The 288,358-nt window shown below is 41.7% G+C and overlaps 1 protein-coding gene across 1 annotated transcript; it reads left to right on the top strand.

Moving 5' to 3' along the window:
- The first annotated feature begins 48,877 nt into the window (after positions 1-48,877).
- On the top strand, positions 48,878-265,631 carry PRTG (protogenin). The gene is made up of 20 exons (XM_073618768.1): positions 48,878-49,098; positions 64,549-64,851; positions 138,454-138,598; positions 142,226-142,359; positions 142,577-142,714; positions 142,836-142,994; positions 145,451-145,610; positions 145,744-145,991; positions 150,825-150,989; positions 151,103-151,408; positions 155,988-156,176; positions 226,831-226,926; positions 228,920-229,106; positions 233,171-233,298; positions 238,561-238,731; positions 245,857-246,039; positions 249,911-250,031; positions 253,021-253,183; positions 253,745-253,849; positions 253,932-265,631. Exons 1-20 carry the CDS (start codon positions 49,026-49,028, stop codon positions 254,235-254,237), a joined length of 3,480 nt encoding a protein of 1,159 aa, XP_073474869.1. The 5' UTR covers positions 48,878-49,025; the 3' UTR covers positions 254,238-265,631.
- The last annotated feature ends 22,727 nt before the right edge of the window (positions 265,632-288,358 follow it).

The following is a 288,358-nucleotide window of genomic DNA, read 5'->3' as shown; positions in this document are numbered from 1 at the left end:
CCTAGCATGGGTTTTCGTCCGTTGGACTAGCATACAGACAAGCAAATTTTTCGACCAGACTGGAGTCCGTCGGAAAGATTTGAAGCATGTTTCAAACATAAAGTCCGTCAGATTTTCGACCGGAAAAGTCCGCTAAAGGTCCGATGAAGCCCACACGCGGTCGGATTGTCCGCCGGACTCGGTCCGTCGGACCAGTCTGGTCGAAAAGTCCGCTCGTGTGTACGCTGCATAACAGTCTGTTATATCTATTCTAGGGTTATGGATGATCCGGGAGTCAGCCTATTTCCCTTCTCAACCCAGAACAGAATTTTTCATTTTGAGTGACACAATGCTTTTATCTTATTTCTCCGTTAACATAGTTGCTAACATTTCAAAAATGTTTCCAGGGACACCTTTTTTTGCTGTGTCCAGCATTGTAGGAAGAGAATGTACTTTCATTAGGGGTGGGGCATTCAATCAAAATGGTAGTGATCCTACAAGAAGCATATTGTTAGCTTATTAATTTATTTGTTACAGGCATATACACTCACCGATCACGTTATTAGGTACACCTTGCTAGTGCCGGGTTGGACCCCCTTTTGCCTTCAGAACTGCCTTTATTCTTCATGGCATAGATTCAACAAGGTGTTGGAAACATTCCTCAGAGATTTTGGTCCATAGTGACATGATAGCATCACATAGTTGCTGCAGATTTGTCAGCTGCACATCCATGATGCGAATCTTCTCTCTTCCACCACATCCCAAAGGTGCTCTATTGGATGAGATCTGGTGACTGTGGAGGTCATTGGAGTACAGTGACCTCATTGTCATGTTCAAGAAACCAGTTTGAGATGATTTAAACTTTGTGACATGGTGCATTATCCTGCTGGAAGGAGCCATCAGAAGATGGGTACACTGTAGTCATAATGAAATGGATATGGTCAGTAACAATACTCAGGTAGGCCGTGATGTTTAAACAAACAATGCTCAATTGGTGCTAAGGGGCCCAAAGTGTGCCAAGAAAATATCCCCCACACCATTACACCACCATCAGCCTGAATCATTGATACAAGGCAGGATGGATCCATGCTTTCATGTTGTTCACGCTAAAAATTCTGACCCTTGCGGATTAAAGCTGCATTGACACACATTGTGGTGGGACACAGTAGACAAGTGATCTTGGTGGTAGAAGGCACACAGTTATAGGGTCTTATATCGGAAGAAAGGTTTAACGGCTCTGTCAGGCTGACATGTTTTTCATTTGTTTTTTCATTGGTTCTTGTTTTTGTTTTTGTTTTATTTTTTGTTCCCCTTAGTTTATTGAAGTTACTACAAAAGGCAATATGGAAGTCGTACTTGCATTTATATAAGTTACATTATAAAGTTCGTATGCATTTTCCCTGTAGCTGTATAATCGTTTATACTCTTTGTATGGACTGTATATATACATATTTGCATTGAAAGTGCCTTTTACTTTTGACATAATAAAAACTTTTTTTGATTTAAAAAAAAAAAAATTCTGACCCTACCATCTGACTGTTGCAGCTAAAATCAAGACTCATCAGGCCAGGCAACATTTTTTCCAACCTTCTATTGTCCAATTTTGGTGAACCTGTGCGAATTGTAGCCTTAGTTTCCTGTTCTTAGCTGACAGGAGTGGCACCCGGTGTGGTCTTCTGCTGCTGCAGCCCATCTGCTTCAATGTTTGGGGGTGTTGTGGGTTCAGAGATGGTATTCTGCATACCTTGGTTGTAACGAGTGGTTATTTAAGTTACTGTTGCCTTTCTATCATCTCAAACCAGTCTGCCCATTCTCCTCTGACCTCTGACATCAACAAGGTATTTTCGTCCAAATAACTGCCGCTCACTGGATAGTTTCTCTTTTTTGGACCATTCTCTGTAAACCCTAGAGATGGTTGTGCATGAAAATCCCAGTAGATCAGCAGTTTTTGAAATACTCAGATCAGCCCGTCTGGCACCAACAACCAGGCTACGTTCAAAGTCACCTAAATCCCCTTTCCTCCCCATTCTGATGCTCAGGTTGGAACTTCAGCAAGTTAGTTGTCCTCAGCACATCTAGATGCCTAAATGCACTGAGTTGCTGCCATGTGATTGGCTGATTAGCAATATGTATTACCAATCAATTGAACAGGTGTACCTAATAAAGTGGCCGGTGAGTGTATATAGCACCTACAATTATCACAGTTCTTTGCCTACTGTATGTAACAATTTAATTTTAAAACTGTACAAACAGGAAGATTTTGCATAATAAGGACAGAAACACAGCCAAGAAGGTCTTGTTCATGTGTAAAAGTATTCATGTATTTCTTTAGCTTCAACAGTACAGTCTTTTTAAAGTGTGGCAACCCAGCATATCTTAAGCCCCATACACACGATGGGACTTTGTACAAACTTTCCTGTGGATTTTTGTACAAAGGGCGTTGGCCATAAGTTTGTATTGCATACAGACGGCAGGACTTTCCCAGTCAACTTTCACCGAATCACGTGGTTTTTCAGCTCTTTACCACCACCCTTTGGTCAACTTAGGGATTGTTGTCTGATATTGTGTCAATCTCGCCGCTTTTATCGGCGAGATTGACACCTTGCGAGCCAAGTTCACACTGGTGTGGGGATCCGACTTGGATCCCCGCCAATGCCAGGCACTGTTTGGTATGTATCTTGAGGGGGAACTCCACGCCAAATTTTAAATAAAAAACCGGCATGGGTTCCCCTCCAAGAGCATACCAGGCCCTTAGGTCTGGTATGGATTTTAAGGGGAACCCGTACGCCGAAAAAAACGGCGTGGGGGTCCCCCCCAAATCCATAAAAGACCCTTATCTGAGCACGCAGCCTGGCCGGTCGGGGGGGGCGAGCGAGCACCCCCCCTCCTGAGCCGTACCAGGCCGCATGCCCTCAACATGGGGGGTGGGTGCTTTGGGGGAGAGGGGCGTCCTGTGGGCCCCCCACCCCAAAGTACATTGTCCCCATGTTGATGAGGACAAGGGCCTCTTCCCGACAACCCTGGCTGTTGGTTGTCAGGGTCTGCGGGCGGGGGGCTTATCGGAATCCGGGAGCACCCTTTAATAAGGGGGGCCCCCAGATTCCGGCCCCCACCCTATGTGAATAATTATGGGGTCCATCGTACCCCTACCCATTCACCTAGGGAAAAAAGTGTCAATAAAAAAACACAGTACACAGGCTTTTAAAGTAATTTATTAGGCAGCTCCGGGGGTCTTCTTCCGACTTCGGGGGTTTCTCCAGCCTCTTCTCCCATTCGGTTCTTCTCCCGGTGTTCAGCCTCTTCTCCCGCTCTGGAGCCGGGCTCCTCCGCTATCTTCTGCTCTTTTGCAGCTCTTTTGCTAGCGGTGGCCCGGACTTCTGCATCGTCTTCTCCCCTCTTCTCTTCTTCCAATGTTGGCACGACGCTCTCTCCGGCTGTAATGCTGTCTGCGAGCTCCGCTATGACTTATATAGGCAGTGACCCCGCCCCCCATGACATCACAGTCCCGGGGCATGCTGGGACTGTGAGGTCATAAAGAGGAGTGGTCATGTTATCCTATCCTGACTGGCCGGGCTGTGTGCTCGCATAAGGGTCTGGTATGGATTTGGGGGGGACCCCCATGCCGTTTTTTTGGCGTAGGGGTTCCCCTTAAAATCCATACCAGACCTAAGGGCCTAGTATGCCCCCAGAGGGGAATTCCCTCTCGCCGCAATAGGAAAATGTGTTTTTCCTATTGCAGCCAGCGTGAGATGTACAGTACCCTGTCGCCGAGAACCAGCGCGATGGGTTCACGCTGGAAACATCCTCGCGGCTGCGTACTCAAGTTTGTACAAAAGTCCGATGCTTTTGTGTACACACGATCGGACTTTGCTCCATCGGACTTTTGTTGCTGGAAAGTTTGTGCGTTCGCACAGCCAACAAAAGTCCGATGGAAACAGAAAAAGTTTGTCCAATGGAGCGTACACGGTCGGATGTTGCAACAAAACAGCTAATTTGTATGTTTGTTGTCAAAAAGTCCGATCGTGTGTATGGGCCTTTACAGAGAATACAGGGATAAATACCAATTTCACAGCAATTTTACTGCAGAACTGTAATAGGGAGGGAATCTTCCAATAGGGACACTAGTTCTGGTGACATCCCAGGATTCTCTCACTTTGAAAGGATTTTCTCCTTTCACTTCCTGTTTTGACTATGGGACTGAAAATGAATGGAAAGCTCCCCAATGGGACACAGGTGGAACTGACAGGGGTTAAAACCCTTCCTCTTACTGTGTCCAAAATGAAAAAAAAAAAGGTTTTAACTGACAATGGACTGGAATCACTGGCATGTAACAGCTAGAAGCCTGTTTAAAAAAAGAAAATATAGAGCATAGGCAAAATTCAAGATAAAAAAGAGAAACCAAGAGGAGTCCTTTAACTAAACAAGTGTTTAATTTTTAATTTCTGACTAGAGTTCCAATTTAAATGGAATTATATGACATGCGAGCCATGGAAGGGTTTCTTCTGTCAGACCTCAGGTGGTTTACATCATGACAAAGTGCCTTTAAAAAAGATCTGGTGATGTAGAAAAGTAGGTCAGATTGTGTTGTCAGCAGATGAAAAGGCTGTATAGTAGTGCTGAGCTATCTAAAAGGGTAACAGCAAAAATGCATTACACAGTGGATGCAATCCAACTGAAAAGCGATCTACTTTTACTTTTAACATTAGGTGTAAGCCCAATTTGTGGCTTTGCAACAGCGGGACCCTGGGCTTCTATCTCAAGACTATTAAACTATTACATAAGCACCTGAATGACCACAACATACAGGGATATACAATGTAATACATAATCAAACATAGGTTGGACTTGATGGAATTGTGTCTTTTTTCAACCTCACCTACTATGTAACTATGTAACTATCTGCAATAAATCATAAAACTATCTACAATGAGTTCGTCACACTGGGTGCTCATCTGCCTTTGTCCTGGTCACCTGGTCAGTCTCACGGAGCATGGCAACCAGGATTTTGGAGTACAGTTCTTGCTGATGCGCCCTCCTGATTGTTTCCTGGGTTGTTACTCTCATTGTATCTTGCTGCTTATCCTGTGCTGCTGTTTCCTCCAATCTTGTTTCTTCTGGATCTTCTCATATTCCTCTTTTTCCTTTTTTTTTTATTTTTTTTTATTTATTTTTTTTTTTTTTTAGGGACAACATATTCCACATGTATGTTGCAAAGTTTCTGGTCTTGTTGTGACTTCAGACTTCACCTTAGTTCTTTGCACTGGTTTCAGTATTACCTTTGGTAACATCCTATGATGACAGTATTCCCTTGCTACACTACTACTCACCTCAACTATTGCAATTCTCTTCTCATAAGCCTACCTCTTCCAGGGGCGGATCCAGAGTCTAGTCTCGATTGGTGAACTGCCAGAAAATAAGTTGTTGCTTACAGAATTTGTATTTAATTTATCATGCAGTCTTATCCTTATTTAAAACACACAAGTTTATCCTGTCTCCCACTTGTGTCACCTTCATCTTTATTACTGTCCCCCACTTGTGTCACCTTCTTCATTACTGTACCCCGCTTGTGTCACCTTCTTCATTACTATCGCCCACTTGTGTCACCTTCTTCTTCATTACTGTCCTCCCACTTGTGTCACCTTCTCCTTCATTACTGTCCCCCGCTTGTGTCACCTTCATCATTACTGTCCCCCACTTGTGTCACCTTCTTCATTACTGCCCCCCCCACTTGTGTCACCTTCTCCTTCATTACTGTCAACCACTTGTGTCACCTTTTTCATTACTGTACCCCACTTGTGTCACCTTCTTCATTACTGTAGCACACTTGTGTCACCTTCTGCTTCATTACTGCCCCCCCCCCACTTATGTCACCTTCTCCTTCATTACTGTCCCCCACTTTTGTCACCTTTTCCTTCATTACTGTCCCCTGCTTGTGTCACCTTCTCCTTCATTACTGTCCCCAGCTTGCAGAGGCAGCTCTAGGCTTTGTGAGGCCTTAGGCAAAACTTAGACATGAGGCCCCATTCACGCCCATAATGGGAAAAATAATTAAAGCGATAAAAAAATAACTGTATATATCACCTATATTAAGAGACCTAAATCCTATGAACTATGAATTCACAGTTTCTAAAATGTTCTCTAACCAATTATTCTCTAATCTCTTGCCGTCCGCGCTATAGCTGAGTGATGGCCACAGCGCGGACCTGAATTTCCAGGAGGCCTTCATATGACGTCCTCCCCTGCGCACGCGCCCTATTGGGCACGCGCGGAGCGCACTGTGATCGACGAGTCACTGAGACTTGGGTGATCACCGATCCGAGTAAGGGCCCTGGTCCTGGCCCTTTACCATGTGATCAGCTGACAGCATGAGGAGAAAGAAAAGCCGATCACTGGCTCAGCCGCAAGGGACATCGGTCCCGAAGAGGAAGAGGCACATCTGCCTCATCTGTGCCACATTCCATTGCCACCTAACAGTGCCCACAGTGCCACCTATTAATGCCCACAACTGTCACCTATCAATGCCCACAAGTGCCACCTATCAATGCCCACCAGTGGTGCCAATCAGTGCCACCTAGCAGTGCTGCCTATCAGTGTAACTGATCAGTGCCCATTATTGCCAACCATCAGTGCCCATCACTGCCACCCATCAGTGTCCATCACTGCCGCCTCATCAGTGTACATCAATGAAGGAGAAAAATTACCGGTTTTAAATTTTTTATAACAAAATATAAAAAATAAAATTTGGTCGTTTACATTTTTTTAACAAACAATAAAAAATCCCAGAGGTGATCAAATACCACCAAAAGAAAGCTCTATTTGTGGGGAAAAAATGATAAAAATTTCATTTGGGTACAGTGTTGTATGACCGCACAATTGTCATTCAAAGTGGGTCAGAGCTGAAAACTGAAAATTGGTCTGGATAGGAGGGGGGTTTGAGTGCCCAGTAAGCAAGTGGTATCAAATATCATTAAACATAGGATATATATATTTATATATATATAATACATTTTTTTTATTACACCCACACAAATATAGATACAATTTGTGCAGCTGCTACTAACAATGTGTTTAGGTTATAACAAAAGTCAAAAAACATATTTCTCCATTCACATGAAGGTCAGGGTAATATAACCCAACACAGAGTTCCCCCTTACATCAGACTCTGCAGGATACCCCCTTACATTGCAAGGGGAAATTTTATGTAAAGGGGAATGCTGCAGATCATGATGTAAGGCTCCATTCACACTAGCGCGTTTTTTGATGCATTTTGCATTTTGCAGAAATGCACGGGAATTTTTTAACATGGGTTCCTATGGAACATGTTCACATCAATGCCTTTTTGTTTCTCTGCATTTTTGGAAAGGGTCGGGGACTTTTTTTCATGCAAAATGCAGCGTTTTGCATGTAATAGAATTCAATGGACAAGCATCAAAAACGCAAGTGCACCGTTTTTGCAGCGTTTTTGCACCGTTTTTGATGCGTTTTTGCCGTTTTTTTTTTTTGTTTTTTTTTAATTTTTTTAAAATTTTTTTTTAGACTGTAAAAAAAACTGTAAAAAAAAAAAAAAAAAAAAAAAAAACCGCAAAACGCAAATCGCGGCAAAAACGCGGCAAAAACGCTGCTCAAAAACGTGGCAAGCATGAAAAAAAAACCTCCAAAAACGCTCAAAAGCAACATGCATAGGTGTGAATCGAGCCTAAGAGGGAATGCTGCAGACTGGTGTAAAGGGGAACTCTTAAGTAAGGAGGCTCTGGTGACCAGAGATCACCTTATATCAGAGTGCACAGCATTCCCCTTTACATCAGGGTCCGCAGAGTTCCAACTTGCATCTAAAACAGGAACTCTGATATGGAGGGGACTCTGGTGACCACAGACCACCTTCCACAGAGTGAATGCACTAAGGTAAGGAGGGGGGGGGTTATTGATATCAGGGGGAACTTTTAAATCAGTGCCCCTTTACCTTACTGTATTCACTCCCCCTTACATCAGTGATCCCCCTCAGACTGGCCTTGCAGCACTGTCACTGACCTCCTCTCAGGTGCACCTTGCACGGCTCAGTCAGATGATACTCTCTAGGCTCCAGCTTGGTGGCTCTGGTTTCATCCTATATTATCCTCTCCACATTCTGCACACATGTGACTCCTCACGTGACCCCTGTCCTGGCAGCGCTCCCGCTCTTGACTCCTCTGTAGACTCCCCCCAGAGACTGCAGACATGATACAAGAGATGGTCAGAGACTCTGCGGATATGATACAAGAAATGGTCAGAGACTGTGTGGACATGATACAGGAGATGGTCAGAGACTGTACAGACATGATACAGGAGATGGTCAAAGACTGTGCAGACATGATACAGGAGATGGTCAAAGACTGTGCAGACATGATACAGGAGATGGTCAAAGACTGTGCAGACATGATACAGGAGATGGTCAAAGACTGTGCAGACATGATACAGGAGATGGTCAAAGACTGTGCAGACATGATACAGGAGATGGTCAAAGACTGTGCAGACATGATACAGGAGATGGTCAAAGACTGTGCAGACATGATACAGGAGATGGTCAAAGACTGTGCAGACATGATACAGGAGATGGTCAAAGACTGTGCAGACATGATACAGGAGATGGTCAGAGACTGTGCAGACATGATACAGGAGATGGTCAGAGACTGTGCAGACATGATACAGGAGATGGTCAGAGACTGTGCAGACTCGTGGGGAAAAAGAGACTGTGCAGACATGATACAGGAGATGGTCAGAGACTGTGCAGACATGATACAGGAGATGGTCAGAGACTGCAGACATGATACAGGAGATGGTCAGAGACTGTGCAGACATGATACAGGAGATGGTCAGAGACTGCAAACATGCTGTAGAAGATGGTCAGAGACTATCCGGTTATGATACAGGAGATGGTCTTAGACTGTGCAGACAGGCACCAAACACTGGAGCCATAGCCACAGATGATACCGCCACAGACAGGGTGCAGAGCAGACAGATGATCCCTCTATATACTCCTTGGTTCCTACTACAAGCAGTGAAGCAGGAGAAGCGGACACGTTCGCTTTGAGCACCATTCTGGTAGATGTAGTCTCTGCAGAGTGCAGGCACTGGTGGGCCAAGTCTAGTGTGTGGTGTGGAGAACTACAACTCCCACCATGTAATGTGGTGCCGGGACAAGATCATCCAGTGCCCAGGGCAAAGGTGTTAAACTGCACCCCACTCCCCAGGTGGAGTAGGGGCTGAGGTGCAGTTTGTAGCGACATGCACAGTTTAATAGCAGTTCGCATTTTATCCTGCAGTAAAGCTTTGGACCAACAGTGATGTAGAAAAAATTTATCAGTGTGAGGAAAAATGCCTGTGTGTTGTGTCACTAGAAGGAATAGGCACCCCTGGAAGACGCAATTCTTTTGCGAAACGCAGCGTAGGGCTGAGCGGTGTCATCGCGTCACCTTCCTCTATCGTTGTACTCCAGCAGGACGGGCGGCCTGTGCACATCCGGCCGGTGTCACAGACTGCCTCTCATCAGAGGATATTTGCTCTTTATATGTGAGTGTTTACTATATGTTTTTTAATAAAATACCAATTGATTTTACACTATGGGAGCCTTCTTCTGTTTCCCCTATATGATGTCTACACTCCATTGAGGGTCGAGTGTTGCCTTTTTCCCTGTGGATCCATTCGCTATACAGCCCCAATACAGTTTGAGAGGTTCCAATCCGGTTATCATTCCAGTTCCCGAGTTATCCAAGCAGCATGACTACAATGCCCATTTAGACCCTCTGTAACGGGGGGTCATGGGGTTCCGGTAAGCGGCCAGTCACTTCATTTACGGTGGTGGACCCACACATCTGGGATTTCATTTTAATTGGACCCTTTTTTTTGCATTACCATAGCACTTGCAGGGTGTTTTTTGTATATGGACTTTCCCCTCCCCTTTTTTTCATATTTTTCTTCAAATTAAGACATTACCCTTTATATACACTGCTATCCCTTATGGTTTATGTACGAATTTGATTTGCTATTGAATATATTCCTTTAAGGGGAAGTGGGATCAATTTTTCAATCTAATATCAAGTTTGTCACATTTATTATATGTTTTCACAATATTTACTTATTATCAGCTGAGTACTCTTTTTTCCAGTCATACACATGTTAGTTTTTTGCTTTGAGCGCGAGTCAATATTTTTCTCTCTAGGAGTCATTAATATTTTCTCGGGGGGGCTATTGCCCCATTACCCCCACCCCTGGATCCGCCCTGACCTCAACACAGGCTGTGTCCCCTTCATTTTACCATTAATGCCACTGCCAAATTCACGTTACTAACAACTCAATGTCTGCCATCCCTTGCTGCCAATCCCTCCACTGGCTTCTGATCACCCAATGAATAAAATTCAAAATACTAACAACAACATTCAAAGACATCCAGGACTCTGCCCCAAGCTACATCAATAATCCTGTCTCCCCCCTCAAGACCTCTTGTTCTCTTGTCTCCTCCTCCCATGCTCACTTCCAGGACTTCTCCAGAGTGTCTCCCATCCTCTGGAACTCTCTATCTCAGTCTGTCCTGCTATCTCCTACTCTGTCAGGCAATCTCTGAAAACTCATCAAGTCAGGGAAGCCAATCCCACCTGTATCTAACTACTAAACTTTTAATTCTTCCATAAGCTCATCCCTCACATTTGTTACCTTTTGTACCATTTGCTCCTCCCTTGTAGATTCTAAGCTCTCACGAGCAGGGCATCCCATCTGTCTTGTATTGAATTGCATCAAAACTGTATTGTATTGAAACCTTATATTCTAAAATACTGCTAAAACTGTCAGCGCTATATAAATCCTGTATTATAATAATAATAATACTTCTGAACACCCAATATGTCCAGCTGGCCTTGACTTCTGCTAGTTTACCAACTGCTTTACCATTTGCGTGCCTGTTCTACCTCGGTGTTGCTGCACCATCTAGTGCCTAGAATGCCAATCTATCCAGGCTATCTTGCCCAGATAAGACTATGGACAACCTGCCCAGGCTCTATAATTTTTCATATAAACCCAAGTACTATAGCACCAGCATGAAGCCATCTGAAAAGTGGCTGCTAAAGGTGAAGAGCCTTGCAGCAATCATTATAAAGCCTGACCTAGTGCTCATTCCCTATACAAACTGATAGTTAAACTGGACTCAACCCAAACTGGCCAAACTTTGATGAATGTGGCAGGGTAATAAGAGTGCAAGTTTTTTTTGGGAGAAGAAACCAAATTAATAGTTCAATGCGTAGAGACCTGCAGGTACTATGGATATTAATAAGATAATATACACTGTGTGTGTATATACAGTGGGGACGGAAAGTATTCAGACCCCCTTACATTTTTCACTCTTTGTTATATTGCAGCCATTTGCTATAATCATTTAAGTTCATTTTTTTTCCTCATTAATGTACACACAGCACCCCATATTGATAGAAAAACACAGAATTGTTGACATTTTTGCAGATACAGTATATTAAAAAAGAAAAACTGAAATATCACATGGTCCTAAGTATTCAGACCCTTTGCTCAGTATTTAGTAGAAGCACCCTTTTGATCTAATACAGCCATGAGTCTTTTTGGGAAAGATGCAACAAGTTTTTCACACCTGGATTTGGGGATCCTCTGCCATTCCTCCTTGCAGATCCTCTCCAGTTCTGTCAGGTTGTATGGTAAACGTTGGTGGACAGCCATTTTTAGGTCTCTCCAGAGATGCTCAATTGGATTAAAGTCAGGGCTGTGGTTGGGCCATTCAAGAGCCAAACTGAGCTATCGGGGGAGAAGAGCCTTGGTGAGAGAGGTAAAGAAGAACCCAAAGATCACTGTGGCTGAGCTCCAGAGATGCAGTCGGGAGATGGGAGAAAGTTGTAGAAAGTCAACCATCACTGCAGCCCTCCACCAGTCTGGGCTTTATGGCAGAGTGGCCCGAAGGAAGCCTCTCCTCAGTGCAAGACACATGAAAGCCCACATGGAATTTGCTAAAAAAACACCTGAAGGACTCCAAGATGGTGAGAAATAAGATTCTCTGGTTTGATGAGACCAAGATAGAACTTTTTGGTTTTTGACTCATGGCTGTATTGAGGCCCGTACACACGATCGGACTTTTTGACAACAAACATGCAAATTAGCTGTTTTGGAGCAGCATCCGACCGTGTGTACACTCCATCGGACAAACTTTTTCTGTTTCCATCGGACTTTTGTTGGCTGAGCGAACGGACAAACTTTCCGGCAACAAAAGTCCGATGGAGCAAAGTCCGATCGTGTGTACACAAAAGCATTGGACTTTTGTACAAACTACAGTACGCGGCCGCGAGAATGGTTCCAGCGCGAACCCATCGCGTTGGTTCTCGGCGACAGGGTACTGTACATCTCGCGCTGGCACATTTTCCTATTGCGGCGAGCGCAAGAGGGTATTCCCCTCTGGGGGCATACCAGGCCCTTAGGTCTGGTATGGATTTTAAGGGGAATCCCCTATGCCCAAAAAACGGCGTGGGGGTCCCCCAAAATCCATACCAGACCCTTATCCGAGCACGCAGCCCGGCCGGTCAGGAAAGGGGGTGGGGACGAGCGAGCGCCCCCCCCGAGCCGTACCAGGCCGCATGCCCTCAAAATGGGGGGTGGGTGCTTTGGGGGAGGGGGCGCCCTGCGGCCCCCCCACCCCTAAGCACCTTGTCCCCATGTTGATGAGGACAAGGACCTCTTCCCGACAACTCTGGCCGTTGGTTGTCGGGGGTCTGCGGGCGGGGGCTTATCGGAATCATTGATATTAATAAGGGGGCCCCCAGATCCCGGCCCCCCACCCAATGTGAATGAGTATAGGGTACATGGTACCCCTACCCATTCACCTAGGGAAAAAAGTGTATATAGGCGGTGACCCCGCCCCCCTATGAAATCACAGTCCTGGGGCATGCTGGGACTGTGAGGTCATAAGGGGGCATGGTCATGTCATCCTATGACCACGCCCAGTGTGAACCCGGCTTGCAAGGTGTCAAGGTATATATATATATATATATATATATATATATATATATATATATATATATAATCTGCAGAAAAGTTACAGATGGGTTGTATTGTTATGTAGCCAGGAAAATATGCAAACAAGGTCTGTGCAGTTCTCATGTTGTACAAGGAGGAACTGCTGTTTTCATAAAGATGTTTTCTTGATTAGGAAGCTTCCAGATTGTTGTGCCTGCTCTACCTCTGTCTTGCTGCACCACCCAGTTCCTGGAATGCCATTCACCCATGAGGTTTTGGACAACCTGCCCAGGCTTTATAATTCACCATATAAGTTCCTGAGGAAAATCAATTACTATAGCAACAGCATGAAACATTTCTAAAAGGTGGCTGCTAAAGATGAAGAGCCTTGCAGTAATCATTAGAAAGGCTGACCTAGTGCCCATTCCTTATACAAACTGGTAGTTAAACTGGATTCAACCAGGGTCGCTCTGCCCTGTACACACGGTCGGATTTTCCGACGGAAAAAGTGCAATCGGATCGTGTTGTCGGAAATTCCGATCGTGTGTAGGCTCCATCTGACTTTTTCTGCCGGAATTTCCGACACACAAAGTTTGAGAGCAGGATATAGAATTTTCCGACAAAAAAATCCGACCGATTAAATTCCGATCGTGTGTACACAAATCCGACGCACAAAGTACCACGCAAGCTCAGAATAAATTAAGAGACGAAAGCTATAGGCTACTGCCCCGTTTATAGTCCCGGCGTACGTGTTTTATGTCACCGCATTCAGAACAATCGGATATACCGACAACTTTGTGTGACCATGTGGATGCAAGACAAGTTTGAGCCAACATCCGTCTGAAAAAATCCATGGATTTTGTTGTCTCAATGTCCGATCAATGTCCGACCGTGTGTACAGGGCATAAGAGTGAGAGTTCTTTCAGGGACAAGAAACCAAATGATCTGTTCAATGTGTAGAGCCCTGCAGGTAGTATGGCAAGAAATAAAATAATATATATATTACTACAGACAAGTTACAGATGGGTTGTATTATTACGTAGCCAGAAAAACATGCAAACAAGGCCTGTGCATCTTACATGTGGCACAAGGACAACTGCTGCTTTCATAAGGATGTTTTCTTGATTAGGAAGCTTCCAGATGCTTGTGAGTACTCCCCACACAAGTAAGGCTCCATGAACACTGGGTTTAAAAAAACATCTGTTCTCTTAGCAGTAAAAAAACGTTCATATAGATTATTTTTTGTACAAAGTTTAGACAAGTTTAGAAGAGTTTTACATTTTTTCTGCCAGTAAACTCCAATTAGAAACGCGAACCAGAAGGGTTTTTTTTCCCTGCATCTTATGCCACGTACACACGAACGGACTTTTCGACCGGACTAGTCCAATGGACCGGGTCCGGCGGACAATTCGACCGTGTGTAGGCTGTATCGGAACTGCAGCGGACTTTTTCAGTCTAAAATCTGACGGACTTTAGATTTGGAATCAAATCTGAACTCCGCCGGACCCAGTTCCTAACGAAAAGTCCACTCGACAACAACCGACGCTAGGGCAGCTATTGGCTACTGGCTATCAACTTCCTTATTTTAGTCTGGTCGTACGTCATCACGTAGGAATCCGTCGGATTTTGGTGTGATTGTGTGTAGGCAAGTCCGTTCATTCAGGAAAGTCCGTTGGAAGTCCGTCGAAAGTCCGTCTGATAGTCCGTCGGACCAGTCTGGTCGAAAAGTCCGCTCGTGTGTACGGGGCATTAACGTTGAGCTCAAAATATGCCTGTAATCGCCCTAATGTGCATGGACAAATAGGATAACATTGAGTAGCTTCTACAGGCAGAACAAAAACTCCTGTAGAAGCAACTTGGAGCCTAAGGCTATGTACACATGATAGGATTTTCCGACAACAAAACCATGGATTTCTTTGCCATAGGATGTTGGCTCAAACTTGTCTTGCATACACACGGTCACACAAATGTTGGAAATTCCGAACGGTGTTGTATGTGGTGACATACAACACGTACGACGAGCCGAGAAAAATGAAGTTCAATAGCCAGTGCAGCTCTTCTGCTTGATTCCGAGCATGCGTGGACTTTTGTGCGTCGGAATTGTGTACACACGCTCAGAATTTCCGAAACAAGTCTTGTTGTCAGAAAATTTGAGAACCTGCTCTCAAACATTTGTTGGGGGGAAATTCAGACAACAAATGTTCTATGGAGCATACACACGGTCGGACTTTCCGACAACAAGCTCACATCCAACATTTGTTGTTGGAAAATCATAGTTTTGTAGAATCATAGGTGCGTTCAGCCTAGTGCATTAGGGTGTGCACTCCATGGCTCAAACGCACGTGTGTGTGTGTGTATATGTATATATATATATATATATAATATACACACACACACACACATATATATATATATACAGGGGGTCCCCGGGTTACAAACAAGATAGGGTCTGAAGGTTTGTTCTTAAGTTGAATCTGTTTGTAAGTCAGAACGGGTACATTTTTTTAAGTGTAGCTCCAGCCAAAAAATCTATTTTTAAGCTTTTTGGATAACATAGGGAAGGGTTAACACCCCTGTAACATTTGTTTTGCTGTGTGTGCCCCTGTTCAGAAGATTTCACCTCACTTTCTGTCCCAATGACAATTGGATTTTGAAAATTTTGGGCTGTTGTAGAAACAAGCCTTGGTGATAAAGCATCAGCAGAGGTACCTTTTCCCCATAATAGCTCTTACAGGAGTGAATTTCCCTTCCTAGGGGTAGATTTCCTCTCACTTCCTGTTGTCTCCTTCCGTTTGTAAGTAGGAGTCGTTTGTAAGTCGGATGTTTGTAACTAGGGGACCCCCTGTATATACACAGTATCTCACAAAAGTGAGTACACCCCTCACATTTTTGTAAATATTTTATTATATCTTTTCACGTGACAACACTGAAGAAATATAACAAAATATTACAGCGCACACATACAAAAATTACATTTAACTCCTGCAAAACTATTTAAAACACCTGAACATTTTCAAAAAATATTGGGATTTAGTCACACCACATGGCTATGCCTGCTTAAGCCCACTTACTGCGTCAAAGTACTCCATTGTCAGTGGGTCCTACACTATTTATAGAATGAAAGATCCTGCTTCTCTGAACCATGGGAGAAATACACTCCTCTATTTGGTAGAAATAAAGGACTCCTCCTATATCGCAGGTGGACACTAATAAGAGGTAATGGCTGGGGGGGGGGGGGGTCCATCCCAAGGGATCTGGTGGGGATCTGTACAATATACTTGGGGGGCACACCCTAAAAAATGCATCAAAGGTGGTGCAGCCATAAGACCATACAAACAAAAATATTTCCCAAAGACAACCTCTATGATGCTGAGCACATGCACTCAACTTCTTTGGTTGACCATGGTGAGGCCTGTTCTGAGTGGAACCTGTTGTGTTAAACCGCTGTGTGGTCTTGGCCACTGTGCTGCAGCTCAGTTTCAGGGTCTTGGCAATCTTCTTATAGCCTAGGCCATCTTTATGTAGAGAAACAATTCTTTTTTTCATATCCTAAAGGAGTTCTTTGCCATGAGGTGCCATGTTGAACTTCCAGTGACCAGTATGAGAGAGTGAGAGAGACAACACCAAATTCACACCTGAGACCTTGTAAAATTAATGAGTCAAATGACACCGGGGAGGGAAAATGGCTAATTGGGCCCAATTTGGACATTTTCACTTAGGGATGTACTCACTTTTGTTTAGACGCGCCTTTTTACTGTGTTTTACATCGATTTTTGCCGTGATTTTGTATAGGTCACCAATGTAAAATGCAGAAAAACTGCCCAAAGAAGCTCATGTTCTTTTTTGAGCTTAAGGCATTTTTCAGGCGTTTTGCTCAGATGTGAACATTGTGCCATTGAAATGAATGCTCAATGCTTACACCTGAGCATTGAAAACACTCAGGTGTGAATGCAGCCTCAGTGTTGTCACATGAAAAGATATAATAAAATATTTACAAAAATGTTAGGGGTTTACTCACTTTTGTGAGATACTGTGTATCTGTGTATCTATGTGTGTGCTCATAAGTTTACATACCCTGGCAGAATTTATGATTTCTTGGCCATTTTTCAGAGAGTATGAATGAATATGAATGATAACACAAAAACTTTTCTTTCACTCATGGTTAGTGTTTGCCTGAAGCCATTTATTATCAATCAACTGTGTTTACTCTTTTTAAATCATAATGGCAAATTGAGCTTTTTGGCCACAACCATAAACACTACATTTGGAGAGGCATTAACAAGGCATATGATGAAAGGTGCAGAGGTGGATCGCTGATGTTTTGGGGATGTGTGAGCTACAAAGGCACAGGAAATTTGGTCAAAATTGTTGGCAAGATGAATGCAGTATGTTATCAAAAAATACTGGAGGAACATTTGTATTCATCAGCCAGGAAGCTGTGCATGGAACGTAGTTGGACGTTCCAACATGACAATGCTCCAAAACACAAGATCAAGTCGACCTGTCATTGACTACAGCAGAATAAAGTGAAGGTTCTGGAGTGGCCATCTCAGTCTCCTGACCTCAGTATCATTGAGCCACTCTGGGGAGATCTCAAACGTGCAGTTCATGCAAGACAGCCCAAGAATTTACAGGAACTGGAGGCTTTTTGCCAAGAGGAATGGGCAGCTTTACAATCTGAGAAGATAAAGAGCTTCATCCACAAATACCCCAAAAGACTTCAAGCTGTCATTGATGTTAAAGGGGGCAATACACGGTACTAAGAACTAGGGTATGTAAACTTTTGAACAGGGTCATATGGGTAGTTTCTGTTGCCATTATGAGAGAGAGAGAGAGAGAGAGAGAGAGAGAGAGACCACTTAACCCTCGGAAGGATTTACCCACTTCCTGACCAGGCCAATTTTTGCTATATGGCACTGCATTACTTTACCTGACAATTGTGAGACGCTGTATCCAAATAACATTTATTTATTTATCTATTTTTTTTCCCCACAAATAGAGCTTTCATTTGGTGGTATTTGATCACCTCTGCTGTTTTTTATTTTTTTCGACAATTTTGAAAAACAATACTTTTTCCTTTTTTGCTATAAAACATACCCAAAAAAAAAAAAATCTAATTTCTTCATGAATTTAGATCAATATGTATTCTGCTACATATTTTTGGTAAAAAAAAAAAAACAATATTAATTGATTTGTGCAAAAGTTATAGCATCTACAAAATAGGGGAAAGATTTATGGCATTTTTATTCTTTTATTTTTTTACTAGTAATGGCGGTGATCAGCAATTTTTAGCTTGACTGCGACATTGCCACGGACAGATCGGACACCTAGCTGACATTTTTGACACTTTGATCAGTGCTAAAAGTATACACTGACGTTGTACTAATGACACTGGCAGGGAAGGGGTTAACACCAGGGGCAATCAAGGGTTTAAATGTGTTACCTCAGTGTGTTTCTAACTGTGTGGGGGGATAGGCTGCCTGGGACAACACACAGATCCGTCTTCCTGCATAGCAGAAAGACAAAATCTCTGTGTGATCCCCTGTCAGAGCAGAGATCTGCCTTTTTTTTACTATGGCAGATCCCCATTTTGTCACTGCGGGGAGCGATCGTGGGCGGCCGGTGGACATTGAGTCCGCCGGACGCGCTGATTGACTCCCCTGCTGGCCAATGGGGTGCCCACAGATCGCTGTGTACGAGCCGACATACAGCTATGGTGATTCGCGCAGCCATGCCAATCTGTAGCAGTATAACTGCGGTGGCGGGTCGGCAAGGAGTTAAACAGCACACTGTACTGGGCACTGCCGATTGGATTGCACAGTACAGTGTTCCCACCCCCAGCTCACAGGCACCCCCATCCCCACCCACCCAGGCTAGCAAGGGAGGTGAGGAGATGATGCAGCATATCCGGTGCTGCTGGTAAAATATAATTGATTACTTGCGGTGTGTAGTTCATGACAGGGCACAGCCACAGTGGGCCCCCCTTCCATCGGGGTCATGTGCCCCACACACATCTGTACACTGGATGATACATTGGCGACTGGGGTGATTAAGGTGTCCCCAGGCCCCCCGTGCACGCCTATGAGAAGAATCTTTTGTTAGCATAATTGCTCAACAAGTTAGGCTCAGATCACACTGGTGCGAAAACCCATTCATTTCAATGGCACCCATTCTAAACTATGCAACTAAAATCACAGCTTCTTTAAAAAAAAGTTTCCTGCACTACTTTGATGCAACTTTCTTGCGACTTGAATGTCATAGAGTGTAATAAGTCGCACTGGAAATCATGTGACTTCAAAGTCGCAGTAGTGTAAACTGAGCCTAAGTTGTGGATATAGTAGTGGGTAAAAGTTACATTTTCTATCATGTTTTCACTTCACTCCATGGTCCCCTTGGAGAGGTTTCCTTTCACTTCCTGTCTCTGTGACACCCAAGAAGTCAGGGTGTGACTCTTACTGCAACAGAATGGCACAGACAGCAATAAACACATTGTCTGAAGTTGTAACCTTCCCTCACTCTAATAAAAAAAATAGTTTTTGTTTTTCTCTATGTCCACATTGGACAGAAGACTCATAACTTATTGTCCCAAATATAAAATGAAGGGAAGTCTCTCCGATATGGACACAGACTGCAATAACAAAAACTGAAAGATGCTCTAACCCTTTCCAACTCTATTTGAAAAAAAATAAACAATTTTGGATAGATTTAGGTTTTATTCAAGAGTTTCTTCAATGCTTTAAAATATTACTAAAGGCAAAACTTTTCGTTTACGTTTTGGAAAGAGTGGAGAGGGATTAATGAACACCTATCAGATTTTATTGCTGTCTGTGCCCCCGTTAGGATGTTTTAAGAAAATCCCAAATTTTGGGTTGTCCCCAGAAAACTAATAGAGGGGAAATCTTCCAAAGGGGACACTAGTCACATAAATCCCTGTCCTGTCAGGGGAGAGGAGACATATCGTGTGTTCCTAGTAAGTTGGAACAGCGATATGTCTCCTCCCCCAGTCGGTCCCATACAGTTAGAAACACTAACTAGGGAACACATTTAAAACCTTAATCGCCCCCTAGTGTTAACCCTTCCCTACCAGTGACATTTACACAGTAATCAGTACATTTTTATAGCACTGATCGCTGTATAGATGTCAATGGTCCCAAAAATGTGTCAAAAGTGTCCGATCTGTCCGCCACAATGTCGCAGTAACGCTAAAAAGCACAGATCACTGCCATTACTACTAGTAAAAGAAAAAATAATAATAAAATGCCAGAAATCTTTCCCATAGATTGTAGACGCTATAACTTTTGCGCAAACCAATCAATATACACTTATTGCGATTTTTTTTACCATAAATATGTAGAAGAATATATATTGGTCTAAACCGATGAAGAAATTTGTTTTTTAAAAAACTTTTTTTTATATTTATTCTAGCAAAAAGTAAAAATATTGGGTTTTTTTTCAAAATTGTTGCTCTTTTTTTGTTTATAGCGTAAAAAATAAAAACTGCAGAGGTGATCAAATACCACCAAAAGAAAGCTCTATTTGTGGGGAAAAAAAGGACACAAAATTTCATTTGGGTACAGTATTGCATGAGCGTGCAATTGTCAGTTAAAGCGACACAGTGCCAAATTGTAAAAAGTGCCCTGGTCTGGAAGGGGGTAAAATCTTCTGGGGCTGAAGTGGTTAATTTGCAGGGATTTCTTCTCACTTCCTGTTTGGCTGAGGGACAGGAAATGAAGGAAAATCTCAGACACAGATGGCGAAAAAAAAATCCGACAAGGGGTTATAATCCCCCACTTTACTTTATCCAAAATGAAAAAAAAAAGTTTTGTCTAATGCAAATTAGGCCTCTTTCATACGGGGGAGGCTCTCTGGGGACCCTAATGTAAGGAGGGCTCTCTGGGAACCCTGATGTAAGTGGGGGGCTCTCTGGGGACCCTGATGTAAGTGGGGGACTCTCTGGGGACCCCGATGCAAGGGGGAGGCTCTCTGGGGACTCTGATGTAAGGAGGAGGCTCTCTGGGGACCCTGATGTAAGGAGGGCTCTCTGGGAACCCTGATGTAAGTGGGGGGCTCTCTGGGGACCCTGATGTAAGTGGGGGACTCTCTGGGGACCCCGATGCAAGGGGGAGGCTCTCTGGGGACTCTGATGTAAGGAGGAGGCTCTCTGGGGACCCTGATGTAAGGAGGGCTCTCTGGGAACCCTGATGTAAGTGGGGGGCTCTCTGGGGACCCTGATGTAAGTGGGGGACTCTCTGGGGACCCCGATGCAAGGGGGAGGCTCTCTGGGGACTCTGATGTAAGGAGGAGGCTCTCTGGGGACCCTGATGTAAGGAGGGCTCTCTGGGAACCCTGATGTAAGTGGGGGGCTCTCTGGGGACCCTGATGTAAGTGGGGGACTCTCTGGGGACCCCGATGCAAGGGGGAGGCTCTCTGGGGACTCTGATGTAAGGAGGAGGCTCTCTGGGGACCCTGATGTAAGGAGGGCTCTCTGGGAACCCTGATGTAAGTGGGGGGCTCTCTGGGGACCCTGATGTAAGTGGGGGACTCTCTGGGGACCCCGATGCAAGGGGGAGGCTCTCTGGGGACTCTGATGTAAGGAGGAGGCTCTCTGGGGACCCTGATGTAAGGAGGGCTCTCTGGGGACCCTGATGTAAGGGAGGCTCTCTGGGGACCCTGATATAAGTGGGGGCTCTCTGGGGATATATACACACACACACATACACGTATATTACTGTCTATACATGTGTATGACTTTCTTTACTATGGGCTCTAGCCCCAGATCTTTTGTAGACCTAGCAACGCCCCTGTTCAGAGGCAGCCGGGTGTAAACGGACACTATTACATCTGGTTAATTTACTGTACATCCGGTGCTCCATAGAGGAGAATGGAGAGTCTGATCGGGTCCGGCTAAAAAAAGCAGGACTTGATTGGACCTCTCATGTGAAAGGGGCCTGAAAAAGATTGCCCCTGATATAGATCAACCTATACAATGCAATGACAGGCTGATGGTGTCTGCAGTCATTCGTGACAGCCAGGGATTGAAACTAATATATCACCATGATGCTGTGCTTGAACCAAAACAACATTTGTACAATAAACTCAATACAATACAATGTTACAAAACTCCCCAAAAACAACATCTGTGCAAATAAATACAGTGTAATAAAATCTAAAAATTCCCAACACGGGATTCTAACAGTATCACTCTTCATCCACTGCAGTGACAAGCCTATGAAGTGCCCATTACATCCTCCTCATTGCACACTTCTTTTTCCCCCTGGCACACCTGGGTGTATACCTCCAACCACAAATGGAACATCATTCTGTTTCCTTTACCTCTATTTTGACAAACCAGCAACAGCGCTTTTCAGACCCAGGTGCTTACTGGCACTTTTTAAAAATGAATATTGCGTTTTGAACACATTTTTAATGTGTTGCATTAATGTTTAACACAACGCATATTTGTTTTAGATGCATTTTGTGTGCTTTTTCATTCCTGGTCACCTGGGATAAAATTGACACGTCACTCAAAAAATGTTTTTGCTGCATTTCCATTGACTGTAATGGAAGATGTGTTTTCAAAACAGGGCACCAAAGATGCAGCTGCACGGTGATGTGAACAGTAAGGCTAGGTATACACCTGTGCAAGTTGCGGTTATTGCATTTTCACGGCACGTTTTGCAGCGCGGTTTATGTTTTTTCACATGCTTTTTGATGCATTATTAATGCATTTTTTAACAGTCAACCCTAAACTCCTGGTGACCAACCTGCGGCCCATTGGTACATGATATGCTGTCCTCTGACCTTAATAGTCTGTAGTTGGTACATTGATGAGGGTAATAGCATTGATCTCTACTAGCCTCATGTAACTTCTTCCCAGTTTAGTATTGTCTTCTGCAGCATATGCCCTAAAGGTGACGTCATCGCTCAAGTTCTGCAGCCATTGTTGGCAATCTCTCCTCTCCCCTGAAGCCGGCTGCTGGAGAGATCATATGACCAGACCAGGGCACCCTCCAAAAAAGTAAGTATAGATATCTTCCTTCTACAGGGTAGTTAGAATAGGATTTAGAAGAAGGGTATGAGCAAATTTAAGCATAGTCAATAGCCTAGCATTCCACTTTAAACCTAAATTCCAAGTGTGGCAGTTTTTACAAACATGGGTCCAGTTTTACCTGGCCATTGCTCCTGGAAGCTGGAAATTACGAAAGTGAGCACCGCTACTCCACTTGATTCAGGGCAGTGGCGTAACTAAAACCTTCAGGGCCCTGATGCAAGAAATCATGAAGGGCCCCCCTGACCCCTGGACAGCGCTTCTCCTAGGGGGATGTCTGATAAGAGGAGGAGCCGCGAGAGCCACATAGGGACCCCAGAAGTCAGTGCACAATGAAGGTATGACATGTTTGTTATTTAAAAAAAAAAAAACCTTTACAATCACTTTAAGGGGTTAAAACAGGTGGTCAGGAGGCAACATATTGCCTCTTTACCAGCTGTCAAATGCCTCTGAAAAGTGATCTGAGCATGGATCACTTTTCAGAGGAACAGCATTTTGTTGCTGGTACTTTGAACATGCAAGAAAAAAAAAAATCAGTCCTGATTGTACACATATAGGGTGTCAGGATTAAACGTGCATACATAAAATGTGCATACATACATCTAAACAGTGGGGGCTGGTGCTCAAAATTATTTTGGGGGCACAAACATTTTTTGAAAAAAAATCATCAAATGCAGCCACTGTGCCCATTAAAAGCTGCCACTGTGCCATCAATTGCAGCCACTGTGCCCATCAAACGCTGCCACTGTGCCCTTCAATTGCAGCCACTGTGCCCATCAAACGCTGCCACTGTGCCGTCAATTGCAGCCACTGTGCCTATCAAACGCTGCCACTGTGCCCATCAAACACTGCCACTGTGCCAATCATACGCTGCCACTGTGCCACTTAAATGCTGCCAGTGTGCCATCAAACACAGCCACTGTGCCATCAATTGCAGCCACTGTGCCAAACGCTGCCACTATGCCCATCAAACGCTGCCACTATGCCCATCAAATGCAGCCACTGTGCCCATTAAACGCTGCCAGTGTGCCCATCAAATGCTGCCAGTGTGCCCATCAAAGGCTGCCAGTGTGCCCATTAAATGCTGCCAGTGTGCCCATCAAATGCTGCCAGTGTGCCCATCAAACGCTGCCAGTGTGCCCATCAAACGCTGCCACTGTGCCCATTAAATGCTGCCAGTGTGCCCATCAAACGCTGCCACTGTGCCCATCAAATGCTGCCAGTGTGCCATCAATTGCAGCCACTGTGCCATCAATTGCAGCCACTGTGCCCATCAAACACTGCCAGTGTGCCCATCAAACGCAGCCACTGTGCCCATCAAATGCTGCCAGTGTGCCATCAATTGCAGCCACTGTGCCATCAATTGCAGCCACTGTGCCCATCAAACACTGCCAGTGTTCCCATCAAACGCTGCCACTGTGCCCATCATACGCTGCCACTGTGCCACTTAAATGCTGCCAGTGTGCCATCAAACACAGCCACTGTGCCATCAATTGCAGCCACTGTGCCAAACGCTGCCACTATGCCCATCAAACGCAGCCACTGTGCCCATTAAACGCTGCCAGTGTGCCCATCAAATGCTGCCAGTGTGCCCATCAAAGGCTGCCACTGTGCCCATTAAATGCTGCCAGTGTGCCCATCAAAAGCTGCCAGTGTGCCCATCAAACGCTGCCACTGTGCCCATCAAATGCTGCCAGTGTGCCCATTAAACGCTGCCACTGTGCCCATTAAAAGCTGCCAGTGTGCCCATCAAATGCTGCCAGTGTGCCCATCAAACGCTGCCACTGTGCCCATCAAATGCTGCCAGTGTGCCATCAATTGCAGCCACTGTGCCATCAATTGCAGCCACTGTGCCCATCAAACGTTGCCAGTGTGCCCATCAAACGCAGCCACTGTGCCCAAACGCTGCCAGTGTGCCCATCAAATGCTGCCAGTGTGCCCATCAAACGCTGCCACTGTGCCCATCAAAGGCTGCCAGTGTGCCCATTAAATGCTGCCAGTGTGCCCATCAAATGCTGCCAGTGTGCCCATCAAACGCTGCCAGTGTGCCCATCAAACGCTGCCACTGTGCCCATTAAATGCTGCCACTGTGCCCATCAAACGCTGCCACTGTGCCCATCAAATGCTTCCAGTGTGCCATCAATTGCAGCCACTGTGCCATCAATTGCAGCCACTGTGCCCATCAAACACTGCCAGTGTGCCCATCAAACGCAGCCACTGTGCCCATCAAACGCTGCCAGTGTGCCCATCAAACGCTGCCAGTGTGCCCATCAAACGCTGCCACTGTGCCCATCATACGCTGCCACTGTGCCCATCATACGCTGCCACTGTGCCACTTAAATGCTGCCAGTGTGCCATCAAACACAGCCACTGTGCCATCAATTGCAGCCACTGTGCCAAACGCTGCCACTATGCCCATCAAACGCTGCCACTATGCCCATCAAACGCAGCCACTGTGCCCATTAAACGCTGCCAGTGTGCCCATCAAATGCTGCCAGTGTGCCCATCAAAGGCTGCCACTGTGCCCATTAAATGCTGCCAGTGTGCCCATCAAATCCTGCCAGTGTGCCCATCAAACGCTGCCACTGTGCCCATCAAATGCTGCCAGTGTGCCCATTAAACGCTGCCACTGTGCCCATTAAAAGCTGCCAGTGTGTCCATCAAATGCTGCCAGTGTGCCCATCAAACGCTGCCACTGTGCCCATCAAATGCTGCCAGTGTGCCATCAATTGCAGCCACTGTGCCATCAATTGCAGCCACTGTGCCCATCAAACGTTGCCAGTGTGCCCATCAAACGCAGCCACTGTGCCCAAACGCTGCCAGTGTGCCCATCAAATGCTGCCAGTGTGCCCATCAAATGCTGCCAGTGTGCCCATCAAATGCTGCCACTGTGCCCATCAAATGCTGCCAGTGTGCTCATCAAATGCTGCCAGTGTGCCCATTAAATGCTGCCAGTGTGCCCTTGAATGCCCCCAGTGTGACCCCCAACCTCTCACCGGTACTTACCCTGTCTTGGTGGGGCAGCGGGTGACGGCGACGAGTGGGGTCCTCCATGCGTCTCCTGCTGTCCTCATGTCCCGTCCTCTCCTCCTGATAGGCATCCAATAGCGGCGCCTGTCGTTTCAGCCAATCAGGTGACAGGTAACAGACCCGAGCACCTGATTGGCGGAGAGGCAGTTTAGTGTTAGGAAAACGAATAGTCATTCCCTTTTATAACACAGCTGAGTGGCCTGCGAGGTCACTTTTTTTGATGCCTATTAGAGCCTATGGCTCCAATCCGGTGCTTCAAAAACACCCCCCGCCGCTGTAATTCAGGTTCCCTGCGCCCAAAAAGGGGTCGGGCACCTGAATAGGGGGTGGCAGCGGCGGCCATAGATAGATTCATGCAATGCATGAATTTATCTATTGGTGATAGAGGGGGTGGCAAGAGAGAGGGGGCGGTGCCCGTGCGCCCTTAATACACGGGCCGCCACTGCATCCAAACACACACACATAGATAAACACACACATAATATACACACACTTATACTGTATATACACACACAAACACATATACATATATAAATACACATATACAAAGAAAGAGGGTTCCCCTAAATGGACTTTACCGACACTTGCAAAGGGGTTGTGTACAGTAGAGGAGTGCAAAAGCATATAAAGAGTAAAAAAGTATTTTTATTTATTTAAAGATATCATATGTTAAAAACATTGTGGACATTGTAATCAACGAAAACATATTACATATTCGACATATTTAAGGTTAATTATTAGACGGTAACATTACATAGTGGAACACTTTTCAAGCCCAACGCGTTTCGGGATAAATAGTATTTCAGTCCTTCTTCAGGGAATTTGACTGAAAAGAGAAATTCATCTGGTATGTTTCGTTGGTCTTTTTTTAAAAGATAAAAACCACATAGAAAAGCGAAGAAGGCTCGAGAATAGAATAGCATTAGGTGGTTATTGTTGGTGCAAATGCTGTTCCTTAGATGCCAAGGTTCTCACTGGGTATTGTTTAACAGTGATTCCCAATGGGGAGGTGTATAATTTCACCTACCCACGTCCTTCCTGGATGCGTGCAGGCCAAAGCGGTATACTGGGGCAAAAAGAGGAAACCCTTTCTTAGGATATGTATTCAGTAAGCCAGCCACGCATCCCAGCATCCAGTAAGTACAACACTACAAGCATACAGATAGCCTTTTAAAAAACGGCAGTGCTTTACCTTACCGCTTCCTGCCGGGTACTGCACTGTAGGGGGAGACAAAGAGCACAGCACATACTACTGTGCTTTCACTTTAGATCAGTGTGACAAGCTCCCCGCACAGTGCCGATTACAGTTCGGCTGACGATCGGGGAGATCGATCTCAGCTGCCCCGCTCCTATCAAAATAAACAGGGGGGCCCTCAAGGGCCCCCTGCAGCATGGGGCCCAGTCGCCATGGCGACCTCAGCGACCCCTATACTTCCGCCACTGATTCAGGGTCCCATGTTGAATGGCTGCCTGCTGCTTTCTCTGGGCGCCATTCAGAGAACGGTTCACATTTTCTCAATGCATGCAAAGAGTTCTCTGATTGGGCGAGGAGGAGATCATGACATTACCACTTCACCTCATCCAAAGAATGCTTTGCAATTAATGAGCAAATGCTAAGTGTTTCCTGAATGGTGTTCGTGCCGAGTGGCCGACCTCCTGTATTCAAAATGCAGCAGGACAGCACAGGACCTTGAAGCTAGTGGAGATCACTGGAGTAGCAGTGTCTACTAAAGTGAATTCCAGCTTCCAGGGGCATTGGCCAGGTACGGTACATACATACTTATATTGATCCAAGCTGCACCAATGTAACTATTTAAATAAAAATGTAAAAATGCCATACCTAAACATAGCTTTAAGGATTCATGCACATGGGCAAAGAATAGTATGTTCAGATCCATACAGCGTATGATGAACCAGCTGAAATTTGCTCAGTAGGTGGCCCTATGAACCCATGCCAAACACCCATTGTCTGATAAATCAAAGGATCCAGACAGAAATTGTTGGCTGAACAGCGGCCAGGGGGCTGACTCTCTGAATACAATAGATGCAGAAGGAGATCTGTCCATCTGTGCTGTAAAGTGTGAATGGAGGAATCTGTTCAACTTATTGAATGAAAAGAAAAAAACCTCTAGGCGTGGCCAAGCTTTAGAATTTTGTTTATTTAAAGAATATCTTCCATCCCGCTTCTTAAAAATTTCTAATCACTATTGTTGAAAAACGAGCGCCGATTTGACCCCACTAACCATTCGAAAATCAAACGCAGATGAAAATTTATCAACTAAATCCTACTGGTGTATGGCTAGCCTAGGGCCAATTCACACCATTCACACATTTTTGCATTCGTTTTTATCTGCATTTAGGGGGAATTCACACATTCTGCACAAAAAAAAGGGAGCCATGTGATGCACTGAATTGTGCACCACACTGCCCCCTACTGCAGCCGGCAACAGTGGTGAATCAGTGAATCGCTCCAGCAGGTCTCGGTCGAAGTGTGTAATCACCCCTACAATGATTGCAGTGTGTTTTCCTAAGACCTCTTTCACACTGATCAGATGTGCTTCTCCCCTTAGTGTGGGTTCAGCACAGTGTACATGCGGTTTTCATATGGGTTAGCTGCACTTTGTCATGGACTTCTATTATGTCCTGTGGTTTTGGTGCTCTTTTTAAAAGCAAACTAAAACCCCTGGACATAATAGAAGTCTATGGCAAAGCACAGCTAACCCACACAAAATGCAGGGGTACACCGTGTTGCACCCGGACTGTCAATGGACGTACTCCCGACAAAGCAGGTACGCGCTGTAGCCATCATTCGGCTATAGCGCAGATCTGAAGTGGTTAATGTTGGTAATATATCCAGGTAATATGGGCAATGGCATTACAGCCAATGGAGTTTACAGTTGATTGGGCTTGTTTATATTTGAACCACTTGCCAACCGCATAACTTAGTTACACAGTGGCAGAGCAGGTCTCCTGCACCTGGATCACGTCCCCGGTATGTGATCCGGCACTTCTGGGTAGGGGGTGCATGTGTGCGCGCCAGCACTGCGGCTATGCTGTGATTTGACACAGCACAAGCCGATCAGCGGGTGCTGGCCAATAGACGTCCGTTGGTACCTGCTGACCGGCGAGGAGAGATGTAAACAAGGCAGAGCTCCTTTCTGACAGGGGGAAAGTGATGGATTTTGTGTCCCTGCAAAGCAAGGAATAAAATACATCACATCCCTTAGTAAAAACAGCACACATACAGGTTGATTTACAAAAATCAAATAGACTGTGCACTTTGCAAGTGCAGTTGCTCCAGGACTTAGTATATAGGTAAAGCTTAACCCCCCTAGCGGTATTCCCGAGTCTGGCTCGGGGTGGATTTTCAATACCAAAAGCATCGCAGGATCCAGGAAGAGTTTACTTACCTTGTCCCCTGGTTCCTGCGATGTCTCTCCGCTGTGATCGGCGAGCTGCTGTGTCTCGCTCGATTCACAGTGCCGAGCTCCGTTCCCTGCGAGCGTTACGACACACGGGGACGGAGTTCGGCGGCAAATTCAAAAAGTGAAACACACAGTACAGATACAGTATACTGTAATCTTACAGATTACATTACTGTATCAAATAATTACACATCCCCTTTGTCTCTAGTGGTCTGTCCAGTGTCCTGCATGCAGTTTTATGTTATATATACTGTTCTTTCTGCCTGGAAACTGGAGATTGTCCATAGCAACCAAAACTGTCCCTTTACATCAAAAGTGGCTTTAGAGCAACTAGAAAACAGCGATAATAAATTAGAATCACTTGCACAATTGAGTGATAGTGATTTGTGGGAAAATCCATCACCAAACACTAAAAGTAACGAAAGTGACAATTCTGCAACTGAGCAAATTTCAGTGTTTTTGATTTGATTACATTATTGAATAATTTTTATTATTATTATATTATTATTTGTTATAATTATTTATAGTTATTTATTATATTATAATTTTTTATTTCGTTTTTCAAAATTTATCATACGCGGGATGTCTACTAGACTATGGTTTGGACAGATTTAAGTGAATTATTCCTAAGAATTACAGGCCTACAATATAAAACGCCAAATTTCTGTGCAAAATAATTGTACCGCTTTCAGCACCTAAAATCTGAAATAATCATACCGCCAGGGAGGTTAACTTTGCAAAGAATACCCAATTACAGCCAAGGAAAAAAAAAAAAAAAGAAAATAATTTTTTGCTTGTCAGCAGAGCTTCTGCTCATTTACTAAGCTCTGAAGCAACTGCTCTTGCAGAGTCCAAATGCAATTTGAAAAGTGAACAGTTTATTTGTTCATTTAGTAAATCAACCCCATGGTACACACAAACACTGGTTAGGCACACATTTAACCCTTTGAGCGCCCGAGATGTTTAACCCCATCCCAGCCAGGGTCATTAGTATAGTGACAGTGCATATTTATAGCACTGATCACTGTATTAGTGTCACTGGTTCCCACAATGTGTCAGTTAGTGTTAGTGACTGTCTGCAACAATGTCGCAGTCCCACTATAAGTAGCTGATCGCCGTCATTACTAGTATAGATAAATAAAAATAAATAGCAATTCTAGTATATATCCCATAGTTTGTAGACACTATAACTTTTGCGCAAACAAATCAATATACACTTATTAGGATTCATTTTTTTAACAAAAATATGTAGCAGAATACATATTGTCCTACATTTTTAAAGAAATTTGATTTTTTTTAAATGTTTATGGAATAGGTTTTATGGCAGAAAAATTATTGTTTTTTTTTTTTTAAACTGTCGTCTTCTTTTGTTTATAGCGCAAGAGCACAGTGGTGATCCAATATCACCAAAAGAAAGCTGTAATTGTGGAAAAAAAATAACATAAAATTCATTTTGGTACAGCATTGTATGGCTGCGCAATTGTCAGTTAAAGTAACGCAGTGCCGTATCGCAAAAAATATTCTGGTCATGAAGGGGGAAAAATCTTCCGGCGGTCAAGTGGTTATGGCTCCATGCATATTAGCGGTTTTTTCTTACGCTCCTAGAAGCTAAATAGTGTTATCATATGTGTCCATGCACATTACATTAGGCTATTAGCATTTTTTGAGCTTCAGCCTCATGAAGCAGAAAATAAATTGTTTTTGTAGAGTTTCTTGGAGCATTTTCCAAGCAGAAACGCTCCTAAATGCTCCTATAGCATTTTGTGAGGTTTTTTCCTTTTTCCTTTTTTTTTTTTTTTTTTTAAGGGAAATGCAAGAATGCTTAAAAAAAGCCACTAACACTCCTAAACGCTACTAAAACGCTACTAGAACACTACTACGATGCTACTACAAAATGTTATTATCAGCGTTTTTGATCCAGCATTTTTTTAGCTTAAAAAAAAAGGCTAGCGTGCAGGGAGCCTAAGGCTCAGTTCACGCTGCTGCAACGGCAAAATCGTATGACTTTGCCCTGCGACTTCCTTCCAATTTGGATGCTATTTAGGAACGTGTACGAGGACTGAAATCGCACCCAAGCCAGACCACAGTAGTACAGAAACCTTTCGTAAAGTCAGAGTGACTTATGTAGTATCAGTTACGATGGCTCTCATAGGGAAACATTGAATTTGACATGTCATGTGACTTGGGAAGTATGTCGCAGCAGTGTCAACTGAGCCTAAAGTTGCACTTGTGTTTGTCAAAAAGCTAACTTGGTTTTATTTATAAAGACATTGAGAGAGATTTATTAAAACTGGAGCACGCAGAATCTGGTGCAGCTGTGCATGGTAGCCAATCAGCTTCTAACTTCCGCTTGTTCAATGAAGCTTTGGCAATAAAACCAGGAAGCTGATTGGTTTCTATGCGGAGCTGCAGCAGATTTTGCACTCTCCAATTTTAGTAAATCTCCCCCACTACATATCACAATGGCTAAATCTGTGTCTGTAGTGCATGTATAAACCTTAACCACTTGCCGACCACCCGCCGCAGATGTATTGCGGCAGGGTTGCTTGGCTGCGTAAATCGGCGTACTGGTATGGCTATTCGTGCACTAGCTTTCGTGGGCGCGAACACGCCAGCGGTGGCACGCGCGGATTCCAAGCGTCCAGTGGGGGAGCCAGTCAGTGGGTCCAACAGACTCGCTGTCCGCCCGCAATCGTTCCCTGCAGAGACAGAACAGGGATCTGCCGAAGTAAACAAGGCAGATCTCCATTCTGTCAGGGGATGACACTGAGATGTGTCTTCCTGCTAAGCAGGGAGATAGATCTGTGTGTTTCCCCAGTCACACAGTCCCAAATACAGTTAGAAAACACAAAAAGGGAACACATTTAACCCCTTGATCGTCCCTGATGTTAACCCCTTTCCTGCCAGTGTCATTAGTACAATGTCAGAGCATATTTTAGCACTGATCACTGTAATAATGTCACTGGTTCCAAAAAATTGTCAAAAAATGTCAGTTAGGTGTCCGATCTGTCCTGCTAAAAATCACTGATCGCCATCATTACTAGTAAAATAAATAAATAAATAAATAAAAATGTTATAAATCTAATTATGTAGAAGAATACATGTTGGCTTAAACTTATGAATTAATTAGTGTATATGTATGTATGTATGTATGTGTGTATGTGTGTGTGTGTGTGTGTGTGTGTGTGTGTATATATATATGTATATATATATATATATATATATATATATATATATATATATATATATATATATATATATGTGTATATATATATATATATATATATATATATATATATATATATATATAATCATTTTTTTTTTTTTTGGACATGTACTATAGTAGAAAGTAAAAAATTTTGTTTTGTTTTTTTCAGAATTGGTGGCCTTTTTTTGTTTATAGTGCAACAAATAAAATTCGCAGAGGTGATCAAATACCACCAAAAGGAAAAAGAAAGCTCTATTCCTGGGGGAAAAAAAAGGACGTCAATTTTGTTTGGGTACAATGTCGCACGACTGCGCAACTGTCGGTCTATTTTGTGTAAAGCGCAAAAACACAGTGGTGATCCAATATCACCAGTAGAAAGCTCTAATTGTGGAACAAAATAACATAAAATGAATTTTGGTGCAGCATTGTATGGCCATGCAATTGTCAGTTAAAGAAATGCAGTGCTGTATCGCAAAATATGGCCTGGTCATTAGGGGGTAAATCCTTCCGGGGCTGAAGTGGTTAATACCATAAATAATAACATGTTTTTAGATTTTTACCCCAGGAGTATGTAATGAGTTTGACAATTCTAGAGAAATACTTAAATAATGCATTACAATGTACCGTATTTATCGGCATATAACACGCACTTTTTTCCCCTTAAAATCAGGGGAAAATCGTGGGTGCGTGTTATACGCCGATCCCCGCTATTTTTGTGATCTACCAGAGCGATCGCCGCGATCGCCGCCGACATTCACATAGCGTGTATTTTTCAATATGGCGCCGCGGAGTTCGGAGGGACTCGGCCGAGAACACAGTGACTGGGCGGAGCCGAGATACACATAGCCGAGGGTTCTTGGCTCTTCTCGGCGCCGTTCACAGTCCCGCCCAGTCCCGCCATTGGACCTCTGTTATGTCCATCATAGGGACTGGGCGTGACTGTGAACGGCGCCGAGAAGAGCCGAGAACCCTCGGCTATGTGTATCTCGGCTCCGCCCAGTCACTGTGTTCTCGGCGGCGCTCGTTCAGCTGAACGAGCGCCGCCGAGTCCCTCCGAACTCCGCGGTGCCATATTTAAAATTACACACTAAACTTGTGTATGTCGGTGGCACTGGGGACAAGGCTGCACTGACCACTGGGGACAAGGCTGCACTGGGGACAAGGCTGCACTGGGGACAAGGCTGCACTGGGGGCAAGGCTGCACTGGGGGCAAGGCTGCACTGGGGGCAAGGCTGCACTGGGGGCAAGGCTGCACTGGGGACAAGGCTGCACTGGGGACAAGGCTGCACTGGGGACAAGGCTGCACTGGGGCAAAGCTGCACTGACAATTCTGAACTGGGGCAAAGCTGCACTGACAAGGCTGCACTGGACACTGGGGCAAGGCTGCACTAACAAGGCTGCAGATGAACACTGATGAGGCTGCATTGATGGGCATTTAAATGTAAGTTTTTTTTCCTTAAACTTCCCTCCTAAAAGTTTTTTTCCTTAAAATTCCCTCCTAAACTTGGGGTGCGTGTTACACGGCGGCGCGTGTTATACGCCGATAAATACGGTAACTAAACCCATTAGATTGTATTTGACTAATATATGACTAAAACTAAAAAAATTCAGATGACTAAATTACTACTGTAAAGCTAAAATGGATAATAATAATAGACTATGGGCCAGTTCCCACCACATGCAGTCCAGTGCGTTTTTGTTCTGCATCAAAAATGCATGGAAAGTAGGTTATATGGTTTCCAGTGGCATAGTTCACACCAGTGCAGTCAGTTCCAGAAAGGCAGGAAATATAGGCATGGGGCGTGGTCACCAGGTGATGTCATCCGGTGACCCCACCCCCTTATGACGTCACCATCCATGGCATGATAGGACGGTGATGTCATAAGGGGGTGGGGTCACCGCATGACATCACCCGGTGACCACGCCCCATGCCTATATAAGTCGTTGCGCAATGCGCACCCGGCATTACAGCGGGAGAGAGCGTCGTGTCAACATCGGAAGAAGAGCAGAGGGGAGAAGACGATGGAGAAGACCGGGCCAACGCTAGCAAAAGAGCGGCAAAAGAGCAGAAGATAGCGGAGGTGCCCAGCAGAACTGGAGAGTGGGAGAAGACACCGGAGACTGGGAGAAGAGGCCAGAGAGCGCGGAGAAGAAGGAAGAGACCCCCGAAGTCGGAAGAAGAGCCCCGGAGCTGACTAATAAACTACTTTAAAAACCTGTAGTGTAGTGTGTTTTATTTTTGACACTTTTCCCAGGTGAATGGGTAGGGGTACGATGTACCCCATACTCACATAGGGTGGGGGGCCGGGATCTGGGGGCCCCCTTATTAAAGGGGGCTCCCGGATTCCGATAAGCCCCCCACCCGCAGACCCCGACAACCAACGGCCAGGGTTGTCGGGAAGAGGCCCTTGTCCTCATCAACATGGGGACAAGGTGCTTTGAGGTGGGGTGGTGCAGTGCCCCCCCTGCCCCGAAGCACCTACCCCCATGTTGAGGGCATGCGGCCTGGTATGGTTAAGGGGGGCGCTCACTCGTCCCCACCCCCTTTCCTGACCGGCCGGGCTGCATGCTCGGATAAGGGTCTGGTATGGATTTTGGGGGGTCCCCCACGCCGTTTTTTCGGCGAAGGGAGTTCCCTTTAAAATCCATACCAGCCCGAAGGGCTTGGTATTGCCTGAGGGGGGAAACCCACGTCAATTTTTTTTTTCATTGTGGCGGGGTTCGCTTTCAACCTCAGCACACAAGTCGCACCGCAAGTCGGATCATGATGATCCGACTTGCTATGCGACTTCTATTCGAATCAATGGGCTCCCATAGGGAACCATTGATTTTGAACAGAGGCAGAGAAACGACGAACGAGGCTTAACGCACTTTTTACAGCGTTAACCCTCATTTAACACCTTTTACCGGTGTCTGGCGTTTCCAGTACTGCTCTTGAACGCGAATTTCTGGCATTCAGAAAAAAGCCCATAAACTCCACTGCTCATTAAAGCTAAAAAACGTCCATGTGTGCATGGACACATAGGCTAACATAGAGTGGAGTTTATGGGCTTTTAAAAAAAATGCCCAAACTCCAATAAATTGCAGTTGATCAGCTCCAGTGTGCATGGAGCCTTATCAAAAACAGTGACGAGTGCATATTAGTCCCGGAAAAATCCAGGCACATATGCACCCAAAATGTGAACATATATAAAATAATCATATGCATGGAAACACAAATGCATATGATTATTTTTTATATGTTCACATTTTGAGTGCATATGTGCCTGGATTTTTTCGGGAGTAATATGCACTCGAAAGCGATCTGTTACAGATATTTCCATTTTATGTTTGTTTATGTATGATTACTTTATCACTGTTTTTGATAATTGTTAAATAAAATTACTTTATACTTTTTTTACTAAATTGAGTGTCTCACAGTCTATGCCTAAAAAGTCCCGCCCCCAAAGGGGAAAAAAATTGTTGTACCAAAAGCACATGATCTGACTTGGCTTCTAAAAACCCAACACATAAACTTAACCACTTGACAACTAGGCACTTAAACCCCCCTCCTGCCCAGACCAATTTTCAACTTTCAGCGCTCTCACACTTTGAATGACAATTACTCAGTCATGTAATACTGTACCCAAATTCATTTTTTTTCCTTTTTTTCACACAAATAGAGCTTTCTTTTGGTGGTATTTGATCACCTCTGGGTTTTTTATTTTTTGCACTATAAATGAAAAAATACAGAAAATTTTGAAAAAAAAACGCATTTTTCTTAGTTTCTGTGATAAAATTTTGCAAATAATTAATTTTTCTTCATAAATTTTGGCCACAATTTATACTGCTACATATCTTTGGTAAAAATAACCCAAATTAGTGGATGTTATTTGGTCTTTGTGAAAGTTAGAGAGTCTACAGGCTGTGGTGCAAATCATAAAAAATTGATCACACCTGATGTACTGATGGCCTATCTCATTTCTTGCGACCCGAACAAGTCAGGAAAGTACAAATACCCCCCAAATGACCCCTTTTTTGAAAGTAGACATTCCAAGGTATTTAGAAAGATGCATGGTGAGCTTTTTGATGTTGTCATTTTTTCCCACAATTCTTTGCAAAATTAAGTTTTTTTTTCCACAAAATTGTCAATGTAATTGGTTATTTCTCTCACATGGCATGTGTATACCACAAATAATGCCCCAAAATACATTCTGCTACTTTTCCTGAGTATTACGATACCACATGTGTCTGACTTTTTCTCAGCCCAGCCACATAGGATGGCCCAACATGCAGGGAGCACCATCAGGTGTTCTAGGAGCATAAATTACACATCTAACTTGTTGACTACCTATTACACTTTTGAAGGCCCTGGAGCACCAGGACAATGACACGTGACACTGATGTGGCACTGATGACAGATGGCACTGATACGTGGCACTGATGGCATGTAACACTGATGTGGCACTGATGACAGATGGCACTAATACGTGGCACTGATGACACATGACACTGATGTGGCACTGATGACAGATGGCACTAATACGTGACACTGATGTGGCACTGATGACAGATGGCATTAATACGTGGCACTGATGACAGATGGCACTAATACGTGGCACTGATGACACGTGACACTGATGTGGCACTGATGACAGATGGCACTAATACGTGGCACTGATGACAGATGGCACTAATACGTGGCACTGATGACACGTGACACTGATGTGGCACTGATGACAGATGGCAATGATACGTGGCACTGAAGACACATGACACTGATAACAGATGGCACGTGACACTGACAGGTGGCACTGGGGACAGGTGGCACTGGGAACAGGTGGCACTGGGGACAGGTGGCACTGGGGACAGGTGGCACTGGGGGCAGGTGGCACTGATAGGTGGCACTGGGGACAGATGGCACTGACAGGTGGCACTGGGGATAGATGGCACTGATAGGTGGCACTGGGGACAGAGGGCACTGGGGACAGATGGCGCTGACAGTTGGCACTGGGGACAGGTGGCACTGGGGACAGATGGCACTGATAGGTACTGTGGGCATGTGTGTTTGTGTGTGTGGGCACTGTGTTTGTGTTCACACCCTCACGCTGCAGCCAGAGGTCGCTCTCTGTGTGAGGAAGGGGAGCTGGCGATGAGAGATGATTACATATGTTTACATATGAGATCATCTTTCATTGGACACTTAGATCGAGTGCTAAATGGCCGCTGTGATTGGCCATTTAGCACGATCTGTTAATGGCTGTGTCCAAGGGACATGGCCAACACACATTTCCCCCGATGCACGCCCATAGCGGTGAGCAGGGAGGATGTAAACAGGAGGACATCTAGGGATGTCCTCCCGGCAATTGAGCACCGCGCTGTAGCCGTCTTTCATCTATAGCAAAGGTGCGAGGTGGTTAATATTGAACTTCCACTGAAAGAATACATTGTAGACAACTATACCCCTGATATATCCCCACTATACCCCTGATACCACTATACCCCTGATATATCCCCACTCACTCTGTAGGAAGATCACAAACCAGTTTTACATGGTATATGTATGAGACAAGCTCCTCTATTTAATCGAGAACGTAGAGCTTTATATAACAAATTAGAAAAAAACTTTAACACTTGCTACATGGCATTTCAATCCAATCCTTCCCCTTTGTTACAATTGCAATTGGATAAGGCTAAACTTGAATTGGACCTGTTTCTCACAGAATCGGCAGATAAAACTATCAATCGATCGGGCCACAATTTACACATGAAAGCTAATAAACCAGAAACTCTATTAGCCCGCACGCTCAAATCTCACAACGAAAAGCTCTCTCTCCCACGAAACCTATTTGCCTCAAAATATCTAAAGATATATATTCCGATAACCCAAAGAAAATACTTCAAGAATTTAAAACACATTGAACCACTTCCGGACCGGCCACCGTTGTTATACGACGGTACTTTGAAGAGGAACATCGTTGTTATGGCAGCAGCTATCTGCCAAAACCCGGTATCCTCTTCTTCAGCGGGCGGTCTGGTTTCAGATAAAAGTGGTCTCTACAGCGGATTCACCGCAAGATCACTTTAATCGGCAGCAGGAGAGGGGGCCCCCCCGCCACGCTCCGGTGCCCTCTGGCACTTACCGGAGCCGCCAGCAGCGGCGAAGGCGATCAGATCTTTACCCTTGCTGGGTATAGAGATGAGTGAGGGGAAGATGGCCCCCACCTGTCTCCATATCATTGCAGAGCGAAAGCGACGTCAAAAAATCACTTCCCCCCATTTTTTTTTTTTATTGCATTTTAGTGTAAATATGAGATCTGAGGTCTTTTTGACCCCAGATCTCATATTTAAGAGGTCCTGTCATGTATTTTTTCTATTACAAGGGATGTTTACATTCCTTGTAATAGGAATAAAAGTGACAGAATAAAAAAAAAAAAAAAATGTAAAAATAAAAGGTAAAATAAATAAGAAAAAAAAAAAATGTTTTAAACCCGCCCCGTCCTGACAAGCTTACGTGCAAAAGCGAACGCATAGGTGAGTAGCACAGCATATGAAAACGGTGTTCAAACCACACATGTGAGGTATCGCCACGATCGGTAGAGCGAGAGCAATAATTCTAGCCCTAGACCTCCTCTGTAACTCAAAACATGCAACTTGTAGAACTTTTTAAACGTCGCCTATGGAGATTTTTAGTTTTAGGCCGATATGTATTCTTCTACATATTTTTGGTAAAAAAAATCGCAATAAGCGTTTATTGATTGGTTTGTGCAAAAGTTATAGCGTCTACAAAATAGGGGATAGTTTTATGGCATTTTTATTAATAATTTTTTTTTTTTTTACTAGTAATAGCGGTGATCAACGATTTTTATCGTGACTGCGACATTATGGCGGACACATCGGACACTTTTGGCGCTATTTTGGGACCATTTACATTTATACAGTGATCAGTGCAATTAAAAATGCATTGATTACTGTGTAAATGTTACTGGCAGGGGTTAACGAGGAGGGGTAGCTGCAGGGGTTAAGTGTGTCCTAGGGAGTGATTCTAACTGTGGGGGGGGGGCTACGTGTGACATGACACTGATCACCGCTCCCAATCACAGGGAGCAGTGATCAGTGTCATTAGGCAGAACGGGAAAATGCTTGTTTACATAAGCATTTCCCTGTTCTTCCTCTCCGTGAGACGATCGCAGGTATCCCCGGGACCTGCGATCACACTCACGGAGCTCGCGGCAGGGTTGTGTGCGCGCCGCCGGCGCGCATGCGAGCATGCGGCGGCAAATTTAAAGGGACGTACCTGTACGCCCATTTGCCCGTCCGTGCCATTCTGCCTAATTAAATGTCCGTGCGGCGGTCGGCAAGCGGTTAAACACTTTATATAATTCTGGCACTGAGCTGGATACATCCAAAGCAGATGAGTTCTTTTCAACATTTCCCTCCCCTCATTATCCACAACACAGTAAGAGCCCATTCACACAGGGGCAACTTTTGATCCGACTTCAAGTCGCCCCAAGTCGCCCCTAGTCGCCTCAAGTCCGGCTACATGAATAAATCAATGTAAGTGAATGGATCTGTCTTAATGCACACTACTGCAGTCGCTCCGACTTCAGAAAAGGTTCCTGTACTACTTCAATCCGACTTGAAGGCAACTTGTACCCACTGATTTCAATGGAAGTTGCCTCCAAGTCTGATCACTGTTCATACTGAGGCAACTTTACAGGAAGCAGAAAGGAAACAGAAAGTAATTTCCTCCACTAAACAGCCAGCCCCATCCTTCTCACACACAGCTGATAAGCTCTGATTGGCCACTTGTAAAGTTCCCTGTCCTGGAGGCGACTTCAAGTTGTGTTGTAAGTTGCCCCAAGTCGTGCTGTGATTCATACTCAAGTCGTGTCCAAGTTGCCTCCCAAAGTCGTGCTGGAAGTCGTGTTGCCCCTGTGTGAATGGGCTCTTAGAGCTACTAGAGAGACCTGTATCGGTTGAAGAGGTGTCCAGTGCTATCAAAACACTGAAAATATATAAAAGACCTGGCCCTGATGGATTTTCCGCACTATGTTATCGTACATATATTGAAACATTATCACCCACCTTAACTGATGCCTTCAACTCTGTACTATCAGGTCACTCATTTAGATACAAAACATTAACAGCAAATATTTGTATGCTTCCCAAATCAAACTCGGACGATAGCATCTGTTTGAACTATCGTCCTATTTCTTTACTAAATGTAGATATTAAATATTGGCCAAAATCCTTGCTACCAGACTTAATACATTCATTGGTAAAATTATACATAAAGACCAAGCAGGATTTATCCCTATCCGACAAGCATGTGATAATATTAGACGTGCCACCCTTCTATCACATGCTGCAAAAGTACGCCACATCCCAGCCCGTTTCCTCTCATTAGATATAAAAAAGGAATTCGATTCCATTTCATGGTCCTATATGCAATATACTCTTAGTAAATGGGGATTCGGCCTTCATTTCTTACAATGGATCTCAGCACTTTACTGCAAACCTAAAGTGTACATTAAATATGCAGGTTACAAATCTGAGACATTCAACATAGAAAGAAACACGTCAAGGATGCCCACTCTCACCTTTATTATTTGCTTTGCTTATTGAGCCTTTAGCACAAAGAATAAGAATGGAACCTTCTATAACAGGCATAGAAATGGGAGGTTGTCACCACAAGATATGTTTATTTGCGGATTACATCCTTCTATATTTATCTTCACCTCAAATTTTAGCTCCTAACCTTATGAATATACTAAAAAACTATTCGATCATCTCAGGCCTTACGATTACTACTCAAAAATCTACAGCACTGAACATCTCGTTAACCACTGCAGAAAAATGAATTGTACAAGAATCATTACCCTTTAAATGGGCTACACATAGCATTCCTTATCTGGGTATCCAGCTCACTGCCAGCCACTTGGATTTATTTTCCGCCAACTATCCTTCTTTACTAAAATGAACAACAAACTTGCTTTAAAATGGTCCTCTATACCAACTTCATGGTTTGGGAAAATAAATATAATAAAGATGGCCATACTTCCTAAATTCCTGTACCTTTTCAGAGTTCTTCCAATACACATCCTGGCCTATTTCCTTAGAATAATACAACAAAAATGTATAAAATTTACTTGGGGGAAACTCAAACCACGAATATATAGAGAAAATGTATTCCTTCCCAAAATCCATGGTGGCCTAGGATTTCCAAACATTTCATTATATTATAAAGCCGCTCAACTAGCACAATCCATAAAATATCACTCCAAAACTGAGATTCCCCTGTGGGTTACCATTGAAGCAATAGATTGGGACCCTCTCTCCATACACAATATTTTATGGTTACGTCCCATAGATCGTAAAACTTTAAAAAACCCAATCACTAAACATTCTCTAGCTATCTGGGATAGACTCAAAATCTCTCATGGTTTGCAATCCAAATATAATCCACATCTATCTTTTCTCAAAAACCCAGCTTTCTATCCAGCATGGACTTATCCCAGATCTTTTTGGGCTTGGTCCAAAGCAGGTATAATATGTTTACATCACATGATCCTAAATACAACAATTCGTACCTTCCCAGACTTACGCAAGTTAACCGCTTCAGCCTCGGAAGATTTTACCCCCTTTCTGACCAGAGCACTTTTTGAGATTCGGCACTGCATTGCTTTAACTGACAATTGCGCGGTCGTGCGACGTTGCACCCAAACAAAATTGATGTCCTTTTTTCCCACAAATAGAGCTTTCTTTTGGTGGTATTTGATCACCTATGCGGTTTTTATTTTTTGCGCTATAAACAAAAAAAAGCGTCAATTTTGAAAAAAAGCAATATTTTGTACTTTTTGCTATAATAAATATCCCCCAAAAAATATATAAAAAAAACAATTTTTTTCCTCAGTTTAGGCCGATATGTATTCTTCTACATATTTTTGGTAAAAAAAAATTGCAATAAGCGTATATTGATTGCTTTGCGCAAAAGTTATAGCATCTACAAAATAGGGGATAGTTTTATGGCATTTTTATTATTATTTTTTTTTTTTTTTATTAGTAATTTTATTTTATTTATTTATTTCAGGTACTTATATAGCGCTGTCAGTTTACGCAGCGCTTTTACATATACATTATACATTCACATCAGTCCCTACACCCTCAAGGAGCTTACAATCTAAGGTCCCTAACTCACATTCATACATACTAGGGACAATTTAGACAGGATCCAATTAACCTACCAGCATGTCTTTGGAGTGTGGGAGGAAACCGGAGTACCCGGAGGAAACCCACGCAGACACAGGGAGAACATGCAAACTCCATGGCGGCGATCAGTGAATTTTATCATGACTGTGACATTATGGCGGACACATCGGACACTTTTGACACTATTTTGGGACCATTGTCATTTATATAGTGATCAGTGCTATAAAAATGCACTGATTACTGTGTAAATGACACTAGCAGGGAAGGGGTTAAACACTAGGGGGCGATCAAGGGGTTAAGTGTGTCCTAGGGAGTGATTGTAACTGTGGGGGGATGGGCTTTCACTCACATGACAGAAATCACTGCTCCCGATGACAAGGAGCAGTGATCTCTGATATGTCACAAGGTAGAATGAGGAAACACATTGTTTATATAGGCATCTCCCTGTTCTGCGGCTCCAGGACACGATAGCTGGGACACCGGTGGACATTGGGTCCGCGGGTCCCGCAGTCACACTGTACGCGGAGGGCGCACGTGCGCCCGCTAGCCCCGCCAATTAAAGGGGACGTACAGATACGCCCATTTGCCCACAGCTGCCGTTGTGCCGACAAGTGGTTAAGAACTGTCGTATTCCTTTCCTAAGCATTGACAACTCTGTAGATGATTTTACTAAGTTTGAAAATATATGCATGAAAGACCCTCATGCCAGAGGACTCATATCAACAATATACTCCACATTGCTTGTTAAATCAAATTTTAAACTACCATCTTATGTGGTGAAATGGGGAAAGGATCGAACTATAGATAAAACAGAATGGTCTGCAATCTGGTCCAATATCAAATCTTTTTTTCCTAATGTGATAGATATTGAAACCCCCTACAAGGTACTCTCACACTGGTATTTGGTTCCTGCTACAATAGCTAAATTCGCACCTGTTTACTCAGGTCTCTGCTTTCACGGCTGTTCAGAACAAGGAACATATATACACATGTGGTGGAATTGTTCTAATATAAAAAAAATTCTGAAAAAAGTTTTTTTTTACTCGCTTCAGAAATGTTTGAAATAACAATAATGCCGCGTACACACGATCGGACTTCTCGTCAGAAAAAGATATGACGGCTTTTCCGACGGGATTCCGCTCAAGCTTGCCTTGCATACACGCGGTCGCACAAAAGTTCGCTGAACTTCCGACCGTCAAGAACGCGATGACGTACAACACTACAACGAGCCGAGAAAATGAAGTTCAATGTTTCCGAGCATGCGTTGAATTGTTTCCGAGCATGCGTAGGAATTTTGCGCGTCGGAATTGCTACAGACAATCGCATTTTCGGATAGGAACTTTTTCTGACCGAAAAATTGAGAACATGCTCTCAATCTTTTTCGGCCGGCAAAAGTCCGATGGAGCATACACACGGTCGCATTTTCCGACCAAAAGCTCTCATCGGTCTTTTGCTGCCGGAATTTCCGATCGTGTGTACGCGGCATAAGACCAGATCCAGAAATTGCCCTTTTGAATATAAAACACGATTACGTGACTCGTAAACAATTCAAGCTATTCATACAACTTATGATGGCCATGAAACAGACAATAGCTAAAGCATGGAAAACTCCCTTACTATACATAGCAGAAACCAAGCACTGAATGAATCGGTCAATGTTGCATGCAAAAATGGAAGCCCTAGATAAAGAAAATCTGAACGGATATGAAGGTCTATGGAAACCATGGATCATACATTGTTTACCTATAAACTTTCACCACCAGGTACTCCAGTCATGGTAACTAACATTTTTATATGCAACAATAAAAAAACTATAAGAATAGATTATGCCTCCAGAACATCCCATGCCCTCCCTTCCTTACCCTTATATTCTTTCTTTCTTTTTTCTTCTCTTCCTTATTTCTCTCTTATTATCATTCCATAAGGTACCTAACAGCAACAGGTGATATGGAATATATTAAAAATATCACACTCAGTAGTTTGATACATATACTTTATTCAAATGTTTAACACACATAAAAACTCAGACACAAATAGACCTCATTTTCTATCATTAACTGATTATTATTATTATTTCAGGTACTTATATAGCGCCGTCAATTTACGCAGCGCTTTACATATACATTGTACATTCACATCAGTCCCTACCCTCAAGGAGCTTACAATCTAAGGTCCCTAACTCACATTCATACATACTAGGGACAATTTAGACAGGATCCAATTAACCTACCAGCATATCTTTGGAGTGTGGGAGGAAACCGGAGTACCCGGAGGAAACCCACGCAGACACAGGGAGAACATGCAAACTCCAGGCAGGTAGTGTCGTGGTTGGGATTCGAACCAGCGACCCTTCTTACTGCTAGGTGAGAGTGCTACCACTACACCACTGTGCCGCCCAACTGATAATATTAATGTAAGCTAAAAACTCTGTATCACTTTGATAAATAGGGACCTTATCTAACGTCTTTATTTTACATGTAACTACTAAAATATCTTTCATTGATACATTATACTTGTTACCATATGTTGATCTTCCAATAAAAACCTTTGAACGGGAGTGTCTTCATTCACGTAATTTTTTCCCCTGTTTGTCACACGGCAGCATAGTACAGCCCATTCACTCCTCTAGGCTGCCCTACGCCCGACAAACGCAGCAAAGAAGCCCCTGCATTTTTTTAATTTTTTTTTTTCTAGTTGTGCAACAAAATACTCATCAGTGGTGTAGTGGGTAGCACTCTCGCCTAGCAGTAAAAAGGGTCGCTGGTTGGAATCCCAACCATGACACTACCTGCCTGGAGTTTGCATGTTCTCCCTGTGCCTGTGTGGGTTTCCTCCGGGTACTCCGGTTTCCTCCCACACTCCAAAGACATACTGGTAGGTTAATTGGATCCTGTCTAAACTGTCACTATTATATGAATGTGAGTTATGGACCTTAGATTGTAAGCTCCTTGAGCGCCGGTTCACATTAGAAGCGGCACGACTTGCAGGTTGCCTCACCGAGGCGACCTGCACACGACTGCCGCGGCGACTTGCAAGACGACTTCTGTATAGAAGTCTATGCAAGTTGCCCCCAAAGTAGTACAGGAACCTTTCTTCTAAGTCGGAGCGACTTGCGTCGCTCCGATTAGAACGGTTCCATTGTACAGAACGGGAGGCGACTTGTCAGGCGGCTAGGTCGCCTGACAAGTCGCCCCCGTGTGAACCGGCACTGAGGGTAGGGACTGATGTGAATGTACAATGTATATATAAAGTGCTGTATAAATTGACGGCGCTATGTAAGTACCTGAAATAATAATAAGGTAGAAAAAATGCCTCTAATTTTGCGTGTATTTATGTGAAACTACATATGGTGTTTATGAGCGTATTCTATATATATTCTATTCTATTAGATATTCTATCAAATATTCTTTTATTCTAGCATAAATTTAGTCCTGTTTACGTGAGTAAATTATGTTCTCCAAAGGCAGCTTTGGGGCATCCCCCCCCCCCCCCCCCGAACGTTGCGTGCACCAAACACAAGCACAGCCACATTGAGACGCCATGCACACTAGCGTTTTTTTTTAAGCTCCTGTTATTAGCATTTTTTCTGCTTCTAGAAGCTAAATAGTCTTCTCCCATGTGTCCATGCACACTACTTTAACTACTTTAGGCCATTAGCATTTTTTGAGCTTCAGCGTCTAGAAAAAAAAAAGTCTTTGGGAGCGTTTTTCCCAGCAGAAAAAAAATTGCTGAATCCCCCTAAACGCTCCTAGCTGCTTCTAAATGCTACTGAAATGCTCCTAACAGTTTTTTTCTTTTTCTTCATGTGCTGCAAAAATGCTAATGTTTTGAAATTAAGCTACTAAAATGCTACTAGAAGCTGGTACATAAATGCTTTTATCAGAATTTTTCATCCAGCGTTATTTTTCTAGTTTTTTCTGAGCTTATGAAAAACACTAGTGTGCATGGAGCCTTATGCCCCGTACACACGATCCGAAAAATGGACGACAGATCGGACGACTTTTTTTCTCTTACTAGTTGCAAGTAGAAATTGAATAAGTTACTAAAGTTGCGAAAATTCTCGTATGACAGAAAAAAAATCGGAAGTGATGTAATGTGTCGCAGTGTATGTGTATTGTATTTTCGGACGACAACTGTACTGATTAAACGAATATCGTACGATCTGGTATCGTAGGAGGAAAATTTTCGTGCTTGTCCGGTCAAATAATATCGGATGAACTGTCATGATCGGCTCTCGAAAGCTCTGTACTAACGATCCGATTATCGTACAATTGCGTCAAAAGCGGTATTTTACATCCGATTTTTGGTTCATGTGTACGGGCCATAAGGCTCCATGCACACTAGCATTTTTTTTACCTCCCAAAAGCTGCTATTAGCATTTTTTTTCTGCTCCTAGAAGCTAAATAGTGCTGCCCTGTGTGTCCATACACACTTCTTTAGGCTATTAGCGTTTTTTAAGCTTCAGTGTCTAGGAGCAGAAAAAAAAAAAAAGATTTGTAGAGTTTTTTTGGAGCGTTTCCCCAGAAGAAACATTCCTAAGCGCAGCTAATAATGTTTTTTTAGCTTTTTTTTTTTAAATGAACAGCAAAAACGCTAATTAAATGCACCTAAAAATATTTTTTGGAGCATTTTTCCATCAGAAACGCTCCTAAAGCGCTACTACAAAAAGCTATTACCAACATTTTTTATCCAGCGTTGTTTTTTAGCTTATAAAAATGCTAGTGTGTATGGAGTTGCTTCTAGGAGCAGAAAAAAAAGGTTTTGGGAGCGTTTTTGCAGCAGAAAAAAATTGCTGAATGTTCCTAAATGCTCCTAACTGCTTCTTATTGCTACTAAAATACTCCTAACAGCTTTCTTTTTTCTTCTTCATGTGTTGTAAAAATGCTAATGCTTCTGAATGAAGCTACTAAAACTACTAGAAGCTGGTACAAAAATGTTATTACCAGAGTTTTTCATCCAGCGTTTATTTCTAGCTTTTTTTGAGCTTCTGAAAAGCGCTGCTCCATGCATTAGTGTTTTTTTTAAGCTGCTATTAGAATTTTTTTCTGCTCCTAGAAGCGAAATAGTCTTCTCTTCTGTGTCCATACACACTACTTTAGGCTATTCGCGTTTTTTGAGCTTCAGCGACTAGGAGCAGAAAAAAAATATTTTTGTAGAGTTTTTTGGAGCGTTTTCCCAGCAGAAATACTCCTAAATGCTGCTATAATAGTGTTTTTTTGAGCTTTTTTTTTTTTTTAATGGACTGCAAAAAGGCTAATAAAACGCCAACACTCTTAAACGCTCCTAGAAAAGTTTTTTTGGAGCATTTTTCCAGCAGAAACTCTCCTAAACGCTGCTAAAGCGCTATTACAAAAAGCTATTACCCACATTTCTTATCCGGCGTTTTTTCCAGCGTTGTTTTTTAGCTTATAAAAACGCTGGTGTGCATGGAGCCTCAGCTTCTAGGAGAAAAAAAAATGGTAGAGTTTTTTGCGGTGTTTTTTGAACGATGAATGCTCCTAAATGCTACTACTTTTTTTTTTTTTTTCATGTGCTGCAAAAATGGAAATAAAATGCTACTAGAAACTGGTACAAAAATGTTATTATCAGCATTTTTTTTCTATCTTTTTTTTGAGCTTATGAAAAATGCTACGTGAAGCTTTGTTCACGGCCAGGCGCCCCCGGCAGCAGCATTTTTTTTTCTGCCTGTATTCAGGACCCCCGGAATGTGAATGAGCCCCTAAGTCCAGCTTTCTCCATTCATCTCCCCAGGTTAACCCTTGGTGGGTGCAGTCAGGGACACACAATGGGGGCATTTGAGGGCATCCCCCTCCCCCCACAGGAAGGGAGAGCTGTAGGCACTCAGTGTTACCCCAGACTGGTGACCCCATGCCCTGCACAGCACACAGTGTGACAACACACAGCACATGCCTTCAGCTGCCTCCCCTCCCCCCCTCCTCCTCCTCCTCCTCCTCCTCCTCCCCTGTCCCTGCTGTGTCCAGCAACCCCCCCACCACCTCTGTGCGCGCTCCCGCCCTCCCCCCGCCTCCTGTGCTTGCGCAGGAGCTCGAGGAAAAAAAAAAAAAAAAAAAAGAAGAAGAAAGTCCCGGAGGGTTCGGAGCCATAGAGAGAGTGAGAGAGCCGGAGTATGTCCGCAGAGCGCCGGTGAATGGAGCCGTGTACGGGGACAAGGATGGTGCTGGGATCACTGCTGTGCTGGGCTGTCCTGGTCTGCCTGCCAGGTGAGTGCTGGGGGGGGGGGAGGGGAGGAAAAGTTCTGCTGGATGGAGGGGAACCCCAACACTGCTGTCCAGGAATGACTTCCTATCTCATAGCATCATACATCACTGCTGAGCATATCCTGTCTGATCAATCAATACTGAGCATATCCTGATCATCAATATCCTGATCATCAATACTGAGCATATCCTGATCATCAATATCCTGATCATCAATACTGAGCATATCCTGATCAATCAAATCTGAGCATATCCTGATCATCAATACTGAGTATATCCTGATCAATCAAATCTGAGCATATCCTGATCATCAATACTGAGCATATCCTGATCATCAATACTGAGCATATCCTGATCAATCAAATCTGAGCATATCCTGATCATCAATACTGAGTATATCCTGATCATCAATGCTGAGCATATCCTGATCATCAATATCCTGATCATCAATACTGAGCATATCCTGATCATCAATATCCTGATCATCAATACTGAGCATATCCTGATCATCAATATCCTGATCATCAATACTGAGCATATCCTGATCATCAATACTGAGTATATCCTGATCATCAATGCTGAGCATATCCTGATCATCAATATCCTGATCATCAATACTGAGCATATCCTGATCATCAATATCCTGATCATCAATACTGAGCATATCCTGATCATCAATACTGAGTATATCCTGATCATCAATGCTGAGCATATCCTGATCATCAATATCCTGATCATCAATACTGAGCATATCCTGATCCATCAATTCTGACCATATCCTGATCATCAATGCTAAGCATATTCTGAGCATATCCTGATCAATCAATACTGATCATATCCTGATACATCAATTCTGAGCATATCCTGATCATCAATATCATGATCATCAATACTGAGCATATCATGATCCATCAATGCTGAGCATATTCTGATCAATCAATTCTGAGCATATCCTGATCAATCAATTCTGAGCATATCCTGATCATCAATGCTGAGCATATCCTGATCATCAATATCCTGATCATATCCTGATCCATCAATGCTGAGCATATTCTGATCAATCAATTCTGATCATATCCTGATCATCAATGCTGAGCATATTCTGATCAATCAATTCTGATCATATCCTGATCAATCAATACTGAGCATATCCTGATCAATCAATACTGAGCATATCATGACCAATACTGATCATATCCTGATCAATCAATTCTGAGCATTTCCTGATCAATCAATACTGAGCATATCCTGATCATTAATACTGAGCATATCATGACCAATACTGATCATATCCTGATCAATCAATACTGAGCATATCCTGATCAATCAATACTGAGCATAGCCTGCCTGGTCCTTTCCTTCCCTATTCCTTACCCATCATCCCTACAACCTCCCACCGACAGCATCCAAATCCCAACTCTTCACCGTCTATCCCATCCAACCATAGATGTACCCATCCCATCGTCCCTGCAACTCCCCACCGACACCATGCAAATCCCGACTCTTCACTGACTTCAACCATAGATGTACCCATCCCATCGCTCCTCATAGGATCACCATCCACTTTATCATCATTAATCCGATCGTTCTGGACAGAAAATCCGATAGATTCATTGGTGGTCATACACGGCTTCGTTATTGGCTGATTTTTTTTTCTGATCGATTACACTGGCCGTGTGCACTTCCATTTTATTCTCCAATCAATGTGCACTTTGATTGATTGATGACAGAGTGTATGTCATCTTTTTTTGATACTTCATAGAATTGATCATACTGACCTATTCAATGGAGAAACATTTGATCAATCAGATTGTTACGTGTATGGCGGCTGTAAGATCTGCTTTCTTCTAGTAGAAGGGGCCACATTCACATACTGTACGAGCTTCAGTTGTATTATCTGATCCATGTGTGATTTGATCGATTGATAGCCCATTATGTGTCTTTTTGATCATTTGTAGAGTTGATCATATTGGCCTATTCTATGAAGAATTGTTCAATCAGTCAGATTGTTACATGTCTGGTCACTGTAAGACCTGCTTTCTTACAGAGGTCATATTATATTTATTTGTTTGTTTATTTATTACAGGTATTTATATAATGCTGTCAATTTACGCAGCGCTTTACATATACATTGTACATTTACATCAGTCCCTGCCCTCAAGAGCTTACAATCTAAGGTCCCTAACTCACATTCACACACAGATAGATATATATATATACACACACACACACTATATATTATATTTATATTATACATGGATACATATTATTATTATTATATATTATTATTAGTATATATTATTATTGTTATTATTATTTATATATACATATTATTATAGGATTATTATTATTATTATATATTATTATTATTATTATTATTATTATTATTATTATTATTTATATATACATATTATTATAGGATTATTATTATTATTATTATATATTATTATTATTAGTATATATTATTATTATATATTATTATTATTAGTATATATTATTAAAATTATTATTATTATATATTATTATTATTAGTATATATTATTATTATTATTATTATTATATATTATTATTATTAGTATATATTATTATTATTATTATTTATATATACATATTATTATAGGATTATTAAAGTATTCTAAATCTGAATACACATACAGTATAGGGACAATATAGACAGAATATGAAAAGAAACCTGGGGTTTCTAGTTCACTGACAGGACCATAACAGCCTTCAGATGTATAATTTGATTCATGTTTGATTTGATCGATTGAAAGCCAATAATGTGTCTTTTTGATCATTCATAGAATTGATCTATTCTATGGAGAAATATTCAGATTGTTACGTGTATGGCCACCCTAAGATCAGATTTCTTACATTGGCCATATTATATTTATTTATTTATTACAGGTATTTATATAATGCTGTCAATTTACGCAGCACTTTACATATATAGTGAACATTCACATCAGTCCCTGCTCTCAAGAGCTTACAATCTAATGTCTCCAACTGACATTCATACATACACATACTAGGGACAATATAGACAATAAAGAAAGTGGGGGTCACATTCACTGACGGCGATCGTACACGCTTCAGTTGTTTTATATGATCAATGTGTGATTTGATCGATTGATGACCCATTATGTGTCTTTTGGATAATCCATAGAATTGATCATATTGTCCTATTCTATGAAGAATCGTTCAATCAATTAGATCGTTACATGTATGGCCACCATAAGATCTGATTTCCTAAAGGTGGCTTTGTTTGTATTTAACCAATCAATATGCAATTCAATCAAAATGATTGAATTGGCTAACAATCGAACAGGCATAACTTTACTTCTGATCCGATCTGCTCAGAAAAGTAAGTGAATCAGCCCGAGTGGAAAGTATTGGCAGCACTGAGATGCTTTGGTCGTGAATTTGATTATAGTTTGATCGATTAGATTAGCGATCAGATTATGAGATTGCATGGTGAAAACAGAGGTGCGATTGATAACTTGCAATCGTATCTTCCAACTATCAATCGAAATTGTCTTTTTCTGTGACCTATCGATTGAATGGACTGATGGCTATTGGTGGCCAAACATGCTTCTATAAATGATTGATTTATTTTCCAGTCGATCTCTCTGATAGGAATAACTTGATCTTGTACGGTAACCATGTACACTTTGATTTTATTATCTGATTGATGTGCAATTCAAGCAAAATATTTGAATTGGCAAGCAATCGAATTGGCATAACTTCACTTCTGATCAATTTGGACTCTAGTTAAGATTCAGTCAAACTGAGTCAATCAGTCAGGGTGGAGAATTATCGATTGGCAACACTGAGATGCTTTGTTTGTAAATTTGATCATATATCGATTGATCAGGTTATGAGATTGCATGGTAAAAACAGAGATGAGATTAGTAATTTACGATCGTATCTTTCAACTATTGGTGGAAATTGGCTTTCCTGTGTGTGTGTTCTATCAATTTCTTTTCCGATCAATGATCAATCTCTCCTGATAGGAATAAATTGATCTATCAGTGGGCTATGCACACTTCAATTTTATTCATGAATTTAATCATGTTTCAGTTGATCGGATTATGAGATTGCATGGTGAAAACTGAGATGTGATTGATAATTTGTTGTCGAATCTTCCAACTATTGATCGACATCCACTTCCCTGTTGAAAACAGAAATGCGATTGGTAACTTACGATCATATCTGCCAACTTTTGCTGGAAATTGGCTTCCCTGTGTGCATCCTATCAATTTCTTTGCTGATTGATCTCTCCTGATAGGAATATATTGATCTATTAGGGTGGCTAAGCTCGCTGTGATTTTATTATCCAGTTGATGTGCAATTCAGTCAAACTTATTAAATTGGCAAGCAATCGAATCTGCATAATTTTATTTCCGATCAGTTTAGATCAGATTTGATTAAACCGAGTTGATCAGTCAGAGTGGAGAATTTTCGATCAGCAGCACTGAGATGCTTTGTTCACGAATTCGATCACATTTTGATTGATCAGATCATGAGATTGCGTGGTGAAAATGAGATGAGATTGGTAATTTACGAACATACCTGCTGACTATCGATAACAACCGACTTCCCTGTGTGCGTCTTATCAATTTCTTTACTGATTGATCTTTCCTGATAAGAATAAATTGATCTGTTATGGTGACCACGATCGCTTTGATTCCTTTATCCGATCAGTATGCAGTTTGATCGAAGTTATTGAATTGGCAAACAATCAAATTTGTTATAACTTCACTTTTGATTGATTTAGACTCAATCTAGATTGGATTCGATCAAACCAAGTCAGTTGGTCAGGATGGAATATTATCGATCGGCAGCACAGAGGTGCTTTGTTAATAAATTTGATCACATTAGGATCAATCAGATTATGAGATGGTGCAAAAAAAGAGATGCCATTTGTAATCTACGATTGTATCATCCAACTATTGGTAAATCTACTTCCCCAAATGCATCCACTTCCCCATGTTTGTCCTATCGATCGATTTTGGTTGTTGACTATTGCTGGCCATAAACGCTTTAATAAACAACTGATTTATTTTTCGGTCGGTGGTAATAATAGATCTCTAGTCGACAACCCATTTGATTGCTAGAAAGACACATACTCAGGGAAATGGATTTTCGATCAATAGTTGGAAGATTCAGTCACATCTCAGTTTTCACCATGCAATCTCATAAACTGATTGATTTGAATATGATCAAATCGATGAATAGAGCATCTCGGTGCTGCCCGATCGACAATTCTCCATCCTGACCGATCAACTCAGTTTTATCAAATCAGATCTAAATCGTTTGGAATGGAAGTTTGACTGTTTGGCAGTTCAATCGTTTCAATCAAGTCTTGCATTGATCAGATAATACAATCAAAGTGTGTATGGCCACTGCAAGAAATCAAATCTTATGGTGGCCATACACGTAACAATCTGAACGATTTTTCAAAGGACAGTATGATCAATTCTATGAATTACCAAAAGACACATGCTGGGTCTTTCATCGATTTTCAGCAAAATTATTCTAATCAATCTGGACCGAGAATCCAATAGTATGAAAGTAGATAGATTGAAATGATTGTTAACGTGTATGGTGTATCAAACGATCTTGTTGATCTTCCAATCCTGTTTCTTGGAAATTGATTCGTCATTTGTCCATTGAGATACCTGTGTATCCAGGTATACAGGGATGGTAGATCCAATACCAACGGGTTATACTGCCACCTTCAGGATAACCTCCCCCATTGCTATAAGATTATGTCCTGTGTCCCTCCATGGACTTCAAGAAGAGATTGTGGGGAGATTTACTAAAACCGGAGAGTGCAAAATCTAGTGCAGCTCTGCATAGAAACCAATCAGCTTCCAGGTTTTATTGTCCAAGCTTAACTGAACAAACTTAGTGAGAAGCTGATTGGCTGCCATGCACAGCTGCACCAGAGATGTATATAATGTTCAGTATACAGATGATAATGTTTGTTGGTTTGGGTTGTAGCCGCATGTTTTGCTGTGTTGTGGATAATATTATGACCGTGATGGTAAACAGAGGCTCCGCTCCTTCCTCTCTGCATCATTGAAATGGATTTATGTGTGTTTTAGTGACAGTTTGTTTTGCTTGATTGCCTTTGGTAATCCCCGCTCTGGCAAAAATAGGAATAATGAGCGAGATGCTAAATGCAGAAGACAGTCAATATTCATTTTATTATAGCCGGGGCTGTGTCTACAATATTTATTAGGCAAGTAGCATGTGATGGATGGAGAAAGTTTGATGGAATGAAATGCGTTCATATTCGGTATGGCGATATTCTAGATATTACATGTGTGCTTATGTCGATTTATTATAGATCAGTGCAGACTGAAGTCATCCGCGCACGTGTTTGTTAAACGTTTTAGTTGTCGTATATTGGTGATTACCCTCTGCCCGTATTATTGTGTGTTTACTACGGTATCTTAGTATTCATATTCAAATATTCATGTCTCATGTTAAGGCTTCATGCACACTGGATGTTTTCTCTGCTGCTCCTAGGGGCGTTTTTTTTCCTGCCTCTAAACGCCCCTGCATTTTAGCCCTTGGGGGTCATTTACTAAAATTGGAGAGTGCAAAATCTGGTGCAGCTCTGAAAAAAAACCAATCAGCTTCCAGGTTTTATTGTCAAAGCCAATGGTGGCCCATAATGCCCACCCCACTATCCATGTGTCCAGCCCCCTAATCTACATGCGGGGCGCCGGACGCATGAATTCTAATCAGGGTTTTTTTTTTTTTTTTTAAGTACGTGATTAGAGCCTGAGGCTCTAATAGGCACCCCGAGCCCACCCAATTGTGTGACAACAGTGAATGAATATTTGCTATTGTGACACTGATTCTCCTCCCAGCCAATCAAGAGCCGGGTCTTGAGACCCATTTCCTGATTGGGTTGAAAGGAGAAGGATTCTGTTGGCCTAGGAGGAGGAGGGAAGAGACGCACGGCCGCCATGAGGTGAGGAGACGCAGGAGGAGCCCCCACCCACAGGGGAAATGCTGCCCGTGCCATAGATGGGGTAAGTACGGGGCTGACAGACTGCGATTGACCCAACCGACCAATGTGGGTGCATTGTTTGCTGCCCCCCCCCCAAAAAAAAAACCCACCAGCCGCCACTGGTCAAAGCTGAAAGTGATTGTAAAGGATCATGTTTTTTTTTTTAATAACAAACATGTCATACTTACCTCCACTGTGCAGTTCGTTTTGCACAGAGTAGCACCGATACTCGTCTTCTGGGGTCCTCCGGCGGCTCTCGCGGCTCCTCTCCGCATCAGACAACCCCCTAGGAGAAACGCTCTCCCAAGGGGGATTCCTTGCGGGCGCACTCCCAAGTGCAGAATTTGCGTCCACAGACATGAATGCTGGACTAGCCCCCCCCCCCCCCCCCCCCCGGCGCCCGCATCATTGGATTTGATTGACCACAGCAGGAGCCAATGGCTGCACTGCTATCAATCTATCCAATCAGGACATGAGACACCAGCTAGAGCTGGTGTGCTCGTCCCCCGGGGAGAAAAAGCCCGGGTTCAAGTAAGTAAAACAGGGGCTCTGGGGGGCTGCAGCATGAGAGAAGGTTTTTTCATAGAATGCATGAAGGTATAAAAACCATGAGGGTTTACAACCCCTTTAAAGTGATACTAGATGTTTGATTTTTTTTAATAATAAACATGCCTATACTTACCTGCTGTGTGTAATGGTTCTGCACAGAACAGCCCCGATCCTCTTCTTCTGGGGTCCTCCTCCAGCACTCCTCTTCATCGGGTGCCCCGACGGAAAGCCACTCAAGAGGGCTCACTCCCGAGTCCTGCTTCTGTGTCCATTGACACAGACAGCGAGACTCGGCTCACCCCCTGCTCCCGTGTCACAGCTTTTGATTAAAAGCAGCAGGAGCCAATGGAGCCAATCTGTCCAATGGAGCCGCTGCGCTCATGTACATCTCTGGATCGGATCGGGCTCAGATAGAGCTGGCCGATTTTCTAAAAAAAAAAACTGTGATTGACAGCAGTGAGAGCCAATGGGCTCTTGTTGCTGTCTCAGTCAATGAGGAGGGAGAGTCCCCATACAGCGTGAACATCGCTGGATCGGAGGGGGCTCAGGTAAGGATTAGGGGGGCTGGGGGGAGCCGCTGCACACAGGAGGTTTTTTTACCTTCATGCATAGAATGCAGGAGGGTAAAAAACTTTCAGCCTTCAGAACCACTTTCAGCTTGTTCATTAAACTTTGACAATAAAACCTGGACCCTGATTGGTTTCTATGCAGAGCTGTACCAGATTTAGCACGCTCCAGTTTTAGTAAATAACCCCTTACGTGTCATGGTCATATCAGAATGCTGTGCTTCGCTGCGTTCCAGAGCTGTGCGATTTTATGCAACATGTTTGCATATTATTGCATTACAGCACACAGGCATGCATGTAAACGTGCACCAATGCACCACAATGCACCTCTCATCCACAACAATTCTTTGGGGGAAATATGCCTTTGGAAAAAAGAACTATGCAGAAAAATGGAAATACGCCATAGCTGGGGATCTCGGGTGTTATGCTGTATTTACGTCCATGTGCACATAGGCTAACACATATACTTGTGTATGTTTGCACATGTGTACTTTTAAATCTTGGCTTTAAAACAAAGCTAGAAGAAAGAAACTTTTTTTTTTATGCATATAAACGCATATGGGCATTTATGCATCTATATGTGTGTAAACACAAGCACTTGTACCAGCTCATGCGTTTTTATACATGATCTTTGTGTGAACATCTGCCAGCATTCTCCTGCAAAGATGATTCTTTCTGCCAGTGTGCATGAGCTCCATCACAGAGATCAACAGAGATCAATCAATAACTGATATTTGGTTGTATGTTACCGATTGAGCATCCTATTAATATCCTATGTGTGTTATTTAGAGCTCTTGCACTCAGGCGTATATAGGGCGTATAGCAGTAAAGATTAAAATATGCCCGTGTTTGCAGTGCCTAGGAGCCACAGCAGCTGTGCAATTCTGCCCATAGATGTACATTACAGAATACCCTATACATACGTAAACACTGGTACATTCATTTACATGGGAAAGCCGGCAGCTCCATCTTCCGCAATGAATACATTCTGACAAAGGCTACACGCCAAAACGCGCAAGCCCTGTATTATTTTGTACCACACCTGGATTAATAAATGCATTCATTGCTTTCCTTTATCTATTTCAAAATGCAGGTACTGGCATTTATGCGTTTATAGCTGTGTGTAATGTATTCGAGCATTTCTCACCCTTGTACCCCAGGGGAACCCTTGAACATATTTTCAGATCTCAGAGTACCCCTGGTAACATTAATCCATGGGGGTCTTTGAGAAAATGCCATGCCCCTTGGTGGTGGTGGTAAATGGGAAGAATGCGCCTGTTAGGCCGACCATAGATGGATTGAATCTCGAATGATTGCACCCAAGTCAATGCATTGATCGACTTAGGTACAACCAGCATGTCCTATTTTAAGCATGCGATTATTTCCAATGGCTATAGCCGCTAGCAGTAATCACTGTGTTCTCCCGCCAGGGACGGTTCCTCCCGCCGAGAGAAAACAATAGCTCAGTGGGAGGCATTCCCCCATGAACATTGTGTTGATGAGGGAATCAAGCAATATTCTTTCCTGCAACCCCCGGTTGCAGGAAAGAAAATTGCATAATCTATGGCCTGGAGTGGCCCAGGAGTGGCCAGAATGACACTTTTGCAGTTATCCTGCTGGCTCTGCCAAGTGGCGTTGGGCCTGGAACTATGCAGGCACCATCAGATGGAAGGTCAGGTGACCAAGGTCAAGGAACCCCTAGCCAAACACTGGAGGAACCCTGTTTGAGAATAATTGGGCCATTCTTTAATGTATGTCTATGGGCAGAATTACGCAGCATTGGTTCCAATGTATCACAAATACACCCTACACCCACGTGCAAGAGCCCGAAGTACATCTGTTAAACACTTATTTTTCTAAATCTTTTAGATTGTAAACTCCAACGTACAGGGCCCTCCTATCCCTTCTTGTATTGTAACTGTACCGTCTCTCGTCTAAGCTGCTACGCAAACTGTTGGCACTATAGAAACCCTATATAATAATAATAATAATGATAATCAAGAATTGGGAAAAAGGCACATGCTGTTTTATTAATTGCAGATGACACCTCATTGATCATCGGTCCTTTGTCCCCACATTAGTTGTGCATTATACGACTTTTGCCACTCCAGAAAGGCGGTAAGGAATGTATAGAGATTGAAGGTGCCATAATAGGGCTGAGATCAGATAAAGCTTGTTTGTGATGGATTTCACACTTCTGGAGCTAGAGGAGAAACAGCTCAAGATGTGTTTACCCAAAGTATAGGATCTTGGGTGAAATATATCAGATTACATAGTTGCTTGGCAGTGCTGGGCTATTGATCTCCATCTGAAAAATCAATTGTTGATGGGGAGTCCAAACCTATTTATATATGTCACCTTAAACCTTAATACCCTAAAAAAACAAAAAACAAAGGAGATTAGAAGTGCTGATAAAGAGCATGGCAGCTGAGATTGTGTCCTAAGGCCGGGGCTGTTTGAATTCTTCGACTTCTTTTTATCTCCCGGCTGTGATGGAACTGGGATTGTTGTGTTAGGTAAAAAAAGCATGTTTCTTTCTTGAGAGATAAGTACTGCTAAGAAAATGTGTATTGGGTAATTAAGTAATCCCCACTGCATGAGACAGTAAGCAGCCAATTAGTTCCGCATTTCTGTAACAGTTAGCAATACACAAATGTGGATATAAAACTTCCCTAATCCCTCTCCCACTGGGATGCAACAGCAAGACTCACAAATATTAGGAAGTGGCATTGTCCCTAACCTTAAATGTATCGGATGAAATGCAAGAATTAAGTAAATTGAGCAAGTTGGGACATTACTAAGTATCACATTACAGGAGAGCAGACACATTAATAAAGTGTAAACCATTAACCAACTGCGAGAAAAAAAAAATTGGATTAACCAGGCTTGTATCGAGTGATAATGCGCTTAATATTTTTACATGCATGTTAAGAATATACACAGGAGGACCTGTAGAAGGTATTACAAGCCATTTAAATTTGCTGTTGTCACTAATGATCATTTCAAGGCTGACCTGAGAAGGGTGCGCAAGAACGGGAAATTCCCCAAGGGTAGAAAACCTGGCAGTTTATAAAAGACGGGAGGGATTGTTAATGATTTCTTGTAAAAATCAAACCTTTATGACTTTCCTTGTTTATGATCTCTGTGACAAGCTTGTAAAATTAGCAGAGAGAGTTCCCTCTTGTTTCCGTGTTAATGATGGCGAACGCTCACTTGGGGAGTGCTGATCTTTTTTTAAAGAGTGCCCCTTTTACAAGTGTTTGGTAAACAAATATGACAGAGTGCATCGGCCATAAAACAGGAAACTTTCCCCTCCGCAGGTGCTGACTTGCCATATAGCTGGAAAGTTTGCAGCAAGCCTAAAAACCCCCAACCAGCAGCTCTGTAGTTTGATCTGGTTGCTGTTCTACTTTGTTTATGTCTCGTACACACGTTCCGAATATTGTACGACCGTTCTCGCTTAATAGGCGCAAGTAGAAATTGAATAGCCAAATAAAGTCACGAAAATTCTCGTACGACAGACAAAAAAATTGGAAGTGATGTCATGTCATGAAAATTGTACAATCTGGAATCGTACAAGGAAAATTTTCGTGTATGTCCGATCGAATAATATCGGATGAACGGTCGTGATCGGCTGTCGAAAGTAGTGTACACACGATCCGAATATCGTACGATCCTTCCTCGGACGACTGTTTTTGTACAATATTCGGATCGTGTGTACGGCCCGTTTAGGGCTTGTTCATGTTGTATGGTTGCAACACACTATAACCCATGTGCACATAGTCCTAATGTAATTTATTTATTACAGATATTTATTTAGTGCTGACAATTTACCCAGCACTTTACATGCTTATTGTACATTCAGATGAGTCCCTACCCTCAAAGAGCTTACAATCTAAGGTCCCTAACGCACATTCATACATACACATACTAGGGCCATTTTAGACAGTAGCCAGTTAAAGTGGTTGTATACCCTTTTTTTATATTTTTACCTATAGGTAAGGCTCTAATAAGGCTTACCTGTAGGTAAGATGAATATCTCCTAAATCTGTATGGTTTAGGAGATATTCACTTTGCATGCAGCCGCTGAAGTAAGCGGCGCATGCGCTGGGAAGGTCCAGCATGTGCGGGAGTGACGACATTGTGGCTCCGGCCACTCACAGCGCCCGGAAGCCACGAACCCGGAAGAAACGCTGAGGGGAAATGTCAGCTCTCTCGGCGGTGACCGGCTAGCTCATTATGCCTTTTGCCTTACAGGTTTAAAGAAAAAAAAATCTTTTGCGGGTATACAACCACTTTAAAAGAGAAGTCACAGCTCTCTGCTCTTCCCCCTCCATGCTCACTGGAGTACTGGGCTGTGGAGGGGGCGGCTGGCTCAGGCTCCTAGCAGCTTGCTGAGAGGCTGAGCTGGTGTTAGTGAAGGCACCTGGCAGATCCAGACTCCGTAGTCGGGATGACGTGGTGCCTAAACAGCCAAACAAGATTTGGCAGGACTTCTCCTTTAACCTACGTGCAATTCTTTGGCGTCTGGGAAAAAATTGAATACCTAGAAGATCCCACGCCAGCACATGGAGAACATGCAATCTTCATGCAGGTAGTGTCATGATTGGGATTCAAACCGACCACCTTAGTGCTGCCAGGCAGAAGTGCTAACCACTAAGTTATAAATATGTAGTGTCTCCATATGTGTGTTGTTTTGCAGTGCAGTTTTTAGACTGCATTTAGGTGTGTGGTTTGGGAATGGCAAAAATGCACAGTTGAGTCGTGTCCTCACCTGGACCGATTCTTGAATCAGTACTCGGGTGTTGCCGCCGCTATCTTGGCTAAGGGAAGCTGGCAGTGAAGCCTTGCGGTTTCCTACTGTGCAGCGCATTGCACTGTGCTTTCTCAATTGTCGGGTTGTGGGGGGGGGGGAGAAGGAGGGGGCCAAACTCCTGGCTCACTGTGCCGTGGCCAACTGAGCCGGAAGTGGGAACGGGTACCTGTCAAAACCAGGTACCCGCTCCCCACCAAAAGGTGCCAAATGTGGCAGCTGAGGGGGGGAGGAGGCAGATAAGCGGAGCTTCCCCTTTTGGGTGGATCTTTGCTTTAAGCTGCAACAAGCAGCGGACAAGGGTGTTTACCGGGCATGTAGCAATCGGCAGAAGGCAGAGCGGCCAAACGCTACACATTCAAGAAAACTAGGAAGCGCTGCAAATGCCCCACAATGGCAAAAATGGGGTTAAAACAGGCAGTGAGGAGGCATCACATTGCTTCCTCACCTCATGTCAGTAGCCTCTGGAGCATGATTTGGGCTTCAGAGGAAAGGAAGATTTAGACAGATGCCTAAATCTACCCTTAAAATCTGACCTGTTCAATATTTTGTTTCTGTTTATAAAGTGTGCAAGGTGTGTGGAATAGTGCAAAGTCAGGAAGCAGCTCTCGCTGCTCTATGGACTGTACATACGGTATACAGCGCTGTATCTCAGCAGTGGGTAGGAGACTTCCTGTCCCACACCCGAAACAAAACGGAGTCGAGCTGAGCGTTGCTCAGCCATTTTCAGGAGGCTTTGTATTTTCTCATTGAATACAAAGCTTCCTCTGATTGGCTGAGGCAGAGTTCATGATGTCATCTGCCCACCTCTGGGGTTTATGGTTTTGAAACCACATTTAGTTAATGTGTTAATAATGCATAATTCTATCTCATTATTCAGTTTTATTAGTCTATAGGAATTTTTGGTAATATACAAAGGAACCTCAATGTTAGTGTGGATTACAGTAATTCGTTTTAATATGTCCTTTGTTCCATTAGTTAATGTATCACTCCTCCAAAATGGAAGAAATCTACCATCTGTTTTGACCTTACCAATAATTAGCCAACTATTATGTACAGTGATACAGCAATGAGAATAGCACAAATAGCAAACATTCTCAGGGTCGTGGGGGCCAAAGTCTGTGCCTGATTTGTGATTGCTTGTTTCTTTGCCACTTGTTCTACCATGATAGGAAATCTTATCATAAATGTGTTTAGCTGTTAGAAGAAATTTTCATATCTGCAGGTTTCTTGTATTTTTTTTTTTTTTTTTGGTGTCGTTTGTATTAGCTATTACTAAAGCCAGATTCTACAAAGCACCATTTAGAGGGTGCGTAAGCCAGATTTTTTTCTTTTTGTTTTGGACAGAGTGGGGATGGGAGAAAACCTTTGTCAGGTTTTTATGGCGGTCTTTGTCTCCATTCGGGAGATTTATGCTCTCTGTGTTCTGGTGATCATTGTTACCAGGACTTTAAGTAAGGAAATCCTTTTTATTTTAGGAAAAAATGGGAATCTAAGGGAGGGGATTTCCCTTATTTTGGTGAAACTTGCTATTACTTTCTGTTGTGTCTATAGTACAAGAAGTGAAGGTTGATCTACTCTGTGGGAAACAAATGCAAAAAAACTTGACATTCCTTACTCCATCCAAAACAACACGAGTGACCTTGTCTCTGTGCTACTGCTCCTTCATGGTTCATTCACTGACTATGGTAGGTCCCTGGTCAGGCTGTATTGCATAAAACCAATAGTAAAAAGAAAAAACTATGCCCATGCTGGCGTGAGTTACATTTAATAGTTTTTCCTGGTAGAGCTGGAATGCAGCCATCTCTATCAGGCAGCATAAACAGGTCCTAGACCTAGCTGCAGGCAAAGCTGGTATGAAAAAATAACTAAATATCAACTGGCACTACAGAGCATAGTCCCCCCTCCAGATGCCTGCAACTCAAGTCAGGTATCCCTTTCTGAGCTAAAGGTGACCTAAACCTCAGGTGCTTCAGAGAGCAAATAATAACCCAGTTTCCCTGGTTGACAGCCTGACTGTGCCCCATACCCTCTTCCTAGGCTTCTGTATTGGCCAGTAAGGCTGCTCATCACAGTAAAGCTCCAACAAGGAGGCTTTGTAGGCTCTCCACCTGGGAAGCTTGGTTGATATTTGCATACCTGAGCAGCATGATATAGGGGGCACCTAGGGTGCTGACCTAGGGGTGCCCACCATATGGTTTTAATAGTTTGTTAGGTCATTTTGTCATATAATATATTTGCTTTAACTTCATTGTAATCTACAAGGAGGTGGACGACCTGGCTATGCTGCCTGGACGATAAGATTAGCTGAACAGAATTTTTTGCCAAAAAGAAAAAAAAAATAGTTCACAACAGAATATTTAGCATCTTGCATCAGGTCCTGTGGCTTAGCTATGCACCTTTTTAGCTCTTTTGTATGTAAAGAATTTCCTTCCTTACATATTTGCTATGTTTACTATAATTTATAGTCACAATCTTTTCTATTTTTCCCTTGGCAGGGTGTTGGTGTTTTACCGATCTTTTGTTTGTGAAAGAACCTGTGGATACAATAGTGTCTCGAAAAGATGCCGCGGTTTTAGATTGTCAAGCTCATGGAGAACCTCCAATTGCTTTGACGTGGATAAAAAATGGTGTAAAGATTGCTGAGAATGAAAGGATCTCAACTTTGAAGAATGGTTCCTTGTACATCCAAGAAGTGGAGGGAAAGAAAGGAGAGTTTTCCGATGAAGGATTTTACCAGTGTTTGGCTATGAACAAATATGGTGCCATGTTAAGTCAAAAGGCTCACCTTTCTGTAGCAAGTAAGTTTTTGTATTCAATGCCCATTTCGCGGTTTGTTGCATGAATGACTTATTGAACTATTTAAACCATAGAAATACAGAAAGGAGCACCAGGCCAAGACTGGATAAAAGAGTACAAGGTCATTTTAATTGTTGGTAAATAAGTCATTATAAAATATCACGTTTTGGGGTTTGCGTTGGCTGTTTTTATTTGCGTTTTATTTTTATACCAACAATTAAAATGGTCTTGGACTTTTTCATCCTGTTTTGTTCTGGTGCTCCTTTCTGTATTTATATGGTTTAAAGCTACTGTTGGATGCCCATTGAGGGAAGTCTTGCTGTGTGGGAGCCGCTTGCAAGAGCTAATAAGCTTTTTTGAAAGTTTTCCTTCATCTGAATACACGGGCAACTTCCCAGCGTCTCGTTGAGTATGTTGTTGTTGAACAATTTAGCCAGGCATCAAATAAGAAAGTCTCTTTTCTGATCTTCCTAAGCTTCCATTTAGGATTTAAATTGTCTCCAGAATATTTACAAGTGCTTTATTAATACATAAATCAAGAGTATAGTGTGTGAAAAGGGCAACCATCAACCTAAACTTTTTGATCAAGAAGACAGCCATGTTTAAGTCCATTCATTGAAATCTTGTGATGGCAGCTGCGTTGAATCATGGAATTAGAAAAAGAAATGACAGAGGCAATGCATTTTTAATATATTAGATATGGGCCAGGTGTACAAATAGCTTTTTTTTATTTTGTCTTTGAATGAAATTTCTTTTTGATGAGATGTGTGAGCACACAGAGCAATCAACTCCAGTTTGATTTATTTATTTATTTTACACTAGAGTCCATCAATTTACTACTGGATGGAGACTTTCCCAGTAAGGAACAAAGCACGTCAAATACATTAAAGCCAGATCCACAGGGTACGAACGTGACTGCTGATACCTTTGCATATTATCGCCGCTCAGTGTGATCACATGACAATGATGTATCAGGCCTCGTGTGTTTCACGCAGATCTATGCTCAACCTGATTACACATTAAGCGTTAAAAAAAACAGTCATTTTAAATGACAGAAGGGCTGCATTGATCCTTTACATTTATGTTCCAAATACTGTTTTCTTTGATTGCCTGACCTTACAGTCCAGAGCATGTGTGATATGCCACATGGAATCCCTTTCATTCAGTTTTCTGGAGCGTAATGGGTTTCTCCCATATGACACCTGTGTATAGAGTACCCTTAAGGATTAAACATTTATCTGCGGTTGTAAAAGCCAGGCTGTGAACCAATTGATTTTTCCATTAGCCCCTGTTTCCAAGGCAAGCTTGTTTCCTACTATTTCATATTTGTTCCTGATAAGATCTCGCTTTTCACATTCACTATTATGGTAAGCAATAAACAGTGGGTATGATTTCAAAATCAAAGAAAAGCAGTTCTCATTCCTGTGCTGTGCTTCATATTGTGTGTACAGCTATTTACCTATTCCACCATTCATACCCTTTTCTCAAAATTGAATTTAATAGTGATGTTGGAACATTTTATTGATGCAAAACTCTAGGCAAATATAAATATATAATTATAGGCAGTACAGGGTGGCACAGTGGTGTAATGGGTAGCACTCTCGCCTAGCAGTAAAAAGGGTCGCTGGTTCAAATCCCAACCACAACACTACCTGCCTGGAGTTTGCATGTTCTCCCTGTGACTGTGTGGGTTTCCTCCGGGTACTCCGGTTTCCTCCCACACTCCGAAGACATGCTGGTAGGTTAATTGGCTTCTGTCCAAAATTGGCCCTAGTATATGAATGTGGGTTGGGGACCTTGGATTGTGGGCTTCTTGAGGGTAGGGACCAATGTGAGTGTGCAATGTATGTGTGGAGCACTGTGTAAATTGATGGTGCTATATGGGTACCTTAAATAAATACAGGCATACCCCACTTTTAACCTCCCTGGCGGTATGATTATTTCGGATTTTAGGTGCTGAAAGCGGTACAATTATTTTGCATGGAAATTTGGCGTTTTATATTGTAGGTCTGTAAATCTTAACAATAACACACTTAAATCTGTCCAAACCAGAGTCTAGTAGATATCCCGGGTATGATAAAGTTTGAAACACAAAAACATAAATTATAATATAATAAATAAAAATAAATAATTAAAAAAAAAAAAATAGTACTAAAATAAATTTCCCCACAATTCACTATCGCTCAATTCTGCAAGTGTTCTAATTTACTATCGCTGTTTTCTAGCTGGTCTAAAGCCACTTTTGACGTAAAGGGACACTTTTTGGTTGCTATTGACAATCTCCAGTTTCCAGGCAGAAAGAACAGTGTATATCATGTAAAACTGCATGCAGGGCATGGGACAAAGCACTGGGGACAAAAGGGATGTGAAATCATTTCATACAGTACTGTAATCTGTAAGATTACAGTACTGTATTTATTATGATTTTTACTTTTTTTTTTAATTTGCCGCCAGGCTCCGCCCCCGTGCGTCGCGCCGCTCGCAGGGAACGGAGCCTGGCACGGAAAGGCTTCGGAGGAGGACGGAGCCCTCGGACACTGCGGGTGACATCGCAGGATCCCGGGGACAAGGTAAGTAAAGCCGCCCCAGGATCCTGCAATGCGATCCCGAGTGTGGCTCGGGGTTACCGCTAATGGTACTGAATTTTAACCCCGAGCCACACTCGGGAATACCGCCAGGGAGGCTACGTACACAATGGGGTTTATTTACTAAAGCTGGAAAGTGCAAAATCAGGCTCACTTCTGCATATAAACCAATGAGCTTCTAGGTTTTATTACCAAAGCTTAATTGAACAAGCCGAGGTTAGAAGCTCATTGGTTTCTATGCAGAATTCAGCCTGATTTTGCACTTTCCAGGTTTAGTAAATAAACCCCATTGTGTACTTAAAAGTGGGGTATGCCTGTAATAATATAATAGATGAGCATCTTAATGAGACACAATGTACAGAAATAGGGACAATTGTAGACACGCACCCACACTCACTCTGGTTGAACTGGATGGACTGGTGTCTTTATTCAACCTTGCTACCTATGTAACTATGTAACTAACTACAGCATGTGGTGACATACTATGCAGTAAAGCTTTCGCTCAGCTTGTCTTTTCTGGTTTTATGGCTGGTTTACACCAGATGCAGTCCAGTGCATGTTTATGCTGCATCAAAACGCATAGACAGTGTTTAATATGGATTCCAATAGCCCTAGTTCACACCAGTGCAATGTAATCCAGTGCAGTCAATAAAAGTAGAACATGTTGCATTTTTTTCTGTATGGAACGCATCTGGAATGTGGCAAAACACAAAAAATGCACTGGAACACACAATTGTCCTCAATGAAGATGAAGAAAAAAAAAAAGAAGGATGAAATAGAGGGGGAAAAATGCACTAAAAATGCACTGGAATGCATCAGAGACCATAAATGCATCTGGAAGGCAGAAATTATGTAAACCGGCCCTAATTCTCAGTACTCAAAGGTACTTGCCCCCACTATTGTGGGATATTCTGTTCTTGGTAGCCTCCCTGGCGGTTTTCCCGAGTGTGGCTCGGGGTTAAAATTCAGTACCATTAGCGGTAACCCCGAGCCACACTCGGGATCGCATTGCAGGATCCTGGTGCCTCCTTACTTACCTTGTCCCCGGGATCCTGCGATGTCACCCGCAGTGTCCGAGGGCTCTGTCCTCCTCCGAAGCCTTTCCGTGCCAGGCTCCGTTCCCTGCGAGCGGCGCGACGCACGGGGGCGGAGCCTGGCGGCAAATTCAAAAAAATGTCAAAAGCATAACACATACAGTACTGTAATCTTACAGATTACAGTACTGTATGAAATGATTTCACATCCCTTTTGTCCCCAGTGCTTTGTCCCATGCCCTGCATGCAATTTTACATGATATATATGTTCTTTCTGCCTGGAAACTGGAGATTGTCCATAGCAACCAAAAAGTGTCCCTTTACGTCAAAAGTGGCTTTAGACCAGCTAGAAAACAGCGATAGTAAATTAGAACACTTGCAGAATTGAGCGATAGTGAATTGTGGGGAAATTTATTTTATTACTATTTTTTTTTTTTTTTTTTTAAATTATTTATTTTTATTTATTATATTATAATTTATGTTTTTGTGTTTCAAACTTTATCATACCCGGGATATCTACTAGACTCTGGTTTGGACAGATTTAAGTGTGTTATTGTTAAGATTTACAGACCTACAATATAAAACGCCAAATTTCCATGCAAAATAATTGTACCGCTTTCAGCACCTAAAATCCGAAATAATCATACCGCCAGGGAGGTTAAGCAGGGATCAGTTATTCTGAGATATAAAAAAAAAAAAACACTGTTAGGTCTAGGTATGTATAAATCAAAAGTTATTAAATGTATTTTTAAACACTGCTATTTAAATTTGTCTTTATGTTAGCTTCCTGTAATCTCTTATACCCCAATATTTAATCTGGACTATAGAAGGTCACCATGGCTTTGTTGCTTTGCACAGAGTTGTCAGTCTAAAGCTGGCCAAACACTGATCAAATTGTGGCTGGTTTAGCTGGGACTCCTTGAATTTCGATAGCGTGTGGCCGTCCCTGCTCAACAGAAGTCGATAGTTTGATGAACTGCTGTGGAAGGGTAATACTGGAAAACTTTTATCGATCAGTTGGCTGGGGGGAAGAAATTTCCCTCCTCCACCTTGTTTTTTTTTTTTTTTTTAAGCTGCATAGACAAAGAAAAAAAGATGTCTATGGCCAGCTTAGCACTGTAACATGCCTAAATTGGGGGAGAGCAGAGGGCTTACCTTATCTATCTATTGTTTCTTCACTGTTCAATTAGCTCTCAGAGGTGCGTCCATCACCAAGCTGTAACAGCGGTGTAGAAAAGTGAGGTCACTGGTTCTGCTGTCTAGCACGGATTGGCTAGTGGAACTGGCAGGATCAACCAGGTCATCCAGAAGAATAAAGGGACACTAACATATACCCATCGAAACCTCCAACTACGCCACTTCCGTTGACTCTCCAGCAGCAAATTTCGACAAGTTGGCTCTACTGCCCATGCGTGCGTGTACACCCGATAGAATAATAGAAACCCCCGGCAGCTGTTGGAGAACTGAACAAGTTTTTCTCAGATCTACCAATCACCGCAGTGCCCATGTAAAAGGTACGTTACTAACCTTTTTTGAAAACTTGTCGAGTTCTCCAACAGCTGCCGGGGGTTTCTGTTATTCTTATTATGGAAAGACACAAGAGGAATTAGCTGCAATAAATATTGTCTGTAAGAATTGGACACAGACTATAATGCCTTTTGCACATTGCCAAGACTAGGCAACAGAGGATACCCCATCCATGAGAACAGAAGGCATCTTCATTTACTGCAGGCATCTGATGGCTTAATGAGTCTAGCCTCTCCCACAATGTAAGTACAATGCAGGGCAAAACGTGGCACCGCTTGTAAGCAGATAAATAAATTAGCATTGAAAATGATAATGGCGCACTGTATGGAAATAACACACTGCTTTGAATATCAAATGCACTGTTAATCACTTCCACTAATAGAGATATCAGTGGGTAGCTCTGAGAATATCCCAAAGCCTTTTTCACATGGGATAAAATGGTAAATAGGAGAAAAGGGGGCCGTGTGTGCTCAGCCTTGAGGCATTTTTCATTTTGTTTGCCCCGTGTAAACTTTTCTTCTAAGTCTCCTAGAGACAACTGCAAAGAGCCGAATGTCTTAAATGAACATCTTCTAGATAAATACACACGACTATGGCAATTGGTGTTGGAGGTCAAATTTGTCCTCAGCACAAAAGCTTAAAAAAATGGGCAAATGGCATTGATTGCTTTATCAGCATGTGTCCTTTTATTGCGAAATTTATCTACTTGCCAGCTTAATTTTTGTATGGTGAATCACTGGTTGGAACAAAGCTCTTATAAGCTAATGTATGCAGATTCTGTGATTCCACTGTAACCAGGGAAGTTAAACCTAAAGCACCAATTCTCAAAGAACTCTTTTTTTTTTTCCCACAAACATTGTGCAACAGAATTAATAGTGTAGACAGGGTTTAGATATTTAGAAAAGAATACAGTGATTTAGCCTCCGTCTGCTTGGTTTGTTTTTATGTCAGCTCCTGGAAACCCAGATCACTTACCAGTATAGCTAAAGGGATCTATACATATTAAACAGGTGGAGAATAGGCATTAAATGTGTATTCTTTCTAGTCAAAGAGCAAGTGCTATCTTAGTCAGTGGCAGCAGCAGGGGGCAAGGATGTTCTTTTTCTGTGCCTGGCCAGAGCTTTGACAAGCGAGATTACTATTAGCTTTAGGATCTCAATGCAGAATTTTTGCATTTGGAGAAGCACAGAGCTTTAGCCTACGCATCGGTCTTAGGGCCTGAACACACAAGACGATGGAGGCTAGGTTTCTAAAGATTAAGAAGTGGAAACTGGAGGTTGCACTTCACACAGGAATGTCTTTATCCCAGTGCAAATGAAGGCTGCACTGGGTTAAAAGGTTAGGAACTGGCCAGTGCGAGGCTTCCCCCTCTGATAAAGAGCAGATGACCCTGATTCTTTGACCAAATCTTTCATGTTTCTGCTCTGCAAAAGAGTGATTGCCAGGGATTGTTCTGTAGGAATGCACAGATTGGAAAGTGAGCAGACCCCTTTTTGGTTGTCCCTTAGAACCTTATCTCCTGCTCCCAGCAGGTCCCCAAAGGTCAAGATTCCTCCCAGACTCTTCTAAGGCTTCTCTGTGCAGTCATGCAGCAGAAGTGCTATTTCTATTAACCCAGGCTAGGCCACACTATAGTGGCGTGATGGAGAGTGAACAAAGAAAAAATCTGATGATTACTGTGGTTTTCATTGCTCTTATTAATTTGTGTATCATGGTAATAGTTCGATGCTTGTATAGACTCAAAATTGCAAGTGTACCAGATTGATTGCACCAATTATGGCTTAGACCCTTTTGGATGGATTCTCTCTTTTGCTTGAGTTTATCTTGGTGCAGCAGGTTTTCTCCAACAGTCAGCTACCATTTACCCAAACTGACCTTACAGTGGTGTGTTTTTGTGGGCTTCTCAGTGTGACCATATGACTATATGGGACTAGAAGCCCTACAGGTGGGAATAGATGTTAAGTTATAACTAAAGGCAAAACAACTTTTTTTTTTAGTTTTCAAAAAAGTGGAGAGGGATTAGAACATCTGTCAGTTTTTATTGCTGTCTGTGACCCCCCCCCCCCCCTTAGGGAGATAAGGAGATTCATCCTCCCTACTTATCCTGTTTATCATTATTAAAAGTGAAAGTAAAAGAAAATCCCAAATTTTGAGATGTCCCCAAAAAAGTCAAAGAAGGGAAATATTCCAATGGGGACACCAGTTCTGGGGGTCCCCAGTGGATTCTCTTAATTTGCAGGGATTTCCTCTTACTTCCTTTTTTGAGAAACAAAATCAATTATTAATAGATGTAAAGGAAACCTGTGCTGAAAGCAATATGGAGGTGGCCATCGGTGACCTATAATTCTGGAAATACCTGTTACCTTGTTCTCCTGTTGATCCAAAGTCTTCAGTACTTTCTGAAATGCTAAATTTTAAGCACACTCTGACTTTATTTTTATGTATACCTGTTCCTGGCCAATAATAAAGAAAGTATTGACATCAGAGGGTCAGCATGGCAGTTGGACTAAGTAGTATGTCAATTTTGGCATCGCTTATCTTTTATCTCTGTATCTCGAATGTAGGAGAATGTCAAAATGTCCTTTTGCTGTGCACTGCCTTACTTTGTCCTCATGAACAGTAGTACATGCCATCATTTTTGATAATGGCCATTAGGTGATATCCTTGATCATCCTCCATTTTGGTCAGATAGAGAAATTAATTCCTTTCTTTAAATTTTCTTTTACACTTCATGGCTTTTCTGTTTTAAAAGACAGAGTTTCTGTAGGATCACAGCTTGATTCTTAAGCCCCCCCCCTCTCTGCTGCTCCTAATTAGCACCACTCCAATGCCAAACATCCTCTCTACCACTTCTTTGGACTCATTCACACCAGATGTGTGACAGAAGCAATTTGCAAGCTACTTTAAAGATCCATTTATGTCAATGGTGCACCAGAGCAATGTGGTTCAGTGTGTTTTAACAATATCCTGCAAGCTGTAATTTTGGAAACACTGACCTGTAGTTACCCATTCAAGTGCAGCGAATTAAGACCTTTAAAATGTTATCTCAGTATCGCTAGAAGTGCATGGGATCATGTGAAATCAAACAGCTTACTTCAAGTGTTTTCAGCTATAACCCTTTGATGTGCATTAATTAGTAAAGAACATTTTAGCATGATGATAAACCCTTGTAATGCAGATTTTTGCACGATTTTTGCAAATCTGTCAAAATCAGTTGTCCAGGATAGGAGCAGTGGGAACAAGAGGATACGAATCCTAAAACACATCCAGAGATAATTGAAAGATAGCCGGGTTTGAATTGGGCAGAGATCTGGTTCTGTCAGTAACTGACTGTATGTGAATCCCCCCAGAGCATTGTCTTCTAAAATGTTCTAGGTCAGCAAAAGACAAAATAATAGACATTGTTCTGATTCAGAGCTGCAGAATTCCGGCAGTGAGATCCGTGATCGTCTCAATATGTGCAGATTTGTGTGATAATTAGGCCACTGTAAAGCTGGTCTTACACCTGTACAATTTTGTTAGAAAACTGTCATTTTCAAAATGATAATTGAATTATCTAATAGCTAAAGTGGGTGATTTGGCAATCTGTTTCAACCAGTACCAGCGAAAAAACCCCCAAAAAACCAAAAGTCAAGGATAAAAATGTTTTGTCTAATCTAATGTGAACAAATGAATTCATAGTCGTTTGAATTCTCTCCCAGCTGAGAAAAATCTTAACTAATCTTGTGTGCATGCACTTGTCAAAGTGGAAGTACTACTAAACCCAGGACCCTGCATTCATTATATCTGGTCTCACACAATACACAGAACATGGAAATGCAATTATTTTAGTAAATATAAACTGCTAAATCGTTTTTCTCATCAGCAGTATATATAGCAGTCTTGTGACTTCTACCAGTGTCTGGTTAAAGCTTGTAGGACGAAATGTCATTCTCCTCTGACTGTCCTATGAGGCTGCAGGACCCCTGACCCTCTGTCTGGAAAGTGCTGATTGGCTCTGTGCCGATCACATTCACCCTCCCAAGAAGAAAAAAACAACTGTCTAGCAATACACACCAAACTGAACATGTGCAGAGTGCCCCCAAGGCTCTGTACTATCAGGAGATGAATTGGGGACAGTGGAAGAAGGGGAGGATCAGAGAAGACGGGATCAAACGGCCTTTTCACACAATGCAGAGGCTTAACCCCTTAGATTCCAGAGTGAGTTTAACAAGCATGCTTTACTGCATATGCAGACCGATTTTACTGTTGTGGGTTTAGTAACACTTTAGTCCATAAATAGAACACTGTTCTATTTAGTCCAGTCCCAGTACCATGTAGCATTTTACTGGAACATGTAAAAATCATTTGAAATTAGTAGAGTCCATGAAGTCACCATCAGATGGTTGGATGAGCAATTTTTTATACTTTCCCATCTAAACATTTGAACGAAATTCTACAGGTGTAAGGCCAGCATAAGTTAAGCTGGCCATAGATGGTTCAAAGATTTTGAACCATGTATGGGCAGACTGAATGTACCCAAGTTGATTGATCTAATAACTTGGATACCAGCAGCCTGTCGGATTTTACAAGTGATTATTGCTAGCGGCTGTTATAGCTGCTAGCAATAAGCACTGTGTTCTCCCGGTGGGGACGGCGGCTTTCACCTCTGGGAGAACACAGTGGCTCTGCGGGAGGGATTCCCCCATCAACACTGACTGTGTTGATGGGGGAATCAAGCGATTTTCTTTAGCAGGAAAGAAAATCGCTCCGTCTATGGCCAGCTTTAGATCTCAAATTATTGGGTTCCCTTGAAAATCAGCCATCTAGATCCTTAGTTATACATCTCTAATGGAACTTTAATTTTTCAGCAGATTTTTTTTTTCAATTTTCATTTATATTATATACTGTGAGCATTCCAGTAGAAGGTATTAGATGTACATACATGTGCTGGAACCTGGTCTTGTAATATGGAGGGGTCACTTCCTCGGGCTGCAGATAATTTGCCGATGGGGATATTCTGCTAGTTTCTCTAGCCAGCCCCCACTGATTTTGTTGACACTCTAAACAGTTGCTTGGGCAGAAGTCTATTGTCATGTCCTCCTATTCAGCAGCTGTGTCTATTGTTCACAATGCAGAATAATTTATAACCATGCCTCTGATGGTTTCCACTGAATGTATACTTGAAAAAAAAAAAAAAATTCACTGTATATTCATTATATGAAAGCACTTGGGTAAAATAATTTATTACCCATAGACAAAAGTCTGCAACAGTATTGTGGATTAACGAGTCTTTGTCAAAACCCCCAGACTTGTTCATTGTATTTGAATGGTTTAGAAAGCTATAAATAAGCAATAATTTGTGCGTATAAAATCTTGGAATGCTGACTCACTGTACAGAGCGGTATTGTAGATTCACATTATTGCGCACTATGTATATATGTCTTGTTTGGCTGTAAAGATAGATCCGTTATTTTTATCATTCTGCTACTTTTATTAGATGGATGAGGATTTTGATTGGTAGGTCATTTTGACTTTGAGTGTAGGTAGCCTGCACAATGTTCTAGAAGTTCTGCTGATGAATCATATAGCTCATGATTGCATCAGAGTTTGAAACGCTCACGGTGTTGAATAAAATTGTACACCAAGTATGGTAATTCTCATAGTGCTGTGATTGAAGAGTTGAAATGTTGGGATGACATGAATAGCTTTATCATTGTTCTGAGCTTTGCCTTGAGAACCTCTGATTTTCTTTCTCAAGTGGTTTGATTTGTCTTTGCTTTCTAAAAGAGAAGGCTGACATTTTGTTTCCAAATGCAATAGAAATGACTCAAAGAGACAGAGTGTTTCTTTATACAGGGATTTAAATGTGACACCAGAGGGCAAGTCAATAAGCTTTCAGTCTAGGAACCATTTGTGGAAGATAAGTTAAGATAAACCTGGTAGCATTAGTAAGCTTTAATAATAGAGAAATTCCTAAATTCCAACAGCCAACAGCCATGGCGTCTAAACAAGATTGTGTTTTATTTCCTCTGTTTTAAAATATTATTACACCTTTTGAGTGGTAATCATGTTGGAAAGGCTACTTAATGCCTCTTGCTACAATTGCTACCACTAGCAATGCACAAGATGGCATTACATTTGCCCACCAAATCAGGTTCCTTTGGCTTTTTTGGCTCATTGGGTTGGCTGATGACAACTTGGTTTTATGGTAATGGCAAGAAGAATGGAAGAGTACCTTCTGCTGATTAACGTACCATTATTCTTAAGGATTGTGTGTTTGTGTATAGCTGTGTATTGAACGTGCTTTTATTATACTTTCATGCATATCTTCTTTGTTAGCTAGAATAAGACCATATTCATACGAGACAGATCTGTCCAATCGGAATCCGCCTGCTCAGTGGGGGATTTCTCCACTGGTCCCTGCTGAGCAGGCAGATGACAGGTCAGCGCCCGCTCCGCTATGCAGAGCAGACATGAACACAGCCTGCTGTCCTCTAAGGAGTGGAACTGCATGTCCATTTCCATCTGATTGTCATCCGATCCACTGGACATCCGATCCATCAAAATCCGCTGAAAACAGACGCATGCCGATACGTTCACCATCCATCCAGGGGATCGGATTGGATGACAATCGGATGATAACGGACGTCCGCCGCCCTATAGAGGACAATGGGTGGTCCGATCAGGTCCTCCTGAAAAACTGACAGGCGGACCTGATCGGACCGCTGGTGTGAAAGGGGCTTAATCGTTTGTGTTTACATCATATGTTACAGCAAATGTTCAACTAGTCATAAATTGGTAGATGTTACATTGGGAAGAACAGACAGGGAGACATCTGCCCATTTAACAATAAAAATTATTGAACTTAACCACTGAAGGACCAGGCCTATTTTTCAAACTTGTTGTCTACAAGTTCAAATATGTTTTTTTTTGCTAGAAAATTACTTGGAACCCCCAAACATTATATATGAATTTTTTCTAACACCCTAGATAACAAAATGGCGGTCGTTGCAATACTTTCTGTCACACCGTATTTGTGCAGCGGTCTTTCCAAAAAAAGCACACTTTTTTTGGAAAAAATACACTTTTTTTAATTAAAAAATAAAAGAACAGTAAAGTTAGCCCAATTTTTTTTTATATTGTAAAAGATGTTGTTATGCCGAGTAAATTGATACCCAACATGTCACGCTTCAAAATTGCGCCCCTCACATGTGTGGTTTGAACACCGTTTTCATATGTGGGCGCTACTCACGTATGCGGTCGTTTCTGCACACGAGCTTCACGGGATGGGGCACATTAAAAAAAATATATTTTTCTTTCTTATTTATTTTACTTTTTATTTTTACACTGTTCTTTAAAAAAAAAATTGTGTCACTTTTATTCCTGTTACAAGGAATGTAACCATCCCTTGTAATAGAAAAAAAGCATGACAGGACTTCTTAAATATGAGATCTGGGGTCAAAAAGACCTCAGATCTCATATTTACACTAAAATGCAATAAAAAAAAGAAAAAAAAAATGTTGTTTGAAATTTTTTTTTTAAAAGTCCCTTTAAGAGCTATGGGCGGAAGTGACGTTTTGATGTCGCTTCCGCCCTGCAATGGTATGGAGCCGGGTGGGGACCATCTTCCCCTCACTTGTCTCCATGCCAAGCAGGGGATAGGATCCGATCACCTCCGCCACTGCCGGCGGCTCCGGTAAGCGGCAGAGGGCTCCCGCCACCGATAAAAGTGATCTCGCGGTGAATCCGCCTCAGAGACCACTTTTATCTTAAAGCGGACCACCCGCTCAAGAAGTGGATACCGGGGTTATGGCAGCTACCTGCTGCCATAATAACGATATTCCACTCCAAAGAGCTGCCATATAATGAAGGCCGGCGGTCCGTAAATGGTTAAATCCTGACAAGCAAAACAGATTTTTTTGTAATGATCTATACCAGTGTTTCTGATAAAAAAATTTCCGGTTAAAGTGGTTGTAAACCCACGGAAAAAAAAAAAAAAACCTGCAAGACAAAGGCATAATGAGCAAGTATGCATCCCATACTAGCTCATTATGAAATACTTACCTTAGATCGAAGCCTCCGCAGCGGTCCCAGCACACCGCGGTGCCCGGCGACATGTCTCCCGGAGTTATTTCCGGGTATTGCGGGCTTCGGCCCTGTGACTGGCACAGCAGCTGAAGAAATGTCACGAGCGAACCGTTTCTTCAGTGCGCATGTGCCGATGACATCGGCACATGCTGATACAGTGAATATCTCCTAAACGGTGCAGGTTTAGGAGATATTCACGGTACCTACAGGTAAGCCTTATGATAGGCTTACATGTAGGTAAAAGTGGTGTGTAAGGGTTTACAACCACTTTAAGGCACCCTTTAAATTTCACAGTTCAGCAAAATACCACACATGTAGCACACCCAATGTTAGAGATGATTTATTTTTCCAAAGCAAATGCACCTTTGCACACTGGTACTGAAAAGTATTCCAATGTTTCTCTTCTCCCTCAGTTTCTCTCCTCCAGTCAGTAAACGTAACCCTATGGCTGACAGAGAGGGGCAAGGGAGGGGCAAACAAGAAAGCTGTGCAGATGCCCAACGTTGTTCTCATCAGCCAATGACTTCACAGGTTGTTACGACGCTGGTGGCTAGAAGGTTGTAATGGTGCATGGTGAAAATCTGTGGCTTTGTGTAATTAAAAGGCAGGCTTCATCCACTCGCTGGATTTATACCATTTTTGGGTAATTTTAAGGAATTTTGCCAAGGCACCACTGAAGAAACCTGAGGGCACCCCTGGGTGCCTGGGCACCCTGGTTGAAAAAGGCTGATCTATACGCAGTGCAAGTTTGTGCAGCAGTGTGTACAGGCCCAATAAAAACTATAGGCTGCATTTAGGTCAGTAAAAAAAATGCATCAATGCCTAAAAATGCGGGGTTCTTAGGTGTGCAAGCACCCAAAGGGAGCACTTGGAAGTAAAATGGATTTTGTTTTGAATTGTTTATACTTTCCAATGCAGTTTATATAAAAATGTGTAAAATTTTATGGAATGGTAATATCTTATGTACTTCAAAAATCCCCAATTATTGTTGAGAATTATTTTGTGCTCCCCCTGTAATTTATTATATAGTGTAATCAGTAATAATGCTTTGTAAAGTGTATTAAAATGTAAAGTATAAAGCAGATATGTTTTCCATATACCAGTTGTTCACTGGCTGGGAACAGAAATATTTATTACAATAGGGACTATAGGAGAACATTTTGGGATTTTTTAGTATTGCATAAGATATGATCGCAGTACTAGAAGATTTTACATTTAGTACCTTAGTTAGAACTGTTATGGGTGCAGGTACATCTGGTACCTCCTTACTGTGTATGTTGTGAGTAGTGACTCCAGGTCACCATTTCAGGGTCTGTCCAAATGCTTTTGGTGACCCTGCCATAACTGACCTTCATCTGAAGATCCCAAAAAAAGTCTAAAGTCATATGAGGTATGATGTCATAGAGGCCAATATGGTTGCACCTTTATTTACACCTGTACATGCATGCAAATGAGAACCTATGCTTTTTTCATCTAAATGTGTGTATGGATCAGGATGGATTTGATTTAAATCAAGTCGATTTAAACCACGATTTACATCACTAGTAAAAAGGCTTGATTTAAATCAACTCAATTTAAATCATACTTTTTAAAGAGCAACTGTCATCTCTGTCCTGCATCGGCTCCTCCTCTGACCCGCTGTTGACTCACTGACAGTCCCATTCACTTTAATGGGACGACTGGTGATGCGGCAGTGACACAACAAGGTGAGGGACGTGGCGGCAGCAGGTGAGTGGATGCCATGATGGATCTGAAATGACAGGTGCTCTTTAAATGTAAGGACTCATTCTTGCTGGTAGTTAGAAGCTTTATTATTTGCAAACAAAATGAAGGTTTCCTACTTAGAATAATAAACTGTCAGGTTACTAAAAATTCCCAAACTGGGTCTCTTTTACAGCCGGCTGCCATTTTGCTCCTCAAGGGGGGATTAAGCTATATGCAGAAAGATCACAAGGTTTAAAAACTGCTTAGAAAAGGTTTCACCTTCATTTTTACTGCTCGCCCTTCCTCCTCACACTTAGAGCCTGGTACAGATGCATTTCTCTTTAAACAATCATACAGTTTGTAGTGTACATCGATTTGCAAAACAATGGGATAAAGGAATATTCCTGAACTTTGTTTTATCTCATGGTTACTGTGAAATTGTGTGAATGCATCAATGCAGTGCATGTTAGCTCAGCTTGCAGAGCTTGGATTGAATGAGTTTACCAAAAAATGTAAATATTGCAGAATATATGCTACATAACTAAGCTCCGTTTCATGCTGAATAAACTAAATTATTAATGTATCTTAAATAGAAAAATAACTTTTTAGATACATTTTTACGGAAAAAGCATTTTATTAAAGTAATTTATATAAAAATCAAAAAAATCTGATTTATATGAAAAAAATCTGATTGATTGATTTATTTATTTATCCACTGTGCAATGGATGTAAAAATAAGATGAAGTCATAAATCCGTAGAAGCTGTAGAAAAGGTTATTCTATATCTCTGTGAATCTGGCCACTGCTTTAACAACCTAGTCCTTGTGAATCCTATCACTGAAGCACACAAAGCAATCTTTAGTGTAAACTCTCTTTTTCTTAACTAAAACCAGATAAAGTGTTATTGCTTTTTCCCTTAACAAACCCAACAAGGGAGACCAGTATTGAGTCAATACAAATATTCTGGCTGATGGCACTCCTGAATAGTCTGATAGTGGCCAGATAAGGGATTCTTCAAGTGTCTGGCATGACTGTATACCGGTATATTGGGAAACAAAATGTTTATTTGTTGGCATTACATTTTTTAGATATTATGAAATAAAAATGGTTCCATATTCTTCTTCTAATGTATGTTGTGTATATTAGCATCATTATTATTTTACTTGAGTATTTTAGGTACAGCATTATTGAGGAGTTTTATGTCTTCATGTGTACTACCTGCCATCCTAGGATGACTCATTGAGCTCGGATCAATGATTTCATAGGACAGAGTAAATAATTAAATAGTCTAACATGCATACATTAGCCAGTAACTCTGATACAGTGATATAGGAGGGGAGGTTTGGTTTAGAGTAAAAAACTGTATGTCTATAACAAAGATGAAAGCTTATACGTTGTCTTTATTTTTATTAGAAAAAACGTAAAAACTGCCTGTTTTTTGAGCTCCAGGCAGATATTAAAAGAACACACTGATTCAACTCTGTAATCAACAATACATCATTAAATGTATTTTCTTTTTTGTTCATTGAGGGACACAGGATTCAGAGACATTTGGGTTATACTGCCGTCTGCAGGAGGATTTTTACACTGGCATATTTAAAAAAAAAACAAAAAACCTGACCGGCCTGGTATAACCCCTCCTACTCCTGGCATGCCTCAGTTTTGCTGGTTTTCTAGGGAGCTTTTAACACTTTTGTTGGGAAAAAAAAAACATTCCCCTCTGGGTGATCTATGTACATTACAAGTATTTTAACAAACTTTGTTGCAGATTCCTACCTTTTGTTATTCTGAAAAAATAGCTGTTTATCTGTGTCCATGGGGAAATTGAATCTGTATGGGAGTAGTTTTATAATTATCAATCAGCTGCCGCATTTTCAGGGCTCTAATGACGACAATGACAAGGTCTGCATCCCTTTAGATGTGATTTCCTATTGGGAGGATCTCATCAAAATTGACATTTTTGTTGCAGGGGATGCCTGAAATCTGGGAAAATCAGTGAGCCAATCACACAGGCAGGAAATGATGTGGGGGGGCGTTCTGTACACATTCTATGTATAGAGCACCTCCAGGTAGCCATTTTGCATTTCATTTTACCAAATATTACCGAGCTGCAGATTGAAAAGAAAAGGTCATTTTTAATAACATCCGATTACAATATGACTTGAGTCGCATTTGTTTATTCTATATTATTTTTATTTTATTTGTTATTTTTTTCCCATGAAAGTGGAGTTACCCTTTAACTTTTTTCTAGACATTTTTTCATTTTCTCATTTTTTATTTATACACACGAGCGGACTTTCCGACAGACTTGGTCCGGCGGACCGGACTCTGTCGGACAATTCGATCGTGTGTGAGCTCCAGCGGACTTTTTTTTCCCCAAAAGTCCGACGGACCTAGAAAAACATGTTTTAAATCTTTCTGGCGGACTCGAGTCCGGTTGAAAAATCTGCTCGTCTGTATGCTAATCCGACGGACTAAAACCGACGCTAGGCTATCGGCTACTGGCTATCAACTTCTTTATTTTAGTCCGGTCGTACGTCATCACGTACGAATCCGTCTGACTTTAGTGCGATCGTGTGTAGGCAAGTCCATTCGTTAGGAAAGTCCGTCGGAAGTCCGTCGGAAGTCCGTCGGATAGACCGTCGGACCAGTCGAAAAGTCCGCTCATGTGTACGCGGCATAAGACATCCTGTGAAGAAAATGGGAAACTAATAAACTATTCATACCTCCCTGAATATTTTGCATCTGTTGAGGAGTCCTTTATTAGGAAATAGGCTGTTTCCACTGGCAGTGTTACATCATAATAAAGTGTTGATTATTCCTGTAGAGGGTGCACAGCTGTTTAAGGGTCCCATAGGTAAACATTTAAAATTCTTTTAATTTGATTGTAGCCGTATTAGTGCAATTGTGCAGTTTTGTGCAATTTTGTGCAATAGTGCAATTTTGAGTACTGCTTGGACCTTGAAGAAGGGGACATACCCACGAAAGCTTGTCCTGAAAAATTGTATGTTAGTGCACATAAAAAAGTATCACAGACAGTACTCCAAATTCTTTTAAAAAACACTTTTTCTTTTTAATGTGGTAGGCGCTGAGTTGCAACTTCATCGCTGTTTCTGTCAAACATTAGGTGAATGGAATAAACTCATGAAAAGGGACCCAGGTTCCATTCACTTTATCACCTATTCATAGAATGCGTGGAGCTTGTGCCCTATATTATTATGTAGACAATTTCGTGGATTTCTCCAGTCTTATTTCCGGAATGAGTCTTATTATTATTATAGGTACTTATATAGCGCCATAAATTTGCGCAGCGCTTTACATATTTATTGTACATTCACATCAGTCCCTGCCCTCAAGCAGCTTACTATCTAAAGTCCCCATCTGACATTCATACATACACATACTAGGTCCAATTTAGAGAGGAGCCAATTAACCTACCAGCAGGTTTTTGGAAACGTCAGCATGAGGAGAAAAAAATACCAGATCACCGGGTTCTATCAGAGGGACATAGGTCCCGAACATGGAGAGCCGCCGCCTCATCTGTGCCCACCAGTGCCACCTACCAGTGCTAATCAGTGCCCAACAGTGCCACCTGTCAATGCCCACCAGTGCCACCTATCAGTGCCGATTAGTGCTGCCAAACAGTGCCCATCAGTGCCTCATCATCAGTGCTGCCTATCACTGTCACCTACCAGTGCCTATTGGTGCACTTAAGTGCCACCTATCAGTGCCCACCTGTCCTGTCTCATCAGTGCCCATCAGTGCCGGTGGAAACAGTTTTTGTTTTCAAATTTTTGGTCTTTTTTTGTTTGTTTAGCAAAAAAATTAAAATCCCAGTAGTAATTAAATACCACCAAAAGAAAGCTCTATTTGTGTAAAAAAAAATTATAAAAATTTAATATGGGTACAGTGTAGCATGACCGTGCAATTGTCATTCAAATTGTGACAGCACTGAAAGATGAAAATTGGCCTTAGCAGGGAGTTTAAATGCCCAGAAGGCAAGTGGTTAAAGCGAAGTTCCACCCAAAAATGGAATGCTTTAAGAGCTGGTGACCCCCAGACATGCCACATTTGGCATGTCATTTTTTGGGGGGGGGGCGGGTACCCTGTTTTTAGAGGGACCCAGCCCCAATTTCCTCCCCTGGCGCTGCATCGCCGAAGCGCCGAAAGAAGATCACCTCTCCCCCCTCCCTCCCTGCGATCTGTGACGTGTCCCAGAAGATTGCCCAGCCATTCACAGCCCGCAGTGCAGCTCACGCATGCGCAGTGCGTGCCCGGCTGTGAAGTCACAGCCGGACGCCCACAGTTAGAATGCCAGCACCGCAGAGAGCAGGGGGGAAAGGAGTGAGGCTTTGTACGTCTGCATCGCTGGACCATGGGACAGGTGAGTGTCTGATTGTTAAAAGTCAGCAGCTACACTTTTTGTAGCTGCTGACTTTTAAATGGGTGGAGCTCCGCTTTAAGTAAGTTTATGATTGTGTGTTTGGGCTGCATTCATAGCTGTCCTGGACCGAAAGCGACCCGTGTGTCACAGGTTGGACACCCCTGCTCTAAGGTGTAAGGCTGCTCTTTTCTTTTATTGAACTAAAAAAAAAATTATGTTTTTTTAACACTTTGGAGGAAATCCAGTGTTTTCTTGGTTTGGAAAAAATTTCATTTCTTTTCATGTTTGAAACCCATTTTGTCTTTGCCTTGTAAATATTCCTTTTTTATATATTGTCATTTGATTGGTCTGTGCTGAAAGCACTTTTATGAATATAGGTAAAAAAAAACAAAAAACAATAGTAATGGGTGGCACAGTGGTGCAGTGGGTAGCACTCTCACCTAGCAGTAAGGAAGTGTCACTGGTTCAAATCCCAACCACAACACTACCTGCCTGGAGTTTGCATGTTCTCCCTGTGTCTGCGTGGGTTTCCTCCGGGTACTCCGGTTTCCTCCCACACTCCAAAGACATGCTGGTAGGTTAATTGGATCCTGTCTAAATTGTCCCTAGTATGTATGAATGTGAGTTATGGACCTTAGATTGTAAGCTCCTTGAGGGCAGGGACTGATGTGAATGTACAATGTATATGTAAAGCGCTGCATAAATTGAGGGCGCTATATAAGTACCTGAAATAAATAAATAAAATAATTAAAAAGGGAGTTTATTTGGATTTTTTTTTTTTATTTACGCGTTTTGTTAGATCTGAAATATGGGTAGTTTGAAGTACGCTGCTCTCTGTATTGCTTACATGTATATAAGTACTGTATTAGGCATTTAGCATAAATAGCAAGAGTGTACATGTTAAATGCATACATTTGATAGCAGAGGGAGAGCAATCTGTATTCTCTCATTGCACACTGCCCCTTTTGAATTGGGTCACAGCACAGATAGTATAGTACAATCCATCTGTAAAGCACCTGCCAGAACAATGACCCCACTGTATGCATTCAGCTAATAATAAACATGAGCTCATATCTGAATCTTTCTACATGAACTCTCCCTCTCTCCCTGTTTATAAACGGACAGGAGTTGATGTCCTTCGATCAAAGTAGGAGGAGGCACGTACTAGATCAATTGAACATGCTTTCTGGATTAGCCTGTACAGAGCATTGTAATTATCAGGAACAAAGGAAGAGGGTAAGATTATAATATAATAGAAATGCATAATTCTGTGCAAAGTCATAGCATTGCATTTTTGAATACTATGACGTTTAAATGAGCATTAGGGATGTTTGGCTAAAATCTTTACGATTAATCCACGCTTAAAAATTAAAAGCATGTAGGCTAAATGTAACCCTAAGGCTTTTACTGTTAATTTGGTCCTGTATATTTCTATATATTGACAAAAAAAGCTTCACACAGCAGTTAAAATATAGTCACGCAGGACATACGGCGCTTACAAAAGCAATAATATAATAATGACAATAATGTGACACAAGGGGGTGTTTTGGTGGTGGCAGGCAGCAGAGTACAGTTCCATATGAGCTGCCATCAAACATCAGGCTAATATTTATGGACAAGATGCGTTTTAGAAATTTCTAACCATCTATTGTACTTATGAATACCTGAGATGCCAGTATACAGTACAATGTCATTTGAAAATGCATTAAAATAAGGCAGAAGATTAAGATCCTAAATGATGTTCATCAGAACTATCATGGGAGTAATTGTGCATGCGGCCCCCACCCAGCCAGCCGACCCCAATCCCCCTCACCCCCCGATGCTCGATCGATCGATTGCTGCTTCCACCTCCCTGTCACCACTGCCAGCCCCGCACTTACCCCATCCAGGTCACGGCTTTGGCGGCTTCCCCTCATGTGTCTCCTCCCGAGTCCCGGATGTCACTTCTCCTCCCGGCCAGTCAGGACTTAGAACTCGCGGCCATTCCGGTCTTAGGGCTTCCGGCCAATCAGGGCACAAAACCCGCTTCCTAATTGGCCGGGAGGAGAAGGAAGACACTAGCAAATATTAATTCGCTAATGTCACACAACTGGGTGGGATTGGGCGCAGTGCTCTGGCTCTAATAATGTGCTTCGAAAAAAAAAACATTAAAATCCATGCGTCCGGCGCCCTGCATGTAGACAAGGGACCGGGCGCATGGATTAGGGGGGCAGCGTCCCTGCTCCCCATATGAGCGACCGCCACTGCGTGCATGCTCATCTCAGCTAGGAGTGCATGATTCTTCACATTTGTTGAGTTTTCTAAGGAGATGGAGACAACAAAGTGAATTTTCATAAGTTTAGTAAAGAAGATAAAGCTATGTTCACTTTACATACCCATTTTTGTCCGTGGCCAATAAAATATAGGATTTCCTCTGGTGATCTAGCCAGCAACACTTTTCTTGTCTTAGGATGGCTATGTTCAGTCTTCCAACTGTACCACCGGAATAGCAACATAGCCATCATTGAATAGCAGCATTATTACTCTTTGAAGAGGGTAGTATTAGATGGACTGAAATGGACTTTACATAAGTGTCTAACAAATTAAAACATAACGCCAACTTACATTTTTTAGCCTTGTCAAAACTACCATTAACCCATGGGCTGCAGTAGGGGTATTTCAATGGAGGAAACTTGATTTACCTGCACACTAAAACGTTGAGACCTTTTAGGACCTTCTTACTAATTAAAAACTAAGAACATGATTCTACTCTTATCTTTATTTGAGATATTTTTCACACAGTAATGCTAACAATTAGCCAAATCCAGGCAGTTTGAAACATAATGCTTTTTGGGCTCTGATCAAAAACTTATGAGTACAAACATATTCATATATAATTCTTGCACAGCCACCAACAGAATCCTTACATAATTATAACTATATTGAAAAAGGGAGACAGGTTTTAGATCAAGACATTCCTATTCCACTTTGGGAAAAAATCTAAAACAGGGCTTCTAAATCCTCCTTTTGCACAAACCATAAGGTAACCTAACACAAAATCTTATTGATGTGGAACAGAACCCTGGCCCTTCTCTACTTTTATAACCCTTTGGAGACACCAAGGCAATATTGGTTCTTTATACCATACTTTTTTGGACTTGTCCACGGCTTGTACCATATTGGGTAATAGTCTGTTGAACCAAGCTGTTGGGATTAATGCCCAATGGCCCCTGTAAACTTGTTGAGTCTCCCTTTTCAGGATAAAAGTGCGTGGGTGTAGCGCTAAAGTGCTAAGCTTAATTGACACAGCTCTGCCATGAGCATGGACAAATGAAAAAATGAACACAAACAAACCACAATAAACCTATATATTAATAATAAAAATAACACATGTGACATAAAACATATATGTGGCTAAAATAAAAATTGAAACTAGTGCAAAGTAAAATATTAAAGTCCTTAAAAATCTCAGAAATCCACAATGTGCAGTGAGTAATTACAGTCCATTGTGAGATAGAATGGTCTCGACCAGCACACACAGGACCATTTTGGTAGATGGAAAGTGAAAACACCAATGTGATAAAGCCACCACCGAAGTAGATGCAGGCTTACCAGATAGTTTGAACTCAAAAGAACATACGTTCTATGAGTCAAACTAGTTTGTATTTTCAGCCGACAATGGGGATGAAACCTTGGGGATCCTCCGTGATTAGAACCTGGAGTTTCTTAGACCCTCATGGAAAATCCGTCTTAAAAACCGATAATAACCAGTGGAAAATGGAAATAAATGGCCACATAGCGTAATTCCTTAAACAGGATGTCACACCCTCCACAAAGAAACTCAAAGTTTAAACATCTAGCCACCAGACGATTCCTCTGCAATGGAAATCAGAATATGTTCCCACTTGCTCTGATTTAGTTGATGGCAGTTTGGAGCTTGAGACATCTGTGGAAACTTACAGATGGAATTCATGATCACATACCCAAATTCCAACTAGTCTGGATTTCTTGGGTAAGATCCCGAGACAGTTCCTTCCTTCAAGGTAGATATCCTGCATATGACTACCTTGAAAGAGGTTCCAGAATGACAATGTCATGTCCCTTTCTTCAATATATTGAACTGAGACAGCTGACCAAGCTTTTTTTCAGTGGTGCAATTTTCTTGTTTTATTCTTTTTATCTGTTTATTCTTTTTGTTTACATGTAGTCCTTAGAAAAAATATTTTTGGAAGAGTGACACCTTTGTTATGTCCGTACGGGCATTTGTGAAGGGAAAGTCTATTGAATTCGCTGGGAGAGATAAAAGAAGCCAGCAGGTAATTCAGCATTCATGTGTCTTGACTAAAACTATCATTTTATGTGGAGATGACTTTAGGTTATTGTCAACTCTACATTATTCCTACGTATTGTCCTTGCAATTCTTCTATTAACACTGGTTACCATTATTTTTATAATGTTTATAACCCATTAGCAGTTTTTACATATTCTCTTTATCCATTCTTCTTAGTGCAAGAATGTTGTCTTGTTGTTAGCCATTGATGAAAGCAGGAAGTTTAGAAAGGTTATCATTCTCCTTATGGAGTATTAAGTTCCATTAATGCCATTTAAAAACTCAAACTGCATTCTTTCTTCTGTGGTAATTAAGGTCCTTTTGGAACTTGTGAGTGCAAGGACAAAGGAAGGAATTGCAGGGGAACCCCGTTATAGTCCAGGCTGACAAACATCTGAGAAGGGTGAATGTGAAGACCTTTGTAGGGGCATCTTCATTGACCCCAGGGTTAGAGAAATGGGCTGTTCATAATAGCAGCAGCTTTCCAAGAGCCTGGCCACTGGTCAGTGAACCTTGACAGGCATTTCTGCTTACCATCCAGGTCACAGACTAGCAGCTGGAGATTGATTTGTGTAACCATCCAGTCTCACATTCTTCTGACAAGAGCTTGTCAAGAGACAAAACGGCTCTATAGAGAGCCATTCGTTTCCTTAAAATGGACAAAATGCCTTATATCATTGAGTGGATTACGTTTGGGTCAGAAGAAGATGGGTTTCAGTTTGGCTGGCCATCAAAGAAGGATTTAGCCAAAAACTCAAAAAATGTTTGTCCAAGAAGGACTGCAGCTCTATATTAAGACAATGGCATACTTTGTACTTTGCCATTGTCTAGTCCAGTGGTTCTCAACTCCTGTCCTCAGGGCCCACTAACAGGCCAGGTTTTATGTATTACCTTGGGGAGAAGCAGACTAGAATACTGCAATCACTGAGAAGCAAATGATATCACCTGTGATGTATTTCAGTTATCCTGCAAACCTGGCCAGTTGGTGGGTCCTGAGGATAGGAGTTGAGAACCACTGGTCTAGTCGATGACCAAATGCAACCATGCAGCAAAGTCTACAAAGTGAGTGAACTAGGTCCATAAGCAGTTCATTCTATCCACCTGTGTGATAAAAAATAACTAAACTGAACCCTCTTTCCAGAAATAATAGCCTGTCTCAGAGTCAAGTGAATCTCTGCTATATTAAAAACCAGCCCTGTACGCCCATTAACATTAGATCAGTATTATAAGAGAAAAGAACAAAAAAACTGTGGCAATATTTCAAATGAGTTTAAAAATGAGCTAATCAGAGTGAGTTTATGGTATTTTATTACTTCCAGTAAGTGTCTTTTCAGATTATTTATTTGAGGTTTGGTGAGAAGAACCCATTTACCACTTCAAGAGTGAAAAAAAAAATTTTTAAAAGAATTTTTTAAATAACAAATATGTCATACTTACCTGCTCTGTGTGATGTTCTGTATGTCATACTTACCTGCTCTTCTGGGGTCGCCCGCCTACGCTCCTTGCTCCTCCCCCACCTCTGAGTGCCCCCATAGCAAGCCACATGCTATGGGGGCACGTTTGCAGGCTCAATCCCAAGCTGGGCTCTGTGTGTCCATTGACACGCATAGCCCCACCCCCTGAAAGAGGAAAGAGCTGCTGCTCTCGGGCACAGCTCTGGATCGAGCTTGGTCTCAGGTTAGTATAAGAGGGGGCTGGGGGGGAGATGAACACCGATGGTTTTTTACCCTAATGCATTGAATGCATTAAGGCAAAAAAACTTCTGCCTTTAGAACCATGTTTAATCATGGCAAGGTATTAATATCAATCATTCTTTTTATCATTTTAAATGGTTTAATAGCTGGAGTAGTAACCATCTGGTATCTACACATACCTTCAAATATCTTTTGGTGCACCCATGTAACTTTGAAACTTGGAACATTGTGATATGTACTTACTGACTTTGCCTTCAAAGTCAAGGGTGGGCTTCCTTCCAGACCTAACTATGGTTTTTGCACCCTCCGCACTCATCATACTCCGTATCCAATAGCTAGGTGCAGGAGATATGAGGGTTGGGCCAGCCTTTGATTTTCTTTAATCAATTCCAATATTTGCATATTGTTGTGCCCTGGCATTTGGAAATATATCAAGGCTGCCTGATTGAAATATTATTGCTGCCTTACAAGATTTTATACCTCTGAGAAATGCTTCTGTAACTATAAATTCTCACCTTTATCTGCCAGAATTATTTTGACTTGATGGTAAGCTCCCATGGCTGCAGGGAATGTTTATTCCTCCCTTCCCCCTTCCCTAGGAGGATTACCCTTACTGTGTTTAGTTGACTGTTTGGTGTAAGTGGGAAGTGACCATAAAGACCAGGGACAATTGCAGCATTTACTGCTATTTTCTCTGACACCTAAACAGTAATACAGAGTGACTGCTGATGTACTATTCTTTTTTTTTTTTTTTTTTTTTTTTTTTACTCTTAAAACCTGAACCAAAAGATAATATAGTTATTAAAATAAAATAAGCTAGTTTGCTAGCTTGACCTATAATTATTTCATTATTTTTATTGTCTTCCTATGAATGAGATACGATGAAACAGCTTTATACAAATGTGAAAAAACAAGTGTAGCACTGTAGTAGCGATGAACTGAAATTATAAAGGTATGTGAACATATGAACAAATATAAGTGAACGTGAAAAAGTCCAATATTCACTGATGTGAAAAATGTGGAAGTTCAAATAAACATAAAAAAGACTGTTGGGAAAAAACGTGTCCATCCACAAGGCTGCGGGGGGGGGGGCTGGAGAGGAAATAATGCCCTGGGCCGTAGCCGAGCTAGGACTGAAGTACACTCAGTACTTCAGAAAAGGTAAGTAAGAAAAAAAAAAAATAATAATAATATTTATCAAAAATCAAGTGGTGGAGGGTTTGGTCTTTCCTTTAACCCTTTCATGACTAAGCCTTTTTTTGAAATTGGGTATTTACAAGTTAAAATTCATATTTTTTGCTAGAAAATTACTTAGAGCCCCCAAACATTATATTTTTTTAGCAGAGAATGTAGAGAATAAAATGGCGATTGTTGTAATATTTTATGTCACATGGTATTTGTGCAGCGGTGTTTTAAACGCAACTTTTTGGGAAAAGGGACATTTTCATGAATTAAAAAAAAAAACAAACAGTAAAGTTACCCCAATTTTTTTGTGTAATGTGAAAGATGATGTTACGCCGAGTAAATAGATACCAAACATGTCACGCTTTATAATTGCACGCACTCGTGGAATGGCGACAAACTACGGTACCTAAAAATCTCCATAGGCGACGCTTTAAATTTTTTTTACGGTTACTAGGTTAGAGTTACAGAGGAGGTCTAGTGCTAGAATTATTGCTCTCACTCTGCCGATCGCGGTGAAACATCCTGTGTGTAATTTGAACACCGTTTACATATGCGGGCGTGACTTCCGTATGCGTTTTCTTTGCTGCGCGAGCTCGCGGGGACGCTTTAAAACATTTTTTTATCTTATTTATTTTATTTATTTTTATATTAATAAACTGTGCTTTAAAAAAAAAATTGATCACTTTTATTGCTGTCACAAGGAATGTAGACATCCCTTGTGACAGTAATAGATGGTGACAGGTACTCTTTATGGAGGGATCGGGGGTCTAAAAGACCTCCAATCCCTCCTTTGCACGTCAAAGTATTCAGATCGCCGTTTTCGGCGATTCTGAATACTGTATATTTTTTTAAAACCGGCGCCATTGGCAGCCGAGTAAACGGAAAGTGACGTCATGACGTCGCTTCCGTGTTTACTATTAGGAGGCTGGAACGTTCCAGTCCGTCCCCAGCCGCCGGAGGCATCCGATTGGTCATCAGGTCTCCCGATGGAACGTCCCCTCCCGCTCCTCCGGTATAACAACCGAGCGACTTTTAGCCGCATCGGTTGTTATACCTGGAAAGCCGATCGCCGGCTCTAACAAAACAGTACTGGGATGATGTCTGCAGCTGCGGGCATCATCCCGGTATAACCCCTGGAAGCCGAGTACGCACATCTGCGTACGCTCGGCGGGAAGGGGTTAAGATAAAGTAGTAAAAGTGGGTGGAACTCCACTTTAAGTGGTTAAACGAAAATTGTACATTCTTGTATCGTAAAAGAAAAAAGTTGGTGTTTGTACCTTCAGATAATTTTGCCTGAGCTGTCGTGATCGCCTCTCGAAAGCTGTGTACTAACGATCAGATTATCGTATGATCGATGTGAAAGTGGTATTTTGCGTCCAGTTTGCTGATCATGTGAACCAGGCATAAGTCTCCTGTGTTTGAATCCTTGGCTGTTTACCCGTCTCTAGACACGTGCAAAAGTGGGTGTGTTGTGATTCACAGACAGCCACAGCTTGTCATTGATACCAAGCACGTTCACAAACCTGTAAAATAAATAATCAAAATGAGAAATGGCAAGCATGTTAAATAGGCAGATCACAGCAAAAATACTGTTGTGTAAACACTATTATGCCCTGTACACACGGTCGGACTTTGTTCGGACATTCCGACAACAAAATCCATGGATTTTTTCCGACGGATGTTGGCTCAAACTTGTCTTGCATGCACACAGTCACACAAAGTTGTCGGAAAATCCGATCGTTCTGAACGCGGTGACGTAAAACACGTACGTCGGGACTATAAACGGGGCAGTAGCCAATAGCTTTCATCTCTTTATTTATTCTGAGCATGCGTGGCACTTTGTGCGTCGGATTTGTGTACACACGATCGGAATTTCCGACTACGGATTTTGTTGTTGGGAAATTTTATAGCAAGCTCTCAAACTTTGTGTGTCGGAAATTCCGATGGAAAATGTGTGATGGAGCCTACACACGGTCGGAATTTCCGACAACAAGGTCCTATCACACATTTTCCGTCGGAAAATCCGACCGTGTGTACAGGGCATTACAGTAATAACTCAAAATGTGTACTTGCTTAAAGCGGGATTCCGGCCAGCGAAAACATTTTTTTAAAGTCAGCAGCTACAAACACTGTAGCTGCTGACTTTAAATAAGTACACTTACCTGTCCTGGGTGCCCGCGATGTCGGCCATTCTAACTAAGGGAAACAGGCAGTGGAGCCTTGCGGCTTCACTGCCAATTTCCTACTGCGCACGCGCGAGCGGCGCAGCGCTCTGCGAATGGCCCGTGAAGAGGCAGATTAGGAAGAATGCCTAGCAACAAGGGTTCGGGTAAGTTTAAAAAAATTTTTTTTCAAATGTTTTTTTTTTTTTTTTTAAAGATTTTTGGTGCAATTTTTTTTTTCAGGGTGGCCCTCCACTTTAAAATACACTGTATTTTCTTCTTTTAAAGTATAACTAAAGGCAAAACTTTTTGTTTTGGATAGAGTGGAGAGGGATTAGAACACATGTCAGTTTTTATTGCTTTCTGTGCCCCCCCCCCCCCCCCCCCCGTTTAGGAGATTCACCCTCTCTACTTGTCCTGTTACCATTATCATTGAAATTGAAAGTGAAAGAAAATCCAAAATTTTGGGTTGTCCCCAGAAAAGTAATAGAGGGGAAATATTCCAATTAGGACACTAGTTTTGGTGACCTGGCATCCCCAAGAAATTCCCTTATTTGCAGGAATTTACTCTGATCTGGCTATGGGACAGGAAGTGAAGGGAAACTTAACCAATGGGACACAGCGAAAGAAAATCTGACAGGGGTTACAACCCTCCCTTACTCTATCCAAAATGGAAAACAAAGTTTTGCCTATAGTTCTACTTTAAGTTCCTCTTGCGTAACAGTATAAACATGCATGGTGTGTGGTTAGGCTGCCCATAAAGAGCACGAGAAAAACAAGCAACACTTCTGATATTGAGCATTGCTTGTGATTATTAGGCTTTTTTCTGGTGCACTTGAAGGTGGTAACAAGCTCCTCGGCACTTGAAAGAACTCGTTAAAGCGGAGTTCCACTGTTTTGTAAGTTTATTAAAAGCCAGCAGCTACAAAAAGTGTAGCTGCTGACTTTTAATAAACAGACACTCACCTGTCCCACGGTCCAGCGATGCGGCCGCCCAAAGCCTCGCTCCTCTCCCCTTCTCTCTGCGGCGCCGACATTACTACTGTGGGCACCCAGCTGTGATAGCTTGCGGCTTCACAGCCGGGTGTGCACTGCGCATGTGCGAGCCGCACTTTGCTCTCCTAGTGGCCAGGCAAGCTTCTGGGACCAGTGATGTGTCCCAGAAGATTGCAGAGAGGGAGGGGCCACCTAAGGGGAGAGAAGGAGTTGCCCAGACGGCGAGATGGCGGAAGAAGGAAGTGGGACAGGAAATACCTGTCAGAACCAGGTACCCACTCCCCCCCCCCAAAAAAAAAAAAAAAATTACATCCCAAATGTGACATGTAAGGGTGCGAGGTTCTACTTTTGGGTGGAACTCCGCTTTGATAGGTTTTCTGAATTAGTGTAAAATTGCTTTGAGCAGCAGGGCTTATCTTATGGAGTTAAAGTGGTCGTAAAACCCTAAAAAAAATTGCAAAAAACAAACAAACCTGCAAGACAAAGGTATAATGAGCTAGTATGCAACGCATACTAGCTCATACTTACCTGAGATCGAAACCCTTGCAGCTGTCCTTGTTCACTGCCCCGGCGGCTGACATCTCTCCCAGGGGTTACTTCCAGGTATCGCGACTCCGGCGCTGTGATTGGCTGGAGCCGCCATGACGTCACTCCCACAAATGCGCACGGGAGCCGCTGGTAACGGCACAGTCTAACTGAAGCAACGGCATGTACGTGCCATTGCTTCAGTTTGCTTAAATGCGCATGTGCCGATGACGTCGGCACATGCAAATACAGGGATATCTCCTAAACCATGCAGGTTTAGGAGATATCCATTGTAGCTACAGGTAAGCCTAATTATAGGCTTGCCTGTAGTAAAAAGTGTTTGTAAAAGGTTTACAACCCTTTAAAGTGATTGTAAAGGCAGAAGGTTATTTATCTTAATGCGTTCTATGCATTAAGATAAAAAACCTTCTGTGTGCAGCTCCCCCCTCAGCCCCCTAATACTTACCTGAGGACCATCTATTTCCAGCGATGTTGCACGAGAGACTCAGCTGTCTAGGGACTCCCCTCCTGATTGGCTGAGACAGCATCGTGGCACCATTGGCTCCCGTTGCTGTCAATCAAAGCCAGTCAGCCAATGAGGAGAGAAAGGGGGTGGGGCGTACCTGAGACAAGCCACAGCTCCGTGTGTCCATTTAGACACAGAGCTGTGGCTCGTCTCAGGTACTCCCATAGCAAGTTGCTTGTTATGGGGGCACTCAACAGGAGGGAGGGGCCAGGAGCACCGAAGAGGCACCTGAGAAGAGGAGGATCCGGGCTGTTCTGTGCAAAACCACTGCAACAGAGCAGGTAAGTATAACATGTTTGTTCGTTTTGATGAACGAGAATTTAGTATCACTTAAAGACCCAAGTCATGCATTTGGCCAGCTGTTGCCTCCAGGCAAGGATTGTGAGAGTTCCCGGTACTCAGTTGACTTGTGCAAGGATGTGCAAAAAACTTGCTGGAGAGAAGTCTGCCGGTCTGTGCCCAACCTTGCCCACATCAGGCAATTATACATAAAATTTTAAGTTTTCAGCAGCTATCGTAGATGATATTTCAGATCGGTAATTGTACATCTCTGCACGTTGTCATGAATGGGTTAAGTTTTACAACGGTTTTTTTTTAATCTTCGTTACAAGTGGGTTAAGGTTCTGAGCAGATAGTAATAACATTTGAAATTGCAGTCCCCTCTGCTTCTGCTATGAGATCTATCCATTAACATCTCAGTCATGCTGTGTTAAAATGTAATTTAATTCCACAGCAGGCATGTAACTGGACAAAACAAAGGCAGGTTGCCTCCCCCCAGGACGTGAAATGCGATCAGCCCTAACATACAGTAACTTTAGGAGGATCCCTTTGCATCTCTCCATTCTGTGCTGCATTGGTCATTCTACTCCTGTAAGGTCCCCTCTCTCCAAAGGTCATGTAATATTATCTTTAATAATTAAAGGTTCAGCTTTGCTGATTTCCCTAGCTACCCTAGTTTATGATTTTTCATTTTATCTAGTATATGTTTTATGCTTGGATATATTTTTATGTAATGCTTTAGATAGCAAAAATATCTGGAGGTTTTCTTTTTAGTGTACAGTGATGAAATGAAATGGCCAAAAATGACAACAAAAAGAAAAGCTTTTCCAAGATAAACTGGTCATTTTAAATACATTTCTCAGTGCAGTTTACAGAAATAATGCTGAAACCTGACCTGCTGTTAAAGGCAACAATCTAATTTCCCCTTTACTCCGGTTTTCATTAATCGCACTAGAGCTTGTTGACCTCTTAAATACATCATGCTTTCAAGCCTGTTTAGGGAGAACTCAGGTCTAAACAAAGCATTTCTAGAGTTTTAATGCAAGGGCTATGTTACTCTTCTATACTTGTTTGATTGTTAGAGAAAAGGATACCCCATAAACATTAGGGGTTGATTCTTACCAGATATGTTGATCAGCATCAACGCAAGGGCACATAGAAAACAATTCCTGATTTCTAAATCATTCCAAGTCCAGATAATTAAAGCTAGTTACTACTAACTATAACAAGACCCACATAATGCAAACCTTCATCATAGGCATGAACAGGGGGTATGCCGGGTGTGCCTGGGCACACCCTAATCACCCCATGTGGTGCAGACTCCCCCTGCTGCCCACTGTATTTACTATGCTTCAGTTTGTGAATGAACAGAAAGCTGCTCAGCACAGAGCACATCCCATTCATTCACTAAAAGGGACTGGTATATCTCTGTTCTCAGTCGCATTCTGTGTTTAAAAAGTGTGACATTGGGGGTCTGTTTAAATCCCTGATATTTCACCAAAGCCCCCCCACGGAGCTCCTAAAAAAAAAAAAAATAAATAAAAGTTAAATAAAATCAAATCAAAAAAATAAAAACTGCTGACACATCCACTGCCCTACTGACACTATCCATGTTTTAAAGTGATACTAAAGTCCATTTTTTTTTAAAAATTAAAAATAACAAACATGTTATACTTACCTACTTTGTGCAGTTGTTTTGCACAGAGAAACCCAGATTCTCCTCTTCTCGGGTCCCTCTTCGGTGCTTCTGGCCCCTCCTTCCTGTTGAGTGCCCCCATAGCAAGCAGCTTGCACTCGAGCTGAGCCACAGCTCCCTGTGTCCATTCAGACATGAAGTCGTGGCCCGGCCTTGTCCCCTTTCTCTCCTCATTGGCTGACTGACTTTGATTGACAGCAGTGGGAGCCAATGGCACCACGCCGCTGTCTCAGCCAATGAGGAAGGGAGTCCCAGGCAGCCGGGACACTCCTGCAACATTGCTGGATCTAAGGACCTCAGGTGAGTATTAGGGGGGCTGAGGGGGGCTACTGCACACAGAAGGCTTTTTATCGTAATGCATAGAATGCATTAAGATGAAAAAAACGACTGCCTTTATAACCACTGCAATACATTTTAAAATGTTTGGTTACACTTATTTATAAGAGTGTGTGTGTCTGTAATATATGGTGCACACCCTAATGCAATAGGCTGCACACACCTATGACCTTCACAGAAATAAGTATGGCAAATTTGGTTTTGGGTTACATCATACTGATGTTGAGTCCAGCCAAAAGTAACAAGATAAAATGAAGAGCCCATTAAAATATAATATAACAAAACCAGTTTTTGCTTTAATATTCATCTTCAATACATTTTGCCTGCAGTACTTTTTTTTTTTGCCGCTAAATTTTCCCGGTCTGATGGTATTATTCAACCCAATTCAGGTTATCCTCATCAAGGTTCTTACTCTGTTGCATTTACAAAATATATTTAATGATGTATTAATGATTACAGCTCTTTTTTATCTGCCTAGGGAATCTGCTTTAAAAACTATTTCTTGTCACTCAAGAAAGAGTGACAAGAATATATCATTTTACACTAGTGAATTGGAAGAGAAAATAGGTGGTCATTGTATGTAGAGTGAAGGGAGATGGTAGACTTCTACATGAGAAATAGTACTCTTTTCTCTGCCTTCATATCCCTCCAGTTAGCCCCCTACTTGTGTTAGAGTATGCATATCTGCCTTCCAGAGATGAAATATGACCTTCATGTTTCCTTTATTCTACTTATAGAAACCATGAATTGTTTTGATATGGCTTATTCAGAAACTTATATTGAATTTCCAGTTGGCTCCAAGCCAGAAGAATCACACTTTGGTTCTTATGTGTGACTGATCTAGGCTTGCTGCTCGTTCCTTGGATATGCTGCCAGTTCAATGACCATAATGAGAACCCTGCTTTCTAAAGGAAGGGAAGACAACTTGTGACTTGAAAAAAAATAAAGCCAGCTTTGGCGTGAAGTGTATTTTCTAGGCTGTTTACCTGGTTTAGCTGTCAAAGTCAAACAAGCACCATGGTAATATTCTTTTCAACAAAGCAAGTTAATCCCTTTTAAATACCTCTTTTTGGATAAAGGATCTAATGGACTAGAACAAATGTAGATGTTTCCGCCAAGGTTTCATTGTTTCTCTTTAATATAAAATGGTGCTATGCACAGTCAGACAATGACTCTTTTTGGCTAGCTTGTAAATGGTGAAGAAGAATAATGAGTACCTAGATTGAAAATGTACAAACCCATCAGTGACCACTGTAATTTATGCTTTTAGCTACGTTATTTACATACACTTAGCTACCATGCCCAGGATGCAGTCATGCTCTCCCTAGGCTTCTCTACTGGCCGAGGGAAGGGCCTTCCAACTCAGTGGGATACCAATCCTGCAGATCCTTGTTGTTTAATGACTACTATACAATGGCTTAGAATTTGGATGAGGCTTTCAGCAGAGCAGCACCATAGAGGTTTTTTAATAAGATTCCCAGCCAAAAACATAGAAATGGATGTGTTGTAGCAAAATTTAATCCCATATTAGTTTTGTTTTTTTTCCCCACTCCATAGCAGAGAAAGTATTTTCTCTATCTGCTTTCCTTATATCACAATGTCTGCATCCTCCTTGAGTATCAAGCTTGCCAGAAAGAGAAGATGAAAATAAATTAAATACACAAGTATACATCTGTAAGCTGAGTCGCTTTAAGATCTACCTAGTTTTTTACTCTCTAGAGATCTTTTTACTCAGGAAATAATTCAAAGTGATTATTATTAATCACGTGGCCCAAAGGTTATAAATTGTGTTTTTTAGGGGGCTTCAGCTACTTTATGGTTCCTGCTGTACGGCATCTGTGTTTGCTTTGTTTGCTATGAGGACAGTACAGATTGTGACCAGTGACATTGATTCCTTGCATTCCACATGGTGAGTGTGCAGAGGTCTACATGAATGTCACCCTCATGAACTTTGCTGAGAAACGTTTTTTTAGGACATGAGTGGGGAAGTCCCATCTCAGGACAGTAAACTCTGCCAGGCCTAGCCGAAAGAAAAACATAGGTATAATTGTATGTTTAAAGTATACACATTTGAAGGCTTTGAATCTGTCTTGTCCAACTGATTAGACCTCTTTTATTACAGGTACTTATATAGCGACGTTAATTTATGCAGCGCTTTTATACATTTTATACAAAATTGTACATTCACATCAGTCCCTGCCCTCAAGCTTACAATCTAAGGCCCCTAACTCACAGTCATACATATACATAGCAGGGCCAATTTAGACAGGAGCAAATTAAGCTACCTGTCTTTGAAGTGTGAGAGGAAACCAACACAGAAACAGGGAGAACATGCAAACTCCAGGTAAGTAGTGCCGTGGTTGGGATTAAAACCAATGACCTCAGTGCTCCCAAGCAGAAGTGCTAACCATTTGGCCACTGTGACATACTTTTTTTACAGATATTTTTTACAGAAATCTGTTATATATTTTAAAATTGTTACCCTGCAGCTTCTGCAAAGGAGGGGTCCACCCGTAATGCGTTTCGGTACCCCTACAATTATCACCCCCCATCAAAATTGGTAATGGGCAGACCTATTTAGGATTTAAAATGGCTTAAGATTTCCACAGTTTGTCTTTCCCACTGACACATCTAGCAGCCAATGAATGTCTGTGCATCCATTTAGTGCAACACATACATCAGGCACAACCAATTTTCCCATTTTCTCCAGGGCAGGCTTGGTCCAAGTGCAGAAGTTTAAAGGCCACTGGGAGAAATTGGGGAGAGAAAAGGTGTGTTATTCTCAGCAGACCAGACAGGCCCATTACTAAGGCCTGATTCACACCTATGCATTTTTAGTGCATTTTGCAGATTTGCACTACAATCAATTTAACATGGTTTCCTATGGAACACGTTCTGTAGTGCATATCTGCAAATTGCAAAAAAACACTAAAAATGCATAGGTGTGAATCAGGCCTTAGGGATACCACATGGATTGAGCAGCCTCACCAGTGTTTTTTCTGTCCATAACATACTATGTGCAGTATCTTTTTTTAAATTGTATTATTATTATTATACAGGATGTATATAGCTTTAACAGTTTGCACAACATGAGGGCAGACAGTACAGTTTCAATACACTTCAATACAGGAGGAATCAGAGGGCCCTGCTTGTTAGAGCTTACAATCTAAGAGGGAGGGTCAAGTGATACAAAAGGTAATAACTGTGGGGGATGAGCTGATGGAGAAAAGAAAAGTAAAGTTGTTAGGTGTGGGCGGGATAGGCTAATCTGAAGAGAAAGGTTTCCAGGGATTGCCTAAAAGTGGACAGAGTAGGAGATAGTCAGACAGATTGGGGTAGGGAATTCCATAGGATGGGAGAGGCTCGGGAAAAGTTCTGGAGGCGGGCATGGGAGCTAGAGAAAAGGAGGTCTTGGGAGGAACAAAGAGAATGATTTAGTTGGTATTTTAAAACTAGTGAGGTTAGTGATGTAGCTGGGGGCCATAAAGTCTGAATTGGGTCCACTGCCTATCTTATAGCTTACTGTTGGTGCTCTTCATTAAGGAGGTTCCACTGTGTAATGAGGTATCATGCAGTTAGAGTCCTGTGTCTTGAGACTGATTACATGCAATCTCCTTGGTGTATTCTGATGTTTGACACTACTGATATTGTTGAAACCTCTTTTCCTGCACCCTGCTATTCAGAGGCACCTGTTTCATTGCTACATCAGCCCTACAGCAGCTACTGAGTGATGGGGTTCCAATGTGCCGCCATCTACTAAGACCCATTTAGGCAACACTCATACATTAATGGGGATTGGGAACAAATGTAATATTACTGAAGGAAATCCTGTCCCCTCCTGTTGCCTGTAGATTCTAGATTACAGCCTTCCAGACTTCATATTTGCAGGCAATGATCTTCTATCTATATGCTGCCAAGCATTATAGGTTTATTTTTGGGAATGCTAAATGGACAGGTTAAAAAAACCTTGTCAGATTGCTAATCCCCTCTTCCCCTACCTACTATGATGGGATTTAAAATTTCTGCAACATACCTCTCTCCATAGGTGACCATGTACACACTGAGACCCAGACACAGATGCCTGAAAGAGGTCAGATAATGCTTGCACATGAAGCTTCTAGAGTCTACAGCCAACAGTACATATGAGATTTTAATTGCTTGTCAGCAAGAGGGTTAAGACCTTACTGACAGACATCTGCCTCGGTTGAAATCAGTGTACTGCAAATGTAACAACTGTCAACAAGGAGTTAAATCTCTTAGTAATGAGTTGTTATAATCTCCTATGTTGCCTGAGTCCAACTCAAACATAGTAAAAGAAGTGGGTGGCTGAAAAGTTTCATAAATGCAATGATATAATATTTAAAGTGACACTCAATTCTGGTGTAAAAGAATAAAATATGTTCAATTATGTATTCTTAACTCAAAAAAGTACCTTTATATTGCTCTCAGCCTCCTCCAAATCTCCGATTTCCTTTTATTGTGATCCAACTTCATGTTAGATGCTGGCTACATCCATTCTCCATAGTCCCACTGTATGTATGTAGGAATGTAATAAAAAAAGAAGAAAGAAATCCGTGCTTACCACAAAAAAGAACGAAAAATAATTAAGCAGCTATCCTAATGCCTAGGTATAACAGACATCTATAATAACAAAAAAGTGTATAGTCAGCGCTGTATCCCAATCTATGATGAAAACAAATATACCATTATTTAACCCAAAAAGATTAATATTATTATGATAAACACACATACATTAATAGTCCATATACAGAGTACTTCATTTCATCAAGTGCATAAATGGTGCTCCAACATATATAAGGAAGTGTCCAAGTAAAGGTAAAACAGAACATGTTCTCTCAGAAAAGAAGACCACTATCCACATCCACCACATGTGTCAAAGGGCTCCAGAGCAGTTTACCAAAAAGCTATGACCCTCTAGTTAAGAGCGGTCATAGAAAGCACGTGTGCAATCATAAGGATCCTTTAAGTCGCTGTCGGACTCTCGTTGTTGCATACTCCGAGGCACTTCACACAGTCTCTCCCTCATACAGAAGATGGTATAAAGCATTGGTCTCCAAACTGTGGCTATTTGTTTGTCTTTGTCCGGCCCTTCAGGCAGTGCAGTTCCTGCCACTAAAACAATGATGGGGGACCATTCCTCCTCCTCCTGATCACATTTTTAAATCCCACTGACCACCAAGCCTGATACATTGGGGACTTCCATGGATGCTGTGGAATTTTCTACTCTCATTGGCCACAGTCCGGCCCCTCCTAAAGTCTGAAAAGCATTAAACTGACCCTTTGTTTAGGAAGTTTGGAGACCCATGGTATATAGGAAAGGAGACCCGCACATAGTACAAAATCCTCAACACAATTTTAAAACGGAAAAGTATTGCCCTTACATATATCACCACAATACAAGCATTCAACTCCAAACATCGGTCGGCATCAGACCGGAAGTTGTGCGTGCTGACATCACTGAGTAGGCCACGCCCCTACGCGTTTTGTCATAAGCTGATATTATAAGCTTCATGTAGGAATTGTTATGTAGAAATGTAGCCACCTTCTCTTGCTCACTTCTGAGATGGACTATGGACATTTGGTTTTTTAGTGTGCATAAAGCTGTGCACATTACCCCAACTAACTTGTACTGCTCGTTCCAAACAAACTGAAGTTAGGGGGACAAGGAAAAGTTTGGGTGCTTATGGAGGATGTTAAGAGGAGGCAGGAAAACACAGTTAGAAATCATTTTATGAGATATAGATGACATGGGCAATAAATAGTGGATGTGTATGGATTATTTTTGGAGAATAAGGATATTGTTTTATGTCATGTAAGCCTCTTGCACATGGCTGTGCAACGCCACATTTTTAGGCTTTTGATTTTTTTTTTACTGATCTAAATGCAACCCATTGTTTTTATCAATCGTGTATAGATCACTAAAAAATATACAAAACATCTGTGTTGCTGGACAGTATTTTACTCACGTGCTGGTGTAAACGCGCATACAACGCAGCCCATGAAAAGCTAGAAGAATTTGCATGCGTGTGTACGGGAAAACAAATTAATATGTGCATTTATTATACAGCCCATTTTTGCATTTTTTTACGCTCTAACTTTCTGCCAGAAATCTTATTTTCATACATCAGTACCGTGTACAAGTACCTTGCAGTATAAAATAGAAGTCATTATTTAAGAAATGTGAAAATGGAGCTTTACTAGGAACATGTCCTTTTTTTCCATTTTACACTTGTAACCAATTATTTGTTTTCTGTGAGAAAGAAATTAATTTTGCACTCTTTATTCCTCTGATGACTGACAGTTTAATTGCTTGTGAAGTGTACTTAGTCCTGGAGGAATTTGTGTGAGTTTTCATGTGACTGTTTAGCTACTTACACAAGTTAATTCTTTATGGAATGGTAGCAAGCCATGGGAAAAGGTATGTGTAGGATTAAGTATCAACGCAAGAGGCCAATCACTTGGCAAACATCTCAAAAAAGCACCCCTGGTAAGGGGGAATCTTTGTGCCCTTTAGCCCCTAAATGTATGGTGGCCACACAAGAAGAATGGCTTTGAAGCTGTTTAATGTGGCTTGCTGCTCGCTTTTCTTGGACGACTTCCTCCTCGGCTGAAAATTGGAGGAGGCCAGGGGTAGCTAGCTGATAAGTGCATTAGCATTTATTGTACATTTCTTTGGCCACACATTGCAACAGGATGACAGATAATCCGAGAGGGGGAAATCCATCTGGGATGCTTTAAAAGTGAGAAGATCAAATCGCACTAGCTAAGCTTGCAAAATCAAATACATTCTGTCAACAGTAGTTGGAATAAGTGATAGGATACATGATGCTTGTGCTCGATTAAGACATTTACTTAGAGCCGTACCTTAACCCATTAACTCTCAGGATCCAGTTATTAATGTAGTGTAGCATGTTAAAGGAAATCTATGGTCACAGCATACACTTTCATTTTATTATGTCAGCATTGTAATAACAAAACAAACAATAGTTATTTTTGACAATCCAATATAAGGTTACTAGAAAAATCTCCTTTCATGTTGGGATTGCTGCCTGTCTGTTGGCCATCATTTCCCACAACTTCCTAGATTCCCTGCATGCTTTGCAGCTTCTCTGCTGTTTACTTTCAATTTCAAAGGACTACATATCCCATGGAACCTTGCTGCCTGCAAGCAGTGATTCCACTACTGACTCCGCCTCCTGAAACTCCTCCTCTGAGAAGACAGGCTCTGTGAAATGTGTGACACAGCAGTGCCTATCAACATGGAATAGTGAATATGTGTCACAGAATTCAAGAAAGTAAATGTTTGAGGGTTTTCACAAAGTAAGTTTGGGATCATTCAGATTAATAGAAGGAAGTTCAAAATAATTGAAATACAATATGGAAATTAATATATGATTTTTTCATTTTGACCATAGATATACTTTAAATGCTTTATACTGCATATGCTCTCAGCCTTTTGTATGTGTACTTCAGACCAGGGTGGATTTGATTTAAATCATGATTTAAATCAATAGTAAAAAGGCTTGATTTAAATCAACTCGATTTAAATTATAATTTTTAAAGGTCAACTGTCATCTCTGTCCCGCAGCAGCTCCTCCTCTGACCCGCTGTTGATTTACCGACAGTCCCATTCACTTTAATGGGGCGGCTGGTGATGCGGCAGTGACACAACAAGGTGAGAGACGTGGCGGCAGCAGGTGAGTGGATGCCCACTTACAGGCGCTGCCATGATGGATCTGAAATGACAGGTGCTCTTTAAATGTAAGGACTCATTCTTGCTGGTAGTTAGAATCTTTAATATTTGCAAACAAAATGAAGGTTTCCTATTTAGAATAATAAGCTGTCAGGTTAGTAAAACAGCGATATCAGAACCGTTTCAATCATACAGTTTGTAGTGTACATAGATTTGCAAAACAATGGGATAAAGGAATATTCCTCAACTTTGTTTTATCTCATGGTTACTGTGAAATTGTGTGAATGCATCAATGCAGTGCATGTTATCCCATTTTCTACATCACGCTTCTGACTCTTATAATTTAGAGTCTTATAGTTCCAGTAAGAAGCCAATTTACACTAGATGGTGGAGGTGCACCTGGGTGAATCACATTTTGGTTTGCCATCCATACCCACATTAGATGCATTTATTGAATTCACAATGAGCACTGGAATCTTTCATCCTTTGAAACTTTTTTTATCTGGACTATTATAATTTATGGGACTCACTTTATGATATGTTATCATTTGTTTTGGTATTATTACCAGCTTGCCGACTGCCCCAGGTACATGTACTGCGGGGCGGCAGCTCCTACAGGCAGAGTCACATACTTTTTTACTTCTGGGTTTTTCACTCCTGCCGGCGACCAGCTCCCGCTGTGACACATCGGGAGCCAATCAGCGGGTCCGACGGACCCAATGTCTGCCGGGACCCGCCATCTGCTGTTCTCGACAAAGGCAGAAAGGTGGTTTTCCTATGTAAACAAGGCAGTTCGCCGTTCTGTGACAAGGGAAGACAGAGATCCTGTGTTTCTGCTAAGCAGGAACACGGGTCTCTGTCTTCTCACAGCCCAAGCACCCCTCACACGGTTAGAAAGCACTCCCTAGGGACACATTTAACCCTTTGATCGCCCCTGATGTTAACCCTTTCCCTGCCAGTGTCATTAGTACATTGACAGTGCATGTTTAGCACTGATCACTGTATTGGTGTCACTGGTCCCCAAAAAATATTCTATAGTTAGTAGACGCTATAAATTTTGCGCAAACCAATCAATATACGCTTATTGCGATTTTTTTTTTTTTTTTACCAAAAACATGTAGCAGAATACATATTGGCCTAAATTGATGAAGAAATTAGATTTTTTTTTTTTTTATTGGATATGTTTTATAGCAAAAAGTAAAAAAAAAATTTTTTTTTTTTCAGAATTGTCTGTCTTTATTTTTGTTTATAAGGCAAAAAATAAAAATCACAGAGGTGATGAAATACCACCAAAAGAAAGCTCTATTTGTGGGAAAAAAGGTCATGCATTCTATTTGGGTACAGCATCGCACTTATCACTTAAAATAACACAGTGCCGTATCTCAAAAAATGGCCTGGTCATGAAGGGGGGTAAACCTTCCGGAGCTGAAGTGGTTACACTGTCACAGTATGATTTATTGATTGTCTAGTGTGGCAATATTTATTTATATTGTTTCTTAATTAATGCCATCCTTCCCCCTGGCACTTCCCCCACATCCCTCTGAACCTTTCTTCTATTTCGCCTACCCCTCCCATTTCTTTTTTTAATTTAGAAGCATGTCCCTTACCTTTTCCATTTCTTATTCCTTTTCCTCTTTTTCTTCTCTTTATCCAAACAAATGTCAGCAAAATTATGGAAACAGGGCATCGGAAAATAAACCCTGGTTGGAGATAGGCGCAAGAATTCTCCTAGTTATAAAACTGTGAGCCTGTGATCTCAAGGCTCTCTATATACATTTTGGTTTGAATTTACCTGTAAAAATGTGTAGTCCTTGATGTACGTATATACATATTGGATGATTTGCTCAGCTGCACTTGAGTTGTTTTGCTTTATGAGGGTGTTTTTCTACCTATACCCTAATCTAAATAAAGAATTTGTAAAAAATTGCAAAGGATTTTTTGGAAAAAAATATGTGTAGAATTAGGCTTCATGCACAAGAGACGCTGGTGCAAACTCTGCTGAACACATGTTTTTAAAAGCTGAAACCGGCATTTAGAAACGCCCGTTTTGCCGCATTTAGCCGCGTTTTACCGTGCTTGCGTCTAGAAGCGTCTGCAGAGCAGAGAATGACATTTTGCGACCCAACTTTGGGGCCCCATATCTCTAGTGCTAACACAGTGGAACTAACACTACACCATATCCAAATTTGGGGGTCCTAGCACCAAGTGGCCCCGGGGTACGGGGCCCCAAAGTTGGGTCCCAAAATAAGCACTTCTGCAGCAGAGAATGACATTTTCCGACCTGACTTTGGGGCCCCATATCTCGAGGCCACTTGGTCCTAGGAACCCCAAATTTGGTGTGCTAACACAGTGGAACTAACACTACAACATACAACAATTGGGGTTCCTAGCACCAAGTGACCCCGAGATATGGGGCCCTAAATTTGGGTCACAAAATGTCATTCTCTGCTGCAGAAAAGTGCTTGACATTTTGCGACCCGACTTTGGGGCCCCGTATCTCGGGGCCACTTGGTGCTAGGAACCCCAAATTTGGATATGTTGTAGTGTTCCACTGTGTTATCACACAAAATTTTGGGTTCCTAGCACCAAGTGGCCCCGAGATATGGGAACCCCAAATTTGGTGTGCTAACACAGTGGAACTAACACTACAACATACAACAATTTGGGGTTCCTAGCACCAAGTGGCCCCGAGATATGGGGCCCCAAAGTCGGGTCACAAAATGTCATTCTCTGCTGCAGTTTACCATCATATTTCTGTGTTTTCTGGTCCAAAAAATACGGTTCCTTTAAAAGCACTTATAAACGCAAACACAGCTAAACGCGGTACCAGCGTTTGGCCACGTTTAGCCGCGTTTGGCGTCTGAAACGTGGAAAACTTTTGTGTCTGAACTAATTTTTTTGCTTCTGGAAAAACAGGTTAAACGCAACTGTATAAAAACGTCAAAAAACTGTGACTGTGTACATGGACACATAGGATAACTTTGAATGAGTTCAGGGGCAGTTGAAAAAAGTGTCCAACTGCCTCTGAACAGCGTCTCGTGTGCATGAGGCCTTAGGGATACAAGACATATGTGCACATATCATGGGGCACTTTATATATGCTGATGGGCATCAGGGGGTAGGTATATGGTAAACACTTGCTTTGGTAAATGGACACTTACTTTTCTAAAGCTGAGAATCACTGACACTTAGACATAACTGAAGCATAGGCAAAATACTGCCGTTACCTACAGCAGCCACAAACGATTTTAATTGTTCCTTGAAGAAAAAAAATTGATTGGCTTCATATTTCTTGGCCATGTAGATCAATCATTAGACATCATGGCTGCTATGAGCTAGCTGCCCATTTTATTATGGATCCTCACTTGTGTTTAACAGTTCTTAGTAGGCATCGGGGGAGATTTACTAAAACTGGTGCACTCAGAATCTGGTGTAGCTGTGCATGGTAGCCAATCAGCTTCTAACTTCAGCTTGTTCACTTAAGCTTTGACAATAAAACCTGGAAGCTGATTGGTTTCTTTGCACAGCTGCACTAGATTTTGCACCCTCCAGTTTTTGTAAATCTCCCCCAAAGTGAGTCAAATCCCTACCAAAAATCTAACAACCTTCTTGGTAAAGGATACATGTACTTTAAAAAAAAAGTCCCTTGATCGAAAAAAATGAATGTCACTACAGACCTCAGATTCATCCATAGAGTTAATTGACTATGGAGATCTGCCCAAAGCTGCAGTTTTGTTTACATCCAGTGCTTGACTTTCCCTTCTGCTGTCCCGCATATGCAGCAACATTCACCACATGGAACAGAGAGATGTTTCCAAATTTGTCTCCGTAGTCTCTAAAAAAAAAAGGCCATTATTCCTCATGACAGTCAGTGATGTGTGCTAGGAACCAAACAGATATATCAACAGCTATCTCCTCCATAGTTGCGATAGAGGGAACATTCAGAAAGTAACCTAATAGCCTAACCTAACACAGGAAAATGCAAGAAATCTCTAGATTAGGCAAATGTGATTGCAACTCTTGTACAGTGAAACAAAGATATGTGTGGCGCTAAAAAACTAAAAATTCAACATAAGGACAATGTGAAGTGGGAATGGGGATCAGGTTATATGGCCATGGTTATGTGTGTAGTAAGACTGATTTAGAATTTCAGCTAAGAAGCCATTCCTATAAACTATGCTAAGAACATTTTATGAGATCTGTAATATTTGTTACAGGCTGTGGTTAAGACACTGAATTCACCCTTTCACCCCCCTTAACACAGACACCTGTGTTTAGCACACTGATGCACACTTTCCTATAGCTAGAGAATGTCAAGCTGATTTGCAAGAATGATAAGGAAACCGCAAGAGCAAAAACCTGCAAACTTTGCAAGAGTACAAAAAGAATTTGCTTTGCTAAATTGCTTTGCACCAATAAGAGTAGGATGACTGCTTAAAAGGGTTAAAAGGTTAGAATGTCTTATAACGGAAATGTATTGTCTGTTCACTTGTGACGTAATATGATGAAAGTTATATGAACACTTTGAAATGTATTGAGGGCATCTCTTGGCGTGTAGACACGAGTTGGGTCAGGAGTGTCCATTCTTTTCTGGCCAGAAGAGTGGAATAAAAAATCTCTCATACCAGAGTTCATTGTCCAGCAGTCATTACCGATATCCTACCTAATACTTGCTACTTCAAATGTAGTCCAACTGATGGTGAAAAACATCTAAGAAAAACTTAGAAGAAAGTCCTCCATGTTTGTAAGACTCATGTAAGCTAATGGTCCATATAAATGCAGTGACTTCATGTGAAGAACAAAACAATTGCGTGACATCTGAAATGAAGACAGAAGAAACACACCACCACCGACATGGAGAAGGCTTACCGGATCTCGTGGACCCAAGAGGACATACGCCCCATTGTGTCAAATAAGGCTTGGGTGGTGGGTTATGATAGATGTTCTGGAGGAATAGTAGATATGGACATCCAAGAGTAAACCACGGATTGGTGTGTCCCTCAGGATGATGTTAAGAAGTAGGTGGCAATGATGTAAGGCAAGAAGGAAAAAGGCCACATAGCGTAATTCCATAAAACAAGTATCACATTTATTTAAAATAAGGGATACACTCACATGTACATCTTTAAAATCAGCGCTGTAAAAGTATGGCGGCAGTGGGGTCCTATCCGACGCGTTTCATCCTCTTAGACATCGTCTGGGGGGTCCCCCCACTGCAGCCAGCAAGATATATATAGAGAGAGTGGTCATGATGATGAGGGACAACTCCACATTGTGTATAATTGCTACTTATTGAGGAAAGATGGCCGCTCGGCGTGCGTTCCACGCCTCACCATGAAGCCAGTTGCCGATTCCGGAAGTGAAACCAATGAGGTCAATGGTATACTCAATAAGATGGCCCAAAACTGTCACGTTTAAACTTATAACAAAATCATCATGTGCCTGAAAACAAAATGTGTATGTGACTCTGAGAATTGCTTCAGTGCGACATGATAAGCACAAATGAAAAAAAGTGCACCTTGTTGTGGCCGTCAGTGATGCGCAGTGACGTATGTGCAACCTAATCCAACCAGCAATGATGCGCGCGCGCACCTTGCGCATGCGCACCAGCTAGGTGGAAGTGACTGGAATGACTCGTCACTCAGAGGGCGGTCCCATCTGTATGCTAGGATAGCCCCGCCTAGAGATAGACACTGCGTGCGTAAGGAGTAACGCACCACATATGTAACACAACATGGTGACGTGTATATTATGCGGTGTCCCCAAATGAACAAAACGTTGGGGCCAGCGCGGTGTATGAGGTCCGAATGTGTTGTGATAAACATACAAATGTAAAAATAAATAAAAAATTTAAAAATGTAAATAAAAACGTAAAATGGTTGTATGTGTGTCTGTATTAACAAGAAACACATACATTGTGTGTGTAAAAATAATTATTACTTGGTACATAACTGTTGTCCCTACCAGTTAGGGGGACAATCTATGTGCAAAGACATAAGTGTGTGTGAATATGATACTGTCCAAGGACCAATATAAGTCCTTGTATGTGGAAAGTGTCAAGTGACAGTGCAATCTGAATATCAGTGTGAAGAATAAAAAATAAAAAACTGCCCATATACAAATATATTATTATGAAGTAGTTGGGCACTATCAGTAGCAAGCCCACAATGTTATGTGAGTGCACACATGTGGAGTGGGCTCCCATAACAATATACAAGTATATCTCACACATATAACTCATGTTTAAGTGTAGCGTACAAGATTAGAAGACAAAAATCTTTACATGTGGAAAAATATATCAGAACTATGAAGAGAATTTGAGGGTGTGTAGAATAAAAATGTTTTTTATTTCTTAAGGTTTGAAATTTAGACAAGAGAGAGCAATGTGAACTAGTGGAGCTGGGCCTCAAGCCCTATTGATGAAGGCGTTGATGTCCAGCTCCACATTAATACCCAAAGGGAAATATATACGGAGCTCATGAATCCAGAAGGTCTCTAAACAAGACACCCCTCTGGTCTTAGCACCACCCCTCCAGGGGGGAATATATTGTCGATCACCACAAATTGTGTTCCCTCGATTACACGGTTATGATTTAACCTATAGTGTCTTGGGACAGTATGTTTGGTGTCACCGTTCTTAATGAGAGCAATGTGCTCCGCTACTCTAACCGCAAATGAGCAGATGGTGCGACCTACATACTGTTTCCCACAGTGGCATGTGATCAAATATACAATGTAGCTAGTAGTACAGGTACAAAACTGCTTGATAGGATATCGTTTTTGGGTGACCGTAGATGTAAAAGACACCGTCTTCCGTCCTATCCCAGAGTTGTGTTGGCACACTGTAACTTTCTACATGAATAGAAACCTTCCATCTCATGGAAGAACAGCTGGCGTATAGGAGGGTTGATAATATTTGGAGCGATTTTGCTCTGTAAAGTGGGAGCTCCTCTAAAGATGACTTTAGCTCGATCTGGCAAAACTGTATTTAGGACACGATCATTCTTCAGAATACCCCAATGTTTGGAGAGGATGGCTCTAATTTGTTTGTGTTGGGTAGAAAAAGAGGTAAGCATGGACCATCTAAAAATGTCTCCTTGTTCTTTTTTGGGTCTTTCCTCTAATAGTGACTCCCTGTTAATCCCAAGGGCATGTTGGAACTCGCGATCGACAACGCTAGGATCATAGTCCTTGTCTATAAATTTGGTTCTTAAAAGCTCAGACTGTGCTTTAAAGGTGTCAATATCAGAGCAATTTCTCCGTAGCCTGAGAAATTGACTGCGTGGCACGGAGTCAAGCCAGGATCGGTGATGACAGCTGTCTGGTGGTATAAAGCTGTTACAATCCGTGGCTTTAAAATGCATCTGAAAATGGAATCTACCATTACGTATTCCAATTCCTAAATCTAAGAAATTAATCTTATCTCTACTGGCTGTGTAGGAAAAGGAGATACCTCTGTCGTTGTCGTTCAAATATTTGAAAAATGAATCAAGTGATTCGGCACTACCCCTGCAGAGGAGGAGGATGTCGTCTATGTACCGCACCCACATCGTGAGGGAAGGGTCCCTATTGGCATAGACGACATCCTCCTCCCACCTCGCCATAAATAGATTGGCGAGGCTAGGGGTGAAATTAGCGCCCATAGCCACGCCATGTAACTGTAGATAATATTGTTGGTTGAACCAAAAATAGCTTCGCTTAGTAGAGAATTCCAACAATTCCATGATAAAGGAGCGTTGGAAGGAGGCAATACTGGGTTCTTTTTCCAGAAAGTGCTGGACAGCATCTATACCCTTTTCTTGGGGAATACATGTGTAAAGGGATGCGACATCTGCTGTCGCAATAATGTGGTCCTCATGTAACTCCAAACTCTCCAATAAACGGATGGTAGCTCCTGTGTCTTTCAAATAGGATGGCATCCGTCTTACTAGAGGTTGGAGATAAAAATCGATGTACCGTCCTATACGTGAGGTGACGGAGTCTATCCCACTCACGACAGGCCGGCCGGGAGGTTGTACTGGATTCTTGTGGACCTTAGGCAGATAGTAGATAGTTGGAACCCTAGGTGCCAAAGGTACCAAAAAATCTTTCTCCTTTCTGTTTAAAATTCCTTGGTCATAACCTCTTTTCACAATGTCAGACAGCTCTCTCTTGTATACAGAAGTAGGGTTATTGGGTATAATTTTGTACGTGTCAGGTTCATTAAGGAATTCTATACATCTCTGATTCATAGTCCTTCTTGTCAAGGATAACAATCCTACCACCCTTGTCTGCCGGGCGAATGACCAGGTCTTTTTGTGAACACAGGGACTTGAAGCCTATGTTAGACAATGGGTGGTGGCGTATGTGTTTATCTGGAAGCTCTGCTAAATCCTTAAGGACAAGATCCCTAAAAATACTTATAGCAGGCGCTACAGGAACGGGTGGATTGAATAGTGAAGGATTACTTAGACCTGAATGAACAGTTCCAGATGAAACAGCGCCACCTCCCCCTCTGTAGGGGTTAGAGATGAGATAGCGCTGGACATTTAATTTCCTTATATACTTATGGATGTCAATATAAGTGCCAAATCTGTCCAATTTTTTTGGAGGGGCAAATTTAAGGCCCTTGTCTAGAACAGAAATTTCCTCCTTAGTTAATGACTTGGCACTTAGATTGAAAACTCCTTGGCCTTTCAAGTTCTCCTTCTTTTTCCTCCTTTGTGTTCTCCTCCCTCCCCTTGTGCCTCTCTTCGATCTGGACCCCTTTTTCATGGTCTTTGGTCCTCGTGAAAAACCTGGCCACTATGTTGATTGGCATTGGGTTGGTGATAACTATAAGATGACTGCTCATGTCTAAATCTAGTATCATGTCTGTAGTCATCTCTATAGTCCTCATCCCGCGTGCCTTTAAGGGGAGAGAACCTATTATACGTGGCAAGGGGAGGTCGGTAATAATAGTGGGGGTCAGTGTGGTATGTGTCGACATAATCTCTGTGTTGGGATGAGGAAGTATCCATACGTCCCGAATAAGGTTCAGAGTGACGCATGCCGCGACTATGATGGCCCCTTGCCCCGCGCTTACCTCTATTTTGGCCTCTACCCCTCTGGCTGCCATAAGGGGTGTGTGGGCTGTAGTGGCGTACTCCAGTGCATGGTGGGGATTCATGTCTTAGATCATCTCTCCTTCTAGCACCACTGGAGTACCTATAGGTTGGGTCTCTGTGTGTTGGGGGGACCTGCTGCGGAGGATAAAGAAGTGGCAGTCGTTGGGTTGGAGGCATAACGTTTTTGCCAACCGAACATGGTGCCATTCTTATAGTCCCCCCTCTTGTACCGTGTACTAAGATGCACACACAGCTATTTTTATTATTAGTCCTACTCATTGACATTTGAGTCCCTAATGTATGTTCAGAATAAAGTACACCAATTTGCATCTAATTTGCTTTAAAAAATATTTTGAGACAACAATTTGTATTAACATGCTCAATCACTTTACAACTGAGATAATCTACTAATATGACTATATATGCTAAAAAAAAAAAAATCATAACTCGCACTGGAAACTGTGATCAATACAGCCAGTAGAATGTTCCAATACATACCATGAATAATCATGGCACACTCTATAAAGATGAAAGCTTTTTATGCAACATTTATCACTTAAAACGTATCTATAGTTAAAAATATAAAATATATGCGTTTCCACATTTTGTTTCGGCTATTTCTATCCTACTCATATTAATCTAAATTACCTTTACGTTTGTAAACTTACTTTGTGAAGATCCCCAAACTTTTATTTCTTTGAATTCTGTGACACATATTCACTATGCTCTGTGAGTAGTCACTGCTGTGTCACACATTTCATAAAGCCTACCTTCTGAACTACAGAGGTGCTGAGAGGGGAAGTTTGAGGACATGCAGTCCATGCAGGGAAGTTGTGGAAAGAGATGGCCAGCAGACAGGCAGAACTTACAACATGAAAGGAGATATTTCAAGTTAGCCTTTATTGCATTGTCAAAAATAACTATTGTTTGTTTTGTAATTACAATGCTGATGTTATAAAATGTAGGTGTGCGCTGTGACTATAAAACTCCTTTAGGCTGGGTTCACACATATGCGAATTGGATGTGGGGTTCCCCGCATCCAATTCGCATGACAGGAGACTGGCTGGCTCTCAATGAAGCCGGTTCACACATCTCTGGGGCGGTCACGGAGCACACAGCAGAGGGGACCTGTGTGTCTTTGGCTCCGTTTCAGGTCCGAAATCAGGCAAAAATTGGGGCACCCAATTGGGAACCCCCTGCTGTGCCCCACACTGCACATACATTGCCTTGAAAAAGTTTGTCATGTTACAACCAAAAACGTAAATGTATTTTATTGGGGTTTTAGGTGATACACCAACACAAAGTGGCACATAATTGTGAAGTGAAAGGAAAATGATAAATGGTTTTCAAAATTTTTTACAAATAAATATCTGAAAAGTGTGGCGTGCATTTGTATTCAGCCCCCTTTACTCTGATACTCCTAACTAAAATCTAGTGGAACCAATTGCCTTCAGAAGTTACCTAATTAGTAAATAGAGTGCACCTGTGTGTAATTTATTCCCAATATGAATACAGCTGTTCTGGGAAGCCCTTAGAGGTTTGTTAGAGAACCTTAGTGAACAAACAGCATCATGAAGGCCAAGGAACACACCAGACAGGTCAGTGATAAAGTTGTGGAGGAGTTTAAAGCAGGGTTAAGTTATAAAAAAATATCCCAAGCTTTGAAGATCTCACAGAGAACTGTTCAATCCATCATCCGAAAATGGAAAGAGTATGGCTCAACTGCATACCTACCAAGACATGGCCACCCACCTAAACTGACAGGCCGGACAAAGGAGAGCATTCATCAGAGAAGCAGCCAAGAGGCCCATGGTAACTCTGGAGGAGCTGCAGAGATCCACAGCTCAGGTGGGAGAATCTGTCCTTTATGGAAGAGTGGCAAAAAGCCATTGTTGAAAGAAAACCACAAGAAGTCCCGTTTGCAGTTTGCGAGAAGACGTGGGGGACACAGCAAACATGTGGAAGAAGGTGCTCTAGTCAGATGAGACCAAAATTGAACTTTCTGGCCTAAAAGCAAAATGCTATGTGTGAAAACTAACACTGCACATCACCCTGAACACACCACCCCCACCGTGAAACATGGTGGTGGTAGCATCATGTTGTGGGGATACTTTTCTTTAGCAGGGACAGGGAAGATGGTCAGAGTTGATGGGAAGATGGATGGAGCCAAATACAGGGCAATCTTAGAAGAAAACCTGTTAGAGTCTGCCAAACACATGAGACTAGGGCGGAGGTTCACCTTCCATCAGGACAACGACCCTAAACATACAGCCAGAGGTACAATGGAATGGTTTAGATCAAAGCATATTCATGTGTTAGAATGGCCCAGTCAGAGTCCAGACCTAAATCCAATTGAGAATCTGTGGCAAGAATTAAAAATTGCTGTTTGCAGACGCTCTCCATCCAATCTGACAGAGCTTGAGCAATTTTGCAGAGAAGAATGAGCAGAAATGTCACTTTCTAGATGTGCTGATAGAGACATCCCCAAAAAGACTTGCAGCTGTTATTGCAGCAAAAGGTGGTTGACTCAGGGGGGCTGAATACAAATGCACGCCACACTTTACATCTATTTATTTGTAAAAATATTTGAAAACTATTTATCATTTTCCTTTCACTTCACAATTATGAGCCACTTTGTGTTGGTCTATCACATATAATCCCAATAAATACATTTACATTTTTGATTATAACATGACAAAATGTGGAAAATTTCAAGAGGTATAAATACTTTTTCAAGGCACTGTAGTGTAAACCCAGCCTTAGGGTAGCCATAGACATACTGTACATGACAGTCGACTGTGCAGACATGATCCTACTACTTGTAAGCATGTCTGTCAACCTATTTTTACCGAACAAGTATGCTCAGCTTGGCTTAAAGTACATATGGTACTTAAAGGAAACCCATCTTCATGAACTGCCCACCTTTAGCTGCCTGACTTTCATGTTGTTACTCTGGCTTCACTGCTTTCTGAGTTGCTGACCTGGAACATGTATGCACATCAGGAATTATAGCTGCACTTGCTCAATGCTTGTTAGTGTGTCCAAAGGGTTTTAAAGCCCGTCATGGCAGCCAGGCAGCTATCTGGAGGCATGTCTACTTGGCAAGCTTTCAAACTGCTCTTCAGGCTTTTATTGCATTCTGAATTATTGACCTTGATCAAGTATGCACATCATAAAATCAAATTTCCCTTGCTGAAGGTTTGTTCCAGATCAGTGGCTTTGAAGATATTACAGACATAGGGTTATCATGGCAGCCAGGCAATTAGCATTATCAGAAGGAGGTCAGCAGTGGTAGCCCATATATTTAATGATGGCTTTCATTTATGTGAGTAGAAAAAAGGATATTAAGAACAGACAGATGACTCCTAGCACCATCTTATGTTGTGGAAGAAATAGACATTAGAAAAGGTTTGCAGCTCCCCTAACACACACACTTTACTTGTTGGCTGGGGGCAGTCTGCTGCTGCATGGACATAAGATTGCCATCTGATCAGGTTAAAATTAGAAGATTGGACGGCAGTCATATTTATCATTCAGTGTTTACTGATGACACATTCTTTCCAGGCTTCAGTAACCTCTAGTTGTATGGCCAGATGCTCTGCTCTCCAAATGCTTAGGTCAAAATAGACCAAACTGTTTTTGCAAGTGGTGAATGTCCATGTATAAACGACAAAACATAGATGCTGGGTTCTTGGAGTATACCTAAAGCCAAAACTTTTTTGTTGGATATAGTATGTTCCTATGGGGACATTTCCCTTCACTTCCCATCCTATAGACACACCTGGAAGTCACTAAATATCTTCAAGGTGAGAGAAAACCCTTTTAAGGCCCCTTTCACACGGGGTGGATTCTGTTCCAATCAGCAGGGAATCAGCTCACAGATCCCCTGCTGATCGGAGTAGGGCACGTCGTGGTCAGTTTCTGCAGAACGGACATGGACAGAGCTGGCTGTGCTCTATAAGTGGCCAGGAGTAAACGGAGTCCACTTTCCATTTACACCCGACTACCGTCCGATCCGATCCGCCTAAATGGAGGAGGATGGATGCCCTCTATTCTCCCCTTTTTCTTAGCAGACTGGATCGAATCTGCAGCTAGGCGGGTGTAAACAGACACAAGACCATTTACACACACCTGTCAATAGGAATGCACAGACCTTCCTTTCAGGTACCCCTGAAAAGCTCACAGGTGGACCTGATTGAATTGCCCATGCTTTCATTGTTGTCTAGTGTTTGCTTTCTCTAGCTGTTTTAGTGACCAGGCCACAATGATGTCACTCTCACACATGTGCACAGGATTTACTATCACGGGACAGTGCTGTCTGTAATCATGGTACACTCCTTGTACCCTAAATGCAGAGTGTACTGCGCGTGTGTCAATGATGTCATCGGCTGGAGCCAATGAGAATATCCACTAAACAGCACAAGTTTCACCATCTCTAAGGTAACTACAAGTAAGACTTATTATAAGCTTTCCTGTAGGCCAAAATGTAAAACTGGAGCTTAAAGTGTTTCTAAACCCACAACAGTAAAATCAGTCAGTAAAGCATGCTTGTTATACTCAGTGTGGAACCTAGGGGGTGGGTTAATCCTCCGCATTGTGTAAAAAAGGCTGTTTGATCCGGTCTCTCTGATCCTCCCCTTCTGCCACTATCCCCAATCCATCTCCTGATAAGACAGAGCCTTTGGAGTTAATTTGCATATGCTCAGTTTGGTGTGTATTGCTAGAGAGTATTTTAATTTTTTTGGGAGGGTGCATGTGATTGGCACAGGGCCAATCAGTGATGTCCAGACAGAGGGCCAGGGGTCCTGCAGCCTCATAGGACAATCAGGGGAAAATTAAAACTCCTCCTACAAGATTTAACGAGACACTGATAGAAGTCACAAGACTGCTATATACTGCTGATGAGAAAAGCTATTTAGCAACTTATATTTACTAAAATGATTGCATTTCTATGTTCTGTGTACTGTGGGAGAGCAGATATACTGATTGCATGGTCCTGCATTTAGTAACACTTTAATACCATTTCAACTAAGATATATTGTTTAAAAGCACAGGTTTTGACAGCCTTGTATGTATTAGCTTTGTCAGTCACCAAATGGTTCAGGATGTTGGGAAAAACCTGCCAACCATTACAAGGGGAAAACATTTCAAATGATCATCCTAACACCCTTGTACACATGGCAGTAATTAAAAGGTCAAAGGGCAAAGAGGAAAATGTGGAGAAAAAATATCCACTGAAAACCATCAGCTAATAATTTCCAGTGTCGTGGAAAAGTGCAAAACATTTCTAAACCAAACTGCTTTGCATGTTCAAACTTTATAAACTAGTAAATGCTGTTTGTTTTGTAGGAAACGAGTATAACAGACAAAAAGCTCATCTTTGTAGTGTACAGTTATACTTGTTTACTGGGACAAAAATGTGTATTTTTAAAAAGAAAAAGTAAAAAAAAAAAATGACGATCCCTAACTGTTTGCATGTTCTTTATTTAAAAATATGATCTATGACTCTGTGGACCCATTTACACCACGTGTGTTGAGTTCATTTACTCTGTTGCTTTACTCAATGCACTGTAAAATGTACATTTTACCAGTACACATGGCAATGCATTGTATTGTGTTAAAAAAAAAAAATGAGACTTGTGCGTTTTTAAGGGTGTGTTGGCAGCGCATTCGTTTTGAATAGACAACCTTAACGCAATACACATTAACATGCAACATTACACATATTAGTGCACATGCATTAATGCACCGTAAATAAGTAAATGAGCCCTTGGAGGCATGGCTCACCCTTGCAAAATTGATTGAATTGAACAATAACATAAAAAAAAATCAGTTACAGGCATACCCCACTTTTAAGTACACAATGGGGTTTATTTACTAAAGCTGGAAAGTGCAAAATCAGGTTCACTTCTGTATAGAAACCAATGAGCTTTCAGGTTTTATTACCAAAGCTTAATTGAACAAGCCGAGGTTAGAAGCTCATTGGTTTCTATACAGAAGTGAGCCTGATTTTGCACTTTCCAGCTTTAGTAAATAAACCCCATTGTGTACTTAAAAGTGGGGTATGCCTGTATTGCACAGTTAAACACAGGAACTTGATCAATACAAAACTTATAGCTTATTACACAGATTTTAAAAGTAGAATCAGTTAAAATTTTGTCAAACCCATGGAACCTGATTCCATACAATGGTCTTTGCATAATTTGTACCTAATGTATATTTTTTCGCTCAAACTCTACCAGGTATAAATTACTTTATAGTAAAGCCAATCTTAGGGGTCTGTTTAAAAATCTTTTTAGCCAAGATTCATAAAACTTAAACCCAAGATTTACACACTTTTCCACATGATCCCAAATGGAAAATGTGTGAATCTTGTGTAAACTTGTGTGAATCGTGGGTTTAACATTGATAAATGCACCCTTACAGGCTGAGGTGGTTTATTGCGAGAAACATAGTTTCATAGTCAGCTTATCTGCTGGCCTCTCCTTCTCATAATGCCAGTTGCCTGTTGGTCATAATAATCTACTCTTACCTCAATACTGATATTGACTCAGGACAAGTATATAGTTAAAGTAGGAATTCCAGGCTAAGTAGTCTTAAAAATGTTCCCTCCCCCATCCTAACACCTATGCTAACTGAATAATACATATACTTACCTATGCTCATGTGAACTGGCTTCCCTGTGTCAGCCAGCGGTAGCTGCAGGGGAGAGGAGGGAGTGTCGACAATGGATGGGCCATAAGAGCCTATGCATGACATCCCTGCTCCAGGCTTTACCAGCCACTGTGGTTCAATCTCTTCTCTCCCCAGCAGCTGCCACTGGCTGACATAGGGGAACCACATGACAGGACCAGGCTGAAATTAGGTAAGTATATACAGCTTTCTTACACAGGTTAGTCACAATAGGTGTTAGGAGGGAGAGGGAGCATTTTTAAGACTACTTAGGTCTAGCCTATAATTCTTCTTTAAAGCGATTGTAAAGTCTTGTTTTTTTTAGTTAAAAATAGCAAACATGTTATACTTACCTGCTCTGTGCAGTGGTTTTGCACAGAGCAGCCCAGATCCTCCTCTTCTCGGGTCCCTTTTTAGTTTAGTATATAGTGAGTGGAAGAGACAATCAATAGTTAGTCTTGCATGCAATGTTTATTATTATTATTATTATTATAATACAGGTTTTATATAGCGCCAACAGTTTGTGCTGCAGTTTACAACAAGGGGACAGATAGTACAGTTACAATACAATACAGGAGGGCCCTGCTCATTAGAGCTTACAATCTAAAAATCCTTCATTAATATTATTTCAGAGATATAATTTAATATTAATTAATTTTGATTCATTTTCTAGCTGCTTCATCCCCATAAGTGTCATTCATACTGTAATGTGTTTGCTTTAAAGTTATACATGGCCTTGGGATTATGTGTTTAATCAGAATGGTTAAGCTAGACATAGTGTATAATGACCAATAGAACAGACTTTCCACTCAGTTGGTGTTCTGTATTGCTTTCTCTAAAAGAAACCGAGTGTATTAACAACATCAGCAGGAGATCAGCATAGGTAATCACTGAAATAAACCAGCAGGCACAATTATGGTGTTTAATGTGAGAAAAAGAATTAATCGCTGTCTGTATTTTAAAGGGACCAAATTTAAAAAAGGCAGAATACTCACTAGACTTACAAAAGGTTTATGGCACTGTGATCAGTATGCATTAATAGTTAGTAATGTTTCTGACAGCTTTGCAGTTAGAAAGAAGCTGCAATAAAAATAACAATAAAAAAAAAACAGTATGCCAACCCAATATGCAGTTAAGAAATCTACACAAAAAAATGTTTTCTCTGTGCATTAATATAGACATATGTATAGGGCAGAAAACTTCCAAAACAGCCGTATTGCAGTTATTAAAATTTAGATATTTGATTGGGAAAAAGCACAGCAGATGCACATTTCCCTAAAGGGTATAAGGTGGATCTTAAAAATAGATGTTATCCAGAAAAAATAGCAATACATTAAAAAAATATTTAAAGGGAGAGTATACTTAGAGTCTTAGCAGTGTTTAAAAATATATGTGTAATATAATACATATAATAATAAGTTCATCTAGAGCAGCCATTCTCGACTGGGAGTTCCTTGAGCTGTGGTTGATTGACCTCCCATTTGAAGGTGCTTGCATAGTTCCTAAGCCAACACCACTTGACAAAGCCAGCAGCGGAATGATCTTTTGAGCTGTCTGTGCCAGTAGCATCCTGACTACCACTGTAATGGTTGCATTCCACTTACTGACCACCAGCCTCATCGATCTCCAGTGAATTGTTTTTTTTTTTTTTAAAGGTTGATGGTTTACTGAGACTTGAAAATTATTTTAGGGATTCCTCTGGGGTAATAAGGTTGAAAAAAGGCTGATCTAGATCTAATCTAATCTAAATATGTGTGAAGGTTCTAGAAAACTTGTATCTCAACAGTTGTTAAACAGAGTCATTGTAATAGCTATTCTACTCTACCTCTAGTGTAGCCTTCTCAAGCTTTTAAACATGGGGGAGTCCTTAAAATAACGGCCCATTCTCAATAAACCCCTGCTTATATATACTGTATCATGGTGCATTAGCGTGATGGCAGTTGGGAAGAATGTTCCTTACATTTATAACCAGTGGGAAATCTCCCCTTTCAGCTATCAAAAGATCATTGGTGTCAGTTGTTACTTATTTTAGAGGCACAGATTGCTCAAAGAACCTTTAGCTACCTCTGGAGGAACCCTGGTGGCGAAAGGTTGCTCAGTAGTTAAAATGGATGTAAACCCGATTCATGAAATTTGAGCTGGGCACATATATCTTTAGCGTTTTCTTATTTCTCTTCAAAGCACTATGTAAAATAGCTGTCTCCTGGTTCTTCTGTTATCAGCCTGATAACTCCTGACAAGTTCTCTAACACATAAGATAAAAGCAGCTGGAGTTTTGTGTTGGGGAGGATGCTATAAATAGATTAGCAGAGCCCTGAACTATTCAACAAACAGAGCTGAAAGTCTCTACCTATGAGGAGAGGGGGTGTGTGCCTTTCCTCCAATCAGCTGTCTTGGCTGTATGGCCAGGCTTCACTGCAGTGCTAACCAGGAAGAGAAAATCTCCCAACACAGAGCACTTTCTAAACAGTATATAAACCTGAAGACATCAGATATACATATAAAATTTATGCAGGAGGATTTGTTTCATCCATGTGTATCATCTGAGGCTGTGCACTTCACTGGGTATATGTAAAGGAGTTAAATCCAATTTAATCTACAAATCTTTACATGTAGTACAATAACAAAAATAAGAATGTGCAAGCATATCAAAAAGTTGCATTTAAATTAAACACTGCAATAATAATTTAAAATATGTTCTTGCTAAATATATTTAAAACTTATTCTATATTCTTTCAAATAATCGGTTCTACATAGGTGGTTTTAGTTGGAGTATTGTTTTTATAGTTTATGGTTGGTTATCATTACAACCTCACACTGCATGTATTTATTGTTATTATTATACAGGATTTACATGTATATACCATCAGCAGTTTGCGCAGCACATTACAATTTAGGGAAACAGTCAAGGTGGGTTTGATTTAAATCACAATTTAAATCACTAGTAAAAAGGCTTGATTTAAATCAACTCGATTTAAATGATCCTTTTTAACCCTTTTGCTGCCAGGCCCTGTGCCCATATATTTTCTGAAAGCACATAAGTAGGATAAAAAGATTTTGTAGACCTTGCGGTATTCGCGCAAATGTTTATCGAACCAATATATTAGCAAAAAACACACTAAAACCATTATTAGCAGATAAAAACACAGCTAATTTTACAAAATTAATGCTAAATCCCTACTAACTATAAAAGCTTAACCTGTATGGAGTTTGCGCATTTTTGCAAACTGGTGAAAATCGAACGTACGCAAAAATGTAAATATCCAAATTTCTCTAAAAATCTGAAGGTTTTATTTTTCCCTTACAGCTTTCAGAATTTGTGAAAGACCCCCAAAACCATATATTTTCGGAAAGCATATGACCTCTAGAGTAAAAAGAAGGTGCTACTGATTTTTTAGACCCCGCTGTATTTGCGCAAAAGTTTATTGAACCAATATATTGGCAAAAAATACACTAAAACCATTATTAGCAGATAAAAACAAAGCTAATTTTACTAAATTCCTGCTAAATCCCTACTAAATATAAATATGATATAAGCTTATGGTCATTGAAGTTTATAGGAGAGGGAGAAATGAGGTCCGTACGCCGTACTGACCTGGCCACCTGCGGGCACTTCTGTATGTCCATACAGCGTACGTACCTGGCAGTGAAAGGGTTAAAGAGCAACTGTCATCTCTGTCCCGCAGCGGCTCCTCCTCTGACCCGCTGTTGACTCACCGACAGTCCCATTCACTTTAATGGGACGCCTGGTAATGCTGCAGTGACAACAAGGTGAGGGATGTGGCGGCAGCAGGTGAGTGGATGCCCGCTAACAGGGGCTGCCATGATGGATCTTAAATGACAGGTGCTCTTTAAATATAAGGACTTTTTTTTTCTGGTACTTAGAATCTTTAATATTTGCAAACAAAATGAAGGTTTCCTATTTAGAACAATAATCTGTCAGGTTAGTAAAACAGCGATATCAGAACCGATTGAATCATACAGTTTGTAGTGTACATAGATGTGCAAAACAATGGGATAGAGGAATATTCCTGAATTTTTATCTTATGGTTACTGTGTTTATCTTATGGTTACTGTGAAATTGTGTGAATGCATCAATGCAGTGCATGTTATCCCAGCTTGCAGAGCTTGGATTCATTTAATGAGTTTACCAAACATGTAAATATTGCAGACACTTGACAGCAATACATGACAGCATCATGCTACTTAACTAAGCTCCATTTCATGCTGAATAAACTAAATTATTAATGTCTGGGTTAATGAGGGGTCTTAAATAGAAATCTGTCTTTAGATAGATTTTTACTCCAAAAGCATTTTATTTAAATAAAAATGATAGAAATAAAAAAAAATCATTGATTTTTATCCACCCTGGAAACAGTCCAGTTTCAATAGAATTCAATACAAGATGGCTAGGAGGGCCTTGCAATCTAGAAGGAAGTGGCAAGTGGTACTAGAGGTAATAACTGTGAGAGGGATGGGCTGATGGAGAAAGTAAAAGTTCAGTTTTTAGGTGGGGGATAGACTTTAGATGAGTTTTCAGGGATCTCCTAAAGGTGAACAAATTAGTAGTTTTCCAGAGGATGGGGGAGGCTCTGGAGAAGTCCTGGATGCTAGCGTAGGAGGAGGAGACACTAGGGAACAGAAGGTCTTTGGAGGAGGAGAAGAGGATGGTATGGATGATATATTGAGAAAAGTTGGTGATGTAGCTTGGGACATGGTTGTTAATCAGTTTGTATGTGGATAGTATTTTGAAGTCTATTCGTGGGCAATCTAAAGCCAGTGGAAGGATTAGCAGAGGGGGTAGTGGACACTGAGTGGTTAGTAGGGTGAATGAGACAGGCAGCAGCATTCATCATAAACTGAACAGGGAATAGTCTGGGTCGAGGTAGTCCTATGAGAAGTTGCAATACTCAAGATGGGCAATAACAAAAGAGTAAATGAGTAGTTTGGGGGTTTCATTGGTTAAAGCGGTAGTAAACCGCAGCCTTTCTTTAAAAGAAAAAAAAACCTGAAAAGACAATGGCATAATGTGCTAGTTTGCATCACATACTCAGTCTGACTGGCTGAGCCGCAATGTTGTCACTCCAGCGCATGTGCGTAGGAGTCACCGACACGGCAGAGAGCTCTAAAGGGATGGCAAGGGTATTCTGTCCCTTCAGAGTGCATGTGTCGGGGACATCACCGGCTGCATTCGGTGTGAATATCTCCTAAGCAGTGCAAGTTTAGGAAATATTCACTGTATCTACAGGTAAGCCTATCCTTATTATAGGCTTATCTGTAGGTACAAATAAAAACTTTACTTCCAATGTATTTTAGAAGGAACCTATGTTAGAAAAAATAGAGAGTGAATTGGATTGGGATAAAAGGACAGAGTCCAGGAACACATTGCGACTGTATTTTGAATTCCAATGTACTGTATTATTTTAGTATACTGTATGTGGAGTATGGAGACAGCAGTATGACCCAGTTCTTTTGTGTGTGCCAGCTGTAAATTAGTAGACTTCAATTTAAATGAAATGAACAGTTGCTATAAACAGCCTGTCAGATGTAGTAACTGAGTTCAGTTGCTCCCATATGAGATGCATTGATGACATCCCCTCCAGTCTTCAGTTTGGATGGCAAGAGAATTAAACTGAAGTGTGATGAATTGCTGCTGTACTGAAATAAATGTGTTACAGTGGATGATCAGTCTTCGGTGCTCATTCTAGCAGGATTGTACTTGAATGCCTGAGAGCATCCTGATGTCTGCTGCATGGACATACTGTGCTTTCAACACCTACGGGACTTCCGAGCTACTGTAGTAAGAAGACTTTCTGTAGCAATGTACTGAAAAAAAAAAAGGAAATAAAAGGTCAGTCAATCTCCAATGTAAATAATCCTTGCTACCTAACTAAAAGGATTAGCTCTCTGGTTTAAAGCAAACACCTTTCTATAGCCTCTGAAAGCAATGTTGTTTAGGCATTAACCATGCCTGGTTAATAACTGCTATGAAGGGCTTAGTTAACCATAAAGATATTCTGTTGCTTTCAGTCCCGTTGGACTGACATATGGATTCCCAGATAGCAAGCAATTGTGCTGCAAGTTTGAAAATGACTTACTAAGTTATTGCTAGACTTCACAAGTTTGTTGCATAAATGCAAGTCTGTATCGCATTACTCTAGATTAACTTTCTTTGCAAACATTCTGCAAGTCTGCTGCAAATTCTGGTTCAGTTATGTTGTGCAATGGTCATCCCACCACAGGGGTCACTGTGGCTGAGTTGTCATACTGTAGACTTGCAGAGCTTTTGCTGTAGACCAGGTGTCACTAAATGGCGGACCACAGTCCAGTTCCATCCCCAGTGGCCATTCTGCCCAGACCGCAGCCTCGCCAAGTAGTTTCCTGGGTGTCCTCTCCCCATCGCCGGCTCGCCCGCCTACCTGTCTGCTGCTGCCAATGCCGCTATGTTCACAGCATGGCAGGCGTGGCAGGTCCTTGTCTTCTTTAATATCGCTGAACTGCCCCCTTCCCACACTGCATGTCTTATTCACATAAAACATGAAGCGCGGCTGCTCTGGACAAGGGGAGGGACTTTTTAAGTTAAGAAGTGGGTGATTGGTTGCTAGGCAGTGGGGCGGTCCCAGCAATCAATCACCCATCTTTAACATGAAATTCCCACCCTTTGTCCAGAGGTGCATTAGGCAGCCCATTGAAATAAATAGTCTGCCTTAATGCAATGCACATTAATATGTGTTGATTCGCATGTGCTAATGCACCACAGTGGGCCCTAAGAAGAAGATTATAGGGTTTTTGTTCTAGTTTCCTATTTAACTTAAAGGAGTTGTAAAGTCTCATAGAATGCATTCAGGTGAAAAACCTTCTGTGCTGCAGCTGCCCCCCAGAGCCCCCCTTTTTCTTACCTGAATCCGATCGTTCCAGTGACAAGCACGAGTCCAGCAGCTCCAGCTGCTGTCTCGGGTCCTCAATGAATAGCTGCTGTCAATCAAATCCAGTGACACGGGAGCCGGGGGAAGGGCAGAGTCCTGCTTTCTGTGTCAATGGACATAGCAGCAAGACTCGGGAGCGCGCCCACACAAGTGCCCCCATGGAAAGCAGTTCCCCGAGGGGGCCCCTAATGAAGAGGAGGAGCCAAGAGCGCCAGACACCAGAAAAAGATTTGCTGGCCCATGAAGGATCTAATCATCTCTTGAGATCTGCAGGCAGAGATTCTACCCTTAGCAGAATCATTCTGAACCCAGAATTGTTCCTGTTTAGTCAATAGTCCAGTGGACAAACACTGCCCCTCAAGCAGGGAGCCCTGGTGATGGTTTATTTGGGGGAAGCAGTAGTGATTGGACATGTTTTTGTAACTTTCAGACCAATTAAAGTGCCTCTAAACCCCAAAAAAACAAAATTGTATGGTATTGCAGCTTACCAGTCCTTAAAGAGGATGTAAACCCTGATGGGTTCTACTTCCTCTTTTTTTCCCTGCAAAGTAAAAGCATAATGGGCTAATATGCATTGCATACAAGCCCATTATGTGCCACTTACCTGCAAATGAAGCCCGTGATGTCCCCGCTGGTGGCCGCATCCATCTTCACCCCTCTTCCTTCCGGGGCCGTGGACTCCGGCTCTATGACTGGCCAGAGTCGTGTGACATCACTCCCGCCCATGTGTGCGGGAGCCACCAGTCACGGCACGAGACCCTTATAAATGGCACAATTGTGCCCTTTCTTCAGTGTGCATGCTATGATGACGTCGGCGCAAGTGTACATGGTAGATATATCTCCTAAACCATGCAGGTTTAGGAGGAATTTCCAGTACCTGCAGGTAAGCCTTATTATAGGCTTAACTATAGGTAAAAGCGATGTAACTAGTTTTACAACCACTTTAAATGAGGTTCATGAGTTGTTGTTTTTTTTTCAATTTCTTTCCACCTGGGAAAATCTATTACAAGGGGGTTGAAGGGTAATTTACAAAAGTTCAGCTCACAGAAAGTGATAAATACACAGCATTTCTGGCAAGATTAAAATGTATTTTCTGTGCTTGCTAAAAATGTTTTTAGCCCGAAAAAATAAAGCTAATATGACCACCACATCTAAGGACTGGTGAGCTACAATATATTGATTTTTTTTTTTCTAGGGTTTAGTTATCTTTAATCCAGCTGAGAACAATCAGACAGGGCTGTTTGGAGGATCTCCATAGACTGGATAAAAATCTGTATACAAATGGCTCAATCGAAAGATTGCCTGTAATGCCTCGTACACATGATCCGAATGTCGTAAGACCGATCATACGACCGTTTTCGCTTAAAGAGGAGTTCCACCCAGGGGGGCCGTCAAAAAAAAAAAAAAAAATTAAAAGTCAGCAGCTGCAAATACTGCAGCTGCTGACTTTTAATTGGACACCCCGCTCGTCCCCCCCCTCGTCCCCCCCCTCCGCTCGTCGGCGCCGGCATTTCAACTGTGGGCGCCGGGCTGTGGCTTCCCAGCCTGGCACCCACTGCGCATTCGCGAGCGGCGCTGCGCGCCGTGATTGGCCGCTCAATCACCTGGGACCTGTAATGGGTCCCAGATGATTGACAGGAGGGAGGGAGCAGAGCGGAGCCCTTCCTGTGCCGAGGGGGAAGTGATGTCACCAGCCCAGGCAAAGGAAGAGGCAAACTACGAGGGACCCCCTAGCAACAGGCATTTAGAGGTAAGTGAAAAAAAAAAAATATCCAAATGTTTTTTTGTTTTTTTTTTTAGAATTTTTGAGGTATTTTTGTTTTTTTGGGTGGGACCTCACTTTAATAGGCGCAAGTAGAAATTGAATGGCTAAATAAAGTCACGAAAATTCTCATACGACAGAAAAAAAAATCAGAAGTGATGTTAATGTGTTGTAAGGTATTTATTTGTATTGAATTTTTGGATGACAACTATACTGACTAACCGAAAATTGTACGATCTGGAATCGTACGAGGAAATTTTCGTGCAGGCCTGATTGAATAAGATCGGATGAACGGTCGCGATCGGCTGTCGAAAGTAGTGTACACACGATCCGAAAACCGCACGATCCTTCCTCGGACGACCCTTTTCGTACTATATTCGGATCGTGTGTATGGGCCATTAGGCTGGCCATAGATGAGTAGAATTTCAAACGAAAATTCTTATAATTAAATAAATATTCTAGGAAAGTTTGTTCATTTTAATAATCATTAGTGGGTCAAATCAATGTTCGTTTTTGACCGCAGTGACAAGAAAATTCAAAGGTGCAGGGTGTAATTTTTTTTTTGAACAAATGAACTTCCAATGCCGCGTACACACTCCGACGGAACTCCGACGGAATTCCATTCAAGCGGTCTTGCCTACACATGGTTAAACCAAAGTCCAACCGTCCAGAACGCGGTGACGTACAACACGTACGACAGCACTAGAAAAAGGAAGTTCAATAGCCAGTAGCCAATAGCTTCCGTCTTGTACTTGCTTCAGAGCATGTGTCGTTTTTGGTCCATCGGAACAGCATACAGACGATCAGTTTTCCCAATAGGAATTGGTTCTGTCGGAAATATTTAGAAAATGTTCCATTTCTAGGTTCATCAGAATATCCGGAAAAAAAAGTCAGATGAGGCATACACACGATCGGAATAGACGATGAAAAGTTTCCGTCGGACTTTTTCCGTCGGACATTCCGCTCGTGTGTACGCGGCTTAACAGTGTATGTGGTTTTCGTTCAATAGAGTTCATTCATTCCAAAATTAAATGTTAAAAGCAAACAAAATCTTTCAAAAGACATTTGAATGTTCTAAGAATTATTCTATGAATTTTCCAAAGACTTTTCTCAAGAATTTTCATTCTGTCTATGGCCAGCTTAATGTTAATAGGTATTTGCACTCCGTCTAGCTTTGCAAACAACGTAAAGGATTTGGAGTATTCTATTTACTGTAGTGAGTTGGAGGTGAGTATCCATTATTGGACTTGTAAGTTTATATGTGAAATCTGATACTCTTTTTCAGATTCTTTCCCCAAGGCCTTGCAACGTGTAGGATGAGGAAACACAACAACTTTTAAATGCAATGAGTAGTAATAAAGTGTGACAGCTTTGGGAAGTAACAACTGTGTTTAAGCTTCTTTGATTTGTAAACCACAAAGCGGATTAGCATGTTTATGGAAGGAGGGGTATCCTGCAGATGAAATATACCATACATCTACATCCCATAAGTGGAAGCTGGAATTTACTGATAGTTATTAAGATAATTGCCGTTAGTCCTTATACTGTGAGCATTTCAGAATGTCCCACTCTACTCTTGTATTTTTTCTGCAAAAATGTACTTCTCCGTTCCTTGCTGGTAAAAATACAGATGCAAGGTCTTTTTAACATGTTGTATTCAGGTTCATATTCAGAGCAAAAAAAAAAAAAAAGTTCAAGTATAAACCAGGCTGTAGTAGAGGTCATTATTATACAAGTTTTTTTTCTAAATGAATGTTTTTTTTTTCTTTTGTTGATAACATTTTTCTAGTTAGAATTTTAATTTTTTTTTAATATAATGGTTTATATTAGAGCTGCACGGTTCTGGCCAAAATGAGAATCACGATTTTTTTTTGCTTAGAATAAAAAGATCACGATTCTCTCATGATTCTCTCACGATTCTCGCGGCGTAAAATCTTTCACATTATACAAAAAAATTAGCCTAACTTTACTGGTTCGTTTTTTTTTAAAAATTCAATAAAGTGTAATTTTTTCCCCAAAGAATTGCATTTGAATGACTGCTGCGCAAATAACAGTGTGACATAAAATATTGCAACAACCACCATTTTATTCTCTAGGGTCTCTAGTAAAAAAATATATATATATATATATAATGTTTGGGGATTCTAAGTAATTTTCTAGCAAAAAAAAATGATTTTAACTTGAAACCAACAAATGTCAGAAAAAGGTTTAGTATTTAATTGGTTAAACTTCCCTTATTTACACACCAAAGTGTATTCCTTTGATCTAAAGGACAAATTGTTACAATGTTAGTTCCACTGCTAAAGAATGTTGTGATTCTTCGTAGACTGCCCAGTTGTTGTTTTTTTTTTCCTTTCTTTTGATGGCTGTCGGTTTCAGCAGAGCAGAGAGAATTCTCTGCATAGAAAGAATCGGGAAATACTTTGTCAAGATCGCAAGGGGGAAAAAAAATTGCGATAACGATTCTTAGCGATTAATCGTGCAGCTCTAGTTTATATGCATTTCAGTACTTGGAGTATAAAAGAAAATTGATGAATTTGGCAGTGCTGATCAATGCTAATGCAATGCTAAGTAGTATTTTTTTTTACCCTCCCTGGCGGTATGATTATTTCAGATTTTAGCTGCTGAAAGCGGTACAATTATTTTTCACAGAAATTTGGCGTTTTATATTATAGGCCTGTAATTCTTAGGACTAATTCACTTAAATCTGTCCAAACCAGAGTCTAGTAGACATCCCGCGTATGATAAAGTTTGAAAAATGAAATCAAAAATTATTATATAATAAATAACTATAAATAATTATACCAAATAATATTATAATGATAATAAAAATTATTCAATAATGTAATCAAATCAAAAACACTGAAATTTGCTCAGTTGCAGAATGGTTGCTTTAGTTACTTTTAGTGTTTGATGACGGATTTCCCCACAAATCACTATCACTCAATTCTGCAAATGATTCTAATTTATTATCGCTGTTTTCTAGCTGGTCTAAAGCCACTTTTGATGTAAAGGGACAGTTTTGGTTGCTATGGACAATCTCCAGTTTCCAGGCAGAAAGAACACTTTTTATAATATAAAACTGCATGCAGGACACTGGACAGACCACTAGGGACAAAAGGGGATGTGTAATTATTTGATACTGTGTGTTTCACTTTTTGAATTTGGCACCGAACTCCGTCCCCGTGCGTCGCAACGCTCGGAGGGAACGGAGCTCGGCACTGTGAATCGAGCGCGACATGGCGGCTCGCCGATCACAGCGGGGAAACATCGCAGGATCCAGGGGACAAGGTAAGTATGCTCTACATGGATCCTGCGATGCGATCCCAAGTCTGGCTCAGGGATACCGCTTTTAGTATTGAAAATCCACCCCGAGCCAGACTCGGGAATACCGCCGGGGGGGTTAATAAGGATCTTTTAATAAAGCATGCCAAACTACAACATAGAGCAACCAGCCAGGTGTTACATTTTGGACAGTGAGGCTTCATGCACACTGGGCTTAAAAAAAGTCTGTTTTCTAGGGAGTAAAAAAACGCTCAGATAGAGCATTTTTTGTACACATTTAGATGAGTTTAGGAGAGTTTAAAGGGGTTGTAAAGGTAAAAATTTTTTCACCTTAATGCATTCTATGCATTAAGGTGAAAAAACTTTTGACAGTACCGCCGCCCCCAGCCCCCCCGTTTTACTTACCTGACGCCTCGAATCTTCGCTCCTCGTCCTCGTCAGCTTCATTGCAGCTCAGCCTGGTCGCTGATTGGCTGCAGTGGATGGATTGAAAGCAGCGCAGCAATTGGCTCGCGCTGCTGTCAATCACATCCGATGACGCAGCGCGCCGGGGGGCGGGGCCGAGTGATACAGCCAGCGGCTATAGCCGCTGGCTGTATCACGGGAGCGCGCCCGCAAGCACTCACCACCGTGCGAGGGAGCTCGCATGAAGGTGGTAAATGCTTGCGGGGAGGAGCTGAAACAGCCGCCGAGGGACCCCAGAAGACCAGGTTCGGGGCCACTCTGTGCAGAACGAGCTGCACAGTGAAGGTAAGTATAACATGTTTGTTATTTTAAAAAAAAAAAAAAAACAACTTTACAACCCCTTTAACATTTTTTTCTGCCTCCAAGCTCCAATACGAAACGCGATCCAGAAGGGTTTTTTTTCTGCCTCTAAACGTTGAGCTCAAAATATGCCTGTTAACGCCCTAATGTGCATGAACACATAGGATAACATTGAGCTGCTTCTACAGGCACAACACAAAACTCCTGTGGAAGCAACGTTTTTTAAGCCAGTGTACATAAAGCCCAAATGATAACTAATTGGCTGCTATTATACACACCTTTTCCTTTTTAAAGGATAGTAGTAATTTAATCGTTTCAGCATAGATACTGTATATTGTAAATGATGTAATATTTCAGTAACAAGCAGACTTAACATTTCATGCTAATGCTGGAAACTTGCTATGTTCAGTGTAAACATGGTCATATAGGAATGGCTGGATAGTTTGGATGACTTTTGACATGCATGTTCACTATTCTGTGAAAGTTGGACAACTCTTTTGCCATTGGAGCTTGAGGCAGTTATTGGGAGTGCCACAGTTTCAATTTGTTGTCTGCAAATATTTGCCATTATGATTGTCCTTCATGAGATTGTTGTACACGATAAGTATTTTGCATATTACTCAGGGTCTGGTATTTGACCATCTGAAAGTTGGCCTCAAGTAAAATAAATACTCTTGGCTATTAGCCTTTCTATAATGCTGACAACTTACAGAAAAGCCAATAGACTCTGCAATATTCTTATTCAACTCCTGAAGTCAGGTCCACTGAAGTTCAGCAAACCTCTGTCTTCTGTAACCCTTCATACTTCCTTTCTAATATTTTCTTCTCTAATAATCCTGATCTTCTTATACTCCTCATCTTTACTTTATTTCATTTGCAGATTTGCAGGGTCTGGTTGCTATTTTGTAAATGACAGCAGCATAAGAAAGATGTGAACTAAGATATTTTTTGGAATTTACTTCTGCTTTAAATTAGAGCTGCACGATTAATCGTTAAGGATCGTTATCGCAATTTTTTCCCCCTTGTGATTTTGACAAAGTATTTCCCGATTCTTTCTATGCAGAGAATTCTCTCCGCTCTGCTGAAGCCGACAGCTGTCAAAAGAAAGGGGGGGGGGATGGGCAGTCTGCCAAGAATCACAACATTCTTTAGCAGTGGAACTTAAGTATAAACATTGTAATGATTTGTCCTTTAGATCAAAAGAATACACTTTGGTGTGTAAGGCTATGTTTCCACTATTGCGTCCCCAAGGTCGCGCGATTTACACAGCGACTTTGCTATGCGATTTGTGATGCGATGTCATGCGACCGGTGAAAACCATGTGAGAGCGAGTTGCACCGATGTCGGAACAAAGTAGTGCAAAAACCTTTTTTGGAGTCGCTGTGACTTGAGTCGCACCAATTAGAATGGGGACCATTCATTGAAATACATGGGTTTTGACTCGTCATGTGACTTCACATGTGTCAAGTCGCACAACAACTCACAGTAGTGGAAACAGAGCCTAAATGAGGGAAGTTTAACCACTTAAACACTAAACTTTTTTCTGACATTTGTTGGTTTCAAGTTAAAATTTTTTTTTTTTTTTGCTAGAAAATTACTTAGAACCCCCAAACATTATCTATCTATCTATCTATCTATCTATCTATCTATCTATCTATCTATCTATCTATCTATCTGTATATATAGATATCTATATATAGATATCTATATATAGATATCTATATATATATATATTTTTTTTTTAGTAGGGACCTTAGAGAATAAAATGGTGGTTTTTGCAATATTTTATGTCACACTGTATTTGTGCAGCAGTCGCTCAAATGCAATTTTTTGGGAAAAAATTACACTTTAATGAATTAAAAAAAAACTAACCGGTAAAGTTAGCCCAGTTTTTTTTTGTATAATGTGAAAGATTTTACACCGCAAGAATCGTGAGAGAATTGTGATCTTTTTATTCTAAGCAAAAAAAATTATGATTCTCATTTTGGTCAGAGTCGTGCATCTCTACTTTAAGTGAAATTTACCATAAGGCTCAGTTCACACTGCTGCGACTTCCAGTGCAACTTTGCATTGCGATTTGCTTGCCACTTGATGCTATGTCAATGTGACTTCGGTGCGACTTTAATGTTTTGCAACTTTGGTTTTGATAAATCATAAGAATACAGAGTGGGGGAGATTTACTAAAACTGGTGCGCACAGAATTAGGTGCAGCTGTGCATAGTAACCAATCAGTTTCCAACTTCAGCTTGTTCCCAAGCTTTATTTTAGATTGACATTTTATTTATTATTTATTTATTTATTTCAGGTACTTATATAGCGCCATCAATTTACGCAGTGCTTTACATATACATTATACATTCACATCAGTCCCTACCCTCAAGGAGCTTACAATCTAAGGTCCCTAACTCACATTCATACATACTAGGGACAATTTAGACAGGATCCAATGAACCTACCAGCATGTCTTTGGAGGGCATTCAACCAGTATCTGCTGAACCGGCCAAATTACAATCCATCTATGGCCAGCTTTAGAATACAGAGGACAACTTGAAAGGCAGATAAGAATATTTAAGTGCTTTTACATTAAAATCTGACTGCTATAGGCTACTGTTCCACTTTTTTTTTCTTCTAAGCACTTTTTATTTAGGAGGCCAGATATCATTGACTAGGTGTAATGTAGTAGAACACACCAAATCCATACTTTGTAAGTGGCATCTCCTAGGAAGGAAGGCTTGCACATTTCTGACTGTGTGTCTTTGTAATGGATGTAGGAATACAGGTGGTGTGAACATGGTTTTAGAAGCTTTGGGGTGGGACATTTGACACAATAGCCAGTGTTGTTTTCTTCAGGTTGTAAACTCGAGAACTACCAACATACTAAAAGTAAGGGGTAAACTCCTAATAAAAAGGCAATTATATTTACGGTGTTGTGAGGGAGATTGTTTTCACGAACAACATTACCCTGTATATAGCTTTGATGTGGGTTCTGTTTTATGGTTTGCTTGACCCATCATACCATTGCTTTTACAGTTTGGGGTTTAAATTGACATTTACACATGCAGAAAGTGTAATAACAGATTGCACTTCACAAAAGACTGGATTACTATAGACAGTATACTTTGGCTGAGGACAATAAGCCCACCAATAGCAAAACAAAAAGATAGAAGAAAGACACTAATTGTGAAAAGAAATGCCACAATATTACACATTTTTACTGTATCATTGGGTACTAATCATGATGGAGTAATTATCAGCCTGTTATTATCTGATATGCAGTGTTCAAATAGCAAACATAAAGAACACATGGTGATTACCATATGAATTGCTTGCAGGCACATTTTAAACATACAGGAGACCATGCATAATACATGGGATCAGTGAAAGGGTGGATTTGTATGAAATCTCTTGCTGCATTGTTATTAATAATTTCTCATAGTTACCGTTGGCCATTGCAGTATACTTTTGCACATTTACATTGGATTTAAGTTTATTGTTTATGCATTAGCTTTAGACTTGAATCTTAGAAGAAAGAGCTTACATTAACCTGATTTTGGCATTAGGATATTTTTCTTTTTTTCTGTGTGTTGCTAAAGCTTTTAAGATTGGAGGTTGCATAGAAAAGACAAAAAATAATGGATTCCACTCAAAGGCTGTTTGTGTTTTATGTAAAATGGAAGCACAGCTTGCTAATTCAGTGTCAAAGAAAAGAGATGCATTTTGGGATGTTTTTTTCTGCATATTGACAGGATATTGTATTTAATTTAGGTCTTTCTTAGGATTGTCCATTTGTTTTATTCATGCAGGGTAGAATTCTTTGGTTCGTGGCCTATAAACAACACTGGTGATATGATTACTATAAGTGTAAGCTTTTCGTAGTAGTTGGTTCGTGAGCATTTAAAATCACACTCCTGCTAGGGTATTTTTCTAGGTTTTATTCTCTGCCATCCCTAACCCCAAGCCAAGCTTTTCTCTATATTTTTGCTCCCAAGGAATCCTTGAAATAGTTTTTAGGCTTTGGCAAACCTCTGCTAAAACAAATTAATCGGAGGTCAGGGGGAAAAATGCACCGTAACTTAGTGGTCAGTAGGAAGAACTCCCCCCTTAAAGCGGTGGTCGGGTTGCCACCCTTTCAGATAGCTAAAAAAATATTGGGGTCATGCCACTGGTTCTCTCAAGTGGTGTTAGCCCCAGAAATATACAGGAGGAACTGTTATGTTCCACAGAACCCTGAGAATGGCTTCCCTAGCCAGCCATGTACAGGTTGATTATGTAGACTATCTCTCAGAATTCTGGGGAGGTGGTTCCACCATAAAGCATTATGTAATTTTGTGTCATATGCTCCAGGAAGCATATAGTAACAGGGTTGTATTTTTTTATTTCAGCTATGCCTGCCTTTGAAGAGCAGCCCGTTTCAATACAGGTTCAAGAAGGTGGAGTGGCTCGGTTCTCCTGTAAAATAACTGCCAATCCTCCAGCTGTTATTTCGTGGGAACTAAATCGCACTGCCCTTCCTCTTGCCATGGACAGGTAAGTGCACAATTTTAAAGAAGAATCAATTTGTTCCCACTAACCTTGCTTCCCGATTAAAATCACGGTGGGTGGCAGATGTTGGGGAGCTGTAGGATGAAGAACAGGATGAGGTGTTGGATTCCTGTAGATTTGTGTCTACCAAGCTTTCTGACCATCTCACTCACCTGTACATTTTACATAGGTCCCTATTTAATGCCTATTTGATTATCCAAATATCGGTCCAAATTACAACCCAGCATTCCCCAGATGCGGTGAAACTAAGGGCACCTTGTACCATCTAATGTGGTCTAGTCCTGTTATCCAAGGATACTGGACGCAGGTGGCCAAATTCCTACACGATTTCCCACTAACCCTATGCCCTAAGCCGGTGTTTCTCTTAACTCCAGTCCTCAAGGCGCCCCAACAGGTTATGTTTTCAGGCTTTCCATTATTTTGAAAAAAGGAAACAAAATGAAAAGGCACCACTTAAGTAAAGCTGTATGATTTTAATAAACAAGATGCATTAAAACACTCAAATGGAGGTATCTTTAAAAAGGCATAGTGAAGTCCAGTGGAACGTCAATCTCCTGTAATGGCTGGCAATATCAGAGTCTTCCTGTAGGGCCGTGTGGAGCAGAGCCGGCGTCCTGTTCACCAGGAGTCTTCTGGCTTCCGGACGGGAACCAGAGTGAGGTCTGGAATGCAGTCAGCAGGCCTAAGAAGAGGGCTGGAACGCAGCGTACGGCGGGATGACGTCACGGACGCAGTTTTTTGCGCCAGTACCCCCCCTGTATGTTTCTTTTATTTTGCACAGGTGATTTGATAAGTTTCACTGCCTTAGTAATTACCACAGCCGTTTCATCCGAGGGAAATCCTGAAAACATGACCTGTTGGGGCGCCTTGAGGACTGGAGTTGAGAAACACTGCCCTAAGCTATGCCTATTGGGCCTTCTTTCCACCTCAGAAGAGGTTAAACACCTTCATACTTTTCTACACGAAGCACTCTTCATGGCCAGATTGTTAATTGCAAGGGTTTGGCTCAGGGAGTCTAACTGTACAGCACTGGATTGTGGCCATTAACAATACATTACCCTATAAAAAGTCCTATACATTCATAGAGGGTGCCTAAAAAAGTACCATAAGATATGGGATAGATGGTTAGAAATACCTCTACATGCGTAGTGGATGAATAAATCATACTTACCTATATAGTAGTCTGCACACCATACACTATATTACCAAAAGTATTGGGGCGCATGGCTTTACACGCACATAAATTTTAATGGCATCCCATTCTTAGTCCGTAGGGTTCAATATTGAGCTGGCTCACCCTTTGCAGCTATAACAACTTCAACTTTTCTGGGAAGGCTGTCCACAAGGTTTAGGAATGTATCTATGGGAAGATTTGACCATTCTTCCAGAAGCGCATTTGTGAGGTAAGGCACTGATGTTGGACGAGAAGGCTTGGCTCGCAGTCTTTGCTCAAAGGTGTTCTATCGGGTTGAGGTCAGGGCTCTGTGCAGGCCAGTCAAGTTCCACCACCCCAAACTCGCTCATCCATGTCTTTATGGACCTTGCTTCGTGCATTGGTCCAAATCATTTGGTGAAGGGGGAATTATGGTGTGGGGTTGTTTTGCAGGGGTTGGGTTTGGCCCCTTAGTTCCAGTGAAGGTAACTCTTAAGACATCAGCATACCAATACATTTTGGGCAATTTCATGCTCCCAACTTTGGGGATGGCCCCTTCCTGTTCCAATATGACTGCTCACCAGTGCACAAATCAAGGTCCATAAAGATATGAATGAGCGAGTTTGGGGTGGAGTAACTTGATTGGCCTGCACAGTCCTGGCCCCAACCCGATAGAACACCTTTGGGATGAATTAGAGCGAAGACTGCATTCCAGGCCCTGGCCCAACATCAGTGCCTGACCTCACAAATGCGCTTCTGGAAGAGTGGTCAAACATTCCCATAGACACACTCCTAAACCTTGTGGACAGCCCTCCCAGAAGAGTTAAAGCTCTTATGGCTGCAAAGAGTGGGCCAACTCAATATTGAACCCTACGGACTAAAACTGGGAGGCCATTAGAGTTCATGTAAAGGCAGGCATCCCAATACTTTTGGAAATACAGTGTATGTATCAGCAACTGTTATTGGCATTACGTGTTGTTGATTCTGATATCTAATCTGTATGAAACTGGTAACATTCTCCTCTTGATTATGGTGCATGTTGCACTGTGGACGATCTGTCTTTTTTATCTCAATAAACCGTTTGTTTTGTTAAAAAAATAAAATAAAAGAAGAACAAATTTTTAATAGAGCAAAAGTGATTTTGTAGTATTTTACTTGTACGTAACTCAGATCTGAGGAGTGGATGTGGAGGTAGTAGAGAGTTACAAGTATCTGGGGGTGCATATAGATAATAAGCTGGACTGGAGCAAGAACACTGAGGTGCTCTATAGGAAGGGCCAGAGCCGGCTCAACTTTTTGTGGAGACCGAGGTCCTTTAACATCTACCAGACGATGCTGAAGATGTTTTATGAGTCTGTGGTGGCCAGCGCTCTCCTGTATGCAGTGGCATGCTGGGGAAGCAGGCTTAGGGTGTCCGACACCAACAGACTCAACAAACTGATTTGCAAGGCCAGTGATGTTGTTGGATTGGTATTGGAGTCTTTTACAACAGTGTTGTAAAGGAGAATGTTGTTCAAGTTACGTTCTATCTTGGACAACTCCTCCCACCCACTCCACAATACGCTGGTCAGTCTGCGGAGTACCATCAGTGACAGATTGTTACACCCACAGAGCGACACAGGAAATCATTTTTGCCTATGGTGATCAAGATATATAATTCTTTTCTGTGAGGGCTGGAGGTAAAGATTTAATTCTGTTTTTTTTATGATCAGGATTTTGTGTTGTTTTTATACTATGTTGGTATTGTGTTGGTTATTAACTGGGGTGCTGTTCGAGAAAGTGATATATTATTTGTATTTAGTAGTTTGCCTGTTATTTTAATCTGTGTTATTTACTCTATGTTGTATTTTAATTGTATGGATATTTTATTTGTAGTGTAGTTTTAATTTTGTTATTTGGTGTTAATGGCTGTTGTTGGTAATTTTGTTGTGTTTTTGCATCTTGTTCTGTCTATTGTTGTGATCTTGTGTTGTCTTTTTTAAGTGTGTCTGTGTCGTAATAATTTCCCAATTTCCCTTTGGGATTATTAAAGTATTCAGTACAGGAAGTTCCCGAGTTACGAACACAATAGGGACTGTAGGTTTGTTCATAAGTCGAAGTTGTTCATAAGTCGCAACACTGCATTCATAAGTGTAACGTTCGCCTGTGCATGGATGTGGGATGTTCCGGGCTCTTGTTATGTTATTTGAGGCTCTTCTGGCCATGCAGTACATGTAGTACTGCAGTATGGGATGTGTCCGAAGGTATCCAGGACCAGCGTGGAACACAAATGGCCGGCATTTGAGGCCGTTTGTAAGTAGGAGTCATTCGTAACTCGGGTGTTCGTAATTCGGGGACTGCCTGTATTGATAGTGGCTCTCTTGTTTAAAAACCTAAATTGAGTAATGTGCCATTTATTTTGTTCCATTTGCCTTCCATATACAATCTTCATTTATTTGTATATGTATGCTTATTTAAAGGGTTACTGTGTTATTGAAAGGAATTCTTCAGATCTATGGTGTAACAAAGAAAGATGCAGGAAATTACAGATGTGTAGCTACCTCTATGTCAAACCGACGCAAGAGTGCTGAAGCAACATTGACTGTTGTACCAGGTTTGTTTCCCTATTGTTGAGTATACATCATTTTATTCAATTGACTCATTGATAGTCCGTGCCCTGGATTTGTTTCCTAATATTCTGATACTGTGAAATCATCTAGTAGTAATAATAGTATATAACATTATATTAAGAACTTGGCAAAGGGGTTTACATTTTGCTTATATTTTAACAGTTCTGTCCTAAAATTATTACCTTGCTTTTTCTGAACTAGCCACACCAATGCAGCCTTTAAAGAAACCAGTAATCATAGCACCTCCTCAGAATACTACAGCCTCTCTGCACCAAACTGTTACACTGGAGTGTATGGCTACAGGAAACCCAAAACCTATAGTGTCATGGAGCAGGCTGGGTAAGAGCATATATTTTTTCATAGACTTAGAATACTCATGGATGATGGCATGTTACAATGTTTATACTATTCATTCTAGTTCTTAAGAAGGCAGAACAATAAAAAACAGTTTCTATCCTAGACCAAAAGCCCATTGATGTCTTTAACACAAGAGTGCTGGGGAATGGGAACCTTGTTATATCCGACGTGAAGGTACAACATGCAGGTGTATATGTGTGTAGAGCGACAACTCCGGGAACTCGCAACTTCACAGTGGCAATGGCTAGTGTTGCAGTTCTAGGTAAGATTGATTATTGGTTTGTTACCTTGTTTTTCCCATAAGGGTTTTTTTCATAAGATGTGGTCATTTCTGTAAAGTGATGTCTGCATTATAAGCACGAAGAGTAATGCACATGGGTCATCCCGAGCCAAACTCCATTTCCTTCTCCCTTTCCCTTCCTTTCCACCCCCCAAACCCAGTAATTACACAACAATACCTGATGATACAATGTCGTCATTTTAGATCTTTAGAAAACATATGAGACCTGGTCTGTGTTAAAGCAGTATTAAACCCAAAACCAAAAATGTGATGTATTGCATCTTACCAATCACTAGTTGTGGTGGCTTTATTCGTTTTCTTTTTTTAGGCTTTTTGCCCTCTGTTTTCACTGATCTGGCCAGTGAGACACCTCCTGTATTAGAGTGTCCCCACTCTGGATGAAAGAGCACAGGGGACACCTTTGGACAGCAGCATTGTCATTCTATGGGTAGGGGAGTGTTAGATATTCTAGCAGATTTAAATACACTAACAAATCGAAGGTATGGGTAGGGGAGTGTTAGATATTCTAGCAGATTTAAATACACTAACAAATCGAAGGTAAACTCCAGCTAATACTTTATAATCAATTGCAGCAAACAGTTTATAAAAAAGTTACATACATAAATAAAAGCTGATCATTTTAAGCACCCCTGCCAGTGGCAGGTGGTTTGTCTCATCCCTGAACCTACAAGAGAGTTTGTTTTGTTGAAAAACAACAAACTTACTGGCTGGATCACCAGATGAAAATAGAAGGAAGAACTCCTGAAAAAGGAAACAGCTGCAGCCATCACATCTAAGAATTAGTAAGCTGTGATATAATAAATGTTTGCTTTTGGGTTTGAAACTGTTTTAACCTCTCATTTTACCCACTTCTTTGGTTATATGTCTTAATATTTATTCATTTTCTGTTTCTATACTTGTATTGCTATTATTAAACAGATTTGACCATACATGCTAAGAGAAATAATTTATGCAGTTTGTAGATCAAGTTTTTTCTTTTGTTTGCTCAGCACTGTGAATATATTTGCTGTCCATGTAAAAGCATATGTGGAAATGTTTGAAGTGAATGTTGAATAGCATAAAGAAAAGCAAATCTCAGTAGTTCCAGAGGGCAAATGCCTTAAATACCTTTGTAGCGTGCTCTAGAAAAAAAATATATGTATCTATCTATATCTATATATATATATATATATCTTCATATTACAATGTCTTATTTTCTGCTTTAAAGTGAACCAGACCTTGTCTAAAACATTTCTGAGGTAGCAACAGTGCTAAAGTTGCAGGCATCTTGTAATGCCGTGTACACACGACCGGACTTTCCGGCAGAAAAGGTCTGACGAAATCATTCTGTCGGACATTCCGATCTTGTGTGGGCTTCATCGGACTTCTTCTTTCTAAAATTCTGATGGACCTAGAAATAGAACATGTTTCAAATCTTTCCGACTGACTCAATTCCAATCGGGAAAACCGTTCGTCTGTATGCTAGTCTGACGGACCAAAAACAACGCAAGGGCAGCTATTGGCTACTGGCTATTGAACTTCCTTTTTCTAGTCCCGTCGTACGTCATCGCGTTCTAAACAAACAGACTTTGGTGTGATCGTGTGTAGGCAAGTCCATTTCAGCGGAACTCCGTTGGAAATCTGTTGGAAAGACCGTCAGAGTCTACTCTGACGGAAAGTCCGATCGTGTGTACGTGGCATAAGACTGGCTAGTACCTGTTAGTCATCAATGTCTATGTCCCTGCTGAGCCTTTTGGATCCTAGGTCCAAGTTAATATATTGGGCCTCAATGTCTGTCCAGGTGTCCAGGTTTAGATTAAGCTCCAGCTCCTTGTGGTTCTAAGAGTACTTTCTGTCATTCAGTTTTCAAAAGCCAGAACTTCTGGGGGCAGAAAAGATTCTGGCATTTACCAGTTTAGGGGGGTGAAGTTTAATTCCAACTTGGAGAAAAGTTGAAGCCCCATTGTTTAACCTGGTCCTTAGATCCAAAAGTGACCCCACAGTAGCATTAGGACTGATTTGAAGACCAACACAGATACTTCCAGGTCCTGCATGCACTTCAACAGTGTTGTTAGCTCAGAAAAGATTTAGGCAAGGTCAGGTTCTCGTTAAATTGGGGAAAATTTGGAGGAATATGATCACATGGCCTGCAAATAATTACATCATTGCATCTGTTGTTTTCACTAACTACAGAATTAACCATGCAAGAGGATTATGATGATTTTGGATGTTTAGTAGGCCTAGTGAAGTTTTTGTAAAAACTCTGCAAGTCCCATGCTGTCACTTGGAGTCTGCACTCTTAGTATGTTTCCTACCAGTTGTCAAATAATGACAATACTATTTTCAGAAACATATATAACATTATAATATACATTGATGGATTATTGTAGAAAGTATATGTTTTACATCTTCACCCTGTAATGTTTTAATTCCTGAAGCACCTCCATCCTTTGTTGAACGGCCAGAGAGTTTGACAAGGCCACGCGCAGGGACAGCTCGATTTGTATGTCAAGCTGAAGGAATTCCAATGCCAAAAATCTCATGGCTCAAGAACGGAAGAAAGATACATTCTAATGGAAGAATCAAAATGTACAATAGGTAGGAAGACAATGATTTGACAGTGATTGCTGTACATGTCAGTTACAGTATATGTAGCCATTTTCCTTGAAGAATAAAACAGTGCATTCATTTTTAAATTTACAATTGTTCTGTTTCTCTTTTTTCACTTTAGTAAATTGGTAATCAATCAGATTATTCCTGAAGATGATGCCGTATACCAATGTATGGCAGAAAATAGTCATGGCTCCATCCTTTCCCGGGCAAGACTTATAGTGATAATGTCTGAAGACAGACCGAGTGCTCCTCGTCACCTTCGAGCTGAGACAGTGTCCAGTTCAGCCATTATATTGTCGTGGGAAAGGCCGCTGTACAACTCAGAAAAAGTCATTGCTTATTCTGTGCATTACATGAAGGCGGAAGGTGAGATTAAGTCAATTGCAATGTGTGTTTAGAAAAAAAGCCTATAGATTTCTGACAGCTGCAAGAGCCTTTGTCCCTTTTATAGGATTTCCCTTCCCAGAGCTACCCTAGTTTTCAATCAAGAATGCCTAATGAGCATCTACAAATTCTGTTACCACATCAAATGGGTCATTGTAATGAAGCAATGCGTGTTACCTTTTTGGTTTGATCACACCACTACTTTTTTTTTTTTTTAAACTTTGAAAAAAAAATTCAATAGTTACGACATTAATATTTAAAAGTATGAAATAATAATATAACACAATGAATTCTACTTTTAAAATATATTTATGTAAGTAACAGAATGTAAGTTATAGAATTGAAAAATTGACTACAAAACAATCGGACTTTTAAGATACTAAAAAGGTTTTGCCGCACATGTACTTCAGTAAAAAATGAAAAAAATATATTTTAATACATTTTCAGTCATATTTTATATATTACTATACTTCAGTAACTATATATAACAGCTAGTTTTCACTCCAAAAAATTGATGCTGATCAAAGAAAGCCAACAGGTGTTCTTTAAAAAGGGACAGATCTTGCATTTAAATGAGCGGGTTAATGTGCTAGGCAAGCGAAAAGGTCTGATGAGAGTACACGAGTGTATTAATTCCTTGTTAGCAACTTGGAAGCTCTACAAAGGGTGTAGTGATTCTGTTTGTAGGCTGGTCTCACCCCCTATTATGGCCATTTTATCAGGCCACCGCATGAGGCCCAGTGGCTCATTCACTACAAGAACAAGGCCTTTTAATTTGAGCCCAAGGATCTTGTTTAGCAGGTCAAAAATCGTGCCACGACATTCCTAATTAAGAAACCATCAACGGCCCTGTTGTGAGATGCCAGTAATCTTGTCTAATTAAAATGCTTTTTAGTCAATTCAGATATGTGGGAAAGCTCAATAGTGGAATTTGGTTCAGGGTTTTGTTTATAAATTTAATGGCAATGGGTGGTGGGGGAGTTTTGATTAAGTTGACATGCATTTTGGTGTGAAATGGTCTTGAACCACAACAGCCTTCAACAACCTTATTCCGCTTACCAGTTCCTATGTATAGGAATTAAAGAGCAACAAAGGCAACAGCAGTAATGCAACCCTCTGCATATTTCAATATGAATTGCTGAAATTTTTCCTAAGCTCATTAAGATACAACACATTTATAGAGTGAATTCTCTTTCCGTGCCCCCGCCTTCATCTTCTCCAACTGCTGTAATAGATTTCAACTATATAATCGCCTCTTTTACAATACGGCTTTTTGTGCGTTTGTTGTTTCTGATAAAACGGCTTGTTGCTGAATGGTGTGGCTCAGAAAATGAGGTTTGTTTTTAATCACACGGATTTAAGATGTAGGAATTCTTAGTGGTTAAATGGTTACTCCATTAACAGTTTTTTTTTCATTGAAGAAGTTTACCAAAAACTTGTGCGTAGTTGTGGAACACTTGTTGATTGTTACTTTTAATGAGCCTTGGTTTTATTTAGATACAGATTCAATATAGGACAACACAATGCACTGGCGCCAGAAACATCCTGTTTCTTTATCCATTTTTGTTATTGACAAGCTTAACAATAAATCCGAATAAATTGGAAACACATAACATATATACAATTCTTTTTTATTTATGATCCTCCAAAACACATTGGATTTTTATCCTTACATCAGATTAAATAAAATAACTCATGCTGGACTGAACAAAACAATGTGATACTCTTATTCATCCAATACATTTATTAGTATTATCGTAAAAAATACTGCGCTATCCCATAAGTGGAAATGATCCCCACATGTGTGTGATGAAAAGACAAATATCTCAAACCAAAAATTGAAATGTAAAATGCTGCTGCAACCTTAGATGTGAAACAACCTCCACCTTACTAGCTATACAATTTAAAGGCTGCGCTGCTAGTGCAAATACATGATCATATTAACTGAAAATACCATAATTATGAATGAACACAAGTGAATTGTTTCATAACAAAAAAAAAAAAATGCACATAAATCGCATGCAAAAAAAAAAAATAAAAGAATCGCATGCAAAAAAAATGAGTGGAACATTCAGTAAACAAAAACGATTAAGTAGAGTCCATTTAGTCATAGATTGAAATGAACTGTAGGTCTTGTGGGTGTAGAAAATGGTTGGATAGAGGGAGAAAGACACCCTTCCTTCAAGTGATATAAAGATTATCTCCGTAGGGAGCGTGATGTTAAAATAGGGAGAAGATCCTCCACCTCAAGTAAGGTAAGCCCCTTACCAGATCCAAAGATCTCCTGTCACAGAGATCATGCACACATGTGGCTGTGTCCCCCAGCCACTGGGTCTCTGTCAGTGCGCAGATCGGAAGCCACCTCTCCAGGAAATCAATCCAAACGTGATTTATCCGCTCACAGACCATGGATAAATAGGAAAGAAATGCTCCATAGCGTAATACAGTTAAAATCCACTTTAATTTATAAAAGAAAAGCACTTACAATTTGTGCAGTAAAGATCGCTTATAAAAACATGTAGCGCCGGCCGGCTTCAGCTGCTGCCCGTTTCTTCCGGGTTCAGCGTGGTATGGTGGTGACGTCAGCACGCCGCTCCTGACGTCACCACCATACCACGCTGAACCCGGAAGAAACGGGCAGCAGCTGAAGCCGGCCGGCGCTACATGTTTTTATAAGCGATCTTTACTGCACAAATTGTAAGTGCTTTTCTTTTATAAATTAAAGTGGATTTTAACTGTATTACGCTATGGAGCATTTCTTTCCTATTTATCCATGGTCTGTGAGCGGATAAATCACGTTTGGATTGATTTCCTGGAGAGGTGGCTTCCGATCTGCGCACTGACAGAGACCCAGTGGCTGGGGGACACAGCCACATGTGTGCATGATCTCTGTGACAGGAGATCTTTGGATCTGGTAAGGGGCTTACCTTACTTGAGGTGGAGGATCTTCTCTCTATTTTAACATCACGCTCCCTACGGAGATAATCTTTATATCACTTGAAGGAAGGGTGTCTTTCTCCCTCTATCCAACCATTTTCTACACCCACAAGACCTACAGTTCATTTCAATCTATGACTAAATGGACTCTACTTAATCGTTTTTGTTTACTGAATGTTCCACTCATTTTTTTTGCATGCGATTCTTTTTTTTTTTCTTTTTTTTTTTTTTTGCATGCGATTTATGTGCATTTTTTTTTTTTTTTTTTTTTGTTATGAAACAATTCACTTGTGTTCATTCATAATTATGGTATTTTCAGTTAATATGATCATGTATTTGCACTAGCAGCGCAGCCTTTAAATTGTACATTTATTAGTATGATTAGTATTTATTAGTTATACTGTTGCCTACAAGAGTTTGGACACAAGCAAACAAAGATGTTGTGGTGGCCATGCCCACTTCGATAAATCATTTATTTTCCAAACAATCTCTTCAGATAGAACCCTATAGTTAACAACCCATTTGATTGATATGGCACACTGTAATGCCACACATGGGGAAGTGGATTTCTATTGATAAAGTTATGATCATAACTTGAGATTATTCAGTTATCAATGGCATCTCTGTTTCCACCATTTTATAATCTAAGCAGTCAAATTCATGAACAAAATATCTCAGTGTTGCTGATTGATGCAAAATGATCAATAATATTTTACCCTACTCTACTCAGTTTGATCAAATCCAATCTAAATTGAGTTTAAATCATTTAGAAAGGAAGTTATGGCTATCTAGTTGTTTGCGGATTTGATTGTTATAATAGAATTGTACATCGATTGGTTTTTAAAAAAAATAGATACATGTATGGTCACCATTAGTCAGCCAAATATAACCCCTCCTACTCTCATCATGCTCCAGTTTTTATGCTAGTGTCTTAAGAGAATGAACAACTCCTCTGTCTTTCTGCTTTTAATAAAGTACAATTAAACTAAAAAGCAAAAAACAAAAAAAAAAAACTGTTGACAGGTGGGGTTTTTATTACAGAAGAGACCCTATTCGTCTTTTCTGTCATACATGTTTCTCCCTGCCTGTCAGTGGTTATGAACATTGAGCTACGCATGCTCTGCTCAGCATACATTTGCAGCACCCCTCTGTGCTGTGACTGCCGTGCGCATTTGCAGGAGTGATGTCATTGCGACCCGGCTATTCAAGTGGCCGAACAAACTGAACTTGGACCGAAGGGAAGATGGAAGTGCCCTTGACTAGCGGTAGTGCTGGCAGCACATTGCTGGAAGAGATCATTTTACAGGTACGTCTGCCCTAATGTGCTTGTATGCTGCGCATACTAACACATTATGGCTTCCTCTTCCTAAGGGCCCATTAAAAAAAATGGCAGAGTTTAATTGCACTTTAATATTCTCTTGGGCCTTATAGCATCAATCATCTGATTCTTAGACTTGTAAGGCTACAACCTTGTCTCTTGTTAACACGTTCTCTAAATTTTACTAGGTGTATATTCAGGCCTCTTCTGATTCTAGCTTCGAAAGTAGTTTGTTGCTTTGAAGGGCTTGCCTTCAAGCCTTTCATTTGCTGTTTTGCTATGTTGGACTGGTTTTGGACATCCCTTTTGTATCAGAATTCAATTTCTACTGGTATGTGGCCAGTTATAGTCTAACAAACATGTCTTGCTTATCCTCTTACTTTCAAGATTTGCAAAGACAGACCACTGCACTAAGCACAAGAAAGCTATAGTTGAAAACAAACATCAGTGAAGGCCTCCTGGTTTGATATAGGCAGGTTAAGATTAACATCACTCAAAGATGATGAGTTCTATAATAGTATAATTTTTGAGAGTAAATGTATTTTGTTTTCATTATTTAGGTTTAAACAATGAAGAATACCAAGTGGTGATTGGGAATGACACAAATCACTACATTATTGATGACCTGGATCCTGCCAGCAACTACACATTTTATATTGTTGCCTATATGCCAATGGGTGCAAGCCAGATGTCAGACCATGTTACACAGAGCACACTTGAAGATGGTAAGGCATGAGTTGGAATTTTTTATCACCTACTGTATATACAGTAGTAACAATTACAAATACCTATAGTGGAGTAGTTTAAAGATGGTATAAGTTGTATTTATCTGTTGCAGTTCCACTGAGAGCCCCGGAAATTAGTTTGACGAGTCGCAGCCCTACAGATGTTCTTATCTCATGGCTTCCCATCCCATCCAAATTCCGTAGAGGAAAGATCATACTTTATAGACTGTCATTTCGAATGAGCACTGAAAGTTCTGTTCAAGTTCTAGAACTCCCTGGTACCACCCATGAGTATTTCTTGGAGGGGCTGAAGCCAGACAGTGTCTATTTGGTTCGCATAGCAGCATCAACTAAAGTTGGATGGGGAGAATCATCTGTCTGGACATCCCATCAGACACCCAAAGCGAGCAGCATAAGAGGTAAATGAGCTCTTAATAAAATCTTACAATTACAAATAAGCAAAGTCTTATTAAAAGACATCCGTTTTTGCAAGAGTTACTGTTGGTATTTTTTGTGTTTTCATTTGCCGTTATTGACCTAATAGACGTCTTTAAAATTTTGTAATAACTGTACAGATTCCTAGGGCCGGCCAGATAGACAGTGTACTGAATAAAAGTCACTGTTGGCTCCTTATGGTTTGAATGGCTAATATTGTTGTTGGAAAATACATGTTCTCTGACAGCCTTTAGATTTTGGATTGGACTCACTTACACTTTAATGCCCCGTACACACGGTCGGATTTTCCGAAAATGTGTGATAGGACCTTGTTGTCGGAAATTCCGACCGTGTGTGGGCTCCATCACACATTTTCCAGCGGATTTTCCGACACACAAAGTTTGAGAGCAGGATATAAAATTTTCCGACAACAAAATCCGTTGTTGGAAATTCCGATCGTGTGTACACAAATCCGACGGACAAAGTGCCACGCATGCTCAGAATAAATAAAGAGATGAAAGCTATTGGCCACTTCTCTGTTTATAGTCCCGACGTATGTGTTTTACGTCACCGCGTTAAGAACGATCTGATTTTCCGACAACTTTGTGTGACCGTGTGTATGCAAGACAAGTTTGAGCCAACATCCGTCGGAAAAAATCCTAGGATTTTGTTGTCGGAATGTCCGAACAAAGTCCGACCGTGTGTACGGGGCATACTAGTTCAAGGAACTGGGTTTTTTAAGGGTTATTTACATTTCTGAATTATCTTGGAAAGCTGTAAAATTGAATGAAGCTAAAGGAAATGTATTTTCTCTTCAGTGTGTTTCCCCGAAAATAAGACCGGATCTTATATTAATTTTGGCTACAAAAAACACATTAGGGCTTATTTTCAGGGAATGTCTTATCTATGTTCCCTGTCAGCTCAGAAGTCATCATTATGACATCTTTAATCCCAAAAATAAACCTTAGTTAAAGTAATTGTAAAAATATATATTCCGTTTTGTAAAAAGATTATATAATGTCCAGTGTGTCTCCCTTTGTAACTTTATAAAAGGTTATATAATGTCCAGCGAGTCTCCTTTTTGTAACATTATTGTGGAAAATACCTTATTTACAGCGCTGCTGGGTGCTCACATGATCCGCCATAGCTCTTGTTCCCCGCTCACAGCACTGCCAAGGGAAAGGCCAAGATCTCCGCTGACGTCAGCCCCGCTTCAAACTCTGCAGAGGGAGGGGCCGCTGACATCAGCTGGGAGGAGAAGATCTCCAGCGGTCACATGAGTGCCCAGCGGCGCTGTAGCTAAGGTATTTTCCATAATAAAGTTACAAAAGGGGACACACTGGACATTATATAATCTTTTTTCAAAACGGATTATATATTTCTACAAGGCCTTTACTAGGGCTTATTTTCAGGGTAGGGCTTATATTGAAGCCCTCCCAAAAAAATCACGCTAGGTCTTATTTTTGGTGATTTTTTTTACACGGTAGGTGTAGCATGTTACTCTATATGTGTACGGAGGCAGTCACGTTTGCTCATTACATACGGAGGCTCTGTTTTCTACATTACAGTGATAATGAGTGCCAAATGACTGAGAATAATGTATGCCCAGAGATAATTTTCAACAGCTCTTATGCAGGGTGGCTGAATTGATTGCATTGAAATACAGAGCTCCCTCTATTGGCTTCAAATTTCAATATTTATTATAAGATCAAAAATGTGTAAGAGCAAGTCTGCAAAAATTGTGAAAGAGTCACAAAATTACTTTAAAACGGAACTTACCCACTCCAAAATGTTCCTTCGCCTGACCCTATTCTTTAAAATATGGCACATGCACAGATGCGCCACTGGTCTATTCCGGGCATTTGGGGAGTGGCAATGAACTTATCTGCGTACACACAGCAGACTCATGTGCATGCGCAAAAAAGCCGTCTGCTTTTGATGGATGGGCATTATGGTTCCTTGCAGTATGTGTGTGCAGAAATCCACCGCAAACTTGTGACTTAGTAACACAGTGTCTCCTGGGATAGCTGTGAACATTTGGGGGATGAACAAAAAAAAAAAGTCATTTATAGACTTTTATGTTCTTGTTATGTATAAATATTCTGTCCCACCATTTATTTAATTGAAATTCCAGTGCTGGTACAAAATAGAGTTTTTGCTTCACTTTGAGAACAATCATGCTGTAGAATTTGGATGGAAGAAGCTAGGTAGGACTACACAGCAATTGGTAAAAGAGGTCATTCGCAGCAGTGACTTGTATAGTTAAATAAGATTAAGTCAGGTAACCTAAAAGCTATGTAAAGGTCACAGAGGGCACTCTTTTGTGACAAAGACAAGCGTGACAGGCATTCAAGCTCTTTTTGTGCATTTCTTCTTCTGGGTCAGTGAAGAACTCTAGCAGTGGTTGGACTAAACAAACCTGTTTGTTTCAAACTTAACTGGCTATGTAGTTATCTTACATGTGATCTTAAAAGCCAAGCAAAGTCACAAAATTATTGAGTGAGCCAGAGAGGAAATGAAGAGTCGGTTACTCTACCCATAGTCCTTCTTTACAAATTGGTCTCTCCATTTGTCTTCGCAACATTAGGCTACATCGGTTGAGTATTTTGACCGAAAAGTATATGCAATCTATGTAAGCAACACTGTCCTGGTCAGACACACCCTTTCTCTTCCTTTGCATTACAAGGGTATAATTTTGGAGTTGGCAGTACTTATTATTATTGGACAGGCTTTCCTTCCTGGTCACTGTTGTCCAACTCCTTCTGGAATACCCACAAAAGTACTGAGGGGGGAGCAAGGACTGCCTGGTACAGAGTCACACCACAAGCAGTGATGTGGAGACGGGGAGGAAAGGGAACTGTTTCCAGAGCATGGAAAATTACAACCCTTCATGTTAAAATATGCCTGTTATTTATTTGGCCACCCCCATGCAACAGTCCGTACATGCATGACAAATAAAAAACAAAAGATAGCACTGTGTGTGACCATTTCTTCTGCTCAGCATGCTATAGCTATGCAGGTCTTTATTAGGCTAGGTTCACACTTGTGCGTCACGACACCATGTGGTTTTACGCTCCCCAAAACGCACTGCGTGTCTGCTATAGAGCAGTGTGTTTTGCCTGCTGCTGGGGAACACATGCGATTATGCACACATCCCCTACCTGCACATATAGGAACCTAGCCTAAGGAACAAAACATTTCTCATGAACCAATAGGACAGTTATCTTAAAGCAGAAATAAACCAGCCACTTTGCTTCTGTTTAATATGCAGTTGCCGTTGTGCTGCACAAGTGATCAGTTATGACACCAGCCACTTGATGGCTTGAGAACACAAGCAACACTGACAGTTATCATTCACAACATGCCTTGAATGTAACTGTTTTGAGATATTGATGGGTTTAGTATAACTTTAACGTAGAACTATAGGCAAAACTTTCTTTTCATTTTAGATCAGCAAGGGAGGGTTATAACCTCTGTCAGATTTTTTCCCCATCTGTGTCCCTTTGTGGAGGTTTACTTTCACTTCCTGTCCCATAGCCAAACAGGAAGTGGGAGGAAATCCCTGCCCCCCAGGTCGCTTGAACTAGTGTCCCCATTGGAAGATTTTCCCTCTATTAATTTTCTGGGGACAACCCAAAATTTGAAATTTTCTTTTTCTTTCACTTTCTTTCAATGATAATGGTAAACAGGAGTAATAGAGAGGATGAATCTCGCTAATGAGGGCACAGACAGCAATAAGAATTCAGTCACGTGACTCGCGGCCGCTTTATAGTTCCCATACATGGCTTCTGCGGGAGGGGCCGAAATTTCCCTCTGACGACAGCCGGGGAGATCAGGTGGCCTCCCGTAGAAACCCTGTCTTGGAGCTGTAAAGCGGCCGCGAGTCACGTGACCGTCATGAAGGTAGCTCTAAATAGCTATTTACAATGCCCGTCTTTAGAAATTACTTACATAGTGGGGTATGCCAGGCTCTAATAGAGGGGTTTTTTATTTTTAATAATAGCGGTGGGGGGGTGGAGATAGAGACACAGAGATGGAGCTGACAGGAAAGGAGGAAGTGGGTGAAGGGGGAGAGGAGGGCAGAGAGGACAGCTGCGGATGACGGAGGAACGTACGCTGCCCACGGTGGTCAGGGCTCAGCAGACCTGATTTTCGTGATCAGTACAGAGAGGGGATACAGGGAGTGGCAGGTTCAGCCGTTTTTTTTTTTTTACAGTTTAGAGGGGGATTACTGTGCTGTTTATTCTGCTTTAAGGGACCAGGATCTGAATTTTTTGTTTTTTTTTGGGTTAACAAACACTTTGAAGTAAGGAAAACATCAACTTTTTTGAGTATCTGATTCTGGAACTCAAAGCCCTCACAGCTAGGAAAGAGACAAAATTGTTAGCTAAAACTAAAATTTGGCAATTCATGGAGCCGATAGAAACTATAGAAATAGTTTTTGCTTAGACTTTAAAATATAGAAATTACTTTACCAAAATAATCATACCCATTGTAGGGCATATTGATCACAAATAATACACATTTATTGCACAATTATAAAATATTTCTGATATTTTGTAGCACCAAGGTCTCCAGAGTTGCGACTTGATCCCCTAAACTGTACAACAATAGCAGTGAGATGGCAACAGGATCCCGAGGATACAGCTACGATCCAGGGCTACAAACTATACTATAAGGAGGAAGGACAACAGGAAAGTGGTCCAATCCTGTTGGATGTCAAAGACTTTGATTACAACATTGGGGGGTTAGGTAAGTGTGTGATGAACAGGAATTAGGCTGTTCACCTTTCTATCATCATGCCAATTCTGATAACATCCTAGCTGGTAATAAAGCATGTGCAGCAAGAAATCTGACCTGCAGTAATCCTGTGTTAGGTACAGAATGACAGAAGGCAGATACATTTAAAGTAGTATAAAACCCAAAGCCAAAAATGTATATATTGCAGTTTACAAAGACAACAGACAGGAGCATTGTCAGTTGGGGGTGGGGGGTACTAGCTGGTGTACTAGATGTACTAGCCGATTTAGATGCACTAATTGAAGCCAGCACTGAAGCTAACACTTAGCTTACTAACTCAGTTACAACATGCAGTTTTTTGGGATAAAGGTTTTACTTGAATAAATAACAGCTGATCATTTTAAGCATCCCTGCCAGAGGTGAATGGTCTGTCTCATCCATGTAAACTGATACACTCTGCTGGAGAGCTTGTTCTTTTGAAAAACAACAGACTTACTGGCCAGATCACCAGATGAAAATACAAGAAAGAAAGCTTAAAAAAGAAAACCAATACAGCCATTACATCTAAGAGATGGTAAGCTGCAATAAAATACATATTTCCTTTTGGGTTTAATACTGCTTTAACTAGCAGACACCACCTGTAGATTGTTGCGTGCTTTACTGCTTTGTGCCATAGTTAAATAAATGGTTAAAGCTGTGTGTTTAATAGGTTGTGGTTCTGGAATCATTGCTTATATCTAAGCACATTAAGCTCATTTTCTAGTTACTTTCTCAGTAGGAGTCATGCTGTAAGGCTGGCCATACACCCGCTGGTTGAACAAAAGAAAATGTCTCGATTCCCCCATCCACACACTCAATGTGGATGGGGGAATCCCTCCCGCTAAGCCTTATATTCCGACAGTGGGGATATTTCCTTGCTGTCAGAATACCCTCATCAGCACTGCCAGCTATAGCTGGGGGCACTGATCGAGAATTTTTTTTCCAACCAGCCTGCTTGTACATGGATCGAAATTCGTTCAGTCCCTACTGAACCAGCCAAATCTCAATACACCTATGGTTGGCTTAAGTGAAGCTCTTGGGGAAGAAGGTTGCGGCTACAGGTGGACAGTGCAATCTGCATAAAAACAAGGACAGCAAAACTACCCAGAAGTTTGTTAGCAGAAGTCGTAGTGTTAGGGTGTTGCCCTAGTTTGAGATTGCGTATTACCTGATTATTTTGTCTTGAACTGTGTTCCAAAGTAGAATCTGTACCCAAAAGGCCTTATACAATTAATATTTTATGTTGGTATGCATTTCAGGTGTTATGTTATGCATTTGATTTCTGTGGGACAGCACTGTGGTCTAGTGGTGAGCACTTATGCTTATTGGTTTGCATAATGGCCAGGATACTATGTTTGGAGTTCTCCCTGTTCTTGTGTGGGTCCCACAATCCCAAGACATGCACATAGTTTAATTGGCTATTGCCCAAATTGGCCCCGGTGTATATGGGTAAGAAAAAAAAATCCCATCCAAAGACCTGTAACACTCTGTTGAGTGGCTAATGTAGCTCTGGTACACATTTCAGGCAATTGAGCAGCAGAAAAAGCAAGGGTCTGTGGTTAGAAGTGCACTGAAGATCACAACACAGTCATGCTAGTAGGGATGTTGAGAATTCAGTATTTCTTTTACAATGCCATTCAATAAAAGAGAGACATGATAGGAAACAGAATCGATATAATGATTCATTAGAACCTGTAGAGCTTAAATTTCATCTGTCGAGAAATGCTATATCACAGCATTGCCCCAGGCCTCTTATATCCAGAGACAATGCAAAACAAAAACTTTACACGTGCTTTATTTTATTGAGAATTTTAATATAGCAGATGATTCCTACAGTATATCTTTCTGTAAATGTTCTTTATAAATAGAGCTCTACCATGCCTTTAGTGATTTTGTATAGAACAGAGCTGTGAAGGAGACCGTGTGTGAATCACAAATCTCTATTTACGGACAATAGGCTGTTGCCAGCCAAGTCAGTGGACATTACAGAAAAAAAGGCTGAGCTAACACAGAATAGAGCTTGATGAATTACTATCACAGAAAATCAGTGAGGGCGATTAATCAACAAAGCTTTCCAACAGCCGCCTGTGAGTTTCTGAACTTTATTAAACGTAGAAGTGTGTAGTTCATTTTCCAACCAGCTAGCCTCCCACTATGCTTTGTTTGCAAAAGTGTTCACGTCTTAAAGCAGAACTCATTTTTTTTCTTAAGGTAAGCACTCTGAATTTCGGTGTGTAAAATAGTGCATGCATGTGCATTCAAAATTTGCGTGTCGTGTAGCTTTTCCAGAAGGTCTCCTAGCTGCTGTGCAGGTACAGTGCAGGACCTAGGATTCTCTATATCTGTTTGCTTTAGTCCTGTTTCACAGCCCAGAGGTCATAGGCTTTCTACACATTGCTCTTAGCATGTTATTATGTTCCTATATTTACATAAGGGGTAGAGACCATTGCTGCACAGATCATTATGGGCCCTCTCAGTCCTGTCCTGTGTTCTTTATTCTCCTTTGTTGACATTTTTTTAAGCCAAGTATAACGCCATACAGGTGGAATTTTTGTTTGAACATTCATAAAAAAAAAAAAAAAATTAATCAGAATATCCTTTCTTGCCATCATTAAGTCAACTTATTTCCTTCCAAAGCTCTTGAGTTTCATCCAGACCTGCTATTTGAATGGGATGCCACCCATATTAAACAGGTTTCATTACAATATGTACAATTTTTTCCAAACAAAAATGAAAATGACCTTCACAGTTATGCCCCGTACACACGGTCGGATTTTCCGATGGAAAATGTCCGATCGGAGCGTGTTGTTGGAAATTCCGACCGTGTGTGGGCTCCATCGGACATTTTCCATCGGATTTTCCGACACACAAAGTTGGAGAGCAGGAGATAAAATTTTCCGACAACAAAATCCGTTGACAGAAATTCCGATCGTGTGTACACAAATCCGACGGACAAAGTGCCACGCATGCTCAGAATAAATAAGGAGATGAACGCTATTGGCCACTGCCCCGTTTATAGTCCCAACGTACGTGTTTTATGTCACCGCGTTTAGAACGATCGGATTTTCCGACAACTTTGTGTGACCGTGTGTATGCAAGACAAGTTTGAGCCAACATCCGTCGGAAAAAATCCTAGGATTTTGTTGTCGGAATGTCCGAACAAAGTCCGACCGTGTGTACGGGGCATTAGAATTTTTTCGTTTAAGAAACATTTTCTATTCTGCTCCTTTGAAATTTGTCCTCACTACGGTCGAAAACAAACATTGATTTTACCCCCACTAACCATTTGAAAAACTGAAGGAACTTGGATTGCTCAAGAGGCTGAAACTAGTTCCATTCTTTTCTCACCCTTGTCCTCCTTCCCTCTCTTACCTGGTCACTTCTTTTGTCTGATGTCCCCGTCTTTCTATTTCTATGTTTATGTTTCTTTTTGTGTACTTTCTACTACTACTTTCTACTTTCTACTACTTATTCTGATTACTTTCTGAATTCTTATTTTACTCTTAATTCCATATATCATAAGAATAATTTCTTGGTATAATACTTGCTATACTGTATAGTCCAGAGATTTCAGTTTCGGTCATACTTGTTTCCTCAAAAATGTATGTGTTGATCTATGACCAATGGCACACATATTCTGTTTGAAACTTTGGGGAACCTTGTGCTTGTGATCACCTGTGATGTGATCCTGTATGAAACACTTTTTATGGATGTACCTCTTTTGTATTTTGTATTGCAAATAAAATGAAAGCTCCAAAAACAAAGCATTTTGAACAAAACTCTACTGGTGTATGGCCAGTTTCACAAGTAGCTGATTGAACACGAGGCAAGGAGGATTGGGTTGGAATAGAAGTGACATATTAAACTCCCAGTTCCTGTCAAAGAATAGAAAAAATAGTTCCTATTAAGAAATTCCTGTAAGGAATGATTGCATCAGTTTCCCTAAGATGGCAACTCCCCTTCATCACCTCCCACTACTGCCGAAGAACAGACTAGGCAAGATGGCGTTTGGGTTATATGAAATATGGACAATGTAACACAGATTTGAAGTATGAATTCATGCACAGTTTTTGACTTGCTGGTTTCAGAGTGTTTGCATTAAAAAGGTACTTTAGTACAGGATAAACAGACCAGATTTGAAAAAGTCTGGAATACTTGGATTAAGTATCTTCAATCATCTGTCTGAGCTGGGGAGCCCTGGAGGCCGTGGTGGCTGTGTCGGGAGAATCCATTCTTTCCTCGTCTTCTTTTTCCCCTCTACTTTTCTTTTCTGTTTTTCTCACCTGTCTCATTGTGTATCATCTAGCATTGCGCTAGGTCCAGGTTCTGAGGCCCACATTTGTTTGGACCGATTTAAATAATACATGAGCTCGTGGCTCTTTTATCCCAGGAAAACAGAGTTATATATTGTGTTACCTTTATTGACCTTTTCCCTCATTCTGGGGTGGAAGACCAATTGTAGATACATTTCTTGATACTATGACAATATGACAATGTGCTTATACTTTAGACTTTGGCAGTTTTAGCCCTTGATTTCTATACACTTAATAATAGATGATTTCTGTTAACGCTGTCTTGTTTTGTTGAGGACCCTTGTATGCATATTGTCTACAATTTGCTTTAATTCTGGTTTACTACCTTTAATCATACATATGCTTTCGTGTTTTGTTCGAAACTTTTTCAATAAGAACATTGAAACAGAAATGGATACTTTAGTTTTGCTTTAATATATTGTGCCAAAATTTAATAGGGCCAATTGGCATATAGGATTTGGTACAAGGATCCAGCATACTAGAGCATAACATGTTGTATGTGAGACATTATCACAGTCAGTGTTTTAAATCTAGCTGCCACTAGTGGAAAATCAGCCATACGTACATGTGTGACACAGAGCGCAGCCATTGAACTGCATAGAACCCTCTTTAAGATGGAGCACTGGGCTCTGGTTTGTGCTGCATACAATTATCCATCGTGGCCTTGCCTAAATGAATTTCTCCATACCCCTGGCAAATGTATGAGCATTATGCAAAATGCAATGTTAGTCAACCATTACAAAATGACACCAACTTGGAAATCCCAGTCATGCTTTCCCAACCGTGTTCTCACCATAGTAAATTGCCTTCATTAGTGCGCTTCATATGTATTTTTACTTTCCAGTGATTTGTCTGTTCCTAGACCCTTTAACTTTGCCTGACTACAACATTGAAATGAAATCATTTGAAACAAGCAGCTGAGCATATTTTGGGATGATTTACAGCATTCTATGGCACTACCTGCATGAAAGTAATTGTGGGTTGAATCTTTGTCGAATTGATCCTGCTTTTGAGGTGTATTACGTAAATATAAATTATACAGAGTTATGGATATGTCCCTTTTAGATACTGGCGGTTCTGTCAGTTCTCTATAATTGCTCTAGTTCAAAGCAAAAATCCCATGTTTTATTGACTATATCTGCAAAGGCAGCTGACATGGTTACATCAAAAGCATTTCACCTTTAATGCCTTGCCCAGATGAATAATGAAAAACATTATTTGCATGTTAGCATTGAATAATCTATATGTCATGGTAGGGTACCAGCACACTGTAATTCCGTAATGTACAATTTAGAGATGAAGAGCAGCAGTGATAAGAACTGAAATGAATATGTATTATATAGTATATATGTTATATATAGTTATTTGCATGATTATTCATTTTACTTGGGCTTAATACATTTTGTAGTGTTTCAGCCTGGATAAAATGGATTTTTATCATTTGGTTTTACGCAACATACTGAACCCTTTTTAAGGTGCAAAATATATTTATTGTGAGACAAACGTTGAGGGACTACTTTACTTGGTGTACAAAAACCCACCAGTACTTGGTCCCTAATTTAACCCAGAAACCCCTAACTCAAGTGAATACTTACCTCTGCCTGGCAGCAGCGGCCTATTCCATTTTAAGGATCATTTGGGCTAAAATCTTCACCCGCACTTCCTGTGCCTGTGCAGTGAGTCCCCATAGACTTGAATTGTACAGTACTCCTAGCATCCTTATTTATCTCCAGAGAAGATATTGCTGTGGTCAGGCAGAGGTAAGTAATCGTAGGATATGAAAAGGACTGTGTTCACCTGGTGAAATCCCAGCACAACTTTTACTGCCAATGTTTGCCAGTATTGAATAGAATGATAATGCATGCAAATGGTGCAATAAATCTAGTTGTGTACTTGGCCTGTCCCATTACCTACAGAAGAACTCCTCATAAGCAAGTTATGGAATTTTAATTACTGCTAACATCCGGTTTAATCATTAACATGAAAAGGGGGTTATAATGTAATTAAGATTTCTCCTTATGCTAGGTTATGATATGTGCTAATGTTGAAATTGTGATACCAGTAGAGTTGTAATTGCCACTGTCTGCCATGCTGCTGTGGTGGGTGGGGTTGCTGTGGTGGCTGTGGAGGTGCGGCATCCAACCATCCGACCACCTATGAGTGGTCGGATGTTGATAGACCGCCTGTCCGTTTGCACCCGACTGCCATCAATTCTGCTAGATGAAAGGGGAATGGATCTCAGCTTGTCTATTTGTTAGCAAATCGGATTAGATGTCTGATGTTTACATCCACCTGTCCATAGAGGACAATGGACGGCCTGCCTGAAAAATTGACAAGTGGACCTGATTGGTCCGCTCGTGTGAAAGGGGCATTAGCATACCACATGTACAGATCTGAACCGTCGTGCGTTGTGGTGCACTGGAAAAAAAACAAAGGTTCAGATGCGCACTGCAAATATGTGAATACTGCATCAAACTTTCAGATAAAAATTCAAGCCTTTTGTTATCCATATACTATACTCTATGTAGTAGGGAAGGGAAAGTACCACCAAAGTATAGCAGAGAGTTTGTTTTTATGTTAACATGCAGACTAGTCATAACTATTTTATTCTAGCTTGCTAATTCAGTCAGTCACAGACTAATGGTTATCGTTTTCCCTTAACCATTAGTTTGTGACATCTAAAGTTTTATCTGTCTGCATTTTTATATACTCTTCAACCTAAATGGACCAAATACATTCAAAATAAATGTATTGGTCCTGATATAAAGCAGATGGATGGTGGTGAGCATAATATACAGCACTCCACACACAAGTCTCTTGCTGGAAGGTGTGATGTGAAGTGTCTGTTTGACAATCCAGGGACCATTATTGCAGATTTCGGAAGTTGTGTTTTTCATTCTTCCATTTTAATTTGAATGTGTCAGTGTTTTAATGGGTTTTCTTTGTGGCCAGCACTTTGAAGATTGAGTTGTCCGTATTTCATTAAATGCTTTGGAGGAAAATGAATTATGTGGCCATTTACATGGAGTTCCGGAAAGCTTTTGTTGTCAGAGAATTTATGCAAACCCCTGTGTCAGGTGGGATTCTTGAGACATAGGTCATGGGGCACAATCAGGAGAAGGGAGAGAAAAGAGGCCATGATGTTGAGCAGAGAAGGTCTGTGCTAGTAACAGAAGGAATTGCTGATTAAAACTGCATTTGGTTCAACTCTATGGAGGCACATAACACACTTTTTTCATCCTTCTCTGTAAACAGTTGTTTACCTCTACTAGTGAGTTTATTACACTGTTAATACTATTTAATGTCTGCTATGGTAAAATTAACACATATATTATCACCATTTAAAGTGACTCTGCTGCTGAGTTACCAAAATGTGAAAAGCATTGCCTGCACAAGAAGAGGAATTATACTTCTAGTGCCCAACCTGCGGCCCTTTGTTATATGATATGCAGACCTGAGCAGTCTAGTGGAAACAATGATTAGGGTTATAGCAATGATCTCTAGTAGCCTCATGTAACATGTTCCCAGTTTTGAAAGTTTCATATTGTCTTCTGCAGCATATTCCCAGCCAAAAAAGTAGCATGTCCACTGTCTCTGACCCTCACTTCCTCCATTAGGTCTGCAGTTTGTGACAGTCCTCTCAAGCATTACATGTATTGAACATTATGTGCTGACCTTTGATGATGTCAGGGACCACATTTCGGGCCCCTTTAGCTCAAAAGTAGACAACCACTGGTTTATACTTACCCGGTCGACCACCCGTTCCTTCGATCCTCACTCTATTTAGGAACTTCCTGAAGAATCTTCATATTTGGCATTTCTCGGAGCATGGGAAGCCTAAGGTCCCCAACACACACTTTGGTTTCCTCTGCTGACCCCTTTATCGTGAATGTCCTTTAGGAGCTGGCAGAAGACACCACTGAGATAAGAAGGGGACAAGGAATCCAGCATTTTTTTAACATTGTTTTAATTGATGACAGCGTTGCTTTAAAAATATAGGTCCAGGCTATAGTTGTCTATTAAGGAAAGTAGGAGATATTTGCAGAGTGGCCCTATTCACTTGAATTAGTCTCATTCAGAGGGTGCTACACCTGCCGAAAGTGACAGGGAGTACAGTTGTGCTCATAAGTTTACATACCCTGGCAGAATTTATGATTTCTTGGCCATTTTTCAGAGAATATGAATGATAACACAAAAACATTTCTTTCACTCATGGTTAGTGTTTGGCTGAAGCCATTTATTACCAATCAACTATGTTTACTCTTTTTAAATCATAATCACAACAGAAACTACCCAAATGACCCTGATCAAAAGTTTACATACCCTGGTGATTTTGGCCTGATAACATGCACGCAAGTTAACACAAAGGGGTTTGAATGGCTATTAAAGGTAACCATCCTCACCTGTGATCTGTTTTCTTGTAATTTGTGTGTGTGTGTAAAAGGTCAATGAGTTTATGGACTCCTGACAGACCCTTGCATCTTTCATAAAATATAAACTGCTAAGTACATTTTCTCATCAGCAGTATATAGCAGTCTTGTGACTGCTATCAGTGTCTGATTAAAGCTTGTAGGAGGAGTTTTCATTCTCCCCTGATTGTCCTATCAGGCTGCAGGACCCCTAACCCTCTGTCTGGACAGTGCTGATTGGCCCTGTGCCAATCACATGCACCCTTGCACGAAAAAAAAAAACTCTCTAGCAATACACACCAAACTGAGCACGTGTATCTTGTCTATCAGCCAATAGATTGGGGACTGTGGAAGGGGGGAGGGGGGCAGAGAAGACAGGATCAAACAGCCTTTTACACAATGTTAAGGATTAACCCTTTAGGTTAAAAGGGGAGTGTAATAAGCAGGCTTTACTGCATAAGGTTTAGTAACACAAAACCTGTTGCTCCCTCTACACATATACACAAAATTTACATTTTAAAACGCTCACCTTTTAACTCGTAGGGGAGATAGACTGGTGCTGTGCATTGTAGATAGCAGGAAACTCCCATTTGGAATTTATTTTATTCATTTATGTAGTGCTGATTAATTTCTCACAATTCTAACCACTTATGGATCGCCGCACGCCGATATACTTCCTAACTTTGAAGAGGAATATCGTTGTTATGGCAGCAGCTAGCTGCCATAACCCCAGTATCCTCTCTTCGGCGGTCTCTGCGGCGGATTCAAAGCAAGATCACTTTTATCGGCGGCGGGAGAGGGGCCTCCCGCCATGCCCCGGTGCCCTCCGCCGCTTACCGGAGCTGTCGGCAGCGGCGGAGGCGATCGGATGTTGCTCCTTGCTGGGTACGGAGATGAGTGAGGGGAAGATGGCCCCCACCCATCTCCAAACCATTGAAGGGTGGAAGCAACGTCAAAACGTCACTTCCACCCATAGCTCTTGAAGGGCCATTTTAAAAAAAAAAAATTTGAAATGACATTTTTTTTTTTTTTAATTGCATTTTAGTGTAAATATGAGATCTGAGGTCTTTTTGACCCCAGATCTCATATTTAAGAGGTCCTGTCATGCTTTTTTTCAAGGGATGTTGACATTCCTTGTAATAGAAATAAAAATGACAGAATTTTTTTTTTCCCCTTTCGTCTTTCAGGACAGCCACCATGAGAGATAGTCTCCTCCTCTTCCTCTAGGAAACACTGCGCCAGCCCATAAATTCTTACTTCCTCCTGCCAGACCTCAGTATTAGTGTTTCCTCCGGTGGGGAGACACTGTGCAAGGAACCAGGCCATTCAGTCAGGGTGACTGCGGCTGTTTATATTTTTTGGAGCCTGTAATGGGAGCAGGGGTTTCCTAGGGCATAGGGGGGACTTACCCCTCGTTCTATTGCCACCACTTCCTAGCCGAGTGCGGCTTCAGGTTGGGGGGACTCCCTATCGCAGCTACAGGGCTGCAGCAGGCAAGCGTTCACCTTCCCTGTATTCCATACAGACCGCTCTCTTTTTTTCTTTTTTTTTTGGAACTAGGCGGGCCGGACGACGGGCGACGTCATTTCCGGCGGAAGGGCGAGTGCTTGCCTTTGACCCACGACTTCCGGTTCCGGGTCACGGCACTGATAGGGAAGCCAGGCACAGGCTGGAGACGAGTCTGGGACGCGCACAGGCAGCGTGGGACTCGGTAGTAGCAACCACCTGCAAGTCATGTCGGAAGCAGATGCTCAGCCAACGGACACTACCTCCAGCCTTCCTAAGGTAAGAGTGCCCTGGGGAAGAGTACTCTTTATCTAGGATTGTCCCTCCATGTATAGTTCCTGTCATGGGGGGGCAGACACCCTGGGTGGTCAGGGGAGGGAGGCTCAGATCCCCACATATTAAGGAGGGTCTTGTGCACTCCCAGGGTTGTATCCTTGTTTTTTTGAAAAAAAAAAAAAAAAGTGACAAAATGTTTTTTTCTTTTCATGTATTTCAGAAAGCTACAGAGAAGTCTAGGTCTGCACATAGCTCTAAGAAGAGGTGTGCCTCTTGCAGGGACACTTTAGGGGAAACATGGACAAAGGTCTTGTGTAGGGAGTGCATAGACTCCCTTGTTAAGGAGAGGGACTCTGAACAGGAGTCAGGACTTGCAGCCTCGGTTAAGGAGCTTTCGTCCACCTTCTCTTCATTTAAAGCCTTATTTGAAAGGTTTCAGCCTCCCTTTAGTCCAGTCCCCCAGGATACAACCTCGCCTCAGGCTCAGGGCTCTGCTCCTGCCCAACCTGCAACTTCAGTTAGGGCAGTGGAAGCTCCAGGGCCCTCCGGAGTGGAACAAAGACAACCAGACAGTTCCTCCTCCGATTCCCAGGATGGTTCAGAGGGAGAGGACCTGGACGGGGAGTCCAGGAAATCCTCCAGATATAAATTATCCCTGGAAGAGGTAGAGGACCTCTTAGGGGCTATTTATACAACCCTCGGTATTCAGGAAGACAGGAAACCCCTGACCCTTCATGACCAAATGTACAAGGGTTTAGGGGAACAAAGGAGGAAAGTTTTTCCAGTACATGAGGTACTGGTTGAAACTATTAAAAAGGAGTGGCAGGATCCCGAAAGGAAACCCTTTTTTTCTAGATCCTTAAAAAGGAGATTTCCATTCTCGGATGATCCTACATCTATCTGGAATAAAAGTCCCAAGTTAGATGCTGCCTTCTCCCAGGTTTCCAGACACACAGACCTGGCTTTTGAGGACATGGGGGCCCTGGTGGATGTCATGGATAAGAGAATAGACTCTCTTCTCAAAAAGACTTGGGATTCAACAATTGGTAATTTAAAACCTGAGTTGGCTGTCACAGTTGTGGCTCGCAATCTGGAGCACTGGCTCTCTAAGATTCAGGAGCATATTGAAGCTGGAATGGCAAAAGAAACCATTCTATCTTCTTTCCCTACGATTCTGCGGGGTATCGCCTACATAGCTGATGCCTCGGCAGAATCAGTCCGTATGTCGGCCAGATCAGCGGCTCTGGCCAATTCGGCCAGGAGAACCTTCTCTTCGGCCCAGGGTTAGAGACCGTCTTGGACCGCACAGCAGACAGGAAGAAATCCTTCCCAGTTAAGCGGAAAACCCCTACACAGACAAAGAAGGGGTTTCGTCCGCAAAAGCGTAAAGAAATTCCAAAGCCGGAAGGGCAAAAGAAATTCTGGGGTCAGAAGAAGGGCAGGGGAGGGGCGATTTTTCCCCCTCCTGAACAGCCCCGTAAAAACCAATGACTCCCCAACCAGGGTGGGGGGAAGACTGGGGGCCTTCCTCCCACAGTGGGAAGCGATATCCCCCAATCGCTTTATCCTAGGGATTATAAGAAGGGGGTACCATATCGAATTCACAAATCCTCCTCCACGGAGATTTCTTGTCACGCACCTACCCAGGTGTACGGCAAAAGCCGAGGCTCTGTTGGAAGCATTAAGAGATCTGGTAGATCAAAATGTGGTTCTCAGAGTTCCAAAGACCGAGGAGGGAGAGGGTTTCTATTCACACATCTTCGTAGTGAAGAAACCCACAGGGAAATTCAGACTGATTCTGAATTTAAAGCCCCTGAACAGGTCAGTGACGTACAGGAGATTCCGTATGGAAACAATTTTCACAGTCAGAGCCCTGTTGCCCCGCAACTGCTTCATGGTATCTCTGGACCTAAGGGACGCGTATCTACACGTTCCTTTTACAGAAGCCTCGCAGAGGTTTCTTCGGCTAGCGGTAAATGTAGGTGGAACAACGGTACATCTACAGTTTCAGGCGCTGCCTTTCGGGCTATCCTCCTCGCCCCGCATTTTCACCAAGGTCTTGGCGGAGGTGATGGCCTTTCTTCGACTCCAGGGAATATCAGTGATAGCATACCTGGACGACCTGCTCCTGTTTGCACCGTGTCCACTGCAGTTAGTCAGAGATCTAGAACTAACAAAGAGAGTTCTTACAGGTCTAGGGTGGCTAATGAACTTGGAGAAATCCAGTTTGATTCCCTCTCAGCGCATCACGTACTTAGGCTATCTGTTGGACTCAACGCTACTGAGAGTGTTTCTTCCAGCAGAAAAAGTACAAAAACTGGACAGGACAGTGGCTGTTCTCCAGTGCAGCAGTCAGGTCTCCATAAGAGTTCTGATGTCGGTCCTGGGACTATTAACCGCTACCCTCCCAGCAGTGCAATGGGCAGGTCTGCACTTTCGTCCCTTACAGTCCTTTGTCTTAAGGGTGTGGGATCACAGTCAGAAAGATCTGGACACCTTGGTACAGGTTCCACCCCAAGTAAAGAGATCCCTCTGGTGGTGGAGGAGGGTCTCAAACTTGTCGCAGGGTCGTCTGTGGTTCATCCCAGTTTCTCAGGTGGTAACCACAGACGCAAGCGGCAAGGGTTGGGGGGCGCATCTGGGTTCCCTTTTAGCACAGGGCACCTGGGAGGGCGACGAACTAAGAAGGTCGTCCAATTGGAAGGAGCTGAGGGCAATCGGGCTAGCACTCAGGTTCTTCAAGGAGGACCTATGGGGCCACCATGTTCAGGTGCGGTCGGACAACTCGTCCGCCGTGGCCTATGTAAACAAACAGGGCGGCACGAGAAGCGGAGTCCTGTCAGCCTTAGCATCAGACATTCTGAACTGGGCCGAGATTCACACTCTCTCACTCTCAGCAGTCTTCCTGAGAGGAGAAAAGAATGTGATAGCAGATTTTCTCAGCCGAACCAAACTGAGAGAGGGCGATTGGATCCTCAACCAGGAGGTTTTCAATCTCCTTTCAGAGAAATGGGGTCCTCCAGAAGTAGATCTGTTCGCGTCAAGAAGCAACGCGAAAGCCCCTTGTTTTTTCTCCCTAAACAGAGGGGAGGGAGCGCGAGGGGTCGACGCATTGATCCAGAACTGGCATTTCAGAATCTGCTATGCCTTCCCGCCCCCAGCATTATTACCGGCAGTTCTCAGGAAGTTCCAAATGGAAAACACGTCCCTGATTCTAGTAGCACCACATTGGCCAAAGAGGGCTTGGTTCTCAGTACTCAAGCAACTAGCGGTCGAACCTCCCTTATTCCTGCCACCTCGAGAGGATCTCCTCTCACAGGGCCCAGTCCTCTGTCCACAGGTTCACCAATGGCAGTTAGCGGCCTGGCTACTGAGGAGGGTATGCTAAGAGCTAGGGGTTTTTCTGAGAAATTAATCTCCACCCTGCTCAACAGCAGGAAGAAGGAAACACGCCAGATTTATAAAAAGGTCTGGGTACGTTTCAATGAATGGTGTGTGGAAGTCTCCTTTGCGGTACACAGTCCCACAACGGTGTTGGAATTCCTTCAGTGCGGGGCAGATAGGGGTTTATCCATAAGTACCCTTAAAGGTCAGGTGTCAGCACTCAGTGCTTATTTAGAAAAGCATCTGGCCACCAACCCTTGGGTGGTCAGATTCTTTAAGGCTCTGTCTAGACAAAGACCGGTTCAGGGCCCTCCCTTTCCCAAGTGGGACCTATCTTTAGTTTTACAGGGCCTGACGGGAACCCCCTTTGAACCTTTAGAGGAATGTCAACTAAAGGATCTTACGTTAAAAACAGTTTTTTTGGTAGCAGTGACAACTGCCAGGAGAGTCAGCGAGATTGAGGCCTTATCTGTTAGACCTCCCTTTTGCGTTATTTTTCCAGATCGGATCATCTTCAAGACTGATCCAGCATTTTTACCTAAGGTTGCTTCTGGTTTTCACAGAAGTCAGGAGGTAGTTCTACCCTCATTTTGTCCCAACCCCTCGGGGGAAAGGGAATTAAAATTTCATTCGTTGGACGTAAGGAGATGTATCCTTCAGTACCTAGAGCTGACCAAGAGGTTTAGAAAGTCAGACTCTTTATTTATTTTGTTTTCTGGGGCCAGAAAAGGATGCAAAGTGTCTCGACGCACTATTGCCATATGGCTCAGAGTAGCCATTGGCCAGGCCTATACATTAGCAGGGAAAGAAATCCCAATGGGTATAAGGGCACACTCTACTAGAGCTATGGCAGCTTCTCAGGCAGAGAAGGCTGGAGCAACACCAGAGCAGATATGCAGGGCTGCAACATGGTCCAGCTATTCCACTTTCGTTAAGCACTACAGAGTGGACCTGGTGTCGGCTAGTGAGCAAGCCTTTGGGCGAAAGGTGTTGCAAGCTGTAGTCCCACCCTAACTGGTAAGTGCTCGTTCATCCTCTCATGGTGGCTGTCCTGAAAGACGAAAGGGGAAAATTAAAGTTACGTACCGGTAACGTCTTTTCCAGTAGTCTTTCAGGACAGCCCTAGTTACCCACCCGAAATTTTGGGGTGTCTTATAAAAGACCAGAACGCAGCATGATAATGATATGGAATAGTATGTTATTAATGTGTTCTTGTGTCTCCCCAGCTGACCGGAGGTAATCTTGGAATATACTGAGGTCTGGCAGGGGGAAGTAAGAATTTATGGGCTGGCGCAGTGTTTCCTAGAGGAAGAGGAGGAGACTATCTCTCATGGTGGCTGTCCTGAAAGACTACTGGAAAAGACGTTACCGGTACGTAACTTTAATTTTTTTTAAAGAACAGTGTAAAAATAAAAAAATAAAAGGTAACATAAATAAGGAAAATTTTTTTTTAACCGTGCCCCGCATATAAAAACGGTGTTCGAATCACACATGTGAGGTATCGCCGCGATCAGTAGAGCAAGAGCAATAATTATAGCCCTAGACCACCTCTGTAACTCAAAACATGCAACCTGTAGAATTTTTTAAACGTCGCCTATGGAGATTTTTAAGAGTAAAAGTTTGTTGCCATTCCACGAGCGGGCGCAATTTTGAAGCGTGACATGTTTGGTATCAATTTACTCAGCATAACATTATCTTTCACAATATAAAAAACATTGGGCTAGCTTTACTGTTGTCTTATTTTTTTAATTTTAAAAATTGCGCTTGTAAGACTGCTGCGCAAATACGGTGTGAAAGAAAGTATTGCAACGACTGCCGTTTTATTCTATCGGGTGTTAGAAAAAAAAATGTATAATGTTTGGGGGTTCTAAGTAATTTTGAAGCAAAAAAACCCTGTTTTTAACTTGTAAACAACAAATCTCAAAAAGAGGCTTGGTCCTTAAGTGGCTAAACCAGACCAGAATCACATCATGTCCCCTCTGTTGGTCCTTTGTCCTAACCACAAATATTTAGCTGCACGCACACATGCACAAGGGTGAATTTTGTTTTTAACCACTTGCCACCCAGGCCAATTCTGACATTTCTCTCCTAAATGTAAAAATCATCATTTTTTTGCTAGAAAATTACATAGAACCCCCAAACATTATATATGTTTTTTTAGCAAAGTCCCTAGAGAATACAATGACGGTTGTTGCAACTTTTTATCTCACACGGTATTTGCGCAGAAATTTTTTGTACGCGTTTTTTTTGGGAAAGAAACAGTTTTGTGCTTTAAAAAAAAAACAAAACAGTAAAGTTAGGCCAATTTTTGCATATTGTGAAAGATGAAGTTATACCGAGTAAATAGATACCTTACATGTCACGCTTCAAAATTGCACACGCTCGTGGAATGGCGCCAAAGTTCGGTACTTAAAAATCCCCATAGGCGACGCTTGAAATTTTTTTACTGGCTACATGTTTTAAGTTACAGAGGAGGTCTAGGGACAAAATTATTGCTCTCGCTCTAACGTTCGCATCGATACCTCACATGTGTGGTTTGAACACCGTTCTCATATGTGGGCTGGACTTACGTATGCGTTTGCTTCTGCGTGCGAGCACACGGGGACAGGGGCGCTTTAAAAATTTTTAATTTTTTTTTATTGTTAATTATACTGTCTTTTTTTATTTTGACACTTTTTTGAAAAAAAAAAAAAACATCCCTTGTAATAGGAATATGACATAACAGGTCCTCTTTATATTGAGATATGGGGTCAATAGGACCCCACATCTCACCACTAGGCTGGGAAGCCTGAAATAAAAAAAAACACAAAAACTTCCCAGCCGAAGCGGCGCCGTTTTTTTGAATGCAGAGGCCGGGCGTAACATCGCACCTAGCCTCCGACGATCATAGAGACTCCGGTGACCATCTGGTCCGCCGGAAATTTCTATGATCAACATCCAGGGCCGGTGGATCCTCTGTCCGACTCACTGATCGTATCGGTGAGTCGGTAGAAGCACGGGAGGGGGGCGTCCGCTCTCGCCTCCCGTAAGAACGATCAAGCGGTGGAACAGCCGCTATGATCATTCTTATGGTGTAGGGAATCGCCGGCTGAAAACGGCAATATCTGAATGATGTCTGTAGCTACATGCATCATTCAGATTTACCCGCCCAAAGTCCGTCACGTCATATGACGGCATAGAAGCCACAACCATTAAATATAACCACAAAAATACAGCAGTAACTTAAAAAAACTCTGTACATAGTGCGTAGTGCTGAGTTCTTTGCATACTCGGGCAAACTGCCAAGGTTTTCTGCACCTTGTTTTGCTCTGGAGGGGTTTTAAAATCTCATGTGCTACATCGGAATGCCCAGACTGCTGGAATTACCCACATTCAACAAGTAACATGAGGAAAAATGAGCACCTTTACATTTATTTTTAAAGCATCAAGCAAAAGAAAATGTGTTTTAATTCAAACAATATTTTGCCGTCTACTATGTAATGAAATATTGTGTCCTTAATGTGGTGTTGAAAACCAATGAGTACAATGATGATCGATTGTTATAAGCAGTGGGACATCGTGTTTTGCTTTGGACATTTCATACATGTATGACCCTGTTGTTCGGACTGCTGTGGTCCTATTTTGTTACAGAGGGGTCTACAATGGCTCCCCCATTCCTTCAGGGCAGGAACAAATATTCAGCACATAGTTTAATGACATTTTTCTTAAAGGAAGGATAAAATCTCCTGGGATTGAAGAGGCCAGTAGGTGAAAGGTGATGAGAAAGCAGCACAAAAAGTGCCATTTTTCTTCCTGGGCTGAATGTGATCAGGTTTAAGTCAAATCTTTTTACTCTGGAGGTTAAAGCCCTGAACAAGAAATTCAATGGAAGTGTATATCTGCTTCATAGCAGAATTTTTTCGACACTTAGAATACTTTATTTTCCAAACTACAAAATAAACTTCACAGATAAAAGCAACATTTCATGCAGTTGATTATTCTAATTAAAAAATAAATAAATAACACATATATATATATATATATATATATATATATATATATATATATATATATATATATATATATATATATAAATATATATATTATATATATATATATATATATATATATATATATATATATATATATATATATATATATATATATATTATATATATATATATATATATATATATTATATATATATTTTATATATATATATATATATATATATATATATATATATATATATATATATATATATAATATACAGTGTGTGTATATATATATATAAAATTTGGTTTATCGTATGTGAGAATCTTGTAGAATTAAGAATATAGGACTGAGTTAGGGGCATTTAAAAAAGCAATGTACTAAAAAATGTATTAGAACATAGAACTAGCGTAAGTAACTGAATCTGTCTAGATATCAGCCTCATGTTATCCCATGCATCGGAGTGTTTAGACTAGACGAAGGAGGGGCAGCATTAGAAGCTAATCAGTGTCTATTGCATGAAAACGTATTGACGTGAAACATGCTGACAGGATGAAAGAGCAGAGTGAGCAGAGTTGATACTTATGTGTTGCTCCTCCTTTGTTGTCTAGTCAACAGTAAGGCTGGGCTCACAGTAGTGCGACTCCCAAGTCATGTGATTTCAAGTGTGACTTTGGAGTGCAACTTTGATGTGACTTTCATGCGACATTACACTCTCTGGCACTTAAGTAGTGCGGGAACCTTTGCAAAGTTGCTGCAACTTTTAGTTGCATAGATTGGAACGGGTGCCATTGAAATGAATGGGCTGTGACTTGTCAATGCGACTTAATGGGGTTGATTTACTATAGGCAAATTCACTTTGCACTACAAGTGCACTCACTGTAGATCTGAGGGGAAGCTCTGAAATTAGGGGAAGCTCTGCTGATATAATCATCCAATCATGTACAAGCAAAAATGCTGTTTTTTTTGCTTGCATGTCCCCCCTCAGATCTACAGCGACTGCACTTCCAGGTGCATTTGTAGTGCAAAGTAGATTTGCCTTTTGTAAATAACCCCCTATGTGTCCAAAGTCACACGACAAGTTGCACTAGTGTGAACGAAGCCTTACTGAACCACAGAGCTGTTATTCTCAAATTACAGTTGCAGGCATTTTGTTTTGTTTAAGGTTTGTGTGGAGAAGGGTTAGAACCTCTGTCTTGTTCTTGTTATCTGTGTTCTTTTTCGGGACAGCTCCTATCAACTATCAAGTTGAAAGGAGATCTATCAACTTCTAGTTGGTCACAGAGATAGGGAGTGAGGGGTTATCTCCTCAATAGGGATACAGACAATAAAAAATCTGGACAGAGGTTTTAACACCCCCCCCCCCTTACTCTGTCCAAAGCAAAAAGAACATAGGGGGATATTTACTAATACTGGTGCAGTGCACACAGAATCTGGTGCAGCTGTGCATGGTAGCCAATTAGCTTCTTACCTCAGCTTGTTCAGTTAAAGTAGAACTATAGGCAAAACTTTTTTTTTTCATTTTGAATAGAGCAAAGGAGGGTTATAGCCCCTGTCAGATTTTTTTCGCCATCTATATCCCATTGGGGAGATTTCCCCTCACTTCCTGTCTCATAGCCAAAACAGGAAGTTGGAGGAAATCCCTGCAAATTAAGGGAATTCCTTGGGAACTCACATGTCATCAGAACTAGTGTCCCCATTGGAAGATTTCTGCTCTATTACTTATATGGGGACAACCCAAAATGTGGGATTTTCTTTTCCTTTCACTTTCAATGATAATGGTAAACATGTCAAATAGAGAGGGTGAATCTCGGGGGCACGGACAGCGATAAAAACTAACAGGTGTTCTAATCACTCTCCACTCTATCCAAAACTAAAAAAAAAAGGTTTTGCCTTAAGTTATACTTTAAAGTAATTGTAAAGTCTCATTTAAAAAAAATAAATAACAAACATGTTATACTTACCTGCTCTGTGCAAAACCAACTGCACAGAGCAGGTAAGTATAACATGTTTGTTATTCTTACTTCCTCTTCTCAGGTCCCTCTTTGCTGCTTCTGACCCCTCCCTCCTATCGAGTGCCCCCACAGCCAGGAGCTTTCTATGGGGGCACCCGAGCCGAGTCAGAGCTCTGTGTATCCATTCAGACACTGAGCCCCAACCCGGCCCCGCCACCTCTCTACCCTGATTGGCTGACCGACTTTGATCAACAGCTGCAGGAGCCAATGGTGCCGCTGCTGTATCTCAGCCAATCGGGAGGAGTGTCCCGGCCAGCTTAGACATTCGTGAATATCGCTGGAGAGAGTTGGGGCTCAGGTAAGTAATTAAGGGGTGCTGGGGAGGCTGCTACACACAGAAGGTTTTTTATCTTAATGCATCAAATGCATTAAGATAAAAAGGAAACCTTATGCCTTTACAACTCCTTTAAGCTTTGACAAAAAAACCTGGTTTCTATGCAGAGCTTCACCAGATTTTGCACTCTCCAACCTTAAAACCTTAAAGTAAATCTCCCCCCCATAGTTTTGGCTGAAATTACACTTAAAGTATATGTAAACCCTCACATATACCCTGTGAAGTGAAGCCTCAGATGATACACAGAGATGAAACAAATCTCCCTACATAAGTTTTACGAGTATATCTGCTGTCTTCAGCTTTCTATATTCTTTAGAAAGTTTAGATCGTTTTAGGAGATTTTCTCTTCCTGGTTAGCACTGCAGTGAAGCCTGGGCATACAACCAAGACAGCTAATTGGAGGAAAGGCACACACCCCCTCTCCTCATAGGTAGAGACTTTCAGCTCTGTTTGTTGAATAGTTCAGCACTCTGCTATCTCCTGTGTTGGAAAAACATTTCAGAAGTTCTCATGCTGATAACAGAAGAACGGGGCAGGAGAAACCTATGGGACATAGGGCTTTCAAGAGAGATAAGAAAACACTGCATATATATGCCCATCTCAAATTTCAGGAATCGCGTTTAGATCCACTTTAAAATAGTTGTAAATACTGGACATTTTTGCCCTAATGCATTCCCTGCATTAGGGAAAAAAATGTTCTAACAATTGTATCACCCCCTCACCTTCCGCTTATACTTTACTGAGTCCTATTTTGATCCAGCGCTGTGCCATTTGCAGTGGCATTCTTTTCTCTCTGTCTCCTCATACAACACTGAGGCAGCAGCCGGAGCAATCAAATCCTTTGAAGAAGGAGCGGGGGTGGGGCAAACGCGCACTGTGTGTGTCTAGGGACGCACAAAACCCGGCTCAGGAGCGAGCCCACAGGTGCGCCACCATAGGAAGTGGCTTGCTATGTGGGCATACAGAGAAGAGGAGGATTGGAGAGCGCTGGCAGGGGACCTGAGAAGAGGAGGCTCGGGCCGTTCTTTGCAATACAATTGCACAAAGCAGGTAAGTATAACATGTTTATTATTTTAAAAATATATAATTTACACTTGCTTTAAAACTGAACACAAATGTATGCTACATGTGACCAATCAAAAGCTGTTTGTCATTTTAGTTTTACTGCATAGAAAGAAAGATCTGCTACGAGCAACACAATATTTGTTTATTTTAGACAGTTTCTTAAGTGAGACCCTATCGGGCAGTATAGTATTTTGGATCTGATTTAGTTCTACATTCATATGCTCTGTACATGCAATGACTTGAGTATACGGTATATTCTGAGCACAGTTACCCCATTGCTCATTTAACCCAATGAGCAGCGATACTTCCATGTGCACACGGCTGTTTTGCTAAGTGTAGCGCCAGCCTACTGACCAGGGACACATTCATATGCTTTGCATTGCACTCAGCAAAACAGCCTGCAGCCCGTTGCAGGCTGAGCTCGGACACATTTATTGAGTTTCTACCTTTCTTGCTCTTAGCTCTCCCTTTCCCTCTGCTTTCATGCTTGCTTTAGAAATTACTGTATTTCTTAAAACCTAGTTCAGTTTTTAAACCGATATATCATTTTACAGTAATATTAAAGGTAAATATTGGTAGAGCATAATCAATAACCATTGACACGTATTAATAAGAGTTGTCACCTAGCCAATAATGGATGTTTATGTTTAAGTTTAATTTGCACAAAACACGAAGGGTGGTAATCCAATAAACCCTGAAACTTTCATTATCTCACACGGGAGTACTGGCCTGGGGCACTTTCTTTCTGAGCTTTATAGAATCTAAGATTCTTTTCAGGTCTCTATTTTCTCAAGGACAAAATAAAATAGTACCTAAAGTAAAGCCTGATGAGAATATCAGACAAATGATTGCCCGTTTTTTTTTTTTTTTGCATGCTAGTCTCATATTGAATATGAAGTAGTTACTAAGCTTACGAAAATTCTCATACGACAGAATACAACTTCGAAAGCGGTGTAATGTATTGTATTTTAATTACGGATAAGCCCGATGTTCGAGTCGAACATTGGGTGTTCGCTGAATAGCGAACAATTTGGGGTGTTCGCGGCAAATTCGAAAAGCCACGGAACACCCTTTAAAAGTCTATGGAAGAAATCAAAAGTGCTAATTTTAAAGGCTTATATGCAAGTTATTGTCAAAAAAAAGTGTTGCTTTGTGAAAAAAAGTGTAATGCTTAAAGTGAAACAATAAAAGTGAAATATTCCTTTAAATTTTGTACCTGGGGGGGTGTCTATAGTATGCCTGTAAAGTGGCGCGAGTTTCCCATGTTTACAACAGTCCCTGCACAAAATGACATTTCTAAAGGAAAAAAAGTCATTTAAAAGTACTCGCGGCTATAATGAATTGTCGGTCCCGGCAATACACATAAAAGTCATTGAAAAAAACGGCATGGGATTCCCCCACAGTCAATTACCAGGCCCTTTGGGTCTGGTATGAATATTAAGGGGAACCCCAAACTAAAATTTAAAAAAAGAAATGCGTGGGGGTCCCCCCAAATTCCATACCAGGTCCTTCAGATCTGGTATGGATATTAAGGGGAACCCTGCACCAAAATTAATGGCGTGGGGGTCCCTCTCAAAATTGGTTCTTTTATAACTGAGGGCGGGGCCACCCGGTGATGTGACCGAGTGACCCCGTCCCCTCTGACACTACGGGGAAGCCATAGGGATGTCCCCGTGCGTCAGAGAGGGGTGGGGTCACCCGGCAACGTCACCGTGTGGCCCCACCCTCAGTTAAAAAAGAACTGTCACCTGAGAGGATGGTCATTACGGTGAGTGCCTCCCATGGAGGCGGATCGGTGGCGGCGTGCAGCTTTTTTTTTCCTTTTTCGGTCCGTTGGAGCGATAAAAAAAGATGAATGGACTTCGTGGGACTTTTTAAATTTTTTTAATAAAGGACTTGTCCCCAAGCTGTGTCATGTCATTTTTACCATTTTCACACTTTTTTTGTGAAATGGTAGGGGTACAATGTACCCGTTACCAATTCACATAGGGGGGAGGCTGGGATCTGGGGGTCCCCTTGTTAAGGGGGCTTCCAGATTCCAATAATCCCCCCGCCCGCAGACCCCCACAACCACCGGGCAAGGGTTGTGGGGATGAGGCCCTTGTCCCCATCAACATGGGGACAAGGTGCTTTGGGGGCTACCCCAAAGTACCCTCCCCATGTTGAAGGCATGTGGCCTGGTATGGTTCAGGAGGGGGGGCGCTCTCTTGTCCCCCCTCTTTTCCTGTGGTCTGCCAGGTTGCATGCTCGAATAAGGGTCTGGTATGGATTTTTGGGAGGACCCCCACACCATTTTTTAAAAAATATTTGGCGCGGGGTTCCCCTTAAAATCCATACTTGAAGGGTCTGTTATGGATTTTGAAGGGGACCCCCACGCAATTTTTTTTTTCATTTTAGTTTGTGGTTCCCCTTAATATTCATACCAGACCCAAAGGGCCTGGTAATGGACTGTGCGGCAATCCCATTTTTTACCAGACTTTTATCTGTATTGCCGGGACCGACAATTCATTATAGCCGCGAGTACTTTTAAATGACTTTTTTTCCTTTAGAAATGTAATTTTGTGCAGGGACTGTTGTAAACACTGGAAACATGCGCCACTTTACAAGCATACTATAGACACCCCCCAGGTATGAAATGTAAAGGAATATTTCACTTTTATTGTTTCAGTTTAAGCATTATTAAAATCACTGCTCCCGAAAAAACGTCCGTTTTTAAAACTTTTTTTTGCATTGATACATGTCCCCTGGGGCAGGACCCAGGTCCCCAAACACTTTTTATGACAATAACTTGCAAATAAGCCTTTAAAATTAGCACTTTTGATTATTCATGTTCGTGTCCCACTGACTTTAACTGTGTTCGTGTGTTTGAACGAATTTTTTGCCTGTTCGCATGTTCTGCTGCAAACCGAACCAGGGGGGTGTTTGGCTCATCCCTAATTGTAATTTATTTATTTATTTATTTATTTGTAATGTATTCTTTTGTTTCCGAGCATGCGTGGACTTGCTTTCCTGATTTTTTTTTGGACGAATACTGTACTGAGTAAATGGGCATTGCACAAGAAAATTTTTCGTGTTTGTCCCTTTGGATAATTTAGAATGAACTGTCCTGGTCTTCTCTCAATAGCTGTGTACTAACGATCAGATTATCGTATAATCGATTCGAAAGTGGTATTTTTCATACAATTTTCTGATTGTGTGTAGTAGGCATTAGTCATTTGTGAACGCATTCATGAGATTCTAAATTATGTATGAAATATTCTCTACTCAAATTGTTTTAGGAGTAGTTTGGCTCATTGAGGCAAATCGGTAAATATGGAGTAACTTCCATGACCCAGTCCCCAGGTCCTGTACCTCTACTCCACTTGCGTATTGATCTGTGTTAGAAGACCCGAATGAGTAATTTTCCAATAGTCGATAGCACTCCATGGGATATAAAGAAGGCAAATGTGCAGAGGCTGGACACCTTTGAGGGAATGTATTCAGCCAAAAAGGTGAACAGCTGGCACATACAATGGATGTGTAATAGAAGGAAGTGGCTCAACAACATTTTAGTATCTTGTACACTATGGCTATGTAAGTAAACTTGAACAATCGTTATTATTATTTGTTTTGGTGGAAGCTATATGGTTTGAACGAAAAAACGTTTGACACACAACATGGGCAATGTAGGTTAGTAGAGGGGTTGAGGAAGGGGAACACAGTAGTAAATCTGTTTATTTAGGGCCTTGGGTTCCTTACCATGGTTATTATTTGTTATGTAACATCTAACACGTCAAAACCTATTAAAACCCAAATCATTGCCTACAGAAGCTGTAGACCTATGACAGCTCGAGAAACAAAAATTATTTTAAGAAAAAACCTATATTGCATTATTCAGATATTTATTAATGTCACTTTAATAAGGACAACATGCCACTCATGGACACAAATGTACCTTTAGTTTTCCTTGCTTTGCTTTGTCTGTAGTATCATTTAGTATAAAACTTTCATAGTTACATACAGCACTGTTCTTGAATGAAGCAGAACCCAGACAGATAAAGGGTTTTTTGTCACTGCAGGAAAAGGGAAAGACCTAGAAGACAAAACACATCCCAAGAGAATGATTTATAGGTAGGCAGCTGGAATTCAAAAGCTAAAACTCATTGACCCTTAGATAATGGCAGCCGATCTCTGCTATACAACTATCAATGAGGCCTGAAGGCCTTTCTCTTTCTGAGATGTGCAGCTAGGAGTTGTGGAAATATCTCTGCATAGCTACCAGATCTTTGAAATGAAGGTATATATAAACCCAATCACTAAAATCTTCAACATGTTAACGTGATTTCAAACATAGCTAGCAAAAGTGTGCTTGTTCCAGAACAGGCAAGACTGGGTAGATAACAAATAATATTAAACAATCGTTTCTTTTGTATGATGCGCAGAACCATAAGGAGGGTATGACATTGTGTAGTATATGCAGGAGAGGTGTGCAGAGGGTGTGAAGACCACCAGTATGTGCAGGAGAGTAATGTGGAGCGTATGGAGCCGTATGTGATAGAGAGGGGCAGAGTGTTAGATGGTATGTGCAGAAGAGGAGTGAGTAAGGTATGATGGGAGGCAGCATATGCAGGAGAGGAATGAGTAGGGTATGATGAAGATTCTGGATGAATTGAAATGCGCTGGGGTTCAAATACCTGTTCCAGTGGTCCTTTGTTCTTGACTATATACTATGATGTTAATGAGATTAGGTAAGTTTATGTACCACACCTGTTTGATGTGGATTTTAATGGATCTATAATAAAATGTATACATTTTAATATTGTGTGCCATTAAAGTTGTCAAACTATTTTTCAGGCTATGATGGAAGGCAGTATGTGCAGCAGGGGAGTGCATGATGGCTGGCAGTATGTGCAGGCAGGAGAGGAGCTTTAGGCTCCATTCACACTAGCTCGTTTTTGATGCATTTTGCATTTTGCAGATATGCATGGGAATTTTTTAACATGGGTTCCTATGGAACATGCTCACATCAATGCCTTTATGTACCTCTGCATTTTTGGAAAGGGTCAGGGACTTTTTTTCATGCAAAATGCAGCATTTTGCATGTAATAGAATTCAATGGACCAGCATAAAAAAATGCAAGTGCACCGTTTTTACAGCGTTTTTGATGCGTTTTTTTTTTTAAACTGTAAAAAAAAACCCGCAAAACACGGCAAAAACGCTGTAAAAACGCTACAAAAACGCTGCTCAAAAACGCAGCAAGCATGACAAAAAAAACTCCAAAACCGCTCAAAAGCAACATGCATTTTTAGTTTCTTTTTTATTCAACGGGGGTTGCAAGCGATTAACATATAGGATTTGTTTTATTAGATATTTGCATGAGATTTAGTAAATGGAAGTAGGATGTTGGAACGCACATGGATACACCATAATGAGGTTTGGAACGCACGCGGGTCCGCCATTTTGGCTGAACCCGGAAGTGCATGACAATTGTTGATACGAGCTGGATTCTCATCAAGGGGGCCACGGTATCTATATTAAGGGGCATGGCAGCAGTGGGTGAGTACCCCAGATGAAGTCTTGTAAGACGAAACGCGTCGGGAGACTCCACTGCCTGCCATAATTTTATATTAAGCGCTTCTTTACTACAGAAATGTAAGTTGCTTACCTTTTTTAATAAATTTGTTTTACAAACGGTATTATGCTATGTGGCTCCTTTTTATTTCATATGGGCTATTCCCCTGAGACGGTCCATTGGACGGGTTGCCATCCATTATAAAGAGGGTTCCCTTACGGTTCCGGACAAGTTTGGAGTTCCGCTGTCATCCAGTTGAGAGGTCCCCTTTTATTACCAGTTGGTGATACAAGCCTGGTTGACTCATTGAGCATATGTTCCTATGAGTCCAACCCCTCTGGTAAGCCTTCATTCCTTCCGTGTGGAGAGTTCATCACACTCACTTTTCCGCATGAGTTATCCACGTGGTGATTAGGATGTTGTATGTAACCATTGGATTATGAACAATTTTCTGCATTCAAAGTGACATCTGAAAATTACCAGAGACTGTGTTTTGTGCACTAAGAATTGATTAAGACTCCTTTCCTTTTCTTTCTTAATCTTCGTTATGTATATGTAACATTATAAGCTTGTAATACTCTAAGCGCTACACTTGTTTGTGCATAGGTGTGAATCCAGCCTAATAGGGTATAAGGCTGGATTCACACCTATGCATTTTTACTGCTTTTTGCATTTTGCAGATTTGCACTACAGAACGTGTTCCATAGGAAACCATGTTAAATGGACTGTAGTGCAAATCTGCAAAATAAAAAAAAGCACTAAAAATGCATAGGTGTGAATCCAGCCTAATGGTGTGTACAATCATGAGGAGGAATGTCTGTCAGCAGGGACATGGAAGTAGTCTTAGGCCTGATTAACACCTAGGCATTTTTAGTGCTTTTTGCATTTTGTAGAGTTACACTACAGAACGTGTTCCATAGGAAACCATGTTAAATGAACTGCAGTTAAAATCTGCAAAACGCAAAAAGCGCTAAAAATGCATAGGTGTGAACCAGGCTTTAGTGGTTAGATGTAGATGCGGTGTGATGTGCTGTAAGGTGGATTGTTTATAGGAAGTTAGATGGTTGGGGAATGACGCACTAATAGCTGGGTGATGAGGCCAAACATATCAAATATGTAAAAGTGCAGGAACTTTTTGAAGACCCCTCATATATTCTAACTTTTTTATTGTCCTGTTTGCTTTTCAATACCAACCTTGGCTCTGTAGCCCTGCACCAGGAAATAGTTGTCAGAAAAGTAAAACGGCCCAGATTATAAAACAAACTGGTTTCTCATAAACCTGATATTCTATTTATGAATGAAATGTACAGTAACCTTGCCATGAATGTAGGATATGAATGTAGGATAAACATACACTTTCAGTATAAACAAAAGTAGTTACTTTACTTTTATTCTGCTTTTCACCTTGAGATCGTGAAATGCTTATATTTTATCTAACCTCGTGTTAAATTGCTTTCTCTGCTTCTTTATTTCAAATAGCATGTTGCCCTGCTCCCCACAGCCATTACTTTGCCTTCTTCACATCAAATATTTTTAGTGCATTAATATTAGTAGAGTTCAGTTTACCTTGAAAAGGACCTCCACACTGCAGTCTAGTGAATGTGTATTTGTTTGCTCAAGAACAAGATACATTAGGGCAACTGTGATGTGTCATCCATGTTTCATTCATGGCAGTAAAATAACCTTTTCTAGAAGTCAACAAAGTGGGGTTAATGGAATTTAATTTTTTTTATATAGGGTAGAACTGTTGCTTTAAAGCCATTCATGTAGCAGTAAATATATTGCTGTGCTTGGATGGGTGACCATTGACATACAGTGTTTTTAAAGCAATTCTGTCACTAAAGTAATACTTTACTATAATGTGTTCCCTGCAATAAAAGGCATACTCTTCTTAGCCCTAGCCACCCAACTCCTACAGAATCTGACACTCTTGATAGCATTGATTTCCCGACCCTCTAAAAACCATGGGTTCTGTACAGTACAACCAGCCTACCCATAGATTAGGGTTGCCATCTCATCCCTTTAAACCCGAACACATATGAATTACACAGGTTCTGAGGCTAATTGAATGTAGATAAGGAACCAAGTGAGTTTAATTACCACCTTAATCAGCCACAGAACCTGTGTAAATAATATGTGTTCCGTTTTAAAGGGATGAGGTGGCAACCCTGCCATAGATGGATTGAAATGCAGCTGGTTTCCGTTGAGCCAGGTGAATTTCGATCCTTCTATGGCCAGCTTAAGACTTCTGTACAACACTCCACTCCAATGGGGAGGCGAGGATGCCTTTAGAGGTTTCTGGCTCATCAGTTGGCAACTGCATAGCTTGGTTGCCACACAGACATAAGATAGTCAGCAGCTGTTATTTCATATATAAAGGTATGGTTTAAAAAAGCTATGTAGTGTATGCCATGAGTGAACTCTTTAACACCAGTCTTATTTAGTGTAGCTGCAAACTAGGACTAGATGTCCAAAAAGATAAATGTGTTGTAGGTCTGCACATGCAGCAGATGTATATTGAGACATTTAGAAGTGTGCATTTTATCAACTCTCTCTGTGACCCTCTGATCTCTGAAAGAGTGAATTTGTGTGTTTCTCAAACTCCCACTCCCACATTAATAAAGAAGATCCTATCAGGAGATAGCATTGTGCAGACATGTCTTGACTTTTAAAAAAGTTCAATTCTCATGCGGTCTTATCATGGAGCTGTTAGTATGATATATTCTCTTTTGACTTTTAGTGCCATTGGAAAAAAATAGGAGTAGGTGGGAAAAAAACTCATAAATTAAAAAATTCTTCAAGCTTTCCTAAGTTACTAAAACACTTAGTAAAAGCATGCCATTAAGTTGTATATTTTTCTGTGCTAGTGGTGTGGGACTGTTTGACATTTAGTGCGTTCAAAAGAGAATAATGATTAAATTAACTTGTCCACTTCAACGCAGCATATAACACTTTGCACTCTGAAATGTCTTAGGTTATGCAAATGAAAATGTTACTGTATGTTATACAGGGTTCCCAATGCTTTAATGTAGTGGAAGACATTATTAATACGCAGCCTTGAAAATATATAATCTATTTTACTAAAGTGGGAAAACATATATATGCAATATACTTTTTCCATATTATGACAGCGAAAAGTAAACTGTGTCATCTTTGTACAGGCTCTTAAAATGAAAAAGATTTAGGGCCGGTTCACACTGCTGCGAATTCTATTGCGGATTTGAGCCATTGCGATCGCTCAAATTCGCAAGTCATTTTAATAACATCATTTTCCACGAGTGCCGTTCACATCAATGCGTTGCGAATCTAAGCTGCGTAAAAAAAGGGTCCTGTCCGAGTTTGATCCATGTGCGATGCAAATTCAGCTCCATAGACTGCAAAATTTGCAGTAGAATCGCAAGAACACATAAAGAATTTGCACTGCAAATTTGTAACGCAATCGGATCAAAATCGTGCTAAAATCGCACTGCAGCAGTGTGAACCGGCCCTTAAGGTGCTCATACAGCAGAACATGGATATTTACCAGCTTGGTTTAGATCTAATCAAACTGGATATCGGTCAAGTCAAGGAATCAGAGTATTTCAAAAACTGCTGATCTACTGGGATTTTCACGCACAACCATCTCTAGGGTTGACAGAGAATGGTCCGAAAAAGAGCAAATATCCAGTGAGCGGCAGTTGTGTGGACGAAAATGCCTTGTTGATGTCAGAGGTAAAAGGAAAATGGGCATACTGGTTCGTGATGATAAAAAGGCAACAGTAACTCAAATAACTACTCGTTACAACGAAGATTTACAGAGTACCATCTCTGAACTCACAACACATCGAACCTTAAAGCAGATGGGCTACAGCAGTAGAAGACCACACCTGGTGCTACTCCTGTCAGCTAAGAACAGGAAACTCAGGCTACAACTGGCACAGGCTCACCAAATTTGGACAACAGAAGAATAGAAGATTGGAAAAACGTTGCCTAGTCTGATGAGTCTCGATTTCAGCTGCGGCATTCGGATGTTAGGGTCAGAATTTGGCATAAACATTAAAGCATGGAACCATCCTGCCTTGTATCAACGGTTCAGGCTGGTGGTGATGTAATGGTGCGGGGAATATTTTCTTGGCACACTTTGGGCCCCTTAGTACCAATTGAGCATTGTTTAAACGCCACGGCCTACCTGAGTATTGTTGTTGACCATGTCCATCCCTTTATGACTACAGTGTACCCATCTTCTAATGGCTCCATCCAGCAGGATAATGCACCATGTCACAAAGCTCAAATCATCTCACCAGTGGTTTCTTGAACATGACAATGAGTTCACTGTACTCCAATGGCCTCCACAGTCACCAGGTCTCAATGTAATAGAGCACCTTTGGGGTGTGGTCTAATCAATGTGGTCAATCAATTTCATCAATCTGGATATTGGTCAAGTCAAGGAATCAGAGTTTAGGCACAGAAGAGGCCATTGTAACACCATAAATTATTTTTTAACATATATGGTCTTGGATATATATTTCTCTGGATATTGATCAGTTGTGGGAGGTGGTTTTGTAATGCAACTGTTCCAAGCATCACTTGGGAAAATTGGGCAACTGCCAGGTTAAAGTGACACTACATGATAGATAGTAAATAAATAAATGTAGTGCTATGTGTAAATATATATATAAATATAAAGTGCAAATCTCTAAAATAAATAAATCCTACATATAAATGAATAGTCCATAAAATCAAAGAGTGCACGCCACCACCAGTAAAAATGCACGCTCACCTCCCAGATGAGTCAAAACTCATATGCAGATCTCCCCACGAGCTCTTTGCTTCCACTTCCTCTTCCCGATCAATGGTGGGTAATCCAGATGGCTCTTTTCTTAATGGTAACTCTGCTCATTAACATCCAAACAAATGAATCACCTCCCAGCTTGGCTCAAGATTCCATGAGTTCAGGACATGTAAATAATAAGTATAGAGACCATATTGTTCTCTGTATACAAATTTATTCAAAGCCCCCAAACAGACAAGTTGCACTTACAAGATAAAAACTTTTAAAATCACATTAAAACCTCCAGAGTAGCACCACTGTGTCCACATACACAGTGCCTGGCTGAATGTGACTGTCAGGTCCTTCCTTCTAGACACGTATCGGCCAATCACAGGCCTTCCTCAGTAGATCATCTACTGAGGAAGGCCTGTGATCAGCCGATTCGTTTCTTTGGATGTTAATGAGCTGAGTTACCATTAAGAAAAGAGCCATCTGGATTACCCACCATTGATTGGGAAGAGGAAGTGAGAGCAAAGAGCTCGTAGGGAGGTCTGCATATGAGTTTTGACTCATCTGGTAGGTGAGTGCGCATTTTTACTGGTGGTGGTGTGTACTACTTTTGAGGACAAACAAACACTGTGGTGGAGTTGTGTGGATACACTGATCACAAGAAGAGTTTTTCATGTTTCATTTCTTCATTTTTTCATTTTATGGACTATTCATTTATATGTAGGATTTATTTATTTTAGAGATTTGCACATTTATTTATTTACTATCTATTTTGAAATTAGTGTGGTGTACCACTTGGAATGTTTAGCAGCTGTGCACGTTTATTATTAGGTTATCTTATTTAAACATCACAATATTTTTTTCTTGTGGCGCTGATTGTTTCATCTTCTAATTGACATTACATGATATCCTCTTTCTCAAAAACTCATACACACCCACTACTTATGGATACTAAAGGTAATTTTTTTAATTAAAATAAAAAAGAAGTTATACTTACCTGCTCTGTGCTACAGTATTGCACAGAGCTGCCCCTTCCTCTTCTTTGGCGGTCCCTCGCTGGCACTGTAGCAAACTGGATGCTATGGAGGCACCCATGTGTGCGTGGTCCTGAGCTGGGCCGTATTGGTCCATAGACATACACAGTGTCGGTAAGTCATACCCCTGCTCCCTCCTTACAGGCGTTTGACTGACAGCAGCAGGGGCCTATGGCTCCCACTGTTTTCAGTGTCTTCTGTTAGACCAGGAAGGGAGAGGAGCGCTGCTGCAGAGGGGACAGGGCTGAACGGTGACAGGAGTCACATAAGTGTTTAGAGATGGGGGTGGGTAGGATAGGATGCGTGGAGGTTTTATTTTTACCTTAATGCAGAGAATGCATTAAAGGGGTTGTAAACCTTCTGTGTGTTTTTCACCTTAATGCATTCTTTAGTGCAGAACCCCCCCCCCCCCGAGCCCCCCTTTTACTTACGTGAGCCTGATCGTTCCAGTGTGGGGGATGAGCACACCCGCTCCAGCCGGTGTCTCGGTCCTGATTGGATCCAAGACACGCCATTGGCTCCCGCTGCTGTCAATCAAATCCAATAACGTGGGAGCCAGGGGCGGAGCTGAGTCCTTCCTGCCTGTGTCAATGGACATAGGAGCAGGACATGGGAGCACGCCCGCACGGTGCCCCGAGGGAGAGCGCTTCTCCAACGGGGCACTCGAGAAGAGGAGGAGCCAGGAGCGCTGCTTAGGGACCCCAGAAGAGGAGGATTGGGGCTACTTTGTGCAAAACCCTTGCACAGAGGAGGTAAGTATGTGATGTTTGTTTGTTTTTTTAAGAAAAAAAGGAAGGTTTAGTTATTCTTTAAGGTAAAATAAAAACAATTAACACTAAATGTTAACTTTAGAACCTCTTTAATGACCCTGTAATTTATTTTCATGAAATCCTTTCATGTTTTTTTCTGTCTCCTTGCAACGTCCTCCATGAGCTCATTTTCCCCTCATTTGTATTTGTTTGATATGAGAATTGCATGTTGGTTGTAGTCATGTGCACTGCTTTATGCACACTACACATGGCATAGGCCATAGTCCATCCTGGGAGTGAGCAAGAGAGGGTGGCTACGTTCCTACATACAGTGGGACCATGGAAAATGAATATAGCCACCCTCTAATAGGAATTTGGATCACAGCAATAGAGCAATAGAAGGTACTTTTTTATGTTAAGAATGCATACTTGATTAAGATTTGCATTTTTTAAACCTGAAATTATTCACTTTAAGTAAAAAAACATCAAATTAAAGTGGTTGTAAAGGCAATTCTATGTATTTTATGCATTAAAGTGGTTCTAAAGTCACAAAGTTTTTTTACCATAATGCATTACCTACATCTGTTTGCTCCGCCCAGCCCCTAAATACTTACCTGAGTCCTGTATTGATTCAGCAATGTGCCTGTCTGCTGCTGCGCTGCTCTTTATCCTTGGCCTTTCGGGGCAGTGGGAGCCTGCTGTCAATCAGATCCAGCGGTGGGGGGGAGCCCCGCTGTGTGTGTCTATGGACGCACAGAGCCTCGGGAGTGAGCCTGCATGGTTGCCTCCATAGCAAGTGACTTATGAGGGCAGACACAGAAGAGGAGGAGCCAAGAGTGCTGTCGGGGAACCCCAGAAGAGGAGGTTCGGGGCTGCTCTGTGCAAAGCCATTGCACAGAGCAGGTATGTATAGCATGTTTGTTATTTAAAAAACAAAACAAAAAAAAAAACAGCTTTTAGAACTGCTATAAAGTATTACAGTTGTTTGTTCTCGCATTTAGATGCCTTCCAATGTTTTGTAAAATCACTGCACAGATTGTTACGTTTTGCCTATGCCTAATGTATAAGTACTGTGAATCCAGATTAGCCAAAGTAGGGGGATAATTACATCCAATCCGGCATATCCTACAGGACCACATGATTTCTGTTCTCATCTGACATTCCACGTTGTTGGGCAGGTTTTACCGGAGGAGCTTTTAAGCTGATTATGACTAAAATTGTCTTAGCCAAAGTATTGATCATTCTGCATTTGCTCTTCTTGACCTTAACCACAAGGATCTCGGTTGTGTTTCCTACACATGCATAGATATACTTATGAATGTGTAATGGTTTCTCATCCATATTGGATTTTCTTCTGATCATTAACAGTTGAAAACGCTCACATCTATAAAAGACAGTTACAAAGGTCAACCTGTTCCTTCAATTTGTATATCTCCATATTTGATTCAGCTCATTATGCAGTGAAGAAACACATCACTTTTGACATTTTCCTTTACAGAGAAATAATCTTTGCATTATCTTTTTTTTAAATTGCAAAGCTATTTGAGACATAGTATAACACAAAAGACTTTTGTAACAATTATAAGTAGTTTAAAGTTTGCTTTGCTCACACATAGCACATACATAATGGATAGGATTAATTATTGCCTAACAGCTGAGTCAAGTATTAACTTACAAAAGGCTGCCCTTCCAATAATCTACTACCATAGAGAGTAATCAGGTTTTTTTGTTCTTTACAATCTAAGAGACGGAGGATCTCCACAGGCAACCTATCTGTTTTTTTATTGACCAGCAAGTTACACGTGACAAGACATGACAAACACTTTTAATAAAAAAAATTGAGTGAAGCTCTAGGCCTTCTTGAATTAAATGCAAGGTCATGATTTCTGTGCTATAATATGGAGTACTGTGCCTAGCGGATGTTTCAATACTTAACATTCATTATGCCCCTAGATCAACATTTCTCACTGCTATTGAATTAATGTCCTCCTGTGGCATGTATTACTGTTGATTAAATCCATTTAGTTGATTTTCTTTGCTGAAATAATTTTGCATCTATGTGTCACTTTTTGGTTTCTTCTTGGTTTATTTTGAAGTGCTGTGTTCAGCTCAGTGACATTATATTTGTCTAGCAATTTTTGGATCACAGAGCATGGATTAAATGTATGTAATATTTCCCTATTTCATTGTTTTTCCTCTGTAATCAATCACCACAGAAAGAAGATATTGACGCAAAATTAAACTAAACCTTATCTATTGCCCCCCCCCCCCCCCCCCCCCATATAAAATTACTAACTTAAAGTGTTACTAAACCCAGGACCCTGCATTCACTATATCTGGTCTCCTACAGTACACAGAACATGGAAATGTAATTATTTTAGTAAATATAAACTGCTAAATACCTTTTCTCATCAGCAGTTTATAGCAGTCTTGTGACTTCTATCAGTGTCTGATTAAAGCTTGTAGGGTGAGTTCTCATTCTCCTCTGACTGTCCCATGAGGCTGCAGGACCCCTGACCCTCTGTCTGGACAGTGCTGATTGGCCCTGTGCTGATCACATGCACTCTCCCATGAAAAAAATAAAAAACTATTTAGCATTACACACCAGACTGAGCATGTGCAGAGTCACTCTAAAAGCTCTGTGTCATCAGAAGATAGATTGGGGACGGTTGAAGAAGGGGAGGATCAGAGAAGACAGGATCAAACAGCCTTTTTACACAATGCAGAGGAATAACTATTTAGGTTCCACAGTGAGTATAACAAGCATGCTTTACTGCATATACAGACTGATTTAACTGTTGTGGGTTTAGTAACACTTATGCCACGTACACATGATCGGATTTTCTGACGGGAAATGTTGGATGTGAGCTTGTTGGCGGTAAGTCCGACTGTGTGTATGCTCTATCGGACAATTGTTGTTGGACTTTCCGCCAACAAATGTTGGCTAGCATGTTCTCAAATTTTCCGCCAACAAATGTGTGTTGTCGTGTGTACACAAGTCTGTCGGACAAAAGTCCAAAGTACAAACACGCATTCTCGGAATCAAGGACGAGCCGGAAGCGCTTGGTCTTGTAAAACTAGCGTTCGTAATGGAGATATCACATTACTATTGAACTTCCTTTTTATCGGCTCGCCGTACATCTTGTACGTCACTACGTTCGTAATTGTTGCCCAAAATTTGTGTGACCGTGTGTATGCAAGACAAGTTGGAGCCGACATCCTTCGAACAAAATTCCACAGTTTTGTTGTCGGATAGTCCGATTGTGTGTACAGGGCTTTTAAGTAAAAGTTACTTACTGCAGATCTCAGGTTCATCTATGCAGCTTTAATACCATGTAGCCTTCCGATGGGGTACAAGGGAAGCTGTGAATCCCATATATGGCATATTCACATACTTGCAGAATTTGGGATCAGTTTTCTCATGATCCTACCGGAAGGCTGAGTGATGTCAAATGCACATAAGCATAGGTTCAAGTTAATGATTTCTTACAATGTCTATTTAGAAAAGAAAATTTATTCTACTTAAAGTGGAACGCCAAGCAAATGCTGAATACACTGTTGAAATGCATGATTGCTTTATATGCCAAAAGATTTGTAATTGTATTCAACCAGTCTTGTGATCCAGGCATCCCTGCCAAGCAGTGATCTTGTCACTAACCTTATATTACTACTCCTGTAATCAACCATTTTAGCTTTGTTACCATCCTGTCCCAAGCTTGTGTTTGGACAATAAAGTAGGAGTAGCACACCACTGAGATCATTAGTGTTGTCTCCCCCAGTAAGTATGTTGAGCTCTGCTTTAAGAGACTAATATAGGACAGCTTCAGATATTATACTTACCTCTATCATTGTTTTTATGCTGCAGCTGTCCCATGTTGGTTCTAAGACTGAGAACTGAGTGACTGCTGATTGTTCAGCTCTCGGCCTGCTCGGAGTGGAGAGCAGTGACTGTCAGTCACTGCTCTCTACTCTGCCTTTCCAGCGCTCAGTAGAGCGACAGGCTGAAGAGGGGGTGGGCGCAGCTGTCACTGACTCTCAGCTGTCAACCAGGCTGCTGGGTGGATCTCGACAATATTGTCAAGTCGCAATATTCTCTAAGTACACATTTAAGAAACTGGCTAGTTAGTAATGCTGGGTGCTGTAATGACCATAGGCTGGAAACCGTGGGTGATCAAAGTGTAGAAAATGTCATCAGCACACCAAGAATTCCACGAAAGGGATTTATTTTCGTGGTCACATGATAAACATACAGCAACGTTTCAGAGCCATGCAGGGTCCCTTCGTCACTCACTTTTAAATAAATTCCTTTCAAGGAATCCTTGGTGTGCTGATGACATTTTCTTCACTTTCAACAATATTGTCAGGATCCTTCCAGAGCCTGGAGCAGCTTTCCCACGTCAGCTAACAGTGGATAATAACCCATTGTAATCAGACTCCGGGTCACAAGAGAGCAAAAGTAAGTGCACTCCTGTGACACACAAGAGAAGTGAGGCCAAAATAAGCTTTGGCCATACTTCTCTTTTAAATGTTGATTGATAAACGCCTGAAGTTCTGCTTAATTTCTTTTTTTTGTTTTTAGATCTAGTAAGTAAATAGAAACAAAATTGTTATAGGTAACTGCACATTGCACATTTTCATTGCTCTTCAAGCTTCTTTATTAAAGCGAGGTTCCACTCAAATTTTTAACTTAATCTTACCCCCTTCGGTTAATTGCATAGATGTTCAAATGCTGCACAAAAAATTTTTTTATCGTTGTAATTACCTTTATATTGTACTTTATTGTGGCACTTCCTGTCTCTCCTCCCATGGGAGTAGGCGTGTTTATTGCCTTTCCCCGGCGCCGCACTGTCTCCTGGGAGCTTAGTGTCAGGCTTCCCAAGATTCAGTGCGAAAAGAATGATCATGCTTGTGAACAAGCTGTGAATGAACAGCATTCACCACATCCAGGAAATCAATGCTTGTGGGCTTCACATGCCCACAAACAAGATGGAAACAGCCAGCATCACATTTTTTAAGTTATTCTTCAGTACGAAAATAGACAGAGGTGGAAATATTACACCCAAACTGTGAGTATTATTTTGGGGTTCGCAAAGTTTCTCAATGACCTAAAAAAAAAAAAAAAAAAAAGATTGGTCACCCGACTCCCGCTTTAAATAGGCCTGTTATGTTTTTGATCTGATCTTCTCCATCATCTTTTAGACAGCCTGCTCACTGCCGATAACTGGGCAAAGGCTGTAGAATATACCCTGATACAGAACAATTTGAAATTCAGGTGATCCTTATATATTTAAAATTCATGAATGTGAACTAACGTCATAGGGATGACTAATTCCGTGCATTTGAATGGCATTCATTTAAAACCCTACTAAAGAAAGCCATTGTTCTTTTTATAAATATAGAGATTTTTGCATGTTTTAAAAAAGAAATGTGATATTGTTGTTGTCGTCAAATAAAATGCTTTAATGCAATGATGAAACCTATACCATTTTCTGTATGAATGACCTGTTTAATGGTAGTGTCAACACGCTATATTATTGCTGCCCCCTGTAGTAACACTAGCATTTGGAGGGATATTATAAGCTTATCACACACAGGGGGTTAAGAATGAGAGGTAGGCTACACACTTCGAATATATATGTAAAGATCTGTACATCATTAACAACATTTAACACATTCTGTTGAGTTCATTTCACAGTAGGAAAAGCCATAAAACATGAAATGGGTCATAAAATAGCAGGGAAAATGCATAGCAACTTGTGACATCACTGCAAAGGTCTTTAAGCCAAACTTCCCTGCAGAAAATGAAATCATTATTCAGCCTTTATCATACTGCATGCCAGACCCTGGACCTTTATCAATTGTTCTCTGTGCATGGAAGTGACCATTTAGATGCGTGGAGCCTTTAATAGGTCTTGGAATGTCAAAGGGGGAGACTTGAAAAAACACTTCTATTAACACATGAAAGAGGTCGGGGGATGAACAACAGAAAAACATTGACAGGATTTCATGAAAAAAATGCTTATTCTTTATTTGGCGTGATCATTTAGGGATAGTGTACCCTGCCATTTGAGGTCAGTTTGAATGCACAATACAAACTGCGAACTCTAGACCTTTAAGACTTTTCTTGGTACATTTTAGAGTAGTTTTTCAAGCTATTTGACAAGGGTAACAATAAGCCAGCAAAATTAATTTGTAGTTAGATTTTTAAAAACTTACTGATGGTCTAAATAGACAAAAATAAACATTTTCTTACCCTTACATAAATGTCATTCTTTAATTTGAATTGACAAATGCTAGAGAAGAATCTTTCCTAAATGAGTTTTTTCCTTAAGTTTTTTCATTTTTTTTTTTGGAGCCATTTTACCTTAAAGTGATACTTAAAGTGATTGTAAGGGTATTTTTTTTTTTTTTAATAACAAACATGTCATACTTACCCCCACTGTGCAGCTCGTTTTGCACAGATTGGCCCCAAGCCTGCTCTTCTGGGGTCCCCCGGTGGCTCTCGCGGCTCCTCCCCGCATCAGATAACCCCCTGGGAGAAGCATTAGGATGCATTAAGGTGAAAAAAACACAAACCTTTACAACCTCTTTAAGTCTAATTTTTTTTCATTTAAAAATAACAAACATGTTATACTTACCTCCTCTGTGCAGTGGTTTTGCACAGAGCAGCCCGGATCCTCCTTTTTTCGAGTCTCTTTCTGGCCCCCCCCCCCCCCCCCCCCGCCGAGTGCCCCCACAGCAAGCAGCTTGCTCTGGGAGCACCCCGAGCCGAGCTGCTGTGTCATGTGTGCCCATTCAGACAGGAAGCTGTGGCCTGGCCCCACCCCCTCTCTCTCCTCGTTGGCTCACTGACTTTGATTAACAGCAGCAGGAGCCAATGGCGTTCCGCTTCTGTCTCAGCCAATCAGGAGGGATAGTCTCGGCCAGCCGATTCTCTCGTCCAACATCACTGGTTAGAGATGGGGCTCAAGTAATTATTGGGGGGGGAGCTGAGGGGGGCTGCTGCACACAGAAAGTTTTTTATCTTAATGCATAGAATGCATTAAAATAAAAAAAACCTTCTGCCTTTAGAACCCCTTTAATATCACATCTTTCCATTTTGAATGTTTATATATGGGCAAAATACACTTTTTTTTCAAGCCTTTCTTAGTAGGCCCCACAACCAAGACATAAAGAGCTGTGGTTGTTAAGTCTGTGAGATTGTTTTTTTTTTATTGATCAATGTTGCATCATCTGATGTAAAGACAATGCTGAGTTGTCTGGCTGTTTTCCTGCCACTTCTCTCCATCACATGGTTATTCCGGTGATAAGACTACTTAAGAGGCTTAGTACTGATAGAAGAGGTACCTAGCAAGGCTGTCTAATGTTATACTCCATTCATTCAAAAGTACAGTATGTTATACTGATTGTTACGGTGTTGCCTAGAGTATCATGGAATTCTGTTTTTATGTTAACTATTTTATTGTAACAGTTTGCCACCTGACTTCTTTAACGTTCATCCACACATTGACAAGATGTTTATGTTCAGCTACATTTATTCCACACATTTGAGATGTTCGAAAAACAACCGTATGGGCTTGGTGGTACTTTTATCTCCCCTTAACACCTGATGACTATGCATTTCTCAAACATTGTTAGGTCATGCTTTAAGACCATCTTAGTAATTAGCTAACAAGCAAGCAAATCTAGAAATTGAGTTGGTATTGTAGTTACAGCACTTGTTTTGGAGAATATCATCTAATAGTATAGGTTTGATAATAGCTATTTTCTGAGAATCTCTCTCCCTGGCTGCCATGCTGAGCCTCTGGCTTCAATGCGTTCTGTGTTGCTGAACCAGAATGAGGAAGAACTATTATAAAGATCAATTCTAAGTGCTCTGACTTCACACTTATTTATCTTGTTGCTTGTCAGTCCCAGATCGATAATTCAGAGAACCTTAAAGCCAGAGACAGACAGACAATCAACAAGTATTTTTGTAAGAATGGCCTCCCACATAAGGTTCTCATCTAAAGCTGAACTTCAAGTGATTGTAAAGTCTCGTTTTTTTTTTCTCTAAAAATAACAAACATGTTATATTTACCTGCTCTATGCAGTTGGTTCTGCACAAAGCAGCCCAGATCCTCCTCTTCTTGGGTCCCTCTTCGGCTCTCCTGGCCCATCCCTCCTGTCGAGTCCCCCCACAGCAAGCAGCTTGCTATGGGGGCATCCAAGCTGAGTCACAGCACTGTGTGTCCATTCAGACAAGGAGCACCGATTCGGCACCACCCCCTCTCTCTCCTGATTAGCTAACTGACTTTGATTGAAAGCACCAGGAACCAGTGGTGCTACTGCTGTGTCTCAGCCAATCAGGAGGAGAGTCCCGGACGGCCGAGGAACTCGTGGACATCGCTGGAGAGAGATGTGGCTCAGGTAAGGGGGGGTTGAGGCGGCTGCTGCACACTGAAGGTTTTTTATCTTAATGCAGAGAATGCATTGAGATAAACCTTCTGACTTTACAACCCCTTTCAGCTAAATAGCTAAATATACGGGTGAAATACAAATACATCAACGTTTTTATCTGTCAAAGGTTTTGTAACTCTGTGAAGCAAGGCTTGTGATTCATACCTACCAGACAGCATAGCTAGATGATTGCAATAACACAGAAGTCTTGTCATCCAGACTCTCCTTAAATCTCTCTTGCCAGCCAACTACACAGCAGTTAAAGTATATGTAACCTAATCTTTAAAGTGGAGTTCCACCCACTTTTACATGGTGGTTTTAAACCAAAGACCACCCCTCCACCCATCGTTTTTGGATATCTATTTATGTTTTCTTACCTACCTTTTTAGAAAGAATGAATTTACTTCTGTCCTAGCCTAGCCGCAGTATGTAACGTCCTCTTCTGTGGCGAGCCCTCATACTTCTCCCCCGCTGCCTTCAGGGACCTGTGTGTGTCCCAGAAGACGAGCTGGCCATTCACAAAGCACCGTACGATGCGCGCATGCACGGTAGGAAACCGTCTGTGAAGCCTGAAGGCTCCACTGCTGGTTTCCCTTAGTTGAAATGGCGGCGCCTGCACCCGAGCCAGTGGACGAATCGCCCTCAGGGGGCTGACATCGCGGGCTCCCTGGCCAGGTAAGTGTCCTTATTAAAAGTCAGCAGCTACAGTACTTGTAGCTGCTGACTTTAAAAAAAACAATTTTTGCGGCTTGAACTCCGCTTTAAAATTTCATAAGCTTTAACATGGTAATGTAATATCAAAAGTTTTTTTTAAATAGTTTTAAATGTGCTGCTTTCATTAAAAAAAAATCTTGATGATCCCACCATAAAGGTACTTCCCATTATAGACTCTTCCAGTTTTGCTTCTACGTTCTTACCCCGTCACACAGGTTTCTGATGGAGACTGTAAGTGGCAATTTCAGCACAAATTATGCGTCCTCTCTTGTCATTGTCAGGAAACCCATCCTGAGAAATGCCTTGCAACCATTGCTGGAATGCAAAACTGTTTTATTGTAAAAATTATCAATTGATTTTTATAAACAATATTTTAGAAGACAAAATGGTATTAGTTGTGGGTTCACATATGTCTGTACTGATAAAAAAAAAAAATAACGTGGATCTGTATGTTTGTGCTGCGGCTTGTTCCTCTTTTTCTCATGATTGCATGCTTTCCTATATTTTTTTTTTCTTCTCCTTTCCTTTATTTGAATAGATTTACTATTAATGTGGAAGTGGAACTTGGATAACACAGGTGCATAGAATCTGTGTGAACAAGACTTTGACTGTCTGGAAGATAAAGTTAGATTAAAGAGGATTTGCATATTATTTGCATTTAATCTTTTTTTTTTTTCCTGAAAGTTAAAGTTTTAAGATCTAATAGAATGCATAAGCATAAGTAACATACAACCAAATAAATTAAAAGATATTTTAACATACAGTAAATGTCATTGTTATGTGAAACTAACTCAAAGAATTTAAGGTTTCCACATCTGAAGACACATAAGTGAAGCAGTTTATAAGGTTAAAGAACACAAAGAAACATTTTGATGGTAAGACTGAACTGCGTTATAGCTTTCAGTTAAACAGTGCTATTGAGAGCTCAATTGTTACGTAATCTTATTACAAAAAATTAAATTTAATAGTCTTTTTTCTACAAATAGTAAAATATTTGTAGAAAAAAACATTTCCAAATGGTCGTTTCATGCAGTTCTACCCCTTACCAGAACTTGTCCATATGTGGCTTTATTAGAGCACAATAATATTGATGTACTTAAACTAGCAGAGAAGGACAATCGCTTCACACGGTAGTGGGCACAACTAAGAAATGAAAGATCAATTACTCTCCCACATACTCACAGGAAGGTCAGTTCATTAAAAATGCAGTGGCAACTGCTGATTGTACCTGTGTAAGCTGCTGTAATGGCAGCATCTGCCTCTCCATTGAGATCCTGGAAAGCAAACCATATTCTGAAAAAGAGTCTTAGAAGACCCGATTCTTTGAGTTACATGGGAACGATGGAGAACAAACTGGAGATTAACATAATGATGATGAGAATTTACTTTAGCTGCCGTAGAATTATAATATTAACTAATTGCTGTAGCGTTTGTCTCCCCGATGTCTTGCCCCTCAAGAAAAAGGATCTTATTTTAAGAAGCCACAGGAATTATCATACATTACCACCAGTTTATCAGAAGCCTAGCACCTATTTCTGTGAGATCTATCCAACAGTTGTTTTTTAAGCATTCTTCATGGTTTTGGGTTCCGAAATAACAACAGACATGACAACAAAAAGAAAAAAAAGAGGAAATTATGAGGATAAAGACATATGTAAATAAATTTAAAAAAAAACCTGTAACTCCCTTAGCAGAACTTTTCTGAGTTACTTAACTTCTTTGTCGCTACAGAAAACACAGCAAGGGATTACTTTTCAAACAATCCATGTTAATAGTGAAGCGGTGTATTGATATAGCCCATAAAACATCCTGGGGAGATTTTCCTATTTTCTATGTGACTTTTTGTTCATACACGTAGGGTTCTTCCTTGGTCAGTAAGTCACATTTCCAAGATGCTGTGAACATGTTTTACAAGCTGGTAGTGTGTTTTTTACATGAACTTTTACCTAATTTGTTTGTAAGTATATCAAATGCATAGAACAAAAATTAGAGCAGACCTTTTGCTCTATAGCCTATTCATGAATTGCCTGTGGCCTGCCCTAAAAATAGAAAATAATGCAAATATATATATATATATATATATATATATATATATATATATATATATATATATATATATATATATATATATATATATATAAAAGAATTACTAGAGATATAGAATGACTGTGGTTTGTTTCACCTAGGAAAAAAAAAATCTAAGCCGTAAAGGTTACTATGTTAGACAACACAAAATGACTTATGCATTAATTCCAATTAAAAAATACAGGAAGAAACTAATGGTACCTACAAACACAAGATGATGGCAATTTGTCAGGAAATAAGCCAACCATAGTAAAATCGTTAGTATGCCTAAAATAAAACACAGCTTAGTGCAAGGCATGTTATCTAACAGAAGTTTACTTTGAGGAGTGGTGGAGAAAAAAATGTAACCATTTTTTTTTCAGATTTTTTTTAGTTTTTTTGTACCACAAACACTATCCAGTTCTAACACATATTAAAATCCACATGTTAAAATCCATGATGGCCGTACAATGGCTCCTTGTCAGCCACAGTGGTACTCTTATTGGATAGATTGGAGGCAATTGGCATACCCTAACTCTGAAGTTGGGAAAATCAGGCCCCTGGTAACAAAGTAAAACTAGTTTCTGAGGCCCACAGAGGAGATTTCTTTGATCGGTAGAGGTAACAGCATGTGCTATGTAGTGTCTGCTCCTAAAAAAGCTGACAGGTTCACTTAAATCTTAGGGGTACTGAACAGGCAGAAACGTAACAGTAGTTGCACCTACCCTTAGGTGACTACTTAAGAGCCAGGGAAATGGTGAAATTTGCTTATCTTATATTGTTCCTTATAGTGTTGAAGGCTGACCCACCAACTACTACCAAAACATGTGCCTATCATATTCCCAGACCAACAGAAATAGGCAGAAAAGCACAGGCCAGCATTCAATACTTTTGATGATATGGTGTTAAAGTTGACCCATATTGGAGGTTTAACCAGTAGTTAGTCACCAAAAAGGTACGGCCAAAGCCCGTCACTACCCTTAGGGTACCGATAGGTTTAATTTAAAGTATAACCCTAGTATAGTTAGACAAGATTTAAACTGATATTGACCATTTAAATGCCATTTATGTGGATAGGTAGATTCTGGACATTCTGCTTTAAAGAGTACTTTATTCTTTCTGCTGAAAAACAGATGTAATATACTCTGTAACTCGGACCTATAGAGAGAATGGACACAGGGGGCTGATTTACAAAGACAGGCCATACATGGTTCAAATCTTGGCCAGTTCAGCAGTAACTGGATGAGAATCAAACCGTATATGGTCAGGCTGAACGTACCAATTTGGGTACAACCAGCATGCCGGGTTTTACCTGAGATTAATGTTAGCAGCTACTATAGCTGCTAGCAATAATCACTGTTTTCTCCCGGTGGGGAAGGCCTCCCCTGCCCCCCATCCCACCACGCCGGGAGAAGACCTGACCTGGCCTGGCAGGACGGATTCCTGCATCAACACTGTGTTGATGGGGGAATCGAGCAAATTTCTTTTCTGCAACCCGTAGTTTCAGGAAAGAAATTTGCTCCATGTATGGCTGGCCTAAGGTGTGAAGTCAAATGGTAAGTATCACTCCACCTCACTCAAAGTTGAATAAATCAAGCCCACATTTTGAAACTTTTTGTTTAAATAGATTATTAGACTTAACGTTGGAGGCTGGTGCTTAGGACTCTAATGCAGGTTCAATGGAATCAGATATGGCCATTGAACAGTGTTTTACTGTGAAAATTGTAAAGATTTATTTAACTTAAAGCAAAAGTAAAGCCTATATTGGTAGAATATACACTCACATATACACTTGTCACAGAACAAATTCAGTATGAATAGAAGGCAAACAAAAACCCTTTAAATAGGTATTTTTAGTAGCCATCACATGGCTACTATTCATTTAAAGCAGGGCCAATGGGCAGACTTTCACTGCCCACTGCAAAATGTGGAAGGAGGAAAACTAAAGTAAATAACGCTAGAGGAGGGGGTAGACGTGACATGATGCAGGTACGGGGAAGTGCTTAGTTCCATACTTCCATGTGACGATCTTGGACCAGCAGAATCGTTACGCACCCAACACAGCACTGAAGTCCATTGGCAGAGGCACTACAGAAAGGTTGACAATGCTGCGGCCGTTTGAAAAGGCAGCATACAGTGCTGTCAACCTCAAGCATGAAGCGATGCCTTGACTGAGAAACTAGCAGGATAAACAGGAACGTTTTCTACTACACTTTGTTTTTTACATTTACCTGTACATACATTTTAATATTCATTCAAAATCAGTTTTTGTTATTTTAGGCAGAAGAGAATGACAGTGGTATGATAAAAACAAATATTCAGGATCTTATAGGTAGAGGGAGTCCTACATTTATTTAAAGTGGAGTTCCACCCAAAAGTGGACCTTCCACTTAATTGCCTCCGAAAGGCTTCACTGCCCCTGTTCCCTTACCTGGAATGGCGGCCGCTGCACCCGACAGTCGATCCGAAGATTGGCTGTGGTGCGGACATTGCGGGCTCTCTCTCTGGACAGGTAAGTGTCCATATAGTAAAAGTCAGCAGCTACAGTATTTGAAGCTGCTGAATTTTAATTTTTTTTTCCCCAAGACGAAACTCTGCTTTAACCACTTCAAGACCAGGCCTTTTTCCTAACACTTGTTGCTTACAAGTTGAAATCAGTATTTTTTGCTAGAAAATTACTTAGAACCCCCAAACATTATAAATGATGTTACACCGAGTAAATAGATACCTATCATCTCATGCTTTAAAATTGCGCACATTCATGGAATAGCAACAAACCACGGTACTTAAAAATCTCCATAGGCGACATTTAAAATTTTTATAATGGTTACTAGTTTAGAGTTACGGAGGGGATTTAGTGCTAGAATTATTGCTCTCACTCTAATGATCACAGCGATATCTCACATGTGTGGTTTGAACACTGTTTACATTTGTGGCCGTGTCTTAGGTATGCGTTTGCTTCTACACATGAGTGTGAGGGTTGGTGTGCTTTCAACTTTTTTTTTTTTTATCTTATTTATTTTATTGTATTTTTTAATTTTTACCCTGTCCCTTTAAAAAAAAATGTTTTTGATCACTTTTATTGCTGTCGCAAGGAATGTAAACACCCCTTGTGACTGCAATAGTCACGTGTCAGTTTTTTTTTTTTTGAGGGATCTGGGTTCTATAAGACCCCAAATGCCCCCTTTGCACTTAAAAGCATTCAAAACGCCAAATTTGGCTTACTGACATTTTTACAGCGGTGGTGGAGTGGTGGAAGGCAGCGAGAGGGGACTGCTTGTAATAACAATTGAGCGGCTGCTTAGCCGCATTGTTTGTTATCACAAGAAAGCCGACCATCGGCTCAAAAAAAAAAAATGGTATCAGGGTACAACCACTTGAAGCAGAATGACTTCAGGTACGTGATTTTGCGGCAAGTGGTTAAACCACACATAAATAATTATTATGAATAGAGCCGTGTAGGCTGAAACACATCAACTCACTGTACCTGTGATTTGTACACTTTGAGGTTTATTTACTAAAGGCAACTCCACTTTGCACTACAATGCTCCACAAGTGCACTTGGAAGTGCAGTGGCTGTAAATCTGAGGGGAAGCTCTGCTGATTTTATTATCCAATCATGTACAAGCAAAAATGCTGTTTTTTATTTTCCTTGCATGTCCCCCTCAGATCTACAGCGACTGCACTCCCAAGTGCACTTGTAGTGCAAAGTGGATTTGCCTTTAGTAAATAAACCCTTTTGTTTTCTACAATAAAGCAAGATTTGGAGCAGCAACGGTTGTGCGGATCACGTCTTTGGACAGAAATAATTGCACATATATGTAGACATTTTATGAAGGTCTCTAACTGATGTGTCACAGATTATTTGAAAATTATAGGTTATTGGTGACATTTTTTCCAGCTTCTGTACTACTCTGTACATTTTCCAAGCCCTTAATTACATCCTTTAGTAAAGTGGTGATACTCTGCATCATAGGAATTGTTGATTGAATTTTCCTTGTAAAAGGTTATTTGCAGCTCTAAATTCTATAAATCATTTTCACTTCACACTTTTCTCTTCTATTTAGCTTGTGCATGTGTTCATTGCAGGAATATTTTGTTAGTGTTTTATCTTAATTACATTGAGGGAAAATATGCATCCTTCCAGTCAGTAGGGTTATTTGTGTGACACTTGTGTAGATAAAGTCTTCAGGTCTGGATGTTTCAGGACTGTGAAACCATGATCTGTCTGCTAATTGAATGGTATTTGGTAGACACTTTTATGGATGTCCTGCTAGGAGAAGATCCGCTGTGCAGACCTGTAATACAGATCAAGGCTTCAAAGGCTGCCTACAGGCCTGGTGTTTACAGATCAAATAACATCTGTTAAGGGTATCTGAAGACGTTAGTAAATAGCTCCCTGGGCTGGCCATAGACAGGCATGCCACCATATGCGATGGGTGTTAGGACATCTGCCTGCTCTCCCTTGCATTTTCACATAGGTTCCTATGTGAATTACTCAAAATGTAATTCACCTAGAGTCTACCTCCTTGTAGCTAAAGTGCATTGACAACGAAAGATATGTTTTAGAAAAGGGAATGATCAGCATTCACACACACACAGCAATTTTTTGATTTACTGGACAAACTGCAATAATGAGCAATTTGCATGATCAGAAGAACTCATTATCACTAGCTTATCAACCCATGCAAAGCCCTGTCCTTGTGTTGTCATGACAAGTGATACTGAGATGTGTTTATTGCTCCACTAAAACCAAAGCTTTACACTAGGAACCTCTCTCTGGTTTTTAGTGTTGCTTGTGTCCCACTTGTGGAGATTTCTCATCACTTCCTGTCAAGGTGAAAAGATTTTCCTGGGACAGGAAATTATGGAAAATGTAATTACTGTCTGCAAAGACTCCTATTCACCAAATAAATTTTCTTGGTAACACGGAAACATTTTGCCTTCAGTGGTGCTATATTCACTTTTTAACCTTGTCCGCTATGGACAACCTTTGTGTTGGATATTACTGTTTCATATACTATGAAGTATACAATTTGTTTATATGGATAATACTGTTCTGTATAAATCTATTTAGGTTCCTATTGATTTCTTACATTTGAACTCTGGTCACTCTTTACCAGCCTTTCTCAGCCAGGGTGCCATCTGGTTTGGTCAGGAGTGCCATCAAAAATTATTTAAAATTGAAACAATTGCAAGAAACCAGCTGGGGGATCACAAGTGACTTTTTTTCTACAACCTTGTTGATTGGTTGTTATAGTGCAACATAACAACCAATAATGCTGACAACATTGGTTGCTAGGACGTAGTTGGCTGTCTAGCACAGTGTCCTTGGTTGCCTCCCCCCAGCATGTTTGATAAACTAGCTACATGTGCTGTGACACCCCGGCTGAGAAAGGCTATTTTACAGGAGAAAACCACGTGATGCACGTAATATTAGGTCTGGTCCAAAGGGTATCGGGGTTGGGAACACACAGCTCTTGCCTATTCATTATCCACATATCAACAATCCATACCATACTAGCTGTGCCCAGGGACACCTCGTAGGTGAGAACATGAAAGCTTTATTCTGTACACACAACTTTCTCCAAAACGCGTTTTACATTTGGGTTTGTTTCTACCTCTAGAACAAACAAGAGTTTCCCACTGCATTTTATGGTCAGCCATGAATTTAATTTTAATTTTTAATATTTTATTTATTCAAAGCTGGCCAATTTCTTTCAAGTACGGTACCAGGTCCTGCATTTGTTTTGTATATAGGCTTTAATGAAGTCAGGCCTTTCCAATGGATTGGAAATCCAAAAGTTGAATTAGCATTTAACTTTTGTGTTTTTTACATGTTAGACTGTGCCTCCATATTTTGCATACTTTTAAAGGGTACATAGGTCCCCTGGAACTTACAAACAGACCAAGTTAATAGTTCTCCAACAAACCTCAGCCATCTTACATAATGTGACATTAGTGGACAATTACCATATGCTTCGTTGTGTTGTAATTATTTTGGAACTGTACAGTGTATAATATACAACCACATTTATATACTGCATATTTGTAGGTACAATGTTGGTAACAAGCTAGTTATGTTGCAAAAAGAAAATGTTCTTTGGAATGTCTAAGCCTGGATGTCACCACCACTCCAATGCAACTATCTTCACATGCACCATGTGTAAGCCAATGTTTCGGGGCCATGCATGGTCTCTTCCTGAAGGAAACATGGTGTTCCTATGTCACCTACTCATTATTTTGCCTTGAGAAAGAACCCTGCATGGCCCTGAAACTTTGCGTTACGTGTGAAAGACACCTGAATGCAGGAGTTTTGGTGTGCTTTCCGAAAGTGCACCACACCTGCAGATATAACAGAAGTCTATGGCAAAGTGCAGCTAACCCAGGAAAGTCGCAGATGCACTGCGCTGTACCCAAAGTGCAGGTACACCGCAGCACATTAGTGTGAAAGCAGCTTTAGAGGGCTCAGAACAGTAAGAGTTAGATTACATTTGCAGTTTGGGGGGGGGGGGGGGGGGGGGAATGGTAAAACCCCATAGTTAAAACATGTTTTATCACCCTCGCCCCAACCGCACCCGCCTTAGCTGCAGTGGCCAGGGGTGTACATATGTCACAGCCGCAGCAGGAGTTATACGCCCTGTCATAGTTGGTGGGAGTAACACCTGCCAAGCATGACCCATTCAAATGAATGAGGCCACTCTGCAAGTGCCCTGCAACCTTGTGCACTATTAAAGCAGTATTAAACTCAAAAGCAAACATTTTTACACTTACTTTTCTTTCTATTTTTTATCTGGTGATCCAGCCACTACCTCTGTTGTTTTTCAATGGAACAAGCTCTTTCAGATGTATCAGTTTACAGGGATCAGACATATCATTTACCACTTGCAGGGGGTGCTTACAATGACTAGCTTTTATTAATTTATGTAAAACCTTTATCTCAAAAGAAAAAAAAAGCTGTTTGCTATAACTGATTATAAAGTGTGAGCTTGAGTTTGGCTTCAGTTTGTTAGTATATTTAAATCTGCTAGTATATTTAACACTGACTGACAATGCTGCTGTCTGCTGTGTCATCATTCTCCTTCATCCAGAGTCCCCACTCTAATACCGAGGGTGTGTTACTGGCCAGATCACCAGGTGAAAAAAGAGGGAAAAAGCCTTAAAGAATACTAATGCAGCCACCACATCTAAGGATTAGTAAGCTGCAATATATTACATTTTTGGCTTCGGGTTTATAACTACTTTATTCCAGAATATCTCAAATGATATCTGTAATGGTTCATGCACTGAAGAAGAGTTTAACCCATATAGCATTGAGCAAAAGCATTTATAGATTACGTTCATGAGACACACCAACAAAATAGTACCCCTGCTACAATCTTGCCCCAGAGCCCCAGCACTACACAGCAGAAATGCTAACCACTGAGCCACCGTGCCACTGTACTAATGAGGTTGATTTACTAAAGGTACATAGACTGTTCACTGTGCAAGTGCAGTTGCACTCATTTTCCCAGAGCCTATTGAATATGGCGAAGCTATGCTGATTTCTATCATCTAATCACGTGCAAGCAAAAAATCTTGTTTTTTTTTATTTTCCTTGCACCTGATTGGATATTCTTTACAAAGTGACCTTTCACTACATTCCCTAAGCTCTGGTGAAAATGTGTGCAAATGCACTAGCAAAGTGCGCAGTCTGTTTGACTTTAGTAAATCAACCTCAATGAATCTGGCTAACTAAGTAGAATGATGGCTCAATGATGATCATTGTTGGATTGCAGTGCTGTGCTGGGGTCCAGGGTTCAGTTTCCAGCAAGGTACATAGCAGGCAGTCTCTATGATGTCTGTGTTCCTCTGGTTTTCTCCCAAAAACAGTATTAGCATTGCCAGAATACATTTTAAATACAGAATACATTGTCCTGTAATAGATAATTCAGAATAATGTGAATAGTGTAGTTTGTCTTTAAACCAGCTTCCCAGCTATTGATGTGTTCACTTGTCATTTCCCATTGTATAATCCTTGAGAAGGGATGTAACATTTACGAGTTAATAGTGACAGCGTTAACATTACCAACAACCGTGCCCTACAAGAAGTCCAATCATTATACTGCATTGAACCTCCCAGAATAAATTGGTAGTGAGCTGTGTGTGAACAGGGAGTTGGATTATGTCACTAAATCAGAGAAATAATACATGGCGTTTCTTTGTATTTGTCTTTTATAACGCTTGAGGCATCCACAATTTATTAGATCAGCCTCTATGGACACAACACTCACTTCTTGCCGGGTAGACGTAGAAACATATTGATCTGCCGTGTGTGGCTTTCCTCCCCTCTGCCACTTTAGCGGTTAAATGTGCAAGTGAGAGGTGTGATAATTGACCCTCACTGAACCACAAAATACAAATCTAAATACTTACTGAACATTTGCTATCTTTCTGGCTGTACGCAAGAAGGACTTCCATCAATAACAGAGAAACATTTGATAATTACCTTTTGCTGTTAGGGAAGGGAGCAGAAGCCTGCATTTTTCCTCCTGGTTGTTTGTGTATTGAATGGAGCATTCCCATTTATCAGCTAAGGACCATTCTATAATTTCACTCGCTATGGAAAAATATTATCCCTCATGCTGGAAAATGTATGAGACTCATGCTCATGCTGTGCATGCATCTCAGCTTGTGCACATTTTTGCGCTTTCCTATGTGTCGTATTTTAGGGCAGCCTATTAATATCAGGGCTGTTTATGCTGACCGCACACTAAACGTTCTGGTTTAGTGAGCAGGCAGCTGTCAATTTTAGCTGCGATGAGAAGGCAGTGTGATGTGCATTTAAAGTGGTTCTAAAGCCTCAGGCCCACCATACACAAAGCAAATTTGTTTGGTTGCAGGAAAGAAAATTGCTTGAGTCCCCCATCAACGCAGACAGTGTTGATGCAGGAATCCCTCCTGTTGGGCCATTGTCTTTTCCCGGCAGGGGGGCGGGGGAAGCCGCTATAACAGCCGCTAGCGATAATCACAGGTAAAACCCATCATACTGGTTGTGCCCAAGTTGATCAATCGATCAGCTTGGTACAATTAGCCTTCCCATACATGGTTCAAACCTCTATAGCAGCCGTTAGCGATAATCGTAAGTAAAACTCGGCATGCTGGTTGTACCCAAGTTGAACGATCGATCGATCAACTTGGTACATTCAGCCTGCCCATACACGGTCCATTCTTGGCCGGTTCCTACTGAACTGTGCTGCAAAATCCTCCCTAGCCCCTTCTTATACTTACCTGAGCCTGATCCAGTCCAGCGATGTGCACAAGGACAGTGGATCTCACCGCTGTCTCCCTCCTCCCTGGGCAGATTGATAGCAGCAGGAACAACAGAGGGTTGGATGTCCTGATGGAAAACACATAGCACATTGCTTGCAGGTGTTTCAGAGGTTTCCCAGGGCCCCTTTACCGATGCTGTATAATATGTACAATACTGTGAATTGTGGATGAATGAGCAACGTTTTCTGTTTTAGCATTGTTGCAACCCATTGTAAACGGTCTGTGTTTTGTGATTTTGTATTTATATTTTTGAATAAAGACTAAGGAGTATACCGCTGCCTGTTCCCATTCCTATTTTGAGGTATGGACCCCTTTGGGGAATCTCTATTGGTTCTCCCTCACTTGTTTTCTGAGTACCTTTGGCCCCTCCATTGGTGAACTCCACCGAGTCTTGGGTGAGTCGGCACTCTAATCCCTGACCTGACCAGTTGGATTTTGGTAATTTTTTGGTAATTTGGTCCATGCCCGTCCCCTTTCCCCAGTTGATAAAGTATTTACAATTACCAATAGTAACTGCTTCAAGCACCAATCATGTGCTCCCACAAGTATATGGAGTATTAATCCAAAACAGATTCTGCACTGTTACCTTTGACACACACTACAATCAAAAAAAAAACAGACGCCATAACTTTTTTTTTTATAGCAAAGAAAAAACTATTGCTGCCAATGAGGTTGGAGTTATTACATACACTGCAAATCTGTGTAAAGTGTCATATTTAATATAAACTCTGTCTGATTGCATGCTGAAAGTGATGCCCAAGTATAGTTGGGTCTGCAGATCCCACATGGTAGTTTATATATATATTTTCCACTGTTGAGTATTTTCTTCTGTAGACCTTTGCGTTATCTGCTTTGCAGATTCAGTCCTATGACGACTGACGTTTTAAATACAATTTACATTTTAGGGCTGGAACTTCTCTTATGTGTTTCATTTTTTCCCACCCTTCCCCCCAGACCAATTCCCCTGCACATCAATTGCTTCAAGCACACTTTGGTCAACCCCAGATTTAATGGCAAAGGTCTTGACCCAGATGTCACTCTGGTCCATATTGCTGGCCCTTTGGCTGAATGATGATGCAGACGGTATTGTGTAGAGAGGTTGGTCTTGAGGGCAGTGCACTCACCCTAGAAATCGGGACCAATGAGCTTCCCAGCCGGACTCTTGGTGAACAATGGTTTAGTAGGGTATACAAAATCTCGCAACACAAAAGAGCTTGTAAAAAATGTACATTTGACCACACCATACGTTGAACCTTCACACCTCAATTCAACTCTTCAACTTCTCTTTCACTGGAGAGATTAGATTTTTTTTTTCATCTTAGTGCCTCAGTGCATTTGTGTTATCATTTTTTTTTTTCTTTTAAAAAAAGACGTGCCATAACATTTTAAGTGATTGGTTAGTCATTCATTTTAAAGAGCGTCAGGAAAGCCTTTTTAGAAATATTGGGTTGGCTCAACTCTCGCTCAGGTAATAAAAGGTTCACAATGCTGGAAGGAGATTTAGTTTTGCTTTAGTGCATTTTATGTCAATATTAAGATCTGTGTGGCTTGATTTTTATCTTGCAAAATAGCGTATTGCATTAATTTATAAGCTTCTAAACATTAGCAGAATACCACGAGCAAGACCAGTGACCCCGTTTTCATTTGTGTTAACAGCTGTAAGCAACACTCTATAACATGCTCAATTCCTTCTAAGCTCCAGGCATAGTACTAGCTATGTGTTCATAGCTCAGCTTACATTACACGGTGAAGAAACGCAGTTGAAGGATGATTAATTAGCAATCCACTTCATCGCCGTATTTATTGTGTTTGTATTCTTTATGTACTAAAACAAGATCTTCTATTGTAAGAGCTGGTTGCTTTGAAATGTATCTAGCTATAAATTGTTCTGTAAAAAAAGCGTGCTCTTTTCCCAAGAAACATGGAAGGATGTAAAGGAAAATATGAATTATGTATTGGATATATAATTATTTATGAATCTGCTCTCATTTATCCCAAGGCACTCTAGGTTTTAACGGCAGTGAAGCTATATAAAGTGTATACATCTACAGACACAGCTCCTTGCTTTGTAAAAGAAAATGATTATTCCGGTCCAATCAAAGGTTGAAGTGATCCAGACAGATAGGGTATCCCGTGTTTTTCCAAAGCTGAAGCGGCGAGCAAGCTATAGGGGTAGAACGTCTGTTTGGTATATAGTCCTGATAAAAGAACCTATGATCCAGACTTGCTCAAAATACATTAATGGCATCATCTTATTAATAGTTTTACCAAGTAACATTTGTCAGCTTAAAAGGAAAGATTTATTGACACCCATTAACTGGATTAACTACCTCCTCGGCAAGGTTAAGTACCTTTGTAGTGTTATTAATTATTGACACTATCTGTACTCAAGTTGTTATCAAAAACATCTCATGGTGGTTGACTACATAGGATTCCTTGTTTTGTATTCAGAAGTGAGCAGTGACATCTGGTGGAAGGATTTTGCCCGAGGCAGTTTAGGAATACGGCTGCCTTCCTTCCTTCTGTTCCTTTCTGATAGCCATTGCTAGAATACCAACCAAATAACTAGTTCTTGAAGTGGAGGGAGGTACTCTGTACTGTTGACATACATGGGTTTCAGCTCATAGGGAGAGATTTAGGATTTTTCAGGGAATCCTGATATTTATGTCAAGTTCTTTGCAGTGTATAATTAGCTTGGATAGAAGATGCAGAACGGGAAGGCTTTGAGCCATACATGAAAGTATCTGCTTGTGTGCATCTGTCTCTCAGTGGTGCTGATTCATGCAAACTGTGCAGGGAAAGTAGGATTGTACCTATCAGTTTGCTTTTTGTTTTGCAAAAAAAGTTTTTTAAGTTTTGCACATATTACGTTAATCAGTTTTATTCTGTAATTCACTGTGATTAAACACAATTACCGTATATACTCGAGTATAAGTCAAGTTTTTCGCACATTTTTTTGTGCGGAAAGTGCCCCCCTTGACTTATACTCGAGTCAAGCACTTTTCTGCAGCAAAAAATTTCATTTTCCGAACCGAATTTGGGGCCCGTATCTCAGGGCTACTTGGTGCTAGGAACCCCAAATTTGGTGTGCAAACCCAGTGGAACCGGTACCATAACATATCCAAAGCTGGGGTTCCTAGCATCAAGTGGCCCCCGAGATACGGGGCCCCAAACCGGTTCGGAAAATGTCATTCTCTGCTGCAGAAGAGTGCGTGACATTTTCTGAACCGAATTTGGGGCCCCGTATCTCAGGGCCACTTGGTGCTAGGAACCCCAAATGTGGTGTGCAAACCCAGTGGAACCGGTACCATAACATATCCAAAGCTGGGGTTCCTAGCACTAAGTGGCCCAGAGATACGGGGCCCCAAAATCAGTTCGGAAAATGTCATTCTCTGCTGCAGAAAAGTGCTTGACATTTTCTGAACTGACTTTGGGGCCCCGTATCTCAGGGCCACTTGGTGCTAGGAACCCCAAATGTGGTGTGCAAACCCAGTGGAACTGGTACCATAACATATCCAAAGCTGGGGTTCCTAGCATTAAGTTGCCCCGAGATACGGGGCCCCAAACCGGTTCGGAAAATGTCATTCTCTGCTGCAGAAAAGTGCTTGACATTTTCTGAACCGATTTTTGGGGCCCTGTATCTCGGGGCCACTTGGTGCTAGAAACCCCAGCTTTGAATATTTATGGTGCTAGTTCCACTGGGTTTGCACACCAAATTTGGGGTTCCTAGCACTAAGTGGCCCTGAGATACGGAGCTCCAAAGTTGGTAAACTGTGTCCATCTGCAGCAATGTCATTTCGGGACCCATTGGGTTCAGAGACCCCAAATTTTGGCTCCAGCTAGGGGGCATCTAGGAACCCTTAACTACTGAGTTTGAAGTTCGGGGGACCTATGGCTGCAAATGCGCACATTTTTCACCCTCGTCTTATACTCGGGTCAATAAGTTTTTCCCATTTTTTGTGGTAAATTAGGGCCTCGACTTATACTCGGATCGACTTATATTCGAGTATATACGGTAATGTAGAAGTTATTTATCAAATCCTCACACTGAGAGATAATGTGAATCAAGCGCAGAATATAATTTTTTCTGCAAAAGTTTAGATGAGTAGCTGACTTGCAGAACTTCTGAGCTGCTCATAATAAAATGCCTGCTGCAATTTAAACATATTAAAAGATGTAAAATATCTTCCAACAGGGGCCGTATAACCAAATCACTTCATAGTAATGTAATAATGGGCCTCATGCACACTACTGCTGTTAAAGGGGTTGTAAACCCTCGTTTAAAAAAAAATAAAAATAACAAACATGCCTATACTTACCTGCTCTGTGCAATTGTTTTGCACAGAGCAACCCCAGATCCTCTTCTTCTGGGGTGCCCCGCCAGTGCTCCTCTTAATCGGGTTCCCTCATGGAAAGCCGCTTTCCCCGGGGGGTACCTGTGCGGGCTCCATTAACACAGACAACAGGCCCCGCTCCCGTGTCACTGGATTTGATTGACAGCAGCGGGAGCAGATGGCTCCCGCTGCTATCAATCTGTCAAATGAGGAGAGAGATAGCGGCTGTAGGCGCTGCGCTCGTGCACATCGCTGAATCGAATCAGGCTCAAAGAAGGGGGGGGGTCTATGGGGAGCTGCAGCACAGAAGGTTTTTTTACTTTAATGCATAGAATGCATTAAGGTGAGAAACCTTGAGGCTTTACGACCACTTTAATCTCACGTTTTTGTGAGTTTGCGCGGTTTTGTTTCTGCCCTTAAAGTGGTAGTAAACTCTGTTCTACTACTTGCACCTACAGGCAAGCCTATAGTAAGGCTTACCTGTAGGTACTATGAATATCTCCTAAACTTGCACAGTTTAGGAGATATTCAGATTGCATGCAGCCGGTGATGTTACCGGCGCATGCACTCTGAAGGTCCGACTTACAGTGCCAGACCTTCAGAGCCCATGCTGCAAATGGCGACTCCCACGCGTATGCGTGGAGTGACATAAATGTGCCCCTGGACTCTCACGTAGCCGGAGGATGCAAACCTGGAAGGAAGACTGGGGGGAAGGTGTCAAGCCCTCTCAGCAGTGACAGCGCGGCGCTGGAGGACTTCATTCTAAGGTAAGTTTCTCATAATGTGCTAATACGCTATGCATACTAGCACATTATGACATTGCCTTGCAGGGGATTCCCCCCCCCCCCCCCCCCCATCAACTGCGGTTTACTACTGCTTTAAACTCCCCTCTATGTTATCCTATGTGTCCATGCACACATGGACGTTTTAAGCAGTTTATCAGCAAAGGAGTTTATAGGCTGTTTTCTGAGCACCCTAAAATCGCGTTCAGGAACGGAAATCCTGACCACAAAAAAACGCTGAATGCTGTTAAACGAGCATAAACTCTAGGTACATTTAGCACTTCAGCGTTTATTTATTTCATTGGCCAGAATAAATTACAATTCTGGCCAATGAAACAAATAAATTCTGTTAAACTCTGATAAACTCACCTAGACTGCTTTGAAAAAAATGTAGCTTAGGTGAGATTTCCGCCTGTCAAGATAAACAGCGTTTACAAGAAACCGGTGTACATGAGGCCTTACATGTCATGTTCTTGTACTGGATAAAAAGTAGCAGGTCAGGCTTTCAATTCAAGTGGTAGGTAATATGGGCGTCCGCAGAACTTTTTTCAGGGGGGGGGGGGGCATCATTTTATGGACACCCATGCTCTCAATGTTTACTATTTGCCACATATGTGGAAACAGAACCAGTGAGAGATGGAGGTAGGAGTGGAACTAAGGAGACAGTAAGGAGTTCAGTAATGGAGGCAGCTACAAGAAAGTGGAGAAAACAGGAGTATAGAGAGAGAAGGTAGTACAGATAGAGGGCGGCAGAAGAGACAGAGCAAGAAAGTGAAAGACAGAGGCAGAAGTAGTGAGAAGGGATGGGAGTAGGAGTAGAGAGAAAGAGGGAAGGCATAAAAGATTGAGAGGAAGGCAGTAGTACTGAGAGAGAGGGAAGTAGAGGAAAGCATATTACTTATCACTCCATGCCATGCCTGCAGAAGTGACACCTCCCCCACCTACACCTGCGCGCTCCCCATCAATCATCCTTCCTATTTATTTATTTTTATTTATTTCAGGTACTTATATAGCGCCGTCAATTTACGCAGCGCTTTTACATATACATTGTACATTCACATCAGTCCCTACCCTCAAGGAGCTTACAATCTACGGTCCCTAACTCACATTCATACATACTAGGGACAATTTAGACAGGATCCAATTAACCTACCAGCATGTCTTTGGAGTGTGGGAGGAAACCGGAGTACCCGGAGGAAACCCACGCAGACACAGGGAGAACATGCAAACTCCAGGCAGGTAGTGTCGTGGGTGGGATTCGATCCAGCGACCCTTCTTACTGCTAGGCGAAAGTGCTATCCACTGCACCACTGTGCCGCCCTTCTTCTCACCACCTATGGAGTCCTGGCTGCTACTAACTGCTGTCACCTGTGGTTCCTCGCTGTTCTTGTTGCCTAGGCACAGGTAGCATTAGCATATCACTGGGCGGCTCGCAGTTGAGTGGGCGGTGGCAGCGTCGGCCCGGATCTACATAATGGCAGACTGCCAGCATATCACTCGGCGGCTTGCACTTGAGTGGGCGGATCCATCTACACAACACGATGAGACACACCTACACTACACAGGCAGCCAATCACTGAAGAGGAGGGGGGAAAGGCTGAGCTGCGGAGCGGAGGACACTGGACAGGGTCAGGACAGAGCAGAGAGCTCAGAGCAGCCAGCAGAGAAACAGACGTAGGAAAAAAAGTCAGCGGCGACCGCGATTGCAGCCGCAGCGGACATTTCAACACAACACACAGTCTGCAAGCCAGCACCTATTTGCGGACGCCTATGGTAGGTAAACAATTAGGGTAGAATCTCAAGGAAGACCAATAGTACAATTAGACAGGACCATGCCACCAGACAGGCCAACTGAGGCTAGGAGGAGGGTTGCATCCAAGACAGAATGGCAAATTGCCACCTTGGCACCCTCCACCCCCAACGGCCCTACACTTAGCCCCGGTTCACACTGTTGCAACACAGAAAGCTGCACGACAAGTCAAAACACATTAATTTCAATGGGTGCCATCTTAATCTAAAAAAAAAAGTTCCTTTACTACTTTTCTGTGTGTTTGGTGCGTCTTGAGTGCAATAGACTGCAATGTTAAAAATCACAAAAGCCGCAAGGAAGTTGTATCCTTGTCTTATCATTGTGACTTTGGCTGCAACATGATCCCACTTCAGAGGGTTTTTTGACCCTATACTCCACTCTCAGCCCATTGTCTGCTGGGAACTTGTGGCCCAAACAATCCCTGCAGCTCAAAATCTCCTCCCAAGCATTGTCACCTCTCATAGCACATTGTCTACCTACCCAGCACATTGCACACCTAGCCAGCTGTGTTCAGTGCAGGAAAGATGGCTTCCAGGAGACAGAGGGATGCTCTTGACAACAAAGAACTAACTCTTGTATGTGAATGTCCTGCAATTTATATTGCAAGGGACACTTCTTATTAAGGCCAAGCCAAAGTCACATGGAAGTCGCATCAAATTGCAAGTAAGTCGCAATGCTAAGTTGCACTGGAATTTCCACGACTTTGGCGTTGCAGCAGTGTGGACCGAGCCTTAGGCTTTGCATTTTCTGCCTGAGCTTCCTGCTTTTACTACTCATCCAATCCTGTGCAAGGACATTTTTTTTTTTATTTCCCTTGCACATAATTGAGCATTTAAAGTGAACATAGCTTCACCATGATCATTAAAGCAGAGCTCTGTCTGAATTTCTTTTTAAAAATCAGCAGCTACAAATACTGTAAAGCCGCGTACACACGAGCGGAATGTCCGACAGAAAAAGTCTGACGGAAGCTTTTCGTCGTCTATTCCGATCGTGTGTATGCCTCATCGGACTTCTTTTTTAGAAAATTCTGACAGACCTAGAAATGGAACATGTTCTAAATATTTCTGACGGAACCAATTCCTATCGGGAAAACCGATCGTCTGTATGCTGTTCCAACGGACCAAAAATGACGCATGCTGTGAAGCAAGTACGAGAGGGAAGCTATTGGCTACTGGCTATTGAACTTCCTTTTTCTAGTCCCATCGTAAGTGTTGTACATCACCGCGTTCTGGACGGTCGGACTTTGGGTTGACCGTGTGTAGGCAAGACCGCTTGAATAAAATGGAGTTCCGTCAGAGAAACCTTCGGGGTTAATTCCGACGTCAAAACCGGTTGTGTGTACGCGGCATAACTGCTGACTCTTAATATAATACCTGTCCAGGGATGCCGCAATGTCGGCACCCCAAGCCGTTTCGTCCATCGGCTTTGGTTGCAGGCGCCAGCATTGCAAGTAAGGGAAACCGGCAGTGATTCCTTCAGACTTCACAGCCAGTGTCCTACTGCGCATGCGTGAGTCGCGCTGTGCTTTCTGAATGGTCCCGCCATCTTCTGGGACACACACAGGTCCCAGAAGGCAGTCGGGGGACAAAGGAGGGGCCGGATATTTTGTAGATCGCCATGTGGTGATCTTACTCGGAAGTGGGAGCAGGTACCACTCCCTCCTCCCCACCAAAAAGTGCAAAATGTGGCAGTGGAGGGGGGGAGGGTACAAACAAGCGGAGCCTCCCCTTTTGGGTGGAGGGTACATCACACTGGGTACAGTTAAACTGAACCATGCCCAAGTTCAGTTGTCTACACTCCCCCACTGGTCTGTAATAATACCAGAACATACCAGACCACAAGTGAACCACTCAGAACCACCTCTTCTAGGTGGTACACTTAAAGTAGAAATATAGGCAAAACTTTTTCTTTTTTTCATTTTGAATAGAGTAAGGGAGGGTTATAACCCCTGTAAGGTTTATTTTTGTCTCATTGGGGAGATTTACCTTCACTTCCTGTCACATAGCCAATACAGGAAGTGAAAGGAAATCCCTTAAAATTAAGGAAATCTCTTGGGGACCCTCAGGTCACAAGAACTTGTGTCCCCATTGGAATATTTCCCCTCATTGGAATATTTCCCCTCTATTACTTTTCTGGGGACAACCCAAAATTTGGGATTTTCTTTTACTTTCACTTTCAATGATAACGGTAAGCAGGACAAATAGAGAGAGTGAATCTCCCTAACGGGGGGGGGGGGGGCACAGACAGCGATACAAACTGACAAGTGTTCTAATCCAACTCTCCTCTATTCAAAACTAAAAAAAAAAGGTTTGACTTTAGTTATACTTTAACTATTCATGGGCATGGTTTGTAGCACTCACATTATGCAAACTAACCAGACGAAAGGAGTGAACCATGCCCTGGCTCGGTTAAAATTGCCAGTGAGAGTGCGTACCCTAAGCGAACATTCACTTCGCAATGTGAACGTTTAGGTTCATATACCAAAGACGTAGAAGCTGTCCACAATTCCCCCCGCACATAATTGAGCAGAGGTTGACCTTACTGACCAACATTAACTTTGCAAATTGAACATACACTATGGAAAGTTCACTTGGAAATGCTGTGCCTGCCATGTTTGCTGACCCTGAAAAGAGAGTCTGTGGCTTGCAAGCATCATTCTATTGACTAGTTTATTTAAATGTTTGCTAAAAAGAACAAGTGAATAAATCCTACAAGCAAAAAAACAAAACAAAACATGATGTTAGTACATAATTGGAATATTTAATGTATTGGGTTTTGGCAAATATGTGATATGTTTTCAGGCTAGATGATAGCCAATTAATACTTTAAAGGATAATGAGGCACTTTGAGTTCCTTTGTTGGTAATATTAATCATAGCTGTCATTTTGTGTCCAGCTCTGAGCGACTGTTATTCACCCAAGGGAATATTATTATTTTTTTAAATATGGCATTTGGTATTCTGTCCAATTACCTTCAGCTGTCACCCTCATATGAAGAGAGCTGCTTGTCGAGAGCAAAGTCCAGAAAACCAAGCAGTGAACCGTTTACAGCTTTCTATCAAAGATGTATACGCCGGGGGCTTCGGATAAGTAAGACTTTTGATATCTCTCCATCTGAGCGAATACCATGACTAAACCTCTGGTAATGATGATGGCTCACTCAGCTGGAACTCATAAGCAAGGAATTACTTTCCCAACTTCTTGACAGAGAGTGTCAAAATGCACTGCCTTGTAACATGATGTAGACCTCAGAACTGAGCAGATGGACTTCAGTCTCCATTTTCATGTGAAGACTTAAGCCGTACACACGATGGGATTTTCCAACGGGAATTGTATAATGACAGGCTGTTGGCTGAAAATCCGACCGTTTGTACACTCCATCGGTTGTTGTCGGATTTTTCGCGGACAAATGTTGGATGGCAGGCTTTAAAATTTTTCGCGGACAAATGTTTGTTATCGGATTTTCCGAGCGTATGTACACAAGTCCGTCAGACAAAAGTCCAAAGTACAAACACACATGCTCGGAAGCAAGGACGAGCCAGAAGTGAAACCAGCGTTCGTAATTAACATTCGTGATGTGGCAAATTATGAAATGTCGAAATGCAGCGCACATTCTCTTCTTCTTTAACCACTTAAGGACTGGGCCTCTTTTTTAGATGTGTTGTTTACAAGTTAAAAACATTTTTTTTTGCTAGAAAATTACTTAGAACCCCCAAACATTATACATTTTTTTCTAACACCCTAGAGAATAAAATGGGGGTCGTTGCAATACTTTCTGTCACACCGCATTTGCGCATCGGTCTTACAAGCGCACTTTTAAAAAAAAAAAAAAATACACTTTTTTGAATTAAAAAATAAGATAACAGTAAGATTAGCCCATTTTTTTATACTGTGAAAGATAATGTTACCCCGAGTAAATTGATACCCAACATGTCACGTTTCAAAATTGAGCCCGCTCGTGGAATGGTGACAAACTTTTACCCTTAAAAATCTCCATAGGCGATTTAGAAAAAATTCTACAGGTTTCATGTTTTGAGTTACAGAGGAGGTCTAGGGTTGGAATTATTGCTCTCGCTCTACCGATCGCGGCTATACCTCACACGTGGTTTTAACACCCATTTTCATATGCAGGCGCTACTCACGCATGCGTTCGCTTCTGCACGTGAGCTCGGCGGGACGGGGCGCGTTTAAAAATGTATTTATTTTTTTCTTATTTATTTTACTTTCTATCTTTTATTTTTACACTGTTTAAAAAAAAAAAAGCATGACAGGACCTCTTAAATATGAGATCTGGGGTCAAAAAGACCTCAGATCTCATATTTACACTAAAATGCAATTAAAAAAAAAAAAAGTCATTTAAAAAAATGACATTTGAAAAAATGTGCCTTTAAAAGGGGTGGACGGAAGTGACGTTTTGACGTCGCTTCCACCCAGCAGTGTCATGGAGACGAGTGGGCGCCATCTTAGCCTCACTCGTCTCCAGGCACAGCACGGAGAAGGATGCGATCGCCTCCGCAGCTAGTGATGGCTCCGGTAAGTGGCGGAGGGCACCAGATCACGGCGGGTGGGCCCTCTCCCGCCACCGATAAAAGTGATCTCTCGGCGAATCCGCCGCAGGGACCACTTTTATCTGAAAGCCGGCCGCCGTACGAAAACGGGGATACCGGGGTTATGGCAGCTAGCTGCTGCCATAACAACGATATACCCCTTCAAAGTTTGGACGTACATCATCGTGCGGCAGTCGGCAAGTGGTTAAATGTAACTGCCTACTCCCAAACTGTCATTTGAAGTAAAACACATAGCCAAGTATTATTCTCCACAATTTCTCTATTGTGCATTCAAAAAAGAAAACAAATACAATTACACATGCTATCTACCAATAGAATTTAACCAAAAAGTGCATTCTGTGCATCCAAAAATATAGAAAATATACCAAATCAAATCATTATTCAACCAAAAAATAAAATAAAAGCCTTGTGCATGTGTCCCGCTTCTTAATATAGGGGGTCAACAATGCCAAGAGTTGGTGAAAGCAGGGGTCCGTCATCTGGAGATAATTTTGAAAATCATCCGTTTTATTCTCCTGGAGCTCCCGCAGCAAAGGCATATGACATAATTGGTCACAATTAATAAAGCAACCAATTTTTGGTCCAAGAACTCCTCCTCTTCCTGTTCCTGGACTGGACTTGGGTCAAAGCAATAACTCCAAAGCCAATAATAAATAACACGTTGTCTCCTCTGATTCCGCAACATGGCTGGTTGACGAACGGCCGTTCAGAAACGAACTGAAAAGCGCGAAATGAAAAGCGTGAAATGAAAAGCGTGAAATGAAAAGTGTGAATCAACACTCACCAAACTTCTACTAACACGAAATTAGCAGAAGGAGCCCAAAGGGTGGTGCTAAAGAGCTGAAAAAACACGTAGTTTGTCACTACGTTTGTGTTTGCCCTTCGAACAAAAGTCAGAGGTTTTGTCTGCGGAAAATTTGATCGTGTGTACGAGGCTTTAGTATTTACAGGTTGCAGTTCTTCCTCTTGCATCTCTGCTGGAGCTTGTGCCTTTTTTTTTGCAGCGTACTGTCATGTAATTTTCAACTGTCTCACATGAGCTATGCACTCATATTTTAAACACTAGGAAACTGAAGTGGCAAAAGTTGTTCCTAACATTTTTTGGTACAAACAATTCTGGATCATATACAAGAATTAGGGCCTGTTCATACCAGGTGCAGTGGAATGCGCTGGGTAGCCCATGTACATAAAAATATAGCAATCAAAAAAAATTGTGTTGCGCTGTGAATATACTCAAACAAACATGTATAAGAGCTGCACGATTAATCGCTAAAAAATCGCGATTCAACCCCCCCTCACGATCTCTATGCAGCATTTACACAATTCATCCATGTAAGTGCAGAGACGTTCTCTACTAGTTCAGAACTGTCAAAAAAAAAAAAAAAAAAAGCCGGCAAATGTTTTTCAACGTTGTCAGCGCTGGGAGATGACTATAAACAAAGTATCACTTAGTTCTTTTAGATCCAAGGAATGAACTTCGGTCTGTAAACAAGGTCAGTTTAACCACTTAAAGACTAGACCTTTTTTCTGACGCTTGTTGCTTACAAGTTAGAATCAGTATTTTCTGCTAGAAAATTACTTAGAACCTCCAAACATTATCTATATATTTTTTTAGCAGAGACCCTAGAAAATAAAATGGTGGTTGTTGCAATATTTTATGTCATACTGTATTTGCGCAGCGGTCTTTCAAATTCCATTTTTATTGGAAAAAAATATACTTGAATGAATTAAAAAAAAAACTAAACAGTAAAGTTAGCCCAGTTTTTTTGTATAATGTAAAAGATGATGTTACGCAGCGAGAATCGTGATCTTTATTCTAAACAAAAAAAATTGTGATTCTCATTTTAGCCAGACTCGTGCAGCTCTAACATGTATTAAATAATCAAAATCATGTAGTGCTCATACACTGATGAGAATAAAGTGCTGTAAGTGCAAAAAAGAAAATTCATCCATATATACATGTAATGCTGTAAACATGTGCATTTATAAGTAATAATATTCAATAAAGTGCCAAGTAAGGTATACAAATTAAATCATTTTCAATTGCACAGTGCCAGTTATTCTGTGCAAAGCATAAAAAACTTCAAATAATGTTCATCCAAAATGGCAAATCTTCCAATGTGGCATAGAATTGGCAAATGATATAGACAGAGCCATCCCAATTCCAAATACTGCGATGACAAAGATGCTCCATACATGCTTATTACAGTCCAAAAGTGCTCCAAGTGATCCCTTCTCCGTGCTCCACCATATGTAATAATGAATGGACGCTAACCAGATGAGGGGACCCCAAAAGAGGTCTGACCACTGTGGGTATGCAGGTAACACTCCCTTCACAGGACCCGAATGTTAGATGTGTCATCAAACCATTAACCAGGCATGTATTTTAAAAAAGGAACACAATTGCTCATTGCGCGATTTCCCAGCATAAGATATTTATTAAAAGAACAGTATTATACTTACAAGTGAAATTAATACATCAGGCATTCAGAAATGATCACCCTGCGCCCCAGCAGGCGTGCTGATGTCACAGCTATGTCCTCCAACCAGGCGTACATTTCGTCTCAATAGACATTGTCACGGGGCAATGGAGATCTTAAAAGCAATACAATTTTTTTTAATTGCTATATTTTGGTATTGGGATGTGTAATATAGTGAGTGCAGCTGTTTAATAATCATTAATCACTGATTTTAGATCACCACACTCAGCGCAGATTACCATCTTTGTTTAGTTTTATATGTACATAATAATGCTTGACCATAATTTAAAGGATAAGTTCACCTTTTGTTACGTTACACCCATTTTTAGGTTGTAACATGTAACATGTTACTGTTGTAGCAGCCCCCGCAAGACCTGCCTCTCCCCCCATTCCTTGTTGTGACAGTGAGCCAAGGATCTTCTCCCCACACCCGCTGTCACAATTTAAAATAATGTGGCTGTGCGGGGCCCTACCCTCCCGACTGTGTCATTCATTCACAGAGAATGGGAGAACTACAAGTACCAACAGCCTTTGAGCCTGAGATTGGACTCATGATCTGCCGATCGTGGGTGCAATGCTTTGCAGGCTCCTAGTAAAAAAATACATTGTTTACTTGCAAATAATTGGGCATTTATTATTTTTCTACAAAGGTGAACTTATCCTTTAAGAACCAATTCAAATTCTGTACGTTATTATTTTTGGATATGTTCAGATAAGGTTTTACCTGAAATAGAAATATGCTAAATAAAACATACATGAATAGGTATACATAGAATACCCAAAAAGATCATCAGTAGGTCTAATGTGCAGTTACAGAGTGTTTTGCATTGATTTGAGGAAGCAAGGACTATGCAGGCAGCATAAGAGCCTTGTGGTTATAACTCTTTGTTGACAGCACTGGGGTCTTTGGTCCCCTTTTAAGGCATATGGTCACCTTGGTGATTCTACAGATTTTCTCCAGATGCTCCAGTTTTCTCCCCAGTCCAATAACAAACAACTAAGTTAAAAGGTCTTTGATCAAATTTGCCCCTATGTGTATATGAGGATTTACAGGGATTTAGGACTGTGACTGATGTGTATGTTTTGTATGTGTTCTGCTACATCATGGTGCAATATATTTATTAAAAAAACCCTGGCGTAACAAATATAAAGCTTTGCAGGTGGAAATGTGCAATTGAAACTGAAAGGTATAACTCATGTTGGGTTAAAATGGACAGAAATTGCTGTATTGCTAGTAAATTATGAAAATCCTTTCATTCTGCCTTTTGTGATGGATCTTTATAAAGTTTGTGTGGACTTATGCAATGTACAATGATATTAAAGGGTCAGTCCATTTAAAACTGATATTTTAATGCCATTGTTTTGGGACTTGTATATACAGTGAGGGGAAAAAAGTATTTGATCCCCTGCTGATTTTTTACATTTGCCCACTGACAAAGAAATGATTAGTTTATCAGCTGGGACCATAGTCACCAAGAAAACAATTAGTAAAACACTACGTTCCGAACGACTGAAATCCTGCAGCGCCCGCAAGGTCCTCCTGCTCAAGAAAGCACACGTATAGGCCTGTCTGAAGTTTGCTAATGAACATCTGAATGATTCAGAGGAGAACTGGGTGAAAGTGTTGTGGTCAGATGGAACCAAAATCGAGCTTTTTGGCATCAACTCAACTCACCGTGTTTGGAGAAGGAGGAATGCTGCCTATGATCCCAAGAACACCATCCCCACTGTCAAACATAGAGTTGGAAACATTTTGCTTTGGGGGTGTTTTTCTGCTAAGGGGACAGGACAACCTCACTGCATCACAGGAACAATGGACGAGGCCATGTACCATCAAATCTTGGGTGAGAACCTCATTCCCTCAGCCAGGGCATTGAAAATGAGGGGTGGATGGGTATTCCAGCATGACTATGACCCAAAACACATGGCCAAGGCAACAAAGGAGTGGCTCAAGAAAAAGCACAATAAGGTCCTGCAAGAGCCTAGCCAGTCTCCAGACCTTAATCCCATAGAAAATATGTGGAGGTAGCTGAAGGTTCGAGTTACCAAACGTCGGCCTCACAATCTTAATGACTTGGAGAGGATCTGCAAAGAGGGGACAAAATCCATCCTGAGATGTGTGCAAACCTGGTGGCCAACTACAGGAAACGTCTGACCTCTGTGATTGCCAACAAGAGTTTTGCCACCAAGTACTAAGTCATGTTTTGTGAAAGGGGCATATACTTATTTGACTCATTAAAATGCAAATCAAATTATAACTTTTTTTAAATGCCTTTTTCTGGATATTTTTGTTGTTATTCTGTCTCTCACTGTTAAAATAAACCTACCATTAAAATTATAAAATGATAATTTCTTTGTCAGTGGGCAAACGTACAAAATCGGCAGGGGATCACATACCCTTTTCCCTCACTGTATTGGGTTCTCAACTGGCAAGATTTCTTTACTAGCCAGATCCAGGCCTAACAACATATATTATGGGTCCAGCCTCCCAGCTGAATTTGTAGTTGATTTCATGGATTAGGAAGGAGGAATGGGAACACCCCTAGGTAGGCAGGAACAGCTAAAACTTCAAGGTGGATGGAAAAAAAGAGTTGTGAAGAAGCTCTTGCTGTTGGAGTACAGAAAAAAATCAGTGATTATTTCAGCCCACAATACCTCAGATGGAACTGAAATAGTTACTCCTGTACAGACTAACAGTATTGCATAAGGTATGCTTTAAAGTACATTTTACTCAGTTGTCTTTGTGTTCTCTCATTAGATCCCAGAAGAAAATATCATGTAAGGTTACTTGCCTATAACAATTTGGATGAAGGCTATCAAGCAGACCAGACTGTCAGCACTCCTCTTTGTGTCTGTAAGTAAAACAATTAAGTATAAATCTTAGATCTGAAAAAAATATTCAAATACCACTGTTACCTTATGTTCATTTAATCATTCATGTTGCAATTTAAACTATCTAAGGCCAAAACTTTTTTTTTTTTTTTCATTTTGTTTAGAGATGGGCAAGGTTAAAAACACTATTAGGGTTTTTCATCATATTTGTCTTATTAGGGAGACTTCCCTTCACTTCCTGCCCTGTAGACTTAGCAGTTAATGCGTGAATATCTTTCTAATGTGAGGAAATCCCCTCTTAGACAATTGTCACTGGAACTGTCCCCATTGAAAGATTTGCACTCTATTCCTGTTCTGGTGGCAACTCAAATTTTGGATTTAACCTCACTTTTATTCCCTGTTATTTTGACGATCAAGGCAATTAAAGAGAGTAAATCTCCCTAAAGGGGACACAGACTGCAATAAAGACCTGACATTGATTCTATCCAAATCTTAAAGAAAAGTTTGCCTTTGTTTATACACTATATTACCAAAAGTATTGGGGCACCTGCCTTTACATGCACATGAACTTTAATGGTATCCCTGTCTTAGTCTGTAAGGTTCAGTATTGAGTTGGCCCACCCTTTGCAGCTATAACAGCTTCAACTCTTCTGGGAAGGCTGCCCACAAGGTTTAGGAGTGTGTCTATGGGAATGTTTGACCATTCTTCCAGAAGCGCGAATCACAAAAAGTGCTCTGGTCAGGAAGGGGGTAAAATCTTACGGGGCTGGAGCGGTTAAAAGTCAGCAGCTACACTTTTTGTAGCTTCTGATGTTTAATAAACACAAAACCGAGTTGAACTTCGCTTTAAGTAAATTAACTGTATAGCAATGACTGAGGATCAAGAGCAAAATAACTCAATGTTACTGTCATTCTGCTTTCAGGGAATTCCTCGACAGCGATTAACCCCAAGAGCAGAGTCAAATATTTAAATAATAACAGATCACAAATGGCAAACTCTATACAGATTGGTTATCACTTTACTTGAATTGGGCTCTATGAGTCCAGGCAGGAGGAGAGCAGAGGAATGACCCTCACTTATGTCAGACCTCTCTCTTCTGTCCCCTGACACCACAGGCCCACAAACTATAAACACTGCAATTAGTTCAGTGGTCAATGGTCTAACTCCCAAGACAAACTACCCCAGTCATGCATCACATATACCGATCCCTAGATATGTGCACGTGTCAGTATGGCCACAATATGTTTAGTCCCTTTGAAGAAAAAGGCCTTGAGTCTTCGATTAGCCACAGTTGGTGCATTTTGAACTCCTATTGGGTATAGTGTAAGGCCAGTATGTTGGCAGTGTCTATATAACAGGACAGACACTGAGATTGCTTAACAGGGCTTCCATGTGACCCAGGTTTCAGCAAGTGTGGGCAAAGTAATAACAACACTGTCTACATGCAGTGTCTTTGTTTCCTGCAAATGGGCAAGTGTCCGCTCACCAATCCTGCGTTCAGGGCCCAAACGAAATGTCCTGGAACAGGCAGTCTCTTCAGGTAGCCCGACTGGCTACCTAACAACTGTACGCTTCACACTGTCAATGCATCCGCTACAGGACATTGTTCATTCACACACAGAGACCAGCTCGGCCCCAGCCCCCACTCTTTCCTCATTGGCTTACTGGCTGTGATTGACAGCAGCAAGAGCCAATGGCTTCCGCTGCTGTGAGCCAATGAGGCGAGAGAGACCTGGGAGAGCTGCTTCTCTTGTGCACAGTACTGGATCGAGATGCAGCTCAGGTAAGTATATGGGTAGGGCTGGGGGGATCTGCACCCAGAAGATTTTTTACCTTAATGCATAGAATGCATTACAGTAAAAAAAAAGTCTGCAATTAGAACCACTTTAACCACTTGCCGCCAGGAGGATGTCCATGGACGTCCTCCTGGCGGCAAGCTTTAACAACACATTTATGAGTTGTAGGAGCTTCAGTAATTGTAAAAGTATAATTGTTCTTCTTTCTTTTAATACAGCTGTCCCAGATCGCATAGTTCCTCCTCCTCCACCACCTCATCACCTGTATGCAAAAGCCAATAGCTCTTCTACTATCTACCTTTATTGGGGACGGCCAGCATTCTCCTCTGGCCAATCCGTCAACTACACTGTACGTTGTAATCCCGTCGGACTACAGAATGCATCTTTAGTACTCTACCTCCAAACGTACGTACAGTCTTATGGAACTTTGTATCTCTGTAGAAAAATTCATTGACATTTTCACCTTTGAACAAACTCATTAATAGGAAGGTCACCAGTGCAATGAGTTATAAATGAACTATAGCAGGCTGATTTCAACACTGCTTTACCTGAGGGATAGCAGAAGTTGCTTCTATAGAAAATATAATAAGCAATATAATAAGCAATTTTGCTCCAAACACAATTAGAAAAAAAACCTTGCAAAAGCATCTGAATAAACGTTAACAACAATAAAATCAGTATTAACCCAATAGACATAAATGTAATATATTGTAGTTTACCAATCCTTAAATTTCTTGGCTGTATTCGTTTTCTTATTCTAGGGCTGGTTCACATTGGGATTGCACAGGAACATATGCATTCCCATGCAGTGCATTTGAATGGGCTGCAAAAAGCACCAAACCACGCTTAAAGTACTACCACAGTACCAATGCGATTTGGTGCCTGCAAATGCTCTGCATTTTGGGGTGCGGTTAACAATACATTGGCACCCGCATGCAGATTATTAAGGGCAGTGCATTCGAGTGCAACACGTTTTTTTCTTTATTTTCACCTGGTAATCTGGCCAGTAACACTTTTGTCTTAGGGTGTCCCCACTCCGTGTCTGAATGAGCACAGGGAGCCGCAGCTTGGCTCAGGTACCCCATAGCAAACTGCTTGCTGTGGGGGCACACAACAGGAGGGAGGGGCCAGGAGCACAGAAGAGGCACCCAAGAAGAGGAGGATCCGGGCTGCCTTGTGCAAAACGCCTGCACATAGGAGGTAAGTGTAACATGTTTGTTATTTTAAAAAAAACAAGACTTTACAATCACTTTAAGGCCCCTTTCACACGGGACGGATCCGTGTTGATCCGCCCCGTGTTTATCCGCTGCTCAGCGGGGATCGCTCCGCTTTCCCCAGCTGAGCAGGCAGATGACAGGGCGGGACCCGCACACTGTGCAGGGACCGCCCTGTCAGATCTCCGCTCTCCCCTATGGGGGATCGGAGGAACACGGACCGTCTGTCCGTGTTCCTCCGATCCGCTCTGCAGACGGATAGAAAAATAGGATTTTCTTCCGTCCGCAGAATCGGACGAGAGCGGAGCCGGACAACATCGGGTGTTAGCGGATGTACATCCGCTGACACCCGCTATCCCATAGGGATGCATGTATGTCCGTATTTCATCTGAAAACGGATGGATGAAATACGGACATACTGTCCGCATGTGTGAAAGGGGCCTAAGGACTTATAACAACCCTTTTGTTTCTGGAATAAAGGTTGTACATAAATGAATTAAATTTGACCATTGTAAGCACCCCTGTAAGTGTTAAATGGTTTATCCCTACCCTGTAACTGCCACTTTTGCTGGACGGCTTGGTCTGTTAAACAAAGTTGAAAAATAACACTAGCCAGATCACCAGGTGAAAATAAGGGAAAATAAAAATAAAATAAAGGAAAAAGTCTAAAAAAAGAAAACCACTGCAAATTTTCGTATTTGTGTTTAACATCGCTTTGTGTGCTTATCATTAATACTCAACATGAATTCTGTTGCTGATAATTTAAACATAAACAACTAGTTTTTGTGGTGCTTGACACATTAAAGCCATAGACGAGGCGAGATTTGAACCATGTATGGGCAGGCTGATTGTACCCAAGTTGATCGATCGATCAACTTGGATACAACCAGCGTGTCAGATTTTTCTACATACAGTTACTGCCAGTGGTTTTAACCGCTAGCAGTAAGCATTGTATTCTGCCAGCCAGGAATGCTCCCCACGCCTCCCGGTGGAAGAATACGATAGCACAGCAGAAAGCATTGAACGCTTTTTTTTTCCTTCTACCCATGGTGGAAGAAAAGAAAATTGTATCATCTATAGCCAACCTCAGCATTTAATATCTCTAACTGGATTGTTTATAAGGCAGTTAAATTCATATTGTCAGCAATGGCATTTATATACCCTACATCACTGTTTTTGAAGTGAGTAGTATATTTTTTCATAAATATATTTTAGCCCGTTCATCAAACCTGTAAATGGTGGACATTGGACTTGACGGTTAAAGGAGAGGAATTATTTCCTAAAAAAGATCCCAAGGCTCTGTTTTGTACACACAACGTATAAGGAGTAGTTATTGTTAACAGCTATCTAGTAACTACATTTTGAATTATAATAAGTAGGTCTGCCTGAGTTCTGAATACATGATCTGATCTGATCCTAACAGGGTAAAATGACAACTGCCAAGAAATGCATTCTCCTGAATTCAAAGCCAGGAAGATTATCAGTACTGACCAAAGACCTTTTTTTAACTTCTGAAAAACACCACAAACAAATGAACCCCATGGCATTATCATTGCAGAAATAATGGGGTACTTGGGGGACATCACTACGGTCTGCCAAAAAGACAATTCTCACAGTTCTTGCACTTTAAAATCAGATTTGTAACTTTACAATGGTGTATTTGCTAGGTAAAGGTCCTCGGTGAATATTCAGTAAACCACATTTGCCGGCTTATAAAAATTGAGAATAGTAAAGAAAACTCCATTGATGCTTGACCTGCAGAATGAAATTCCCAAATGTTCAAAAAGATTTAATGGTGACAGAGCAGCAAATTGTAAGTGATTGTAAACAATCACCTTGTAAAACAACCCATTCAGTTTAAAATAGAAATGAAATGCAAAACATTTTTGTATAGATAAAAGAAAAAAACAAAACATTATAAATAAATGTTTTCCCTTTTTCACATTTTATATGTTCTCAGCTGCATAAGAGCTGGGGGGAGAAAAAGGAGGAGCAGCACACTGAGATTCCCAGTGAATGGCTGTGCAGCCGGGGGCGTGTCAGGACGTGTCTGATCAATGGAGGAGAGCAGGCTGGGTTCCCAGCATAGCTGAGGGAATGACCACTGTGTGCTGTCCTGCTTAGTGTGGTCAGTTTTTAATAGGAAAGCAAGGAGACTAGCAGGAACACCAGGGATTTCACACAAAGGAAGTAATACAAAGAGAACAGTATACTTTCTCATACAAGTACATAGTACAGCAGGCACATATCATACAAGTACATGGTACAGCAGGCACACATCATACAAGTACATGGTACAGCAGGCACATATCATACAAGTACATGGTACAGCAGGCACATATCATACAAGTACATGGTACAGCAGGCACATATCATACAAGTACATGGTACAGCAGGCACATATTATACAAGTACATGGTACAGCAGGCACATATCATACAAGTACATGGTACAGCAGGCACACATCATACAAGTACATGGTACAGCAGGCACATATCATACAAGTACATGGTACAGCAGGCACACATCATACAAGTACATGGTACAGCAGGCACATATCATACAAGTACATGGTACAGCAGGCACACATCATACAAGTACATGGTACAGCAGGCACACATCATACAAGTACATGGTACAGCAGGCACACATCATACAAGTACATGGTACAGCAGGCACATATCATACAAGTACATGGTACAGCAGGCACACATCATACGAGTACATGGTACAGCAGGCACACATCATACAAGTACATGGTACAGCAGGCACATATCATACAAGTACACGGTACAGCAGGCACATATCATACAAGTACATGGTACAGCAGGCACACATCATACGAGTACATGGTACAGCAGGCACACATCATACAAGTACATGGTACAGCAGGCACATATCATACAAGTACACGGTACAGCAGGCACATATCATACAAGTACATGGTACAGCAGGCACATATCATACAAGTACATGGTACAGCAGGCACATATCATACAAGTACATGGTACAGCAGGCACACATCATACAAGTACATGGTACAGCAGGCACATATCAGGAATATGAAATGTTGGGGTAACAAATGATTTAAATCTGCACCTATGTAGTGCTGAATAATCATATGTGGACTGTACTAGTAGTATTATCATTTGGAATTTGTATTAATTTTTTCAATCCCAGTTGAGCCTGACAATATAAATCCTTCCATGACATCAAATGACAGTGCTCTGTATTGTATTATATGCATCTCTGCAGGACAGAACCTCATATTTTAGTTCAAGACCTTGAAGGGAATACTAGGTATGAATTTGCTGTACGGTTGCATGTGGACCAGTTGTCGAGTCCCTGGAGCCCTGTGGTTTACCATTCTACCCTCCCAGAAGGTAAGAATTATCAAAGCTGTTTACTTTTACAGTGTATTGAATGCTAATAGTCCCTCAGGTACTGTACACCAGGGTGCAGCATAAGCTCAGGACAGTTATTGTGAACGGTAGTGTAGCCCATAGGGCTTCGTGTGATGTGTTGATCAGCATGCTGACTTGTGTAGGCGAGGGTGATGCTCTCACATTTGATGTATTCATAACTAGGATTCACGCTGTGTAGCTTTGAATGCTAATACACTGACACAGACAGTGTGTTTTTTGTGGCCTGTGTAAGTAGAATCTAAAACCTATTGTAATATGATGATACAGTATAACTCAGTATAATAAATGTATAATAGTTATATAATGCATGCTATTAGTGAAAGCCTTGCACACACAGGTCAAAATCGACCAGCTCAGCAGGAATCAGCTGACTTTTGGCCCATGTATACAGCTGTCTGTTCTACAAAAAACGGTCTTGCAACTGGCTTCTGTTGTACGGGCATACTGGAAAACCAGCATCCGACTCACATGCGTGTTCTGGCGGATGGGGGAACAGCCCCCCTGTCAGAACGAAGGCACATACAGGGATTAATTCACCAAGAGTTATATTACTCCTAAATTCTGAGATAAAATAATAATAGATTTTTTCACACTTTTTTCGAATTCAAAAAAAAAAAAAACAATACTAAAATAAAGCATGAATTATTTCATCAAAATGTGAGGTATTTTACTTATAAAACCATGTGGTATTTTACCTCATGACATGATATTGCATGGATACAGTGGAGAAGGATTAGAAGCCCTTCAGGTTTTATTGCTAATAAAGCTGCACGATTCTGGATAAAATGAGAATCACTATTTTTTTGCTTAGAATAAAGATCACGATTCTCGCAGCGTAACATCATCTTTCACATTATACAAAAACATTGGGCTAACTTTACTGTTTTTTTTTTTTTATTCATTAAAGTGTATTTTTTCCCCCAAAAATTGCGTTTGAAAGACCGCTGCGCAAATACCGTGTGACATAAAATATTGCAACGACCACCATTTTATTCTCTAGGGTTTCTGCTAAAAAAAAATATATAATGTTTGGGGGCTCTAAGTAATTTTCTATCAAAAAATACTGATTTTAACTTGTAAGCAACACGTGTCAGAAAAAGGCTTATGCCCCGTACACACGGTCGGATTTTCCGACGGAAAATGTGTGATAGGACCTTGTTGTCGGAAATTCCGACCGTGTGTGGGCTCCATCACACATTTTCCATCGGATTTTCCGACACACAAAGTTTGAGAGCAGGATATAAAATTTTCCGACAACAAAACCCGTTGTCGGAAATTCCGATCGTGTGTACACAAATCCGACGGACAAAGTGCCACGCATGCTCAGAATAAATAAAGAGATGAAAGCTATTGGCCACTGCCCCGTTTATAGTCCCGACGTACGTGTTTTACGTCACCGCGTTTAGAACGATCGGATTTTCCGACAACTTTGTGTGACCGTGTGTATGCAAGACAAGTTTGAGCCGTCGGAAAAAATCCTAGGATTTTGTTGTCGGAATGTCCGAACAAAGTCCGACCGTGTGTACGGGGCATAAGTCTTTAAGTGGTTACACTGCCCTCATTTACAGACCGAAGTTCATCTCTTTGATCTATTCTAAAAGAACTAAATGTTACAATGTTTATAGTTATCACCTTATAAGCGATGTTGTAATAAAACTGGGCAGGCTGAAATCGCGCAGCTCTACTGTAGACGTATACCAACTCATTAAGTCAGTGCAGTCCCCTTTCTCATCTGCCCCACCACTGTCCCCCCTGCTCTTCTATCCCATCTCTGTTCCCTCTGCTCTTCTCCCCCACCGCTGTAACCCCTGCTCATCTGTCCCACCAATGTACCTCCTTTGTCCTCTTCCCCGCCACTGAAACCCCCTGAACATCTTCCCCACCTCTGTACCCCCCTGCTCTTCTGCGCCACCTCTGTACCCCCTACTTATCTGTCCCACTAATGCACCTCCCTTTCACATCTGCCCCAACATGAAACCCCTCCTGCTTATCCTTTCCACCACTGTAACCCCCTTCTCATCTGGCACAACACTGAACCCCCTGCTAATCTTGCCCTATCACTGTACTGTACTCTTCTGTCTCACCGCTGAACCCCCTTCTCTTCTCTCCCACCATTGTACCTCCTGCACTTCTGCCCAACCACTGTACCCCCCTGAACACCTTCCCCGCTGCTGTACCCCCGTTCTTCTGTCCCGCCGCTGAACCCCCTTCTTATCGCTCCCACCACTGTAACCCCCTTTCTCATCTGCCCCATCACTTTACCTCTTGCACATCTGTCCTGCCTCTGTACTCCCCTGCTCTTCTGCCCCACACCGCTGTAACCCCCTGCTCATCTGTCCCACCAATGTACCTCCTTTCTCCTCTGCTCTGCCACTGTACCCCCCTGCACAACTGCCCCACCTTTGTACCCCCCTGCTCTTCTGCTCCACCAGTGTAACCCCCTTCTCATCTGGCTCATCACTGTAACCCTCTTGCTCTTCTGTAACCCTCTTGCTCTTCTGCTCCACCAGTGTAACCCCCTTCTCATCTGGCTCATCACTGTAACCCTCTTGCTCTTCTGTCCCACCGCTGAACCCCCTTCTCATCTCTTCCACTACTGTACCCCCTGCACATCTGCCCCACCTTCGTACCCTCCTGCTCTTCCGTCTCACCGCTAAACCCCACCTGCTCATCTGCCCCACAGCTGTACCCTCCTACTCATTTGCTTCACTGCTGTACCCTCTTCTCATCTATGATATATGCACGATATGCAGAGTGCTGCAAGGAAGCAAAGATGAGATACATCTACCTGTCGTGGCAAACTCATCCCCGCTGATCCACCCCTTGCATCCAGCCCACGTGCTTGTATGTAATGTCACATACAAGCGCCTAGAATGGATACGCACTGATGAGCTCAGGTCAGGGGCATTTTCCGAAAGCAGTGGGCCTGTGTGCAAGATTGGGCCCGCCGCAGCAAAATTGGGTGTAATTTTCATTGTGCTGAATACTGGCTGTGGCTTAAAGGGGCACAGAGTGCAGGAGTTCAGTAGTGACGCAAAGTTCAAGGGTCAGGTGTAAGTTCAGAGGTTGGGAGTAGGTGATGTAGAGGTTGTTAGTAGTAGATGATGCAGAGATGAGGGGTCAGAAGTAAGTGACACATACACACAAACACACATATATATAGATTTTTTTTTCAACAAAGTTCCCAGAATCTTAACAGCAATTCCACAAACTGTCACCTGATTGTGATTTTCTCAATCACAGTGATATCCCTTTGAGATTGGTAGTGGCAACCAAGTCAGTAATCTTCCTCCAGATGGTGGGTGGGGCTAGCAGAACTGTGATTGGCTTTTGCGGTGGCAGTCCTCCCCCCCCCAGCAGAACTGCACCCAATTTCTTCCCCATCACAAAAGTTGACGATTGTAGCTACAACAAAGTTAGACAACCAATCAATGTTTCCCATTGTTTACAATGTGTGGGGGCGCAGTGCCTTCCCCCCAGTGCAGGTGCGGTGTGGGGAATTGTGAGATTGGAATACATTAGTGTCTCACTGACACTTCCCTAAACTGCTCTGCTGTTGGAGAGGGAGTCGAGTGCCGGCAAAAGAGGCTTCGCGTGCAGCTTGCGGCATCGGTGTCAGGGGTTGCCTACCTCTGGGATAGAGAGAGTGAATCTCCCTGCCTGGGGCTCAGACAGCAATAACGATCTGACAGAGGTGCTAATCAATCTCCACTTCACCCAAAACTAAGAAAAAAGTTTTGCCTTTAGTTATACTTTAAGTAAAACAGCCTCAATGATTCTGTGTTTTTGCATATTTAAGTTTCTATGCATTACTGTTGAGAAACTGATCCAAAAAGGTAGAGACTCCTTCAAATTGGCTGTTAGATTTTAACATTCCCTAAATAATTCATGCCTGGACCACCAACTTATTTAAAGTGATTATAAAGGTTCATTTCTTTTTTCTTCTTAAAATAACAAACATGTTATACTTACCTGCTCTGTACAAGGGTTTTGCACAGAGCAGCCCCAATCCTCCATTTCTGGGGCCCCACAGAGGCGCTCCTGGCTCCTCCTCTTCATCGAGTGCCCCCAGGGAGAGCCGCTTTCCATGGGCGCATTTATGAGTCCTGCTGCTGCGTCCAATGACATAGACAGCAGGACTCGGCCCCGCCCCCGGCTCATGTGTCACTGGATTTGATTGACAGCAGTGGTAGCCAATGGCTATCTATCCAATGAGGACTTGAGACAATGGCTGGAGCTGCTGGGCTCGTTCTCGTCGCTGGAACGATCAAGTTCAGGTAAGAAAAAGGGGGGCTCTGGGGGGCAGCTGCAGCACAGAAGGTTTTTCACCTTAATGCATAGTATGCATTAAGGTGAAAAACCTTGAGACTTTAAAACTCCTTTAACTCATGCATTTATTTAATTATTTCCTTATTCAATTGACTTTAACGCTGTTTTTATGAGTTATTTACCTCATGTTTTTGGTTTGTGAGGTAAATAACTCACAAGGTGATAGTGAATTGACATTTTCAGCATCTCATGAGATAATTGGAGAAAATGGGTCACCTGATTTAATTATCCCATGAGATATTGTTTAATGAATTGAGCCCACAGAGAGGGTAAACCTTCCCTGCGGGGGGACGCAGCAACAAAACCTTTACATAGGTGATAGCACTTCTGTAATGTCATCTAAAGCCCAAAAAAAAGTATTAGCTATACATGGCCAATTCGTAGTATTATTATTATTATTATAATACAGGATTTATATAGCGCCAACAGTTTACGTAGCGCTTTACAACTTGAGGGTAGACAGTACAAATACAATACACTTTGATACAGTAGGAATCAGAGGGCCCTGCTCCATAGAGCTTACAATGGACCATTACACTTTAATATCTGTATAAGCTTTGTAACATATTCAGGTAATTATTGTGAAAGTCACGTAAATCATAATTCTTCAGTGAAGGTAAAACATCTTTATGGGGATCCCTTCAGGAAACATGCCATTTTTAACAAAAACGTGGGTTCTCTAAAGAATGATATATCATGTGGAAAAAGCATGCTGCACATCATCTCAGGTGCTCTGACCTGTGCAAAATGAATGTTACATCCAAAGCATCTGCAAAACGATTTCATCTGTTCGGGAAAATGAGTATATTGTGATGAAAAATGCAGGTTATTAGTATTGCCTTCCTCTTTGTTTTACTAATAACACCTTTGAATATTGCTGTCTTGATGCAGCCCCCAGAAGCCCACCAGTAGGTGTGAAGGTGACATTGATTGAGGAAAACACAGCTTTGGTCTCTTGGAAACCCCCTGAGGATATGGATTCATCTGTCACCCGATACACAATATTCTATGCATCCAGTAAAGACAGTGCTGCTGGCAAGTGGCAGAATATACATCGCGATGGTAATATACCGGCTTGATTTTGGGCTGAAATTTTGTAACATTTTTGGTGTTGTTTGTTTTCAAGGCCTTTTTGTGTTTTTAGTATTGTCTATATCTATTAGTATGATTTTCTTAATGTCTGTGGGGTAATTCATTACAGTAGCACTGCTGTTTAATGATTACTTCCAATAATTTATGACTGGTGAATTAGCAGTAGTAGAGTCTTGTACCATATTGAATAATGCAGAAGGATTGGCGTTTAAGTGATTCCCTTTGACTAATTTTAAGGACCCTTTAACACATGAACAGATCCCTTGCTAAATTGGAGCCAAATGGAATGAGTGTTACTTTTGTGACATCTGTTCACTTTTTTTCCTAACAGAGCTTAGAGGAAAACAGAAGTGCAGTTCGTTCTGCAATCCTGTGACCTGTTTTTAGCCGACAGCAGGCTAAAGTCCTCTGTCGGTTGACATCACTCAGCTGGTACAGGCTTTGGATCGATCCCGACTTTACAGTCAGGATCCACCCAGATGCCTGGCCTGGCAACTGGCTCAGCCTCTCAGCAAGCCGCTAGGAGACTGAGCCAGCTGCTCCCATCCCTTTACAACCCAGCGTTCCAGTGAGCACTGGAGGGACAGAGCAGAGAGCTGGTGACTGACAGTCACCACTCTCTGTTCAGAGTGGAGGGGAGAATTGAGCGATCATCAGTGTTTGATTGCTCAGTTTTCAGTGCAGCAGCGGTGGGCGACAAATGCTGCATCCACCTAAGTGAGTATAAGATTTTTATTTTTTTTCTAGAAACTGATACTTTTCCTTTGCCACACCCATGTTAGGTCTATGGGCATGTAGATGTTAATAAACATGCCCCCATTTACATCCCTATACCTTCAATTTGCCATGTGTTTGTCAAATATACCGGACAAGGACGCAATCCTTTTTTTTTGGATCTAAACAGATGTGCATCCATTTACATCCACCTGTATATAGACTAACATTGAGTTTCCATTCAGATCCATCTGAAAAACAGCTACAGTATATCTCATTGGAATGGTTGTGTGAACAGGGTCTTAGGGAGACATGTGGGATTTAAAAAAAAACAAACAAACATACATACATACATATTCAACTCCCAGCTGCAGTATCGGTCTGATGCTACAGCTCTCCCCTGCCGACTCTAAGCCTGAGAACTGAGAATTCACATCACGGCTGATTGCTCATTCCGCTCCTCACCGCTCTCTGCTCTGCCCCTTCAGTGCTCACTGGAGTGCCAGGCTGTGGAGAAGGCATGGGCAGCTGGCTATGGCTCTCAGCCATGCACTAAGAGTCTGAGCCAGCTACTGGTCAGGCACCTGGGTGGATCCCAACATTATTGTCAGAATCCTTCCAGAGCCAGGACATTAGCCTACAACAGGCTTTAGCAAAAACGCACTCCTGTGACCCGAAAGAGAAGTATGATCATAAAAGCTTTGGCCGTATTTCTCTTTTAGCTATTGAGGTTGTAAGTTTTCTGCATCACTAGATTACTTCTTCCTTTATACAATTCATAAAATATATTGATGAATTAGTAAAGATACGTCTCATTCAGAGAAGTTTAGCTTACTGGGATGTTTTTGACACCAGTTAGTAAATAATATGTTTGGCCTCACTGGAAAGTATTTAAAAGTTGTTAATGTTGAAACATTGAATTAATTAATGAGTTAATAGACTGGCACTGACCAAAACACCCTGGAGGCTCCTGCAGATGTTTCTTTTTTTTTCATGTAGAGGTTATGCATGGGAAGCCTTGGATCTAACTTCCCCTTGAAAGTCAATCAGACTCACAGTCTCTAGCAGTCTCTATAGCTGTATTTTGATCAGTGTTTTATAGTCTGAAAGTCTGTGAAGTATCCAAACCCCATGACAGCTTTATAACGCACAGGCACATTATAGCAAAGGTTATGTCACAAAGGACAAGACACAGCTGCTGCTGAGAATGCTCTGCTCACCTAACACTTCATAACACAATTTGAGTAGCGCTATGGACAGTTCTCGCTTTATGACGTTTTCCGTTACTCCTTTGATTACTACAGGCTGCACAAAAAGCATGACTCTGGAGGTCACCGTTTAAAAGCCTTGTGCATTGCAGTCAGAGAATGAAGCCCTTGAATCATCAAATAGCTTTATCTCTGTTAACTGCAGCATTATGCACGACAACCACTTTTCTGTACTTGGTTCTTTCTCTAATAGGTTATTCTGGCCATACACAGAAATTTCCATGCAAGTTCTGCCAACCCTAAAGTAAAACTAAACTGCATCTGACTTTTCAAATTGAAAATGCTATTGAATTCATTTTTAATATTCAAGCAAACTCACTCATTGATTCATGTCTCCATGCTTTATTTTGTTGAGAAATCACTTTGGAAAACATCCCTCTAGCATTTCTAGCTGCAGCCATCTTAAGCGAGGGCAAATGATTCATGTAGCATTTACTTCTTGGATCCATCTGCCCTTAGCTCAGGTACACATGCAGGAGGGTGTGCTTAGCTGAGAAAGCCCCTCCTCCCCTCCTGAAGACTCCTGGGAGGAATGACATTTTGGCCAAGGCCAAAAATCAGGAAGCAACTGAAGAAAAGTAAAAAAAAAAAGGTTAAAGTGTTACTAAACCCAGGCCACTGCATTCACTATATCTGGTCTCCCACAGTACACAGAATATGGAAATGCAATTATTTAGTAAATATAAACTGCGAAATACCTTTTCTCATCAGCAGTATATAGCAGTCTTGCGACTTCTATTAGTTTTCATACTGCACTGAGCTGTCCTATAAGGCTGCAGGGCTCCAGACCCTCTGTCTGGACAGTGCTGTTTGGCCCTGTGCTGATCACATGTACTCTCCCAAGGGAAAAAAAAACCTCTCTAGCCATACACACCAAACTGAGCATGTGCGGCCTGACTCCAAAGACTCGAACATGTTTTGGAGTCAGTGGAAGAAGAGGAGGATCTGTGCATATAAGATCAAGCAGCCTTTTTACACAATGCAGAGGATTAACCCCTTAGCTTCCACAGTGAGTATAACCAGCATGGTTTACTACATGTACAGACTGATTTTACTGTTGTGGGTTTAGTAACACTTTAAGGGTACATTCACACAGTTACAGCTCAACAGCCGGTGTGTGTCACAGTGAATGCAGGGCTGATGTGCCAAACCTGGCGCATTGCACTGTTCACTTGTTATTTTTTTTTTCTTAATAAACTTTATTGAAATGTCACACAGTGACATTTCATAAAGCTCTATCAGCCAGCACGTGGTGACTTCTCTGGAAAAAAAGTACTGCACACAGCCAGCACATGGTGACTTTTCTGGAAAAAGTATTGCATGCAGAACTTTTTTTAGAGCACACTGGCTGCACGACATTGTGCCTCGTCTTGAGGCGGGGGGTACCTGGTGTGAAAGCACCCTAAAACAATTAAATATAAAATACCTTTCTATCTATTTTCTAAGGTTAGTATAGCACAGTCACTAAGGCCAGGTTCACATATGTGCGAATTGGATGAAGTTGTAACCGCATCCAATTCGCAGGACATGTGAATGTGACCGGCTCTCAATAGAGCTGGGTTAACACATGTCCGGGACAGCCATGGTGCAGTTCCCAAGGTTTTTAGGTGAACAGAAACGCATCGGACCCCAGGCTGCAAACCATATGTGAACACAGCCTAATTTTTTGAGCAGGCTTTGGCCGAGTTGCACTCACATGGAGCTTTGACATTTTTTTACCTATTTGGTCAATTCAGCAATGCACATCACATTGGAAACCATTGGTCAGAAGTAAACAGTTTATCTTTTTAATGCAGCTGCAATGGAAAGTCCTTGAAACACTGAGCTGTGTCTTAATTGTGTCATTGTCATGGCTTTTAGTAATAATTGCAAGGTAGTGATGACAGAGTTTCAGATCGTTTAGCTGCCTGACTCGGCTGTTCATTATTAATGGACTCCTCTAAATTAATGCATGTAACTGGCACCCATCAGAGGTACTGTGGTCTACAGGCGGACTTTACACTGCTGGAACTTGACCTCTGTGGCGTGCGAGGTGTAATGTTCATCTCCTATGATAATTGATGAGTTTCATCACATATATGCTGGAGTGCAGTCATTTGTGATGAACCACAAAGAGTGTTTAAATTCTCTGCCTTGTAAATTAAGGCTGCAGTTTTGTGACAGTGAGACAATGAGAAGAAGTTAATTATTAATGACTGTCATATACATTCTAGCACTAGGGATTCTAAGCAGCTAATGAATTACTCAATAGCTACCACAATAAACCTTATTGCTCTACAGTATTACATGAGTACAAAATATGGCATGATTAGACCCCTAAAGAGCTAAAAGAGAATTCCAGGTTTACTTTTATTATAAGTAGTTTTTATTTCCATGCTTGAACGGTCTGGCTCTGCTGTAATAGATTAAAGTAGCATTAGTTGTATACAGTAAGCAGCGCTGTGTTCCAGCAGCAGTAAGAGTGACTTCTCCTCTGCTGCAGGATATAAAGAGAGTTGGTCTTAGCATATCTCTGCCATTCAGGAGAAGACTTGTATTTTTAACAAGGAATACAAGGCTTTCTTTGATTGGAAAAGCTGGAGCTCAGGATGTCATCCTCCCATCTCTCTACCTGAATGGCAGAGATGCGCTAAGACTGACTCTCTTTATATCGGGCAGCAGAGGGGAAGTCCTTACCGTACACAGCGCCACTTACTTTATGCAGCTGATTAACTATTTCAAGTAAAAGTAAACCTAGCATTTTCTTTTAATGTGATAAGTACACACCAGATCCTTCTTCTAAAATAAATCTTATTTAGACAAGCAGCAGAGACTCTCCAACCTGCTCTTCTGCTCTATCATTTTTAGCCCCCTGGAGGGGCTCAATCCTAGTGGTAACTTTACAATTACAGTACATTTATAGTTAAAACTTTACGTTTTAGATAGATTAGGGAAGGTTTAGGGTCCTGGTGCCCAACCTGCAGACCAAGGGCTACATGTGGCTCTTTGGTATATGATGTGCAGCCCTCGGAACTCAGCAGTAATGGAAACATTTATTGTGGTTATAGCATTGATCTCCACTAGCCTTTTGTTCCCAGTTTCATATTGTCTTCTGCAGCATATCCCCAGCATGTAGCATGTCCCCACTCTCTGACTTCATTTCTTCTGTCAGGACTGCAGTTTCTTACAGTCCTCTCAAGCATTACATATATTGAACATTTTGTGCAGCTCTTTGGTGATATCAGGGGTCACATTTGAGGCCCCTATTAGCTGATTTTACAACCACTGGGTTAGGGAATAGGGATAACCCTGCCAACTTGACTCCTGTCACAATACTTAAAGCCCAACTCCAATCTGAAAATTCCTCAGTGCAGTCACACTGCGCCTGCACTGCAAGGGTTACCTACTGCTTTAGGTCTAAGGGAGAGTAAAGGCACTTTCACTTACCTGATTCTCCGCTACCCTGCCAGTCTGTGCTCCCCCATGCTCCGGTGGGGGGGCTGTGTTATCACATCCAGTGCATTGCTAAGGACCCTTGTCATTATGACATCAGCACCTTAGAACACTGGAACATGGGGAGAAGACACTGTAGACTGGTCTAGCAGCATGAAGGTAGCAAAGGATTAGGAAAGTAAATCTTCTTTTCTACACCCCCTAGACTAGTGGTTGTCAACTTATGAGCTAAAAATGTGACCCCTGACATCACCAAATCACTACCAGGGTGTATTTTAAATTTTACCGGAGTTGGGCTTTTAGGGATAACAAAACAGACACAAATAGAAGGTGACACTAAACTCAAAGTCAAGCAGAAGTCAAAAGTTCATTCTGCAAATGGGATATTTTCTCTAACTTCCTGGTGTGTGACATGGAACTTCTGTTATAGGACACAGACAGCTATAAAATAACCTGGGTGGAAGGTTTGTGGAACTCAGCTTACCTTGGAGAGCGCTGGAGACTCCATGTCCAACTCCCCTGGCCCCTCTTATGTGTAAATCACCCTGCGTCCATTAGGGGCCCAGGGTGCCTGAGAACCCCACTATGATCTGTGCTATTTAGATACACTGTACAGCCACACTGGAATGTTGTATATATGTATATATTGTGTGTTGTCTCATGCTGTTGTGGACTCTTTGCTGTGATCGTTTGGGGTGGGGTTGTATTCCAATGTTCTATTGTGTCTGTCTGCCTTGGATATTATGGGATGTGTATGTAAATTAGCTGTGAGATTGGTGGAGGCGAATTCCTCCAACAGCTCTCCCTGCTGATAAGACTGTTTACTGATGAGAAATTTGATTACACCTGACCTATGTGTCAATTGTGATTGGACAGTTTACCCCACCCTGAATCCAAGGGTGGGGGGGAGTGTCTCTGAGTTGTATATCTGTGGTAACATGTGCTGGAATAAAGGAGTTTGATGTTGTTGTTCACACTAAACTGAGTTACGGCTGGTGACTGGGTGAGCTAAGGGGTTTGGATAGTGCTGGTTCTGGACAGAGGAAGCTTTTACGGCGGACATAGACCTCTTTGAGGACAGGGGTTCGTCACAAGTATCTATATCAGCTCTCTAGTGAATGACATGACAGGGCCACCAATTTTTCATTCCAAAATCTCAATTAATTGAGCTATAATACATATCTTAAATACTATAACAAATACATGACTGTTGTTATCAACACGCATTGGCTCTCAGTGCTGAAAATACAGGTTATGTTAAGTAGTGATCATTACAGCTTAGTGAATTGAGCATCAGTAGTCATGGGGAAGAAGACTTTCAGCTGACTGAGCACCACTGTTATTATTAAGACCCCTTTCACACTGGAGGCATTTTTCAGGCGCTTTAGCGCTAAAAATAGCTCCTGAAAAAAGCCTCAGCTGCAATCCCAGTGTGAAAGCCCAAGTGCTTTCACACTGGGGCGCTGTGCTGGCAGGGCGTCACAAAAAGTCCTGCAAGCAGCTTCTTTGCAGCACTGTAGGAGCGGTGAATACACCGCTCCTAAAGCGCCCCTGCCCATTGAAACCAACGGGCAGCACCGCCGGGCGCTTTCAGTGTGAAAGGGCTCTAAGTATGTTTAGTGCACCTGAATTTTAGTTGATCCTTTCTACATGTATGATTAACCTTGATGTTAAATTACAGGAGCGATAACAATGGCTTTGCTGGAAAACCTGCTGCCTGGAAACGTCTACCTGATCAAGATCTCGGCTTCCAATGAACTGGGAGAAGGACCCTTTTCTAACACAGTGGAGTTGGATGTTCATCCTAAGGAGATGGTACACAGCAGCATGAAGTCAAAGCATTTTAATTCTGCCAAAAGTCAAGGTCAGTTTGGAAATAAACAGAATGAAACGGTTTCATTATTTACTCGGAAGCAGCAATTCTTCCAGACATGCTTTTGTTTCTGCCTTGCCATAGTTTGCACAGCAGAGACAAATTACCCCATACAGAGCGAGAGTATTCAAGCATACCAATAACTGTATACAGAGGTGATACACTGTCACTGTAATAAACGTAAAATAAACAAATTAATGACAGTGATTTATATGTGGGTGTAAGTGCAAGTACAAATCATATATCATGGAACTTGCAATCCACTGCAGTTTTTGGGGAAAAGTTCCAATTCAGCAATACTAAATTTTGCCCTGTTTTATAGTTGTCATTTTTACTATACAGTACCTAAACATTACAAAAAAATGAGGTATAATTAAATAGGTAGCTCAGACGAAGACGAAATATGTTTTACAGTAGACATGGCCAGTCAAATACTGTTTAGGCTATGATTTGTTTCCCTTTATCTCAAACACAGGAGTTGATTTACTTAAAAAGTGGAGACTTTTCATTTAGCAAAGTGAATGTTCACTTTGCAAATTAAATGTTCACTGAGCTGAGTAAATAAGATATAGCTGTGTTTAGTCAACCAATTATGTGTTAGCTATTTTTTTCAAATTTTTCTTGCACATGATTGGGTATTCAAAGTTAAAAAAAGTTAACCTTTTTGTCATTCACTTTGCAAAGTAAAAACATTTATTTTCCAGGGGCGCTTGCACATGGGCCAGTTGTGCCCGTGGAGAATAAGGCAAGCCATACATTATACAATGTTCTTCTCCAATTTTCCTTTAGATTTATCTAAACCAATATGAAGTCAAACCTAAACACTTTCAAATTGTATCCAACCAGGCAGGCCCTTGCACTGGTTTTAGGTAGATTTTAGGTAAATCTAAAGTTAATTGAGTAAGAAAATTGTATAACGTATGACCAGATTAACTGCCGGCATATTTTCTCCGCTCAGACAACCCAAGTACAGCATACAGTCTAGCATATAAAATCTTCTACTTGTTGCATATGCCCCTATGTTGTACTCATATTTATGATAGTGCCACTGTATACACAAATACAATAGTATGCAGCCATTCATGGACTGCCTGGGCAGAGGGAATATGTGGGTGGTTGCGCTGGATGGGCTCAGCTGGCCCATGTGCAGGAGCCCTAGGTGAACATCCTTGACTTCTTTAGTAACCCAACCCTATTGTGTTGTGTGACAGCAGGTGGACGCATGTATGCTCACCCAGGTTGCTACAGTTTTGTTTACAGTAATTGTGACATTTTCTTTATAAAATCGTTAAAGCAAAACTTCACCCCCTCCTCTGCTATATTTGGAAGGTGGTTTTTCTTTGGCAGGGGGGAGCATGTACCTAGTTCTGACAGGTACCCCCTCCCACTTCCACTTGGATCGTCTAGGTAATCCAAGCAGAAGTTCTCCTCTCCCCCTCCCTCAACCTTCTGGGAAATGTCACCAGAAGGCTGCAGGACTATTCACAAAGCGCAGTGGACAGCCGGCTGTCAAGGAGTCACAGCTGGCTGCCCACAGTTAACATGCCAGGAACCAAAGACCAGAGAAGAAACCAACTTGGCTGAGGATGGCACTGGACCCTTGGGCAGGTAAATGTCTGTTAACTAGAAGTCAGCAGCTACAGTTTTTGTAGCTGCTGACTTTTAATTTTTAAAGAAATGAACATAGAATCACTTTAAAGCTAGTAGCCATAAAAAGGCTGAACGAGAGAAAATCAAGCGATTCCTCCATCTATGCTGAACAGCATGGGTGAAGGAATCCCAAGCGCCGACTATTGTATTTGGCAATTGGATGCAATCACTATTGAGCCAATAATTTTCTAACTTGCTCAGCGAATTTTGTTGAGCTGGGTGGTGCTTGCAGGTCCATCTACAGCTAGAATTTTAGCTCATTTAGCAGGAATCGTCCAAAAGTTGAGCCATCTATGGCCCTTTTTACACGCTGGTGTTTATTTGCATAGCTACCAGTAAGTAACTTAACATCAAATCACTGCATCGGGAAGGAAGATATTTTCTCAGTTGTGGTGCCTGCGGCCCTTCTACAATATAACAATAACACCTCTCCCTATATAGCCAAGCAACTTCCATGCACCATTTGTAGGGTCCTTCCTGTTTTTTGGCCTCAGTGAGTCCCCTGGCTTTTCCCTCTCGGGTTGGTGCTGTGTGTGTGGGGGAACTGGACCAGCATTTTTGGGCCAGGCACATCCTTGTTTTTGAGGTATGCCATTGTGTTGAACCCTCTGGCTCAAGCAATTTGGAAGCAACTTTTCTGTGTACCCTTATGTTTTTAATTGGCAACAGTTGTTATTCCATGATATGATTGGAGGACTATCTAAACATCGGTCATTGGCCAACCTTTGGAGTGCTACACAGTGGCAGATACTGTGAATGCTTCATACCCCAAGAAGGGGAGAAAATTCCAGTGAGTGCAGCCACAATAGAAGCACGGTTAAGACACAGATGCTGTGATCACCTTTGGAAGTGGAATTTATCAGAGATATCTTTTTCACCAGCACAGAAGCACTTTATTGTACACAAATTGAAAAGTGGGACTATAATGCTTGTTTTTCATGGGACTAATTTGTCCCTTCTTTTTGAAATCTAAGCTTATTAAATTATTCTCACTATTGCCACAAATCTTGCAATTTTTATGTATATTTATAATCACAGATAGATTATCAATAAGGCTTTGAGATGTTTATGTTTAAAACACTAGAAATCTAGTGTGTGGAAATGTAGTAGTGCACGTTCACATATTCACTCAAAAACATATTTTCTCTCTTTTTTTATTTTTTATTTATTCACGTTTATCACAAACTAGAGTGTATATGAATAGGTGCATGACACAACAGAACAGTGCCATAGCTACTTCACTTTCTTTTCATTTCATTTACTCCACCTAATGGTAGTAATTAGTAGAAGCAGCAGTTCTCCTAATTTGTTATTTTATGCTGGTACTTATTCCTTGCGCGGAATCACTCATATATCTCTTCAGGTAACTTATAGTGCCTATTTGTTTTATGCCATATTTATACTATAAATTAAATATGTTCAGCAAAAAATGTATCTGTTTCTGGGTGTACAAAATTTGATAGCATAGACAATCACGTTCAAATGAAAACTGTATGGGGGCTACCATTTCTGGCCTCTCCTGGCTCTCATGCTGATACTTTGACTTCAATGCTTTCCAAGTCTGTGACCTGGAACAAGCTTTGGGATAAAGAATTCTGACATGTTTGATACTCATTTAAAGCATACTTGTTCCGGGTTTGTAAATCATAATTGTTGAAGGCAGACATGGCCAAGCATACTTTCTCACGAGAGAGTCACTTTAAACTGTTGACCATTCTGAGACAGTCAGGAGTCGGTAGTGCATGCTGGCAGTTCTCTAAAACCTAATTGAAGCTCAGCGACCATGCAACAATCACTATATAACTATAACATAGAGCCATCTCTCCCCACTTATTTATAAATAGTGCCCATTTATCCAGGTTTGATGTGCTCTTATGTGTAAGTGACAGGTCTGTCTTTGTATTGATCTTCTACCACCTAATCAGAATTGCATATAGGTACAAAGGCGACTACCCTGATATTGCATGGACATGACCTTCTATTCCATTGTCATTTTGTACTTGAAAGTGCCAGAGAACTATGGTTCTAAGTTGTTAAACATGATCCCAATGGTATTAGCTTACTTGTCATGTTTTCTGTGTTAGGTGTGTGTAATTATAATCACTGGGACTGCATTTTACAGATGTGTACTTTGCTGATCTTGCGTATTCTGATTTTTTTTTCACAAAGACTCAGGCAATGACAGGCTTTCTAAATGGCTTCTATATTGCAGATTATTCCAGTTTCTACCATCTGGACCAGAAGTCAATGACGGGAATTGTTGTTGGAGTGTGCATTGCAATAACGTGTATTCTCATATGTGTGCTTATCCTGATTAATCGTGGCAGAGCCAGGTTGGTATTTCAGATGAATAAGGAGTATACAGTATATGTACCAAATATAGTATGTTGCATAATTGCATCTTGAGGTTTTTACTGTGCCTGTTAAATGAAAGCCTGAAGCTGTAATGTTGTCTGTTATTCATTTGGTATCAATATATATGTATTATATAAAATAAAGGTTACAGCTTCAGTTGTACCTGCCTGCTCTGGATGCCAGCTCACCGAGTGGTCCTTTCAACACCATAGACTCGCCAGCAAAAAGGAAAAACGTAGCTGTACTCCAGCATAACAGCCGCCATCAAAATGTATTAAATGATCTGCTGCAAGATGGCAGGTTTTACCCTGGAGTGGGACTGCCTTTTTCCTGCTGTTATATGGTATGTATTGTAGTTTTAAGGCGCCTTGTCGACATATGGCTGTCTTAGGAAAGATCTAGTCTTTCAACAGAAAGTAACAGTTGGAAAGATCTAGTGTTTCAACAGAAAGTAACGGTTGTAATTTAAAGAATTTGATTAACACTCTAAAAGAACTAGAACAAATATATTCATCTTTATGGAATTTGTGGAAAGTGTTTATTTGGGCAAATGTTTGCTAAAAGGCCTCTAAACCTGAAATACAAGTTGGATCATAAAGGGCTATTTTTTAGTATTCACAAATTTTCAGGCAAACATTTCAATAACTCTTAAGAAGCTTGTGATCATGTGGGCAAGTCACACTACTAAAACAAATGGGACTATGCAAGTCTTAAAGAAACTCTGTCACCTTTCCCTTGCAGGGCAGGGTGACATTATGTCTGGAAAGGGCATTACTAAACTCCATATACTTACTTTACCAGCGCTTGCTCCTTTACAGATGGGCTGTATTGGCAGCATAGGGGAGTACGGACTTTTTTCCCCTGGTCATGTGACATTTCATGAGCTTAGTGATTGACTACAAGGCACGGGCCTCACCCAGGTTAACAGCTCACATGCTCCTCCATACCTAAAAGTGCTGAGTAGTGTCACTGACTGAGGAGGAGCAAGAAGCAGTGAGAAAGTGCAAGTAAGTAAAGTATATAAGGGTCGGGAGGTCTACTTCCCAGAGACACTGTACATTTGCTGTGCATTATTCTAGGCAGTAGTTTTCTAGCAATTATAAGTATTTTTTTTTTTCATTTTAGGCACAAAACCAGTTTTTCGTTGCAAGGCAAACTACAAGCAATAGTTATATATTTATATATTTATATAGCAAAGATGCTAGTGGGTTGCAATGATCTGTTTGATACTGTCTGAAAGTAGTTGATATCAATAGAAAATTGTATGTGTGCCAATATTAGAGTGGTCATACATAGCTTGATAAACACAAACCTTGCAGTGGATTTAACCACTTCACGCATAATCACGTACCTGTACGTCATTTTGTTGAAGTAGTTATACTGGGGTGACGCCTGCAGCCAGATACATCACCCCAGTACCATTTTTTAGAGCAGACAGACGGCTTTCAGTGGGAGGGGACGTCAAACCCCCCCCCCCCGCCACCTTCCGCCAATCTGCACGGGTCTCCCGTCCCATCAGTAGACCCGAACGACCATCCAGCACGTCCACCAGCTGGCCAGAAGCGAGAACAAAGCCGGAATTGGCTTCGACCAGGCCTCCGATGTAGTAACCCTGAAGCGACGTCATGACGTCCCTTCAGGTTTACTCAGCAGCCAATGGCGCCGATTTTAAAAAATCCCAGGTATTAAAAAACGCTGATTTTGACGTTTTAAATACTTTGAAGTGCAGAGGAGAGGTCTTTTAGGCACCAGATCTCTCCATAATAGGCAGATCCACTGCCTATTACTGTCACTAGGGATGCTTACATTCCTTGTGACAGCAATAAAAGTGATCAGAATTTTATTTTTATTTTTTTTAAAGGAACAGTGTAAACATAATAAATAAGGGAAAAAAAACACCCCTGCCCTTGCGTGCTCACGCACCAAAGAAAATGCATACGTAAGTTGTGCTGGGTGCCCGCAAATCACACATGTGAGGTATCGCCACAATCATTAGAGCGAGAGCAATAATTCTAGCAAAAGACCTCTTCTATAACTCTAAACTGGCAACCCTTAAAAAAAGTGCGTGCAATTTTAAAGCATAACATGTTAGGTATCTATTTACTAACCATAACATCATCTTTTGACCTCCATTTAATTCTCTAGGGTCTTTGCTAAAAAAATATATATAATGTTTGGCGTTTCTAAGTCATTTTCTAGCAAAAAAAAAATATTTTAACTTGTAAACAACAAGTGTCAGAAATAGGCTTGGTCTTGAAGTGGTTAAACATCTTTCTGGACACTCGGACTGTGAAGGGATTAAGAACAGAGTGGTAATGAACCCCTGGAACACCAAATTTTCTACGACTGTATCATTTAAGTCAGAACAGATAGATTTGCTGCTTCTCACTGTTCTTGCCTTTCCATTGCCACCCACAAGCTTATAAAGTAGAAGCAAGCCTGATTACAGTTTCAGTTTAAGTTAAAGCTGAACTCCAGCTATGGTTTTTATTGCATAGTGACATTGGTCCAGCTTGGACCAATGCAAGTATATATATATTCCACACCTGTAGGACCCACTGTGATTGCAGAGAATTAACAGTAGTTCCCTTTACTACAGTGATCACTGCGGTCTTCCGGATCCTGTGCAAAGTAGCTGACCTTCTGCATAGTGAACATGGGATCAATCGCTCGGCTCTGCCACCACTCACAAATTGCCTTCCGTTTTTTTTATAATTTCAGGGTATTCTCTGATTGGACGTGGTAGAGAGGTTATGTGAATTTCAAGACATGCAGTGCACCCCTGAACTCATTCCATTAGTGATATCATTGTTGTGCCACTGTGGGTGTATCATTAAGAAAGAGAATCTGTGTTATTGACAGACCAGTCAAATACCGCAAACCTAAAGTCATTCTCTAGATATCTGCATTGCTGTCTGTATGTACAATGTGATGTATTGCCAATAATACATTTTTTTTTATTTACAGGAAAGCCACAATTGCAAAACTTGCTCAAGGAAATGGCCGGATACCTCAAGCAGCTGCATTAATTTCTTATGAGAGCCAACAACAAAAGACTGTGAATCAGCCAGAAGGGAATGCAGATCCCTTAATTTCTGCTGTTGAGGCAGATCATATCCTTGATACAAAGGTAGGTGGATGGTTTGGAGATAAGTACTTGTCCACAGTACACTGTGATGTAGTCCTACTCCATTTCATACACTTGTGTGTAAATTTACTATAGATCATAGATGCTGTCAACCCCAATTTAAGTGCAAAAATTTGTTTTTTGGGGGTCCTATGGTTAATTAATCAAAATCATTTAATTTTGATGTGAAGTATATTTGCTTGAGACTCAGAGAGCTTTGGTAAAATTTGAGTTCCTGAAAAAGACACTTATCTCATTCTGAAATACTGTATATTTAATTCATCACTATACTAAGGTGATATTAAAATAATAAATGATTTCAACCCATACAGTTACATAACAGTCTTTGCCCTACATTACCATAGTCCTCCAGCTAATATATCTTTATGGATTTTATAAGTTCAGTAAAACTGTGTGACGACATCAAATATGTTGAAAGCCAGGCAAAATGGCTGAAAAAAAGTTGTTGACATCATACTATTTGTAAATTACAGTGATGTTTTTTTCATCATTCTTTTTTAAATACTGACATTTAAATTAAAGCTAGGCCTGTTTTTACTCTAGGGTGGATCAGATCTCATCATTAATGGCTACGGACCAGTTGTGAAAAAAAACACAAAGAAAAAATGGTTATTTTTCAGTGACCGTAAAAAAGACCACTTAGAACAGGTAAATGTTTTTACTTACAGATAGGTATCAGGTATTTGAATATTTTGTGTGGCAACACTGACCAGATATTTTTCCTCAACAGTCCAACTCAAGAATTGTAAAGGCTACTTGTTTATACCAACCTGGTACGACTGTAATGCTGGGAGAAGACACATCCTCCACCCCACCAGGCCACCCAGACTCGTTCCAGATAAGAAGGAGCATAGCAGTAGACACAGAGCATTCTGAGAACAGCGAGGAAAGCCACGAGACCAACGATTCTGGGCGTTACTCCCATGAATCCAATGATGAAATTAATCTGTACTCTGTTATCAGCACCACTCTGCCCTCACCTTATTCATTTAGCAGTGAAGAAAGTGCAAAGGACCCTGTCTTAACCAAACGCTAAAAAAACTGACCAGTGTCTGCTGCTGAGGAACATTCGTTCACGGTACCTCACAAGATCCACAAAACATTTTAAAGACGACGATTACTTTAAAGCCAGATGCGTCCAACATTAGTGTCTGTTCGAAGGACAATGAACGGAGTCAAAACAAATGAATGTGGAATCTGGTTTTTCACATCCCATACATCACAATTCTCCCACAGAATGTTCCGTAGGGTAAATCTATTGACTGTGAAGGTTGGCTTGCTGGATAGTGAATGGATTAGAAACTCTCCAGGTTTTTTATGCCATTTATCTTTGTTGTAAAGGGACGTCAAGCAGTCCCTTAGATTTATGTCTACCTCAGCTGGTCACACGATGAACTCCATTTCGCTGCTTTACCCATATTTGTGTTTTTTTTGTCTCCCCTTACCCTTCATCAGAAATACTTCCTAAATGTGTTTTTTTTATTATTTTTCATGCTTTGTGATGAATGTTGTTACTTAAGGAGTTGTAAAGGCAAAATGGAGAAACGGTCTCTGTTAGACTTTGAATACAGTACTGTTAATTGGCTGATTAGAGCATGGCTTCCTACCTTAAATACCTACTACCTCTGTAAACAAGAGTGTTAAACGAAACTTACTCTGTTCTTGTTGGTTTCAGACAAATACTTATTATTATGTAACATTTGCAGTCTAAACAGACAGCTGTGCCTTCTAGTATCTCAGCAAAACAGTACTGCCTTACTCAAACAGTATTCAGGACATTACTCAGGAGTAAAATAAGAGGCCTTAAACCCCAGGACATTTGTAGAGAACCTCAACCACCCATATATCCATTTAATAATTCTCTTAAAATGTTTGATTCCTTTAGAAGGTTGGCTATGGTCATGTAAGTTTCAGCACATTTGTAGAAGTGTGTAAGTAGACTACAATGCTACTGACATGTGTAATGAAGATGGAGTCCTATTTATAGTATGAATACTATAATATACTTACCCATAGACATAATACTTTTTTAAATGAAGCACATCCTATTTGGGACTGATGCTTGATATTCTTTGCCGTATACACGCTTATTTACACTGGGGGATGGAGAGCAACATGCTAGTCGGCTGATGTGTTCAATGTTGACTGAATGTTAGAAGAGCCTTTGCAGAGCTGTTTACTCAAGAGCCAATTGTGCCTGTTGCCTTTACAATTCCTGATTTATACTACCTCTTTTTTAATTGATGTCCTTGTTAATTTCCTGGACTCAGGGAATTGTGTATTTTTGTGTGTCTGTACCTCATGAATATATGGGGCAAATGTGACAGGGTATCATGCTTTTTTCCTTGTTTTTATAGAAAATGAAGTAGGTCAATCAATTAATTCGATACATTATTAAAGCGTTCCTGTTGCATAAACAAGCAGCCACTTTAAGTGCTAAAGCTCCAGTTTGGTATGTCGTGATTAGGGATGAGCTTGGGTTGGGTCCCAGAAGGAAGCTGTCAGTGCCGGCCCAATCAGCTGGGCATTCCCTTCCCCGTAACGGTATGTTCAAAAAGTGGAGGGGATGCTGCTGTTAGGTCAATGTCATTGACCTAATTTAGCCATGTAGCCATAATAGGTCAATAATGTCACAAGCATCCCCTTTGTGTATATCAAGCTGCAGAGCAGGTCGCAGCCGCTTGGCCCTGGCACAGACAGCTTCCTTCTGGCCAAAGCAAAGCTCATCTTTAGTGGTGATCAACATGCAAAAATCACCATATAATGGATTGCATTCCAACCACGTGCATATGTGTAGCGATCTTGTAAATGCTTTCACTCAGAATGGCTATAAGTTATTATGGCCAAATCTGGCCATATAAACTCCAGGCAGAGGAGATGGAACTGTTGCTTTGTAGTTGCTGTATTAGCTGTAATCCAGTTCCTTAATTGGCTGCTTCCACTGTGAATGTGGAACAGGTACCCTTTAATACAGACATAGTAAATTATGTCATACCAAAGATTGTCCTTTACTTTGTAAGGGAAAACTAATTTTTTTTTCCAAAAGAAAAAAAAAATGATTTTGTTTTCCGCATAACTGCTAAGTAGTAGTAATAGGGATTGTAAAAGATAAGTAAGGATGAATACAATCTGCATTTCAAACTACCTTTGACTTTAAATAGTCATGTCCAAAAACTTCCACTTTTAGTATTTAGCTATTAGCTCTTTATTATACCAGTATTAGATGACCTATTTTTTTGAACAAATTGCTTTATACAATAAGGAAGGAAACTTTAACCAAAGATTTATTTTTGGGGTCTTGTCTTGCTCTTTGTTTAGGTGAGTTTTTTTTAAGTTCATTTCTTGTATGAAGAAATGTTCACACTAAACAGTTAATATGCCGGAGCAGCTAAAACCTAATCATGTTATCCTTCCTATTAGGGATATTAATGGGATATTACATTTTGTTTGTGCTCATTTTAGAGCAATGAATCAGACATCAACACGTGTAGCAATAGATTCATTTCATAGTATATGAAATTATAATAACATGTCAGGCAATGGTATATTAAATAGGCTGTTCATAACTAGAAAAGATTCTAATATTCCAGTAAACAATAACTCCATCAAGCAAAGAAAAATCCAACTGTAAGCAAAACTTTTATTTTAGTTATGGATAGGGTGGGTAAAGATTCAAACTTCTGTCAGGTTTTTATTGCTGTCTGTGACATTTTTGGGGCGATTTCAGCTTACTTACTGTCTTTCTGATGTTTGCCAAACAGAGCAGGAAGAAAGGGAAAATCTTAAAAGGCACAAGGACAGGAATACAAAACAAACAAAAAAATGTTTGGATTGTATTTGGACATTAAAGGGGTTGTAAACCCTCAAGGTTTTTCCCCTTAATGCATTCTATGTATTAAGGGGAAAAACCTTCTGTAGTGCAGCAGCCCCCCAGAGCCCCCCTTTTACTTACCTGAACCCGATCGTTCCATCGACGGGACGAGCACAGCAGCTCCAGCCGCTGTCTTGGGTCCTCATTGGATAGATTGATAGCAACAGGAGCCATTGGCTCCCGCTGCTGTCAATCAAATCCAGTGACAAGGGAGCCGGGGGCTGGACCGAGTCCTGCTGTCTGTGTCAATGGACGCAGCAGCAGGACTCGGGAGCGCGCCCCCATGTAAAGCATCTCGCCATGATGGGACTCAAGAAGAGGAGGAGCCAGGAGCCCCAGAAGAGGATGATCGGGGCCACTCTGTGCAAAACTCTTGCACAGAGGAGGTAAGTATAACATGTTGTTGAAAAGAAAAACAAAACGAACCTTTACAACCCCTTTAACTACTTTCCTAATGATTTTACTGATTTCATCAGTTCCTGACTTGAAAATATCATGCCCTTATTGAAAAGCAAGTTATGTAATCATTCTCTGGTTGGATGAGGTTGAGGGCAGTGATATCACAATCTCCACCTCATCCAATCAGAGAATGCTTTGTATTCATTGAGGAAAAATGGAAGGCATTTTCTGAATGGCAACAGTGCCGAGCTAGTGACCCCCTGTAGTTAGGGTGCATCACTGCAGCCATTCCACATGGGACCCAGAAGACTGCACTGATCACTCTAGTAGCAGTAACTGCTACTGTGGTTTTGTCCTAAAGCAGTCCCACAGGTTTAGAATATGCACACTTACATTAGTCCAAGCTGGACCAATGTAACTATGCAATGTAAACTATACCTGGAGTTCAGCTTTAAGCTTAACAGCATGGATGGTTGAACCTTCCCTGCTGGCTGTTGTTTTCAGGCATCCGGCTGTCGGAATATCCAAACAGTGACTCCAGATGATTGGGTGCTGTCACTTTTTGTTCGACAATTTTCCACCCAGCTCCTTGGAAAGTTGTTGTGCAGGCACCGCCCAAAACTATAATTTTGGCCGATTCACAGGAATCTGTTGATATTCTGAAAGTGTAGACTATAATTCTTCAGCAGACAAGAGGTCAATTTTCCCCACATATCAGTAGCAGTAGTAGGCTGGTCCTGCTGCAGCTAGGTCAGCCTGAGATAAGTTTGTCCAAGCTGAAGTTTTGGAACTGATAGGAGTTCAGTTGCTTCAGCAGTGAGCCATAAATCTGCTTAAAACCTGCTACAACAAACAACTTCTAATCATTGTTAGTGGAGTACAAGCTTTTCTACCTCTGTTGAATCGCTGTTGCTGCTCTTAAGCCATCCCATATGCAAGCAGTGAGCCATTTTTGTTTCTAAAGGTTACCCATGAGACTGTTATACATGTTGGTTCCATTGTATCAGTACTTTACTGTACAAATATGTTAAGAGAACAGTTTCCATATAGTGTAGGAATTTACATAATAATCACAGTAAGTGGCTTCCATATGGATATCAACCTAAAGCTTACAAGGGCCATTGGTTGTCTGAATTCTGCAATCTCTAAAATAGAAGGCATTCAGTATAGTCTACACAAAATAGGCAAGCTATTGCTTAGCATTAGAAACTCACAACCCATAGCTCAACACATAAAGTGACTTGGTCATCACATTAACATACATAGCATTAAAGCAGGTTGTAAAGCTTTCTGTGTGATATTAGTTTATTCTTTAATTTTTGAGCAAATTAGTTTGCAGTTTTGCACCTATTCCTCCCCCAACTCGTACATGCCCTTATGTCACCACAGCTCTGGCAACTGATTGCAGAAATCCTAAAGAACCAACTGAGATCATGCAGGAACTTTCAGTAAGAGTTAATTGCCTATATATACTAATGTGGTCAGCCCAGTACATATACAGTGAAGATTAAGTCACCTTAAATGAAAAGCTTTGCAGCTTACCACTGCTCCCTGCCTTTCTACCTATATGCTCTAGGCAGTGTTTTTTTAGTTCTTTACTTTGTTACTGATCCAAGGGCCCCAAAATATTGCCATAATAGCAGTTGTTGGCAAGCAAGATACAGCTGCTTATGGCTTACGTTAAATATGTCCCATATATCCCTTATCTTGGTTAACAATTTATACCAAAGATATTTATGGCTGCTCCGGCATATAGGGCAGTGGATAGGTCTTTAAAAACAATGTTTTGTTTGCTGGCGTTTTGGCCAAATGTACTGTTTATTACTGCATGGACCATTTAATTTAATTTTTTTTTTTTTATATTTTGTGTTCAAAGCAGTTTGCACCACTGGTGTCTCTTGCTAGTTTTCTAGTTGGAATGACCAGAATTCCAAGGAATGAGGGGTGACATATGATCAGAAAAAAATGGTGTGTTTTAGTTTGTACAGCATGCTGCACTTTGAAGTTTGGATTTTGAGTGCCACTTAGCTGATAAAGAAGCTTATTTAATGAGGAGTAGTGATGATCTTGGGTTCGCTGGGAGTTTGCTGCCATTGTTGGGCCAATGAGCTGTGGGTGGGAATGCTTGTGACATCATTGACCTAATACGGGCATATGGCCATATTAAGTCAGTGATGTAACAAGCATCCCCACCCCTTTGTGTTCATGCAGACACGGAGTGGGGAATTCTCCACCTGCAGCTCATTAGCTGCTGAACCCAAGCACATCGATAGAGAGGTGGTGCAGGGAGCAATGATTTTGTCTAATGTGCAGTATTCCATAGCAAGCAACCAAAAGTAATTTCCTAACTGATTACATGAAATTGAATATGGATGCCATTAGTTACTTTGCAGTTAATAAATAAGCTTCTTATGTATTTTGGATGGCAGTGCTGTACACTATTAATACCACGTTAAAGACCACACCATTTTCATGTCTTGTGCCTCTCAGACCTTCGGATTCTCCCCACTCTGTTGTATTACTGTGGTGTATTTTATGTCAGAATGTAAGATATGAAGATATCAGGTTTGTTCTGTGTATGCATATTGGCACTGTATACTGCTATTTTTAATGCTACTTCTGTCTCCTCTGCCATAAATGGTCAAGTGATTGTCTATGGCATCAGCTTCTTCTTCTTCAAATTCCTATTTTCTGTTGCAGTGTTCCTTTTCTTTTCACTTAAACGAACCCTAACCTGAAAGGATTTTGAGGCTTCCACAGCTGTCCATCCTAGAATGCCAGGTGCCTGTCCCATAACAAGCATGTGTTTAGTGAAATCAGAGCAATGTCTGAACTCTGAAAACTGCATACTTGGTCTGGATTAGTGACTTGGAGAATATTGAAGACAGTAGAGCAGCTTTACAGCCAAACAACATTTTGAGGCGACGTCAGCAGTGGAAGCCTCTATAATTTTCTCAGCACAGGTTCCCTTTAGCACTGTGTTGATCATTCAGTGGGGTTGATTTACCAGAGGAGAATAATGCCCAGTGAAGCTGTGGTCAGATCAATCACCTAATCATTTGCAAGCAAGTGCTGCTGATTGAAGAACTGTAGGTCTGATTCTGCAGTGGTTGGGTTGGAACGCTGCAGAGACAACCACTTCTCTTACACAGGGCACAGCAGCACTCTCTGCAGCATTAGTGGGGAAATTAATTTTTTAGTTGGGTCTGAGGGGCAATTTGCAAAAAGCAAAGGCAGGGCATAGAACTTATTTTGCTGTACCCCTATTTCATTTTTAGTATTTGGCCTGAAGCTTCAATTGGCCTTTGAATCCCCTGCACAGGATTAGGTTTCTGAAGTAAAGCACAGCTTTATTGGGTTTCTGAAATTAATACAGCTGTATGGGGTTAGGAGAATCTTCTACTCAGTAAATCAACATTGTTATATTTAGAGAACCAGTTGACACAGACCTCTATATACCACAGTGCCCAAGGTATCTCATTGTCTTTGGGCAGCCTAGAAAAACAAGCCAATGACCATGCAATTCCAAAAATGGCTATTCTTAAAAGGGGGAACTTTTTATTGAATAGTTGACAGTATTCCCTTTAAAATACAGTGTGCAATATAATATCCTAGTGCCAGCTTGGTACTTTGTCTGGGTGAACTACTTATACAAATGAAGGCTACAAAAAATATGGCTTTTGGGAAGATGTGCCTTGTAGATTCATGTTATGTCAGTGCCAAGTGCTTAAACATGCCAAGGCCGAAACCTAAGGAGTGTGTTCGTCCATGTATACTTTAACTGGGGTGAATGCATTCAACTTTTATCAGTACTGTTTTTTGTAGACGCCAACAGCTGGTTGAGCCCAAAAGTATTGACAGTTTTCCAAATGCTGCTGTAATTTTAATAATGCTTTGGGTGGTCATTTGGGAATGCGAACCACGGACATATCACCATCAGTATGCCCTGGCATTTATGTTTGCTGTAGAAGTTAATGATGCCTGTGATTACTTGGGTATCTGTGATCTGGTTGAGGTTAATGTAGTTTTGATGGACCAGCATAACTGCACCCAGTGATGCCAGTGTTTTAATGGCTTTGTCTGCAAACATCAGGCCACTAGTAAAGTAGAATACATAATCTATTATCATGGGTGGAATCTGGTTTCCCATAGTGTGAGAAATCCAGATTTTAGGAAAGTATTAGTCCAACCATATACCTATGTATCTTTAAAAAAAGCCAACTGTGCCTTCATTCCCTGTATGAATACGAACTCACTCAGACAAAGTCAACAAATTTCCCATCCACTGTGAAACGATGCCAGGGCTTACTAAATTACTGATTTCACAAACTTTTCTGTTAAAACTTTATAATTCTTAGGACCAATATCAGATTATCTTTAAATCAACTTTGTTGCCAATTTTAAAAATGAGAAAAAAACTACACCCTGCAAAAGAAGTATTTTTATACTTACACCCTTCACTGCCTATTCATTGAATTTTAGGGCCCTTTTACACCACATGTATTGGGTTGCTTTGTTCATCGCAGGCCCAATGCAAAAGCAAGCAGAAATCTATTGTTTCCAATAGACTTGAGCTTGGATTTTGTGAAAGTGAAACGTGCTGCATTTAAATACAGCACAACGTGATACAACTCATTACATCACAATGTGATGCATTAACGAATGTCAATGTACCTGAACTCAATTGCATTTAAAATGCATCAATGCAAGCTGAATGCAATGGAAGTCTTATGAATTTAGAAATGGGACAGGGGGACAAGAAAGTATAAATACCCTTTGTTTTATAGGGTGTGCTTTTTTTTTATTGGTTCCTTATTATCACAAACATCCTACTCGTCACCAAGGCTTTTTTTTTTAAGTTAAGAATGTATATTTATAAACACAACACAAAGGATACATTTGTACATGTGTGTAATTCTTATGCAAATATTTTTATAGCTGTATTTTCTTGACTTCGATTATACTCGTCTATTTTATCATCTGTGAAAAAATGTATATTTAACTAATTGTATTGTTGTGGGCCTAAGTGTACAAGTAATGTATCACAATGTTTATGGAAATATTGAATATGTGCCATAGAGATCAATAACTATTAATATTTGTGCCCAGTAGTTTTACAGTTTTATATGCATTATGTTGGAATATCAATCACTGGCCATAGAATACATTACATTTTCTCAAGAATAGGCAGCTGTGTTAATTTAAAGGGTTTTTCACCCAGTTTTAGATTTTTGTAATTAAATCTAAAGTGTTGAAAGACATAAAGGTTGTGGTTTGAAACATTCAGGTATTATGAGTGACAGGACCATATCTTGCCTGAAATCAGACAGTGCTGATCAGAAATCTATTATTATAACATATTGGGGTTGATTTACTAAAACTGAAGAGTGCAAAATCTGGTGCAGCTGTGCATGGTAGCCAATCAGCTTCTAACTTCAGCTTGTTCAATTTAGGCTCGGTTCACACTGGGGCGACTTGGGATCCGACTTGTACGCCCTCAAGTCGCCCCAAGTCGCTTTGCATTTAGATTACAATTGTAGTGAATTGAACCGTCTTAACTGACACTACTGAAGTCGCTCCGACTTCAAAAAAGGTTCCTGTACTACTTCTATCCGACTTGTAGGCGACTTGTACCCATTCAACTCAATGTAAGTCGCCTGCAAGTCGGATCTCTCAAGCGACTTTGCAGAGAAAACCCCTCCCTCCCAGAGAGGTGATTGGCCACAGGCGAAGTCGCCTGTCATGGAGGCGACTTCAAGTCGCCTCGTAATTTGCCGAAGTCGCGCTAAAGTCGCGCTGAAGCCGCGTTGAAGTCGCGGTACAAAGTCGCGCTAAAGTCGTGTTGCCCATGTGTGAACCGACCCTTAAGCTTTGACAAAAGAACCTGGAAGCTGATTGGTTATTATGCAGAGCTGCGCCAGATTTTGTACTCTCTAGCTTTAGTATAACAACCCCATTGGGGTTGATTTACTAAAACTGGAGAGTGCAATATTTGGTGCAGTTCTGCATAGTAGCCAATCAGCTTCTAACCTCAGCTTGTTAAAATAAGCTTTGCAAAAGAATTTGGAAGCTGACCGGTAACTATGCAAAGCTGCACTAGATTTTGCACTCTCCAGCTTTAGGCTGGCCATACATGGTTCAAATCTCAGCTGGTTCAGCAGGAACCAGCTGAGATTCGAACCGTTAATGGGCAGGCTGAATGTACCAAGTTGATTGATCGATCAACTTGGGTACAACCAGCCTACCGGATTCTCTAACGATTATCACTAGCTAGCGATAATCACTGTCTTTTCCCGGGAGGATGGCTTGCAGGAAATAAATTTGGTTGCAGGAAATTAATTAGCACCGTGTGTGGCCTGCCTTAGTAAATCAACCCAATTGTGTCAGGTGTATTCATGGTTGTCAGGTTGATGACTTGCACCTGCTACATGATAACACTTTAGCCTGAAGCTGGATAGACAAACGCTTTAAACAAAGGCGATGTCAAGTGAGTATGTTTCATTTACAGGCAGAGCATGTGTTCAGTTAGGCCTGGTTCACACCTATGCATTTTTTAGTGCATTTTCAGTTTTGCAGAAACACACTACAGTCCATTTAACATGGTTTCCTATGGATGTAGTTCACATCTGTGCATTTTATGGAAAGGGCCAGGGTTTTTTTTTTCTGGTTTTCGGTTCCATAGACTTCAATGGTTTAAAAATGTGTATTGAAAAAAGCAAAATGCACCTGCAATATGCAAACTGCAACCTGCACAAGTGTGAAACAGGCCTAATCACACCTATGCATTTTTAGTGCTTTTTGCATTTTGAAGATTTGCACTACAGTCCATTTAACATGGTTTCCTATGGAACACTTTCTGTAGTGCAAATCTGCAAAATGCAAAAAGCACTAAAAATGCATAGGTGAATCAGGCCTTAAGCAGGACTACAATTTAGGCCCCTTTCACATGGCAGGTCCACTCAGGTCTGCCTGTCAGTTTTTCAGGTGAACCTGATTGGAAGCCCCACATTGGGGAGGGGGGGGGGTTTACGGACCGATCAGGTCCGTCTGTCTGTTTTTCAGGCGGAACCGATCTGACCCTCCAGTCTCCCCTATGGAGCGGTGTGTGTCAACGGACATGCAGAGTGGACACAGACACAGCCCGCTCTCCTCTATGGGCGGTCAGCTGTAAACAGAACACCTGTCCGTTTACTCCCAACATCCAATCTGATCCTATCCGCTAAAAACAGACAGATGGGGATCTGTTCCACATCTGTCTGGCAGATCGAATGGCAGACGGGTGTAGACAGACAGGTGTTCCGTTTACATCCAACCGCCCATAGAGGAGAGCGGGCTGTGTCCTTATACAGAGCAGACACAGACCAGCCATCTGCCTGCTCAGCGGGGATTCATCAGACAGATTCCCTGCTGAGCAGGTGGTCTCCAACGGAGCCTGCCCTTTGTGGAAGGGGCCTAAAATTGCAGCATGCAAAATCTGGTGCACATCTGCATAGAAACCAATTAACTTCAAAGTTTCATTGTCAAAGCTTAATTGAACAAGCTAAAGTTAGAAGCTGATTGGCTACCATGCACAGCTGCACCAGATTCTGAGTGCTCCAGTTTTAGTAAATCTCCTCCCCCCCCCCCCTTCCTTAAGTCTATGGGCTATCATGTCTAGGTCCAGAAAAATAATTAAAAAGGTCTGCTGTCTTTTCCGCTTTTAAAGACATTAAATGTGACAGACCAGAGGTAGATCTAATATGGGTCTGGAAAGCTCAGGTTTTTCAATGGAGGTAAACACTAAAACCCCATACACACTATTAGATTTTCTGCAGATTTTTGTCTTCAGATTTACCAAAACCATGTAGTGTTAAGCCTCATACACATGGTATGATTGTTGGCCAACCAAGCGTCTGATTTTTGTCAAAAGGGTGTGTGCCAGGATCTTGTCTTGCATACTAATGGTACACAATTGTCGTGCGACAAACACAAACGTAGTGACGTACTAGGAGGAATTTCAGCTCTTGCGTGCCACCCTTTGGGCCCCTTCTGCTAATTTCGTGTTTGGTGAGCATTGATTCCGAGCATGCGTGTTTGTACTTCTGACTTTTGTGACACGGATTTGTGTACTGACCATACGTAAATCTGACGTCAAACCATTGTCCGCTGAAAATTTACTAGCCTACCATCCAGCATTTATTGGCCAAAAGTTGGACAACAATTGTCAAAAGGAGCATACTAACGGTAAGATTTTAGGACAACAGTCTGTCAACAGACAATCCCCTGCCAACAATTGTACCGTGTGTATGAGGCTTTAGGGCCTGCCTGATTGCATACAAATGGAAACTCTTAAGGTTTGACCTCATATTATATGGTATTGGTAAATCTGAAGAAGAAAATCTAATAGTGTGTATGGGGTCTTAGAGGACAGGGATGTCACCAAAGTGACAGTTTAATTCTTCTCCTGACCTGTCCATGGATCCCCTGATGATTGGACTGGGCGGTGTAAAAGGGTCCTCAGGCAGCTAATAACAGTAATTTCATCAAGAATGACATCACAAGGAAGTCAGAATTCAGGTTAAAATAGACTCATCTCTATAATGCTAATTTGATAACCACTTTTGTTCATTCTCTTAGTTATAACAAATAAGGGATCGGTTATTGTGAGTTGTGTAAGAAATCCCACATTAGTAAATCAAGCCTTCAATGTCATTATTCTGCATTACCTAAGGTGAAGAGTTATGCTACATGTACACAGGTATACTTACGCATAAAATATGCTTAGCTTGAAAAACACAACTGGAGCGCTGCAGGGCTGAATATAGAAGTGAATGGCTGTACTCTCCTGTACTTGTGTAAACACCGTTACTTCTGTGCATTACGGTTGACCCTCGCATGCACGTACGACGCTCTGCGTTTGGGAAAATATGTTGTACGCATATGTGTGGGTAAACACCAATGCACAGAAGAGTACAGGGGTGTACAGACATTCACGTCTATGGCCACCGGCAGCTCCCCAGCCATTGGAAAATGATGTCTTTTTACGCTAGGCATATTTTATACCAAAGTACGTCTGTGTAAATGAGGCTGTAATCTCTCTGAAGAGCGCAGCCGGCTTCTCAGAAAGTGATTTGAGAATCAACGTGCATGTTGAAGTGGCCTTGAATTCCACAATACAATGCCTCAAACCTGCAGCACATTTAACTGCAACATTTCTTTCTAGGAATAATGTTACACTGTGTATATACAGGAGCCAAATGTTATCAACACATTTTAAATACTTTATTATGAATGTATGAGTTTCTTCCCATTAGATCACTATTACAATACTCTATGGAGTATTTGGAGTGAGCGTCTTTTTTTTTTTTTTTTTTTTTTTTCTTCCTCCTCTTCTTTTCATGTAAAGGTGACACTGGTGTTACTTTGGAGGACACAGCTGATTTAGTTTTGTATTATACTCAGGGAATCGGCTTGTCGCTCTGTTGTGCTCTACCTGTTCTCCTTGAATAGTGAATGTAACTCGTTTTCTCATTTCACGTACTATTGTTTAACTATTGTGTTTCTTTTCTCCTTCATTGTTTTTATATAGAAAATGGTTTTAGTTTGTTGAGAATATTTTTTTTATACTATGTTTATTTTGTTGGTCAGTTTACAGGAGTATTTCAGCGCTCTGTATATCTTGCCAAAAAAGATAGATGTTGAAACGCCAAATGTTTTTGTTTCTGCTGTAATAACAGTCAAGATATCAGTGAGTTGCACAGTTAAAATAAAGGTTTTCTTTAATAAAAGTTTCTTACAGTCAATGTTAATTTTTGCATTTATGTATGGTATGTGTATATAAAGGGGTAGTCATTCAGGGTCTAGTCTAACTAGCTGCTCTGTTATAGTGCAATGGCTGGTGTGTGATGCAATGCACTTCTTGATTACTGCAGTGCCGATTGTAGCACATTGCACTGTTTACCTTTTTTTTTTTTTTTTTTTTTTTTTTTTTTTTTTTTTTTTACATTTTTTTAAAACAAATTGAACACATAAAACAAAAAACTGAGTGCCGCTCCAGATCTCTAATCCAATTATCTCCAATGACTTTCACTGGAAAGGTGCTGGAAAGAGCCCATGCCGGCTCAATACACACACTGAAATAAAAAGAAAGTCCATATGCCACGCACCAACATAAGCCAGGGTATAGATAGGTAAGCCCAGCTCTATCCAGGCCACAACAGTCAGATGCATTTCGCCCGTCCCACAGGAAGTCATGATTAAGCCCTCTGGAAAGTGATGTGACCTATACCTGGGCTTATGTTAGTATGTGGCGCTTAAAATTTATTGAAATGTCACACGGTGACATTATTTTCCTAAAGTGATACTAAACATAAGGGTTGTCCCGATACCACTAATATGCAGCACTGATGGGCACTAATAGGTGGCACTGATGAGGCATGTCAGTATTTTTTTTTTTTTACAAGTGTATTTTTTACAAATATTTTTTTTATTTTATTTTTTACAATTTATATATATAGATATATATATATAGATATTTTTATGTATATATATCTATATAGATATAGATATACATATCTATATCTATATAGATATATAGATATAGATATGTATATCTATATCTATATATATATATATATTGTGGGGGATTAGCTCATGGGGATCACTTTCTTCTCGGAAAAAAGGTCAGCGTACAGGCAGCTTTCTTAAAATCGGGCGTGTTGCCCACTTTATTTACAAGTGCTTTGCAAGTCATAACAAAAAAACAAAAACAGTAAATCAAATCTTGCCATCCGGCGCAAAACTAAACAATAGACTGCTCTCTAATACAGTGCAGGGCTGGTCTCCATCACCCACAAAACATGAAGTAAAGCAAACCTTTTTCAATCCAAACAAAGAGAGCTCCTCTTTCTCAGATTCCCTTCTGAGACTCAGGCCAGAGCTCTGTTGTGCTCTCTTCCTGGTCATTAAGGCTCGATTCACACCTATGCATGTTGCTTTTGAGCGTTTTTGGAGGTTTTTTTTTCATGCTTGCCACGTTTTTGAGCAGCGTTTTTGCGGCGTTTTTGCCGCGATTTGCGTTTTTTTTTTTTTTTTTTTTACAGTTTTTTTTTACAGTCTAAAAAAAAAATTAAAAAATTAAAAAAAACGTCAAAAACGCATCAAAAACGCATCAAAAACGCTGCAAAAACGGTGCGCTTGCGTTTTTGATGCTTGTCCATTGAAATCCATTACATGCAAAACGCTGCTTTTTGCATGAAAAAAAGTCCCCGACCCTTTCCAAAAATGCAGAGAAACAAAAAGGCATTGATGTGAACATGTTCCATAGGAACCCATGTTAAAAAATTCCCGTGCATTTCTGCAAAATGCAAAATGCATCAAAAAACGCGCTAGTGTGAATGGAGCCTTAAAGTCCACTGAGTGTGGACTCAAGTGGACCAGAACATCCGGACCAGAACCTAGCCTGCCACAGAGGCTGAAAAAACCCAAGCCAGACTCCGGTTCAGTCCCTTACAATAGAACGAATGCGAGGTGAAATATAGCAATTATCCACTACATCACCTTGCATACCGTCACATATCCTTCCCCTCTGCTCAAGCCCCTGTTGCTAAGCAATAGACCCAAGCATACAGTGCATGCGGGAGAGGGCATCTGCATTGTTTTGGAGCTTGCCTGGCCTATGCTCTACTGTAAACTTAAAGGGCTGTAGAGCCAGGAACCATCTTGTCACGTGGGCATTTCTCTCCCTGTTGTCACACATCCACTTTAGGGGAGTATGGTCGGTGACCAGCTTAAATGACCTACCCAACAAGCAATACTTCAGGGACTCCAAGCCCCATTTAATAGCGAGATACTCCTTCTCGAAAATAGCATAGTTTTTTTCATGCTTATTCAGTTTTTGGCTCAGGTATACAACCGGGTGCTCCTCACATCTCTGTTCTGGGATAGTACAGCACCTAGGCCCACCTCAGAGGCGTCTGTCTGTACCACAAACCCCTTTGTAAAGTCCGGGGTCACCAGCACCGGTAGTACACAAAGGGCCTGTTTTACTTTCTGAAACAACTCCTCGGCTTCAGGATTCCATTTGACCATGACCGACCCTGTACCCTTCGTCAGGTCGGTCAGAGGGATGGCAATGGTGGCAAAGTTGGGTATAAACCGTCGGTAATACCCCGTAATGCCCAGGAAGGCCCGAACTTGTTTCTTGTTTACTGGTTGGGGCCACTTTTGAATTGCCTCAATCTTATTGGACTGAGGCTTGACAAGTCCCCGGCCAATAACGTACCCAAGGTACTTGGCTTCCTCCAGGCCTATGGCACACTTTTTTGGGTTGGCCGTGAGACATGCTTCCCTAAGGGAATCTATCACTGCTTGTACCCGGGGCAGGTGCGATTCCCAATCTGGGCTGTGGATGACCACATCGTTCAAATAAGAAGCCATATATGGGTGATGTGGTCTCAAAGTTTTGTCCATCATTCGCTGGAACGATGCAGGGGCCCCGTGCAGACCAAAAGGCATCTGCTTGTACTGAAACGAGCCCTCAGAAGTAGAAAAGGCAGTCTTTTCCTTGGCCGATTCAGTTAGCGGTATCTGCTAATAGCCTTTCGTTAGGTCTAGGGTTGTTATGTAGTGAGCCTGTCCCAATCTGTCCACGAGTTCGTCAACCTGAGGCATCAGGTATGCATCGAACTTGGACACACTGTTGAGTTTCCTAAAGTCATTACAAAACCTGATAGTGCCATCAGGTTTTGGGACCAGCACTATGGATCTCGACCACTCACTGTGGGACTCTTCTATCACATCCAGCGCTAACATATTTTTGATTTCTTTTGCAACTGCCTATCGCCTGGCCTCTAGGATTCTATATGGCTTTACATTTACCTGAACCCCTGGTTCCGTCACTATGTCATGCTGGATCACCTTGGTCAGTCTGGGTAAGGGGGAGAAAAAGTCTCTATTTTTGTGCACAAATGCCATAACGTCACTTTGTTGTGCCACGGACAGGGAATTAATTATGGGGACGTCAGGTGTCACTGGTACCCGGTCTGTTGGAGGCGGGGAAGCAGCCAATAAAGTCTCTCTAAGATAAAAACAAAAGGAGAAGAGCGTCGCTAAGTAAAATGATTTATTTACAATTGACAAATAAAAATATCCACTTCAATGTAAAGACGGTATGTTGAGCAAAGAGATACATTCCAAAGTGGGAAGGTGGGAGGACAATCAACGGTTCCCAGGGATGCCCCAAGCCTATGTTGCAAACCGGCGGGGAGCCAGGACGGAACACAGTCTGTCTGTGCAAAGGAGCGGAGCAGCAACCAAGGAAGCAGCTGGTGACGTCAGTCATAGGAAAAAAACACAACACGTTTCTGAGCGTGCGCAAGGTCCGTACGGCACATGCGCGCTCCTTTTTCAAGTGCGCGCACACTCAGACCTTTTGGACCGGTTTGCAACATAGGCTTGGGGCATCCCTGGGAACCGTTGATTGTCCTCCCACCTTTCCACTTTGGAATGTATCTCTTTGCTCAACATAACGTCTTTACATGTAAGTGGATATTTTTATTTGTCAATTGTAAATAAATAATTTTACTTAGCAGCGCTCTTCTCCTTTTGTTTTTATCTTTGATGGATCTGAGCTGACTTCACTCCAGAGAAGAGCTGTCCATTGTGAATACTCTGATACTGTGTCCCAGAAGAAAACTTTTATATCCGGTCTCCTTCAACATATTGATTATTCCTTATGGATTTTTCCCTGAACTATGGACTGCTTTCCAGCACTTGTCAATTTTAATCAACACCACTCATGCTACACCTGGATTAATTTAGCATATGACTTTTTGATTTGTTTATACTAATTTGCTTCACTACCACTGAGTGCCAGTTAATTTTACTTTAATAAAGTCTCTCTGTCCTTCCAGGGCTTTAAGAGATTCACGTGATAAGTTTGGTGTGGTTTCCTTTTCCCTGGCTAGTAGACTTTGTAGTTTACCTCCCCCACCCTTTCGACAACCTCAAAGGGACCCTGCCACTTCGCTAGGAACTTACTTTCCACCGTGGGAACCAGTACCAACACTCTGTCCCCGGGGCTGAAAGTACGGACCTTGGCACCCCGATCATAGACCCTCCTCTGGGCCTCCTGGGCTAGCTCCATATGTTCTCGCACCAGGGGCAGGACAGCTGTGATTCGCACCTGCATCAAGGAGACATACTCTATGATGCTTCTATATGGGGGTGGCCTCTCCTTCCCATGTTTCTTTGGCGACATCTAGCAGCCTCCTGGGATGTGTACCATACAAAAGCTCAAAGGGGGAATAGCCAGTGGATGCCTGTGGAACCTCATGTATGGCAAACATGAGATATGGTAGCAAAAAATCCCAGTTTCTCCCATCTTTGTCGACCACCTTTTTCAGCATACCTTTCAAAGTTTTATTAAATCTTTCGACCAGACCAACCGTTTGGGGGTGGTAGACAGAGGTACGGAGATGGGAGATTTTGTATAATCTACACAGTTCCTTGGTAACCCTGGACATAAATGGGGTACCCCGATCATTTAAGATCTGTTTTGGGATCCCCACACGACTAAACACCTGGACCAACTCCTTGGCGATAACCTTGGCGGAGGTGTTGCGCAAGGGTATGGCCTCGGGATAGAGCGTCGCATAGTCCAAGATCACCAGAATATGCTTGTGACCCCGGGCAGATTTCACAACCGGCCCCACCAGGTCCATGCCAATCCTCTCAAAGGGGACCTTGATTATTGTAGAGGGACAAGGGCCTGCGAAAATGGGGCAACGGTGCCGACATTTGGCACTTCAGGGCACAATTCGCAGTACTCCTTGACATCTGCATACATCCCTGGCCAGAAAATCTCTGGGCGATTCTCTCCCTGGTTTTTTCAATACCGAGATATCCCCCCATTACATGACCATGGGCCAGGTCTAGCACCACCCTGCGGAAGGGTTTGGGAACCAGTAGCTCTCCTATCTCGTCCTCTCCACGTTTTATCACTTGATACAATAAATTGTTTTTAATGGCCATGTAGGGGAAAGACACCCCCCAGTTAGGATCTACGGGTTCCCCAGCCAACATCTTAACGTTTTCTTGGCTCTCATGAGGGTGGCATCTCGCAGTTGCTCGGTACAGAAATCCTCTCTCCTGACCTCTAAGTTGGGTGCCACATTCTGGGTACTCTCATTGTTTGGGTCAGAGGTGTTCTCCTGTTCGTTACCCTCGGGCTGGGAGCTAACTTCCAGGTCCTCCGGCTCCCCAGTGTCAGGGCTGGCTCAGCCCTTCCTTCTCTGAGCTGGCCACTCAGCTGTCGGCTAATTGCCAGCTCTCATCTCTCTCCACAGTTAACCAGCTGTTGTGGATCTGCTCGTCAGTCCCGCCTACTTAAAGATCTCCAGCTCACTTCATTCCTGCCTTTGCCTTGGTCACATCACAAGAAACCATCTCCTGCGTTCCTGTTTAAAGACTGGCTTTGCTGACATCCCTTCTGGCTCCTTATCCTGCTTGCTGTTCCTCTACTTGAATCCCTGACTTCTAGCCTGGCTGATTACCTGATCTGGTTACTGAACTCTGGCTTGGCTGACTACCCGATCCGGTTACTGGACTCTGGCTATGCTTTGACTACGCTTACTCGGTCTGGTTCATGGTTTCTGACATCCAGCCATGACAGGAAAAGGAAGAGGATCTCAAGCTTCCTTGATCCCACCAATCGCACCCCCTTCCTTTTGACAAAAAGAGTCCAGTGAGAGTTCCCGTGCTTCCTCAGCAGGGGGAGCTCTATCTACCAGCCTCCCTTTTCTCTCCCATAAATTCCAAAAATGGGGAAAATCTCTCCCCACTAAAGCTTCATGAAGCAGTGAAGGTACCACCCCCACCGAATGTGTTACACTGCCCCAGGGGGTAACAACCTCAACCACCGCTGTCTGGTAGCCCCGAGTGTCCCCATGAATGCAAATTACCCCAATAGTACTGGGGTGTAGTTTTCTGGGGTTCACACAATCATTCCTGACTAGGGTCACCACACTACCAGAGTCTAGCAAGGCTGTGAGTGGCTTTCTATCCACTGAAATAACACACATCTGTTTTTCAATGCGACTCTGACATGATGCAGTACATGCGACCTGTGCAAACAGAGAAGTGCGTCTTTTCATAAAAGCATTATCACATAGGTTCATCATCTATAGGACAGTTTGCAGCAATATGCCCTAATGCATGGCAACGAAAACACCATATGTGCCCTACCCCCAGTCCTCTTAATGGCCCCAAAGACCTTCCTGGCTTCTTTGGCCAGTCTCCAGGTCTAGGACTCACAGTCTCATCAGCTGTAACAACAGTCTTATCCACCTTCCCCGTGCTCTTGAACCCCAGAACAGTCTTACCAGAACCGCTGGGCAATCTTGCACCCCTAGAGACAACGAAGAGGGGCGTAGATGGGTTCACCAAGTCCTCAGTGGCAATGTACCTGTCCACTAGGTCCACCAACTGGGTTGCAGTTTTGGGGTCCCCCTGTCCGACCCACTTCCTCAGAGTAGCAGGGAGCGCACGCAGGTACCGGTCCATTACCACATGTTCCACGATCTGAGGGCCTGTCAAGGTCTCCAGTTGCAACCACTTCTTGGTGAGTTGGACCAGGTCGAACATTTGAGAACGGGATGGCTGGCTGCTGGAGTAGGTCCACTGATGCACACGCTGGGCCCGGACTGCCATAGTGACACCCAAGCGTGCGAGTATCTCTGTCTTTAGAGTCTCATAGTCTTGGGCCTTATCCGGTTCCAGGTCAAAATAGGCCTTTTGAGGTTCTCAGAAATGGGGCCAACACACTCGCCTACTGTTCTTTTGGCCAACCTTCGCGGACAGCAACTCTCTCAAAAGTCGCAAGTTATGCCTCGAACCTCATCGGCAGGTGTAATTTTCTGTAGGTGGTAGGATGCATGTACCAACTTTGGTTCCACTGGCGCAGGAAGTGCGAACCCCTTTTCAATTCCACCAGAGCCTCTGCGAACTGCCAGTTCATTTCCTGCTGGGCCGCCTGTTGTGCTGCAGCGGCCTCTGCGACTTGGCGGTTGGTTTCCTGCTGAGCTGCATTGGCCTGTAGCAGGGCCTTTAACATCCCTCCATCTTTAAAAACTGCCCACATTCTCCACCACGTGTGGGAGATTAGCTCATGGGGATCACTTTCTTCTCGGAAAGAAGGTCAGCGTACAGGCAGTTTTCTTAAAATCGGGCGTGTTGCCCGTTTTCTTTACAAGTGGTTTGCAAGTCATAAAAAAATAAACAAAAACAGTAAATCAAATCCTTGCAGTCTGGCGCTAACCTAAACAGTAGACTGCTCTCTATACAGTGCGGGGCTGGTCCCCATCACCCAAAAACATGAGGTAAAGCAAACCTTTTTCAATACAAACAAACAGAGCTCCTCTCTCAGATTCCCTTCTGAGACTCAGGCCAGAGCTCTGCCTTGCTCTCTTCCTGGTCATTTAAAGTCCACCTGAGTGTGGACTCAAGTGGACCAGAACATCCAGACAGGAACCAAGCCTGCCACAGAGGCTGGAACGAATGCGAGGGAATTAATAAGAATAGGAGGGGTGGTAACTGAGAATCCATTTTAAAAAAGCGAGAGGTACATTGGATTATTTTCTTGATACTATTGCCAATAAGGGTTTGAATACAGATCTGGATTTATATTTGTTTATTTAGCTGATAATTCATTTGATGTGATGGCCAGATAGTGATATATTGTGTACATGTTTCTTTTTGACAGATTAAACGAGTTGAAAGCTTCTGTTGAAATATGGGAGAGTTCTGCGCTTTGCTAACCATTTCCCCACCTGTAATATAAGGATGTATAAGAAAAGGATTTAATTTGTATTAGATCGATTACTAATGACATAATTGATTCCAAATGTGTAAAATTATGGTATTTAAGCCACGTGTGTAACTTTGACTTTAGATGTGTGTTTGATCTGAAGAAGGGCGTAAGCTTGTGAGCCCGAAACGTAATGAACTTACACATCATGTAATGTTTTTTTTTTTTTTACAATGCTTTCTTTTTTTTTGGGGGGGGGGGGGGGGTGGACAGTCGGTGTCAGTGTTTTTTATTTTGTTTTTTGTTATTTTTACAATTTTACTTTCAAATATTTATTTATTACAATGTTTATTCATTTATTTTTATTTTTTATTCAACCCTGTTGGGGAGTAGGGAGGCTTTGGTGAGATGTTTAGACCCCTGACATCTCCCCTTTGAGACATGGAAAGAGACTGAGGATAGAGATTCCCCAGTCCCTTGCTCAGCAGCCTCAGCTGCATGGAAGATGAATGGAGAGGAGACAGAGGCTCCTCTCCATTCATGAACTGAAGCATCGTAAACACAGTTTACTATGCTCAGTTAAGAATGGACAGAGTCAGTTTTCACTGACTCTGTGCATTCAGAAAAAGAAGGAGCCGGTAAATGATAGATTTACCAGCTCCTTCCTCCGCTCTCCATCCTGAAAGACCTGGGAGGGGGGGGGGGCGGAGGAGGATGGGGGGTGGAATGGAGGAGTACACGGAGGGTGAACGGAGGGGGATGGGGGGCCAGAGAAGCACACAGCAGGGGACTGGAGGAGGACAGGGGGGGGACCAGAGGAGCACAGAGGAGGACACAGGGGAGCCAGAGGAGGATACAGGGGACACTCAGGGATGATCGGTGCGGCGGTGGGGGAAGTTATAATACAGTAACTGATCTCCCTGTGTGGCTTTCAATAAAGCAGCTGAAAGCCGCGGAGGGGAGAGGAGGAGAAGCGGTTGTCAGCTGCTTTACTGAAAGCCACACAGGGAGATCGGTGATTATAACATCTCCCGCCGCTGCACCGATCATCCCTGCGTGTCCAGGTATCGGACTAGGCATCGGGAGCATTTGCAGGAGTACAAGTACTCCTGCAAATGCTCAGTATCGGCACCAATACTGATACTAGAATCGGTATCGGGACAACCCTACTAAACATACACTATTTAATTTACATTGTCCCTTCTATTTCTGTACAGTAAGTCCCTTACATACAAACCTCCAACTTGCGAACTTTCAAAGATGCGAACATGTGTTCACATGACCAATCCTGTAAAGCTGGGTACACACACCTAGTTTTTTTTCCGTTCAACCTAGCGGGCTGAATAAGAAAAATAACAGATCACTGTACCAACACAAGCAATGTTGGTACAGCGATCTCCCCTGCTGTGTCTTTGTTTTCTGACAGGATGGCTCCCCCCCACCAGAACACACTGATCAGCGCTCGCAGCCCTTGTCTGCCAGCGCTGATCTTTGCTGGACTTGAAAACAAGTTGAACTTACTAACGAGCTCCTGAAACGGAACTCTTCCATAATTAGGGGACTTACTGTACAGTATATGGATGATGGCACTGTAATTATTTTAATTTAAAAAAATCTAAGTACCTCTTCCTAATCCATATTCAGCTGTCATGACCCAGATCTTCCCCAGCCTGTCTGCAGGAAAGCAGGAGGAGCAGACCTGTTTCCTGATCGGCCAAAGCCCCAGGCACCCTATTGGATGCCTGGTGCTTAGGAAGAGGAGCAGAGAAGACACACACACTGGAGCGGAGAAGACACGCTGGAGGAGCTGCTGCGGTAAGTCCCCTCAGCCAGAGCCGCGCGCTCTGGGGGGAGGGCTGTGCTGCCAAAGGCACACTCGTGGGCGGGGGGATGTGCTGCCAGAGCCGAGCGGGGGGGAGGTTGCTGCTGCCAGAGACGCACGGGGGTGGGGGCTGGGTGCTGCCAGACACACGAGTGGGGGGGTGGCTGGTCACAGTGGCTGCATATGATGGGCACAGGTGGCTGCATATGATGGGCACAAGTGGCTGCATATGATGGGCACGAGTGGCTGCATATGATGGGCACGAGTGGCTGCTTATGATGGGCACAAGTGGCTGCATATGATGGGCACAAATGGCTGCATTTGATGGGCACAAGTAGCTGCATATGATGGGCGCAAGTGGCTGCCTATGATGGGCACAATGGCTGCATATGATGAGCACAGTGGCTGCATATGATGGGCACAGTGGCTGTGTTTGATGGGCATAATGGCTGCAATTGATGGGCACAATGGCTGCATTTGATGGGTTTCAGTATTTTTCAGTTTGTTTGCACCCCATCAAAAATTTTGAGCACCAGTCGCCACTGATGAAAAGCATGTACAGTGCCTTGAAAAAGTATTCACACCCCTTGAAATTTTCCACAATTTGTCATGTTACAACTAAAAACATAATTTTTTTTTTTTATTGAGATAGGCCAACACAAAGTGGCACATAATTGTGAAGTGGAAGGAAAATGATAAATGGTTTTCAATTTTTTTTTACAAATAAATATCTGAAAAGTGCGGCGTGCATTTGTATTCAGCCCCCTTTACTCTGATACCCCTAACTAAAATCTAGTTGAACCAATTGCCTTCAGAAGGCACCTAATTAGTAAATAGAGTCCACCTGTGTGTAATTTCATCTCGGTATAAATACAGCTGTTCTGTGAAGCCTTTAGAGGTTTGTTAAAGAACCTTAGTAAACAAACAGCATCGTGAAGGCCAAGGAGCATATCAGACAGGTCAGCAATTAAGTTGTGGAAAAGTTTAAAGCAGGGTTAGGTTATAAAAAAAATACCCCAAGCTTTGAACATCTCATGGAGCACTGTTCAAGCCATCATCTGAAAATGGAAAGAGTATGGCACAACTTCAAACCTACCAAGACATGGCCGTGCACCTAAACTAACAAACTAGGCCAGGCAAGGAGAGCAGCCAAGAGGCCCATGGTAACTCTGGAGGAGCTGCAGAGATCCACAACTCAGGTGGGAGAATCTGTCCACAGGACAACTATTAGTAGTGCACTCCACAAATCTGGCCTTTATGGAAGAGTGGCAAGAAGAAAGCCATCGTTGAAAGAAAGCCATAAGACGTCCCGTTTGCAGTTTGGGAGAAGCCATGTTGGGGACACAGCAAACATGTGAAAGAAGGAGCTCTGGTCAGATGAGACACATTTTTACTTTTTGGCCTAAAAGCAAAATGCTATGTGTGGTGGAAAGCTAACACTGCACATCACCCTGAACACACCACCCCCACCGTGAAACATGGTGGTGGCAGCATCATGTTGTGGGGATGCTTTGCTTCAGCAGGGACAGGGAAGCTGGTCAGAGTTGATGGGAAGATGGATGGAGCCAAATACAGGGCAATCCTAGAAGAAAACCTGTTATGCCCCGTACACACGGTCGGACTTTGTTCGGACATTCCGACAACAAAATCCTAGGATTTTTTCCGACGGATGTTGGCTCACACTTGTTTTGCGTACACACGGTCGCACAAAGTTGTCAGAATTTCCGATCGCCAACCACACGGTCACGTACACCACGTACGACGAGACTAGAAAAGGCCAGTTCAGAACCAAGCGCGGCACCCTTTGGGCTCCTTTTGCTAATCTCGTGTTAGTAAAAGTTTGGTGAGAGACGATTCGCGCTTTTTCAGACTCGTGGTTTTTAGATTGTTTTCTGCCGTTCAGTGTGTGCTTGTGGGTTTGTATCTGCTCTTCAGTGCGTGCAAGCAAGTACCATTGACTTGTCAGTGTGTTCTTGTGCGTTCGTTACTGTTTTTCAGGTCGCTCTTCACAGGCCTTGCTGTTCTTCAGTGCGTTCTGTTACTTCGTCCGTTTTCTAGCCATGTTGCGTATATGTACTCCTCGTAGAGTTCGTGCTGTGCGGGGGCTTGGTGTTGGGGTCCTGACCTTGACACAAGTCCAGTCCATGAACAGGGTGGGGAGGAGTTCATGGACCAAGAATTGGTTGCTTCAGCGTGACCAGTTCTCTCATATGCCTTTGCTCCGTGAGATCCGTGAGAATAATCCTGATGATTTCAGGAACTTTCTCAGGATGACGGACCCCGTGTTTCACCGTCTGCTGGCTTTGCTGACCCCCTATATCAGCAGGCAGGATACCTGCATTGAGGCAAGCCATCACTCCAGAGCAGAGGCTGGTCGCTACCCTGCGGTACTTGGCGACAGGGAGAAGTCTGCAGGACTTGAAGTTTTCGACAGGCATCTCCCCCCAGGCTCTGGGTATCATTATCCCGGAGACCTGTTCTGCCATCATACAGGTCCTGCAGAAGGAGTATATGAAGGTAAGATTTTTATCCTTTAATATCACATTTTATTGTATTTAATGTTTGCTAATATCTTGTATTTCTTTCCTCATTCCCTAGTTACCATGATTGGAATATGCTGTGAATGTCCCCTTTGTCCTCATGCATGCTGGATTTTTATGTAATTAATTTTTTAGGTCCTTCATACAGATTGTCCTTCACTAACCTCCCCAGCATGCTCTACGGGCCCTATATTCACCTCATGTAGTCACTTAAAACAATGTATTTTATCAGCTCCATAGTAATGCTTTACCCCAAACACCCCCTAAAATGTTTTGAAATGTTATTTTAGCTTTAAATTCAGGCAGAGTGGCAGAGGCTTTTTTTTTGTGGTGTCCCCAAATCATTTTTAGTAACCCTCCCTCCCCCAACTGCTAAGTCAGCTGATCCCAATTCTCTATCTATCCTCAGTCATCTGATGACTTTGCCAAACCCATACACACTACACCCATCTCTTTAGTGGTCAGATTTATGGATGAATTCCCCAAAGCATGTAGTGCAAGGGCCTGCCTGTATACTTTCAAATGGTACTGTTTTTAGATCCTATTATTATCTTGATAGGTAATAGCAGAATGTCCAAATGTGCTCAAATGTGTACAGTGTGTATTTATATCTTTGTATTATGACACTTCTTACCTGTCCAGTGGGCTGCCAATAGTGTAACTAAGGAGGGGCTGTTCCAAGTAATACCCTGTATTTAGGAATTCATCTCTCAATGAAGTGGAGAGGGTTACCTGTCCAAGATTTCCCCACCCCCCATAATGTTAGAAATGGCCCATGAGAGGGGGGGGGGGGATATGATAGGTGTACCTTATACTTTGGTGTTGTTAAATTCCCCTTAATAAATGCTATCTGGAGGTTGCCTCAGAATGTTTGTGCCTAATCTGCTTGCCATGTTTCTGAGCAAAAATATTAATTTTTATTTTTTTTCCTCAACAGTTTCCTTCCACGCCACAGGAATGGCAGACTGTGGCCTCCCACTTTGCCCAGCGGTGGGACTTTCCTAACTGCGGAGGGGCAATTGATGGGAAACACGTCCACATCATCCCACCACCCAACTCGGGGTCATACTATTTCAACTATAAGGGGTTCAATAGTATTGTGATGTTGGCGGTGATGTCGGCTAATTACGACTTCTTGTATGTGGATGTGGGGAAGAATGGCCGGATGTCCGATGGTGGAGTCATCGCCCAGATGGAGTTCTACAGGCGTCTCCAGAACGGCAGCTTGGACTTGCCAGCTCCAGAGGACAATGTGGAAGGACTCCCATTCGTGTTCGTTGCTGATGAAGCGTTTGCGCTGGGGGACCATCTTATGCGGCCATTCCCGATGAGGACCCTCACCCTGCAACAGAGGGTTTTTAATTACCGGCTGGCCAGAGCCCGAAGAGTGGTGGAGAACACATTTGGAATCCTGGCCAGCCGGTTCCGCCTATTTCTGACACCTATCCATATGGCGGAGTATAAACTTAATCATATAATCATGGCGTGCTGTATTCTCCATAACTTTTTACGGAAACATTCGGCCAACTATGCTGGCTCAGTTGGGCCTGAGGCCGGAATGATACCTGAAACAACACTGACGGCGCTTGAAAGCGGCCGTCCTGGCTTGCCCTCCCTGAGTGCCCGTGATGTCCGGTTACGATACCTGGAGTTCTTTTCGGGTAGGGGGGCCATCAATATGCCTGCAAATTTGTGAAGCCTTTTTCAAATAAAAAAGCAAAAAAAAGAAATTCTTTGTGGACATTTACTGCTTGTGTTTGTTTTAGCTGACCCTGACAGAAATGTGTTGAGTCCAGAAAATGGCGTGATTGTGTAACCTTATACAAAGCACTGTTGGCTGTTATTTACTAAAGGCGTATACACTTTTTATACTACAAGTGCTCTTGAAACTGCAATGAAAATGCTCTTGTAGTGCAAAGAGGATTTGCCCTTAGGAAATAACCACCATTTTCTCAGAAAACAGCAATTACATCACCACAAAAGTGTTGTAGCGTTGAGACAATAATCCACACATTCTTGATTAACCACTTCCCGCCCGCCCTATAGCGGATTGACGTCCGGGAAGTGGTTGTGTTATCCTGACTGGACGTCATATGACGTCCAGCAGGATAACATGCCGCAGTGCGCCCCCGGGGGCGCGCATCGCGGCGATCGGTGGAGCGGTGTGTCAGTCTGACACACCGCTACACTGATCTTGGTAAAAAGCCTCCGGCGGAGTCTCTTTACCACGTGATCAGCCGTGTCCAATCACGGCTGATCACGCTGTCAATAGGAAGAGCCGTTGATCGGCTCTTCCTCACTCGCGTCTGACAGATGCAAGTAGAGGAGAGCTGATCGGCGGCTCTCCTGGCAGGGGGGGTCTGCGCTGATTGTTTATCAGCGCAGCCCCCCCGCAGATCACCCCACTGGACTACCAGGGATGCCACTAGGACCACCAGGGAAGGGGCAACGTGGATGGCCAGGTATGTACCCCATGGCCATCCACATGTGCCCAATCTGTGGGCACTGATTGGCACTATTATGCCAAAGATCTGCCCAGCAATGACCAGATCTGCCCAGCAATGCTATATCAGTGCCACCTGTCATTGCCCATCGGTGCCACCTGTCAGTGCCCATCGGTGCCACCTGTCAGTGCCCATCTGAGCCCATCGGTGCCCACCTATCAGTGCCCATCAGTGCCACACATCAGTGCCACACATAAGTACCCATCAGTGCCACCCATATATGCCAATCAATGCCACCTACGAGTGCCCATCAGTGCCGCCTATGTGTGCCCATCGGTGCCACCTATGAGTGCCCATCAGTGCCGCATACCAGTGCCACCTATCAGTGCCCATCAGTGCCACCTATCAGTGCCCATCAGTGCCGCCTATCAGTGCCCATCATCAGTGCCCGTTAGTGCCACCTCATCAGTGCCACCTCATTGGTGCCACCTCATCGGTGCCCATCAGTGCCGCCGTATCAGTGCCCATCAGTGCAGCTATATCAGTGCCCATTATTGAAGGAGAAAGCGTACTTATTTACAAAAAAATTTAACAGAAACAAAGAAAAACTTGTTTTTTTTCGAAATTTTCGGTCTTTTTTTATTTGTTGCGCAAAAAATAAAAACCGCAGAGGTGATCAAATACCACCAAAAGAAAGCTCTATTTGTGGGAACAAAATGATAAAAAAATTGTTTGGGTACAGTGTAGCATGACCGCGCAATTGTCATTCAAATTGCAACAGCGCTGAAAGGTGAAAATTGGGCTGGGCGGGAAGGTGTCTAAGTGCCTGGTATTGAAGTGGTTAACAAACTTTTTAATACCTGCACAATCACATGTGCATTTAGAAACGGTTTTTAAAACAAACCAACATGTTTGTTGTATAACAATTTTTGGGGTGGCATTATCAAAAATAGAAATGTCCATTTACGCTAAAACAGGCCTGTGTAAAACCAACAAGAAAGACAAAAAACTTGGACTTACAAAGTTCACATTTGGTAAAACTTGAAGGCAATATCAGACATGAGTATTTAGGAACTGTGTTTGATATTGCGTTCAGATGGGGTCAAATCACCCCTTGAAAAGCCAAATTTGGAAGATGCACACCAATTTACGAATGTCAACATGTGCTAGCTGCCATCACGGGGGATCGAGGGACGTGTTTTGTGGGAGCAAGCCCTTCCTCACCGCTACTTTATTATTGAGGAAGGGGTTGCACCCCCAAAACGCGTCCATTGATCTCCCGTGATGGCAGATAGCACATGTTGGCACACTGTGTGCATCCTCCAAATTTGGCTTTTCGAAACATTGCTAAAAAATTTAAAACATTGTACCACACAAAAACAAAAGTGATTTTGTGGGGTTTTAAATTCGCCCCAAAACATCAATGATGTTATTATTTTTTTGAATCACATCATTGATTTTTTTCTTGATGTTTTCCAATTCTAAATTACACCCCATGATCTCCCCGATCAGGATCTGGGCACTTTCTGATGTGAAAGGATCTTGATCCCTAACCTCACGATCACCTACAAAGAGAGAAACCAAACAAAAACAGGTATCAAAAATCTGCCAGCATCCATCTCTTACCTGAGTCTGTGGTCGCAGACACTCACCTGTTGTGGTGCCAATTTCCACCACATCTTCTTCCTCCTCCTGCTCCGCTTGTGTTGGGGGTATTTCACCTTCTTCCAGAGGTGGGGGGTCTCTGGTCTCCTCGGATGAGGGGTGTCCTCCGAGTCTTTTCTCCCCTATGTAAAACAAAAATGGTATAATTAGCACACAGATATTTGATGGCAGAACTATAAATAGGAAACATTGCTTGGAAGTGGGGTACAATTGTCAATTTTAGCAGAGTTCCAAAATGTCGCTTTTTTATTGTCCTTTGTCAACCTGCAATACTTTACCTGTTTAGTACAAGCTTCACAGATGGAGACCCCCCTATAGTATACACTGGAGCACCTGTGTGCCCCCCCTAATAAAAATGATGTTCTTGTGTCCCACACTAGTGCTCCAGTGTCCAGATGTGAAACCAGCTGCTGAGTGTCCTCTCCTTACACAGAATCTAGTTTGCATTTCATTCTAGTAACAAACCCATCTACACAACCAAATATTTTGCATCCAAGTAGGCCCTAAAAAATGTAGGAAAATGCATATGGCCTAAACAATGGTGTTTTAGAGGGCAAAAAAAAAAAAAATGTTTGATACGAACGACTAATGGGCCCATGAACATTAAAATTGACATTTTAAACTGTACAATTAAGAAAAGCATATGGAGCAACACGAACGTAATAAAGACAAAAAGAATAGGAACACAGCACAACTACTTACTTTTTTGCAGCACTCTCCGGATCTTTCGGTACTGCTCGGGCTCTCTTAATTTGTGGTCCGACCACCGCTTCCTGAGCTGATCTTTCGATCGTCGTACCCCGAAATTCCTGTGCAGACTTTTGACCACTTTCGCCATGATCTTGGCCTTTCTGATATTGGGGTTGGGGTAAGGCCCATACTTTCCATCATAGTCGGCCCGCTTCAGGATGTCCACCATCTCCAACATCTCCCCAAAGGACATATTTGTGGCCTTAAATCTTCTCCTTCTGGATCGGGACGTTTCTGTCTCCGGGCTTTCCTCCTCCTCCTCGTTGCTATAATTATCACGCACCTGCTGTGACTCCGCCATGTGCTCTTTACCCACTGCGCCGAACGCAAAGGGGCGGGGAATAGACTAGAAAGAACGTCAGGGGCGGGCAGAGTTACACGCATGCGCAGTGTGTATAAAGCGTAACACACGTGCGTATTACGTACGATCTGTGAGCGGAGGAAGGAGCATTGAACGCGCCGATCGTAAGAATGAACATAAGAGACAAACTTGTGCCTATACTGCTTTTAGATTGAGGCCTATATTGGAACAAGATTAGGAGAGTTTTGTCTGACATTAGGCTTTGTCTTGTGTTGTGTCTTGCAGTGAACATGGATATCTTATTACAAGATAATGACTTCATGTCAATATTCATTGACATGTTCAGGGAGCTGCCCTGTTTGTGGGAGATCAACCACCCACATTACAGGAACCAAACAAAGAGGAAGGCAGCGCTGGATCAATTGTTGGAAATTGTGAAGCAGGTGATCCCCACGGCAGACATCACATATTTGAAGATCTCAATTGGTGGCCTGAGAAGCACATATGTAAGGGAGCGCCAGAAAGTCCAGGATTCGCAGAGATCCAGAGCAGCAGATGACATCTATGTCCCCAGGATGTGGTACTACGACAGGCTGCATTTTCTGGCAGGTAAGACTGAACCCAGGTCATCACTCTCCAGTCTTCCTTCCACGCTTCCTTCCCCCCCGGCTGAGGCTTCTGACGCCCAACCTGGGCCTTCCAGGCAACAACATGTGGAGAAGCCCAGCTTGAGCCAGGTATAGCATTCCTCTAAATAGTTCAGGTTGTCCAATCAATGATGTTAACTAGATGTTAGTTTGGAGTACTAATTTAGGATTGTGATTGATGATGCAAAAACTAAAACCATGTCCCTTTTTCATACACAGGGAAGTCTCAGCCAGGAGGTGGCTGGGCCAAGCAGGCTGCCGGATATGCCGGTCCCTCCCCAACTCCTGGAAAGAGAAAGTGGCAGGTGGAGGAGTGCCCTAGAGGAGGCTGCCATAGGCCTCTTTTGGAGGGCTACAGAGGCCCTGGGAGCACCACACACCATGGAGGAGGACATTGCTGCCATCATTGCCTCTAAAATGCAGAGGATGGAGGAGGGACAACAACTCATGTGTGAGTCGCTCATATTGGAGGCTCTTAATAAAGGTATGAGGGGCCAAATTACATCTCAGACACACCTTTGCGAACTCACAGATGGTCCTCCTCCTCCTCCTGCAGGTCCTCCTCCTCCTCCTCCTTCTCCTCCAGGTCCTCCCAGTCCTCCTCCCCCTCCAGGTCCTACTCCTCCTCCTGCCACATCTCCAACAGCACAGCCACAGCCCGGAATGAAGCGTGGAAGGAAGACCAGAAAGTGAGGACCCTGGATCCAGTCTGGTCGGCCAAAAGATGCAGCCTCTTGTGGTACCACAGCCTGGGGACACAGATGTCATCTGCTGCTTTCCGGATCTCTGGGACTTCTGGACCAGACTGGCCTCCCTTATATATGGACTCCTCAGGCCACCAATTTTGATGTTCAAGAATTGATGTCTGCCCTGGGGGTCCCAGGCTTCGCTAATTTCTCACGTTTATCCAGTGTTGCCTCCCTCTTTGTTTGGTTCTGAGCCCTTAATAAAGGAATTTTGTTTTGAATTATACTTGCCTATGTGTGTTTTACTTCAAAAAGGACAGTTGGTTTGTGGGGATTCAGGTACATTTCAAAAATACAATGTGAAATTAACAAGGGACACCAACACCAAACAATCTCCTTGAGATTAAATAATAAAAGATATCAATGGTGTTGTGGTAACTTGACACACAAAACACACACAAAAATAGTCTGGAGTAAAACTAAAAATAACATTAAACAAACATCAGCCTTGGAAAAAATACAAACATAAAATCTAAACCAAAAATGGCTTTAAATCAAAAAAAAAAAAAAAAAATTCTGTCAGATGTGACAAATAACAATATATTCAGGGAATCCCAAGAAAAAAACAAAAAAATAAGTTTGTGAGAAGTGTGTGTGAATATGAGCAGCAAAACTACTTAATTCTTGTCACATTATAAAGAAGAAGAGAGTGCGCTGTATTAAACCATTTTTAACATTGCAGCGTGACGAAAGTGCTGTATCCATTGCGAACGCTAATTTTACATGACCGAGCTGTTCCGTGTCGAAATTTCTTCTGAGCATGCGTGGCACTTTGTGTGTCGGAACAGGCCACACACGGTCGGAATTGATGCGATCGGATTTTGTTGTCGGAAAATTTTATCTCCTGCTCTCAAACTTTGTGTGTCGGAAAATCCGATGGAAAATGTCCGATGGAGCCCACACACGGGCGGAATTTCCGACAACACGCTCCGATCGGACATTTTCCATCGGAAAATCCGACTGTGTGTACGGGGCATTAGAGTCTGCAAAAGACTTGAGACTGGAGGTTCACCTTCCAGCAGGACAACGACCCTAAACATACAGCCAGAGCTACAATGGAATGGTTTAGATCAAAGCATATTCATGTGTTAGAATGGGCCAGTCAAAGTCCAGACCTAAATCCAATTAAGAACCTGTGGCAAGACTTGCTGTTCACAGACACTCTCCGTCCAATCTGATAGAGTTTGAGTTATTTTGCAAAGAAGAATGGGCAAAAATGTCACTCTCTAGATGTTCAAAGCTGGTAGAGACATCCCCAAAAAGACTTGCAGCTGTAATTGCAGTGAAAGGAGGTTCTACAAAGTATTGACTCAGGGGGGCTGAATACAAATGCACGCCACACTTTTCAGATATTTTTTTTTAAAAAAACATTTATCATTTTCCTTTCACTTCACAATTATGTGCCACTTTGTGTTGGTCTATCACATAAAATCCCCATAAATACATTTACATTTTTGGTTGTAACATGTCAAAATGTGGAAAATTTCAAGGGTTATGAATACTTTTTCAAGGCACTGTAATTCACCATTTATTGATAGATATTTATGATGTGGGTTAAGCGACACCTTAAGTTATATTGCGGTGGTGTGCTCTGAAAAAAAGTACGGCAGGTCACTGCACTGTGCTGGGAAAAGGATGACCTGCCGTACTTTTTTTCAGAGCACACCACCGCAATGCAGTGGTGTGAGCCGGAAACAAGGCATTTTGCCCTGTCTTGCGGTAGAGCTGTGCTGATATCACCTCCCAATGCAGTGCTATCAAACCTGTTGTCAATAGACTCTTACACCAGCTGAGTTCCTGGTCTATGCACTGCTAATATACACTATATTGTCAATAGTATTGGGACGCCTGCCTTTACATGCATGAACTTTAATGGCATCACAGTCTTAATCCGTAGGCTTCAATATTGAGTTGGCCCAACCTTTGCAGCTATAACAGCTTTAATTCTTCTGGAAAGGCTGTCCACAAGGTTTAGGAGTGTGTCTATGGGAATGTTTGACCATTCTTCCAGAAGCGCATTTGTGAGGTCAGGCACTGATGTGGACGAGAAGGCCTGGCTCGCAGCCTCAGCTCATTTCATCCCAAAGGTGTTCTATTGGGTTGAGGTCAGGACTTTGTGCAGGCCAGTTAAGTTCCTCCACCCCAAACACACTCACCCATGTCTTTAAGGCCCTTGTTTGTGCACTG

The sequence above is a fragment of the Aquarana catesbeiana genome, linkage group LG03 (assembly GCF_042186555.1).
Source record: "Aquarana catesbeiana isolate 2022-GZ linkage group LG03, ASM4218655v1, whole genome shotgun sequence".
Taxonomy (NCBI): domain Eukaryota; kingdom Metazoa; phylum Chordata; class Amphibia; order Anura; family Ranidae; genus Aquarana; species Aquarana catesbeiana.
The sequence above is the reverse complement of the archived record's forward strand: the minus strand, read 5'-3'. Positions and strand labels throughout refer to the sequence as shown.

Bases quoted from the DNA above. Each gene is read 5' to 3' on its own strand.
- PRTG (XM_073618768.1), top strand. From the start codon at position 49,026: ATGGAGCCGTGTACGGGGACAAGGATGGTGCTGGGATCACTGCTGTGC. The intron at 233,299-238,560 runs GTAAGAATTATC...GTCTTGATGCAG, and splicing joins CCATTCTACCCTCCCAGAAG to CCCCCAGAAGCCCACCAGTA. The intron at 253,850-253,931 runs GTAAATGTTTTT...TTTCCTCAACAG, and splicing joins AAAAAGACCACTTAGAACAG to TCCAACTCAAGAATTGTAAA.